The sequence below is a fragment of the Erinaceus europaeus genome, chromosome 2, assembly GCF_950295315.1.
Source record: "Erinaceus europaeus chromosome 2, mEriEur2.1, whole genome shotgun sequence".
Taxonomy (NCBI): Eukaryota; Metazoa; Chordata; class Mammalia; order Eulipotyphla; family Erinaceidae; genus Erinaceus; species Erinaceus europaeus.
Genome location: NC_080163.1, coordinates 34,166,521 through 34,392,334, shown reverse-complemented (window position 1 = coordinate 34,392,334; position 225,814 = coordinate 34,166,521). Strand labels below are relative to the sequence as shown.

Sequence of the window (225,814 nt, the reverse complement as noted above, 5' to 3'; positions counted from 1 at the left end):
TGCACATGGCACAAAGCGCAAGGTTGGAGCTCTCAGCCCCCCACCTGCCGGGGGAGGGAGGTCGCTTCACAAGCAGTGAAGCAGGTCTGCAGGTGTCTACCTGTCTCTCCTCCTCTGTCTCCCCTCCTCTCTCGATTTCTCTCTGTCCTAGCCAACAACAAAAACATCAGTGGCGACAATGGCAATAATGACAACAAGGGGGTGGGGGGAACGGCATCCAGGAGCAGTGGATTCGTGGTGCAGGTACCGAGCCCCAGCAATAACCCTGGAGGCAAAAATAAAGAAAATCTTCCAGCGGAGGGGATGGGATACAGAACCCTGGTAGTGGTAACTGTGTGAATTATATCCCTGTTATCTTACAGTCTTGTTAATCATTGTTAAATGACCAATTAAAAAAGTTTTAAAAAATCATCCAAGGGCTGGGTGGTGGTGCACCACTTAAGCGCAGAGAGAAAGTAAAAGGATCTGGGTTCTCCCCACCTGTAGAGGGGTCACTTCGTGAGCTTTGAAGCAGTTCTGCAGGTGTCTTTCTTTCTTTCCTCCCCTCTCAATTTCTCTCTGTCCTATCTAATAAAAATTAGAAGAAAAAAAAGGTGGGGGGGAGGATGGCCACTGGGAGTGGTGGATTGGTAGTGTCAGCACTAAGGACCAGTGATAACCCTGGCAGCAAGAAAAACAAACAAACAAACAAACAAACAAACAGCCCCAAGAAATGATGCCTTAGCAATGACAATAAATAAATGCATAAATAAGTAAATAGTGTACAGGGTGTTTCCTGACCTCCAAGGCCTGGAGTGCGGTGTTGAGCGTGGATTCCTATGACGTCAGAACCAAATGTCCTCCCTCCGTTCAGGTGGCAGGGGAGGAGAGCCCCAAGTGTAGCACTGTGACTTAGAATCTTCCTCTGTGCTGCCCTGGTGTCTTCTCTTCAGCTACATAAAAGCCCCATGGGAGTTGGGCGGTAGCACAACGGTTTAAGCGCAGGTGGCAGAAGCGCAAGGACTGGTGTAAGGATCCCGGTTCGAGCCCCAGGCTCCCCACCTGCAGGGGAGTCGCTTCACAGGCGGTGAAGCAGGTCTGCAGGTGTCTGTCTTTCTCTCCCCCTCTCTGTCTTCCCCTCCTCTCTCCATTTCTCTCTGTCCTATCCAACAACGACGACATCAATAACAACAACAAGTACAATAAAACAACAAGAGGGAATAAATAAATAAAAAATAAAATAAAATAAAAAGCCCCTTGACCAATTCAGACTTAACCCTGCTCCACAGTCAGCCCCACAAGCTTTCCCACCACCCCTGGTCTCACAGCAGCTCCCCACATCCCTTTTGTAAGTCAGCTATTCTTCCCTCAGTTCCTGGCGTTCTGGCCACGGTCACCACCACCACCCCCACCACCCCCGCACTGTACGCAGGCCAGCGCAAGGTCTTCCCTGGAATTCCTAACACAGGGTGGGGTTCATTCCTGCACAAATCCATAACATTACTCACAAGGGATGAATGAGGGGGCAGGAAAGAGAAGTCTCCACTGAATTTACAAACCGCCAAGTAGAAAAAGAAGGGTGCAATACATGGAAGAAAAAAGACCTGCCCTTCATTCTAAAATCCAAGTGCTGTTATGCATCTACAAACTATTGTATTCACTGTCAAATGCAAAACATTAATTCCCCAATAAATAAATAAATAAGCCAAAAAAACACCCAAGTGCAGAAAGAGTCCATTGGAGCTTTCTTTAGTCCTAGCACAGTACATTATGTTTTCACTGAATGATTTCCTGGAATATCACTGGCTGGAGTTCTACTGGGTTTTCCCCTTTCTTAGTGCTAGGAAAGCCCTGTGCTGACGTCAGGAGTTTTGCTCATGGTGCTTTTCACATGAGACATGGCAAGATCTGCTTCTGACCATGTGTGGTGTCTGAGGTTTCTACTGAAGCTATCAAATGACTTTTCCATAGCCACTCATAATTCAGTTCTCTTTTGTAAAATATTTATTTTGGACAGGACAGAGAAAATGAGAGGGGGGAGATATTAAGAGAGAGACACAGACCTGCTTCACTGTTCATGAAGCTTCCCCCTTGCAGTTAGGGACCGGGGGCCTGAACCAAGTCCTCAGGCATGGTAGCGTGCACTCAACCAGGTGCACTACTGCCTGGCCCCCTCAGGATTCAGTTGTAAGTAACCTGTCTTATGCAATCGGCTTATTTTTATTCCACTTAGCAAAATATTTGTTCTCAAGATGCATCTGTGCTCAAGCATATATAAGAAACTATTTTAAGAGCAAATAACACTCCTTTTTGATATATATCCCATGTATGTATATATTTTATTTTTATTATTGGATAGAGAGAGAAATTGAGATGGGAGGGGAAGATAGAGCAGGAGAGAGACAGAGAGACACCTGTAGCTCTGCTCCATCACTTGTGAAGTTTTCTCTTTGCAGGTGGGGACCAAGGGTTTGAACTCAGGTCCTTGTGTACTGTAGTGTGTGCACTTAACTGCCTGGCCCATATATATACATTTTTTTTTCCAGTTAGCCAGATGGATGTGTAGGTTGCTTCTACCTCTCTTAACTATTGTGACTGAATATGTTGAACATGGGTGTGCAAATACCTTTTTGAGATTCTGGGCCCCAAAGTCTTGGCTGTATGCCAGGAAGTAGATTTGCTGAATCATATAATATTGCTTTTTAATTGAAGGAATGATGGTTTACAGTGTAGCTATTGACATATGCATACAATTTATCACCATCACTCTGCAGAACACTCTCAGCCCCCACATAAGTCTTTCTCCCCATTTTGCATTAAGTCCCCAACACCAACTTAACCTCTCCCCACACCAATCCCCGAGTCTGCTTTCATGCAACACCTAGGCCAGGTTTCTTTTTTTTTTTTTTTTAAATAGTTTTGTAAGTTCCACATATAAGTGAGATAATCTGGAATTCACCTTCCTCTTTTTGGCTTTTTTTTTTTTTTTTTACCTCCAGGGCTTGGTGCTGTACTGTAAATCCACTGTTCCTGGTGGCCTTTTTTTTTTTTTCTTTTTTCCCCCATTTTATTGGACAGGACAGAGAGAAATTGAGAGGGGAGGGGAAGATAGGGATAGAGAAAGACACCTGCAGACCTGCTTTGCCACTTGTGAAGCATGGCTCCTGCAGGTGAGGAGCTGGGCTTGATTCTGGATCCATGGACAGGTCCTTGAGCTTCACACTGTGTGTGCTTAACCTGGTGCGCCCCTCACCTTTATTTCTTTATTGAGAGTTTGGCTGTACAAAATACTAGTTCAACACAGAAAGCACCCAAAGAAATTAGGAGCCGGGGGAGTCGGGCTGTAGCGCAGCGGGTTAAGCGCAGGTGGCGCAAAGCACAAGAACCGGCATAAGGATCCCGGTTCGAACCTCGGCTCCCCACCTGCAGGGGAGTCGCTTCACAAGCGGTGAAGCAGGTCTGCAGGTGTCTATCTTTCTCTCCTCCTCTCTGTCTTCCCCTCCTCTCTCCATTTCTCTCAGTCCAGTCCTATCCAACAACAACTACAACAATAAAACAAGGGCAACAAAAGGAAATAAAGAAATTAGGAGCCGGGAGTTGAGCTTCCCCATCTTATGCTATGAACACTTCTAGTCAAAAGTCCTTAAAAAATTTACATGGTCCGGGAGGTGGCGCAGTGGCTAAGGAACTAGGCTCTCAAACATGAGGTCCTGAGTTCAATTCCCGGCAGCACATGTACCAGAGTGATGTCTGGCTCTTTCTCTCTATCCTCCTATCTTTCTCATTAATAAAATAAATAAAATCTTAAAAAAAAATTTACTAGTTCAAAATAATCTTCACTTAGATACTTCCACTATATTCTATTCTAGACCTTAGTGCTACCTGAAAATCACATAAAGCCCTGACTTGGGAGTTCTTAGAGCAAACAGTTGACTGAGGACTGTGAGCCAGTCAGTATAGATAGAAAAGCTCAACAATTTGTTTGGCTTCGTATGTTAACTCTATTTTCAGTCACCAGGTTCCAGATGCCACCAGGATGCTGGCCAGGCTTCCCTGGATTGAAGACCCCACCAATGTGTCCTGGAGCTCAGCTTCCCCAGAGACCCACCCTACTAGGGAAAGAGAGAGGCAGACTGGGAGTATGGACCGACCAGTCAACGCCCACGTTCAGCGGGGAAGCAATTACAGAAGCCAGACCTTCTACCTTCTGCAACCCTCAATGACCCTGGGTCCATGCTCCCAGAGGGATAGAGAATGGGAAAGCTATCAGGGGAGGGGGTGGGTTATGGAGATCGGGTGGTGGGAATTGTGTGGAGTTGTACCCCTCCTCCCCTATGGTTTTGTTAATTAATCCTTTCTTAAATAAAAAAATATATATAACTGTTCAACTGTCGTGTGACTGTCTTCTATACTGTCATGTGAGATCTCTTCAAGAATAATGGAATGGAAAGAGGGGCTAAAGGAGAAAGGGATACTTGTTTCTGTGTTTGCAGTAGTAACCCTGTGAACAAATTGTGGCTACAACCACAAAGGGCTACAGGCTGGGGGTATGGATTGACCTGTGTCAATGTCTGTGTCCAGCGGAGAAGCAATTACAGAAGCCAGACCTCCCACCTTCTGCACCCTATAAAGATCTTTGGTCCATACTGCTAGAGGGGTAAGAATAGGGAAGTTTCCAATGGAGGGGAGTGGATATGAACTCTGATGCTGGTAACTGTATGGAATTGTTACCTTACAATCTTGTCAATCACTATTAAATCACTAAAAAACAAACAAAAAACTGAACCAGTCATTTCCTGTGCCTGTGTGCTGTGTCTGAATGTCTTTGTGCCCCCCCCACCCCCCCCAATCCGTGCATTGAGATTCTGACTCCTTAGAGTGAGATGAGGTGAGACCTTTGGGAGGAGCTTCAGCCATGAGGAATTCCTCATGAGTGGGCTTAGTGCTTTTATACGAGATTCCAGCTTCTTCTGCCGCTCCTGGAGCTGTACGTCTGCTTGTTTGTTGTGGACCTGGTACCTCTTTTGTGAAGCAAGTGAGGAGACACCGGCGTTCGGGCATTTGTCACGGCCGAGAAAAAGTCCAAGGAAGGAGCCAAGACTGAGCACAATGACCCTATTAATCTGCAGGTGGTGGGTCAGGATGCAGATTAAGAGGCAAACACCACTTAGTAAATTAATGAAAGTCTGCTGTGAATGACAGGAATTGTCAGTGAGGCAGGTCACATTCCGATTTGACGGGCAGCCAATCAGTGACACAGATACACCTGGACAGTTGGCAATGGAAGATGAAGATACCCTTGAAGTGCTCCAGCAGTGGACAGGAGGTGCCGACTGCAAAGGGAACCTTTGCTATTTTGCTCCAGAACTCTTGTTCCTCTAGACCACGAGGACATTCGTTAGAAAACCTCAATTCCACCACATCCTGACTACTACTGTATAGTTTCTATTTTTTCATTTCCTCCTTCCTTCTTCCTTTATTTTTGCCTCCAGGGTCATCACTGGGCTTGGTGCTGGCACTAAAAATCCACTGCTCCTGGAGGCCACCCCCCACCCCCCATTTGATTGGCTAGGACAGAGAGAAGTTAAGAGAGGAGTGGGGAGGGGGGAGAAAGTCATCTGCAGACCTGCTTCACTGCTTGTGAAGTGTCCTCCCTGCTGATGGGGAGCCGGGGACTTGAACCTGGGTCCTTGCACATAGTACTGTGCGCTACCACCTGGGCCACAGTATTTATTGTACATAAAGTAGGTGGTATGTATACACAAGCATACTGTATTTTTAAAAAAACTAAATGGCCTATATTTTGATTGACATCAGCTGGAGACAAGATGGGGAAAAATACCGGTTCTGTGAAAATACCTTTCTCCCTTAGTGGCATGCTCATCCAGCCCTTAACTTTACATTCCAGGAAGTTATTTTGCTCTCAATGTTTGACAAGAAGAACAACATAAAAATTCCTGGATACCTTGTTTGATTGGAGAATCTTAATGTTTTCCACTTATTATTGTAAAACCCAGGGCAATTTTTTAACTTTGTGTGTAGCTGTTACATGCAGGGCAATCTGTCTTTAAGTAGGGGAAATCACACTAAAAGAAACGAATCCTAGATCATTTTCCCTTCAAGAGCCTTGATGTTTAAATAAACTTGTTTAAAATGAGCTATTTTCATTATTCTGAGAGTTATAAAAGTAGAAATTTGTAGCCTGGGGGAAAATGACATGAGTAAGCCTACAGTATTTTGAGGGTAAAATGAAACTATTTCCCATATCTAATGGACTGCAAAACAAAGAATAAGAAAGCTGACTAGTAACAGATGTTTCAGCCTCTTGTTCAAAAATCTTTAGCAGTTCTAAATACTCAGTTTCACTAACAAAACAAAAAAAAATTGGGGTCATAACAATTGTGGATCTACTTCTAAATTTTCTCATTTGTGCTACATGAAACAGAGTTCCCATGACTAGAAAAAAGTTTCAATTTTGCCATCTCTGCTGTTAAATTAATTCATTGGATCTAGTCCTTAGTTTGGTAATATCTGACCTAGAGTTTATGTTGCTTATTCATGGATGTTAAGGGAAGAAAATAAAAAATAATCATAAAAAAAAAAAAGAGACTCCAGAGAGACCCCTAGTCCCTTTAGCTTGTGAAGGTACAAGAAGTCTGTAACCTGAATAACCTGGAAGAGTCTTCACCTGGCCATGCTGGCACCCTGACCTTAGACTTCCAGCCTACAGAATGGAAATAAACGATTCTATCGTTTTTTTTTTGTTTGTTTGTTTTTTCCTCCTCGTTGCTGGGGCTTGGTGCTGGCACTACGAATCTACTGCTCCTGACGGCCAATTCCACCACCCCCCCTTCTATTTGATGGGACAGATAGAAATTGAGGGGGAGGGGGTAGGGGGGAGGGAGAAAGATATGTGCAGACCTGCTTCACTGCTTGTGAAGCATCCCTGTTGCACGTGGGGAGCTGGGGCTGGAACCCAGATCCTTGTGTGGGTCATTGTGCGTAGAACTATGTGCTTTTAACCGGGAGCACTAGTATCACAGGCAAAATGACTAAGACACTACAAGTAGAGAAAAGCACCCGTAAGCAAAGTCCAGAGACACCTGTGAAAACATTTCCAGGGACCAAGTAAGGTACAGTGGCTCTGCCAGAAGCACAGCTGTCCCCTGCATCCCGCACTGTTTCTGAAATGTGAAACACTGGCTTCTGAAGTGTTTTCCAACACTGTCTGAGCATGTCGTGCCCAGTGAAATGTTCCAGTTGCACACAGGCAGAGGCGGGCAGGCAGAGGAGCTAACAGATGTACTAACAGATGTGTTCAACCACTGGAAAGGCACACCAAAGATGGGTGAGTTTATATGCCTAAAATTAAGAAAGGTAGCTCAACTTCTGAAGATTTTAAGAAGAAATACCTTATTTGTGGGATTTGGACAGTAGTGCAGGTAGCGCAGCGGGGTAAGTGCTGGTGGCGCAAAGCACAAGGACCATCGTAAGGATCGCAGTTTGAGCCCCCGGCTCCCCACCTGCAGGGGAGTCGCTTCACAGGTGGTGAAGCAGGTCTGTAGGTGTCTATCTTTCTCTCTCCCTCTCTGTCTTCCCCTCCTCTCTCCATTTCTCTCTGTCCTATCCAACAACGACATCAATAACAACTACAACAAAGCAAGGGCAACAAAAGGGAATAAATAAGTATTTTAAAAAATACCTTATTTGTTGCTCCTTAAAAAGAACAATACCAGCAAACCATCTAGTAACTTTTTCTGGGTCTCCAAGGCAAGCTGCTGCTATCATTGGCATGTCTGAGTTTCAATCAGTTGTCAAATTTAGGGGTTAGAACCAGACCTTTCTTTACCTTCAATGAAACCCAAATCATCCTTTTTTCAATACAAAAACAACATCTGTAATTGCTTATAATGTCCCAGGAGCAAAATTTGAATCATTTTATTCAGTAATTTTTAAAAAAGATTTTTGATATGTAAGTTGAAAGGGAAGGGGGAGATAGACAACTACAGGTGAGGACTGGGGGCTTGAACTCAGGCCCTTGCACATGCCAACATGCACTCTACCAGGTACACCATCCCCTTTTTCTAGTAAACAGATCTTTTTTCTCCAAAGACAGGCCAACAAAAAATTATAAAGATGGGAACACTTAATATAAATGTGTTAAAAAAAAAAAAAACAAACAACAGGTTCCAGATGCTAGAATGATGCCAACCAGACTTCCCTGGACAGACAACCCCACCAATGTGTCCTGGAGCCCCACTTCTTCAGAAGCCCACCCCACTAGGGAAAGAGAGAGGCAGGCTGGGAGTATGGATCGACCAGTCAACACCCATTTTCAGTGGGGAAGCAATTACAGAAGCCAGACCTTCCACCTTCTGCACCCCACAATGACCCTGGGTCCATACTCCCAGAGGGATAAAGAATAGAAAAGCTAGCAGGGGATGGGTTGGTATATGAAGTTCTGGAGGTGGGAATTGTGTGGAGTTGTACCCCTCTTGTCCTGTGGTTTTGTCAATGTTTCCTTTTTTATAGATAAAATAAAAATAAAAAATAAAATAAAAAGAACCCCCTCTGCTTTAAAAGCCAACAAACGAAACAAACAAAAAAACAACTCAGTCTCAGAAACCAAGGTTATCTTAGTGAAATTAGACTTAGTGGTTTAAGTTCCCTTCTATTTTGTCCACCCAGGCTGAAGCTGGGGTGCAGTGCTTGCGGGATCCCACTGTTCCTGGCAGCCATTTTTTTTATAATTTGAATCGAGGAGAGAGACACCTGCAGCTCTACCACTCGTGAAGTCCCCGCCCAAGTGCAGACCAGATGCTTGAAAGCAGGCTAAGTGGCACCCAGTCCTGTGTTTTTTTCAGCCCCTCTGAACTAGATAATTCTGGATAAAGACGCTAAACTGAAGGTAAAACTTCAGTCTACTTAAAGGTTATTTTAAGCAGTTTATGACATTCTTCTAGTCTGCATCACTTTTGTAAATTTTTGTGCTTATCTGATGTGCCCGTACTTTACACATTTTGTTGAAAACGTGCTCAAGATAAGGATCTTGACATACACCAACAGCAATTATTTTCAGAGCTTTTGGGTATGAGATGAGGACAGAAGTTATACAGTCCTACACGCAGAAGAAATACAGTCCTAATATTTTTATTGACGTTTCTACTTTTAGAACTTTTGTGTGTCAATTCTCCGTGTATAAAAACCTAACCAACCTGTGAGAAGATCCCATGCAATGAGAATTAGCAGGATGTGCTTGGTGAGTATATATGCTTGGTCTTTGTCTTAAACCAGGGTTTTTCAACAATCTTTGTTGTGAGAGCTGTTTTGTGTCTTAGAATAGTTCTAGATATAGTCAAATGTTCCCTGGGCAATTTCTTTTTATTAATGTTATTTATTATTATATACAGACAGAGAGAATTTGAGAGGGGAGAAGGAGATAAGAGAGGGAGAGAAGCAGAGAGACACCTGCAGCCCTGCTTCACTACTCGTGAAGCTTTTCCCCTGTATGTGGGGACCAGGGTCTTGAACCCTGGTCCTTGCACACTGCAATGTGAGTGCTTAACCCAGTCTACCAACCACTTGGTCCCCCTAAGGAATTTCTTTAAAGCCAGTTATGTACTATGAGTACAAAAATGCTTCAATATGGAAAATTGAGTATTTTGATACCTTTCTGTTAAAATTAAGCAAATTTAAAGACAAGTAAATTGAAAGAAAACTTTTATTGAATCAAAATCAATATTTCTCTTTTTAATATCTACAAGCCAACACTAAACTCACTTCATTCAAGAATGAACACAATGTACAAAACAAAAGATGCCTGTATTATAAAAATATGTCAATTTATCCTCTGGGTGCTGAGCAGAAGTTATTTTAAACAAAATCAAGGCAAACTTGCTCACTATAATTAAATAACAAAAGTGGAAGCTAACATACTCCAAGTATTTTTAAAGGCTGCATTGGAAATGCTGGACTTAGTCACCACAGCTTACGTTTCCAACCTATGCTGATTGGCACCACTTCCTACCTACATCATGGAAAAAGCACCTCTTGTCATTTGTTAAACCTTTGTTCAGTTTCCCTTGAAAAATATTAACAGTCTAGTGAATTCTGATTAGGAAACTTTAATTTTACAATGGGATACTTTGCTATCAGGCTTCCAGTCCCATTCACGATGAGTGGCCCTCTCCTTCACCTGCACACAGGTATCTGCAAACCTCCCTAAAGCTGTGTATCCGAGGTTAATCTAGACTTTTGAAACAATTTAGTGGCACCTGAAGAACAGTTACAAACTGAGGGGCACAGCCTCTGGCTTAACAAGGAGACCCACTCTTGCACTCAGTGGTGTGTTTGGTCCCCGAGAAGTGGCAAGAAAACCCCAAGTTGAGGAAAAGGGAGCACTGGATTCTTGCATCTTTCATTCCAGGACTTTTCTCACAGGACAGAAGTTGTACTAAGTCTAAGTAGAAGTAGACTAATTAGTATCAGTGCTGGCAATGCCAAGCATTCTCTTAAAGATGAACTCAAGCTTAGAAGTTATTAAACAAAATACCCACTTTGGTTAAAATGACAAATATTTTTTTGACAGATTTCCAATCTGGGACCACACGTGTGAAGGCTCAGGACTGCAGAGACACCAGGACTGAGTTGTCCAGTGCCCACTGGACTGAGTTTCAAAAGATCTGGAAAGAAATGTGCTCCTGCTTTGACTACAGAAACCTGGTATTTATTCAGTTCCCTGTCTTATGAGAACTTGGGACTAAAATGAATGTAAAAAACAATGCTTAGAACAGAAAAAAAAAAAAAGGCCACTACTCTTTATTGAATTAAGCCCCATTTTCTGCATCAAATGTAACTCCTAGTGTAAGCAGTTAGATGAAGTGGACATAGGATTTAGACATTGAGAATGCAAAGCACTAGCTAGCTTACCACAATACCCTGATGGGGGAAAAGAAGCATTCACACACAACTGGTGAAGAATAAACATTTTGGAACCTGAGCCAAGGTTTCTCACCATACGAAGTCAACACACAGGTCACTTCACTGGCAGCCTCCCCTTCCACTGCCCCTCCCCCAGCTATGTAGACCACAGAAAGGTAACGTTGGTGGGGGGGGGGGCGGTGGCACACAAGACTACCATATGTTTAACAAACTTCTCCTGGAGATAACTGAATACAACATCAAACATAACACTAAAAAAAGAACACACAAAGAAATGAACAAGTCATATGAGGGTGCTCAGAATCAGACTGGCTGAGCGTCTTAACACAATGCTTGGATATGTAACCTGCTTATAAACACAGGTTCTTGCTCTCAAAATAAATATACTGAACATTTACAACAGAATGAGTGCCTTATGAATGCAGGGTTTTTAAAAATTATGATTCTAACAGGCCAAAAAGTCGCACTTCTGAAACTGATGTGGTGCCACAGCTAGACTAATAGCAGCAGCATCCTCAGCCCACGGCAGCCAAGAAACGTTCGTTCCTGGTGTCCCATGGGTTCTCATACGAAGCAACTTCATAAAGCATGCAGATATCTACTCTGCCAAAGTTTCTAATTTAGTAAAAATGATCACTGTGCTTGTAGGTTTCATACTTCCCAAAATATACATAAGTGATGACAAATTAACAATAGCAGGTTCTTTCTTACCAACAAAATCATAAGGCAGAAGGCTGGAGGTGGGAAATCTGCAAATGAAACAAACAAACAAAAAAACAATAACAACAAAAGAAAAAAACACCCTAGCCACCCCAGCAAAAACAGTGCTAGCACTCACTAAAAAGATCATGCTAAGATCAGATCTAACAAAAATTGAAAGGTGAGCCACAACCCAAAGAACTTTGTCTGTGAGTCCAAGGCATGCAAGCAGCTGAAGGAGATGAGGGCTCGTCTGACAACAGCTTCCTCAGGGCAGGACAGTCACGTCTCACTGGAGCAATCACGACAGGTGAACAGGACGCCATTACACTTCTTCTTCTTCTTTTTTTTTTTTTTTTGTATTGAAAAGAAAAGCAATCACAAGACAAGGAAATTAAAGAATAGTGGAAAGTGAGAACACAGAAATTCACAATGACCTATAAAACAAGCAGAAAAAAAAATCCGAATTATTTTTATACTTTAGGAATTCATTTTTAAGCCTCAATTCTAATAATAAAGGTTATAAGTATGAAATTACTTCACTGGATTCCCTACAGTGTCAATACTCGATCTCATTCTTGTCTAAAAGCACACAGTGCCACAGAATCTGTCAAAGGCTTTCTACCTGGCCAGATGTCTTTAAATATTTTTAAGTTCTTCAAAGGGAAAAAGAGCAACCTAAAACTCATCACCAAAAGGCAGCAACTGCTTATGGAATACTTGGCCAAATAAAGTATGGTTGACCTTTCTGGGAAGCTCAAGTGTAAGGAAATTAGAATAAAATAACTATTTTCACCCCCAGAGCTGTCTGAGTCGAGATGCTAGTGGTCATATAAGGGCTTGATGTGCCAGCCCCGACATACTCACTGGAGAAGAGGGCCCGGTGCTATCCTGCCTTCGTGTCCACCAGCTGCATCTGCACATTGGCAGACATTCCACCCCCGTAGCCTCCCTTGGACTGCATCTGGTTCTGAATGGAGCTGACCTAAAGCAGGACAAAAGAAACATAGTCAGTAACAATTTCTGTCTTAACATCTTGCTTGAGATGCTTCTAATTCAATTTTTTAATTATTCTTTTCACCACTCCCATCACCAAATGTCTGTGTCCCCCTCATCCCCACAGATAACCACTATAGTTCTCCCAGTCTAAGAAATAGGTTGGCATTTTGTTTTTTCACATTTGTATACTCAATTCTCTATCTTCCACATGAGTGAAACCTTTTTGTAGTTGTCTTTCACCTCCTGACTTGCTTTACTACGCATCATCTCCAGTTCCATCCACTTTATCCCAAAAGACACCATATCAGCTTTTTTTTACTGCTGCAAAATACTCTGTTGAGTATATGCCCCATAACTTTGTTATCCTGTCATCCATGGAAGGGTATTTTGGCTGTTTCCAAGTTTTTACTATTGTGAATAAAGCCACTATGAACATGGAAGTGCATACACCCCTTCAAATCAGTATCATCTTATCTTTTGGGTATATGCCTGGGAGTGGAATTGTTAGATCATATGGCATTTCCATTTGTATCTGTTTAAGGATTCTCCATACTGGGGGGGGGGGGGGGACACACCGAAGCGTCACTTCTCTCAATTTCTCTGACTTCTTTTTTCAATGGGCACTTTTTATAGACTTCAACATTCTTTTCTGGTTATAAAGGCAAATGGTGAGGTGAGTAACAAGCATTCTTTGCTACATTTCTCACCTGCTCCCTAACCCTTCTCTTCCTTCTTTCTTTTCCTTCCTTTCCTTCCTTCCTTCCTTCCTTCCTTCCCTTCCTTCCCTTCCTTCCTTCCTTCCTTTCTTTCTGCCTCCAGGGTTATCGCTGGGGCTCAGTGCCTGAACTATGAATTCACTGCTCCTAGAGGCCACCTTCTCCATTTTGTTGTTGTTATTGCTGTTGTTGTTGTTGGATAGGCTAGAGAGAAATTGAGAGAGGAGGGGAAGACAGAGGGGAAGAGAAAGACAGACACCTGCAGACCTGCTTATGAAGAGACCCCTCTGCAGGAGCCAGGGGCTTGAACCAGGATCCTTAGGTGGGGCCCTGTGCTTCACACTATGTGTGGCTAATCTGCTATGCTACCACTTGGCCCCCTCCTAACTTTCTCTACACTTCCCAGCTAGAAAAAGTTTTGTAGTTCATAAAACATGTGGCAACACGTCACAAACAGTCAAAAATACTATATACAGATCAACTCAACTTTCTGAGGCTAATTATCTTAATTTATAACTACTTTACATTCATGGTCACCTCAACTACTTGTAAAAAGAAACAGTATGAAAGTGGACTAGCCAAAGTAAGTCTTTTAAAAGTTCCTGAGTTGCTGGTACACCCACCAGTCAGGTTCACATGCTACCACACACAGACTGCAGCTTGGGGCCGTAGGGAACTGAATCTAGGACTTTGGAGCCTCAGGAATGAGCATTTCTTTTTTAATTTTTAAAATTATATTTATTTATTGGATAGAAACAGCCAGAAATCGAGAGCAACAGGGGAAAGGGAGGGAGGGAGACACCTGCAGGCCTGCTTCACCACTCGTGAAAGACTTTCCCCTGCAGGTGGGGACTGAGGGCTTGAACCTAGGTCCTTGCACACTGTAAGATGTGCCCTCAAAAAGGAGCACCACCACCCAGCCCCACATGAGAATTTTTTTGTGTAACTATTATGCTATCTCACTCACCCTAGGAAATAAAATTTACATACATGACCCTAGTTGTTTTTTTTTTTTAATCTGTAAAATGATAATCTGCCGTAACTACTTATTTTCTTACTCTGCATAAACAAGCAAGCTGAAATGCTCTTTGTGTTTTATCATTATTCTAATCTTTGGTCATCATATCAACAAGAAGCAGGACAGGGGAGTCGGGCGGTAGCGCAGCGGGTTAAGTCCAGGTGGCGCAAAGCACAAGGACCGGAGGAAGGATCCCGGTTTGAGCCCCTGGCTCCCCACCTGCAGGGGAGTCGCTTCACAGGCGGTGAAGCAGGTCTGCAGGTGTCTGTCTTTCACTCCCCCTCTCTCCACTTCTCTCTGTCCTATCCAACAACGATGACATCAATAATAACTACAACAATAAAACAACAAGGACAACAAAAGGGAATAAATAAATAAATAAATAAATATAAAAATAAAAAAAAAAAGAAGCAGGACAGATTGCTAAAAAAAGGAGTAAAATTTGGGTTTTGGAAATGACAGCCCAACAGTGAAGAATCAGAACACATCAACAGTTTTGATCTAATCCATGGATGAGAGGATTCTGATTCAGGAGACGGTGGGAAGGTATCTAAACATATCAAAAATGTACTGGGCACTTCATGTCTTAGAAAACACGACACACAAAGGTGCTCTTTCCACTGGTGATCCTGATGTAGCCAATACATTTCTGAGAGTAAGGCAGGCTTAAATGCATTCTAACTGAAGACAACAAAATATAAAATGCATCATTTATTTAGATTCAAAGGGGTTTAAATGAGAACATGCAATGGCACATCAAGCTACCTTTCTGATCAATCTACTAGGAATGATATATACATTATCTGGATGTATTGCTAACCACACGTTACTATAATAGCCATAGTCAAAGTAATCACATGACCACTTTAGGTAAGAGTAGAAGAAGAAACTGCTCTCAGTCAAATTCATCTTCTGGTAACATGTTTTGTGGCACAAACCAGATTTCATCGTGATACAAAATAATTTCCCACCTAATATGACTTGTTATCTGTTTTAAAAAACACCTTTGTGTTTTCTAAGACATGAGTGTCCAGTACATTTTTGACAAGTTGGATTAATGACTTTCCCACCTTCTCCTGAATCAGAACTGTGAAGGGCCCTTTGGGCTACTTTCCATAAACTAGATCAAACTGCTGATATGTTCTGATTCTTCACTGTTGGGCTGTAAAACCCCTTTCCACAGTGTATTCATTCATAATGCCATAGCAATTCAAAAAAGAAGAAAAAAACACGTTTCTTCCAGGGAACCCTGTGAACTGTGGGTACTGATAGCTTTACAGGCCATAACAACACACCTTTGGGAAACACATTTGGTTCTAGCAACTAAAGTATTTTTAAGGGGGGCTGGGTGGTGGTGCACCCTGTAGACAATGCACAACCCAAACACCATGTGCAAGAACCCAGGTTTACGCCCCCCATCTCCACCTGTGGGGATGGGGCTAGGGGCTCATGAGCTGTGGAGCAGTGCTGCAGGTGTCTCTATCCATTCTAGAGAGCTACAGCTGTTATTCTTTTGCTTACCTAGGACCAAAGTGACAAACTTACTTTTTGTATACAGAATTTCCACTTCCTATTTTCAAAGTTTACTTTCACTTGGCAGATCTTTTGTCAATGCCACCCAGCAAATAAACATAGTGGATCATAATTTTGTGTTTATTAGTAATAAAAGCTTTATTGACTTTCTGGTTCTAATGTCATTAGGGATCAGCTGGACATGTTTACTTTAGAAATAGGCAATGAGGATTTCAGTATCTAGGGAATGGCTTTTGGGCAAAAGTGAGATAAAATAGTAATTTAGAAAATACATCCCCTTATTTGTTGGAGTGACTGTTACACTGAACTGTTTTGCTCTTAGTTAAAAATTAATAAATAATGCAGTCTATTCTGAAAATTCTATTAAAAAAGAGCAAACAAATCTGTTTTGCTTATTTCTGGTTCTTTATACCTTACAAATTTTTATGAACCTGTCCTAAGGAGAAAAGGATGCAAATTCTAACTTTATGAAGAGGTAAAATACGGCATGCTAATATTTTATAAATTAAATCCAACAGAATGTTTGTAAAAGGAAACTAGCTGAACTTTTTTAATTAACTTTTTTATATTTATTTATTTTCCCTTTTGTTGCCCTTGTTTTTTATTGTTGTTGTAGTTACTATTGCTGTTGTCACTGTTGTTGGATAGGACAAAGAGAAATGGAGAGAGGGCAAGACAGAAAGAGGGAGAGAAAGATAGACACCTGCACACCTGTTTCACCACTTGTTGAAGCGACTCCCCTGCATGTGGGGAGCCGGGGCTCGAACTCAAACTGGGATCCATCCTTACGATGGACCTAGCACTTAGCACCACATGCACTTAACCCGCTGTGCTACCGCCCGACTCCCCGAAACTAGCTGAATTTAAGATAACAAAAAGCTGATCAAGTCCCTTTGAGAGTGAAGGGAACATGAATATTAACTTCGATCCAAAACTCATTATTTATTTTCCCTTTTGTTGCCCTTTTTTTTGTTGTTGTTGTAGTAGTTGTTGTTACTGATGTCATCGTTGTTAGATAGGACAGAGAGAAATGGAGAGAGGAGGGGAAGACAGAGAGGAGGAGAGAAAGATAGACACCTGCAGACCTGCTGCACCTCCTATGAAACGACTTCCCTGCAAGTGGGGAGCCGGGCCTCGAACCAAGATTCTTATGCAGGTCCTTGTGCCTCATGCCACGTACGCTTAACCCGCTATGCTACCTCCCAACTCCCCAAAAATCAAATTTTTAAAAGTATCTTTTTTCTTTTGGAGAATGGTAACTACAAAGAGTTCAGTACAAGAAACAGAATCAAATGCAGAACTCCACAAATTTGATAAAACTAATGCTTTGTTGTTCATTTTCTTCTTTCTCTTCTTACACTACGTATTTTTCTTCAGTGCCTGCAGTGAAATGGCATAAAATGTATACAAGGTCCCACAGATTTCCAATGACTATGCCCCAAGGGTCCACCTGCCTGTTGTACTTTCTGGCATGTTTCAATGTCATACTTACTGAATTCATCCCACTGAACAGGTCTCCTGATCCTACATGAGCTGTGTGTACAAAGTTTGTCGGTTCTCCAATCATACTTCGGTCAATTCGCCGGCGCCTTTTCTAAAATATGGGAAACATTATTTGAAAATATTGTTAGTAAAATGATTATTAAAATAATTATAGTGGGTTTACATACTGTGGATGAATGACTCTCAAGTTCCTCAAGAGTAATATATACACAAAAAGAAAATGATTTGGCAAAGTAGAATAACCAGTTATGATCTAAAATACACTGCCTCCCACACATTTGTGTAATAATCACTTATGTTTCATTCTTCAGAGAAATGTAAAATCAAGGCTGAGGAGGTAGCTCAACAGCAAAGCATAGGCTCTGCAAATATAAGGTCCCACGTTCAAAATGGCACCACCATGTCAGATGATTTGGTTCATTCTTAATCAATTTTAAATGTTAAGCTTGATTACTTTGTATGATAGGACAGGGAGTAATTGGAAGGTAGGAAGAGATGCCTGCAGCACTACTCTATTGCTCATGAAGCCTCCGCGTACAGGAGGTAGGGGCAGGGGGCTTGAACCTGGGTCCTTGTGCATGGTAACACACATACTCCATGTCCTAATATATCTTTTCTTAAATGGAAAGTGACTGTCAGTCACCACTATTGTTAAGCAAAAAAAAATTTAGTGTGATTTGAGCACAATATTCAGATTTTAAATATTAAGTTTCCTAACTTAATTTTTTTGATGTTTATAAGAACCTAGTTTGTCTTTCTACACAGATGAATTTTTCAGCTGTTTTACCTGGGGGATCAAATTATTGGTTCTAGTTCTTTCAACTTGTTTTGGTGAAGAAGAAATTGCCGGGGGCTGGGTGGTGGTGCACTGGGTTAAGTGTGCACAGTATGACGCACAAGGACACGCGCAGGGATCCTGGTCCGAGCCCCTGGCTCCCCACCTGCAGGGGGGTCACTTCATAAGCGGTGAAGGTCTGCAGGTGTCTAACTCTCTCCCGCTATGTCCTCCCCTATGATCTCAATTTCTCTCTGTCCTATCAAATAAGAAGTTAGAAAGAAAAAAAAAAGCTGCAGGAAATTATCAACTAGGCTGGGCCCTGCTCACAGGGTGCTGGGCCCTTTCCCCTGGCGATCTCAGCTCCCAGTCAGGTTGCCCATTCACCCTTCTACCTCCTGAGAGGTATTTTCCTTATGCTGCTGCTGCATTTCATTGGTCACCCAAGGTTTTTCCGGAGAGGAGGGTTATCTTAAATCACTCTCAAGTGCTCCATGACTCATAAGTAACAATCTAATCAGAAGCAGGTATTGGCACAGCTGGCTAGTACAGGACCCACCTCCCCTTCTCTCTCTCTCTCTCTCTCTCTCTCTCTCACACACACACACACACACACACACACACACACACACACACACACACACACTCTGAGATATGTCCCAAGACCCCACAGTGGATATCTGAAAGCAAGGATGGTATCAACCTGGTGGGAATTGTACCCCTCTTATCCTATGGTTTTGTCAATATTTCCATTTTATAAATAAAAATTAAAAAAATATTTTAAGCCCACAGGCCATATAGTCTCTGTTATAACTTTAACCAAACTGCCTTGACAATATGCAAATAGCTATAAGTAACAGGTGAACAAAAGAGAATGTAGTTGCTTCCAGTAAACATTTACAGCATCAGAAGGGCAAGATAAATTTGGTCTGCAAGGAGTATTTTGCTGACCCCATCTCTCAACTAATACATTATTTTTCATTTTTTGAAGCCCTTTGTTATGAGATCACATCATTACAATATTGGTTAAACTCTGAGAATATGTCTTGTAGGTTTCTCCCCCTCTTCTTGAGTGTGAATTACAGTCTATAATATTAGGACATAAATACTTTCATTCCTTTGTGTACAAATTTAGTTACATCAAGTTCCTTTTTGAAAAGTTGGCAATAAATTCGATCTGTCCTTTGGAAATTCAATTCTGCTCCACAATACTACATAAAAATTTCAGGCTACAACAAGTGCAACAAAAGGGTAATAAATAAATATAAAAAATTAAAAAAAATTCAGGCTAAACTGATACCGGAAAACCCTGAAAGGATCTAGATTTTCTGTCTACATTCCTCAATGTTTCTTCTGTATAATATACTGATTCTGCCATTTCTTGTACCCTACCAGGTGCAAACTCTCTGCCCCTAGTCACAGAGCTGGTACCCAAAACATTCCTTTGATCTGGGAAGCCTTTTGCCATCATAATTTCATCCTTTCTCCAGGCTCTTTATCTATTTCTACCCATCCCTTCATATACATACTTCACTATTTTCATCTGGAATGATACAGACCCCAAATGAACCTAAAGCAGCAATACTACCTTTTATTTCTAAGATTGAGAAGTGGGGGGAGAAAATGCAATCAGTAGGTGTTGTATGTGTTTTCCTTTCTTACTGATAGTACACTGTTGCATTTCCAATCAATTAGCTTTTGTCAGGTTGTGTCGCGGGGGAGAGAACTCGACTGGAGCCAACCTGGGCTGCTGCTTACTCAGCAACGCAGAAGAGGAATCAGGAACTTGTGGCTGAGTGGAAATGCAATGCAATGCTTTTATTGATCAGAGAAAACGCATTGATATCTTTTGAAACGGAAGTGGCAGGTCGGAAAAGGAGATGGCTAGGAGAGGGGGTGGAGAAAAGAAAAGAGCGTGAAGGTAGCAAGCTTCCGTAGCAGCTGTTGCAAAGGTTCTAACCAATGGGAATTAAATCAGTACAGTGCAGGCAGGGCGGGTCTCAGGCAAAACAATGATTATATAAACAGACCACAGCACCAAGCAATGCAGGGGACCTGGCGTAATGACCAACAAGCTTTGTAAGGAAGCTGCATGTGTAGGGTGCATCCAAATGTGCCATCATCACAGGATGTAAATTTTCTCTGTGAAGGACAAAGTGCAGGGTTTTGTTCCCAGTACTTCACATACTCCTGATAGGAACAGAGAAGGATGAATGCCTTTAGTTGGATTAATGGGACAGTTGTTAAGTTCTAGGAAATAAAAGCAACCAGAGGCCTGCAGATTGTTCCCCAAAACACCTGCAGCCAACATGTATGTGATACAGTTCTGTGCAGACTGAGCTATTTTGCTCAGCCAGAAGGTCTCTGAAGCAGAGACCTTCTTTCTCTCTTTGCCTCCAAGGGTTATTGCTGGGGCTCGGTGCCTGCACTACAAATCCACTGCTCCTGGAAGCCAATTATCCCATTTTGTTGCCCTTGTTGTTGTCACTGTTGTTAGGTAGGAGCTCAGAGAAATGGAGAGAGGAGGGGAAGACAGAGAGGGGGAGAGAAAGACAGACACCTGCAGACCTGCTTCACCACCAGTGAAGTGACCCCCCTGCAAGTGGGAAGCTGGGGGTTCCAACCAGGATCCTTATGCTGGCCCTTGTGTTTTGTGCCATGTGCACTTAATCCGCTGTTACTGCCCAACCCCCAGAAACAATTTCTGATGATGCAATTCTGAATTTGCATCATTCCCTCCAAAAAGGTGTCTGGGGCTTAGCAAAAGGCTATTCTTGGTCCAATCCCTTGTGTTGGGTGATTTAATCTAACATTTGAGTTACTGTAGGTAGGTGCTGAAGAGAAGAATCACCATGCTACACTCAAACTACCAACTATATCACCTAGAAATGTTTCTTGAAAGAATAAATTACCACTGGATATGCTTTCTCTTTTTTCTCCCCCAACCTCCTCCCAACTGGAGCACTTGCTCAGCTCTGGCTTATAGTGGTGTCTGAGTCAAGAAAGTCTTTTTGCATAATTACTATGCTATCTCTCCAGCACCACCCCCTACAGACATAGCCACGTTCTTGTGAAATATATTAAAATGCACTCACAGGTAACAGACATTCTGATCACCAGAGGATTTCATAGTGACTGTTCTCGTACTGAAGAAACCAAGGACCAGAAAACTTCAACTTCTATTATAATCATTGTGCTAATTAATAAATCTGAAAATAATTGACTGCTTCTCAATATTAACTTCAGTGAGTTGGGAGTCAGGCTTTCCCTTTACTACTAAAAGGTGGCTGACTGACATCTAATCATACCCTGACTTTAAAGTATAAAGGTAGAAGCTGTCAGCCTTTCCTTCCCTAAAGCTAAAAGGAATACAGCTTTTAAAAGAGGAGTTGAAACGATCAATTTGGTTTCATGGGGCTACTCCACAATAGACACATTTGGAAAGCAGGGTGTAGAGGGTACAAAGGAGAAGGGCATAGGAGATAAAGCAATGGACCCTCCAGCATGAGGTCCCAAGTTCAATCCCTGGCAGCACATGTACCAAAGTGATGTCTGGTTCCTTTTTTTTTAAATTTATTTTATTTTTGAGAGAGATTCAGAGACACACACACACACACACACACACACACACACACACCCACCAGAGCACCGCTTAGCTCTGGCTTATGGTGGTACAGGGGCTTGAACCTGGGACTTAGGAGCCTCAAGCATGAGAGTCTATTTGCATAACCATTATACTATCTCCCCAGGCCGATGTCTGGTTTTTTTTTTCTCTCTCCTACCTTTCTCATTAATAAAATGTTGAAGAAAAAAAAAAAGAGGTGTTACAGTAATGCTGATGAAAAGTGATCACACGAAGACCACTAACGGTAGAGAGGAAAAGACGTGGACATAAGTTACTGAGACAGCAGCATAGTAAAGTGATAATGAAATACTGAGATTTCCTGGGAAGAATCCTGAGTAAGGCTGGACAGAGGAAAATCAGATGAGGCCAAGGACTAATCCAGCAGCATGGAGTGAGCACTGTAGTGTAGTGTCAGTGCAATGACTGGAGTGGAAGACATTAGAGGGAACTGAGATGTGTCCAGGATGAGGGAAAATGGGGAAATCAGGCACAGGCAATTCTGAGAGAGTGTGGCCTTCTCAACAGAGAGATTAAAGACAGGGCAGTAGCTGGAGCCAAAAGAAGTCATGAGAATAGACTGATTTTTCCTTTAAAATTAGAAAAGGCTTGATCATGTTTAATTTCTGATGAGAAAAAACTGATAAAAGAGGCGAGCTTAAAAGTAAAGAAAAATAAAGAATCATCAACATAAAATTTTAGAAAAAAGGTAAGATGGACTGGATCCAGACACCGGCTGAGGTGCTCTTGGGATCTGCCGTAACATTTCTAACTAGATTGTGAATCAAACTGGAATCTACTATCTAAAATACTTTTAGAAATGTAGCTTTTTAGGTGCAATGTAGGTATAGAAAGACCAGCATGCTTTACTGATGTGCCGTGTTAAGAATACAAGATAAAGGACTGAAATCATGGGCAAACAGGGGAATTCCAGAGTTGGGCCTGTACAAAGAAAAACAGGAAATGGTGCACTCCACTCTGATCTGGGGGAACTGTTGTCAGTAGCAGAGTCACCGTTTTTCCTGGAGACATACTGTAATCTTTATAAAGAATTGTATTAAAAGTGTCAAATGTCTGAGTAATTCTTGCCATCCTTAAAATATTAACTACAATTAGCCTCAGATGTAGGACTAGAAGGCTAGACAAAAGTAATAGCTGTGTTGGGGTGGAGAGGATTATGTGCCTCCACTGTTGACACTGAAGAGAATTAACTTGGAGCAACACAAGTAGGAAAGGACATAGGGTTAATTCTAAAGAATCTGCTATTGTGTAAACCTTAATTTGCAGAAATAAGACTAGCAACTACAAAAGCATACTTAAAACTAACTGAATATCAGATGAGAAGAAACTATTTTTTTAGTATTTTATATTCTAAAATAAATGACATTAAAGAGGTATACAGTGGCCTGTGAGGTAGAAGAGTGTGTAGATTGTTCAACTTGCAAGTCTGAGGTCCCAAGTTTGATCCTTGGCACCACATATGCCAGAGTGATGCTCCAGGTTCTCTTGTGACATAAATAAACGAAAAGGCATAAGCTATATGGCCCCACTGACGAACAGTTTAGGAAACGCAAGTATATTGTGGCAGAACATAGGTCAGTGTTCCAGGGGAAATTAATGGGGGTGAGGATAGAGGGATTAAAAAATCTGAAGAACTTTCAAGTGTTACAGATAAGTATATTACTGGGTTGTTGGAAAAGTCATGCTGGGTAGTCCAGCGGTAGTGCAGTGGGTTAAGCACACATGGTGCAAACTGCAAGGACCAGGGTAAGGATCCCGGTTCAAACTCGACTCTCCACCTACAGGGGAACAGGAGGTGAAGCAGGTCTGCAGGTGTCTATCTTTCTCTCCCCCGTCTTCCCCTCCTCTCTCCATTTCTCTTTGTCCTAACAATGACGACATCAATAACAGCAACAATAACTACAACAATGATAAAAAAAAACAAAAAAACAAACAAGGGCAACAAAAGGGAAAATAAGTAAATATAAATTTTTTTTAAAAAAAGTCATGGTGTGCTTTCCTATGCAAAAATGTGGCATGGCTTTTCCAACAACCCAATATCTTGATTTTTATGGTGGTGGCTTCAAAATATATATTCAGGTTGATCAACTATTATGTGCATATGCCATCATTTTTTTTTTTAACCTCAATACTGCTCAACTCTGGCTTATGGTGGTTGCAGTGATCACAGAACCTGAGACCTTAGAAGTCTTTTGTACAACCATTACTCAATATCTCTGTCTACACTCACATATGACATTTTAAATATATATGACTTAACTGTCTGTCTATTTTATCTAATCAATCCTGCTTAAGTCTTGGAAATATACACTGAAATATTTTTTAATAAAATGTGAAGTCAAGACTTTAGTTACCCAAAGGGGGAGAGGACTAATAGCTGAAACAAGGAGTGCCCCCCCCACACACACACCACTGAATCTAGGAGCTACATGCATGGAATACTGTCTTGTCTCTGTACTTTTTAATTTATTATTATATATTTATAAATAGTGAGAAAACCAGAACACCGTTCTGCCCCCGTGTAATGCAGGGGATCATACCAGGGGCCTCATGCCTACAACTGGCTGTTACAGAACCTCCCAGGTTGCCCCCTCTCAAAGATTTTATCACATGAGTCAGCAAGACAGCATTTCACATGGGACAGAGACCCACAAACTACAGTAACACTCTGGTATACTTGGTGCTGGAGAGAGAACAGGAAACCCCAGACATGTGTCCGATGCTCTACCAGTTAGGCTACTTCCCCAGACCATCTTAGGAAGTTTTAAAATAGGACCAGCAACAAAGGAGATATCATAATGGTTATGCAAAAAACCATGCATGAAGCTTTCATGCATGAGGCTCCAAAGTCCCAGGTTCAATCCCCCTCACTACCCTTAAGTCAGAGCTGAGCAGTGCACTGAAAAAGGAAGAGGAGGAGGAGGAAAGAAAGAAAGAAAGAGAGGGAGACAGAGGCGGGGAGTAGGGGTGGGTGGGCTGGACAAGACAAAACCGGTAAGGGTGATGGAGATGGCAGCACTGGTAGCACAACAGACCTTTGCGCCCCAGAGGTCCCAGTTTTAATCCCTAGCACCACAACAAGAAATGTTGCACAGTGTTCTGGTGAAAAATAGACTTGACAGTCCATTTACTTTTTTTCTCTCAAGGCTTTATATACTGCTGTCTGGGGAGGTGGCACAGCACACGCCCTGCAAGCGTGAAGCCCAGGACTTCTTCCTGGCACCACAGGTAATGGTGTGTATTCCAGGGTCTCTCAAAACAAAATACTTCACACCTTACTTACTGTGTTTTAGTAAAAACTTGATTTCATGTCTGATAAACTTTATGATTAAAACTAGTAAAGTCATGGACCCCTTGGAATACAACTAAAATAGGGCTACTGGCTATCTACAAAACAGAACCCCCCCCCCAAATCTTCATCTGCAGTATTCTTGCCTTTAGATTCATGATTAGTCAATAATTTTTCTGCTTTCTATCTTAACTCTTTTTCAGCCTCCAGGTTCCAGATGCTACCATTATGCCAACCGGACTTTCCTGGGCAGAGGACCCCACCACGTGTCCTGGAGCCCCACCTCCCCAGATCCCTGCCCCACCAGGGAAAGATTAAGACAGGCTGGGAGTATGGATAAACCTGCCAACACCGATGTTCAGCAGAGAAGCAATTACAGAAGCCAGACCTCCCACCTTCTGCATCCCATAATAAACCTGGGTCCATACTCCCAGAGGGATAAAGAATAGGAAAGCTATCAAGGAATGGGATTGGATATGAAGTTCTGGTGGTAGGAAATGTGTGGAATTATATCCTTCTTATCCTATGGTCTTTTCAATTTCCACTTTATAAATAAAAATTATATATATATATATATATACATATATATATATATATTGATGAGCTACCACATAACATGACTAGCAACACCACCAATTTAGTTTAACACTGCTGTTTCATATGCCTCCCATCACCTGTGTCTTCTCTGAAAATGAAACAACTCAAAACAATAAAAATTGAAATAAAAACTGGCTAAGATACTCCATGTATTCAGAGCTCCCACTCTGTTTCTCAGCCCTGTCCTCCCCACTTTCCTGTTTTAGTTTCCCAGGCAGGTCACAATCAAGTTCCAGCAAAAGCCTGGGCTTCTCACTTCCATGCACTGACCAAGAAACAAACAGTTTTTCATTAAAAACAGGGAAAATTTTCCTGGGGGTCTTCACAGAAATCTTCAGGTATCTCTACGAGTTCTCTGCCTTGTCTTGAGCCAAGTCCTCTCACCACAGAATATCCTACTTAAACCAAGCTCATGAACCCCACGCACCAGTAAAAGAGACCCTCATCACAGGCACTGAGCTTAGTCAGAAATTATCATGAGGTGGGCCAGGTGGTAGCGCACCTGGTTAAGTGCACATAGTACAAAGCGCAGGGACCTCAGTCTGATTGTTATTCTATACACAGGAGAGGCAACAAATCACCTCTCTACTCCTATGATGTTCTACTTGTTTGCTTCACTTTTTATTCTCTGACACCAGAGATATAACTGCAGCTCAGTGCCTATAGGTCTCCACTACTACTGATGGCTATTCTTTTTTAGATCACAGGTAGAGAGAGGGAAAACAGTCACTCATGAAGTTTCTCCCTTATGGGCACTACCATGTAGTGGTCAGGGGCTTGAATCCAAGTCCGTGTGGATGGTAATGGGCTATACTCTGCTGGGTGAGCTTCCTCCCAGGCCCAGCTGTGTTCATTCCTGTCGTTGATGCCTGAGCCCAGGGCTTCACATATGCAAGTCCTGTGCTCTATCCACAAAGCAACCTTCCAGGCAATCCTCTACTCCAATATTTATTTTCACAGTTTAGAAATTGAAATTCAGGGGGCTGGGCGGTGACGCACTGGTTTAAGCACATATAGTAAGAAACACAAGGATTCAAGTAAGGATCCCAGTTCAAGACCCCAGCTCCCCACCTGCAGAGTGGTCGCTTCACAAATGGTGAAGCAAGTCTGCCGGTGTCTATTTCTCTCTCCCCCTCTCAATTTCATGGAAAAAAATGGCCGCCAGCAGTAGTGGATTCGTAGTGTTGGTACCAAGCCCCAGTGATAACCCTGTTTTTGTTTGAACAGCTCAAGTGGTGTTCTCAAGAACCCGGGTCCCTTTCCTCCTCTCTCTCTTGTTCTCACCTTATTAACTCTGCTGACAACCAGTGAGTCTACTTCCTCATTTCTGGGCCTTATATACCTTTAACTGCTTATGAGGTATGTCACTTAACCGTCAACAGGGTACTCCAATTTCTGTGTCTAAAGCTGAGTTCATTCTTACTTCATTAACCCATTTCTCTTTTCAGTCCCCACTTTGGTAAACAACTTTCACCAGTAAATGTTTCAAGCCAGAACTGATGGCTGCCTCTTATTTCTCCTCCCTTAGACTATCACAGGGAATTAGCACAGAATCCTGTGTATTCCACCCATCCCTGCACCACTGTCACCATCCAATTTCAAGTTCCTATTGCCTTTCACCTATATCACTGCTGTACCCCTCTAGCTCATTTGCTTCTAGATTTACAACTGTACTCCCCTTCCCAATATTATTCACTCTGGATCTAGACAATCTTACTATTATTTTTTGCTTCCAGTTATTGCTGGGGCTTGGTGCCAGCATAACAAATCCACTGCTCCTGCGATCATTTTTTTTTTTTTTTTTGGTTGTTGTTGTTTTGTTCTTGAAAAGCCAAGAGAAATTGAGAGGGGAGGGGAAGATAGGGAGAGAGAAAGACAGACACCAGCAGTCCTTCACCACTTGTAAAGTGATCCCTCTGAAGGTGGGGAGCCGGGGGCTCGAACTGGGATCCTTGTGTAGGCCCTCAGGCTTGTACAACATGCACTTAACCAGGTGTCCACTGCCCGGCCCCCGATCTAGACAGTCTTTAAGGGCAAAAGTGATCATGTTGCTCAGCAGTAGTTTTCTGTCTTCCTTTAAGGTCCTGTTTCTTTCCTTAGTCTCGTCTTCCTTCCTTTCATCTTTAGCTACTTGCAGCTCCTCAGATGTGCTGTGTACATGCTTTCACTTCCCTGCCTCTGCCTGGAAGGATCTTTTTCACTGCTTCTTGACTTGACTGTTACAGGCTTCACTTCTCTATGCTAGTCTGTAGGTACTCCTCCTCTGCATTATCTCTGTATTGTGCCCACCTCTAAAAAAGTAAAATACACATCTCTCATTAAATGCTAACTGCTCACAGATGGCACACACAGCACCAGCACCATACCTGACACATAGCTATTCATCACCAAACACTTCCTGAACATATTACTAGCATATAAACATTACACTCAGGTATGTTGTTACTGGTATGTGGTTTGTTTTGTTTTGTTTAGGTTTAGAGACTAGAGAGGCAGAGAAAGAGAGAGAGAGAGAGTGAGTGTGTGTAAGAGACCACAGCACCAAAGTTGCTTTCAACATGATGGGGGCAGAGCTTGAGGCTGGGTCACATACATGACATAATAGTACACTATCCAAACAGCCATTTCCTTGGTGTTACATTGTTGTTGTTTTTTTTTCTTTTTGCCACCAGGGTTATCACTGGGGCTCAATGCCTGCATGATGAATCCACCACTTCCATCAGCCATCTCATTCATATATATATATATATATTTGACAGGACAGAGAGAAATTGAGAGAGGAGGGGAGGTAAGAGGGATTAAGAGACAGACATCTGCAGCTCTGCTTCACCACTTATGAAGTGGATCCTCTGCAGGTGGCGGGGGCGGGGGGGGCGCTCCAACCTGGTCCTTGTGCATGGTGATATGTGTGCTTGACTGGGCGTGCCACTGCCCAGCCCCCATGTTATATTATTCAAGAATTAGGGTTTCCACAAGCAGAGGGAAAGCTTCATGGGTGGTGAAGCAGTATATCAGGGCTCTCTCTTCTCTCTCGACTCCTTTGTCTCTATATAATACATTTTCTAATCAAGCACTTTTGTAGCAGTATAATATTCCTCTTCCCCCATTTCTCTAATATTAAGTATAGCTTCTAGGAAAACAGTAACTATTTGTTTTTTTTAATATTTATTCTCTTTTGTTGCCCTTGTTGTTTTATTGTTATAGTTACTGATGCTGTTGTTGTTGGATAGGACAGAGAGAAATGGAGAGAGGAGGGGAAGACAGAGAGGCAAAGAGAAAAACAGATACCTGCAGACCTGCTTCACTGCTTGTGAAGCAACTCCCCTGCAGGTGGGGAGCCGGGGGCTCGAACTGGGATCCTTATGCTGGTCCTTGCGGCTTTGCGCCACCTGTGCTTAACCCGCTGTGCTACCGCCTGACTCCCTCTACTTAAAAGTTTTTTTTAAATTTTCATTATCTTTATTTACTGGATAGAGACAACCAGAAAATGTGAGGAAGGGGGAGGTAGAGAGGGAGAGAAACAGAGAGACACCTGCAACCCTGCTCCAGCACTCGCAAAGCTTTCCCCCTGCAGGTGGGGACCTGGGGATTGAACTTGGGTCCTTGTGCATTGTAACATGTGCGATCAACCAGGTGTGCCACCATCCCGCCCCTACATAAAAAGCTGAAGCTTCCTTTTAGACTGCTGCCTGGCAGCTAAGCACACAAATCTGCTAATGAGGGGCACATTAAGGCCAGGCTACAGAGGATAGCAGGAGGCCTAAAGCAAGACCTGGGTGTTAGAGCCTAAAGTACTTCTAAAAGGGCGCACAAGGAAAGAACAACAGCCTGTCATCTGTGGCCATGGTACTTCCAATCAGCAAGAAAGTGACCAAAGTAGACTAAATTAGTGAAAGGATGAAAGAACCAGACAGACCACTGGCTGAACCCCATGGTAGTCAGCTGGGTTGTGTGATGAACCTCTCACTTGTCAGTTAAATCAAATAAATTCGTGAATCCCAAAATGCATGCAGGGCACCCAGCAAATATCCAGGAGATCCCCAATTTATTTTCAATTTGAGAGAAGCAATGGCACTAATGGATCTATAATGTTGTGAGAATTACTTTCTTTGTCAAGTGCAGTTTTCAGTGGCAGCTGTGGAAAAAAGGTCCCAACACTGCATAGGTCAATAAGGAACTAAAAAGGAGGGCTGTGGTGGTCAATCTAATTGCAATTTGAGTTGTGTAAAACCCAATGAACAAGCACAAGCATTCCATATGTAACTGTGGTAATTAAAACATTTTTCTTCCAACTTATTTACACTAAAATTATTTTTAAAGACTAGCACAATGGTTATGCAAGTCTTTTAATGCCTGAAGCTCCAAGGTTGAGTTCTGACCGGACATCAGGATAAGCTAGTGATAAGCAGTGCTCTGGTCAAAACAAAACAAAAGGTTAGAGTCATTCTGTGCTTAAGAGAGGCAAAAGCACCACTGAGCATATTCAGTTTTATGTATGAAACCTAAGATCTCATGCATACAAGTCGTGCACTCTGCCCACTGAGCACACCCCAGGCTGCTCACAGGTACAGCTCCTACTGCAACAAAGAGCTCTGAACACAGGCACTATATCATTTGGACTAAACTAGTTAAAGTACTTACACTGGCCTAAGGATGCCATGAAAAAAATGGTGGGGGAAAGATATCAAAAAGTTTGTGAGGGAGGGTTGGGCGGTGATGTACGCAGTTAAACACACATAATATGAAGCCCCCAGTTCAAGACCCCAGCTCCCCCACCTGCGGTGTGTGTGAGGGGTCGTGTCATGACCAGATCTGCAGGTGTCTCTCTCCCTCTCCTCTCAATTTCTTTATGTCCTATCCAATTAAAAAAAAAAAAAAAGCCTCCAGGAGCACTGGATCCTGGCACCAAACCCTAGCAGTAACCCTGGAGGCAAAAAAAAAAAAAAAAAAAAAGTTTGTGAGGTTCTAAAATAAGTTTTTTTTTAAATACTAACAATGTAAGTACCAAGTACTTCAAAAACGTTTTCTATGATGTCACTGACAGTTATTCTCTGAATACATGAGGTGATTCCAGTTGCCTACGCTGTCTAGCTCATAACTGTCCCCAAAAGACTAACTACAGCTGTAAAACAAAAAAAATTTTGAAAAAAACTGCAGTGAAAGAAAATATTTTTCTTAGTGAGTTTTCACTAGCACACACAAAAAGAAAGTTAAACATTTCTTTTTATCATATGAAAATATCAGTCAACCTTATGAAATGCCCAAATGTCTTACCAATTCAGAACGAGGGGTGTAGCTCAGTGACAGAGCACATGCCTTGACTGTATCTGCCAAGAGCTGCCTTACTGTTGAGTCTAACTTCTTAAGGTCACATATAAATTACGTCTTACTTAAGGTCACATATAAATTACTCTACAAACAGTAAGTGAAACATTAAAGTGGACCAACAGAGGCTTTTAAAAAAATCATCAAGAACTTGAAAAATAATCCCCCCCCCTTTCTTTGGTTATGTGACAAATGGAGCATGAAATAGACTCAGAGTTTACTTGAAGCATTAGGCAAAAAGATCTAAGTTTCTAGAATCCAAAACTGTTACTTACCAAAAGATAAAGATTTGTTTGTGCAATTCATATATCTTTAATTTCTAGCTATTTCATAAAGCTTATTTTATTGCTTGATAGAGACAGACAGACACACCTGCAGTGCTACTTTACTACTCAAGAAGCTTTTCCCCCTTGCCCATGGGGACTGGGGGCTTGACCCCAGGTCCTTGAGCATAGCAGCAAGCACTCTCAACCAAGCACACGGTCACCCATCATCTTTTTAGTGGGTTTATTTTTTACACCTAAATCATAACTTAAGAGTATTTTAGACCAACAACAAGAAATACATTTCTTAAAAGATCCTGAGACTTTGTTGTTGTTCATATCCAGATGCCACCACTCTAGGTTGACTTTTCCAGATATGACACAGTAGGATTGGGGAGACAGCATAATGGTTCTGCAGAAGACTTGCATGCCGGAAGCTCCAAGGTCCCAGGCTCAACACCCAGCACCACTGGAAGCCAGAGGTAAGCAGTGTTCTGCTATTTCACTGCGTGTCTCTGTATCCCTCTTTCTCCTTCATTAAAATTAGATAAAATGGTGTTTATACTCCAAAAGACAAAAATAAAGAAAAAAAATAAGATAAAATCTTAAAGAAAAGAAAGGAAAGGAAAGAAAGAAAGGAAGAAAAAAAAAAGGTAGTCAGAGAGATAGGGGAAGAAACTATGGCACTGAAGCTCCCTTCCTCCAAGGTGGTAATGGCCAGGTTTAAGCCTAGGTTGTGAACATGGTAAAGCAACATTATCCAAGCAAGCTCTTTGGCCAGTCCTCGAAACTGTTTTGTAACATTTTTTTTACCACAGTAGTTAAAACATATTCAAAGTGTCCAATGGAGACTTACCCTTCTTTATAAATATCTGTGGTGGTCATATGCCATTTCTTTCTGCTTAGTTAGTTTGTTCTGGAAGCAGCAGTTTCCCTCCTTTCCTTTGGGGAAATCATTTCTTCCTAACCCAACCATATGCTTTTGATAGGCTGCCAACCACTGCAGACTTCAACCCAGACCATAGGGATGTGCATATGATACAAGGCGGGCAGAGTCCTCTGGGAAGGACTAACATAGAAAGAAGCTCTCTGTTCCTCAAGGTTATTAAACTAAGATGATGAACCAGGACCTGAGCATAACTATGTCTCCTATAGAGAGGGAAAAAAAGACAAAATACCCAACTGTAGTTAAAAGGAAAGTCAGTGTACAAAGAAAACAATCAGGACACAGAGAAACAGTTTTCTCAGGTTTGAATATAGATGCTTATGAAGCCAGACCCAGGCATTCCACAGGTGGTAATAGGAGCTATTAAAACAAATGTAGAAGGCTGGCTTTAAGATGGACACCAAAATTCTCATGATTAATGTGTTAAGGAAAGATGGAAATTAAAAAAAAATTCTCAAGTAACTGAGCAGCCTACTTTGGATCCTAGTTTTTCATATTTAGGTCAAAACTCAGAAAATAAACTTTCTCAGTATATCAGACTGAATTGTGTCTTCTGCTCTGGAACAAATGAACATTCTGCTTCTATGACTTGTAGAGGATGGTACAGTCACTAGAAAAGTGGCTTAGATAGCCACCTCAATAAGAGAGCAGGCAACACCACAAAGAAATCAAAAGACCACACTATAATGATAAGCAAGGACTTAAATCAAAGAACAGAAAGGTAAGCTCTATCATACTGGGAATCTCATCAATAGGTAGGATGGTGGTAATGTGCTTAAAATCCAATTTTCACTATATTACTACGTGGGCTTTGCCCTCTAGAGTTTAATAGATAAATAACCTTTTCCCAATCATAGCTGTTAACAGATGTGAAATTTGCAGGAAGCCCTATATACTGTTTTTTAAAAGGAATCTCTAAGCAAGTTTATAGTAATCTTGTCAAGGGAAAAATTGCTAAAAGCAAAATTGAAGGAACTAGTTGTTCTCATTTCTCAGGGAGAAACCTGAAGCAAACACAAGTTCTTTTTTCTATTTAAAGTTAATATCTGACTTAAGTCACACACTGCAATTATGAAAAATGGAGGTAGAAACCAGGTTAAAAAAAACAATATGAAACTAAGCTTTTCTCAAATAGTAATGATGTGTTTTTTTGATACTTAATGAGTGTTAAGGCTTTAGTAACATTAGATTTATGTCAGCCTGGGCTTCACCTGAAATTGTTTCTGTATACCATATGCCTACATATGCACAGATATTCTGCACACAGAACAGCTAAAGTAAATGGTGAGACACACTGTACACTGCAGAAAAGCTAGCCTAAAGTCTGACAGTCACAGGCTATCTAAAAAAAACTTAGTATGTCTAGGTAAGGCATATTAAATGGTAAACTTGATGAGATGATGTACTTTTTCTAGGAGCACTAGGTCTTCTCTGCAGTCAGTCAGTTCTCCAAAGAAATCAGAATGACAGATATATATATATATATATATATATATATATATATATATATATATATATATATATATATATATATATGGAGAAGAGAGAGAGAATGACAGGTATACAATCAAGTTCATATCCTTTTTCCAACTATGATACCCCCCCAGACAACAGCTTAGAGATATCAGGCTCAGGCAAAAACTAGCTGGGTCACGGGCCCCCTGAAGTACACCTAACACAGACCCCAAATCTCCACCCACAATATTCTTGCCTTTAGGTTCATAACTAGTTAACAATTTGCTCTGCTTTCTATCTTAACTCTTTTTCAGCCACCAGGTTCCAGATGCTACCATGATGCCAACTGGACTTCCCAAGGCAGACGACCCCACCATGTGTTCTGGAGGCCCGCCCCACTAGGGAGAGAGGGAGAGAGAGAGAGAGAGAGACAGACAGACAGACAGACAGGCTGGGAGTATGTATCGACCTGCCAATGCCCACGTTCAGCAGGGAAGCAATTACAGAAGCCAGACCTTCCACCTTCTGCACCCCATAATGATCCTGGGTCTATACTCCCAGAGGGATAAAGAATGGGAAAACTATTAAGGAAGGGGATGGGATACGGAGTTCTGGTGGCAGGAATTGTGTGGAATTATACCCCTCTTATCCTAGGTCTTATCAGTGTTTCCATTTTATTAATAAAAACCTAAATAAATAAATAAAGTTAATATGCAAAGTACTTGAACTAAACTAAGTAGGTCTATAAAAAAATAGCATGCAGGAATCTGGGGAGGTAGCATAATGGTTATGCAGAAAAAAAAAATTCAGCTAGAGGCTCTGAGGTCCCAGGTTTAATCTCCAGCACTACCATAAACCAGAGCTGACCAGTTCTCAAGAAAAGGAAAAGGAAAAAGAGAAGCGGAAGGGAGAGGAGGAGGAAATATCTAGGCAAACATTTGGTTTTAAGGAAAACATTTCCTTCCCTCCCTTTCCTTTTCTCTCTTTGAAACAAGAGATCAAACACAGCTCCATTCAAGCCAAGCTGCACTCTACCATACTCCTGGCCCAGAGAGAATCTTTAACAATACTGAATTGCTACTGGTGTCACCGTAGCCTATTCAAAAGGAGTGATGTGTATTTCTTTGCATAGTGTTGTAATTCAAATTCACATCCATTATATTTACTCATTTTCATTTGGACAAAAACCTAGTCTTAAAATGCCAAGACTCAGGGGGCTGGGTGGTGGAGCAGCAGGTTAAGTGCACATGGCGTAAAGTGCAAGGACCTGCACAAGGATCCTGGTTTGAGCCCCTGGCTCCCTACCTGTAGGGGGGTCACCTCACAAGTGGTGAAGCAGATCTACAGGTGTCTTTCTCTCTCTGTCCTGATTTCTCTGTCCTATCCAATAACAAAAACAACAATAATAACAACAACAATAAACAACAAGGGTCACAAAAGGGGAAAAAATGGCTTCCAGAGCAGTGGATTCGTAATGCAGGCACCAAACCCCAGCAATAACCCTGGAGGCAAAAACAAACAAACAAACAAACCCAGCCAAGACAACCAATAATTCATTAGCCTTCACTTAGTTTATAGTTAACTTTTTTTTTTCTCAACCAGAACACTGTTCGGCTCTGGTTTATGGTGGTGCAGGGGACTGAACCTGAGGCCTCAGAGCTTCAGGGATGAGAATATTTTTACTTCTTCTTCTAGCGTTTGCCCTTCTTCCGTAGCCAGTCAACAGCATCAGGTTGAGCCTGATGTAAAGTTTCGAGACCTCCTTTGAATCTGGAGAGGTGGCAGTCGTTGACTATGTGGGTCATAGTCTGTCTGGAGCCGCAGGGGCAGTTTGGGTCATCTCTGGCCCCCCAGCGATGGAACATAGCAGCGCACCGGCCATGGCCTGTTCGATAGCGATTGAGGAGGGCCCAATCATAAGGTGCTAGGTCAAAGCCGGGTTGACGCTTGCAGGGGTCTGTGATGAGGTGTTTGTTCTTTACCTCAGCTGACTGCCAACTCTGTTTCCAAGAGACTGGAACAGAGAAGTTCAGTGTAGGCGTAGGGGACCAGATTGGGTGCCGAGACGTCAAGCGTTGGACAGGGTGGGCGAAGATATCCGCGTATATTGGCAGGTCCGGTTGAGCGTAGACATGGGAAATGAACTTAGATGACGCCACATCCCGATGAATATCTGGCGGGGCGATGTTGCTAAGAACTGGCAGCCATGGAACCGGGGTGGAACAGATGGTTCCAGAAATTATCCTCATGGAGGAATATAATTTGGAATCGACCAAGTGGACATGGGGGCTACGGAACCATACTGGGGCACAGTATTCTGCAGTGGAATATTTTTACTATCTCCCTGGCAATAGTTAACTTCTCTTTTCATTGCCATCAGGGCTATTGCTGGGGATCAGTGCTGGAACTACAAATCCACCACTCCCAGAGGTCAGTTTTTCCTTTTTTTTTTTTTTCTTTTTAATATAAGGCAGAGAGAAACTGAGAAAAGAGGGGAAGACAGAGGGAGAGAAAGAGACACCTGCAGACCTGCTTCACCGCTCATGAAGCATTCCCTCTGTAGCTGGGGAGTGAGAGCTTGAACCTGGGTCCTTACACTTGGTAATATATGCAATTATCAGGTGTACCACTCCCCACCCCGTTAACTTTAAAAAAAAAAAAATTTTTATATATTTATTTATTTTCCCTTTTGTTGCCCTTTTTTTTTTTTTTTTTTTACTGTTGTAGTTGTTATTGATGTCGTTAGATAGGACAGAGAGAAATGGAGAGAGGAGGGGAAGACAGAGATGAGGAGAGAAAGAGACACCTGCAGACCTGCTTCACCGCCTGTGAAGCGACTCCCCTGCAGGTGGGGAGCAGGGAGCTCTAATGGGGGTCCTTATGCCAGTCCTTGCGCTTTGCGCCTTGTGCACTTCACCCACTGCGCTACTGTTTGACTCCCCCGTTAACTTCTTAATAAAATGTCCAAACCTATGTGTGTGAGTGATGCCTTTTGCTAGAGATTTACTTAGATGCTATTAAGAACTGTAATTTTAAAGACTGTACTAAAAATTATATTTACTTCACAAAGAAAAAAAAAATCACAAAAATAAATGATATTCCACCTGCTAAAGTAGAGGAATATACACTCAAGAAATAGCTTTTTAGGGAAATAAAGGTGAGTCTAAGGGCAAGGGAGAGGGTGGAGAGGGTAGAGAGGGTGGAGAGGTGAGGACAGGGAGATTTCTCAACTGTTAAGAAATTGCAGTTGGGAGCCAGGCAGTAGCACAGTGGGTTAAGCGCACATGGCATGAAGTGCAAGAACTGGCGCAAGGATCCCGGTTAAGAACCTTCCTCTCCCCACCTACTGGAGGTCTATCTTTCTCTCCCCCTGTCTTCAAGTCCTCTCTCTGTCCTATCCAACAACAGCAGCAGCAATAACAACAATAATAACAATGATAAACAACAAGGGAAACAAAAGGGAATAAAATAGCCTCCAGGAGCAGTGGATTTGTAGTGCAGGCACCAAGGCCCAGTGACAACCCTGGAGGCAAAAAAAAGATTGCAGTTTACCCTGAGAGGACCTAGGTCTCAGTCCCTAGTCACCAGAGTAAGCAGTGCCTAGATGTCTCTCCGTCACTCATCTTTTGTTAAAAAAAAAAAAAGTCCACCAGTAGCAGAGGAACCATATAGGCACAGAGACTGAGCAATAACCCAGAACCCCGGTGGCAAATAAAAAAAAAAAAATCCAAACTACTAAAATAAATGGAGCATAACTTTCATCTGAAAAATCAGAAGAATTTTAATTATTTACAAAGGTGATAAGAGATCAGACAGAACTTTATAGAGTACCTGGCCCTTAGGAGCTACAGCAAAGATCTTAGAATTTTTGCATATAAGGACTGTGGATGAAACTTATCTGTACTATTTTCTACCCAGTATACACAAATTTAAGGCAAAGGATGAAAAACAGTTTGGTTTTTTTTTTTTAGTATTTTGTTTTATTTTATTTTTGAAAGAGAGAAACATCAGAGAACTGCCCTGCCCAGCTCTGACTTATGGTGGTGCAGGGGATTGAACCTGGGACTTTGGAGCCTCAGGCATGAGAGTCTCTTTGCATAACCATTAGGCTATCTAACCCCGTCCAGTGTTTTTTTTTTTTTTACCATGTATTTACATTATAGATGAACAAACTATCAAAAAGCCCTTCTAAAAATGTCAGCATACAGTAGACACAAACACAACCCAGGAAATTATTAAAGTGTTACTCTATAGTACCAAATTAAGTAATTTCTAATTTAATTTCATAAATCATTTAAATCCTCATTTGATTACATAAAATATATATAAACATTTTATTCCTTGACAACAATGTACAGTTTACTAACGATACCTCTTGCCTGGTAATTTTTCTGATGTTTTAAAATCTAGACTTTTAAAATAAAATAGTAATCCCATAAAGTATTAATTTTTTCTTATTTGTACATACCAAAGTCATGTGACAATCTTTACAAACTGACTTAGAATAAAAAGTTCAGTTCTCTTCACTATTGCTGTTTCTAAGCTTAAAAAAAAAAAACATAACCAATGCAACGATTGCCACCTCAACATGCTTCACTTCAGACTGTGTCCAGAGACTTCACATATGGAATGACAACCCTTCAGCTTCATTACTCAGGTGAGACCTTTCCTTTCATAGTATACTCTAATTCCATCTCAGGTGGTTCACTTTCTAACAAAGTCTCAAAACCTAGATATACACCAGTTTCTGTGAGAGAGAGCATATGTTCACATGTATCTGTAAACTACTGCAAAATATATACCTGAAAGCAGAAGTACACTAGAGTTTGCAGTGAGTACCTCCCTAACACTTCCTCTCCACTATTTCAAGGTTTGAGTCCATGATTGCTCAACAATTTGTTTGGCTTCGTATGTTAACTCTCTTTTCAGTCACCAGGTTCCAGATGCCATCAGGATGTTGGCCAGGCTTCCCTGGATTGAAGACCCCACCAATGTGTCCTGGAGCTCAGCTTCCCCAGAGACCCTCCCTACTAGGGAAAGAGAGAGGCAGACTGGGAGTATGGACCGACCAGTCAATGCCCATGTTCAGCGGAGGAGCAATTACAGAAACCAGACCTTCTACCTTCTGCAACCCACAATGACCCTGGGTCCATGCTCCCAGAGGGCTAGAGAATGGGAAAGCTATCAGGGGAGGGGGTGGGATATGGAGATTGGGTGGTGGGAATTGTGTGGAGTTGTACCCCTCCTACCCTATGGTTTTGTTAATTAATCCTTTCTTAAATAAAAAAAAAATAAAGAAAAAAGAAAAAAAAACATGAGCAGGTGGCCAGGCGGTAGTGCAGAGAGTTAAGTGCACATGGCACAAAACGCAAGGACCAGTGTCGGGAATGGGGTCCTGGTTCGAACCACCGGTTCCCCACCTGCATGGGGGGGTCGCTTCACAAGCAGTGCAGCAGGTCTGCAGCTGTCTGTCTTTCTCTCCTGGTCTTCCCCTCCTCTATTTCCCTCTGTCCTATCCAATAACAACAATAACCATAACGATAGACAACAAGAGCAACAAAAGGAGAAAAATGGCCTCTAGGAGCAGTGGATTCTTAGTGCAGGCACTGAGCCCCAGCAATAACCCTGGAGGTGCAAAAAAAAAAAAAAAAAAAAAAAAGCAATAAAACAAAACTTCCTGTAAATGGCATTTTAAAAGTGCCTCTAACCATTTTAAGAATCTACTGTCTTATAAAAAGATGCAGACTTTCATGCCATTGACACAAATGATAGAAACTGTAACTAGGCTGTGTTTACTAAATAAACATCAACATTCTCCCAGATGTGGTCAGATAACTTGCAGACAATAGATCTTTTCAGAAATGTTTCAGTGTTCCTATAAAATGCCTGCTAGTAGGATCTCACACTATTAACACAACCTCCTTGATGAAATCTGCATAATGAACATAAAAACAAACTATTTTCTTTTAAACAAAGCATTTTATAAAGACCAGAGAGAAAAACAAAAAGAGGTGGCTTATTTGGCCAACATTTATTTTTCAATTATTTGACCACAGTGATTTCTTTCTTTACTGTTCATCAACAAGTTTTTCCTCCATAGTATTTTGTTTCCTGCTCAACAAAGAGCATTTTCCCTGGAGTTTCTCTTCCTCTTACGGCAATTATACTCATCCTAATAAAGAAAAATACTAAATCATGACCCTGAACTTCAGAGGTCTGCATTGGTTTTTTTTTCTGTATTCAGTGGTCTGCATTCTGGGAGATGTTCACATGCCAAGGAACTCACAATGGCCTGCATGGTGGGGCCAGACAGTGGCGCACCCAGCAAAGTGCACACACTGCCATGCGCAAGAACCTAGGTTCAAGCTCCAACTCTTCATTGTGCAGACAGGCAAAGAGCCCCAGTAATAATTCTGGTGACAATAATCATCATCATCATCAATGGGGATTTGAGAGGAAAATATTAGAACTTTTTTTTCCATTAAGTTCTACTAACATAGTATAAAGGCTGATGTAGATGCCTGTTGACTACAGATTGCATTTACTTCCATAATCTGTTTCCAGAAGTACTGTGAATAGAAAGCATTGAATTAATGCATTACCATATCTGAAACTAAATGACAGCTGCTTTAATTTAATCATCTTCAATTCATTTAAGTAAGACATTTTCTGAACTCTGAAAGTACATTTTATGCTATTAAGTAGAAGAGGGGGACAGGCGATGGTGCAGTGGGTTAAGCGCACATGATACAAAGCACAAGGACTGGAATAAGGATCCCAGTTTGAGCCCCCGGCTCCCCATTGCCTGGGCTGCTTCACAAGTGATGCAGCAGGTCTGCAGGTGTCTTTCTTTCTCTCCTCTGATATATCCTAAGGAAGCCAACACACCCATCTAAAAAGATCTGTGTACACCTATGCTCATAGCAGCACAATCTGTAATAGCCAAAACCTGGAAGCAACCCAGGAGTCCAACAACAGATGAGTGGCTGAGCAAGTTGTGGTATATATACACAGTGGAATATTACTCAGCTATTAAAAGTAGTGAGTTTTCAGCCCATCTTGGATGAAGCTTGAAGAAATTATGTTAAGTGAAATAATTCAGAAACAGAAGGATGAATATGGGATGATCTCATTCACAAGCAGAAGTTGAAAAACAAGATCAAATGAGAAAACACAAGTAGAACCTAAACTGGAGTAGGGTGGGGAGGGGGAGAGTGCTGGTCTGGGAATAGGATGACAGAGGACCTAGTGGGGTTTGTATTGCTGTGTGGAAAACTGAGAAATGTTATGCATGTACAAACTACTGTATTTACTGTTGACTATAAAACATTAATCCCCCAATAAAGAAATTTAAAAAAAGTGATTGCAGGAAGCAAGCAATACTGCAGAATACACTATATGCTGAGAAGGACTTGTCTGCTGAGTATGCAGGAAGGGGAGGTAACTCACTGGCCTGGAGTGTGTAGTTTGGTCAGCCAGCACTGACCTTCTGCCTGGACAGTAACATTCGAACCACTGGAAAAAGGCTTATAGAACTCCATTTGAGTGTTTGCTCAAGATCATTCACTAACTTCCCAGTAACAAAGAACAAAAGCCAAAGTCTTTTCATGGCCTAGAAGGCCATATGTCAATTGGCCCTTAGTTACCTTACTGACCTCATTTTACCCATTGTCCCCTGGGCCCACTCTCACCTGCATTCTTTGATGCTGCTATCACACATACAACTTTTTCTATGGACCCTCTAGTCTCTGACTACAATGCACTGTTCCCTGGGTTGTGGTTCACTTCCTTCTTTTTTTTTTTTTTTTTTTTTTTTTTTTTTACTATGTAAATTTCTTTTTTTCACTTCCTTCTAAAATGTCAATTAATCACAGAGGACTACGATGACCACTTTTACTATGCCTTTCTCCTCTTTTTCCTATTTTCTTTTTCCACAGAGCAGTTATCATATACATTTATATGATAATTCATTAAGTATTTCCTTCACTAGAGAGCCATGAAAGCAGAAGTAATGTCTATTTTAGTCAATGTTATTTCTGAGTAGTTAAGATTACCAGAGTGGAAGCTGGGTGTTGGTGCACCTGGTTGAATACACATGTTACCACACAAAAGACCCAGGTTCAAGCCCTCACTCAGTCTTCATCTACAGGGAGGAAGCGTCATAAGTGAACCAGTGCAACAGGTGTTTTTCCCTCCCTATCTCCCCTTTGCCCCTATTTGTCCTATCAAATACTTAAAAAATAATGTTAAAATACCAAGTTGCTATTATATGCACTATTATGTGGTGATTGTGTGTATATACCTAAGTAAAAATCACACAATTCAGAGGCAAATAATATTACCAAGATCAGTACCATGTAGGGGAAAAATTAGATGGGGAAGATACAATATGACCCCATACATAGTTGTTGTTTTTGACAATAAAAATATTCACTGTTTTAACGGCTACCTAGCTTATCATCTTGTTTCTAGTGATGGTAACATGAAGATATATATATATATATATACACAGAGACAAATCTAAACTCAATATATTGTTTACAATAATTTGCATTTTTTCTCTGTATCAATAACCTCAGTGAAGTTGAGGGAAGTGTCTACCAATACTCTAATGCACAGCAATAAGTGAATAATGAATTCACTATAGTCCTATAAAGCAACAACAATATTTTTTTAAACTGAATTGTAAGGCATGGTCAATGCAATTTTAAGTCTATAACTAGCTACCATTAGCAATTACATCATTTATACACTACCAGTAATTTAAAAGATCTGAATCACCAATGAAAATGAATTACAGTTTTACTGCACTCTGTAGTGTGCTGTGTTAAAATGAAGGAGTAGGAAGAGAAAAGTATGATTTTTATGCTGATACTCAGAAAAATGCATTATGTTTTCTTCCCAATATTGGGTTGTTCTTTTTTTCACACATGGAATGTGCCAGAGCAGGGGTGGTAAAGAACGAGTAGGAGAGCAGGCATGCAGCACTTAATTTCAGTAAATACTTTAAAAACTTTAGAGTTGACCAAAAAAGCTTTCAAATAAGGCACCCTTGAAACTATTAGCATTGCCAGGAATTTTTAGGCTATAAAGAAACATGAAATTATTAGTGTATCCTTTCACTGTTTTCCTGATCCCAGTAAACAAAACATTCTTTCACTATAATAATTACATGTTCCTGTAACTTTTCATATAATTGTTCTCAGCAGTCTCAAAAAGATTAGGAAATTAAATGTACATGAAATTCTTGTGGACTATTTCACAGAAAGTATATTATTAAACACTGACACAAAACTGATGTATTAAATGTGTGCAAAATACCCATGTTGAAGTCCTTTTTGTGTAGCAGAAAATCTATTTCTAATGTCTCATACATGTAATTCCAAGGTTTTATGTTCCTAGTATTAAAATCTGTGTTTAAGGGCAGGGGTAGATAGCATAATGGTTATGCAAACAGACTCTCATGCCTGAGGCTTCAAAGTCCCAGGTTCAATCCCCTGCACCACCATAAACCAGAACTGATCAGTGCTCTGGTAAAAAATAAAATAAATAAATAAATAAATAAAAATTTTAAAAAATCTGTGTTTATTTTAGCTACTTGTGAATATACCCAGATCAGATCATATACTTGAAAAGGATTCATCTAGTTACATACACTATGAATATTGGCATAAAATCCTCTAAAACACAGTGTGACTTTCAGTTTCTGGTCCAGCACACGTGAAATTTAAAAGGCGTCACTCCAATGTGCAAAACCACAAAACAAACTACTGAGTTGACAGAAAAATCATGATGTATTTCTCTACGCAAAAACATCATGATTTGTGGTCCGGGAGGTGGCGCAGTGGATAAGGCTATGGACTCTCAAGCATGAGGTCCCAAGTTCGGTCCCCAGCGCACATGTACCAGAGTGATGTCTGGTTCTTTCTCTCCTATCATTTCTCATGAATAAATAAATAAAATCTTTTTTTAAAAAAAGTTATGATTTTTCTGATAGGCCAATAATTAACTCCTTAGAGCCACTATAGAACTGTCCCCAAATTGAAAAGACAGTGATTATACAAAAGAACCACACCTTGCCTACCCGAATAGACACCTACAATGAATTTGGGACTGAAAGTATAAACTGATGAATTGCTGGAAGACAAGTATAAGCAAGAGAGTTAACGATTCCAGGAGAGCCTAGCTTTAGAGGAGTGTCCAACTTTTGTGGAGCTTCCTCTTTAAACTACTTGATTTTCAAAATGAGTTATCAGGAAAATCCCTTGTGCCTCAGGAATGAGAAGAGAAAGGTAGTTTTTTAAAGATAAGTGAAAGCATTTTACCCTCACAAGAAATTCTGGCCAGAGTCTAATAGACCAAGGTTTTTGCTAGAAATGAAGCAACTTTGGGAAGGGAAATAATCATTTTGGCTCCCACTAGCCTTTCACACAGAGGAAGGGAAATGTCCAATTGCAATATCCTATCTAGCCTTTATGCCTCAACCACGGAGTAAAAAAACTGAGTCGATATATAGGGAACAGGTTTATTTAAAAACTGAAACCTAATGACAGCATATTAATGTTTCCCTCACCCAAACACCTTACTATCACTTGCACATGACTCCAATAGGAATGGAAGAACTGGACATTTCACACCTTATTTAAGGACTCAGTAGAGAAATGCTGACCCACTAGAAGCAAAGACAAGGATACCAGGGGGAAAATGTTATTGTTCATCATCAACAACTGAAACAAAACAGTAAACAAAGTCCTAACCACTAAGCTATGGACCCTTAAACATGAGGTCATTAGTTTCATCCCCAGGGTCGCATATGCCAATAACGTGATGCTTTGGTTCTCCCACCTTCTCCTCTTTCATAACTAAATACATCTAACACACACTAACACACACACACACACACACACACACACACACACACACACTCACTCTCTCTCTCTCTCTCTCTCTCGCTAAAGGTCTCTTTTCCTTTTAATCAATACTATCATGTGCAACTATGAACAAAAAACTGCAGAGCATAGGGAAAATAATATGACAATAAAATCCAAACATTACATAATATTTAAAGGCTATTGAAAATATAATTCTTGGCAATATCAAATAAATTATACTTGTATAATGTAAATGTTAGTAAACAATCACTAAAATAGGAATTCATTTTATAGCTCAGTAAATTAGAAGAAGCTTTCATATTAAAGTCAAGATAGGGATGTTCAGTCATATTGGCACTGCTCATCATTATTACACTGGAGATCTTCAGCAATGCAGGAAGATACCAATAAATACCACACAATGTTTACATGCCAAAGACTAAGAAATTACTGTATGGAGTTATTTAGAAACAATAAAGCATTCTGTAAGGTACCTAGATATAAAACTAGTTCATAAAAACCTTGTTTGCAGGGAGTTGTGCGGTAGCACAGCGGGTTAAGCGCACATGGCGTAAAGCACAAGGACCGGCATAAGGATCCTGGTTCGAGCCCCCAGCTCCCTAACTGCAGGGGAATCGCTTCACAGGCGGTGAAGCAGGTCTGTAGGTGTCTATCTTTCTCTCCCTCTCTCTGTATTCTCCTCCTCTCTCCATTTCTCTCTGTCCTATCCAACAACAATAATAGCTACAACAACAACAAAAAAAACAAAGGCAATAAAAGGGAAAATAAATACATAAAAAAATAAATAAAAAACACCTTGTTTGCTATGCTCAAATAGAAGCCAATTTGAAAATGTAATTGAAAAAAAATTGAAAATATAATTCTATTCAGAAAGTAATGAAAATTCACAATAACCAGAACAAATTTAACAAGCAATGTACATAACTGTAAATGACAAGATTCATAAACTTTGCTAAAATAATATAAATATAGCAATAAAATAAGAAAATGCCAAGTTGCTCAGTGGAATTACTCTCATTTTTTTTTAAATGTGAATTTTACCCAGGGGGATGGGCAGTGGCGCACCTTGTTGAAAACACACCTTATCAGGAGTCGGGCGGTGGCGCAGTGGGTTAAGCCTACGTGGCACAAAGCACAAGGACTCGTGGAAGGATCCTGGTTTGAGCTCCCGGCTCCCCACCTGCAGGGGAGTCGCTTCACAAGTGGTGAAGCAGGTCTGCAGGTATCTGTCTTTCTCTCCCCGTCTTCCCCTCCTCTCTCCATTTCTCTCTGTCCTATCCAACAACAATGACATCAATAACCACAACAATGTTAAACAACAAGGGCAACAAAAGGGAAAATAAATATATATATATATAAAGAAAACACATTATCATGTGCCAGGACCCAGGTTCAAGCCCCCTGTCCCCACCCACCTGTGATGGGGAGAGGAGTTTTACAGTGCTGCAGATATGTCTGTCAATCTCTCCTTTTCACTCTCAGTTTCTCTTTCTAATCAAATAAAAATGAAATTTAAAAATATGTGAATTTTACCCAGTTCACCCAGGAATAAATAGGGGCCCATGTAACAACCATGGCAAAAAAAAAAAAAAAAAGGCATTATCAGTACAATGGAAAGGAGGCTATGGAAATTTTCTTCTGTGAGAGAGTGAACTGCACTAAAAGCAATTCAAACAGTCTGGGGTAGGAGAAGGAAGGGTTGGATAGCTCACCCAGTGAAGTGCCCCTTTACCACACGAGCTCTGTCTCTTTCCACCCACTATATAAAAGAAGGGGAATCCCCCAGAGTGGTGAAATACTGAGTGTATAAAGCCCCTGGGAAGTCCTTGTTGGAAAAAAAAAAAAAATGCAGTGTGCAGTGGCAAAGATGTAACAGATGTAAGAAGGAATAGATTTCAGAAATAGACTTAAATACATGAAAATGCAGGATAAAACAAAAATCTGACAGTTCAAATGGCTAATAAAAAGATTATTCAATAAACTTTTTAGATTCCTAATAAGCATGAAAGAAAAATAGTTGTACCCCTACCTTACAGCAAACAAATCAATCTTCCATACTCCATGAACCAGAGATATAAATGTAAAGCACAAAATTAAAGTAATACTGGTAATCTGTGATTCCACAACCCACCCTGGTCCCCACAATTGTACTAGCAGAATCTTGTCTGACAGGTGTATTTTAGAACTCTGGAGTTTGCTCAAGGCATCCAAGACTCCAGGGAGACTTGGAGATTAAACTACAGTTCGTTCAGGTAAATGGCAGCTCGGAGCACAACAGAAATTTACCCACTCCACACCCCTGACCATGTGGCAGCCAGCTATGTTCCAGGAAGAGCTTGCACACAGCTTATGTGAGTCAAGTGTGGGCCAAAGGACCAACGATTTCTGCTTCTGATCACAGAGGGAGAAGATAGCTGTTATTCCTGCTGTACCAATGCCATTGGTGCAAGCCCCTCCCTTCTGGTTGGCATGACTTCCAAAGGAGTGTCCTTTCTTCTTTCCCTTCACTGTTTGCTTTTACAAACTCTTTCATGAAACAAGCACCAAAAGACAAGGACATTAAAAAAACAATGTATGAGAAAAACTAGAAAGTGGCTGTATGTGACAAGAAAAAGCTCAAAACAGATTTGAAAAAACTCAAAAGATTAAATCTCATTCTATATTGTTAACAAATGTTTAAAAAAAGGGGGGGGGACCAGGTGTGGTGGCACATCTGGTTGAACACACACATTACAGTGTGTAAGGACTTAGGTTCAAGCCCCTGGTCCCCACCTGAAAGGGCAAAGCTTCACAAGTGCTGAAACGGAGCTGCAGTTGTCTCTCTGCCCTGCTCCCTCTCTACCTCTCTACTCTTAATTTCTGTCTCTATCTAATAATAATAAATGAAAATATTTTTTAAAAATCAGGACAAAATATAAATTCACGTATTTATCCAAAACAGTTGGTCTGATCTTGAAGATACAAAGGAAGTATGTCAGGGTTCCTAAAGGAATTCAAAGAGATGGTAGGAGAAACTACAGAACAATTATTTATAACTTAAGTTCCATGTTAAGAGATGATGGGAAGAAATACAAACAAGATATTAGCCAAGAAAGGGAAAATGGAGGTAGGATAGCAGGGTTCTGATAGAGGCAGCAATATATCCAGAGGTTAGTATGGTACAAAACCAGGGCATATACCAAGAAGCCACCCAAGCTCAGTTAACTATCTGCATGGCCTATTTAAGTTGAGAAATAGTAAGAATAATGGTATTTTTTTCTCAATAGGCTACTACTGTGAAGAAGATGAGATGGTAAATTGAGCAGGATGTAAAAGAAATCTGTCTGCCACATCTTTCACCCACTGATTTCCATGTCTGACTGAGCCGTTTTACCTCAAGTTGTTTCCTTCTCATTGTTGCTTGAGAAGTCATCTGCTTGGGAGAAGAGCACAAACTTCTCAGTCAGATACAATGATCTACCACAGTTCTTAAAACAAAGTACTTACTCAGAAAACAACTTTTTTTTCCTTTTAACAGCAAATGTTCAGAGTTCCACTTAACTGCTTGGTGAGGCTCTTTTAAAGTCTGCCCAGTAGTAATTGCTGGGGTCCTGATCCTCCACAGCTGAGAGCCAGTGGTATGTTTTAATAAGCACTCCACCCAATCTGTACACATATTACTTCATACTTACAGGCTGAGGCTGTTCTGCAATACAGCAGTTGAAACACAACCAGAATTCACTCATGCTTATAGTCCAAGACAGAAATGAGCACCAAGGAAGGCTCCAAATCTTGGCTCAGGAAGCTTCACAGAGCAGGCTCCTTCCTCTAAATTGATGAATCTCCAATGATGCCAAATAGCAATTTTATTGCTTCTGTGTTTCTATTTCTGGAAGTATCTTATAAAATCAATTTCATAAAGAAATAGACTGTTTCTTTGCTTCTAGTTCCACAGAGACTTGTTACTGAACCACCAGGAAGGTACAAAAATTTCTTTCGACACTGGGCCTATAACAGTAGTCTAGAAGAAAAAAAAAAGGAAAAGGGGGAAAAATTACTTATCCTAAGAAGTCTTAGTTTGTGATAAAATAATTCCCCAAAAGTAAGCACTGAAAGAAAATCCACATTTTTTATAATTTGATATTCAACAATTTTTCAGCATTTTTTTAAAGTATCCCTGTTATAAAAGTATTAGTACAAGTAGTATAGCTAGCCACAGGCCCTTTGGAATGTAACTAAAATATGCTGACTAGCTATTTACAAAACGGAGACACACACACACACCCCTCACCCACCACCAAACTCATCGTCTGCACTATTCCAGCCTTTAGGTTCATGACTAGTCAACATTTTGTTTGGCTTTATACGTTAACTCTCTTTTCAGACACCAGGTTCCAGATGCCTAGCGTGATGCCAACCAGACTTCCCTGGACAGAAAACCTCACTAATGTGTCCTGGAGCTCAATTCCCCAGAACCCTGCCCCACTAGGGAAAAAGAGAGGCAGGCTGGGATTATGATCGACTGACCTGTCAACACCCATGTTCAGTGGGGAAGCAATTACAGAAGTCGGACCTTCCACCTTCTGCATCCCACAATGACCTTGGGTCCATACTCCCAGAGAATTAAAGAATAGGAAAGCTATCAGGGGAGGGGAGGGCATGGGATACAGAGTTCTGGTGGTGGGAATTTTGTGGAGTTGTACTCTTCTTATCCTATGGTTTCATCAGTGTTTCCTTTCTTTTTTAATTATTTTTTTAAATCTTTATCTTTTGAAGAGAGACAGCCAGAAATTGAGAGGAAGGGGAGATAGGGAGACAGAGAGACACCTGCAGCCCTGCTTCACCACTTGTGAAGCTTTCCCCCTGCAGGTGGGCTTGAACCTGGGTTCTTGTGCACTGTAACGTGCGCTCAACCAGGTGCGCCACCACCCAGCCCCCAGTGTTTCCTTTTTATAAATAAAATTAAAAAAATATATTAACAGCTGAAAATTTAAAAAAGTATCATTGGAAAAAAAAAGAAGTACTTGCCTTTGTGGGGTATTCTATTTTATGATTTTAAAAAGCATAAATTTTTAGTAAGTTTATTTTACAACCCCATGATTACCATATGAAAGTCTTTAATTCCAAGAAGGTATCCTTTTTTGTAAAGGTTTCTGCAGTAGCTGGCACAGTAATCAGCTCTTATAGATACTCAAGCAACTATAATTAATATAAAATTTTCAATCTTTACACTGAAATTATCAATAGAGCTATACATATAAATTGGATGGGTGTCAGTTCAGTTTCCATTTGGCAATTAAAATATTAGATACCTGCTCCCGCCATAACTGGAATGAATATCATTCAAAAAAATTTTTTTCCAACAGAACACTGCATAGCTCTGGCTTACCATGGTTCAAGGGACTGAACCTAGGACTTCAAAGCCCCAGGCATGAAAGTCTTTTGAATAACGATTATGCTGTCTTTCCTCGCCTCATTCAAAATATTTTATATACTACAGTGAAATTACTTTATATCCTGCTATGGACAAATAACCTGATCAGCAATAGACAATTTTCTATCTGGAGTGGAGTCACGAATGAGTCTACCTTTCCCTTTTGACTGCAAAGATTACTCAGCCATGTTCTGCACTTCAATAGTTCTGAGATACCACAACTGAGAAGCAGTGAGAAGAGGAGGTGCAGAGGATCTGCATCTCTGCTTATAGTTGTCTCTAACACAGGCTTTGTCCTGTGTACCTGAGGCTTTGTGACACAGCATCTCTCCCTCTTTAACCTGCAGCTACATTAAGGTGAGTTAAATCATATACAGTCTATTCAGCCATCAAGTAAAGAGGTTGAGCAGACAATCAGATACTAAGCTCTGAAACCAAGGAGAAGTCTGATTCGAATCATTAGCAGATTGAAGTCAAAGCAATGAATGCCAAATTCTGGGGAAATAGTATAGTGAAAAGCAAAGAGGTTCTAACAGAGAAGTCTAAGAAATATCAGCATTAAGTGGCAAGTGAGGTTTGAACATTACAGCAAGAGGAGAGAAAAACATAATGTGGCGTCACTGAAGCAGGTAACAGTATTAATTCCCAATGAGATAGCAAAAACTAAGAACTGTACATTGGAATGCTCAGTGAAAGTGTGGACAGAAATTAAAGTTGAGAAGAGAAATGAGGGGAAAGAAGTAGAAATATCAACAGTACTGGGAACGAAGTATTAAAACAGGGTGGTAGGACTGAGTGAAGGTAAAAGTCATTGTTGAAATAAGGTGATAAAAGGTCAGTTACACTTTAATTTGATTACTCACAATAGTAACATTTTTATCCCAAGTGTTGAAATGTAAATCACATATCTGCAAAGCTTGAGGGAGACCTCATATATTGATAAGGTATGCCCATAATAAACGGTTACAGCTGCATTACAGAATCAAAGAGCATTTAAGTGAAATGCAACTTCTCTTTGCTACCGCAAAGCACTGTCTCTAGACCTTGTTAGAAATAAGTCACTTTACAGAGAGATCGCCAGTGAAAATACATACATATGGTTAAACAGCACTAATGCAGGTAGTAATAAAGCTTGAGTTAGGGATCTGGATTCTAAAGAGACCAGAAAGTTCTCTAACATATAGAAAACTGCTTATCAACATTCAAGCATGTTTTTAAGAAGACCAGAAGAAAGAAAATTTACATTCTTGCCATAGTTAAAATCCAGAAACTGGAATGCTTAATTTTAAAACATTCTTCATCTCACTCAAACTCCAAAACAAGCAGTGGCATTTTTGTACACTGAACTGAGTAAATATGTCAAGAGGTATAAGTTCAATATGCTTTACTTACTGCTTCTATCTAACCCTTCTTAGCAAGAATTTAAAGCAGGGAGGGTTAAAACCACAATTCCATGAACCTGACAATTCCATGAACCTGTCTTCAGTGTTGCTCCTTAACAAGTTTTACCCACTTGTATAAAGACTTGGGAATTAAAAAGTAGGGATTGGGCAGTAGTGCAGCGGGTTAAGTGCATGTGGCGCGAAGTGCAAGGACCAGCTAGGGATCCGGCTCCAGCCCCTGGCTACCCACCTGCAGGGAGTCGCTTCACAGGCAGTGAAGCAGATCTGTCAATCTTTCTCTCCCTGTCTTCCCCCTCCTCTCTCCATTTCTCTCTGTCCTATCCAACGACAGCAACAACAACAATAATAATAACTACACAATGATAAAACAAGGGCAACAAAAGGGGAAAAAATGGTCTCCAGGAGCAGTGCATTCGTGGTGCAGGCACTGAGTCCCGGCAATAACCTTGGAGGCAAAAAAAAAAAAAAAAAAAGTTATTGTAAAATGATCTATAACCAATTCTGTGAAAACCAGTTATGTCTTCAATAAAAATGTAACATAAAAAAGCCAGTTTTGTAAATAATTCAAAAACCATGAACTGTATACAAGAGTATGTGAAAAATAACAATAAATAAATGAACTAGTACAGTGGCCTAAACCAGGGGCTGGCCATCATTTTCTATAAAGGGACCAGGCATTTGAGAGCAGACAGTAAACCTTTTTGGCTTAGTGGGTTATAGAGCAATTATATTTTGAGCTAGGATCCAAGTGCTAGAATTCTAAAGTTCACACAAGGGAAGGGGAGGGGAGGGAGGGAGCAGGGGAGAGAGTAAAGTATGTCTCTGAATCTGAAACTATGTCATGCTCATCAATGTTGTACATAGATATGGAGCTATTCTGATGCTTTCAAATCTACTGAATTTGAAATCTGATGTTTTAAAAATGTATTGGCTTTGGGAGGGCTGTTTATTTTCTTCGGAGAGCATTTTATTTGTAGTAGGGATCCTAGAGCACACAACACATGCATATACATCTACACTACCACTTAGCTACATACCTCATCTACAATCTGTCTTATTTCATCAAGTTTTCTCATCTATCTACGCAGCTCAAAACTCTGCCAGAAGTCACCTTCAGATATTAATTTATCTCTCTCATCTCCCATCACCGCATGGGAACACCATGCGAAGGGGAAGCTTCATGAACAGTAAAGCAATACTGTGATGTCTCTTCTCATTCTCTTTTACCTTTCCCGTCTTTCACCTCTGGGGGGAGGGGAGAGCCCACCAGGAAAAGTAGAACCCTGTAAGCACAGAGCCCCAGCAAAACAATGGTAGAGAGGGGGGAAAAAAAACCCAACAACTCAAAATGGCCTCCTACTTTATAAACTAGAGTATTCTATTACCCATCTTACATTTTCAAACTCCTTTCCCATTTACAGTTTAACACTGGTTTCTAACATTATATATCCAGTTCTACGTAAAGCAAATTACAAAATATTTTTCTATTCCTCTATATTTGAAAACAATATTTAAACTATTTCCTCTTAATGTTTAATTGGAGAATAACTGATAAAGTAAAATAAATTTGCACTTCTGCTTTTGGAAGCAAAAGAATGTATATTTGTATTATCCTCCTAAATACAGCTGTTTAAACATATTTTCAAAATAAGGGGATTATATGCAACTCCACAGGTTTTTATTTACTTTAATTTTTAAATTATCTTTATTTATTTATTGGATAGAAACAGCCAGAAATCAAAAGGGAAGGGGTGATAGGGAGAGAGAGAGACACCTGCAGCCCAGTTTAACCACCTGTGAAGCTTTTCCCCTGCAGGTGGGGCCTGGTGGCTCGAACCTGGGTCCCTGAGTGCTGTAATAGGTGCGCCACATTTGGCCCCCTCCACAGATTTTTATTTGCTGAAGTAAACATATACATTTTTAAATACTTCAAACTGTCTTGGAGTGCCATGCCAATACATTTGCCTTCTTACTTTCCTAAACATCCTTTACACAATTCATCTCCAAAGTATATTTTTAATATGTTTGTATATAAAAACCCTTTAGTAGTTCTTCATAAATACTTAACACTGCCACTAATATAACTGTTGCTTTCATTTCTTGAACTGCCAATTGCCAGAAGAGAAAAAAAATGTCCAATTTCAAGACTTCCCACTTCTTAGTCTTAAAATAATAGAAGTGCCCCTTTGCAACATCAACATCTAAACTTGGCTTAGAACACAGCTCAGCACATTCCACACATACATAACGGGTCACACTGGTCTACAGCACCAGAGAGTATTTCACAAACTCATCGATTCTTAACAAGACTTCAGAAAATCTTGAATCATCCAAGGTTACTGCACATCTGGCAGAGGTTCCTTGAATTAAAAGTTGTCTTCTGATTTCTGGCATGAGTATCAGCTGCTGTAGCATTTTCTGGTAACAGGTAATCAACTTCTCTCTTCTTAGTCTTCTTGCCTCCTTTCCCATACCTAAATCAAATGCTACAGATTATATCTGTGTGAGCGATTGTTTTTTAAGACATAATAAAGTATATATGAGGCTGAGAGATAGCTCAAGCTGCAGGGCGTACCAAGGATCAAGCCCTAGCTGCCGCAGAGCTAGGGGAAGCTCCACAGACAGTAGAGTAATGCTATATTGTGTGTCCCCCTCCCCCCCTTTATGTTTCTTCTCCCTCCTTCTGACTTACTTTCTATGTGTATTAGAAAGAAAAAGAATGGGGAGGGGGTCGACCCAGGAAATGGTAAAATTGTGCCCAAAACAACTCACATTAAAAAAAAGAACTTATGGGGAGTTGGACAGTAGTGCAGTGGGTTAAGCGCACATGGCGCAAAGCGCAAGGACCAGCATAAGGATCCTGGTTGAGCCTGCAGCTCCCCACCTGCAGAGAAGTCGCTTCATAGGCGGTGAAACAGGCCTGCATGTGTCTATTTTTCTCTCCCCCTCTCTCCATTTCTCTCTGTCCTATCCTACAATGATGACACTAGTAACAACAATAACTGCAACAATAAAAAAAACAAGGGCAACAAAAGGGAAAGTAAATAAATATTTTTAAAAAATTATGGGTCCCAGGTGGTGGCACACCTGGTTGAGAATATATGCTAAAAAAAAAAAAAAAGGATTTATCTTCTAACAACCTATTCATAATTTAAGGCATACCTTTAGGCGGATAATTTAATTTTTCTTAATCTGAAGTACTTTAATTCAATTTGAGGTATTAAACATGTTTGTCTTGATTGAAAAAATAATAAGAAGTTAAGAGTATGGAGCTTAGGGACCAGGCAGTGGTGGACCTCGTAAAGCACATATATTAACATGTCTGAAGACCCCAGTTCAAGCCCCTAGTCTCCAACTGCAGGGGGCAAGATTCAGAAGTAGCGAAGCAGTGCTAAAGGCCAGGGAAGGGGAGGGGCAGAAGGAAGGGAGAGAGAGAGAGAAAAAAAAAAATAAAGGCCACCAGGAGTGGAGGAGTCACCATGCAGACGTTGAGTCCTAATAATATCCATGGTGGCGGAAAAAAAAAAAGAGAATAGTTCAAAATACAATTATCTGCACCAGTTGTTAGCACAGCTCTAATTTTTGGCAGTATTAGCTTGGGCAAATGACAGGCTCTATCACCAGTTATAAAATGAAATGTTAACAGTGCCAATTTTCACAGGTCTAACATGAAAGCCAGATCTGATGATGCATATGAAGTTACTTTATCTATCAATAGTATAGTACAAGGTGCTCTTACCATTGATTATAAGATATTCTTACTATTTAGAAATAAAACCACAAATAGAATAAAGTAGTAAAACAGGTGGTTTCTAATAGCTACAAACCTTTAAGAGTCAACCTAAAAGGCTATCAGAAAAGCAATGGGGACCAAAAGGAAACTTGGCATGTTAAGAGCACCAAACAGTGTGTGTCTGAGGTTCCCAGAGGCCACAGGTTCAGTTCCTTGCACCTCCTTCTGCTACAGCAGAGCTGTGTTCTGATCCTCTTTACCCCCTTTTCTTTACTCACAACAAAGCGAAAATTTTAGAAAAGGAAAAACATTAATAAAATTGAACAAAGCATTAATCGCACTACACATATATTAAGATTTGCTACACAAAATCAAAATGATGGCTTCAAGCAATGCCATGAACAAACCTCACTGACCTGTTGAGGAAAGGAAATAATAACACACGAGGAAAAGAAGGAAAGGAAATAACACATATGAAATCATTTCATGTATATGAATTTGCAAGACAAGTTAAAGCATCTTGTTTAGAGATGCACACATAGGTATAAGTACGGGAAATCATTAAAATAAAAGGAAAGTGATTATTTCTAGGACTGAGGAAGGAAAAGGAGGGAGGGGTCTGAAGTTACAGGACATATCAGAAGTTTCTACCAGAAATACAAACATGTGTATCAATTACCAAGTCTGAATTATCAATAAATAAGGTTTATTCATAGTTGCCCAGCATTAAATTTGTTCTAATCTAACAGTATTGGCTGGTGGTACAAATCTTTTTTTTAAAAAAATATCATTTTAAGCAGAATTTTCAAACTATGGATTCCTCACAAGTCCGCTGTTTTTTTTAATTTCCTTCACTTTACTGTGAGACAGAATGTGCATGCAGAATATTATATACATGGTATAGTGAATGATAATGCAATAAACACTTGGTGGCCACCACCCACAAATGGAACATCGCCCAGAATAAGACCTCTGTGAAGGCTTCTGGGCTTACCCCCTTTGACTTCTCTGAGACTTATTTCTATTGTTTTCACTTGTATGTCTCATTTTTTTTTAATTAATTACTTTATTTTCCCTTTTGTTGCCCTTGTTGTTTTATTGTTGTTGTTATTGATGTCATCGTTGTTAGATAGGACAGAGAGAAATGGAGAGAGGAGGGGAAGACAGAGGGGGAGAGAAAAATAGACACCTGACAGGCCTGCTTCACGGCATGTGAAGTGACTCCCCTGCAGGTGAGGAGCCGGAGGCTCGAACCAGGATTCTTATGCTGGTATTTGCGCTTTGCACCACGTGCTTAACCCGCTTTACTACCGCCCGACTCCCCATAAATTCTTTTTTTATGGGAGTTGTTTTGGGCACAATTCTACCATTCCTGGGTTGACCCCTTTTCCCATCTGGCTTTTCTCATTTAGAATGTATCTGAGATTTGTCCGCCTTGCTTGTTTGGTAATTCAATATGTTTTACAGTTGCTAAGTATATTTTTATTGTACTAATTTGTTTAACCATTCAACTGTTGATAGAAATTACCTCTACTACAAGTAAAGCTGCTATAAACTTTTGCATACTTAGGGATGGAACTGCTGGCTCATTCAAGTGTAGTTTGAACTGAATAAGAAACTGCTTATAGTTTTTCAAATTGTTTACAGCAGTGTGTGTTTGTGTCAGCAATGTGAGTTCCAGTTACTTGATACACTACTAACCCTTTGCACTGTCTGCTTCTTTAATGTATAGTCTATTCCAGTGAATATGAAGTAGTACCTTGCTGTGATTTTAATTTGCACTTACTGGTAAATAGTGGTTCCTAAGTCTTTTGGCCATTTTTTATTTAGTTTGTTCTCTATATGGTCTATATCGACTTATTTACCAAATTATATGTACTATCAGGATCTTTCAGTGGTATTCATCTTTTTTTTCCCCTACCAGAGTTATCACTATGACTTGATGCCTCCACCACTTCACTGTTCTAGTGGCCATTATTTTTTTCTTTGGTAGAGAGTAAGAGACAAAGAGAGAGAAAGAGACAGAATAGATACACCTGAAATCACTGTTTCACTGCTCATAAAGCTTACCAACTGCAGGTTGGGACTAAGTGCTTGAATCTGGATCAGCATGTCCATGGTCTTTATACCTTTTTAAAATAACATCTTTCAAAGTTCTTTAATGAAATACGGACTATCAAGATTTATTACTTAAGATGTGCTTCTGACACTCTTTAAGAAATGCTTTCATTGGGTACCAGGCAATGGCACACCAGGTTAAGCGCACACATTACTAAGAGCAGGGACTTGTACAAGCATCCTGGTCGGAGCCCCCGGCTCCCCACCTGCAGGGGAGTCGCTTCACAGGCGGTGAAACAGGTCTGCAGGTGTCTATCTTTCTCTCCCCGTCTTCCCCTCCTGTCTCAATTTCTCTGAACTAGTCAACAACAATTAAATATATATATGGCTGCCAGGAGCAGTGGATTCATAGTGCAAGCGCTGAGCCCCAGCAATACATCTGGAAGCCAAAAAAAAAAAAAAGCTTTCATAAACATATTACAGTGCACATGTCTTATGTCTTTCTCTCTCCCTCTCTATCACTCCCTCCTCTCTCAACTTCTCTCTGTCCTATCCAATAAAATGGAAAAAAATGGCCGCCAGGAGCAGTAGATTTGTAGAGCCAGCAGCAAACATCCCCCCCCCCCCCCCGGCAGAGGTAACCCTAGAGGCAAAAAAATAAAGGTAAAAATAAATTCAAGTATTTAAGTAGGGCACCAAAGTAAAAACCCAGTGGTGAGGGGTAGACATGTAGCTTCCTGGGCCAGTGGGGGGTGGGAGTGGGCGGGAGGGATGGGTCACAGTCTTTTGGTGGTGGGAACGGTGTTTATGTACACTCCTAGCAAAATGTAGACATATAAATCAGTAGTTAATTAATATGAGAGGGGGAAAATCAATTGTATGTCTCAAAGTTTCTCAAAAGACAAACTGAATCCTTTTAATATATAGGCTGTGTATTTGATACACAGACTCTCTCAAAAGCCTAGACCAAGTAGATTAGAAGCATCCAATAGCACAGCTATATACAAGATACTGGATACTGTACAGCAAACCATAACAAAAGGACTTTTCAAAGTTAACCCAATTAACAAATAATGTGATGATAACATTAACTATCGATTGTCTTTTTGAACCCTAAGACAGCAGGAACCTCACATCTCCACTATAGAGCCCCTACTTCCCCCAGTCCTGGAACCCTTGGATAGGGCCCACTTTCCCGTATGCATCTCCCAATCCAAACCAAATAATACTGCATCCGCCGATCACAACCTAACCAACGCAACGATTGCCACCTCAACATGCTTCACCTCAGACTGTGTCCAGAGACTTCACGTGTGGAATGACAACCCTTCAGCTTCATTACTCGGGTGAGACCTTTCCTTTTATAGTACACTCTAATTTCATCTCAGGTATCTCACTTTCTAACAAAGTCCCATAACCTAGATATACACCAGTTTCTGTGAGAGAGAGCTTATGTGCACACGTATCCATAAACTACTGCAAAATATATACCTGAAAGCAGTAGTACACTAGAGTTTGCAGTGAGTACCTCCCTAACACTTCCTCTCCACTATTCCAAGCTTGGGATCCATGATTGCTCAACAAATTGTTTGGCTTTGTATGTTAACTCTCTTTTCAATCACCAGGTTCCAGATGCCACCAGGATGCTAGCCAGGCTTCCCTGGATTGAAGACCCCACCAATGTGTCCTGGAGCTCAGCTTCCCCAGAGACACACCTTACTAGGGAAAGAGAGAGGCAGACTGGGAGTATGGACTGACCAGTCAACGCCCATGTTCAGCGGGGAAGCAATTACAGAAGCCAGACCTTCTACCTTCTGCAACCCACAATGACTCTGGGTCCATGCTCCCAGAGGGCTAGAGAATGGGAAAGCTATCAGGGGAGGGGGTGGGCTATGGAGATTGGGTGGTGGGAATTGTGTGGAGTTGTACCCCTCCTACTTTGTTTTTGTTCATTAATCCTTTCTTAAATAAAAAATTTAAAAATAAATAAATAAATTCAAGTATTTAACAGCAAATATATGTGCATTCTAAATTACATTTGGGAGGGCAGCGAAATAGCTCACCTGCTAGGCTCTTTACCACGTGCAAAACCCTGGCACCATGGCAACAAGGGAAGATCCACAGATGGTGTGTGTGGCAGTGCTTTTGTGTCTCTCCCTCTTTTCATTACCCCACTGCCTCTATTTCTCTAGCAGAAATGAAAAGAATTAAAAAAAAAAAAAATCAGCCCAGGAGCAATGTAGTATACTGGCTCAGATCTATCTAAAAGAATTTGTGGGAAATGTTATGCATGTACAAACTATTGTATTTACTGTCGAATGTAAAACATTAATTCCCCAATAAAGAAACTTAAAAAAAAAAGAATTTGCAATACAAATAGAGCAAAGTAACATACATGAAAACTATTCTCCCTAAGTCAGAAACAGAAGGATGAATATGGGATGATCTCACTCATAGGCAGAAGTTGAAAAACAAGATCAGAAGGGAAATCACTAAGCAGAACTTGGACTGGAGTTAGTGTACTGCACCAAAGTAAGAGATTCTGGGGGCGGGGAGAGGAGGGTTCAGGTCCTGAGACATGATGGAAGAGGAGGACCTATTGGGAGGTTGTATTGTTACGTGGCATACTGGGAAATGTTATGCATGTATAAGCTATTGTATTTTACTGTTGACTGTAAGCCATTAATCCCCCAATAAAAAATTTAAAAAAATAAAAATAAAAACTACTTTTCCATTCTCTACTACCCATTATTTCTTTTCCCACTTGTATAAGAATGGCCACATTTGTTTTTCACTCTTTTTAATAATCTTCCTCCTTTTGGGGGGTTCTCCTCTCTTTTACCCTGCTGCCTCTATTCCTTTATCCATTCTCCTTAAATCCTGCCTAGAGAGAGTCGGGCTGTAGCACAGCGGGTTAAGCGCAGGTGGCGCAAAGCACAATGACCGGCATAAGGATCCCGGTTCCAACCCCGGCTCCCCACCTGCAGGGGAGTCGCTTCACAGGCGGTGAAGCAGGTCTGCAGGTGTCTATCTTTCTCTGCTCCTCTCTGTCTTCCCCTCCTCTCTCCATTTCTCTCTGTCCTATCCAACAATGACAACAACAATAACAACAAGGGCAACAAAAGGGAATAAATAAATAAAATAAATATTTTTTTAAAAAATCCTGCCTAGAATTAGAACTAATTATGTAACACAAAGTTCTCAAGTATTGGGAATATTCTACAGAGTCTAGGTAGACATTTTGTTAATGAACATCTCGTGCAGTCTCCTAGTTACCTTAAATACAATATTCATAAAGCTGGATTCCCAGGGTGGTACCAAGCTCAACCACTGGCACTACATGATAGAGTAGTGTTCTTGAAAAGAAAGGGGGGGGGGTAATGCACATCAAATTCTATCCTACTACTTGCCACTCCCTGGATAAAAACTAAATTATATATATTTTTTAAAAAAACCTTACATTTAAACAAATCTTTATTTATATCTAAAGTAACAAGCACAATGATTTTAAAAATAAATACTAATGATCTATTTTAAGAGGTAAATCTTCCACTTAGCCCTTCCCATCTGTTAATTTTTAACTTACTGAGCTGTGTCTACTGAGAGTTCTAATTTTGACTATTCTTATTAAGTCATCAAATTTTAAAAGAACTTAAACTAATTTATTGTTAAAACTACTAGAACATGCCTTTTTCATTTTTTCAACCTTACTGCCTCCTCCCCTCAAACTCCGTTTACCATTACCTATCACTACTGGGTAATTTTATTATTGTTGTGGCATAGGGAATGAACACAAGGCCTCACATACACATGTCACCTGTAAGGGGCCTTTCCACTGACTTATTTCAAGTGGAAAAAGAGGGACAGAGGGGGTAGAGATAGATAGCATGATGGTTATGCAAAGAGACTCATGCCTAAGGCTCCAAAGTCCCAGGTTCAATCCCTTGCACCATCATAAGCCACAGCTGAGCAGTGCTCTGGAAAAAAAAAAAAAAAGAAGAAGGAAGAAAGAAAGTGACACTATAGCACTCCAACACCTACATGGTGCCAGGGCTCAAACCCAGGGTCATTATGCATAAGGTATTGGTGTTCTACTAGCTGAGTTACCATCCAGCCAGATAATTATAATTTTCATTAAGTCCATATCCCATGCTTATGTTATTATAATTTATAGTTAAAACAACTGACGTATTATTAAAATCACCTATCTTTCTTGAATACTGTTTTGTTTTCTCTGAGGTTAATAACTGCTGAGTCTTTATTTGCTTAGTTTTCCTGTGTACTTATTTCAGAACTGTAAAACACTGTAATTAGATCTGCAAAAGAACTGTAATTTCCAAATACCTGAGCATAATCACAGATCTATTAATTCACATTCTCTCACTCTTTCTAGTACAGCACTAAGGAATGAACCTATAGACTCACAGAGGAACAAAACACTGAGTGGCATCCCAGACCCAAGTTTTTCATTAGAGACAGGAGAGACGGGGCCAGGCAGTGGTACACCTGGCTAAGTACATACACTACAGTGCACAAGGACCTACGTTCAAGCCCCTGGTCTCCACCTGCAGGGGGAAAGCTTCATGAGTGATGAAGCAGGGCTGGAGGTGTCTCTGTTTCTCTCCCTCTCTATTTCTGTTGAGAGAGAGAAACAGGAGAGACACCACAACACTGCTCTACCATTCACGAAGCTGCCTCTGAAGCTGTTCCTGGTGCTCCCATTGGGTACCAGGGACTCAATCTCCAGGTCTCAAACAGAAGACATACAGGCTTATTTTCCAGACCTGCAAATTTTCTTTTGGTTGCTTCACAGAACTATATGGCTTCTTCAGTTTTGACTAGCTGCTCTCCAAGTCCCCTTCTTAGTTTGATTTATTTTCTTCATGAATCTTGCTTTCTTCCTATTCTTGTTCTCTTTAGTTTATACTATAAAACCATATACTCTTTTAGCTTTTTTTTTTTTGGAGGGGGGAGATAGAGACAGAGAAATTGGGAGGTTAGGGTGATGGCCCCTTACTGTAACGTGTGTTCTACCAGGTGTGCTGCTATCTAGCCCCTTCTCATGTAACTTAAGGGAACATGGTTGAAGTATTTTATTTATTTGCCTCCAGTTGATGGGGCTTTGTGCCTGCACTACAAATCTACTGTTCCTGGAGGCCATTCCCCCCCCTTTGTAAGTTTCCCCCATTATTTTATTTGATAGGGCAGAGAAAATGAGAGGGGAGGGGAGATAGGCAAGAGAAAGATAAGATTCCTGCAGACCTACTCCACCACTTGTGAAGCATTCCCACTGCAGGTGGGGAGCTCAGGGCTCAAGCCCAGGTCCTTGCAAATAGTACTGTGTGCACTTAACCACATTTGCTACCGTCTGGCCTCCTGGTTGAGGTGTTTTAATTCCTTGCATTTGACATTTTATCAGCTATCAGTAATTAAATAAAAAAGAAAAAGCTAGAGATCACTTCCTCAAGTTCTAAAGGCATTGTTTCATTGTGTATTACCTTCCAGAGTTGTTGCTAAGAAGGTGAGTGACAATCTAATTTTCTTTTAGTATACGTTGTATTTTACTCTTCCTTGAAAGGTTTAAAGATACTTTCTTTACACATGGGACATTAAGCTTTCACAGAGAAGTAATCTGGTTTGGTTCCTTTTCATTAATTGTGTATTTCATTCATCTCATAGCACATATTAATTGCACAATGGTCCTTATGACTTTTAATATTTATCTACATTTACTAATTTTGTTGACAATCATTTCTTGCCTATATTCTTTGAAAGTTGTTTATTTCTTCATAAGCACTACAGAATTTTTTTCAGTAACATATGCCTTTTATTAATTATCTACAAGTCTTGGTTATTTCTCTAAAATTATGCCATTTTCATTTTGAAATCAATTCTCACAGAAGAGTTACTAAAACAGAAATTTTCCATTCATTATACAGACACACTAACACAATGTCTATTCTTTTGTCCTAAGTCTAGTATTAACAGTTTAGCTAAGTATAAAATTCTTGGCTGACAGTGCTTATCCTTCTATTGGAGATGTTGTTATTGTTAATTTTCAGTCCATTAAGTTCAAAGTTGTTTTTTTCCCTATGGATGTTTAGAAGATTGTCTTTGCATTTAACTCTGATTTCATAGAAAGTCTAAATTCAGGTTTATTTCTATATATTCCATACTCCTATGCCTAGATCTACTCTCAACCTTAATTATTTTCTCTTAAATGATTAACATTTCAGTAATCACATTTTTAATACATACACACATTTTTTTTCTATGCCTCCAGGGTTATCACTGGGGCTCAGTGCCTGAACTACGAATCCACTGCTCCTGGAGGCCGTTTTTCTCCATTTTTGTTGCCCTTGTTGTTATTACTGTTTTTGAATAGGACAGAGATATATCAAGAGAGGAGGGGAAGACAGACAGGGGGAGAGAAAGACACATGCAGACCTGCTTCACTGCCTGTGAAGCAACAACCCCCATGCAGGTGAGAAGCTAGGGCCTCCAACCGGGATCCCCACACTGGTCATTGCACTTTGTGCCATGTGCTAGCTTAACCCGTGCACTACCGCCCCCTAATTTTAATATATTTTATTTGTTGGTTCATTTTTCTTTGTCATCACCACAAGTTTATTATTCTAGGTTACCTTTCAGATAGAGACAGACAGAAATAGACACAGGGAAATAGGGAACTGAACTGTTGTTCATGTTTTTATCCTCATAAAAATCACTGTCATTTTCAAAATACTGCACCAAGCCGAAATCTAAGTCGGGGATCCATCAGTGGTGCACAGGGTTAAGCACACATAGTAGGAAGTGCAGGGACCTGCGAAAATATCCCAGTTCAAGCCCCCACTTGAAGGGGGGGGGGGTCGCTTCACAAGTGGTGAAGCAGGTCTTCTGGTGTCTATCTCCCCCCCCCCAATTTCTCTCTGTCCCATCCAATAAAAAATAAATTTAAAAAGGCCATCAGGAACAGTGGATCTGTAGTGCAGGCAGCAAGCTCCAGCGATAACCCTGGAGGGGAAAAAGAGGGGGGGGGAAGGAAGGAAGGAAGGAAGGAAGGAAGGAAGGAAGGAAGGAAGGAAGGAAGGAGGAAAGAGAGGAAGAAAGAGGGGTTCCGTTGGTAGCGCACTAGGTTAAGCGCATGTGGCACGAAGCGCAAGGACCGGTGTAAGGATCCTGGTTGGAGCCCTCGGCTCCCCACCTGCAGGGGAGCCGCTTCACAGGCGGTGAAGCAGGTCTGCAGGTATCTGTCTTTCTCTCCCCCTGTCTTCCCCTCCCCTCTCCATTTCTCTCTGTCCTATCCAACAACAATGACATCAATAACAATGATAACAATAACTACAACAATGATTAAAAAAAAAAAAAAACTAGGGTTACAAAAAAGGGGGGAAAATGGCCTCCAGGAGCAGTGGATTCGTGGTGCAGGCACCGAGCCCAGGCAATAACCCTGGAGGCAAAAAAAAAAAAGGAAGGAAGGAAGGAAGGAAGGAAGGAAGGAAGGAAGGAAGGAAGGAAGGAATCTAAGCCAAGCAAGCTTGTCTAATGTCTATATGGGCAAGCAGACAAGGATTTTTCTAGTCTCCCTTTCTTAGACGAACTAAGTGGTTCTATTTTTTTTATTATTATTATTTTTAGTTATTGGGTAGAGATAGCCAGAAATCAAGTGTGAAGAGGGAGATAGAGATGGAGGGAGGCAGAAAGATACCTGCAACACTGCTTTACCACTTGCAAAGCTTTCCCCTTGCAGATGGGGACCAGGGGCTTGAACTCAGGTCCTTGCACACTGTAACTTGTATACCCAACCAGGTGCGCCACCACCTGGCATGCCTATTTCTTATAGGTTGTATTTAAATAGGAAAATGAAGCAGAATCAGTACTAAGATAAAGAAAAACCTTATTTAAGCCAGTCAATCCCTTTAACAGAACAGCATATTTCCCTCAAAAGCAAATTTGAATGTATTATGTCTATGGCATCCAGTAATAATAATAATATTAATAATAATATGGGGTATTTTCATTACATGAATTAAATAACTCTCAGTTCATCTGTGAGTTATTTTTTATTAATTTTATTTATGTATTTGATAGAGACAGAAAAATTGGGAGGGGAGGTAGAGGTAGAGAGGGGGAGAGACAGAGACACCTGTAGCCCTGTGTGAAGCTTTCCCCTTGCAGGTGGGGACCAGGGACTTGAAGCCAGGACCTTACACACTGTAATGTATGCACTTAAACAGTTGTGCCACCACCTGGCCCCATCTATCAGTTATTAATAGTAAAAATATTTATTATAACATATACACAAAATATAAACATATCCATTTATGAATTTAATAGAAATTTAGTCAGGTTTTTCTCTTCTCAGTACAGAAGGTCTTGGATATCAGGAGATTAAAGTGTTAGGAGTGCTTGTTCAATACCTGCCTTACTTATCTGGCTATCAAGTCTGTTTTGCAAAACAAGAGAAGAGGTAAAGTAATTAAAAGGCTTAAAGAATGAGTATGTATCCCAGTCAGGTGTAGAGTTTGCTGTCAGTCCCTTGGGGATGTGAAAGTCAATGAACACAAGCTGCAGACATTTACCCAAGCTACAACAAGATAAGGCAGAACAGGCTTTGATAACTGTGTTTCAGATTCATCCCCAGAGAAGAAAAAGATCACTGTGCTTTATATTTGATTCCTACTAGCTTTGGAGCTGGGGAGATGGCTCTGTAAATTCCCTAGGGGAATTAAAGTTAACCTAATTCTTTTACCCAAATAAATTAGGTATTTTTCAGCTGCCATTGAATTTTTGGACTGGGAGAAACTTTTGCAAGATTAATTTACTATGACAATAGAATTATAGCAGGCTCTTTAAAGAATTCTTACTGTTTTAAGCTTCTCTATCTCAACAATATCACAAAAATTAATATCAGATTATACTGCCAAATTATTTAACATCACAGTTCGCACAAGCTTAACAGATTACATTATTAAATTAGCATTATTTTTTTCTATCAAACCAAGCATCAAATTATATGTACAGAGTGTTTCATACCCAATACAAGCTGTTCTCTAGGTTTAAAATGGTTCAAAAATTTTCTTGTGAAGGAGGCTGTTATTAATATTGGGAAAACTACTGTAGGAATTACATATGTATACAAGTTCCACATGAAGTGATGAACATAAAAACTGTACACACTGAACATTATTCGTAATTATTAGTAATATGATGATGAACAATGACAACTTATGACAAACATGTTCACTGCTAAATACTTTGAAGTTCTGTCTTACAAATTTTTTTCTCAACAGTTGTTAAGATATGAATACACAGTTGTACCTGAGGCTAAGGTTTGGGGTAGGCGCTGAAGAAAAACAGGAAACCAATGCAGAAAAATATGTTCCCCTAAGTAAAGTTACATGGGGCTGGAGTGGAGAGTGAGGAAATATTTCTGAAGGATTTTAGCAAATACACTGTGAGCTTTACTACAAGTGAAGACAACAGAAGCAAATCCTGTTTATCACAAATAAAGAGTCACAATAAATGTGTAACTGAACTATTCTGCTACTAAAAAGACAAAATTTCTATTTTAAGCTTTGGACAAAAAGAGCTGGTCTTTCTCATTATGACCAAAATTATTTTAAAGATTTGTTTTTAAAAAAGATTTATTTAACTAGAAAGAGGAGAGCAAACAAGAGGACTGGAGGACTACTCTGGCACATATGTTGCAGGGAATCAAACTCAGGACCTGAGACTTGAGAGTACACTGCCACACCTCCCAAGTCATGCAAATTATTTTATTTTATGTCTACAAGTGGACAGAAATGTTTCCACAGGTTAAAAACATCCTAAAAAAAAGGCCAACAAGTGGCTTACCTGGTAAGAATGTTACCATATGTTAGGACCCAGGTTCAAGTCTTGGGAGCTTTTGGGGGTTGGGGAAGCTTCATGAGCACTGATATGGTACTATAGTCTCTCTATTTCTGTCTCTCCCCGTCTAGCTCAAGGAAAGACCAAATGGTCCCCATTAGTGGTGGAGTCACATAGGTATCTGAGCTCCAGAGATGAGGTTGATGCAAACAAACAAACACCAAAAGGTAAAAATTCACTCCCCCACCCAGTACTATCCCACCCACCATTGATATGGCTGCCTCTACAACCATCTGCTTACTGGGCTCTCATCATTGCCAGGCCCCAGCTGCTCCTGTTGCTGCCTGCCTCTGCGCTGCCTCTTCCATGACTGCCCACTGCAACCTGGATGCATCTGTGGAAGCTACCCAGGTCAGCCCACCCCTAGTTCACCCAGGTTGTTATCTATTCTAAGAATATAAAATTTCTGTAACCTGCGAGTGGGTAATTGGGTGGAACATGTGCTTTGCATCTGTGGGGCCCTGATATTGCATGAAAGCATCATGGACAGCCCCAAAAGAAAGGTATAGATGATGGAACAGTGCTTGAGCAACTCTTTCTTGCTATCATTAAATAAATAAATCTTGGCCCAGAAAATGGCACAGAGTACATGCTTTACCTCCTGGATTTTAACCTAGGCACCCCATGAGTGAGCCACGGGCAGCACCAAGGGAACTCAGTGGGTGGTAAACTGGTAACTTGATGTCTCTTTTCTTCTTTCCACTTCTTTCTCCTTGCCTCCTTCCCTCATCACTTTCTCTTTTCCTTCTTTCTTCCCTTTCTTCCCACTGACTCTTCAAAACTACACAGTAAAATCTGGGTCAGGAGGTGTTGCATACCTGAAACTTACATAATGTCATGACATTATTTCAACTAAAATTAGGAATTAGAACTAGATTCTGCCACTTACTAGCTAAACAGCACTTGTCTATAACCACTCTCAATCAACGGTTTTCTCTTGTAGATATTATCCTAGTGCTTTAGGGTAACTGTGAAGCAAAGTTCCTTTACCTCTGTACTACAAACTTAAAAAAAGAATCATTTGAGTTGGAAAAATAGCCCATCAGGTAGAAGGCATGTCTTGCCATCCACACAGCACAAGTGCAAAGACAACATAGGAGGTGTGATGGTACCAGGGGAAACCCTGGTGCTGTGATGCCTCTCCCTATATGTCTTTCTTTTTAATTTTATTGGGTGGGGTTAATGAAACAGTACATCTATTTACACATGTGTACGGCTTCCCCGTTCTACATAGCAAGTGTCTGCTGCACACTTTTTATTTATTTATTTTTATTTTTTTAATTTTTATTTATAAAAAGAAAACACTGATAAAAAAAACATAGGATAAGAGGGGTACAACTGCACACAATTCCCACCACCAGAACTCCATATCCCATCCCCTTCCCCGATAGCATCCCTATCCTTTATTCCTCTGGAAGTATTAACCCAGGGCCATTAGGGGATGCAGAAAGTGGAAGGTCTGGCTTCCGTAATTGCTTCCCCAATGAACATGGGCATTGGCAGGTTGATCCATTCCCAGCCTGTCTCTCTCTTTTCTAGCTGAATGAAAAGAGCAGCCTACAGCAAAGGATTCATTTAATAAGGTGGGGGTTGGGGGTGGGGTGGGGTGGGGTGGGGTGGGGTGGGGAAAGAACTAGAAAGTCAGAGCACTGGCAAAGGCAAACCCAGGACCTCATGAGTACCGCAAGTCCTATGCACTGCTCGTATCGTAGAGTACTTTCCCAGTCACTATGCTACAGATTTTGTGAACCAGACCATTTTTGTGGAGGACTGTCCTGTGCACTGTAGATATTTAGTAGTGTCCCTAACATCTACGTAGTAAATATTAAAAGCTCCCCTCCCAGCAGCTGTGAAAACCAAAGATGTCTAGCTACTTGTTAACTACCCTCTGGACAGAAGTTCCCTCCAGCTGACACCCATTGCTGTAGAGGGAAAAATCTTTATGGGAATAAACTGGGGGGCTGGGAGATAGCTCATCCAGTATAGCACTCACTCCGCCATGGACATGACCCTGGGTTCCAGGGTCACAGCATCAGGTGGAAGCACCATGCATAACACGGGGGTGGCAGGTGCTCTATGGACAGAAGAACAATACTAAAAAATGAAAATATTAGGCCAGGAAGACCATTCAGCAGTACTGTGCATGCCCAAGGCTCTAAATTCATTTCCACACCACACACACACACACACACACATTAAGTAATATATAGTAAGCCAAACAAGGTATCCAGAACAACATGCAAAGAGAAAGCCTCAAGAATATATAGCAGTGCTGTAGTGTCTCTTCTGTCTCTCTTCACTCTCTACCTAAAAAGATAAGTAAGTAAACATACATGTATTGAGAACTGTGTGGGCATGGAGCTCCATTGATCATCCCGGCAAGAAAAGCAAAATGTTCAAATTTTATTTCCCCAAATCTGGCAAACCTGGTAAGTTAGTTTTGAAAATGTCTAGACTTCATCAAAAACTGGTCAACAATATGTTTTACATATAATTTATAGGAATACTAGCTTCCAAAGGGTAGAGTATTTCAATAGATATAATTCACAGGAATATTAGCTTCCAAGGGTAGGTATTCCAAGAGTAGGACATTCTGCGAGGGCATATAATGTAGTCATTCTTATTGAGTGAGTAGTTTGTGACAGCTTTTGGACTGTTTGAATAATAAAATATGGCATGTAAATTCTTGCAAATTCTCAATATTCGGCATGCCAGAGAAATGGAGTGGCCTTGTTTCTGCTGAGTGCTTTATGTATTTATCAGTTTCGTTAGCTCAGCTCCACATGAAACCACTGCCTGCCTTGATTTCTGGAATGCTGCCCCAATTCTTTTCTCCATGGACTTGTTGCCAGGGTTGCAGCTGCACAACCTATTCTTATTAAAATGTAAGTCTTTGAAATGCAGGTCTATGGAAAAGAATATAAAGGATTTCATTATCTCTTCTCAAAACTCAGTGAGGATTAAACCCTTTCTAGGCCATATAACAACTTCTCTACCAATGTGCACAGCACAGAAAGTAATACAGCAGTACAGTCAGAAATATCCAAATAAAAAGCGGAAAAAGAGTAACTTAAGACAATAATGAAACTTTAAATTTAACACACACACACACACACACACACACACAAAGACTTATAAAGCTTATGGCACAATCATAGGCTATAATAAGTTATACAACGAGGTAATAATTCTTCTCTTCTTAATACCTCTATAAATAATTCTACTAGGATCTGATGTAGGACCTTAAAATTCTTCATCATTACTTGACTTTACTCTTCAAAGACAATTTATTACTTATTCCTCTTATAAGCAATAAGCTAACTCAAAACTAAAGACTAAGGGCAACAAAAGGGAATAAATAAATAAAATATTTAAAAATATATATATAAAAAAATTAAAAAAAGAAATTTAAAAAAACCTAAAGACTATGGAACATATAACTAATTTCAATTAAAATTAAGCAGAAGTCAAAATACTTGCAAGTGAAAATTAGAATTATTTTTAATGCTGGTATACTGTAAGAGTTCTTGAACATACAGAAACTTAGAAATTTAACTATTAGGGGGTTGAGTGTTAGCACAACAGGTTAAGTGCACATGGTGCGAAGTACAAGGACCAGCGTAAGGATCCTGAGCCCCCAGCTCCCCACCTGCTGGTGTGGGGGGGTGTCGCTTCACAAGCGGTGAAGCAGGTCTGCAGCTGTCTTATCTTTCTCTTCCCCTCTGTCTTCCCCTCCTCTCACCATTTCTCTCTGTCTTATCCAACAATGACACCAATAACAATAATAATAATAACCACAACAATTTAAAAAAGAATTTTAACTATTAGATAAAAGAATTAAAGCTATAAAAATTAATTAGAACTAAGTAAACAGACATAAAAAAAGGGGGGGAGAGGGTATATGTGTATGAAGGGTACTATCCTTTGAGGATCTGATTGCATAAATACACCTCCAGTTACCACAACAAAGCATAATTATGTTTTTAAAAAGGTATAAATAATGGCATATATCTTCCCCTAACTTATGGATACATGTGCACATGTGCCCTATCTCATGTGGAAAGACCTAAAAAAAAAAAAGACTCCACAAAGTACTTAATCAAATAATTTCTTTTTTTACTATCTATATATTTACTGGATAGATATAGTCAGAAATTGAGAGGAAAAGAGGAGATACTCAGCTGTAAAAAATGGTGACTTCACTGTTTTCAGTTGATCTTGGATGGACCTTGAAAAATTCATGTTAAGTGAAATAAGTGAGAAACAGAGGATGAATATGGGATGATCTCACTCTCAGGCAGAAGTTGAAAAACAAGATCAGAAAAGAAAACACAGTAGAACCTGAACTGGAATTGGCATATTGCACCAAAGTAAAAAAACTCTGGGGTGGGTGGGTGGGCGGAGAGAATACAGATCCAAGGATGACAGAGGACCTAGTGGGGGTTGTATTGTTATATGGAAAACTGGGAAATGTTATGCATGTACAAACTATTGTATTTACTGTTGAATGTAAAACATTAATTCCCCAATAAAGAAATTAAAAAAAAAAAGTTAAAGTTAATCATCTGGCACCCACACAGATATAATGGATCTAGACTTCCAATAGATCCCTCTCTCTACTGATCACTTCCAACAGGAACATCAGCATACACCTCTCATGGACCACTCCAGGAACTTGTCCTCCCTACAAAGTAGCAATGGTACAGACTGCCCCACTCTGAAGGGAGGATGAGTCTTCCTACCCTGACACTAGAAGACTGTCATGAAATGAGTGCAGCCTAAAATGTCCCCAGCTGTGACCATGAACTGCAAGCTCAGACCAAAAGGGACTCAAGAGGTTAACAAGCTCCTTGCTAAATATGAATATATATATATTCAGGGTCAGGTGGATAGGGTAAAACAGTTAATTTTATTCATAGATTTTCAAGTTTGGGAGCTACTCTCTGCCCTAATACAACCTTCCAGTCCTGTCTCAACTCTTGCTACATCTTCCCAGACAATACTTTTGTCCAAATCCAAGTAGCTATCAAACTCAGGCAGAAACTATGAAAGTCATGGGCCCCTAGACACCTACCTAAAATAGACATGCTTCTCTCACCCTAAGATCCCTATTCCCATTTGTTCTGTTGCTACATTTTGGTTTCCATTCATTAGTTATTTTGTCCTGCTTTGTATCTTACCACCTTTTACTCACCAAGTTTCAGATGCTACTATCATGACTCTATCCTGACCTCCCTGGGCAGATAACCTCATCAATGTGCCCTGGTCCTTCACTGCTCCAGAGCTCTATCCCACTAGGGAAAGATAAAAACAGGCTGGGAGTATGGATCAATCTGCAAATGCCCATGTCCAATGGCAAAGCAATTATAGAAGCCAGAACTCCCACCTTCTTCACCTCATAAAGAATTTTGGTTCATACTCCCAGAGGGGGAGAAATGACAGGGGGAAATGACCAAAGAGCTCTGAACTCCAACTCCTTCAGGACTCAGAGAGAGACGAGGAAGAGAGGAAGGACATTCAGGGGCAATAGAGCATGTTACAGATATCTCTCTCTCCTCCCCACTTCCCTTTCAATTTCTCTCTGTCCTATGGAATAAAATAAATAAGTAAATACAGGAAGGAAGGAAGGAACCAACCAACCACAGCACCAAAGCTTCCTTCAATGCACTGAAGGCCACGCTAAAACATATGACACACATAGGACAAAGCAGCACACTATCCAAGTGAGATAGCTTGTTGGCCCATCTTCCTGATGTTTCCATTAGGACCATGCTATATTATAGACTGGTAGAGAAGACTATATTTCAGAAACCAAATTATGATGCTGAAACCCCACCTAAGTCTTTTGAGTCTTCAGTGATTCTAGGATGGGTAATCTACTTTCTGAGAAAAAAAAAACAAAACACTGCATGTTCAACTAAGAACTGGGCAGAAGGTAGATGGCATACTGGTTATGCAAACACTCTCATGCCTGAGGCTCCAAGGCCCCAGGCTCAATCCCCTGCACCACCATAAGCCAGAGCTAAACAGTGCTCTGGCATAAACAAAATAAAAACAACAACAACAACAAAAAACTGAGTAAGATAATGGTAAATGGGAGGCACCATATAGTTCTTTTTACTATAGCAACAAAAACAATAAAATATCTAGAAATGAACCTAACCAAAGAAGTGAAAGACTTGTATACTGAAAATTATGAGTCACTACTCAAGGAAATTGAAAAAGACACAAAGAAGTGGAAAGATATTCCATGTTCATGGGTTGGAAGAATTAACATCATCAAAATGAATATACTACCCAGTGCCATAAACAAATTTAATGCTATCCCCATCAAGATTCCAACCACATTTTTTAGGAGAATAGAACAAATGCTACAAATGTTTATCTGGAACCAGAAAAGACCTAGAATTGTCAAAACAATCTTGAGAAGAAAGTACTCCACAAATTACATTTTATGGTACTAGGATAAGAGAACTACAGCTGGGGGTGGGGGGTGGGGCTGAAGAGACAGCACAGTGATTATACAAATAACTTTCCTTTCTTTCTTTCCTTCTTTCTTTATTTCTCTTTTTTTTTTTTTTTTTTTTTTTTGCCTCCAGGGTTATCGCTTGGGCTCAGTGGCAGCACTATGAATCCACTAATCCACTGCACCTAGAGGCTATTTTTCCCATTTTGTTGCCCTTGTTTTGGTTGTTATTGTTATAGCTGCTGTTGTTGGATAGGACAGAGAGAAACTGAGAGAGATGGCGAAGACAGAGAGGAGGAAAGACAGATGCCTGCAGACTTGCTTCACCGCCTGTGAAGCGACCCCCCTGCAGGTGGGGAGCTGGGAGCTGGAACCAGGATCTTTACTCCAGTCCTTGTGCTCTGTGCCATGTGTGCTTAACCTGCTGTGCTACTGCCCAGCCCCCACAAATGACTTTTCATGCCTGAGACTCTGAAGTCCCAGGTTCAATCCCCAGCACCACCATAAGCCAGTGTTCTGGTCTCTTTCCACATTGTTCTTTCTGTATCTTTCTTGTTAAAATTAATTAATTAAAGAGAGAAAGAACTACAGTTATTTTAAAAAGGTGATATTTTGTCTGTTGGGACAAAAATCAATGAAGCTTGAAGTGACTGTGCTCAGTGAAGTAAGAAGGCGAAAGACAACTATCAGACGGTTTCACTCATATGTGGAACACAGAGAACAGAAACATACAAACTTGTTAAAAAAAAACAAGAACAAAAACAAAACCAATGTAACTAAACTATAAACTGTCTCAGATTATTAAGAATTACTTTGGGGCAAGGTGGTGCACTAGGACTTTGGTGGTGGGTGTGGTATGGAATTATACCCAGGTAATTTTATAATCTTGCAAACCACTATCAAGTCACTAATAAAAGTTGTAAAGATAAAATGAATTAGAAAGAAAAAAAACTAACTAAGTCAAGCTCTGGGCCTAAGGGGGAAAAAATGCTGTATAAAGTTTGTAAGGATTCTAAAATCTTCTACCCCAATTCATCACAACTATTTTGTAAACCCTTAGTTTTCCCCAATAAAATGATTTGGAAAAATGTCATTTCAGAAATAATGCTGAGTTGAAAAAAAACATGAAAACCTATCTGAGTATCAGCTAAAAGATAATCTCAACTGACAGGACTTAAGCCTAAGAAGAACACTCATCTAGTGATGACCAGCTCCATCTGGGCAAGTACACCTAGGTTCTTGACTCTTACAGACTCAGGTTTCTTTGCCCAGAAATCTATTCCTTTTCTATCTATAGGGTTTTTTTTTTCCCCTCCTCAAATAACTTTACTCATGATTTTTAGTTACACCTCAGCTGGCCAAAAATAGTAACTGTTCCCTTCTGGGTGGATAAATTTTAAACTCTAGAAAGACATAGAAATCAATACAGAAATGATAAAGAAGTAAACAAAACCCTAGTGGATGCAATATTTTATATTATTAAATACGTGTGTAGTAACTTACAGGATGGAATTTATTCTGTATTTAGTTATTTAAAAAAGATGAAGACATTTGATATGTGGAATCTGTAAGCTTAATTTATCAGGCTTTTAAAATAATTTAAGAAATCTAAGTGAGGGGCCAAGCAGTGGTGCCCTTGGTTGAGTGCATACATTAACCATGTGTAAGCACCCAAATTTGAGCAAGTCTGCAGGTGTCACTATAGCCTCTCTCCTTCCCCTCTCAAGTCCTCTCTGTTATAGCTAGTAAAATAGGGAAAAAAGGGAGAAAAAAAAAAAAAGGCCACCAGGAACAGTGGATTTGCAGTGCTGAACAGTGGATTTGCAGTGCACTAAGCCACAGTGAAAGAAAAGACAAATCAAAAGGAAGAAGTATGATTTCTAAAGTATGTAGCAGAAAATCTAGAGGCCAAATTGCTTTAACAAAGTGTTTTATCCCACATAAGGAATTCATAGGGAATTCTAAACATGGTTAATGGGTTCTGCTTCTCTGAACTTCTCTCGCCTGTGCCCTCCTTTATTTAAAACCACCATCTCAAACTAGTAGCAAGCTGTTCAGATGCCACGTCCAAATATATTAAGTTCTGAGAAACTCCCCCTGCCCCTTCTTCTAAGCAAGAAAGCCTTTCCCAGAAGTCTCTTTTTCATTTTACTGCACCTGGATAAAATTGGATCTCATGACCATTCCTAAAAATAATCACTTCCAATGGGAAAAAGAACCACAATCACCAAGATTAGAATGGGTGCTGGTAACTATCATGATCATTACTTCAATGTTGACTGGATATTTCAAGGAAGATTGGCCTTGAAAGATGACATGTCCTGGATTGGGGGGAAAATTAAAAAAAAAAAAAAATACACAGGCAAAGGAAGATATGTTACTGAAGAAAAAAGAACATTATATATGCTGTTAAACATACTGATTTTCTTAATTGCTCTGTAGTCATTCCCATTAGTGTAAATTTTAGCTCACTATTCAACAGTCAGTAAATGTAAGTAGTTCTGTTTTTATGGAAAGGATTTAGATTATCGGTAGGGATAGTCAGACTCACCACTCCTTGTCAACAGAACCACCCATTCATTCAGTTATCTCTGGGTTGATAACATTCCACAGTATGCATACAGATGACTGCAGACTCACTGTCAGTGGTTGTTCCTTGAAAGGTTCTTCTCCTTTGGATTCGAGGTTTTACTTAAAAATCTATATACACTCACAGCTGGCCCTATGTGCAAATGAAAGCATACAATTAGAAGAGAAAGGCTACATGGAACAAGTCCCTCTCCTTCCTTCCACCTATAATTAATTGGCTCACATAAAAACAACTCAAACACCAGACCCACTAAACACCACGTTCGATTTAAACAATCTATATTTCAAAGGTTTTGTGTGCTTATTAGATAATTACTGTCCTTTTCCCATCATATAAATTATGTATCATCCACAACATGCCAGGTACAACTCTTTAACAATGGTTGCCCACTGGACAGAATTCAGTACACACATTAGGTGAACCCATGAAAGTCTGAGCAGTACAAAAATCAGAATTTTTTACCTGTCTTGAAAAAAGAAATTAGTATCTGTAATACTAAGCTGACATTCTACATGGTAACGATGAAATACTAGCTGACAGACTAATATTTCAGATGGGGCACGCAGCTGTCCATAAACGTCACCCCTCTCAATCTCATAACCCAATTCAATTATCTTTCTAGGGCTTGTTGGCATCTGAGCTTGGGAGACCTATTTATAATGGAATAATAGCACAAAAGCATAATAGTTGTTTATAACAGCTCACAAAGACAATTTATTACTATCAAAGGTAAGGGGTGTTTTTTTTCTGTCTTAAGGACATAATAAGCATAGGAAATGGTAACATTGGCATTGGGAGTCACAGGGCCCTAGGTCTGAATTCTGATTTTGCAAATGACTGTTCTGTAATCTCAAACTTGATGTTGGCCTCCCTAGATGCATTATTTTCTACTAAGCACCCAAATAAGCATGTAAGTAACTGGGAGTCAGGTGGTAGCTCACTAGGTAGAGGCTCAGATTACTAGGTGTACAAGGACCCAGGTTTGAGTCCCTGGTCACCCAATGGGAGTGCCTACAGGAGGGAAGCTCAGGATTAGTAGTAGAGCAGTACCACAGTGTCCTTCCTTTTGCCTCCCTCTCTATGGCTATTGTTAAAATTCGTAAGACTCTTGCCGGCCGAGTTAGCTTCGCAGTGGTGAACAGAGACGCGGAGACAACGGCTGGGCAGGGAAGCTGTATTTCTTTATTCAGGAGCTACGATTCATAAACTAAGACAAACTAATCACCAAACAGAACTCTGCTGTCTCTTTGCGGCGGCGCAAGCACTCTTTCTCTTACTTTCGAACTCAGGAACCCTCTTTTCTCTCCAACTCTGCAACTCTTCAACCCTGGAACTCTGAAACTCCGGCGGGGTTCCTTGGGGCGGGGCCAAGCGGGCCGCGAAATTAACAGGACTGATGCAATTCTCTTGGCGGGGGAGAACTAGAACCCAATGTAAAGCATACAACAGGCTATCTTTCAACCTCTATCAAAAAGGAAGAAATGGCCACCAAAGTGGCAGAGTCATGCAGACACTAAGTCCCAGCAATAACACTGCTGGGAGAAAGAGAAGAAGAATAGGAAAACAACAATACCCTTGAAAATATTTAATATAGTCAACAACAATAGGTATAAACAAGACTGGGCATGTTCACAGTGGTATGGCTGTAGAGGCAGTAGGGATAAATTTCACAAATTCAAATTAAAGTGATAATCCCAAACTACTTCTTGCTCAGACATCATCCTCTTTCTCAGTAAACTGTACTGTGCTCCATGTAATTAGTTCTCAACTCTCCTACCTTTAAGTTGTTACTACTGGGTTGTTGGGAAGTTGAGACATATTTTTTACACACACGGCGCTAGTTCATTTTTGGAAGTACTAGAGTCATTCATGTCTACATTATTGCTATGTCTTTTCACAAGTTAGTTCCAGCTTCATTCAAAAAAGTTAAGTAATTTGGTTGAGTTTTGAAGATTTTACAAGCTGAATATGGAAGGTCAAACTGCATTCTCACCACATTTTATAGTTTTACTTCCATAAAGGGAAGAACACGTGTCAAGCTTGTGTAAAGCTACATAAAGTTTATGGTGACAAAGCTCTTCTAAAGAACATCAGTGCCGATGATGACTCATGAAATTCCATGCTGGTGATTTTGATTTCAATGATGCTCCTTGTTCAGGGAGACCCACTGAGGTTGATGGCAACAAAATAAAAGCACTGATTGGGTCAAACCCACTTTAGATGATAGGAAAGACTGCAAAAACATTGAACATCATCATGCAAGCAATCATGACCATCTGAAGAAGCTGGAATACATTAACAAAATCACATTTGGGTTCCTCATGAACTCAAAAGTACATTTGATGGGGCCAGGCAGTAGCGCAGTGGGTTAAGTATGCAAAGCACAAGGACCAGCTTAAGGATTCTGGTCTGGGCCCCCAGCTCCCCACATGCAGGGGTAGTCACTTCACGGACAGTGAAGCAGGTCTGCAAGTGTCTTCCTTCTCTTGACCTCCTCTCTCGATTTCTCTCTGTCCTACCCAACAACAGCAATGACAATAACAACAAAAGCAACAAAAAGGAAAAAATGGCCTCCAGGAGCAGTAGTGCAGGCACCAAGCCCCAGAGATAACCCTGGAGGCAAAAAAAAAAAAAAAGTTCATTTGACAGCATATATAAACATCCATGACATGCATGAGCAAAAGCTATATATATTTTATTGACATCAGGATTATTGGTGGGGCTTGGTGCTGGCACTGTGAATGCACTGTTCCCTGCTGCAGGTGAGAAGCGGGGGCTGGAAGCAGGGGCTTGAAACAGAGTCCTTGTGCCTGATAATATGTGTACTTAACTAGGTGTGCCACTGCCCAGCCCCTAAAAGATCCTTTTTTGAAGTAACTGACAACTGGTGATGAGTAGTGGACTGTTTACAGTCCAATAATGAAACAACATCGAAAGCAGACATTCATAAGAGGAAGGTTATGGTGAGATTTTAAATGTGTCATGTTTTTCAACCTCCTACCAAGTAACCAAACAATCAATTCAAATGTGTACTGTTTGTAACTGGACATTTTGAATAAATCCATTATTAAGAAACCTCCAAGGTGGCTCTGTGGCGCAATGGATAGCGCATTGGACTTCTAATGACAAGAAACCTCCAGAGCCTGTTAATCATAAAAGAGTTGTGTTTCATCACAACTATGTGAGACTACACACAAGTCTGGGGACCCATCAGAAATTATTGGAGCTTGGAGGAGATATGTTGCCACACCCACCATACTTGCCCAACCTTGCCCTGTCAGACTTCCACTTGTTTTACTCTCTTCAAATACCCTTGCATGGTATAATGCTCAATTCAGATAAGGTGATAAATCAGTGTTTTTTGCATATAAAGATAGGTCCTCCTATAAAAGAGGAATTAAACTCACAAAAAGATGACAAAAGCTCATCAAACAAAACAAGTAATTTATCACTAACTGATCTTCATTCTTTAATATGAGAAAATAATCTTTGAAATACAGAAAACTATGTAATGACTTCTCTGACAACCCAATACAAAAGCTATCTGGTCGTGCTTCCTAAATCATCTCAAGGTGGATGATTCATTCTAAAATAAATAATTTGAGGGGGTCAGGTAGTAGCGCAGCAGGTTAAGCGCACATGGCACAAAGTGTAAGGACCAGAGCAAGGATCCCGGTTCGAGCCCCCAGCTCCCCACTTGCAGGAGGGTTGCTTCACAAGTGGTGAAGCAGGTCTGAGGTGTCTATCTTCCCTCCTCTCTCGGTTTCTATGTCCTATCCAACAGCAGTAGCAGCAATAACAATAACAACAAAAATTGGAGAAAAATGGCCTCAGGAGCAGTGGATTCGTAGTGCAGGAACTGGGGCCTCAGCGATAACCCTGGAGGCAAAAAATAAAATGAATAATTTGAATAGGTTCTTGTAATTTTTTTTTTTTGCCTCCAGGGTTATTGCTGGGGTTCTAGTGCCTGCACCACTAATCCACTGCTCCTGGAGGCTATTTTTTTCCCTTTTGTTGCCATATATATGTATATCATTATTGTGTTTATTGTTACTGATGTCACTGTTGGATAGGACAGAGAGAAATGGAGAGAGGAGGGGAAGACAGAGAGGGGAAAGATAGATAGACACCTGCAGAACTGCTTCACCACCTGTGAAATGAGCCCCTTGCAGGTGGAGAGCCAGGGGTGGGAACCAGGATTCTTACTTAGGGTCCTCTCACTTAGCACCATGTGTGCTTAACTACTGCGCTACTGCCTGACCCCTAGGTTCTTGTAATCTTAACTACATGAATGGCAATTTCTTCTTCAAAATCAATTACTTTCCTAAAGTTGCCATAAGTTCAAGCTTTAATGATAGCTGGAGATGTCATGGTTCCATAATAAAGGCATATGATTAATCCATTAGTGTAATAGGCATATTAATATTTAAGAATGAAGGCAAAATATTAGGAATGTTGCACATCACTCCTTGTAAGATACTGATATTTTACATTTATTTTTATTTATTTTTTAATTATCTTTATTTATTGGATAGAGGCAACCAGAAACCAAGAGTAAGGAGGAGATAGAGAGGGATAGAGAAAGAGACAATTACAGCACTATTTCACCACTCTAAAAGCTTTCCCTCTGGAGGCTTGAACCAGGGTCTTTGTGCATTATAACGTGCACTCAACCAGATGTGATACCACCTGGACCCGACATTTTTTTCATTAGTTTATATTGTAGAAATATTACGTGTCTTCAAATCTAAACTGACAACTTTAATGTTACACAATTAAAAAATGAATTTAAGATATCAGGAAGATGACTAAAATAAGTGAGTTGAGGAAGGTTACAGGATACTAGATCATCTAAAAAAAATGAACTGTTTTATACAATAATTGTTCAAAGAACAATCAAACTGAAAATTTAAAAAATTCTCGTGTATGGGTATCAACAAAAAATATGAATTAGGGATAAACTACTAAAAGTGCAAAGATGACAAGTAGGGATTAAACTATGTTCATCAAACAGTGGGTCTGACGATGTTAAAATATCAATTCTTCGAGACTTCTGGGGGTGTGGCCAAAGAGCAACCAAAACATCATGCCCAGGGGAAAAAAAAAAGTGAAAATGGATATTACTGAATACAGGTGTTAATGAACCTATTATGGCAATCCTTTCACAATACACATAAATCATACCACTATGCCATACAGCTTAAACTTAAATAGTAGTGTATGTCATCTCATTTCTAAATAAAACTGGGGCAAAGAGTTCACTTGGATTTCATTTATGGTCAACAATGACCATTTGTTGCTTTCAAATGTGTCGTGGCGAATTACAAGCAAGTTATTTTACTTTCCTAGGATTTGATTTTACCAATTATAAATGAAGACAATGACACATACCTCAAAGGATTATTCAAAGATGGTAGTAAGATGTTTAAGTGTTTGTTACTATGCTGGATACAAAACAGCTAAAGCAGATGCTATTTTACTATAGTACTAGGGAAATAAGTGTATTATAACTGAAATGACCTTATCTGCTTAGCAGCCATTTCCATTTCTAGCTCATTATGTTTCATTATGTGGTTTAGATGATAAATCATCTCAATAATGCTCTAGTTTAGATGAGACGTTATAGTCACCCTAACTTACAATTGAATTCTTCAAGATACCCTCTACTTAGTTTTTTTTTTTTTTTTTTGCCTCCAGGGTTATTTCAGGACCTGCAGTATGAATCCACTGCTCCTGGCCGCCATCTTTTTTCCCCCACTGCTGCTATTGTTGCTGCTGTTGCTACTGGACAGGACTAAGAAAAATTGAGAGAGATGGGGATGACAGAAGAGGGGAGAAATACACCTGCAGACCTGCTTCACCACCTGAAGGCCTGCAAAGCAACCCCCTGAAAGTAGGGAGCTGGGGGTTCAAACTGGGATTCTTGAGCTTCACACTATGTGTGCTTAACCTGGTGCACCACTGACCAGCCACCTCTACTTATTTTTTTATCCTTTTAAATGTTCTTTCTTTCTCTCTCTCTTTTTTTTTTTTTTTTTTTTTTTACCAGAGCACTGTTCAGCTCTGGCTTATGGTGGTACAGGAGCTTGAACCAGGGACTTTGGAACCTCAGGCATGAGAGTCTGTTTGCATAACCATTATGCTATCTAACTTCCACACACTCTTTTTTTTTAAATTATCTTTATTTATTGGATAGAGATAGCCAGAAATTGAGAGGAAGGGGGAGATACAGAGGGAGACAGAGAGATGCCTGCAGCCCTGCTTCACCACTGCTGAAGCTTTTCCCATGCAGGCAGGGTCTGAGGACTTGAACCCAGGTTCTTGCACACTGTAAGATGTGTGTTCAACCATGTGTGCCTCCACCCAGCCTTCTCTCTCCCTCTCTTTTACTGTGATCACCTCCTTTTTCCCCCAGTGGCTAACAATCTCAGAACTTCCCACTATTTCCATGCAGGTAACAATAGTCTGTCTAAAACAACAATTTGCATCCAAATTAGTAACTCAGTGATAGAACTCAATCCCAAGGACTACATATGCCAGAATGACACTCTGTTTTTTTCTTATTTAAAGACAAAGATTTTTGTCTTTTTTTAATTCAAGTCTTAGATGAAAGAGAAAGTCCACTGGGTCGGAGGATATGTGCAGGCAGGCCAGGTTTGAGCCCTAACACCACACAGGAACCACTATGGCCCTGGAGAAAGCTCTGGTGCTGCAGTCTCTCTCTGAATAAAAATGTGGCCCAGGAGTGGTGGAAGTGGACATATGAAAAACCCCGGCTTTGCAAAATAGATTAATTACAAAAAATAAAAAGTCTGATTATGAAGCTTTATTTTTGATGATTAACTGCAATAACTTTGATGATTAACTGTTATTTCCAGGTACAGATCAGTTCTTTAATGTGACTTCTAAGGGCCTTTGTGATCTGGACCCCTCTTTTCAGCTTTGTTTCCTGCTTTTTTCATTGTCCAGTAAGTGTGCCATGCAATTTCTCTCAGGATCACTGTTCACCTCTTCTCAACTGGCTAACTCCTGAGAAGAGATATTGTTATCACATCCTTCAGGAAGCCTTTCCCCAACCCTCCAAATCTATGTTAAGCACTCTTTCAATGTCCCGCAAACCTTTCCTCTCAGGGCACTTATATTATAGATTATCAGTTTTGGCTGTGCCTCTGTGTCATAGAAAATTTAGGTACAGAATTTCAGGTACAAAATTTCAGGAATGGGGGTGAGTAGGTGGCTCACTCAGAAGAATGCATCCTTCACCATGAGCAAGGAACTGAGTTTGAGTCTTCTGGTCACCACTCCACAAGGGAGCACCGTGCAAAGTGGAAGCTGCACTAGTGGTGGTGCTGTCCTGTCTCTACTCTCATTCTCTGAGGGAAAAAATCTACCAAGAGACAGTGGAGTCACTGAGGCATGAACCCTCAACACCAACCTAGGTGGCAAAATAAAATAAAATAAAATTCAATGTTAAGTGAGATAAGCCAGAAAGAAAAGTTGACTATAGGATGATCTCACTCATACACAGAAGTTGAGAAATAAGAACAGAATGAAAAACAAAGCAGAATTTGGACTGGAGTACTGCACTAAAGTAAAAGACTCTGGGGTTGGGAGGAGGGTTCAGGTCCTGGGACATGATGGCAAAGGAGGACCTAGAGGGGGGTGAATTGTTATGTGGAAAACTGAGAAATGTTACAAACTACTGTATTTTACTGTCGACTGTAAACCATTAGTCCCCCAATTAAAAAAAATTCAAGAGCATGGCATCTAGCTTACATATTTTAAGAGATATTATTAGTACAATTTATTAAATGGATCCAAGAAGAGAAACAGAATAAGGAATCTGAAAAGCAAGAGCTAAAGAGAATTTTAGACTAGTAAAAGGCAGAGGGAAGGTACGACAACCATCAATATGTATAGACCTTAGTATATATCATGTGAAAGAGGAAGCTGATTTACTGTGAGTTGTAAAAGAGGGTGGAACCAAAGCCATAAATAAATAAATAAATAAATAAATAAATAAATATGACCACCAGGAGCAGTAGAAGTAGTTGACTACTAGTAGTACTTTGTACTACTAATCATAAGCTCTTTTGAGGGCCTCTTCAGAAACTTGCCCTCACTATAAAGTAGCAATGGTAGAAGCTGCCCCACTTTCCAAAAGGGTCAGCCTACTCGGCCACTTGAGGAAGACTGGTCCTGAAATAAGTACAGCCTTAGTCTGTTCCCAGCAGTGACCATGGACTGTGAGCTCAGATTGACAGGGGCTTAGGAGTTACACAGGCCCTCTGCTGAATATACTCATGAGCCTCTGATTGATGTGGTAAAGAGTTCAATCTATCTGATCAGGGCTCATGTATATTCATATTTAGCTTTAAATTTTAAAGCTTTCCTTGAAGAGAAAATACTGTTTCAAGAAGTCCCCAAACTATTCTCTTCCTCAGGTAGGGAGGTTAAATGTAAACTATTAACAGCAGCAGAAAGGAAGGCTGAGCAGGTAGAGCACAGAATGTTCCCATGAGGTCCAGGTGGTAAGGTGGGTAGAGACTGCATGTGCCAGCCAGAGTGATGCTCTGGCTCCATTTATTGATTTACTTCAATTTATTTTTTAGAATTTTATTTTTTTTTATATGGAGTCACTCATTCTTTTTCTTTTTAGTTATTTTTATTTATTGGATAGAGACAGCCAGAAATTGAGAAGGAAGGGGGAGACAGAGAGACGGCTACCTGCAGCTCTGTGTCACCGCTCATGAAGTATTCCTCCTTCAGGTGAAGCGACACCCCTGCAGGTGGGGAGCCGGGGGCTCAAACCCAGGTCCTTGTGCACTGTAATATGTGCGCTCAATCTGGTTCCTTTTGTCTACCTAACACCTACTTATCACCTCTCTTGTGAAATAAATAAAATATATATATATAAAAAAAGGGGAATCGCCATACTGTTTTATACCTCTGAGGTAACTTGTACATCTCATCTGAAAGTGAAATGCAGGCAGAATTCATACTGTAGTGCCCCACTAAAAATATATTTTTAGGGGGCCGGGCAGTAGCGCAGCGGGTTGAGCGCACGTGGCACAAAGCGCAAGGACCGGCTTAAGGATCCCAGTTTGAGCCCCCAGCTCCACACCTGCAGGAGGGTCGCTTGAAAGGCGGTGAAGCAGGTCTGCAGGTGTCTATCTTTCTCTCCCCTTCTGCCTTCCCCATCTCTCTCCATTTTTCTCTGTCCTATCTAACAATGACATCAATAACAACAACTACAACAATAAAAAAGGGCAACAAAAGGGAAAATAAATATAAAAAATTTACAAAAAAAAATCCTAAAACCAGCAAAATAGCTCATTTAGATAGTACACTGCTTTGTTGTGTGTGCTCAACCCAGTTTTAGACCCACAATCCATATCCTGACCCCATCGAAGAAAGTTTCAGTACTATGGTCCACCTCTTCCTCTCTATCTGGGGGCAGAAGGAAGTCAGTCTGGCGTGGTAAACCCCACAGATGACATGACACTACATACACTTTTTTTTTCTTTAGGTAGCAAGGCTTTAGTGACCATAGCTACTTGAGTAGAATGAAGGAGGAGGACAAGTGGTGGTGCTGGTACCCAGGTTGTTGGTGGTGCCTGAACATCATGAAAGTGACAGAGAATTCACCCAGGTGGTAGTGCACCTGGTTGAGCACCCATGTTACAATGTACAAGGTCCTGGGTTCAAGCCCCTGGTCTTGACCTGCACGGGGAAAGCTCTGAGAGTGGTAAAGCAGTGCTGCAGGTGTTTCTCTTATCTCTCTTCCTCTCTGTCTCCCCTGACCCTCTCAATTTCTGGCTCCATCCAATAAATAAAGGTAATTTGAAAATTTTAAATATATATATATTTAATTTTTATTATTTATTTTCCCTTTTGTTGCCCTTGTTTTATTGTTATTGTAGTTATTATTCTTGTTGTTGTTGATGTCGTCATTGTTGGATAGGACAGAGAGAAATGGAGAGGAGGGGAAGACAGAGAGGAAGAGAGAAAGACAGACACCTGCAGACCTGCTTCACTGCCTTTCAAGCGACTCCCCTGCAGGTGGGGAGCCAGGGCTCAAACCAGGATCTTTATGCCAGTCCTTGCGCTTCATACCACGTGTGCTCAACCCGCTGTGCTACTGCCCAGCCCCCTAAAAATATATTTTAAGTGGGGCACTACAGTATGAATTCTGCCTGCATTTCACTTTCAGATGAGATGTACAAGTTACCTCAGAGGTATTATAAAACAGTCTGCATAACAGAGAGGAAATCAAACATCCATTTATACTCTATACAAGCTAAGTACATAATGTATACATCATATAAGCCAAACAAACTTACTACAATCACTTAATCAAAAAAGAAAATTGAGGAGGTTGGGTGGTGATACACCCGGTTAAGCACACACAGTACTAAGTGACAATAAGTGGGTTCGAGCCCCCACTGCCCACCTGCTAGGGGATGCTTCACAAGCAGATGCAGGTCTGTAGGTGTCTAGCTTTTTTCTAGCTCCCCACCCTTCTCAATTTGTCTGTCCTATGGAATAAAATGAAGGGGGAAAAAAAGGAAAAAATAGCTGCCAGGAGCTATTTAATATTAGCATAGAGCCCCTGCAATAATCCTGGAGGAAAAATAAAATGGGCTGGCAAAAAGCTCACTTGGCTAGTGCACTGCTTTCCACAGGCACAACCCACGTTCAAGTCTGGTCCCTACTCCATCAAAAATTAGTAAAATCATGGGCCCCTTGGAATATACCTAAAATAGACTTCCAAGTTCCTTACAACATGAAGATCATAAATTTCAGCTGTTATACTTTTACCTTTAGGTTCCTGATTATTAAACAAATTGTTCTGCTTTATATCTTAATGCTTTTCAGACATCAAGATGTAGATACTACCATGACGCAAATCTGACTTCCCTGGGCAGACAACATCAGCAATGTGTCCTGGAACCCCACCTCCTCAGAGGCCTATCCCACTAGGGAAAGACAGAAACAGACTGGCAGGAGGTCAGGCAGTGGTGCAGCGAGTTAAGTGCACATGCGCAAAGCACAAGGGTTGGCTTAAAGATCCAGGTTCAAGGTTAAGCACACGTGGCACAAAGTGCAAGGATCGGCATAAGGAACCTGGTTAAAGCCCCCAGCTTCCCACCTGCAGGGGAGTCGCTTCACAGGCAGTGAAGCAGGTCTGCAGGTGTCTTTCTCTCCCTCTCTCTGACTTCCCCCCTTCTCTCTCGATTTCTCTGTCCTATCCAACAACGACATCAACAACAATTAAAATAACTACAGGGTGGGGGAGATAGCATAATGGTTATGCAAACAGACTCTCATGCTTGAGGCTCCAAAGTCCCAGGTTCAATACCCGACACCACCATAAGCCAGAGCTGAGCAGTGCTCTGATGTTTCTCTCTGTCTCTCTCTATCTGCATCGCTCTCAAAAATTAAATAAATAAAATATTTAAAAAATAACTACAACAATAAAACAATAATGGCAACAAAAGGGAAAATAAATAAATAAGTGTTTTTAAAAAGATCCTGGTTCAAGCCCCAGGCTCCCCACCTGCAAGGGGGTCTCTTCACAAGCAGTGAATCAGGTCTGCAGGTCTATCTTTCTCTCCAACATCTCCTTTCCTCTCTCAGTTTCTCTTTGTCCTATCCAAAAACAATGACAGCAATGACAACAATAACAATCACACCAACAACAATAAAACAACAAGGGCAACAAAAGGGGAAAAATAGCCTCCAGGAGCACTGGGTTTGTGGTGCAGGCACAGATAATCCCAACGATAATCCTGGAGGCAAAATAAAAAAATAAATACCTTGGGTCCATACTCCCAGAGGGATAGAGAATGGAAAGCTATCAGGGGAAGGGATGGGATATAGAGATCTGGTGGTGGGAATTGTGTGCAGTTGTACCCCTCCTACCCTACGGTTTTGTTAATGTATCCTTCTTTAAATAAATAAAAATAAATAAATAAATAAATAAAAATAAAATAAACAGGCTGGGAGTATGGATTGACCTATCAATGCCCATGTCCAGCGGAGAAGCAATTACAGAAACCAGACCTTCCACCTCCTGCATGCCATGATGATCCTGGGTCCATGCTTTCAGAGGAATAGAGAATAGGGAATCTTCCAATGGAGGGGATGGGATATGGAACTCTGGTGGTGGGAACTGTGTGGAATTGTACTCCTTTTATACCACAGTCTTCTCAATCATTATTGAATCACTAATAAAAAAATTAAAAAGCAAACAAATCTAGTCCCCAATACTTTGAAGCAAGTAATAATGCTGTGGTCTATGTCTATTCCTCCACCCCCTTTCACCACACCCACCTCACTTTTTCTATCTGAAAGTCAGCGTGGAGCAGTGAAATCAGAGGCCCAAGGTCAGGGTGGGGGGGCAAAAAAATTAAATTAAGTAAGAAAATAAAATAAAGTGACCAAACAGAAGAGTCTGCTATATAGCCATTATGCAGCAAAGTTAGTGAGGTGTGCCTAAGTGCAAAGGCCAAGATTTTTCTACCACTTTCCAGTGATTCTGAAACTCACTGACTTCTGAGAATTAGATAAGACTCTGAATATCAGCTTTATTGTTTACTACATAACTCATTTCTAAGTTTCTTTAGTATGTATACACCACTTTCATAAAACAATTCTATTCACAAAATACAGTGAACTAATATTTTACTATAAAATATAACTTAAAGTTTAAATTCCAAAAAAGCTGAAGGATTCTTTATGTTCTTGAATTTATAACACAATGTACTTTACATTTAAATAAGCTAAGTCACATGCATAGGCACTGACTCAATGTAAAGATTACTTCAAGTTCCGATGATCTCAACATTAGACAACAAATGCATCATTTCTCAGTAGATAAGGCCACACCAGCTACACCTGCTTTTTTTTTTTTTACCACTTCAGAAATGTTTTCAACAAAATATGCTCTCTACAGGAAGTAGCACTGCACTGGAGGTATGAGAAATGGCAACTTAAGTTAACAGAGACTGAAGAGGGGCTGGTAGTGGTGCACCTGGGTGCAAGCCTTGTCATTAGCAAGGACCGAAGTTCAAATCCCTGCTTCCACGCTACAGCAGGGGTAGACAGTTCAAGGGCGTTGGAACACTTCTGCAGGCATCTCCTTCTCTCACCTTCATATGTTCCCTCTTTCCCTCTCAAGTTTCTCTATCCTATCAAATAAAAAAGAGAGGGAAAAAAAGGGGAGGGGAGGGGAGGGGAGGGGAGGGGAGGGGAGGGGAGGGGAGGGGAGGGAGAGAAGGGAAGAAGGAAGGAAGGGCCAGCCACCAGGAGTAGTGGATTCATGGAAGCACTCAACCCCCACAATAATCCTGGCAGCAATAAAATAAAGAGAGAGACTGCAGGATCTTACAAACAGGCAATAATGCAACACAGAAAAGGACAAGATAAAAATGAGAAATCAGTGGTCTAACCTAGTCTGTTTGCCCTAAAAGAACCCATGATTAACTGTAAAACTGTTACTTTAAGGTTCAACAACTAAGCAACAAATGATTAGGATTGGTGATTCTCAAAGGAAACAACATATCCATATACATCAGTGATTCTCCCACTAGCATTTTCATATTAGTGAACCAAAATTCAACTCAAATATTGTTAAAATTACACTGAAATTTTCTTTTTCAAAGAATTCTCATTCATCCTTACAAAGAAAAAGACAGTGGTATTTAATAAAATTATCACAATTTGGATGAAGAGCTTCAATAAAATTAATCCTTTTAACAAAATTAGTTAAATATTAAGGCATTAGCAGGACTTGGGGCAGACAAAAAAAAAAAAACACCTTATCTACAGTCCATATTTTACCCTAGGGCTATTGTTAAAATAATTCTACTGTACATAGGACCAAGTACTGTTTTTCTTAGCTGGCACAATACAATCAGTCTATTGTACAATGATAAGAGCTGTCTTAAGAAGAAAAAGTACTGTTGAAGCAATTCTGTTTCCAAGTGCCTTACCCCAGTTTCCTCTCCACAAACACCATTGTTTTTAAATCATAACTTTCCTTATAACTGTATCCCATCAAATAAAATTTTACTTTCCAATAGGATACTTTTAAACTGAAATAGTAAAAAAATGTCTTTATGATCACAATATTTGCTGAAGTGATTTTATAGAATACTATGTGTAGTATATTATAAAAAAAATCACTAATTTTTCTGGAGGGATGTTTATCAAAACTTTACCAGTGACAAAGTTATGAAAGTATTTTTCTTCAGTTAATATGTATCTCCAGTGTTAAATATAGTCTTCTGTTTATTTTGGTTTTATTTCTTTGCTTTTAGTGCCCAGATGTTAAAGGGCAAGGAATCTAGATATCACACTTTAATTCAATAATCATGATTCAAACTATTTACTCAAAGATAACATAGGAAAAAAGTTTAGAATTTGCATGCTTGAGTCCAAAGCACCATATATCCCAGAGATTGGTTCTCTGCCTTCACCCCTTTAAAAAACAAAAACAAAATTACTATAATGCAAGTGGGGTCAGACAGTGGCATACCTGGTTAAGTGCATACATTACAGTATGCAGATGCCAGGTTCAAACCCCCCAGTTCCCACTTGAAGGGGAGAAACTTCACAGTGAAGCAATGCTGTGTGAGTGCATGCGTGTATGCATGTGTGTGTGTGTGTGTCCTTTCTACCTCCCCCTTCCCTCTCAATTTCTGTCTCTAATACACACATTAAAATAAAACATAATTTGTAATAGCTAAAACCTGGAAGCAAACCAGGTGCACAACAACAGAAGAACGGCTGACAAAGCTGTGGTATATTTACACAATGGAATACTATGCAGCTATTAAGAACAATGAACCCACCTTCTCTGACCCATCTTAGATGGAGCTAGAAGGAATTATGTTAAGTGAGGTAAGCCAGAAAGATAAAGATGAGTATGGGATGATCCCACTCATAAACAGAAGTTGAAAAAGAAGAACAGAAAGGGAAACCCAAAGCAGAATCTGACTGAGTTTGAACTCAGTGGTAAAACAGTCCAAGTGAAAAAAGTTAACTAATGATATAAGCTCGACCGGACCTGCCAATATACGGGGATATCTTCGCCCACCCTGTCCAACGCTTGACGTCTCGTCACCCAATCTGGTCCCCTACGCCTACACTGAACTTCTCTGTTCCAGTCTCTTGGAAACAGAGTTGGCAGTCAGCTGAGGTAAAGAACAAACACCTCATCACAGACCCCTGCAAGCGTCAACCCGGCTTTGACCTAGCACCTTATGATTGGGCCCTCCTCAATCGCTATCGAACAGGCCATGGCCGGTGCGCCGCTATGTTCCATCGCTGGGGAGCCAGAGATGACCCGAACTGCCCCTGCGGCTACAGACAGACTATGACCCACATAGTCAACGACTGCCACCTCTCCAGATTCAAAGGAGGTCTCGAAACTTTACATCAGGCTCAACCTGAAGCTGTTGACTGGCTACGGAAGAAGGGCAAACGCTAGAAGAAGAAGAAGAAGTAAATCAACTATGCTATTTTCACTAGGAAAGAATCACCTTTTAATTAATTCAGTAGCAACATTGAGAGACACATATTTTGTGGCTGCTTTGAAATGAATTAACAATCAGGCTTACAGTCAGGAAATTAAAATACAAATATATAAAGTCCATTAAAAATTTTTATTAATAGTTTGTTACAAGATTGTAAAATTACAGTGTATATATAGTTGCATACCACACCCTCCACCAGAGTTCTGATTTCCACCCTCCCACCTCCCAAAAATAACCACCATAGTTCTCAATAAGTTTTAGAAACAGTTTACTTGCTTCTTTTTTTTTTTTTTTCCTCTAAGTTCATGTGTATCAGATCTCCAGATTCCAGGAGTGAAATCATCTGGTAGTTGTCTTTAATTTCTTTACTTATTTCACTAAGCATAACCATCTGCAATTCTACCCATTTTGTTCCAAAAGGAATACAATATCTTTTTTGATTGCAGAGTAATATTCCATGGAATATATATACAGCATAATTTTTTTCTTTTCTTTTTTTTAATTGCCACCAGGGTTATCACTGGGACTCAGTGCCAGCACAATGAATGCACTGCTACCAGAAGCCATTTTTTTCCTTTCTATTTTATTTGACAGGACAGAGAGAAATTGAGAGGGCAGGAGACATAAAGGAGAGACGGGGAGTTCAGCGGTAGCGCAGCGGGTTACATGCAGGTGGCGCAAAGCGCAACAACCGGTGTAAGGATCTGCAGAGGAGTCGCTTCACAGGCAGTGAAGCTGGTTTGCAGGTGTCTTTCTCTCGTCCTCTCTCCATTTCTCTCTGTCCTATCCAACAATGACATCAATAACAACAACTACCACAATAAAACACCAAGGGCAACAATAATTATTATTAAGTACTATTAGGGAGTAAATAAATTAATAAATATTAAAAAACCTTTAAAAAAAAAAAGAGAGACAGATGGATACCTGCAGTACCTGCTTCACCACTTTTGAAGTGTCCCCTTTGCAGGGGGAGTCGGGGATAAAAACCTGGATCCTTGTGCACAGTAATACGTGTGTTTAACTGGGTGCACCACCACCTAGCCCCCTATGTCATAACTTCTTTAGCCAGTCATCTGATACAGGCTTTTAGGTCACTTCTAATCTTTTGCTATTGTGAATAATACAGCTATGAATAGAGTGGTGAATATGTCCCTTTGAATTAGTGTTTCAGTGTCTTCAGGATAAATGCCTAAAAGCGGTATTGCTGGATCATAAGGTAATTCTATTTTAATTTTTTATTTTAAAACTGTCCACTTTTGCACATTAGAAGTATCTAGAACTATAAGGTATGCAAAAATGCAACTTAAAAAATAAAAAACAAAAAACGGTACAGCACTGAGATAATTTTCCTGGCTCCACAAAGCTACTAGTGTAAACCAAGTATTAGGTTAGGCCATCAGAAATTGTCCATATTTAGACATTTTTTAATCAACAATGGAAATTACATAAAATCCCACCCAGGAACTTGCTCAAAATTAACAACCATCACTGTGCAAAAAATGTTCTGATTTGTAGGTTTTGGAAATTCACATTGTCAATAGTTCCTCAAAAGCTAATTCTAAGCTGTCAGCTCAATGTCACAAACTGAACATGGCACTGGAGAGAAGCAGACTATTAGCTTACCTGCTCCAGCAAACTACTTGTTCCACCTGCCAGCCTGATATCTAAGGACCAGATTGCCAAATTTTCTTTCCTTTTTTTTTCCTTCCTTTCTTTTTTGTTTAAAATAGGCTTGCCTGAATAATCAATCCAGTTTCCTATTTCCACATTTGAAATGGAACCTATTATTGACACTTTACACAAAAAAACATTCACAAGAAATAGGTAATATTAGTAACTTGGATGATTCATTTAACACACTCTTACTAAACCTCTTTGGTGCCAAATATTGTCCTTAGCATTTTGGACAGCAAGGTATATATATGACAGTGGGGGTTAGTGGTGGTTGGGGGTCATCCTTGGTCCCCAAAAGCTCATAATTTATTTGGGATGCAATCATGAAATTTAAATATGCAGTGTTAAAGACTGATACAATACTATGAAGAAAACGCAATAGTGATGGAGGCACAATTTTAAATGGAGCAGTGAGTTAAGTTCAAATAAAATACAAAAATAAGCATATAGAACTTTAAATTGTATCTACTACAAAAACTGTAAAGATATATACAAACACATCCACATCTTTCAAGGCCATGAATCAACTAACAGGAAATGAGACCTGCAGCTCAGGAAAGAAAGAAAGAAAGAAAGAAAGAAAGAAAGAAAGAAAGAAAGAAAGAAAGAAAGAAAGAAAGACAGGAAGGAAGGAAGGAAGGAAGAGGGTGGGTGGGTAAAAATAAATTCTGGGTGTTTGCTTCAGTAGCACAGACTAAAACTGGAATGATATACAGAATATTAGCATGTCCTCTGTGAAGATATGAAAATTCATGAAATGTTACACATGCGCAGAGACCTAAATAAATAAATAAATAAATATCAATGGGCTAAAGCCCAGAAGCAGAGGGCCTGCCCTGTATGCATAAGGCCCTGAATTCAATCTCAACCTCCTGCAGCCACTGCATTAGAGAAGCAGCAAAGGCAAAAGCAAGTGGAACATCACAGGGTAAAGTAATACTTTGGTCTCTCATAATAAAAGCAAAAATTTTAAATGTTAAAACACTGCACTCCCGTGGCATAAATATTTAATAAAACTGATGCTTACAACGGGAAAATACCAGGGCTGGCAAAAGAGCTCACCTAACCAATGTGCTCCTTTCCCACGTGCACGACCCAAATTTAAGCTCAGTCCCCATCATACTGAAGGAAGCTTTGGCATTACAGTCTCTTACTCACTCACTCTCTCTGCCTTTCTTTCTCTACCTAAAACAAACAAAAGAAACATCACAGAACTGAGTCTTCCTATCATTAACTTTCCTCACATTCTTACTTCCTAAGTAAATACCAGTTAATCTCAATTTTTAAAGATGCATTTAAATATACTCAAGGGCAATCCAGAAGATGGCACAGTGGATAAAGTGTTGGACTCTGAATATAAGGTCCTGGGTACAATCGCCAGTATAGCATGAGCCAGAATGGTCCTCAGATGTTCTCCCTCATTAATTCTAAGCTGTTCATCAAAGGGAAAATTTATATGCATATAATGAATATTACTCAACAGAGACATGTACATGAATATAGCTGACTTACCAATAACATATAATCAATAAACTGTATTTTTGTTTCAAGATAGAAGGTCAAACACAGCAAGAGAAGAAACACCATTCTACCACTCAGCAAACTTCCCCACTGCATGGCATTCCTATGTAGTAATGGGTACTCAAACTCAAACCCAGGTTCTTGCACATGATAAAAGTGAGTTTTCTATCAGTTGAGTTACCTCCTGGCCCTAACCCATGCCTTTTTTCACATGGAATGGGCAGTGCAGTATTCCCAGGTCAAATCATACTAGCCGGTTTTGGGGCAATGAAAATTTCTGCCTACAACTTGGAGACCTCTGTTATGGGTTTTCCAACATAAATAAATAAATAAATAAGTAAATAAATAGTAAGATACTGCTTTCTTGGTTATAACAGCTCTCCTTTAATAAAAAGATCCTAATTACATTTGGCCCCATACCCCTGATAAAAGTAATAATACAATTCAATTTGAACTGTCTAAATCCCTGCTGACCACCCAAAGGACCTAACCTAAAAGATAATTGGGGGTAAAACAGGAACAGTGGAATCACACTGTCTGCATCAAGCACCAGCAATAACCTGGATGGCAATAACCTGGGAGGGGAATGGAAGGGAGAAGTGGGTTTTTTTCTTTTTTTAAGTGCTTTCACCCTATTTCCAAATCATATTTTCTAGGGGGGCTGGGCAGTAGCACAATAGGTTAAGCACACATGGCACAAAGTGCAAGGACCAGCCTAAGGATCCCGGCTCAAGCCCCCAGCTCCCCACCTGCAGGCGGGGGTCACTTCACAAGTGGTGAAGCAGGTCTGCAGGTGTCTATCCTTCTCTCCTCCTCTGTCTTGCCCTCTTCTCTTGATTTCTCTCTCCTATCCAACAGCAATAACAACCACCACAACAAGGGCAGCAAAATGGGGAAAACAGCCTCCAGGAGCAGTAGATTCATAGTGCTGGCACCAAGCCCCAGCTATAATCCTGGAGGCAAAAAAAAAAATCATATTTTTCATTTCTTTCATTTGCCTTACCACCTCTCCTTGTTCCTTTTCTAGATCCTTTCTCCCTTAACATTTTATGTGTTTTTTTCACTTTCTCTATATAAAAACTTAATTGAAATATTTCTTTCTTTCTTATATCTAAGGCACACCAACCAGGTAGTCAAATTTTCAAGCACGATGTCCAGAGCTCAATCCCCAGCACTGGATATTAAAGAATGAAGCTTTTTCTTATGTGAATATCGGTTTTTATTCCTTTTTTTCCCTTTTTCTGATAGGAATAGAGAGGGAGAGAAGAGAAGAGAGAAAGAGAGACATGTGCAGCACTACTTCACCACTTGTGAAGATTTTCCCTGTAGCTGGGGGCCTAGAACTTGAACCTGAATCCTTACACGTTAATGCATGTGATCTATCAGGTGCAGTCACCAGATCCCGTAAATATGTGGCTTTAGATGAAGTACTTATTTGAAATAATTTTAGTTATCCAAACACCCAATTAAGATGCTAACCAGAGATATGAGCTACAAGATAAACAGCTATTCATTAAGCAAGAGTGAGTGTCTTCCATGTGCCAGCCACTGTGCTGAATAATGGGGATTCTACAGAGAACAAGACAAAACATTTTCCCTATGGACACTAAAACAAGACTGTACTTGACAGGTTCAAAAAACTTCAAGACCACATATGTACCTGATCAGAAGCAAACCAAGGAAAAACCAGTACAACATAAAATCACAGACAGAAGAAACAGATGTAGGAGAGCCTTGTAGAGACTCTAAGCATTCTGGCTTTTACTCTTGATTATCTAAAAAGTCACTGAAGGGTTTTGAACATAGTAGTAAAGTAATGTAACCTTCATTTCAAAAACATCACCCTGCTTGCTATGTTGAGGACAGAACAAAAGCAGAAGGGAGATGAGAAAAGAAGATTACTAAAATAACAGATAAGAGATGATGCTTGCTTAGAAAGTGGTAGGAGAAGGTAATAAGTTGTGGTTACATTTAGTCTTGCTTGCTTGCCTGCTTGCTTTCCAGAAGTGGCTTTGCTAAGGCCTCATAGCTGAGCAATTCCACCAATCTTACCAGGCACACTCTCTTTTTCCAGATAGAGGGAGAGAGGGAGAGACAGGGAAAGGAAGAGACATACCACATCACTGCTCACGAAGTCTCACCTTTGTGTAGTATTTCCATGTGGTAGCCAGGGACTCAAACCAGGTTCTAGTGCATGCTAAAGTGTAAGCTCTACAAGTGAGCTAGCTCCTGAGCCCCTGTGGTTACATTTACTGTCACAGTAAAATTTAAGGTAGATAAACAACATGCTTTCATAATGCAATACTGTGAATTTGATGAGGTGAAAAGGCAGGAACATCTACAAAGTTTTAGCCAGAGAAACAAAACATTGTGGTGACATTAATAAAATGAAGACAATTAGAATAGGGGGGAAAAAATCACTGAGGTGCAGGAGGAAAAGGAGCCATGAGGAGTTCAGTTTTGACATGTTAAATCTGGTGTATGTAATTAGAAATGTTGACTGTGCAGCTGCATATACAAGTCTGGAGGTTAGGAAAGTGATGCAGACTAAAGATAACATTTCTACTTACACGTTAATTCTAGCCAGAGAACCAATGAGATCATAAGAGACTATGTATAAATATAGAATAGATCTAAACATAGAGCTCTGAGACACTGCCCTATTTTTTTTTTAAGCTGGGGGCAACGAAAAAGAATCAGCTAAGGAAACTAAATACAAGGACTGGCAGGTGTCTCTCCCAGCAAAACACACAGGTCACCATGCTTAAGGACTGGGGGGGTTCAGCCCTGGGCAACAATATACTTGCAGGGGATCATCAGGAGAAGTGGAGTGGTGCTGTGGTTACCTATCCTTCTCTCCCTCTATCTCTCAACCTCTATACAAGAAAAGAAAATAAATAAATAACTTCTAGGAGCAGAGGTGTTGCAAGCACTGAGACCAAGTAATAACCTGGTGGAAAAAAGAAGAGGGAGGGGAAAAAGAAAAAAGAAAGAAGCAGGAAGATCTCATAAATTTTAAAGGACAAGAGAATTATTAACCACATCAAATGCTACTGTCATGTCCAGTGAGATTAGGACTGAGCAATGGCTAGGAAGGGAATCTGTCACTAAGGAGATCATAACTAATTCCAATAAGTGCAGGTGTAATGTCTAGATGGTAACAGGCAGAATATCTAAGTTGTAAGAGAGTGAAAGTGGATCCAAAAGAGATAGAGAATACTGGTGACCACAAATAACTGACAATGCGGTGTTAGGGGGAGATTATTTACTTTGAAAATGGTGGATATTTTAGAACATCTATATGTTAACTGGAAATATCCTATAAAAATGTAAACATCAATGAAGCAGCTCATTGGCAGACAGACTTGAATGAACACTGAAGACTTTTGATGCCTGACAGAAGTAAGGAGTGCAGGACCCAAAGCAGAGTTAATGGTCATAGCATGGGGACCAGGCAGTGGCACACATGGCTAAGCACACAAATTACCAAGCACAAGGACCCGCTTCAAGCCTCTGATCCCCACCTGCAGGGAGGACACAGTGGTGAAGCAGGTCTGCAGGTGTCTCTTTCTCTCCCTTTACCTCCCCCCTTTCCTTCAGTTTCTTCTCTGTCCTATCCAATATGAAAAAAGGAGAGGAGAGGGGAGAGGAGAAGAGGGGAGAAGAGAGTAGAAGAGGAGAGGGGAAGAGAGAGGAGGAGAAGGAAGGAGAGGGGTAGTGGGGGGGAGAAGGGAGGGGAGAGGAAAGGAGAGGAGGGGAGGAAAGGGGAGAGGAGGGGAGGGAAGAGAGAAGAGGACCAACAGGAGTGGAGGATTCACACCACTGCACTGAGACCCAGTGACAAATCTGATAGAAACAAAAAAGTGGTCATAGCAAAACAGGAAATGCAAAGGAATAGTAGCAAAGAGACTTGCAAAAGTTTTCTCCTGGTTGCTTTCATTTTTAACAGACAGGAAACAAATTCATCAGCTGAAAATGAATAGAATAAAGAGGTGCTAGAGGTCTGAAGGGAGCTGTGTAAAATGTCCATTCAAGAATGGGTGATTCAGCTAGGAAAATGTACTAAGATTACAGGCCCTGAGTCAAGCAGACAGGGTCCTCTTGTCAGCAGTCATAAACTTAAAGGGTCAGCATGGGTGCATTTTCAAAAGGTATCCTTAACTATCAGGTAAAGGTTGAACTAGATGAGGGTGGGGGAGCAGGTAAACACAACGGGGAGAAACCACAGGCCCTTTGGAATATAACTAAAATATGCCTACTAGCTATCTACAAAACGGAGACAAACCCTCCTCCCCCTTCATTTGCACTATTCCAGCCTTTAGGTTCATAAGTAGTCAACAATTTGTTTGGCTTTATATGTTAACTCTCTTTTCAGCTACCATGTTCCAGATGCTACCATGATGCCAACCAGACTTCCCTGGACAGACAATCTCACCAATGTGTCCTGGAGCTCCAATTCCCCAGAACCCCACCCCACTAAGGAGAGAGAGAGGCAGGCTGGGAGTACAGATCGACCTGTTAACACCCATGTTCAGTGGGGAAGCAATTACAGAAGTCAGAGCTTCCACCTTCTGCATCCCACAAGGACCTTGGATCCATACTCCCAAAGGGTTAAAGAATAGGAAAGGTATCAAGGGAGGGGAGTCAATTCTCTCTGCTCACTAAGATGCGTGGACCCTGGACAACTGAAGAGCTGACAGAATAAAGCAGGTTTCTAGATCAAAGCAGTTCTGAGTTTGTCTAATAGTTCACACACTGTCATATTAATTATTACACTATCATTAACAAGCAAGCAACAGGCCAGGTGGTGGTGTACCTGGTTAAGTGCACACACTACAACAAGCAAGCAAAAGACCTCTGAAAATACTGAAAAATACTGAGAAAGTAACTAGAAAAGCTATTTAAAGCTCGTCAAGACACACGGGAAGACAATATATAAGGGAACTATGAAAGTATATATATGCTTAAATCTTTTAATTTTTTAAAATATTGATTTTCCTTTTTGTTGCCACTTGTGAAGCCACTCTTCTGCAGGTAGGGAGCCAGGGGCTTGAACCGGGATCCTTATGCTGGTCCTTGCACTTCGCGCCACGTGCACTTAACCCGCTGTGCTACTGCCCAACTCCCATGCTTAAATCTTATTCAGCCCTATCAATTGAAGACGCCAGGCTCCACTAATACACATAATGCATAGAAATCATTTATTTTTGCTAAGCAAAAATGAAAACAGGGTATTGCATTAAATGTAAGAAAATTATTGTTTCACAGAAGGATATACTTACAAAACTTCAAAGATTTACTAAAAAAGTCTTAGCTTGAGTTTCTGAGTAAACTACAAAATGGAAATCAGTGTTCACCATCTATTCCTTGTCAAAGACACTTAAGTTTATTTTGTTTTTAACTTTTTATTTGTTACTAATAGCATGTAACAAGACTGAAAGAATATATACAATGTATATTTCCATACCACACCCACCACCCAAGTTTCTTAAACAGCACTTATATTTAGCATAGATTTATCTAATTATTTCTAGGGAAGAAAAAGGAGTTTGTTTTACAATAACCCGTTTTGACCAAAATAAATTTACAGTATCTTATGGTGTCAGGATAAGACAGCTTATGATCAAGTCTTTTGATTTTTACTGCCTTCTTGATAGGTCCCTGTGCAGTCCATTACTTGTTCATAATATAGAAATGTCAAGGACACTTAAGCTTTGAACCTTAAGTAACAGGATACATAAAGTTAATTATTAATAGGTTAAATTTGAAGAATTGTGATCTGGTTTTTCCAGGTGGTATGAACAAAGTAAGAATAAAAATCTTCACCTAACAAGCAACTAAATATCAAGGATCAGCACAGTTCCTCCTTGCAAGAAAGCACAAGGAAGGAATCCATAATGTCCCCCTCTGACACAGATCTAAAACATTACTAACACAAAACATTCAATAAAATGTTAAAATATTTGGGCTAGTATATATTTCATCTGGTCGAGTGCACACTTTACTATGTAAAATGACCTGGGTTCAAGAGTCTTAGCCACCACAAAGAAATACTATAAAAAAGGAAAAGCTTCAATAGTGCTAGTGCAGTGCTATTGTCTCTCAACTTCTCTCAAAAAGAAAGAAAGAAAGAAAGAAAATCAACTAGAGTGGTAAAATCATGTAGGAATAAAGCCCCAGTAAAAACCCTGCTGGGGGGGAGTAGCAATTTTAAAAATCAAAGTATTTTTTCATGAGAACTGAGATCAGGAACACAGTAACAGACCAAAACTAATGAATATGCATTTGCAATTGCAAGAAAAAAAATCTTATAAAACCTTAATAAAATATCTCAGACTCATTCTAAAATACCTAAATATGTTCATGACTTAGAAAACACACGCACACGTCATAAAAATGTAATAGCAATCTATCCCAGAGAATAAATGTGAGATATTTGTTACAAAGCATTATGAAAATATTTCAAATATTAATTGATATTCTCTCACAGGCTATATAGACAAAAAAAAAAAAAAGACAGCTGCATGCCACATCAGCATAATTTTTAATCACTTCATTAATTACATCTGATAAAGGAAAGATTTTCCAAATGATCTGAATGGCTCATAAAAAAACTTGAGGCCAGGTGGTGGCACATCCAGTAGAATGCATGTTACAAGGCTCAAGGATCTGGGTTCAAACCCCAAGGCCCCATCTGTGGATGGGCAGAGGGAGAACTTCACAAGCAGTGAAGCACTACTGTAGGTAACTGTTTCTCTTCCTTTCTATAGTCTCCTTCCCTCTTGATTTCTGTCCCTACCTAATAAATGTTTTTTTTAAAAAAAAACTTTCAATATACACATATACTCCAATGAAAAAAGCACCAAATCAAACATTCTAACAATTATAACATAAGATAATACTGGAATTTAGTCTTAACTTTATGAACGACTCTAAAGAAGGAAGAATACTTCAAAAAAACTTAAAGCATTTTTTTAATTGCTCCCAGGGTGCTGGGCTCAGTGCCAAAGCCTGCAGGATTAATTCACCACTGCCAGCTTTTTTTTTTGGGGGGGGTAGAAATGGGCAATAATAAAGAGAAACACCTGCAGTACGGCTTCACCACTTGTGAAGCTTCACGCAGGTGGGAACCAAGAGAGAAGCCAGGCTCTTGAGCATGCTGACATATGCACTCCAGCAAGTGTGCCACTGACCAGGCCTCAACAGATAACATTTTTAAGATGCTTAAAAAAAAAAATCAGTATCACAACAGTCCACTAAAATTTTAAGGATTACTCTTTGTTATTACTAGGGACAATGATAAAAAATTAGTGGCTAGGAGCAACAGCAAGATAGCTCACCTAAATAGTGTGCCTGCTTTATCATGTGTGCCACACAAGTTCCTGCCCAGTCCCCACTGCACTGGGAGAAGCTTCAGTGCTGTGGTGTCTTTCCCTCTCTGCCTCTGCTCCTCTTCCTATCTGAAGAAATGACTTAAAGCAATGAAGTGCTAGTGACTGTCAGAAAAACAAAAAATTAATGGCCAATTAGTATACAATCTAAAATATCTACTTGAATGCGCAAATTCTTCAACAACAACATTTAAGGTGCTGTAAGTATTGGTCTGTTGGGGTGGGAAGATGGCTCACCCAAGAGGGCACACTTTGCTAGGTGCAAGGACCAAGGTCCAAGCACCCAGCTATTGCATGGGAGCGAGCGCCTGCACAGGGAAGCTTCACTAGCTGTGCAGCAGTGCTGCAGTGTGTCTTTTTCTCTCTCATCCTCTATCTGAAAAAATAAAGTCTGCCAGGCACTGAAGAATCATGCGGATATGGATTCCCCAGAGCTAATGCTTGTGAGATAGTTACCCAAAGGGTCTATCTAAATTCCAAAGCTATCTGTTAAAAAAAAGAAGTTCTAATTCATATTATTTTATAATGATCAAGATCAGCTATATTCACTTTGGAGTACACAATTTGAACTTTTAAGTCTGTTTTATCATATGTAAATAAGCAGTGAAGACATTCATAAATGCAGTACTACAAATCTCATCCTCTTTGCAGTAAGTTTTATCACACTTGTAATGCTAGAAAAAATATGGGGCCACAGGTTATTACTAACAGCCACCTCCTTTTCAGTACTATCAAATCAGCACTTTATTCATAAGTGATGAATAAAAGTTAAAGTGAATTTTCTGACTGACAGGAAAGTGGTGCTGCAAGTAGAGTGCTGGGCTTGCATACAAGAGGTTCAGGGTTTAATCACCACATATGCCAATGTATATGCCAAAGCAATGCGCTAACCCCCTGCTCCTATAAAATAAGTAAACTTTCAGAAAAGGTGGTTTATTTAAAAAGAAAATCATAAGAAGAATCCACTGTTTCTCCTAGGAGTGCTTAAAATAGAAAGAGACTGTATAGCAAAGACTGTTTACTGAAAAGAACCAAAAGTGCATTACTCTTCCATAAATACCCACACCATCTAATATGAAAGAGGGAGAAAAAACACCAATTTGTTAAACCTGTTCCTTCGTCTTAAAGTGTACATCGTTTACTAAACTGCTAATATGAAAATGCAGCCCAATAATAGTAACCCCGCAGTTACTTATTAACCTTTAAAAATAGACTTACAAATCTACACTTCCTGTAGCTCACCTGCCACCTTTCCCAACATTAAATGGGCACAGGCAGCATAAGACCGTGCTCTCTGGTAACATTCATAAACAACTTCAGGCTCAAATTTAACAATTGTGGGTTTCAATCATACCAAGAAACTCAGCATCCAATATAGATCTCAGTACGTAACTGTTGCTTAATGACTATCTAGTGAGGAGTAATTACACTTGAGCAGCATTAGTTTTCCTTTCCCTTAACTTGCTCAATAAGCAATTCAAGACGATGCCACGATCATCAAAAGCACATCAACTTCTCATAATGAAACAGAAAGCTTAATGTTAAAAATATATATATACAGGGAGTCGGGTGGTAGCCCGGGTGGTAGCGCAGCGGGCTAAGCACAGGTGGTGCAAAGCACAAGGACCCGAGTAAAGATACCAGGGTTCGAGCCCCCCCCCTCCCCACCTGCGGGGGGGGGGGGTCGCTTCACAAACGGTGAAGCAAGTCTACAAGGTGTCTGTCTTTCTCTCCCCCCCACCCGTCTTTCCCTCCTCTGTCCATTTCTCTCTGTCCTATCCCACAACGACATCAATAATAACTACAACAATAAAACAAGGGCAACAAAAGGGAATAAATAAATAAAGATACAATCCAGTATCTTCATCTGAAAGAAAAATTAGCACACATGAAAAAGGAAATACAACTTCTTTCAACACGAAAATTTTCTAGTGTATTCTCGTGTTCCTAAAAATTTAAAAAAAAAAAAAGAAAGACTCTTGGGGCCGGGTGGTGGCGCACCTAGTTAAGCGCATATGTTACAGTGTGAAAAGACCCAGGTTCAAGTCCTGGGTCCCCACTAGCAGGCGGGAATCTTCACGAGGGGTGGGTGAAGTAGGGCTGCAGGTGTCTCTGTCTCCCTCATTCTCTATCTCCCCTTCCCTCTCGATTGATTTCTGACTGTCTCTATCCAATAAATAAATAAATGTAAAAAAAAGAACTTAAAAGAAAAAATGGTTTTTAAAACTTAGCAGCAGGTAAAACAAAAGTCACACGTTGTTTGCTGGTGTGTTTTCCCCGAGTCCAGAAGAAATTTTTATTCGACGTGAGATCATCTGTGATCGGTTTCAAGACCCATTCATTCAAATGTACTTTGCTGGCCAGGCCCCCCTAACAAGACGTTTCATTCTGCAAACTCCTCTACCTTGCAAAAAAACAAACTAACTCACCACCACCGATGCCTCTGCGAAACCTTTATCACTTAAACACATCAGCACCTAAGGAGGAGTCCCGTCCCTGGGCTGTTTCGTGCCAGGGATGCCAATCAGTCCGTCGGGGCTTTTTATTTATTTATTTAATTTCTTTCTTTCTTTTTTTTTTTTTTTCTCTCCTCTCCGGGGCTCTTCATGCAGCATCAGCGAGCCGCTGGCCAACCACACCACACCCGGGCCCCGCAATCACGGCTCGAGCTGCAAACGCTGCGGGAACCAACAACCTGTACGAGTGGAGAGAGAGCTCCCGAGAAGGTGGGGAGGGGTGGGGCTGGGGGCTCGCTCTCTCCGGGTGCCCCCACCTACCCCCCACTGAAAAAAATCAGCAGCAGCAGCAGCAGCAGAGCGGGGCGGAGACCCGGGGGCGGCACGACGAGGCGTCTCGGGCCGCGAGCAGGTCGGAGGAGCCGGGGTCCCCGCCCCTCGGAAGCCCCGCACCTGAAGGAAGCGTCGGGGCCTCCCCGCGCCGCCTTCCAGACTTGAAGACCCGCAAAGTTGGGGGGCGGGGGGCGAGGAAGGAAGGGCAGGCAGGGAGGGAGGGAACGGGGGTTCTCTCTCTCTCTCTCTCTCTGCATTTTCCAGCCGGCGGGTAGCCTCCCGCCCGTCGCGAATTCTGAACTGGGCTTGTCAGCCCCTCGCAGCGGCCGCGGAGGCGCAGCCCCGGCAGGGTCCGCAGGAGGACATCGCCCCAAACCTGAAAATGGAGCCACGGGCTCAGCCCGCAGCCCGCAGCGCGCGGCGGGCAGGGCCGGGCCGCTCTCGCCCCAGAGCCCTGAGCGGCGGGGGGCTCGGGAGGGAGGGTCGGACCTGCCCTCCCCCTCCCCACCCCCGTTTATCCCACTCCACCTTCGGGGCTGCGGGAAGCGAGTCGCGGGGCTACCGCGTCACTCAAGCGGGCGCCACACTCACCGTCGCCTTTGTCTCGGCCGCCCGCTCTGGCCGCAGTGGCTCTCGGCGCCGCCGGCTGCGCGGCTCCAGCCTTCCCCACGCCCGCAGCTGCGCTCCCCGGCGCGCTCGCCGCTTCCTGGCTCCGCCCTCCCCGCCCAAGAGCTCGCGCGTGGGCGGAGCCAGAGGCGGCGCGCGCTCTCCCGTCCCACCCCGAAGGGCTCGGGGCAGGCGGCGCGCGCAGCTACCGCCGAGCAGGCTCCACCCCTCCCAAACCCCCCCCCCCACACACACACACACTCCACGAAGCCACGCCCCCCCGGCCGCAGCGGATTCTGCCCGCGACCCTAGCAACCCGCGGCGAGAGCCCTAGAGCCCGCTCCGGGGCGTGCGGTGGAACTAAGGCGCCGGAAGATGGCGACCCCGTCTGGGTGGGAGCGCGCGGAGCCCCACCCCCGACTGGGCAGTGGCGCCGGCCCTGGACCTGTGTCTGTGGGCTCGCCCGGGCGAGCCGGGCTGGGTTCTGAACCCGTTCATCCGCAGTCAAGTCAGGTGCAGTTGGTTGAGAGGCGACCTGAAAGCCTCGGACCTCCGTGCTTCTTTTTTTTTTTAAATGTGGAAGAATCGTCACGTGCCTTCTTAGCTGCCTCACGGCTGAGAACGTCCATCCACCTGACGTTTGAAAGGTGTGAATGATTCCGCTGTTGGGTCTCTGTAACGCCTTTAACTGTATGTTTTACATGTACCCCAGAAATAAGGAACAGGCGACAGTGTCCCCGGCTAGCAGCCGCCACTCCACCAAAATGTCTGCAAGAAGTTTTCAAGTCTGCAGCCCTGAATACTGAAGCGCCCGTCCTCCCCATCTCCGTTGGCACTAGCACCTGAACTGTAAAGACTTCTCCATTGCTCAAAAAAGCAAACTCAAGGCCGAGCTGCAGCCCTTCTAGTTGCTCCATTATTTGACGCCTCTCAATCGCTCCTTCACCTCCAAAGCTGTTGAGGGAAGGGAGCCATTTGGTTGTACCTTCAAAAAAAAATCAGAATGGAAACACCTCTCATTGTATTTCTTACAGCTGCTTTCGCCTAGATTATACTTCAGTGACTTACTAAACAAGAACAACAACAACACACACACACACACACACACACCCTTACCTTGTTCTTAAACTGTCAAAATAACTGGAATCATAAGAAGTGTCAACTCACATCTCAGAATCTCCCAGTTGCTTCCTAGGTCAGTCAATTTAGTAAAAGCTAAGACCTTCCCCCCCTTTTTTTCTTTTCTTGCTCTTTTTTTTTTTTTAACAAAGCCCTTGGACTTGCCTTTTGCCCTTTCCCTCTGCCTCCAGTACACACCATTCCTTGCTGCCCGACTATTGCAGACAAACTACCACTTAGGATCCTTCAGACAGCCTTTCCCTCTGTCAGGAACATCCTTGCCCATCACCCATCTTCCACCTCTTTTAATTAATGCCTTTATCACATCTCTGACCAGCTTTCCCTCCCCCAAGTCCAGTACAACTTTATTGAGGAAATACTGAATTACAAGATTGCTGATGTCACAAAGGTGCATTCCTACATTTACCCAAGATAATATCAATGTATTTGACCTTTAGTCCTTACCAGCGATTTAAAACTGTCACCTTGAGAGGTTGGGTGGTGGTTCCCCTGGTAAAGATGACACTGGTAGAGCTCATAGGTAATCATGCACAAAGACCTGGATATTAGTCCCTGGTCACCACCTACAAGAGGTTAAGCTTCATGAGCCCTGGAGTAGTGCTACAGCTGTCTCTCGTCTTTCTATCTCTCATTCTCTCCCTACTTTTCTCTCTCATCCAATATTTTTTTAAAAAATGGCCACTGGAAACAATGAAGTTCTGCAGGCATGGAACTCCAGCAATAACTCTCCTTGGAAAAAGAAAAAGTTGGGAGCCAGGTGGTGACACATCTGGTTGAGTGCATATATTACAATGTCCAAGGACCCAAGTTCAAGACCCTGCTCCCCACCTACAGGGGAAAAGCTTCACAAGTGGTGAAGCAGTGCTTCAGGTGTCTCTCTGTCTCTTTCTCTTTCTATATTCCCCTTCCTCTCGATTTCTGGCTGTCTCTATCAAATAAGTAAAGATAATAAACATTTGAGAGTCAGGCAGTAGCGCAGCGGGTTAAGTGCACATGGCACAAAGTGCAAGGTCCAGAGTAAGGATCCCAGGTGAATCAGGTCTGCAGGTGTCTGTCTTTCTCTACTCCTCTCTGTCTTCACCTCCTCTCCTCATTTCTCTCTGTCCTGTCCAACAACAACAACAGTAATCACTATAATAAAACAACAAGGGCAACAAAAGGGAATAAATAAATATTAAGAAAAAGATAATTTTTTTAAAAAAAATAAAGTTGCCTGCATGTCAGAAGAGAACCAAAGATGGTGTGGTAGTGCTATGATGTTTCTCCTCTCTGTCTCTTCCTCTTTCTTCTATCTATCTAAAATAAAGAAGGAGCAGCCTGGCATGCAAGTAGCAATTTGCTACAGCACTGATGACGTGAGTTCAAGCCCCTAGCCCCACATGGAAGTATCATGCAAAGGTGGAAGCTTCACTAGAGCTATGGTGTCTTCTCTCTCTCTGTCTTTCTCTCCCTTTCTCTCTCTCTTAAATATTTATCATTGGATAGAGACAGAGAGAAAGACAGACAGAAATTTAGAGGGGGAAATAGAGAGGGTAAGAGACAGAGAGACACCTGCTGACCTGCTTCACCACTACTGAAGCTTTCCCCCTCCAGGTGCAGACCAGGGGCTTGAACCTTGGTCCTTGCAAGGAAATGTGTGCACTTAACCAGATGCACCACTGTCTGCCTCCCCTTTCTATGCCTCTTTTTCTCTGTATCTTTCACCCTCTCTGGAAAAAAATAATCTGTCAGTGGGATATGGAGTGGGATTCTCCATATGGGAAGCTTCAGGGAATATTTGGCAACAAAATAAATAAGTCAAAGAAACAAATAAAAATGGAAAAAATTGTACTGGGGAAACCACTAGTGAGACCATGCATGCACAAGGTGCTGGGTTCATTTCTACTCACTATATTAAAATAAATAACCAACAACAAATAAATAAAAAATTGTCCCCAATTCTCAGTTTTTCTAATTTTTTATTTTTCTTTTGTTTCCATGACACTCTGAACCTTGCAGCAATGCTACCAATGTATTTATCTTTTAGAGTGCCTTTCCCAATAGAAGATGAGTTTTTTGTCTGCTTTGATTAACAAAATATCTCAAGTGCCTAGAGTAAATGCAATTTTAATCTGCTGAAATAATAAAAAGTACAAGGCAACAAAAATGACCAATTTTTTTAAACTTCTTATTGATTCAAATTTCTATCAGTAACAGCCCCCACTGTAGTGATAACTTGACATATAATGAATGCATTTTTAAACCAATTTGTTTCAAGTTACAATGAATGAGAATAAAGTGACAGCAAGAAGAAACTTTCTGGTGTGAAACTGAAAGGCATATTCATTCATTCATTTCTAGGGCAAAAAAAAAAAAATCCCTGGGGCCAGGCAGTGGCACACCTGGTTAGTGCACACACTACAGTGTGCAAGGACCCAGGTTCAAGTCCTTGGTCCCCACCCGCAAGGGGAGCGCTTCATGAGTGGTGAAGCAGGGCTGCAGATATTTCTCTGTCTCTCCCTTTCTCTCTCACCCTACCCTCTCAATTTCTGAATGTCTCTATCCAATAAATAAATAAAGATAATAAAATTTAAAAATAAAAATTCCTGAACTTGATATATGTAAATTCCTTTGAATTCAAATGTAGCAGTCATTTGATTACATAGTTTATGTGGTTATATATCCGATCATTGTTCATTATGTAAACACTTTTCAGATTTTGTTTATAATAAAACATCACACCAGATTGTATATACTGTACTGTCTAACTGGTTGTCACAGTTATTTATACACCTCTCTTTACAGTAGAAAAAAAGTCAATTAAGGAGACAATCCCACTTAATCAAAGAATATCTTTTGGTTTTAATTTTCTTTTTGTGGCTCCGGGAAGGTATACACATGAAACCACTGAGTTACCTTCTTGCCGAATTTTCATTCTATGCATTTTTTTTGGAGACCGAATAGAGAGGAGGAAGAAGAAGAGATAGCAATGCACTACTCTATCACCCATGAAGTTCCACTGTTTTGGTCCTTGGTGCTCTCATGTGGAAAAATGGATCAAAGCCAGGACAGCAGGCCTGTACAGTATCTGCTCAGTTACTTCCTTGAACTTCCGAGGGATACTTCTTGCAGGACAATATTTATACGCATTACTTGCTCAGGGTAGGGAGATAACTCACTTGGTAAGATACACTATCAAACATGAGGACCTGGGCCCAGGTCCTGCTTCTTGAACAGTGGAGTGGTGCTTTGGTCTCTCTCACTCTCTCTGTCACTTATTCCATCTCAAGCTTCTTTTCCCTTCCTGTCTCTCTTTGAAATTGAAAAAAAAAAAAAAAGGTACTGGGAGCAGAGGAATTATGCAGATGTGAATTTTCCAATGCAAAAACTATGTACTATATATGTGCACATTATTGTATTTATAGCATAATCCTTTAACATATTTAAATTAAAATAACAAAATAATAAATTGTTCCTTACAGTTTGAATTTTATAAGATTAAATAGGTAGCTGGAGGAGGAAAGTACCTCAATAGTAGAATATAGGACTCACATGTATGAGATCCCAGTTTGATCTTCATTATCACATATGCTAGAGAAATGTTCTTTACTCTCTCTCTTCTCTCTCTTCTCTCTTCTCTCTCTCTCTCTCTCTATCTCTATCTCTATCTCTCCTGCCAGGAATTTTTTTCTTCCTCACTGGGGCTTTACACCTGTATGATTCCACCACTCCTGTACATTTTTTTCCCTGATATTCTGATACAGGGTGAGAGTGAGGGGCACCACACCACTGCTCCAGTAGACATGAAGCTTTCCCTTTGCATAATATTCCCATGTGGTGGTCAGGTGCTCAAACCCAGTTTAACATGGTAAAATATGTGCTCCACTAAGTCAGTTATCTCCTGGCCCTTCTCTCTTTTCAAATGAAGTTCCAGGGAATGAACCTAGGACTCATGCATGTACAATAACACTGAGGAGAAACCCAGCCCCAATTTACTTTATTTTATTTACTTACTTCCATTATTTTATTTATTTGTTTGTTTGACAAGAAAAAGACAAAGAGAGGAGAGACAGCCACAGTGCCACTCCACCATCCTTAGAGCTTCCCCACTGCCATCCATGGTGCTCACATGCGATACTTAGATTTGAAACTAGGGTTTCACATTGCAGGATGAATGCTCTACTGGGTGAGCTGTCTACCAGACACTCCCTCTCCCACATATGTATTTATACAAATAAATCTTTTTCAAAATTTTGTTTTAAATATATATTGATGGGAGTGGGGGTGCAAGCGGTGGCACACCAGGATAAACGCACATAGTATGAAACGCAAGGACCCCAGTTTGAGCCCCTGGCTCCCCTGCTGCAGGGGGACTGCTTCACAAGTGGTGTATATTCCCCACCCCTCTAAATTTCTCTGTCCTATCCAAAAAGGAGAAGAAGAAAAAAAAATAGCAGGAACAGTGGACATGTAGTGCCAGACAGTGTATTTCATCAAAGTCATAGTATGGTTTGTAATCACAATAAAACCAAAGAAGTTTTCTGGAGTTAGTATTACATGTTTATACTGCCCTTCACATGGTTACCAAGAAAAAAAAAAATCGCACTCCAGAAAGATAAGGGTAGAAACAGATATTATTCACCATTTGTGGTTTGTAATCACAATAAAACCAAAGAAGTTTTCTGGAGTTAGTATTACATGTTTATACTGCCCTTAACATAGTTATCAAGAAAAATAAATGGTACTCCAGAAAGATAAGGGTATAAACAGATACTATTCACCATTTGTTTATATAAGATATATTGCAAATACTGATAAAAATAAACACTACTGTTATAGAACTAAACTCTGCTATGAAAATGATTTTATCAAATTGACACGGTATATTTGTGCCTTAACAATTGGACACCAAAGACAATAGCAAGCAATATGTTGATCTAACCAGCTTCTGTGTGAGCTCACAAGGTTGCCACCACACTGACCTACATACAGCTACTGTCTTTTACTTAGTTAAATAAAATATTCCATCAATATTTTAAGTAGATGAGTTTTCCCAAGAAAATGCTATTAGAATTTTTATAACAACTTTCCAAAAATTGAGTCCAACTACTCTCACCTTTGGGGCCAGGAGGTGATATATAGAGTCAAAGGAGAGGGGGGCCCGGTGATGGCACACCTGGTGGAGTGCACATCTTAGAGTCAAAGTATAAAGTTTAATCTCTGCTACACAATTAAGTGGGTGACCCTGAGCAAGATTCCAGATCTTTCTAAATCTGTCTTTTTTCATAATTTAAGGGGATCCATGATAGTACCTACATCTGAGGACTGTAGTGAGAAATCAATGAAAGAACTCAAAGTTCTTAGCCCAGGGCCTGGCACACGGTAAGGTGCTGGTGAAAACTAGCTATTATCATTACACAAGCATATAATTAAGTTCATTGCACTATATTTTCAATACTGAGAAAATGACTCATAGTAGGCCCCAAATGCGATAGTTTGAATGCTACATCAAGTTTGTAGAATATTCAAACAAATGAACCCATTTAAAGGGGCACTAACATTTCTTCTGCCATTGTCATGTGCCAGGGAGAGTTGCAGGTCACAAAAGAGACTACAAAAAATAGGGTCCATATGTAGAATAGAATGACAAGAGACATACAGTTAATAGATAACTACTTTCAAATCAGTCTGACTATACTCTTGATTTGTCACAGATACCTCTTATGCTAGCTTAATGATTATTTTTTGCCCCCTTGCATTCTCAGTTGTGTCCGGGTTTGGGTGGTACATTATTTGCTCATTCTAGTAACTAGAAGTAAGTGGAAATTGCTTGGGGTACTAGGAAGGAACCATAAGGCTATAGAGACTTTTATTCCTTGAAAGGGACATCTAAATTAACCAAGCAAACCAAAACTGGAGAATAAGTGAAATAAATATTTCATGTTATTATTTTGAGTCAAAATTACAAATCTTTTCTTTGGTAAAAGAGCTTACTTAGCAAGGGGGCCAGGTGGTAGAGCACAAGGTTATCCAACAACAACAATGGGGAAAAAAGATGGCCTCCAGAAGCAGTGGATTCGTAGTGCAGGCACAAAGCCCCAGCAATAACCTTGGAGCCAGAGTTACATGAGTTATTTTAGGGAATTTTTAATACTATATGAATACTTATTTATATAACTTTAGCATATGTATTAGGCATCTACTATGCATATATATATATATATATATATATATATGTCTTTGGTGTGATGTAAGATAAAAAAATTATGAGGCAGGAGTCGGGCGGTAGTGCAGCAGGTTAAGCACACATGATGCAAAGTCAAGGACTGGAGTAAGGATCCCAGTTCCAGCTCCCTGGCTCCCCACCTGCAGGGGAGTTGCTTCACAAGCAGTGAAGAAGGTCTGCAGGTGTCTATCTCTCTCCCCTTCTCTGTCTTCCCCTCCTCTCTCCATTTAAAAAAAGTATAAAAAATTATGAGGCAAAATATGTAAAATCTTAGTGGCAAATACCAAATATCTTAGTAAATTAGTCAACAAGAAAGCTCTTTTTTAAAAAATACTTTCTTTATTTATTAATAAGAGGGATAGGAGGAGAGAGAAAGAACCAGACATCACTCTGGTACATGTGCTACCAGGGATTGAACTTAGGACCTCATGCTTGAGAGTCCAACACTTTATCCATTGTGCCACCTTCCAGCCCACAACAAGAAAACGCTTGATACACGAAGTATGATTTGAAGGTCTGACAAAAATTAAGATGTAGAACTTATTAAGAGAGCAAAAGGTGGGCATGGGAGGTGGCACACCCAGTTGAGTGCACACATTATCATGCACAAGGACTGGGGTTGAACTATGTGGGGACTGAGGGGTCGGGGGAGCTTCACAAGTAGGTAAAGCAGGTCTACAGATGTCTATTTTTCTTTCTCCCTTTCTATCTCTCCCTCCCTTCTCAATTTCTCTCTGACCTATCAAATAAAAGAGCAAGAAAAAGAAAAGGGGGGATGAAGGTTTCTGGGAGGAGTGGATTTGTAGTGCAGGAGCCATCAACACTGTGAGGGGGGAAAAAAAAAAAAGAGCAAAAATGACCAGAGAAACAAAAGCCATAGCTGTATCTCTCCTGAAGTAGCCAAAGGCAGGAGGTGACCAAGTCAAACTTTGCTTTACTTTATCCAGAGCTGACCCTTACTGCTCATCAAACCACAAATATCCATTGAATGCCTGCTGTTTGCCAGGTAGCATACCAAATGCTGTGGGAAAACTGAGTATCAAGTATGGTCTTTGTCCTTAATGAAATGTCACATGGGTAACATTTGAATAATTAGACATAGTAGCTTTTATAAATGCAGTTGAGGGGATTGCTAAGGTCTGTATTGGTCAGGAAAGATTTCTTGGAGTGGGAGAATTTTGATGTGAGTCTTTGGAAAGTAGGGAGCCACGTCAATGCTTTCCAAACTGTGGACTGCATACCTCTGATGGCGTGAGAGATTGTTTCTGGTAATATACTTATTTGGTGGGGGCACAAAGAGGGAGCTAAATAGACTGGGTGTATGCAGCTTACCCACCTTCAATACACAGACAGTGATTAAACTGCACTGGGGGTCAGGAGATAGCTCCAGCCAGTACTGTATACATCTTGCTAGTTGTGAGGCCCTGAACTGGATCTGAGGAACCACGTCAGAGCATCATGGATGGCACCATGGGAGTCCATGGAAAGTGAAGCAGTGCTGTGGTGTCTTTCCTTCTTTCACTCTCAAAAAAAAAAAAAAAAAAAGATACTGGCAGGGGGGGAACTTCATGAGTAGTGAAGCAGTGCTGCTGGTGTCTCTTTTTCTCTCTCTCTCACTTCCCTCTCAATTTCTCTCTGTCTCTATCCAAAAATAAAGGAAAAAATAAAAGAGGCCAGGTGGTGCAGCACCTGGTTAAGTGCACATATTACAGTGTACAAGGACCCAGGTTCAAGCCCTTGGTCCCCACCTGTGGGGCAAGCTGTATGCATGAATGAAGCAGGTGTCTCTCTGTCTCTCTCCTTCTCTATCTCTTCCTCCCCTCTCAACTTCTCCCTGTCTCTATGCAATAACAAATAAATATTTTTAAAAAAGAAAATAGGGGGCTGGGTGGTAGTGTAGTAGGTTAAGCACACATGGTGCAAAGCACAAGGACCAGCATAAGGATCCCAGTTCAAGCCCCCGGCTCCCCACCTGCAGGGGAGTCGCTTCACAGGTGGTGAAGCAGGTCTGCAGGTGTCTGTCTTTCTCTGCCCCTCTCTCTGTCTTCCCCTCCTCTCTCCATTTCTCTCTGTCCTATCCAACAACGAAGACAACAATAATAACTACAACAATAAAACAAGGGCAACAAAAGGGAATAAATAAATAAAATAAATAGAATTATAAAAAAAAGGTGTGTGTGTGTGTGTGTGTGTGTAGTTTTTAAAAAACAACTAGTGGAAAATTGGATTCAGAAGACCACACATTAGTATCATGCATACATAAAACAATTTTTTTTAATTTCAGCTAAAAAAAAGTGTTTGGAATCATAATAAAATTGCCCTTAGGAAATAGAAAATAGCCTTTTATGAATCATATTACTAAGTCAAATTAAAGACCACCAATGACTAAACATTCCTTGTTTGTTTATTTGGTTAACTTAATGGCAGGTAATTCAGATTTTCTCCATATGACAGTGATGAAAGTTTTCCTTCATACATCTATTAAAGCTAAAAATATGAGTCAGTTGAAAGAAGCCTACCTAGTAAACAATAAAGGCAATAAAGAGAAAGAGGATGTAGTTCCTTAGCACAAAGCTTAGCAACTAAAGCTTCCAGTAATTGGCACATTAATGGTAGTTTCCTAAGAAAGGCAAAAACCTTATTCTGAGCTAAGTCTTGGCAGACTAGCACACAAGAGTGAGAGAAGAAAGAATTCAAAAGGCAGGTAACTACTCTGCAGGCAGCGCAGTCTATACCAGGCTACAGGCAGGGGAGGGTGTTAATTTCTAAACCTTGAGGAAGTTTCTTGGCCCAGAGGAAAAGCAAAACGGAGCCCAGTAACAATGAGGAAGCTATTCATCGAGTGTTCCAGGGTTCCAGCAAGAAGAGACACAGAGGCTCCAACATAACTCAAAGTGCCTAAAGATAGCTGCCCTTAAAAGAGGTGGGTCAGAAATATTATACCTCTTCCCAGTGCAGAGATCGACATGTTGTTTTCACATTTATGATAAGTAAAAATGGGGGTAGAGCTGGAAGAAAGGTTAGACAGAAAACAAGGATTCTTCACATTCTGTCCTCTCTTGTCCCTGCATGTGCTACAGTCTCACAGTGACTTCAGTTCTTGTTTTTGTCCCCATGATGATCTAAGCTTAGTAGTTATGAAGATTGTGATATCTTGCTCCTCTGTCACTGTGGTGATATATATGCTCTATTTGTCCCGTGACTGTGGTGGTCAGACTGCTGGAAATATACACCCACCACCACCACCTGCCTTGATCTCTCCAACCCATAAATGGAATGAGATAACATCTCATGACTGTACGTGTGTGTTTGTCACCAGGGTTATTGCTGGGGCTTGGTGCCTGCACAATTCCACTGCTTCTGGCAGCTTTTCTTTCTTTCTTTCCTCTGGATAGTGGATGACAGCCAAAGAGAGACATAGAGAGGAAGAGAGACAGAGAAAAGGAAAGAGATTGTAGCATGTGCTGCCATTTGAAAAACTTCCCCTTCCCCTGCAGGTTTTTCTCATGTGGTGGCCAGGGTCTTGAACCCAGGTTGTCACACATGATAATGGCAAGCCATTACAAGGCAAACCAGCTGCCAGCCCCCATGATTGTGTTAGATGATATGTCATAGCTGACCTTAAAATAAGATGACTAGTGTGACCCCAAATTCATTACATGAGTCTTAAAAGCCAAGACTTTTCTATATTGGTGGCAGAAGAAGCCAGAGATTCAAAGAAAAGAATCAGTTCAGGCACCATTGCTGGCTTAAAGATGGTGGCATGAGATGCATGGTATCAAAAGCAACCGGCCATTAGGAACAGAATGGCCCCTGGTCTGTACCTAACAAGAAACATGAATCTAAGTACTGTGCCCACTAAGAACTGAATTCTTCCAACAAGAGTCAGCTTGGAAGCAGATTTTCACCTCAGTCTCCAGAAAAGAACTCAGCTATGCAGGCATCTTGAAAGCACTCATGTAATACCATGAAAGAGAATCCAGCAAAGCTGTGCTAGAACATGTGACCTGCAGAGAATATGAGCTATTAAATGGGTAACATTTAAAACCACTAAGTTTGCAGTGATCTGTTACACAACTAAAGAAAATGCAGACAACCACTGTCACTGAGTTAACCTTTCTCTAGACAGGCTGTGATGTGTCTTTTCAGTCCTGTGTTTATCTGACTTTCCACTCTGTCATCAACCCATAAAGACAAATGGATCAATTCTCAGAGACTAGTAAACAAGCCTGACTCTTTTATGATTACATGGGGAGGAAAACCATGGGAGAAGATTGAAAGTCAAGATAATTTGGCACGTGAGGGATTTATATGTTATTTCATTTGTGTTAAAAAGGAAATGCGACCTTATTTGGAAGTAACAGGTTGGCAATGTCTCACAGTTGTGGGTGGCATCAGAATTCCTGGCAGCATATGGTGCCAATCTCTGAAAAGGACAGAATAAAGGCAGTGTTCTTTATTAAGAAAATCTTCAGAGTCAGATGGATATGAGTTTATTTTACAGATCACTGTCTGAATAGGGCTTATGGGAAAAAAAGTTTAACCTCTTTGATCTACAGTCTACTTACTATTTTCCCCCCATCTACTTATTTTTAATAGAAATAATATCTATCCAACAAGATGAAAGGAGAGTGAAGTGGCTTTTATAAAACTTCAATATCTATAGCATTGTAGACTAATAATTTTCTCCATTATCATATAGAACTTTCTCCACAACTTCCTTGCAATATTTCCAGTAGTAAAAGTAACTAAGAGAAAGCACATACTAGAACCTATGCTATCCAATAGAAATAAATAATGAGTCAGATATGTAATTGTGGAATTTTCTAGTGGTCACATACAGAAGTAAAAATAATATACCATACTGATTTAAATAACATGTTATATTTAACCCAATATGTAAAAGTATTGTTATTTCAACATGCAACCAATATATAGTTATATTACTAATATATTCAGGATAAAAAAACTATAGTACATCTCAACTCAATATAATCGTGTTTCATATGATATCAACATGTAGTTCACGACTGTGGTATTAGACAGCTGAGAATAAAATCTCTAAATAAACATCAATAAATTCTCCTTTACTTTTTATTAATTCTAAAATCAATATCAGTAGGTGACAGATAGATGTAGGAGACCATGCATGCATGCAATCACACTCTGGCACATATCAAACCCAGATGGTTTTGTTTTGTTTTGTTTTTTAGCATCAGTTCTTAGTTAAAATGAGTCACACTTCAATCAGAGTATGGGGGTATAGTGGTACATGAGGTTCTAATTTCAAATTCCAAAATATACCACAAATCAGAGCTACATAGGCATAGTAAAACAATCCCTTGGGAACAATGATAGATAGGCTAAAGCAAAAACCTATGTAGCAAAAAAGAATACATGCTGTTTTTTTTTCTTCTTTTTTAAAAAAAATATTTATTTATTTCCTTTTTGTTGCTCTTGTTGTTTTTATTGTTATTGTAGTTATTATTGTTGATGCCGTCATTGTTGGATAGGACAGAGAGAAATGGAGAGAGGAGGGGAAGACAGAGAGGGGGAGAGAAAGATAGACACCTGCAGCCTGCTTCACCACCTGTGAAGTGACTCCCCTGCAGGTGGGGAGCTGGGGGCTTAAACCAGGATTCTTACGCCGGTCCTTGCACTTTGCACCAACTGCGCTTTACCTGCTGTGCTACCGCTCAACTCCCCCTACATGCTAGTTTTTAAAGATACATATATTTTATCTTTTGAAGACAACGAGCCAGATTTTTCAATTTCAAATAAACTTTATTTGCCTTTCTAAATCATGACCTCCATTATGTGAGAGTGAGGATAAGGAAAAACTTAGAATGCTATGAAATGAAAGCAATGTACAATAATTACTTAAAGACTCATAGAAGATAAAATCTGTGACATTTCTACTAGAATCTTCCAAGACAATTCAGGCAGTCATCTTGCTCTGAGGGTGGATACACTTAGATAAAAATAAGACACATCCAAATATGTGCAAACGAGAGGTACCCAAGTCATCCCACAAGTACTCAGAAGAAGAAAATCCTTTCTTTACTGTGGGGATAAGGCAAAGTGTCCTAGAAAAAGTATCCTTTTGGGGGCCAGGGCAGCAGGTTAAGCGCACATGGTGCAAAGCGCAAAGACCTGAGTAAGGATCCTGGTTCAAGCCCCAGGCTCCCCACCTGCAGAGGGGTCGCTTCACAAGCAGTGAAGCAGGTCTGTGGGTGTCTTTCTCCCCCCCCCCTCTGTCTTCCCCTCCTCTCTTGATTTCTCTCTTATACAACAACAAGGGCAACACAATGGAAAAAAATGGCCTCCAGGATGCAGAGGTCACATAGGCTCCTAAGCTGAATATGGGCCCCAGATCACATAAAATCAATGGGGTTAACAGTCAACAATATTTATACACCTTTCCTATATTTGGGAGCTACTCTCTTCCCTGATCTAGATTTCTGGTCCTTTTTCCAGCCATGACATCACCTCCCCAGACAATAACTTGGAACCACCTGTATATCATATCTCAGGCTCAGGAAAAAAAAAAAAAAAACTAGTATAGTCATGGACCCTTTGGAATATAACTTAAATAGGCCTACTAACTATCTACAAAATGGAAAAAACCCCCCCCCCCAACTTTTAATCTGCACTTTTCCAGCCTTTAGGTTCATGATTAGTCAACTATTTGTTTTGCTTTATATGTTAACTCTCTTTTTAGCTACCAGGTTCCAGATGCTACCATGATGCTAACCGGACATCCCTGGGCAAATGACCCCACCAATGTGTCCTGGAGCCCCGCTTCCCCAGAGCTTTGCCCAACTAGGGAAAGAGAGAGACAGGCTGCCAATGCCCATGTTCAGCAGGGAAGCAATTACAGGAGCCAGACCTTCCACCTTTTGCACCCCATAATGACCCTGGGTCCATACTCCCAGAGGGATAAATAATAGGAAGGCTATCAGGGGGAGGGGATTGGATACAGAGTTCTAGTGGTGGGAATTGTGTGGAGTTGTACCCCTCTTATCCTATGGTTTTTGTCAGTGTTTCCTTTTTTATAAATAAAAATAAAAATAAAATGCCTCTAGGACCAGTGTATTTGACTTCGCAGTGCAGACACTGAGCCCCAGTGATAACCCTGGAGGCAAAAAAAAAAGAAAGAAAGAAAGAAAGAAAAGAAAAGAAAAGAAAAAGTATCCTTTTTGAGAAGTTATAAAGAATGAATTCTGCCTACCATGATTTAGTGGTGAAAGTCTGAGTTTAAATTGTTGGGAGCGGGATGGTGAAAGACAGGTATATCAGCAACACAGCACTGCTCTGGGTTTCAACAGCAGTTTGCACCTTAAAAACCACCTCTGACATCTCTCTGCCCTTCAAGCCTTCTCAGACTTTGCCTTAGGTGCCAACAAACAACTCTGTGCCTCTTCTCTGTTTCTGGCCCACCTTTCAGAATATGGATCTTGACCTTACCTTGTTCTCAAGCCAGCCTGGCTGAGTCTTTCATTCTCTGACCTCTGCCCTGCAACCACATGAAGGTTCTGCCTACCTCCTACTGTGGCTCTTCTAGCTTTAGTCAGGAAACTGCTGAATCAAGAAGCTACCACAACTTCCGGCTCCAGCATTATTTCTGTAGTATGAAGAGGAAGTTAGGCTACTTTGTAAGTTTTATGAGAGATAATTGTAATGGAGGGCATTTGGCTGAGCCTAGAGAGACCTAGAAACAATTCTGAAAGAGATGTTTGAGAGAAATTTATCAAGAATAAAAGGAAGAATGCAATGTGGGAGGGGGTGCAGTGAGAACAATGGGTATGCAATCAGGCAGAGAGCTAAGTGTGGGGCCTTAGGGTGTAGCCAATGAGTGCAAGCATAGAGAAGTACATCTGTGGGCACAGAGAGGAAATGATGCAGAACCTCAGAAAGGGAAGAGATCATAGGAAGGAGGTTGGCTTTATTGAGAAGATGACAGTAAGTAGGACAGAAGAACAAAATGTAATAACGGTACGCCATAGGTACCTAATAATAATAATAATAGCTCACCTGGATAGTGTGCTTGCTTTGCCATGTGCACAACCAAGGTTCAACCCTCTTCTCATAGTATAGAATTGTATATTTTATCCAACTAAAGATGAATGCTGACATAAAATTGAGGTTAAATGCACACATAAATTTGAATGCAAATATAAAATGAGAATCTCTCAGAAGTTGATGTTTTAAAAAAAAATAGAAGGGAACCGGAGTCCTGGAGATAGCTCATTTGGTGCAGTACACACTTTAACATCCTCAAGGATCCAAGTTCTCATCACATGGGAGCACCATGAAAGGGGAAAAAAGTTTCATGAGCAGTGTTGTCATATCTTTCCTTTATCTCCCTCTCTCTCTCTCACCCTTAAAAAAGAAACTTAATTTATTTGATTGTGATGCCAATTTTTGTCAAGTTCACAGGAATTTTTTTAGTGAAAAAAAAAATAGATGAAAACAGTTTTTTACTTTTTAGAAAACAGTTAACTTTCATGAAAAGAATTACCTTCATAGTAATTTCTTGGTTTAGAAAAGATGAAAAGATAAAGTAATTGTTTTTTCCGAAAATGAGTTATGGATGAGGCTTGGCACCCACAAGTCCGAGCGATAACCCTGTTGGGGAAAAAAAAAAAGATGGGGGCTGGATGGTAGCACATCAGGTTAAGTGCACATAGTGCTAAGCACAAGGATCAGCTCAAGGATCCTGGTTTGAGCCTCCAGCTCTCCACCTGCAGGGGGTCGCTTCACAAGGGGTGAAGCAGGTCTGCAAGTGTCTGTCTTCCTCTCCCCCTCTCTGTCGTCTTCTCCTCTCTCAATTTCTCTGTCCTATCCAACAACAACAGCAGCAGCAACAATAGCAACAACAATGGAAAGATGGCCTCCAGGAGGCAAAGAAAAAAAAAAAAACCCTACTGCTGGGGCTTGTTGGTGGTACACCTGGTAGAACACACATATTATAGTGCACAAGGTCTCAAATTCAAACCTCCTGTCCCCACCTTCAGGCAGGAAGCTTCACAAGTGGTGAAGCAGTGCTGGAGGTGTCTCCCTGTCTCTTTCCCTCTCTACCCCCTCTCTTCCCTCAATCTCTCACAGTCTCTATCCGAAATAAATAAACAAATAAAATATTTTAAAAAGATGATTACTGTTCCTTACTTATTTGCTCTGAAAACACATAATTTTTTTTCTTTGTCCTTCACATTTGGTAGTTTCACAATGATGTATCTTGGTGTAGGCCTATTTGGGCTTAGGAATTTGGGCATTCTCCCTGCTTTCTGATCATCTACCAATACATCCTGACCATACCCCAGATTTGAAATTTTTCTATTATTACTTTGAATATGATTTCTGCTTCCTTTTTCCTCTCCTCTCCTCTCCTTCTAAGGCCCCTATAATTCTGATATTTGCTTTATTTATTTTATTATTTTATTGCTATCAAGGTTATTGCTGAGGCTCCATGCCAACACAATGAATCTACTGCTCCAGATGGCCTTTTTTTTTTTTTTCGTCCCTGCCCCTTTCTATTTCATTGGATAGAACAGAGAGAAATTAAGAGGGGTAGGGGAGACAGAGAGGGAAGAAAAAGATGGACACCTGCAGGCCTGTTTCACTGCTCATGAAACATCTCCCCTTGAACATGGTAATGTGTAAGCTTAGTACAGTCTACCAGCACCCGACCCCCTGATAGTTGCCTCATTTTAAATTCCCCCCCTTGTACTTAGAAGGCAAAGAGTGTGGCTGGTCTGTCTTCTATTTCTGATGTTCTCTCTTCTACATGGGTAAGTCGACTTCCTTGACTTGCTATTTGAGACCAGAAAGCATTCAAAGTGTCCTTCATATTCTGTAACTCTTTCTCTTCAAGTTCTTCATTTTCCTATTAAGTCACTCTTTGAAGTCATAAGTTCTTTCTTAATTCATTTCTCCATGTTAAATTGAGAGTTTTCTGTTTCTTCAAATTTCTTAACATTGTGTTTTCTAAGTTCTTTCTCTGGTGGCTGCTCTGGGTTTGCATCGCTAAGTTTCTGACCCTCATCTTAGTTTTGCAGAACCAACATTTTCCTAGTTTTACCCATCTGTTTTGGTTTCTGTTGTTGGCCACAGGTAGTTTCTGGTTCTGCTTTGTATGTAAACTGTGGAGGGAGAGGAAGGCCTTTGAAAAAATGACTTTGAAGAAGTATCACGGCACCTGATGTCCCTTAGACAGAGCCCTAGTATTGAGGGTGAGTAGAGAGTGATCCCAGACCTCTTTCTTTTACCAGATTCATTACTGAAAGTAGGAACTCTGCTCTGGGGTCAAAGACACTTTTCTTGCCTGCCAGACAGTCTGGCCCAATCCCCAGTGTCTCTATGGCAGCTGGGACACCTTAGAGTTTGACAGGCTTTCTTGATGCCACAAGGGTTCAGTTCCCTGGTTCCTAGTTCCCTAGGTTTTGATCTGGGGCCTATGGCTTCTATAGTTTTTCTTTGTTTGTTTGTTTTTGCCTCCAGGGTTACTGCTGGGGCTTGGTGCCTGCAGTACGAATCCTGTGCTCCTGGAGGTCATTTTTTCCCATTTTTGTTGCCCTTGTTGTTGGATAGGACAAAAAGAAATCAAGAGAGGAGGGGATAGGACAGAGAGAAATTGAGAGAGGGGAAGACAGAGGGGGAGAGAAAGATAGACACCTGCAGACTTGATTCACCACTTGTGAAGTGACCCCCCCCCCTCTGCAGGTGGGGAGGCAGGGGCTGGAACCAGGATCCTTACACTGGTCCTTGAGCTTCACACCACATGTATTTTAACCCACTGCACTACCACCCAGTCCTCAGCTTCTATATTTCTAAACAGTAGTTCCCACCCCTTTGTTTTTTTAGACCACTTGGTCCCTAAGTACTTCCGTGTGAGCCCTTTAAATCTGCCACACAGATTTGAGGCAAACATGGTACCCACAGGCAATGCAGTGCCACATTTCTCCCTCCCCTCCTGCTGTCCATGCACAATCATCAACCTGCAGATAGTGATGGTCTTTACCAGAAACCCCAACTGTTCCCTGACAAAATTCATGGAGTTATGTTTATATATATTTTTTTCTGGGGGAGAGTCAGCATTCTAAGACTAGGATGTCATAACTCTACCCCCAGAAGTCTCTATCTTGTTTTAATCGTCAATTTGTTTATTATTGCATCTAGCTCACATCATCTTACAAGCTATACCATTCATAATAAATATTGATAATAGGAGGGCAAACTTCCCTTTCTGAATTTCTTCTTTAGAAATATACTGGCTACACATTGACATCTCCTCTTTAGTGCAAATTTTAGAATAATCTTGTCAAATTTCATGAATGCCCCTGTATGAACATCAGTTGGAATTACACAGGATATATAAATCAACTTGGGTACTGGGGTAGATATCATAATGGTTAGCAAAGAGACTCTTATGTCTGGGGCTCCAAAGTCCCAGGTTCAATCCCCCACACCACTGCAGGCCAGAGGTGAGCAGTGCTCTGTTAATAAACAAACAAACAAATAAAACAAAATATGTTTTTAAAAATTTGAAGAGAACTGATATATGCACAGTAATAGCATCTATATCCATTATCAGAAGTTCTTTCTTCATGCTATTATTTACTTATTTTGTAGAACTTGGCCCTTGTGCATGGTTTCACAGCTCCCAGGCCACTTTTTCATTCATATAAAGAGAAAGAGAGAAGGAAGGACACTGCAGCACTGGGGCCCCTTATCCCCTTGGTACCTTCCTTGTGGTACAGGAGCTCAAACAAGGCACATGCTCTATCCAGTGAGCTAACTCTGGTGTTGTCAGTACCCTGAATAGGCGAGGCATGTTTTAGAATCCTTCTCAGCTGTTCTAATATGCAGCAAAATGTAGGAAGCACTGTGCTATGGGATTAAGCATAATAATAGCTACTCTGTGTAAGCCTCAATGCCCCCTTATAAATACCTCATCAATACTAACATTTACCAATGCCAAGATTATCAAATTAAGAGACAGAACTTTACATAATAAGTCTTTTATGGAAAAAAAGGTAATATTTTTCTGTCTTCTTGGAATGATACATTGTTTTAATTTACAGATTCGCAAGAACAGGCTGTTCTTGAAAATGAATCTGGTCAACTGTCATAAAAGTTACCAACAAGAGTTACTCTAAGTGTATCTAATCACTATACTCTGTATCCAGAACATCTATATCAAGTATGGAGACTCACTAAAAACAGTAAACACAGTACAGAACAAAAGTATATAAATTAGAGGGCAAACAGCAGGCTCACCTAGTAGAGTACACACATTACTGTATCTGAGGACCTGGGTTCAAGCCCTGAGTCACCCTGTGAGTACACCTGTAGGGTAGAAGCTTTATGAGTGGCAGGGTGGTATTACAATATCAACTCATCTGTGTGTGTGTGTGTGTGTGTGTGTGTGTGTGTGTTTCTCTCTCTCTCTCTCTCTTCTCTCTCTCTGTCTCTCTCTGTCTCTCTGTCTCTCTCTCTCTCTCTCGTCTATCCTTCACCCTCTACCCAAAGGAAAGAAAAAGGCTGCTGGGAACAGAGGAGTCATGCAGGCACTGAGCCCCAATGACAATCTGGTGGCAAAATAGATAAATAAATTAAGAGTCTTGGAGATGATGTATCAGGTAAAGCACATACTGTGCCAAGTGCAAGAACCCGGATTCAAGCTCCCAGTCACCACATAGGATCACTTGCACAGGAGAAATTTTGTGAGCAGTGGAACAGTAGAGTAGTACTGTGATCTCTTTCCTTTCTGTCTCTTTCTCTTTCCTATTTCTCACATTCTGTATATATATATGTCTGCCTTTGCCTTGTGTGACATGGAACCCAAGCAATAGCCCTGCTGACAAGAAAAGAAAAAGAGCACCTGGGGGAAATAGTTCAACTGGTAGAGCATTGGATTTTTATATCTGAAATTCCTGATTCAATCCCCAGCATTACACACACTGGAGTAGTGCTCTGGCTTGTTTTTCCCTCTTCTCTGTCTCATGTAAAAAGTCTCTGTTCACCCATCCTTTTCTGTTGTGAAGTTTCTCCTTTATAGGGTAATTCACCCATGGCAAAGTGAGCTCTTCCCAGGGCCCTGGGCCCCCTGAGTCTGTTTATAATGTCACCTACTGTGATTATAAAGTTTTCGTTTTTGTCACCAGGCCTTCACTGGACTTCAGGACTGTATGATTTTGCTTCTCCTGGTGGCTTTTTTTTTTTTCAGTTAGAAGATAAGAGAGATGGAGAAAAAATAGATGAGACGTCACAGCACTGACTCAGTGCTTATGAGGCTTCCTCTTGGCATGGTGCTTCTATGTAGTAGCCACGGGCTTGAACCTATGTTTTTGAACATAATAGTGTGTGCTCTATCAGATGAGTTATTTCCTTACTCCATGAGATCATGATTTTTTTTTTTTTTAAATGAAAGAAAGGTTTTATTTGGAAGAAAGGAAAAAAGGAAGAAAGGACCATCAGTTTGTAAAATGACTTACAGAGGGCTCAAGCAGTGGTGCACTTGATAAAGCACACATATTACAATGTGCAAGGACCCAGGTTCAAGCCCCCCAGCCCCCACCTGTAGGGGGTGCTTCATGAGCTGTGAAGCAATGCTGCAGGTGCCTCCCTCTCCCTTTTATATCCCCTTCCCCTCTCAATTTCCCTCTGTCCTATCAAGGTATTAAAAAGAAAGCTTCTGAAAAAGGGAAAGACACATCATGCTTTTAAAAACTTACTTAGAGGGGCCAGGAAATAGTTCACCTAGTATAGTGCACATTGTAATATGAGGTTCTGAGCAACACATGGCAGCCCCATGATCATGATTTTTACTTAATTCTACTTGTAGTTATGTCAGCTTTCCTTTTTTAATGTTAGGCCTATGTCAGTAAGTACATACAAGTGGCACATTATATATATATATATATATATATATATATATATATATATATTTTTTTTTTTTTTTTTAAATTAGAATAGTACTTCACTGCTGATGCCAGGACTTGAACTTGGGTCTTCTGGGAGCTCAGACATGAACATTGCACTGCCACTGAAACTATCACTCTTGCCCAGCATTTTTTTTCCAACAAGAAAAAAAAATCAAATTTTAATGAAATATCATGCATTATTAATAACCTAGGTAACACAGAAACAAGTTATTTTTATTATAGGTGTGTTTTTTTACTTTATACATATTATTTCATATTATTATTTTTTCTTTTTTAAATTTTATTTTATTAGTGATTTAATAATGGTTTGCAAGATGATAAGATTACAGGGATACAGTCTTATACTGCACCTAAACCACAGTCCTGTGCCCTCTCCCTTTTTACCCCCCCAATACCACCATAATGTTCACAAAGTCTTAGTAATGGTCTGACTTTTTAAAAATAAATTCATGTGTTTCAGTTCATTATATTCTACATATGAACAAAACTATACAGTAGTTGCCTTTCAGAGAAATGCAAGTCATTTACTAAGTTATAAACTATAACAACAAGATTACTTGAACATAAACACCAAATTAAATAACCTCAGTATATTGTATATGATAAGAAGGATGAGAAAAACGAAAACAAATAGGAAGATTGGAGAGAAAGTGACATTGTTTAACAAGACAGAGGATTGTATGTGTGTAAATATGTTGTATATAAATACATCTGTGGCTTCTAAACATCTAAAAGACAGTCTGGAACTCCTTATTCTAAGGCACTTGTGGCCTAGCATTTTTATTCTTCTAGTGAAATGGCACTGACACTTTTATCATTATTAAATTCTTCTTACTAGAATTACTTTCTTGTCTCTAAGTCTGATATTGTTAAAGTTGTGTCAGTTTTCTTTTGGTTAGTGTTCGCTTGTTCCATTTTTTGTTCCCAACATCAAGATCTCCACTTGAAACAATGGGAGGCTATTGAATTCTAACTTGTCAGCTATTTCAGCTGGCGCATTGAATCTATCATGCCATTGTTTCCTGACTTCCAGTGCTGTTGTTGGAATCAACACGGCAGACGCAAGCAGGAACTCCAGCTCAGACAAATCAGAACAACTGTCCCTGGATCAACATCCACTTTCTCATGAGCTGAGATTTTTCATCCTCTTGGTGTAAACCAGAAACCCAAAGTCCACGTATAAGGAATTTTAGTTTTGGGAGCCCAGTGGTGGCGCACACGTTACAATGTGTGAGGACCCAGGTTTGAGCCCCTAGTCCCTCACCTGAGGGGGAGGTGTGGAAGCTCCACTAGTGGTGAAGCAGGTCTGCACGTGTCTCTCTGTCTCTCTCTCTCTTTCTATCTCCCCCTTCCCACATAATTTCTCTCTGTCTTATCAAATAGAATAAACAAACAACAAAAAAAGGAATTCTAGTTTCTTTTCTTTGTCATCAGCAGGGCTTCACTCTTCTGGACTGACTTTTCAGATAGACAAGAGAGACTAAGAGGGAAAATCATCAAAGCACCAGAACTCCCTCCAATGTAATAGAGATCAGATTCAAGATGAGCGTAAGCATATAATCCAAGTGCTGGCTCTAGACTTGAATTTTTTTGTCATTTTAATTTTACAGTATGGACATTGATCAGAACACTAGAAATGGACCTACTTCATGACGCAGTAATACCTCTCCTAGGGATTTACCTAGGAATAACAAAAACACCTATATGAAAAGACTTGTGGAACACCTATGTTCAGAGCAGCACAGCCCAAACTCGAAAGCAACCCAGATGCCCAACGACAGCTATGAAAGTTGTGGTGTGTATGTATACACCAAGGATTACTATGCAGCTGTTAAAAATGCAACTATATATCAAATAGAGAGATAGCAAAAAAAAAAGATATAAACAGGTATATATTTGTATTGGAGACTAATGCTAACAAGAAAAAAGTAGGAAGGAGAACCTAAGAGGGACTGAAATAATAATAATAATTATTATTATTGTTATTGGAATTCATGGTTTACAATAAACACAGTTGTTGGTATATATATACACATTTCTCAGTTTTCTGCAAAAGTCTTTCATTCCCAGCCTAGGTCATCCTCTACCATCATGCAGCAGGACCTGAAAGCGCCCCCCACCCCTCAATACCCAGGACTGCAATTTTTCTTTTCGCCTCCAGGGTTATCGATGGAGATCGGTGCCTGCACAACAAATCCACTGCTCCTAGTGGCTATTTTTTTCTCCTTTGTTGCCCTTGTTTTATCGTTGTTGTGGTTATTATTGCTGTTATTGGTGTCGTTGTTATTGGAGAGGACAGAAAGAAATGGAAAGAGGAGTGGAAGACAGAGAGGGGAGAGAAAGATAGACACCTGCAGACCTGCTTCACCGCCTGTGAAGTGACTCTCCTGCAGGTGGGGAGCCAAGGCTTGAACCAGGATCCTTACACCGGTCCTTGAGCTTTGAGTCATGTGTGCTTAACCTGCTGCACTATCACCTGACCTCTAGGACTACAATTTTTTTAAACGTGTTTCTTTTCTTAAATTTTTATATATTTATTTATTATTGGACAGAGACAGACAGAAATTGAGAGAGGAGGGGGAGACAGAGAAAGAGAGAGACACCTGCAGCCCTACTTCACCACTAGTGAAACTTTCCTCCTGCAGGTGGGGACCAGGGGCTTGAACCCTGGGGCTTGAATGTGTGCACTTAACCAGATGCGCCACCACCTGGCCCCTGCAGTTTTTAAAAATTCAATTATTTATATGGTAAAGATGGAGAGAAATTGAGAGGGAAGGGGGAGATTCAGAGGGAGAGAGAAAGAGACACCTACAGCCCTGCTTCTCTGCTTGCAGAGCTTTTCCCCTGTAGGTGAGGACTGGTCTTAACCCAGGCCCCTATTTCTTCTTCTTATTATTATTATTTTGCCTCTAGGACTATTGCTGGCGCTCGGTGCCTGCACTACAAATCCACTGCTCCTGGGAGCTATTTTCCCCTTTTTGTTGCCCTTGTTGTTTATCATCGTTGTGGTTATTATTATTGTTCTTGTTATTGCTGTCATTGTTTGCGAAGTGACCTCCCTGCAGGTGGGGAGCTGAAGGCTCCAACCAGGATCCTTATGCCGGTCCTTGGGCTGTGCGCCACGTGCTCTTTAACTCGCTGCACTATTGCCCCATCCTGGGACTGCAATTTTAAAGGGGTAACGGTCAAGGTAGATTTTTCTGAGATGATATTTGAGGAAATTTTTGAAAACTATGCATGTTTGCTGGGCTAGCGTGGGGGTACCTCTTCCCAGGTGTGTGCTCTCTGGGTTGGAGAGAACTCAACAGGAGCCAGCCTGGGCTGCTACTCACTCAATGGCACGAGGGAGATGACTCAGGAACAGACACATGGTGGTGAGACAATGCAATTCCTTTATTGATTAGAGAGCCAAGGCTTTTAAAGGGTAGACCCAGAAGTGGCAAGATGGAAATGGAAATGGCTAGGAAAGGGGCAGAGAAAGGCAAAAGGGGCTGGGAAGGTAGCAACTGTTGCGAGGGTTTTAACTGGTGGGATTAATAATACCCTGGAGGCAGAGAGGGTCTTGAGGGTAGAAAGAAGATAGATCAAAGGAATGGAATGGGTGGAGATTTTTCAGGCAAAACAATGATTATATAGATAGGCCATAGTATCAGGAATGCAGGGTGGACCAGGGGGAGCTGGCTTAATGTTTTTTTTTTTTTTTCCTCCTCCAGGGTTATTGCTGGGCTCGGTGCCTGCACCATGAATCCACCGCTCCTGGAGGCCATTTTCCCCCCCTTTTGTTGCCCTTGTTGTAGCTTTGTTGTGGTTATTATTATTGCCCTTGTTGACGCAATTCGTTGTTGGATAGGATAGAGAGAAATGGAGAGAGGAGGGGAAGACAGAGAAGGGGAGAGAAAGATAGACACCTGCAGACCTGCTTCACCGCCTGTGAAGTGACTCCCCTGCAGGTGGGGAGCCGGGGGCTCGAACCGGGATCCTTACGCCGGTCCCTGCGCTTTGCGCCACATGGCTTAACCCACTGCGCCACCGCCCGACCCCCCTGGCTTAATGTTTTAAGGAATGCAGGGTGCTTTGTGAGGCTCCTCACAATTTCCCGACCTATGTTTATGAAAGTTTTGAGTGTGTTTGTGGATATTAAGAGACTGAAGATAAAGAAGACAACAGTTTGTGAAGTGGCAAATGAAAAAATATAGGACTTACAAACATGAGATGCCACGTTATTACCAGAATGATGCTCTGGTTTTCTCACTCTCTTGCTAATAAACACATCTTTAAAAACAAATGATAACGGAGTGAATTGGGGTGGGGGGTGGCTAGGGAAAGAGAACTGTACTGTAAAGGAAAAACACAACTCATTTTCAGAGATCAGGAAATGACATGAATTCATGTTAATTCATGTAAAAATTAATTCAGAGAGCTGGGGAGGTGGAGCAGTGGCAGAGTGAACACTTCCAAGTGTGGGTTTCTGAGACTGGACCCTGGGACCACATATGCCAGATGACACTCTTGTTCTCTCCCACAAATAAATGTAGAAAATTACCTTTTAAACATAAATATAAGACTAAATGATAGCTCATATATGCACCTTACTATACAGGAAACCCCAAGGGGCCGAGTGGTGGCGCACCTGGTTAAGTGCACATGTTACAAGAAGCCCCAAGTTCTAATTCTGGCTCCACAGGGGAGCACCATAGTACCAGAGGAAGCTCTGCAGATGTTTGGTGCCTCTCCCTCTTTCTGTGATTTCCTTTCAGTTTCTTTCTATATCGGTGTATCTTTCCCTATCTGTGTCTCTACACATATCTGAAACAAAAAGAATGAAAAAGTGACCGAGGAGTGGTGGAATTGCAAGTGTAGGAGGCCCTTGTGCCACCCTAAAAAATGAATGAATGAATAAATTTTTAAAATTAAATAAAAGAATAAATTTAGAGTAAAAGGATATAACTTGTTGACTTTTGGACAAAGTTAAGGTGCTATTAGGAAACTCAAGTCCTGAATGGCAATATTGCAAAGTCTAAAGGAACATTTGTGATGCTAACAGAAAAGGTAAGGATGTATGACTTGAGAATGAAAAGCTTATTTAGAATAATAATTAAAAGGAAGTATTCAATGAATTATCAGTATTACAGTTTATAAAGAAAACACCATACAAAATCAGGCCATGGTTCTATACTCTTGAGGAAAAAAAATGAACTATATATAAAGGAAATTCAGGGGATTAGTTACCAAATGTATTAGTTACAAAATGTACTCAGCATGCACCAGAAATTTATTTATCATCAATAAACACTAGTTTGTATTCCATATATCCTGGCAATGAAGGCAAAAGTAAATTATAATTTTATATAATTTTCATTTTCTTCTTTTTAATTTTAATTATCTTTATTTATTATTGGATAGACACAGCCAGAAATCAAGAGGGAAGAGAATGATAGAGAGGGAGAGAAACAGAGAGACACCTGCAGCCATGCTTCACCACTTGTGAAGCTTTCCCCCTGCAGGTGGGAACAAAGGGCTCAAATCCTGGTCCTCGTGCATTTTAACATGTGCACTCAACCAGGTGCACCACCACCTAGACCCTATATTATTCATTTTTTGACATGGGTGCATTGTAGTGGGGTGGCACAGTGGATAAAGCATTGGACTCTCAAGCATGAGGTCCTGAGTTTGTACCAGAGTTATGCTCTTGTTCTCTACCTCTTCTCTTCATTCTTTCTCATTCATAAATACGTATTTTTCAGTGCACTATAAAATCATCTATATGGAAATATTTTCCCAGAATATACTTTAGGATGAATGGACCATGTCTTTTTTTCTAATTTTAAATTATTTTTATTATTTTATTTTGATAAGACAGGGAGAAATTGTAAGTGGAAGGGGGATAGAGTGAGAGAAATAGAGACACCTTGAAACAGTTTCACTGCTCATGAAACTTCCCTCCCTGCAGTCAGGGACCTGGGGCTTGAACCTGGGTCCTTGTTCATAGTAACGTGTGCACTCAGTTGGTGCTCCACCATTCAGTCCCCACTGTAAGTCTTTTTGATGTTTAAAAGGAATTGGAAAACACAATAGATCATAGATCTTCCTAAGATTAATTAAAACTACAGAACTGATAATTATTTTTAAATTTGTTTACCATCAGCACTGCTCAGCTCTGGCTATTCATGTTGCCAAGAATTAAGCCTAACACTTTAAAAAAATGTTTAAAAAAAAAGGGAGTTGGGAGGTAGTGCAGCTGGTTAAGCATAGGTGGCACAAAGCACAAGGACCAGGTAAGGATCCCAGTTCGGCACCCCACCTGCAGGGGAGTCACTTCACAAGTGGTGAAGCAGGTCTGCAGGTGTCTATCCTTCTCTCCCCCTCTCTGTCTTCCCCTCCACTCTCCATTTCTCTCTGTCTTATCCAACAATGACAACAATAATAACTACAACAATAAAACAAGGGCAACAAAAAGGAATAAATAAAACATATTTTTTAAAAATATGTTTTATTTATTTATTAATGAGATAGGAGGAGAGAGAAAGAGCCAGATATCATTCTGGCATATATGCAGCCAGGGGTTGAACTCAGGACCTCATGCTTGAAAGTCTAATGCTTTACCCACTGCGCCACATCCAGGACCTTTTTTTTTTTAATTAAAAAAAAAATTGCCTCCAGGGTTACTGCTGGGGCTCAGTGCCTGCATTACGAATCCACTGCTCCTGGATGCCACCTTTTCCCTTTTTTTGTCCTTGTTGTTTATCGTTGTTGTTATTGTTGTTATTGCTGTTGGATAGGACAGAGAGAAATCAAGGGGGGGGATAAAGAGGGGGAGAGAGAGATAGACACCTGTAGACCTGCTTTGCTGCTTGTGAAGCGATCCCCCTGCAGGTGGGGAGCCAGGGGTTCGAACCAGGATCCTTATGTTGGTCCTTGTGCTTTGTGCCATGTGTGCTTAACCCGTTGCACTACTGCCTGCCCCCTCCTTTTTTCTTTTTTCTTTTTATCTTTTTACCAGAACACTGCACAGCTCTCGTTTATGGTAGGGTGGGAGATTGAACCTGAGACTTTGGAGCCTCAGGCATGACAGTCTCTTTGCATAACCATTATACCATCTACCTCTGCCCAAGTCTAACACCTCTCAAATGCAAGTCTTGTGTGCTGCCTATGCTCTCTCTGCCTCCTAGTAAAAAGTTTGTGAGCTAGGGGACATAAATAAATAAAGATCACAAGGAAACAAAGTATTGGTTTTGTTATCATCTCATCATACAGGAAATGTTTTCTCTTACAGATCTTGATATAATTTTCAGTAATATGTACTTTAGGGACCGGGTGGTGGCACACTGGGTTAAGCACACATAATACAAAGTGCAAAGTGCAAGGACCCCCCCCCCCAGAAGGGACAAGGTTCGAGCCCCCTGCTCCTCACCTTCAGGGGAGTTTCCTCACAAGCTATGAAGCAAGTCTGCAGGTGTCTTAACTTTCTCTCTCCCTCTCTATCTTCCCCTCCTCTCTAAATTTCTCTCTGCCCTATAAAAATTTTTTAAAAAATGGTCACAGGAGTAATGGATTTGAAGTGCAAGCATGTAGTCCCAGAAATAACCCTGGAGGGGGGGAAGATATGCTTATAATTTATAGCAGAAATTTAATGGTTATTTTTGGTTGCACTTTAATAAATAAACACATTTTCTCAGTTTATTAAAAGTAACTATCAGAAGTTAGAAGTATAACATGAGAGGTGACCAGGCAAAAATTATTACATAATGATATGAATAGAGAATCCCAGTCTTGTTATTGTTATGAACAAATAAATAGAATTCAAAAAATAGCTAATACATAATACAAAACCATATGTAACATGAATTTTTGAAATTCAAAAAGATGTTGCAAAAGAAATATTTAAAATTGTAAACGAGCCATTAAGAAGGAGAAATTCCCAAGTGCCAGAAATCAAAGATAACTCATTCCTAGACTGAAAAGTCTACTGATACATAGACAACTATTGTTTATGAATGTTAACCCTAATAGCAGGAGTCTAGGGTTTAACAGTTATAAGATAATGTAATATATAATATTGGCCCTTTCAAGACAGGGACATGGAACTGATACTTTCTATAAAAAGCAATGACCTTGCTGGAAGGATTTCCCTTCTAGCTAAGGGGAACAGAAGAACTCTGTCAAACCAGAGGACGGTCAAGGAAGTTTGTTCTGAACAGGACACAATGGGGGAGAGAAATCCCCACAGTCCAACCAAGAATACGAAACTTGAAGCAAAGCTTTTCTTGGATGTGGAATCTAAATTTATTCTACCCCTGTGGTGAGGGAAGTTCCAGCTGAAACATTAATATTAAAATTGGTACTGGATATTAACAAAATAAAAACCCAGAGTATCTAGCAAAAGACAATCTGAAATTTCTCTAAAGGGATGCTTCTTCAACAATGGTCACATGAATTTTGCACACAAGATTCACCATTAAAAAAAAATCAACTCACTTAATGTGCCCAATAAAAAAAAAGATGAAACATGTAAAATTAGATTCTACTAAAATATGAACAGGAACAAACTAGAGAACTTGCAGAAAAAAATTTTGTTAACTATTGGTAATATTACAAATTATCTTAGAAAATAAGGAAAATTAATTTTAAAAAATATTTATTTATTTTATTCCCTTCTGTTGTCCTTGTTTTATTGTTGTAGTTATTATTGTTGTTACTGATGTCATCGTTGTTGGATAGGACAAAGAGAAATGGAGAGATGAGGGAAAGACAGAGAGGGGGAGAGAAAGTTAGACACCTGCAGACCTGCTTCATCGCTTGTGAAGCGACATCCCTGCAGGTGGGGAGCCAGGGGCTCGAACCGGGATCCTTACGCCAGTTCTTGTGCCACATGCGCTTAACCAGCTGCGCTACTGCCCGACTCCCAGGAAAATTAATTTTTAAAGAACTAGGGCTGAGGAGACATCTCCCATTCAAGTATTAACCAGACCCAAACCTGCTTAGCTCCTGAGACCAAGCAAGACCTGGTGTGTTCAGGGAAGCATGGTCGTAGACAAGGGCTGAGGAGATAGATACCTCAGTGTGTTAGAGCATAAGATTTGCATGCTTGGGGACCCATAAGGTCCAGGTTGAATCTTTGGTAGGACCATAAGCCAGAGCTGAGTGGTGCTCTGGTCTCTATCTCTCTAAAACATAACAAGGTGCTGGGGGTGGTAGTGCACTTGGTTGAGCGCACATGTTACAGTGTGCAAGAACCAGGGTTGGAGCCCCCAGTCCCAACCTGCAGGCGTAAAGATTGAGAATGGTGATGCAGTGTTGCAGGTGTCTCTCTCCCTCTCTATCAACCCATTCTGGCTGTCTCTGTCCAATAAATAAATATAACAAAATAAATAAATACATAAATAAATAAAATAGGGACTGAGAGAACTCACCTAAGTCCTCATACTTCACCATGCGTAATAGGCACTATAGTACCTCTCCTCTCTCACTCCTTTTTTTGTTTTATTTTTTGGCCACCAGGATTAATGCTCATAGCAATCACTTCCCCTGTCATTCATTTGAGGGGACAGAGATAAATTGAAAGGAGGAGAGAAAGAGAGAGAGGAAGAGAGACAGAGACAGACAGACAGATCTGTTTTACTGCTTATGAAGCTTCCCCCAATCCCAAACCCTGCCCCAGCAGGTGGGGACCAGGGATTTGAACCTGGGTCCTTGCACATGGTAATGTGAGAGCTCAACAGGTTGCACCACTGCCTGGCCCCCCTATCTTTTTTTGGGTGCTCTGCTCCTACATGACTTGATGACACGCACATACATATGGAGAGAGAGATAGACAGTACAGCTCCACTGCACATGATGTTTCCTTCTTTCACACACTTTCATGTAGTGGCCAGGGGCTCAAACCCAGGTCCTGGAGAATGGTTATGTGTGAACTCTACTGGGTGAGCTGCTGCCTTCTGGGGCCCTCTCTGTCTCCATCTAAATTTAACAAGTAAAAGAATCCACCAGAAGCAACGAAATTGTACAGGTGCAAAACCTGGCATACCAAGAAGTAAATAAGCCTCTAAACTAATTAAAATGATGATAATTAATAGCATGTAAAGTGGGGGCTGGGTGGTGCATCAAGTTAAGTACACGTTATCACGCACAAGGGCCTGGGTTTGAACCCCTACTCCCCACCAGCAGGGGAAAAGCTTCATAAGCAGTGAAGTAAGTACTGTCAAGTATCTCTCTGTCTCTCTACCTCTTTATCTCCCCTACCCCTCTCAACTTCTCTCTGTCCTATCCAATAAGAAATAGGGGGAGTAGGAGTTGGGCGGTAGCACAGCGGGTTAAGCGCACATGACACAAGGCATAGGGGGAAAAGCATGTAAAGAAAAACAGGACACGTTACCATGTAGAGAACCAGATTTGAAGACTAGTGCTTGAGTTCCTAGTGACCACATAAGAAAATCATGCAAATGGAAAGCCTCATAAGTGGTAGAGCAGTGCTGATGTGTCTTACCTCCTTTCTCTGTCAAAATTACAGTTAACACATATGAACAAGAATTTGATTTTTGTCGACTGTAAAACATTAATCCCCCAATAAAGAAATTTAAAAGGATTTGATTTTTAAAACACATAATTCCTAGTACTAAAAGTCATTTGAATAAAAAAAACAATGAATTTATAATTGCTTTTGCTGTTAAAGTACAGGTTTTACACAGATGGAAGAAAACTAGTAAAGTGGGAGATTTATTCATAGCAGCAAGTTTCACTGTTAACTTATTTGCAGAAACTACCATAGTGTTCCAACGTTCAGCAGCCTGACTAGTCAGCATCAGAAGGACCTTTCACTGGCAAAAAGACTAGTTTGCTAAAGATACAGGTGATGATTAGAATGTTCAGTAATAATGCATTTTTAGTTAAGGTAAAAAAAAAAGAAAATTATTCAGAATACATCATAGAGTGATAACAGGATAAAAATATAATTGAAAGGGGCTGGGTGGTGGCACACCTCATTGAGTGCATGTGTTTATAATGTGCAAGGACCCGGGTTCGAGCCTTTGGTCCCCACCTGCAGAGGGAAAGCTTCACAAGCAGTGAAATAGTGTTGCAGGTCTCTCTCTTTTTCTCTCCCTTTCTATCTCCCTTTTCCCTCTCAACTTCTGTATGTCTCTATCCAATAAATCAATAAAGATAATAAAAATAAAAAAATAGAAGCCAGACCTTCCACCTTCTACACCCCATAATGATCCCAGGTCCATTAATTGCACTCATAACCTTAATTCACTTTTTACCAAATAAAGATAACATTCATAGATTCTTATAGATTATGATGTGAATTTTTTGAGGGGGGATTTTTATTCTATCTACTAAGTCCAATATCATTTACCAATAGATTTAATGTAATGACAATTCTACATAAAAGTTGTTGTTTTCTCCGGGCTATGTTGTTTTCGCCGGGCTAGCTTCACCGGCGGGTAACAGATGACCAGGGACTCACGGTTGAGCTGTAGGCAGTATCTCTTTATTCATGCAGGACGCAGCACAATCTAAGCCGAGCTAAGCTAAACTCAAAGTACAGTACCGTAAAACTCACAATGCTGTCTTTATATATACTTGCCAAGTAGGGTGGAAACAGGATGTGACATAGAGAGGGTGGAGAGAAAAGTGACTGGTGAAAATCAGAGTGTGACAAAGAGGGGGCAGATTAGGCGAGAATCCTATCACTGAACCACAAATGCCCTGGAGGGAGGGTGGAACTTGTTAACAGTGGTTATGTAAATAGAATGAAGTGGTTATGTAAATAGAATAGTGTTAAGCAGGGGGGATTTAAACCAAATGAAACAGAAGGGGTCTCATGCATACCAACAAAAAGTCATCTAAATAAAATAACTTTTGGGGTCGGGCGGTGGTGCACCTGGTTAAGCAGACATAGTACTAAGTGTAAGGAACCCCTCTCAAGGATCCGTGTCCAAGCCCTTGCTCCCCATCTGTTGGGGGGGGGTCACTTCATAAGTGATGAAGCAGGTCTGCAGGTATCTATCCTTCTCTCTCCCTTAGTATAACCCCCTAGTCTCTCAAACTCTCTTTTTTCAATAATAAAAAAAAATAATAATCCAATTATGTATATGACAAAATAGCTGCCAAAAGCAGTGGATTCACAGTGCAGGCACGTCCCAGTGATAACCCTGGAGACAGTAATAATAATAATAATAAAGTAATTTTTCAATAAAAAGGAAATGCTATCACTAGAGACTAATGTGTAAAAATCCAAAACAAAAGAGAGTTGGGTGGTAGCGCAGCGGGTTAAGCACACATGGCGTGAAGGATCCTGGTTCCAGCCCCCTGGCTCCCCACCTGCAGGGCAGTTGCTTCACAGGCTGTGAAGCAGGTCTGCAGGTGTCTACCTTTCTCTTCCCCTCTCTGTCTTCCCCTCCTCTCTCCATTTCTCTCTCTTCTATACAACAACGACATCATCAACAACAACAATAATAACTACAACAATAAATAAATATTTTAAAAATCCAAAATAAAATAAATTCTATACACTTACGCTCATTATTTTTTAAATTTATCAGAGTATTGCTCAGCTCTGGCTTATGGTAGTAGTGGGGATCCAACCTGGGAACTCAGAGCCTTAGGCATGAAATCTATTTACATAACCATTATGCTGTTCTCCAGCCCTCAATTTTAGTTCGATAAAACAAAATATTCAACCTAATCTTAGTTCTGAGCTGCCAAATATAGAAGTTAGATTTTCTACCAATAAAGTCCTCTTCTTTATAAGACCACAACTGGTAAAAGGATCTTTTTATTATTACTAATGAAAGGAATATTATTGATGGTGATAGTACCCCTTCAGCACAGTCCAGCTGCTAAACTGAATGTCTTCTTTGTTCCATATTTCCCTCTGACTGTATGTAGTCAGGATCATATAAATATCTCAGGCAAGTTTTACTTACTTATCTTTTAGATAGAGATAAAGAGAATGTAAGGGGAGGAAGGAGAGACAGAGAGAGAGGGAGAGAGACTGAGATGCCACATACCAAACTTCCTTCTATGTGTTGGGGCAGTGCTCAAACTTGAATTGCATATGTGGCAAAGCAACACACTATGAGCTATTTAATAGTAAGCTATTTCGCTGGCTCTTTCAGGCAAGCTTTAAAATGATCTAAGTTAGTAGTTTGTTTGTTTGCAGTCAGAGTTTGAATAGGGAAATAAGCCAGTAAGCGTATTTATTTGGTAAATGGAGGCAGTTATGATCACTTTCATTTGGACTTTCTACTAAAATAACCTTTACTCCAAGAGTCAGTAAATCAACATGGGACGACTGCCAGCTGCTGAGTGTGCCTATTGCAACTATGCATGCCAGAACTGGAGAAAGAACCAGAGTGAATTCAGGAGCTCTCAGAGCTTGCTTTGAAGTGAACTGGAGTCCAGATACTGACCTTCATAAACTTCTGTTCTGACTGCTGGACTGTGTCGGAGTTTTGGTCCTCTAGAAATTAATGCCTATGTATGTAGAACTAGTGTCGTATAGCACCACAGATTTTAGGAACCTTCCTCAATGCACATCTCTCTGAGAAATGACTGCAGGTACCTTTTGGATGGGTTAGGAGCAATATTCACAGTGTAGATATTTTGGCTATCTATCAAGATTGTTCCTGTGGGGAGCCTGCTCTCCCCTTTATTTTATGAGCTCTTGGCTCAAATCAGGGACTTCCTGCTGTGGCTCCAGTGCTTAACTCAGGTCAGTCTTCTGCTCAGCAGATTTAGGATTTTACTGCTTATTCAAATCTTATTGAACACAAATGAGACTAAATTATTGTGCTAAAGTGGAACTTTAATAGAGTGCCTATCTAACTCAGACCTGGTGGCACAAAAAAAGCAATTAACTAACACTGAAGGTCTCTATAAGTTAATTTATTCTGATTAGTACCTTGGTTTTACTTTCTCTTACACTAGACACACCTCCCTTGTCTTTGATGATCAAGCACTGCTACTTGGTCTTTGCCATCCAGGAGCTTATTATTCTTTAGCACAGGTTTCAGTAAACTTAGGAGTTAAAGTCACTTCCAGTTTTTAGAGTTAACACATCACACTCAGAATTCCTATTGTATGCCCTCTATTGATAAATTTGGCCTGATTCCACTTCATAGTCCTTCTACCATGATGCAATACTCTTAGGATCCCAAAGGTTTTATCTTCTATCTTTATCAGAGTTTTTTTTTTTTCTTTGCCCCCAGAACACTACTCAATTCTGATTTATGGTGGTACTGAGTAGTAAACCAGGGACCTTTCATGCCTCTGGCATAAAAGTCTATTTACATAACCATTATGCTATCATTCTAGCCCATCCCACATTTTTTTTTCTCAAAAGGAATCAGCAAAACCCCACTTCCCCTTAGTGAATTTGGCTTTTTCTTTCCTTTTCTCATCATTCCCTTCTTCCTTCCTTCCTTTCTTTCTTTCTTTCTTTCTTTCTTTCTTTCTTTCTTTCCTTCTTTCTCCCTTCCTTTCTACCATGACTACTGCTAGGGCTTGGTGCCAGCACTACAAAACCACCACTTCTGGTGGATATTTTTCCTTTTTAATTTTTTTCCTTTCAATATTTTATTGGATAGGATAGAGAGAAACTGAGAGGGGAGGGGGAGACAGAGAGGGAGAAAAAGAGAGACACCTAAAGACCTGCTTCACTGCTCATGAATTGTCAGCCCTGCAGGTGGGAACAAGAGCTTGACTCCAGGTTCTTGCACATGATTGATCACACATGCACTCAACCAGTTGCTCCAAATTTGGTTCTTTCTAATAAGTCATTTTTACTTTGCCACCAGTGTTTTCATGAAGACTGCGCCTATATGATTCCAATGTCCCCAGTGTACTTTTTTTTTTCTTTTTCTGATGAAAGGATGGAGACAGAAAAGGAGAAGAAAGAGAGGCAGAGAGAAGGAGGGACACCGCAGGACAGCTCCTCTGCCCGTGAAGCTTCTCTAAGCAGGTTCTCCCATGTGGCCAGAAGCTTGGAACAGATCCTTGCTCACGGTAAGGTGAACTGTCTCCCAGTTCCACATAGGTCACTTCTTAATGAATTTCCAGAGATCTGCCAGGTTAAAATTTGATTGATTATAAGTTTAGAAATGAGAGACTGTGGGAATAAGTCAGTAGATTGATTCCTGCAATGTCACACTCTTGGTCTTTTGGGCAAGTGGAGATTGGTTTCATCAGACAGGGAAGAGGAGCTGCTTCTACTAGCAAAGAAAACATGGTAGAATTTACCAGTCACAAATCACACGTTATTCAGATATCCTCACAGAGTCCCATGCCAATTTCCTATGCCCCTTTCCTTCTCCCATCTATGCTCTAACTTAAACAAAAGAGACCCTGTAGGGGTAAACATTTTATTTGTCTTATAATTTAATCACTGTCAGGATTTGCACTTGCTTTTCAAAAGTTTACTCCTTACTGCATGAATCTCCCTCTAGGACAGTAACAAATAAGTTTGTAATTCTAACTCTGCCAAAGGTTACTTAGCTTGTGGATACAAATAAAATTATTTTAATATTGAGACACAAATTTCACTAGTTTGAAAGCTCTCACACACATAACCTTGTAACCTTGGAACTTTTTTTTTTTTTTTTTTTGTCACCAGGGTTATTACTGGGGGCCTTGGTGTCTGTACTATGAATCCATTGCTCCTGGTGGCCATTTTTTTTCTTCTATTTTTATTTGACAAGACGGATAGAAATTGAGAGGAGGGGTGAGACAGAGAGGGAAAGAGAAAGATAGACACCTGCAGACATGCTTCCCCACTTGTGAAGTGTTTCACCTACAGGTGAGGAGTGAGGGCTTGAACCCGGGTCCTTATGCATAGTGATATGTGCACTTAACTAGGTGTGCCACCAACTGACTCCCTAACCTTGGAACTCTTGAAGTTCTCTCTTATAAGCACACCTCTGAGGTTTTTAGAGATTGTCGCAGTGTGACACAGATTAAGTGAGGCCGCAGTTGTGTGGTGCTTTCACTTTGCTTTGGACTCTACTTGGCCCTGGGCCAAACTCTAGACTCCAGCAGGTTGCTGCTTATTTAGGCAACACAGCTCTTCTCTGAACCAGCATCCTATGCACACGAGAGTGACTGCTTCATACTTACACCTACTGTGCCATATTATTGCTTCACAGGGACCACCATTCCTTCTCCATCATACTTGTGCTTATGCGAGTGTTGCTGCCTTAGATGCCACTTTTGGTCCTTTCACATGGGCTGCTGCTGGCCCAGGTGCGGTCATTGGACACTAATTGGAGAGTTGTTTCCACTTGGATGCCTGCTGCTGGTTCTTCCCCACTGACAGACATTCTGCTCTGACTCCTGCTTTTGTTGCAAGTCACTTTATCCTCTTTGGCCTGTCATCACCACTCTGCCTCAGGCTGTTGGTGCTCAGCTTTCTCTTCTAAAATGGATACATGGGAAAGTTTCTGTCTCCCTTTGCTCTTTTTGTAGAATCAGCTGTCAGGGCTGCTATGAGCCTGAAGAATTACACAGCTTAAAAGGTCTGTTATGCCCTCAATTTGGATCAACAATGGTAGAGAATGTTCCATCCTCTGAAGGGAGGATGGACAACATACTCTGTGCTACACCCGAGGAAGATGGGTCCTGAAATTGGGGCAGCTTGGAATGTTCCTACCGATAACCACAGAATGTGAGCTCAGATCTACAGGGATGCAGAGGTCACATAGGCTCCTAAGCTGAATATGGGCCCCAGACCACATCAAATCAATGGGGTTTATAGTCAACAATATTTATACCCCTTTCCCATATTTGGGAGCTACTATCTTCCCTGATGCAGTTTTCTGGTCGTTTTTGCAACCATGACATCATCTCCCCAGATAATAACTTGGATCCACCTACATATCAGATTTAAAGCTCAGGGAAAAAAGCCACAGGCCCTTTGGAATATAACTAAAATATGCCTACTAGCTATCTACAAAATGGAGGCCCCCCCCCCCCAACTCTTCATTGCACTATTCCAGCCTTTAGGTCCATGATTGGTCAACAATTTGTTTGGCTTTGTATGTTAACTCTCTTTTCAGCCACCAGGTTCCAGATGCTAGCATGATGCTGACCAGACTTCCCTGGACAGACAGCCCCACCAATATGTCCTAGAGCTCTGCTTCCCCAGAGCCCCACCCCACTAGGGAAAGAGAGAGAGGCAGGATGGGAATATGGATTGGTCTGTCAATGCCCATATTCAGTGGGGAAGCAATTACAGAAGCCAAACCTCCCACCTTCTGCATCCCACAATGACCTTGGGTCTATACTCCCAGAGGGATAAAGAATAGGAAAGCTATCAGGGGAGGGGATGGGATACGGAGTTCTGCTGGTAGGAATTGTGTGAAGTTGTACCCCTCTTATCCTATGGTTTTGTCAATGTCTCCTTTTTATATATATTTTTAAAAGTCTGTTATATTGTGTAGTTTCCTGTCCACATACATCCATGATGGTGACAGAGGTTGGAGAGAAGTTGGGTGAGAACTAGTATACACCATCTAGAAATCCTTTTGAAATCTCAACCTTTAATACTCAACTTAGCTTCTCACTCTAGATTTGTTTCAGGAACTGCACATTCTTCTTTTTTTTTTTCATCCTTGTTTTGGCAGGGTTTATTTTAACTGGGGAATAGTTCTGCATCCCACCCAGCACCAAAGTTCTGTGCCCCGATACCCCCAGCAATAACAACCATAGCTCTTACAAATTGTTAGAGGTGAGTGATCAATATGGTGACATGTAGGTCAGGTAAGATGAGAACTGAAAATTGACCATTGGAATGACAAGTATGGTTGGAGTGGTATAGGCAACGAATTTATTGGAATAGGCTCAAGAGAGGATGGAAGAGTAGGAAATGGCTCACCTGGCAGAGCCACACTTTGCCTTGTATAAGCCCCAGACCACCACAGAGGATTTGTACAAAGGGGAAGCTTCATGAGCTATGAAGCAGGTCTGGGTTGGCTCTCTTTCTTCTGTCTCTCTTCCTTTCTGCTTCACACCCTCTAGCTGAAGAAATCAAAACAAATATTCTACTAGGAACAGTGGAATCATGCAGGCATGCAGCCCTAATGAAGTCCTGGCAGCAAGGGAAATTAGAGGGAAAAGGAAAGTGAAGGGGTGGGGGAAGGGGAAGGAAAGAGGGAAAACTGGATATAGAATTTATAGATGGCCATTAAGGAATTAACTATAAAGATACTGAGGGGAAAAGTAGATCAAAAGTAGTTTTTTCATTTGCTTTATTCAAGATAGTAGAAATAGCAGGATTTATTTTTTTTATTTTATTTATAAAAAGGAAACATTGACTAAACCATAGGATAAGAGGGATACAACTCCACACAGTTCCCACCACCAGAACTCTGTATCCCATCCCCTCCCCTGATAGCTTTCTTATTCTTTAACCCTCTGGGTGCCATTCCCTGTTTGGGAGCCAGATGCCGGGCTAGCTTCGCGGGCAGGAGAGACGACCAGGGACTCATGGCTGAGCTGGGAACGCAGCTCAGTCTTTATTGATGAGCGGGAATGCAGTACAATCAATCAATCTAATCTCCCTTCATTAGAAAATCTTGTCATTTATATCTCCTGGGGTGGAAGTGTCAGATCAGAAGAGGAAATACGTAGGATAGGGGGTGGGGAGAAGGACAAAGCACGCATATCAAGCTTGCATCTAACCAGTGGGTATTAAACCAATGCCCTGTAGGCAGGGTGGGTCTCAGTAAAGCAGTGATTATGTAAATAGACCACAGTGTTAACCAATGCAACAGAAGGGGTCTTAGAAGCAGAATTAGAAGCAGACCAACATCTGGGAGTGTGGACCCAAGGTCATTATGGGGTGCAGAAGGTGGAAGGTCAGGTTTCTGTAATTGCTTCTCCACTGAACATGGGTGTTGACAGATCGATCCATACTCCCAGCCTGTCTCTCTCTTTCCCTAGTGGGGAAGGGCTCTGGGGAAGCAGAGCTCCAGGACATATTGGTGGGGTTGTCTGTCCAGGGAAGTCTGGTTGTCACTGTGAGAAAATAGCTTTAAACTACACGTGAATAGTTTATCTGTTATTACAAACAATTTAGGAGGTTTTGTTTTATGTAGAAGTCACCTTTTAAAAAATATACTTTATTTTAATAAGAGATATCTCAGAACCTCAGGAATGAGTCTTTTGCTTAGCCATTATGCTATCTCCCCAGCTTGAAAGCATCTCTTTTTCTTATGAAATGCTGGGGAATGAAACCAGGACTGTGTGTGTATATACTACTGCAGAGCTACCTCTATCCAACTTTGTTCAATGAAGGAGAGACACAGAAGAGAGGTAGGAGAGAGAGAGAGAGAGAGAGAATTGCAAGGGAGAGAAAACACTCAAAAGCACTCCTACAGCATCTATAGAGCTCAATTTGTCTCTCCACTGCTGGAGATCACACCTAGGGCCTCAGAAGGGAAAATACTCTACCCACTGAGTTATCTCTCTAGTCCAGTCACTGTCTATTTGACTTGATTTGTAATACTAATCTTTTTTTTTTAATATTTTATTTTATTTATTTATTCCCTTTTGTTGCCCTTGTTGTTTTATTGTTGTAGTTATTATTGTTGTTGTCGTCATTGTTGGATAGGACAGAGAGAAACGGAGAGAGGAGGGGAAGACAGAGGGGGAGAGAAAGATAGACACCTGCAGATCTGCTTCACCGCCTGTGAAGCGACTCCCCTGCAGGTGGGGAGCCGGGGTTCGAACTGGGATCCTTATGCCGGTCCTTGTGCTTTGCGCCACCTGCGCTTAACCCGCTGCGCTACAGCCCGACTCCCTGTAATACTAATCTTAAGAAAGCAGAGTATCAGACAAATGGGAAATCAACTTTCCAAGGTGGTAACTAGGCCGTCAGTCATCTTCCCCCAATACGAATTCTGCAGACACAGTACAATTATAAGAGGGAAATTTGTGGGCAGTTTACTGAAAATATGTCCCAAACATATTAGAAAAGGCAAAAATGCAGGGTACTTTTAGCCACCAAATTGCAGATGCTATTATGACACCATCCTGACTTCCTTAGGCAGATGACCTCACCAATATGTCCTGAAACCTCACCTCCCCAGAGCCCTACCCAACTAGGAAAAGATAGACAGGCTGGGGATATGGATCACCCTGCCAATGTCCATGTCCAGCGGAGAAGCAACTACAGAAGCCAGACCTCCCACCTTCTGCACCCCATAAAGAATAAGGAAGTTCCCAAAAGAGGATGGGACACAGAACTCTGGTGGTGGGAACTGTATAGGATTGTACTCCTGTAATCTTATACATTTGTTAATAATTATTTAATTACTTTTTAAAAAGTCAGGGTGTCTTGCTGTTGGTCACTCACCTTCAATTCTGATTTGGAGATAACTTCTGATTAGATTAATTTGCAAAGATGATACAAAAAATGTTCTATTTTACAGTCAACTGAGCTCCACTTAGGACTAGAAGGGAAGAAGCAATTTTCTATTTTAAGTAAATGGATAGGGTGAGGATGAGTCAATAAAATTAGCTAAGAAACACTGCTAGGAAGAAGAAAATAATCTTCTATTTTAAGAAAATGGATGGGGTGTAATGATTTAATTACGTTAGCTAAGAAACCAGTCCGTACTTAATGTACTTTCAGGGTGAGAGGCTTGAAGACATAAATCTAGGGCAAATCTGGAAGCTTGACAGCAAGCAGGGTGAGAAACAAAGGCTGGATAGAGGTAAAAATGTGATTGCCATTTATTATCTGTCTGAAAGAAATGCTGGAAATAGTACTGAGAAATTAAGGATGCTGTGACCTGCACTCACATCCCTCCCTCTGTGTCCACATCAGTAAACATGTCACTTTGTTGAAGAGGCCTTCTGAAATAAAGCAACCGAACAAGATGCAGATATTGGATCGTGTGAGGCTAAAACAGGATTTCAGAGGTCTCACTTGCTATTACACAAAAAGCAAAGGCAAGTGCTTTATGTGTGAGCGTCTTTGTTTAGTTGGTTTTAATTTTCATTTAGCAATTTCTCTAGTTACTTTGATTCAATGTCATTATCAAATAATGCAAATAGTAGATAAATTTTTAAGTAACTACAATATGCCAGACACTAAGTCATCAAAATGTACTGATTACAAGTAGGAACTATTATTTTCCCATTACAAATGAAGAAACTAAGGCACAGAGGAGTTAGGTATATATGCCCCTGAACATATAAGTAATGGCAAGCTGAGAGTCAGTCTACCAGTTTAGTGAAAGAAGCCTGCTTTCTCTCGCTCTCTCTCATAGAAAATACATATGATTTATTTAGTCTATTTAAAATCAACACCTGGGAATCGGGTAGTAGCGCAGTGGGTTAAGTGCATGCGGTGCAAAGCACAAGGACTGGTGGAAGGATCCCATTTCGAGCCCCTGGCTCCCCACCTGCAGGGGAGTCACCTCACAGGTGGTGAAGCAGGTCTGCTGGTGTCTATCTTTCTCTCCCCCTCTCTGTCTTCCCCTCCTCTCTCCGTTTCTGTCTGTCCTATCCAGCAACGACGACATCAATCATAGCTACAACAATAAAAATCAACAAGGGCAACAAAAAGGAATAAATAAATATTTAAAAAATAAAATAAATAAATAAATAAAAATCAACACCAATCAGTTTTTTTTTTTTTCCTCCTCCAGGGTTATTGCTGGGATCAGTGCCTGCACCCTGAATCCACCGCTCCTGGAGGCCATTTTTTCCCCCTTTTGTTGCCCTTGTTGTAGCTTCGTTGTGGATATTATTATTGCCCTTGTTGACGCAATTTGTTGTTGGATAGGACAGAGAGAAATGGAGAGAGGAGGGGAAGACAGAGAAGGGGAAAGATAGACACCTGCAGACCTGCTTCACCGCCTGTGAAGCGACTCCCCTGCAGGTGGGGAGCCGGGGACTTGAACCGGGATCCCTACTCCGGTCCCTGCGCTTTGCGCCACATGCGCTTAACCCACTGCGCCACCGCCCGACCCCCACCAATCAGTTTTTAGCACTTCTTGAGTACAGGATATCAGAATTCTCTACTAAAGAACAGCCTGTCTAATAGACAAGACCATAAGGTTATTTTAATTTTTAGAACAGTCCACTAGGACCAGACAACCAATGAGAAACATTGCATAATGGGGGGCTAAGTAGTGGTGCAGCCGGTTAAACGCACATATCATTATGTGCAAGGCCCCGGGTTTAAGCCCCTGCTCTCCATCTGTAGGGGGAACACTTCATGAGTGGTGAAGCAGGACTGCAGGTGCTATCTTTCTCTGCCTTCTCTCTATCTCACCTCCCTTCTCAATTTCTCTCTGTCCTGTCAAATGATAATAATTTTAAAAATCCATAATGAACTCAACTGTATCCTGCTACAATTTTCTCAAAATTATACTTTTTAGTATTCCATTTTTAAATTCTAGCTTTCTGTCTTTACTCCACTATTATAGCCTTAAAATTATACATTCTGTAAAGGGACATGATATAGAAGCTTCATTTTTTTTAAAGCAAAACTTAAAACAATTATTTTCTGGGACAATGTTGTAGCATACCTGGTAAAGCATAAACATTACTATGTGCAAGGGCCTGCGTTCAAACCCCTCATCCACACCTGTGGGGGGAGAGGGGGGAGAAGAAGCTTTAGGACCAATGAAACATTGCTGCAGCTCTCTCTCTCTCTCTCTCTCTCTCCCTCCCTCCCTCCCTCCCTCTCTCATCTCCAGGGTTATCACTGGGACTTGGTGCCTGCACTACGAATCCAATGCTCCAGGAGGCTATTTTTTCCTTTTGTTGCCCTTGTTGTTTATAGTTGTTATTATTATTGTTGTTGTTACTGCTATCGATGTTGGGTAGGACAGAGAGAAATCAAGAGATGAGGGGAAGTCAGAGGGGGAGAGAAAAATAGACACCTGCGGCCTGCTTCACTCCAATGAAGCAACCCCCCTGCAGGTGGGGAGCCAGGGCTCCCATCTGCACTTAACCCTCTGCGCCACCCCCCCCCCCCCCCGCCCAACCCCACCTCCCACCCCCGCTGCCTTTCTTTCTCCATTTCTATCTCTTCCCTTTAAATTCTTTTTTTTTTTAATTTCTTTATTGGGGAATTAATGTTTTACGTTCAACAGTAAATGCAATAGTTTGTACATGCATAACATTCCCCAGTTTCCCATATAACAATACAACCCCCACTAGGCCCTCTATCATCCTTCATGAACCTGTATTCTCCCCACCCACCGACCCCAGAGTCTTTTACTTTGGTGAAATACACCAATTCCAGTTCAGGTTCTACTTGTGTTTTCTTTTCTGATCTTGTTTTTCAACTTCTGCCTGAGAGTGAGATCATCCCATATATATACACAATGGAATACTACTCAGCTATTAAAAATGGTGACTTCACCGTTTTCAGCTGATCTTGGATGGACCTTGAAAAATTCATGTTAAGTGAAATAAGCCAGAAACAGAAGGATGAATATGGGATGATCTCACCCTCTAAATTCTGTTTCTGGAGGGGGGGGGAAGGGGTGGTAATTAGGGGGAAAATGGCTGCAGGGAGAGGTGGATTCTTCATGTAAGCACCAAATGCTTGTGATTATTGGTGCAATAAAACAAACAAAAAGGGTGGGGGAGACAGCATAGTGGTTATGCAAAGAAACTCTCATGCCTGAGGCTCCGAAGTCCCAAGTTCAGTCCCCTGCACCACCATAAGCCAGAGCTGAGCAGTGCTCTGGTAAAAAAAATAAATAAATAAAAATAAATTAAAAAGTACAACTTTTCTATATTACATCTACAGAGTTAAAACATAATGGTTGACTAATCTGATGTCTTTTGAAACCTATTTCAACAAAAACTTGTATTCTTACTCATACTAAAATACTTTCTTAAGATTCAGGAACTTTTAGGTGACTAAGAACTCCAACCTGATTTATATGTATTGTGAAAAAAAATCTAGTTCATATTTATACTATGAGAATTTATTCCCAGATACCCCAAATTGAATCTTGATTGGGTGGAAACTTCTTGGCACCACAGAAATATTCAAAGAAAAAAGCTTAACTACTCTTTCCTATGACTTTAAGCAATTTACATGAGCACTACAACAGTCAGAGTTGCTTGAAAGGTTCAGAGAGCAATATATTACTCACAGTGCTAATTGGCTTATTCTACTAAAATGATAACTTTATACAGTGTTTACTATGAATATCCTTCAGGTAGAATTTAGTTGTTTAGATGTTTTCTTTGTCCATGTCCACATAAGGATTAATGATAAATTGTCACAATCTACAAAGCCAAACAAATTGTTGACCAGTCATGGACCTAAAGGCTGGAATAGTGCAGATGAAGAGTTGGGGGCCCGTCCATTTGATAGCTAGTAGGCATATTTTAGTTATATTCCAAAGGGCCCATGACTATACTAGTTTTTTTTTTTTTTCCCTGAGCCTGAAATCTGATATGCAGGTGGATTCAAGTTATTGTCTAGGGAGATGATTTCATGGCTGCAAAAAGGACCAGAAAGCTGGGTCAGGGAAGAGAGTAGCTCCCAAATATGGGAAAGGGGTATAAATATTGTTGACTGTAACCCCCACTGATTTGATGTGGTCTGGGGCCCATATTCAGATTAGGAGTGTATGTGACCTCTGCATCCCTGTAGATCTGAGCTCACATTCTGTGGTCATGAGTAGGAACATTCCAAGCTGCCCCAATATTGACCCATCTTCCTCAGGTGTAGCAATTGTTTGTATGTTAACTCTTTTTTTTTGTATGTTAACTCTTTTCAGCCACCAGGTTCCAGGTGCTAGCATGTTGCTGACCAGGACATCCCTGGACAGACAAACCCACCAATGTGTCCTGGAGCTCTGCTTCCCCAGAGCCCTTCCCCACTAGGGAAAGAAAGAGGCAGGCTGGGAGTATGGATCACCCTGTCAGTGCCCATGTTCAGTGGTGAAGCAATTACAGAAGTCAGACCTTCCACCTTCTGCATTCCACAATGACCTTGGGTCCATACTCCCAGAGGGTTAAAGAATAGGAAAGCTATCGGGGATGGGATGGGATACAGAGTTCTGGTGGTGGGAATTGTGTGGAGTTGTACCCCTCTTATCCTATGGCCTTCATAGTGTTTCCTTTTTATAAATTAAAAAAAAAAGAAAACAAAATTGTCACAATCTTTGCAATACCAACATTTAATAATAAAATACTAAGATTATACAACTAGCTTACAGAAAAGAGCTGATGGGCGTACAAAAATAGAGGGTTGCAGAAAAGAAAAAAATGAGAATTTCATTCTTGCTTGTGAGTAGAAACATTGTCTACTTTATTTTAGAAATTACAGAGAAAAAAAGGAAACACAAAGCATTTTCTATGAGCTATGAAGCTTCTCCACCTACAATAGCAGTCCATGAAAAGCTCATGTTCTGTGAAAAAGAGTGAATAGGGGAGTCAGTTGGTAGCACAGCAGGTTAAGCACACTTTGCACAAAGTGCAACGACTGGCGTAGGGGTCCTGGTTCAAGCCCCCAGCACCCCAGCTGCAGGGGAGTTGCTTCACAAGCAGTAAAGCAGGTCTGCAGGTATCTATCTTTCTCTCCCCCTCTCTGTCTTCCCCACCTCTCTCCATTTCTCTCTGTCCTATCCAACAATGACGACAGCAATAACAACTACAACAATAAGAAAAAGGGAAACAAAAATAAATAAATAAATATTTTTTAAAAGAGTGAATACGAGGGCATGGCAGTGATGCACTGGTTTGGTTACACATGTGCAAGGACCTGAATTCCAGCTCCTACTGACCGACTATAGGGGGATGTTCACACGCAGTGAACAGGATGGTAGGTCTCTCTCTCTTTCTCTCTCTCTCTCTCTCTCTCCTTCCCTATCCCTGACTCCCCTCTCAGTTCCTCTCTGCCCTACCTAATAAAATAGGAAGAAAAGAAAAAAAAGGGGGGGGGAATGGCCACTGGGAGTGGTGGATTCATCATGTAGGCACTGAGTCCTGGGGATAACCCTGGTGACCCCCCCAAAAAAGTGTAACTTGGGGGTGACATGTGATTCCCCCTCACCAACAGTGTGCTCATGCAAGTGTATTATATTGTCAATTCTGAGGGTGGGGACACATTTCTCACTTCTTTGGTACTTGGTGCTGGATGCATTGGATCTACCTTCTCGTGGTGCATCCGTGAGTACCCATTCATTGGGGAAACTGACGATCCTTCCTAGCTGACTGAATCCACATGGATCCCAGTCACTTTCAAAGCCAGCAACAAGCAGCTCCTGATAGCTTTCAACCTGACGCTGTTGACTGGCTACGGAAGAAGGGCAAACGCTAGAAGAAGAAGGTGCAACATCTAGTTTGTTATTCTTTATGTATAGGAGTATTCATAAGTATTGACTTTACTGGGTGTGGTGATTCATTTTGTGTGTCAATGTGACTGGGCTAAGGGACGCCCAGATAGCTAGTAAAACAATATTTCTGGGTGTGGCTATAAGAGTATCTCTCAAAAAAAATTACCATTACACTAAATTGGGCGGAAGCACACGCGGCGCTTGCGCCAGGACAGGAGTAAGGATCTGGTTGGAGCCCCCGGCTCCCCACCAGAAGGGGAGTCGCTTAACAGGCGGTGAAGCAGGTCTGCAGGTGTCTTTCTCTCCCCCTCTCTGTCTTTCCCTCCTCTCTCTATTTCTCTTTCCTATCCAACCACGAACAACATCAACAACAACAATAACCATAACAAGGCTACAACAACAAGGGCAACAAAAGGGGGGGGGAGGCCTCCAGGAGTAGTGGATTCATCGTGCAGGCACTGAGACCCAGCAATAACCCTGGAGGCAAATAAATAAATAACCATTACTATATGAGTAGACTGAGCAAAGATTTCCCTTACCAACATGGGCAGACATCATCCAATTTACTGAGAACAGAACATCTGAAGGGCAATGTTGCTCTCGCCTCCAACTGGTATATACATTTTTCTGAGTACTTAGACACTTGTAGTCCTAGTCCTCATGACTTCAGTCCATTGAGAACTGACATCATTGAGTTCAATCCCCATTCTCAAGCCTTTTTTGAGTGGAAGTAAACTATACCCCCAGCTTCCCTAGTTTTCCAGCCTGGTAATGATCAATCCTGGAACTTACTGACCTTTATAAAAAGTACAAGTTGATTCCCATAATATGTATATTATACTTAGATTATATTATATTTATATTCTACTTTTCTGGAGAACTCTAAACTAATATACTAGATGACCGATGAGGTACTCCTGGAGACATTTTGGCCTCAGAAACATACAAAAAAAAGTATGTGTAAGCTGGAGATTCGTGTCAAATGTGCATAGGCAATAATAATGTAGCACTGTGCTCTAGTAATCAGGATAGAGCAGTTCACTAAAATACCATTTGGTACATGGCTCATCCTGAGCAAAATTCCAGTAACTATTCTGCCCTTTGCTTTGCAGTTTTGAATAATTTATTACCTTCTGTCATCCTACCACATTTTCTACATCCATAACAAGATATCCTATCAAAGTGTCATAAAGTCACACATTAACTAGCTGTGTTGTTACAGACAATAACTGTTAGATGCTGGTGGACTGGAAATATTTTCTAAAAAAAAAAAAAGGGTAAACCCTGTAAAAACAGGGTTATTTCCAATACAAATGGTGCAATAAATGCAACCGTATGACCAGAACATTATGTGCTGTCCACTTAGTTATAGAAATTCAGTACTTCTAAGTAATTCCTGTATTAGCTATTACCCAACCATATTGATATAAAATATAGAGGAATAAGAGTGATCATAAGCAGAAATAATCAAAACCTTATTCCCATAGGTACCTACATTACAGTTGCTGTGGCAACCCACAACTTTGCTTTTCCTCCATTATGTGTGTATCAAAGCCACAACATAAGCCAAGTTCAGAGTACAACAGTTAATGGCCCATCTCACTGAATTGCTTTTTCAGCCTTACATATTACTATTGTGGAAGGTATTTATAAAGCACTAAAGTTCCCAGAAAAATGGTCAGACTTTCTTTTTAGTGTGAAGAATACGATTTTTTTCTTTCTTTTTTTTTTGAATCTAAATTCCATCTTTTATTATTAAGGTCAGATATTTCTTGAGCTCTGAGTTCAAAAGTACAGTTGTCTGTACTTTTGATATCTTCCTTTGGGAGACCCATTATGCATATCAAACTCAAAACTTCACAACTGAATTTACCTTCTACATAAAACTATTTATTTTCTGATATTCTCATTTTCTTCAGATAATGATAACATCTACTCTTGCACCTGGAACATAAATTAACAACCATTTTAGCTCCTTCTACTTCCTTTTTTGTTTTTGTTTGATTTATTTTTTTAAACTTCTTTATTGGGGATTTAATGTTTTACATTCAACAATAAATACAATAGTTTGTACATGCATAACATTTCCCAGTTTTCCATATAACAACACAACCCCCACTAGGTCCTCTGTCATCCTTCTTGGATCTGTATTCTCCCCACCAACCCACCCACCCCAGAGGCTTTTACTCTGGTGCAATATGCCAATTCCAGTTCAGGTTCTACTTGTGTTTTCTTTTCTGATCTTGTTTTTCAACTTCTGCCTGAGAGTGAGATCATCCCATATTCATCCTTCTGTTTCTCACTTATTTCACTTAACATGAATTTTTCAAGGTCCATCCAAGATCAGCTGAAAACAGTGAAGTCACCATTTTTTATAGCTGAGTAGTATTCCATTGTGAATATATACACCAACTTGCTCAGCCACTTATCTGATGTTGGACACCTGAGTTGCTTCCAGGTTTTGGCTATTACAAATTGTGCTGCTAAGAACATACGTGTACACAGATCTTTTTGGAAGGGTGTGTTGGCTTCCTTAGGATATATCCCCAGAAAAGAAATTTCAAGATCATAGGTTAGGTCCATTTCTAGCCTTCTGAGAGTTCTCCAGACTGTTCTCCTCAGAGGTTGGACCAATTTACATTCCTAGCAGCAGTGTAGGAGGGTTCCTTTGACCCCACAACCTCTCCAGCATTTGCTGGTGTTACCTTTTCTGATGTATGACATTCTCACAGGAGTGAAGTGGTATCTCATTGTTGTCTGTATTTGCATTTCTCTGACAATCAGAGACTTGGAGCATTTTTTTTATGTGTTTCTCGGCCTTTTGGATCTCTTCTGTGGTGAATATTCTGTCCATGTCCTCCCCCCATTTTTGGATGGGGTTATAACTGTTGTCTTGTTGTTGAGATTTGCAAGTTTTTTTTATGTATTCTGGTTATTAGCCTCTTGTCTGATGTATGGCATCTAAAGATCTTCTCCCATTCTGTGAGGGGTCTTTTGGTTTGGGCAGTAGTTTCTTTAGCTATGCAGAAGCTTTATAATTTTATGTAGTCCCATAGGTTTATGCTTGTCTTAGTCTTCTTTGTAATTGGATTTGTTTCATTGAAGGTGTCTTTAAAATTTATGTGGAAAAGAGTTCTGCCAATATTTTCCTCTAAGTATCTGATAGTTTCTGGTCTAACATCCAAGTCCTTGATCCACTTGGAATTTACTTTTGTATTTGGTGAAATATAGTGGTTCAGTTTCATTCTTCTGCATGTTTTAACCCATTGTTTCCAACAACATTTGTTGAAGAGACTCTGCTTTCCCCATTTAATAGCCTGGGCACCTTTGTCAAAGATTAGATGTCCATAGGTGTGGAGGCAAGATTTTTTTTTTCTTGGTGGTGGGTGTAGTGTGGAACTATACACTGTAATCTTGTAACATACTATTAATAACAAATAAAAGATAAAAATAAAGTGCAAGTAAGTCTAAACAAGATTTTTTCTTTCAAAAAGGATATTCAAGTACATTCAGAATAAGCAACAAATATAGGATGATATATAAATTGCTATCAGGAACTTTCTAGTGCTGGACTTAATTAAACTGTGATTTTAAAATATTGAAATATGATAAGATTATGGGCTTACTGTTTAAAAGAATATAACACCTACACCATTATCAGTTACAAATATGTTTCTCAAATGTTTTGTATTCAAGTCACTGTTCAATAGGAATTAAACAACCTAACATAAACTGCAGTTTCTTTTTTTATTTAAGTAAGACTTATTTTTTAATATTTATTTATTCCCTTTTGTTGTCCTTGTTGTATTATTGTTGTTATTGATGTCATCATTGTTGGATAGGACAGAGAGAAATGGAGAGAGGAGGGGAAGATGGGGTCGGAGAGAAAGACAGACACCTGCATGCAGACCTACTTCACCACCTGTGAAATGACTTCTCTGGTGGTGGGGAGCCGGGGGCTCGAACCCGCATCCTTCAGCTGGTCCTTGTGCTTCAGTTTCTTTTTTAAATAAAACTTTCATTGTTACCACCTCGGCATGCTTCGCTTCAGACTATATCCAGAGATGTCAGGCCTGGAATGTCAGCTCTTCAGCTTCATTACTCCAGTAAGACTTTTCCTCGCTCATAGGACTCCTAACTCTATTTTAAGTGGCACACTTCTTAACAAAACCTAGATATAGACCAGGGCCCATCAGATAGGACGTATGTACATGTATCCATAAGTTAGGGGAAAATATACCTTAAAGCAAAAGTGCACAGTAGTTTGCGGTGAGTCAATAAATGAAGCAAGTATAAAGACCCAAAAAGACACCTCAAAGTACTGAATGAAACAGTTTCTACTTAGACCTAGATACCCTCCTCACCTAGCTCCTAAAACTCGTCCCCCAATCACTCCAAAGCTAACTGTGTCAGATCACTCCAAAGCTAACAGTGTCAGACAAAGCAAGGACTGCAAAAGCTAAGAAAGGGCAGGAGACTGGCATACTTTAATGATGACTCTTTAGTCACTGTCAGGCCACCCCATCACCTGGAGTCCTACTCAGGGCGCCCTGGGGTTCCCACACAAACACGATGGGCCTAGACCTCTAACAGATCACTCTTCCCACTGCCACTGGTCATCTCTATCAGGAACAATAAAACAGACCCCTTTGTGGGCCCCCATAGGACCTTGCCCTCAATGTGGATCAGTAACGGTAGGGAATGTTCCATCCTCTGGAGGGAGGTTGGACAACATACTCTACCTATTACCTGAGGAAGATGTGTCCTGAAATTACTGCAGCCTGGAATGTTCCTAGCTGTGACCACAGGATGTGAGATCAGACCTACAGGAATGCAGAGATTACATAGGCTCTTATGCTGAATAAGGGGCCCAGATCAAACCAGTGGGGTTTACAGTTAACAATATTTATATACTTTCCTCATATTTGGGAGTTACTCTCTTCCCTGATCCAGCTTTCTAGTCCTTTTTCCAACTATGATACCATGCCCCCAGACAATAACTTGGGTCTACCTGCATACTAGATGTCAGGCTCAGGCAAAAACTAATAAAGTCATGGGCCCTCTGGAATATACCTAAAACAGACCTACTAGCTTATTCCAAAATGGAGACCCCAAATCTTCATCTGTAATATTCTTGCCTTTAGGTTCATGATTAGTCAACAAGTTGTTCTGCATTATATCTTTGGTTTTTTTCTTTTCTTTTTTTAAAATTTATTTAAAGTTTTTTTTAATTATCTTTATTTATTTGATAGAGACAGCCAGAATGGAAAGGGAAGGGGGAAACACAGAGGGAGAGAGACAGAGAGACACCTGCAACACTGTTTTACCACTTGCAAAGCCTTACCTCTACAGGTGGGGACCAGGGGTTTCAGCCTGGATCCTTGTGCACTATAATGTGTGTGCCTAACCTGGTGCATCACCACCCAGCCCCTTGCATTGTATCTTAACTCTTTTTCAGCCATCAGGTTCCAGATGATACCATGATGCCAACCCGACTTCCTTGGGCAGAGGACCCCACCATATGTCTTGGAGCTCTGCCTTCCCAGACCCTGCCCCACTAGGGAAAGAGAGAGACAGGCTGGGAGTATGGATCAACCTGTCAACGCTCATGTTCAGCAGGGAAGCAATTACAGAAGCCAGACCTTTCACCTTCTGCACACCAAAATGATCCTGGGTCCATGCTCCCAGAGGGATAAAGAATAGGGAAGATACCAAAGGAGAGGATTGGATACGGAGCTCTGGGGGTGGACACTGTGTGGAAATGTGCCCCTCTTCTCCTGTAGTCTTGTCAATGTTTCCATTTTATAAATAAATAAAAAAACTTATATTGTAACATAATATAAATATATTAAGGCACACAAATCAGAAGTGTGTAGACCCAATAAATTTTCACAAAGTGAATACAATTGTTCAATCCCCACTTACATACAAAACATTATTAACACCCAAGTAGCTTGCTCCTAGGATAAGCTAATAGAAATAATAATGTTGTGAACATTTTTGTGTCTATTTTGTTTATAATAATTCCATAACTCAAAATTCAAATGCAGGGCCATAGGATATACAAATGTCCAGACTTAGTAGATACTAGTAAAAGTTTACTGCTTTGTATTACCGCCAGCAATGTATTAAAAGTTCCAGATTCTTGACAACTGTTGGTATTATCATTCACATTTTATTTATTCCAGTGTGCACATAGTGGTATTGCCTTGCAGGGTTTTGCTTTTTTTTTTTTTTTGCCTCCTGTTATTGGGGCTTGATGCCAACTCTACGAATCCACTGCTTCTGTTGACCATTTCATTCCTTCCTTCTTTCTTCCTTTTTTTCTTCCTTCCTTCCTTCCTTCCTTCCATTCTTTCTCTTTATTTTTTATTAGACAGGACAGAGAGAAATTCAGAGAGGATTGGGGAGACAGAGAGAGGGAGAGAAAGATACATACCTGCAGACCCTCATTACCTGTGAAGCATTCCCCCTGCAAGTGGGGAGCGGCGGGGGGGGGGGCTTGAACTTGAGTCCATATGTGTTTGCTTTTGATTTCACAGTCCAGAGGGTTTTATTGTTTGGCATCAGTGTTACTGCTGGGGCTGGTGGCTATATAGCTTCATCATTATCAGAACTCATCTCTTTCTTCCTTTCTTTCTCTTTTTTCCTCCCTCCTTTCCTTTCTTCCTCTCTCTTTTTTTCATCTCTGAGGCTTCAGTGCTCCAGGGTGACTTTTCCAGGAAAGGACAGAGAGACAGGGAAGACGAGCAAGGAAATGACATCACAGCACAGAAGTTTCCTTCAACGTGGTGAGGACCAAGTGCAAATCTGGATCACGCACATGACAAGGTAGTGTACTATCCAAGTGACCCACTCTGCTGACTGGCCCTTTTATTTCTTTTAATAGTGAGTGATAGGAGAGAAACTGCAGCACTGCTTCACCACTTATAAACTTTTCTCCATGCAAGCACTACTGTAATATATCAAGTGGACCAAACCTGGGTTGTATTGCTTAGTAATGTGTGCAAAAACATAGGTTCTTAAGTTAAATTCAGTTCAATTAATAAATACTTTTTTTGGCCACCCAGGTTATTGCTGGGGGTCTCGGTGGCAGCACTATGAATCCATGACTCCTGGTGGCGTTTAAACATTTTTAAAAAATATTTATTTTCCCTTTTGTTGCCCTTGTTTTTTACTCTTGTTGTAGTTGTTGTTGATGATGTCATTGTTGTTGGATAGGACAGAGAGAAATGGAGAGAGGAGGGGAAGACAGAGAGGGGGAGAGAAAGCTAGACACCTGCAGACCTGCTTCACTACCTGTGAAGTGACTCCCCTGCAGGTGGGGAGCCAGGGGCTCAAACCAGGATCCTTATGCATGTCCTTGCGCTTTGCGCCACGTGCATTTAACCTGCTGTGCTACCACTAGACTCTCCAAACATTTTTTTTTTTACTAGCTAGTGTAGAGAGAGAAATTTAGAGAGGTTGGGGATATAGAGGGAAAGATAGACTCCTGCAGACCTGCAGATGGGGAGTGGGGGCTCGGACCTGGGTCCTTGTACTTGGTAATATGTGCTTGACTAGCTGTGACAATGTCCAGCCCCCATCAATATTCTTTATTTATAGTTAACATACATTGTGTGTGTGTGCTAGTTAAGATATTTTTGCCTTGCAACCCACAACAACCCTGGGTCCATACTCCCAGAGAGATAGAGAATGGGAAAGCTATCAGGGGAGAGGATGGGATATGGAGATCTGGTGGTGGGAATTGTGTGGAGTTGTGCCCCTTCTATCCTACAGTTTTGTTTTTGTTGATGTCTCCTTTCTTAAATAAAAAAAAAGATATTTTTGCCTGTGGTTCATGAGTGGGCTAGAGAGGTAGCTTTGCTGAAGTGTCAAGTCAACCCCTGGCATTAAATATGCCAAAGTGATAGTCTCCCTCATATATATATATGTATATGTATATATAATTTTATTTTGGACAGAGACTTAGAGAATTTGAGAGGGAGGGAAAGGGGAAGCAGAGAGGGAGAAACATTGCAGCATAGCTTCACCAGTTGTGAAGCTTTCCCCCTGCAGGTGTGGACCCAGGGCTTGAACCTGCATTCTTGTGTACTATAATGTGTGCACACAACCATGTAGGCCAGCACCCAGCCCCCTTTCTCATACATTTTCAGAAATGCTTTTAAAAAAATTTTATTTATAAAAAGGAAACACTGACAAAAACCATAGAATAAGAGGGGTACAACTCCACACAATTCCCACCACCAGAACTCCGTATCCAATCCCCTTCCGATAGCTTTCCTATTCTTTTTTTTAATTAATATCTTTATTTATTGGATAGAGACAACCAGAAATCAAGAGGGAAGGGGGCGATAGAGAGGGAGAGAGACAGAGAGACACCTGCAGTCCTGCTTCACCACTTGTAAAGCTTTCCCCCTGCAGGTGGGGACCAGGGGGTTTGAACCCGGGTCCTTGTGCATTGTAATACATGCGCTTAACCAGGTGCCACCACCCAGCCCCAACTTTCCTATTCTTTATTCCTCTGGGAGTATGGATCTAGGGTCATTATGAGGTGCAGAAGGTGGGAGGTCTGGCTTCTGTAATTGCTTCTCCACTGAACATGGGCATTGACAGGCTGATCCATACTCCCAGCCTGTCTTTCTTTTTCCCTAGTGGGGCAGGGCTCTGGGGAAGTGGGGCTCCAGGACACATTGGTGGGATCATCTACCCAGGGAAGTCCGGTTGGAATCATGGTAGCATTTGGAACCTGATGGCTGAAAAAAGAGTTAACATATAAAGCCAAACAAATTGTTGACTAATCATGAACCTAAAGGCTGGTATAGGGCAGATGAAGAGTTGGGGAGTCTCTGTTTTGTAGACAGTTAGTAGGCCTATTTTAGTTATATTCCAAAGGGCCCATGACTATACTAGTTTTTTTTTTTCTTTCTGAGCCTGACATCTGATATGCAGGTGGAGCCAAGTTAATGTCTCGGAAGATGATGTCATTGCTGCAAAAAGAACCAGAAAGCTGGATCAGGGAAGAGAGTAGCTCCCAAATATCATAAAGGTGTATAAATATTGTTGACTGTAAAACCCATTGATTTGATGTGATCTGGGGCCCATATTAAGCTTAGGAGCCTATGTGACCTCTGCATCCCTGTAGATCTGAGCTTACATTTTGTGGTCATGAGTAGGAATGTTCCAAGCTGCCCTAATTTCAGGACCCATCTTCCTCAGGTGGAAGATAGAGTATGCTGTCCAGCCTCCCTTTGGAGGATGGAACATTCTCTGCTGTTGATCCACGTTAAGGGCAAGGTCCTAAGGGGGCCCACAAAGGGGTCTGTTGTGTTGTTCCTGATAAGGATGACCAGTAACAGTGGAGAGAGGGATTTATTCAAGGTCTAGGCCCATCATGACAGTTTGGAAATCTCAGGACTTCCCAACTAGGGCCCCAGCTAATGGGAGAAATGTTTTTAAGAAGAAAATTTTGTTTACCCCAAAATTATAAATATAAAATTCTTTGTTTTCTTTTAAAAGCTTTCCTTTATCTTTTTATATTTAGATCTGCATGACATTCAAAATGAATTTTTTTGGTACAGTGTGAGATATGGTCCAAGATATTTTTTCACATTAACATCCTATTCATTCACTATCACTTCTTGAAAAGAACATCTTTGTAGCTTGGAAAGTAGCTCATCAGATGTACAGTACATTGCTTACATGTGTGGGGTCCTTGGTTCTTGGGTACGGGGAGAGGTTCTTGGTAGATGTTCATTAGTTGAAGGGCAATTTTCAATATTCTCTAAATTATGAACATATGCAAAATTAAAATCAATACTTAAGCTCCACTCTCCTCAGAGTGGGTCCATATTCTGTGGTTCCATTTTTTAAGATTTTTTGCTTATAAAAAGGAAACACTGACAAAACCATAGGATAAGAGGGGTACAGCTTCACACAATTCCCACCACCAGACCTCCATATACCAACCCCTCCACTGATTGCGTTCCTACTCTTTGACCCTCTGGGAGTATGGACCTGGGGTCATTGTGGGATGCAGAAGGTTGAAGGTCTGGCTTCTGTAATTGCTTCCCCACTGAACATGGGCGTTGACAGGTCGATCCATACTCCCAACCTGTCTCTCTCTTTCCCTAGTTGGAAGGGCTCTGGGGAAGCGGAGCTTCAAGGCATATTGGTGGGGAAGTCTGGTTGCATTCTGCTAGCATCTAGAACCTGGTGGCTAAAAAGAAAGTTAATATACAAAGCCAAACAAATTGTTGAACAATCATGGACTGAAAGGCTGGAATAGTGCAGATGAAGTGTTGGGGGGGGGTCCTCCATTTTGTAGATAGCTAGTAGGTATATTTTAGTTATATTTCAAAGGGCCTGTAGCTATACTAGTTTTTTTTTTTTGCCTGAGCCTGAAATCTGATATGCAGGTGGATCCTAATTGTTTGGGGAGATGATGTCATGGCTGGAAAAAGGAACAGAAAGCTGGATCAGGGAAGAGAGTAGCTCCCTAATATGGGAAAGGGTTATAAATATTGTTGACTGTAAGCCCCATCTATTTGATGTGATCTGGGGCCCATAATTAGCTTAGGAGCCTGTGTGACCTCTACATCCCTCTAGATCTGAGCTCACATTCTGTGGTCATGAATAGGAACATTCCATGCTGCCCCAGTATTGACCCATCTTCCTCAGGTATAGCATAGAGTATATTGTCCATCCTCCCTTTGGAGGATGGAACATTCTTTACCATTGTTGATCCAGGTTGAGGGCAAGGTCCTATGGGGGCCCACAAAAGGGTCTATTTTGTTGTTCCTGATAGAGATGACTGGTAACAATGGAGAGAGGGATTTATTTGAGGTCTAGGCCCATCAAGTCTGTTTGGGAGTCTCAGGACTCCCCAATTAGGGTCCCAACTGGTGGAATGGCCTGATAGTGACTAAAGAGTCACCATTAAAATATGCCAGTCCCTTGCCCTTATTCAGCTTTTGCAGTCCTTGCTTTGCTAAGGTTAGCTCTGGAGTGAGTGAGAGAACTGTAATAGGAAGTAGGTGAGGAGGGTATCTAAGTCTAAGTGGACACTATTTCATTATGAACTTGATACTGATTCACTAAAGACTATTGTGTATTTTTGCTTTCAGGTATATATTTTGCCCTAATTTATGGATACATGTGAATATTCTGTATCTTATGGGACCTGGTCTATATCTAGGTTTTGGGACTTTGTTAGGAAGTGAACCATCTGGAATGGAATTAGAGTATACCATGAAAGGAAAGGTCTCACCCAAGTGATGAGGTTGAAGGGTTGGCAAGCGATGCCTGATGTCTCTGTACACAGTCTGAGGTGAAGCATCCATTTTGTTAAAATATATGAGAGAGAGAGAGAGAATAAAAAAGAGAATCACTCTGCCACATGTAGTGCTGACGACAGAACTAGGAGCCTTCTGTTAGCAAACCTTGTGCTCTTACATCATGCCAACATCCTGACTGCTCTGGTTCCATTTTAAATTGAAATATTATCACAATTAATTTTATTGTATCAGTGAAAACTTGATACAGGGATAGACCTTAGGCAGATCCATATATGTCAATCCTTGGGATTGTTCACAGGAGTTGTTAACAGTTTAAGCCACCTTGGGTGCCTCCTATGTATCTAAGATAAGATCAACTTTTCAAGTGAACTTTCCCTAGGAAGTTATACAATGAAAATCTTCAAGAATGACTTAGATGAATGTAGTATAATGTTCCTTAAAGTCAGAAGGGATATATTTCTTGAAAGATCATCTCCCAAGTCAGGTCATTTAATTGGTAGCTTGACATCTTTGTGGAGAGCAGACTGCCAGTGAAATTTGTACCTAAGACTGGGAACAGTGCAGTGTTCCCTGTTTTGGAGCAGATGAGTTGGGTCTTTGCATAAATAAAAGAAAACAGTGTTCTCATACTATGTCAATAGATTATTTCTGTTAATCACATCACAAATTTAAGGAAGCTACACTTCTGGGTATAGAATATGACTTTAATGGTGACTGTATATTAGAAATTGCTGTAAGTCATCACACAATCATGAGTCAGGATAAATTATCGATAGTCCAAGTGGTCGAAACACTTAATGCTTTCCTCTTCTAAGAATATTCCCCAGAGACCCACCCTACTAGGGAAAGAGAGAGGCAGACTGGGAGTATGAACCGACCAGTCAACGCCCATGTTCAGTGGGGAAGCAATTACAGAAGCCAGACCTTCTACCTTCTGCAACCCACAATGACCCTGGGTCCATGGTCCCAGAGGGATAGAGAATGGGAAAGCTATCAGGGGAGGGGGTGGGAAATGGAGATTGGGTGGTGGGAATTGTATGGAATTGTACCCCTCCTACCCTATGGTTTTGTTAATTAATCCTTTCTTAAATAAAAAATTTTAAAAAATTTAAAAAAAAAGAAAGTTTCCTGGGTCCAGGGTAGTCTAAATTTACCCTTGGAAGTTCCCTTGAAATGACCATCTGTGTCTCGACCATCTCCCTGTTCTGACCTTTTGTATGAATAAACATTTTTCCCTGGAAAAAACAAAACAAAACAAAACAAAAAAAGAATATTCTATATGCACATCTTCATATGTCATTACCAGGTAAACACTGTCAGTTTTTAGAAAAAGAAAGTTGTCGATGCACTTTGCTTAGAGTATTGGGCTGCAGTCTCCATTTTGTTGTCAAAGTTCCATTTGAAAATTATTATTATAATTTTTATTGCCATCTCTGGGGCTCAGTGCCAGCACTATTTATCCTCTACTCCTGGTAGCTTTTCTTTCTTCCTTTCTTTCTTTCTTTCTTTCTTTCTTTCTTTCTTCCTCTCTTTCCTTCTATTTTTATTTGACAGGATAGAGAAAATTGAGAGGGGAGAGGACAAATACATACACACACAGTCTAACTGTGACCATTAAGAGTCCCTTCAATCATGCTTCTGTGTCCTCTTAAGGTGACCCCATTAATCTTTTGGCATTTTGCATTTAGATTCATATTACATGGCTGAGTTCACAAGGAGAGAAAGAAAATTCTTATATGCCAGAAAGAAAGGAAATCTGAAAGTCAGGACAGTATATTATGATAAACTGAAGGTGGCCCTGGATGATGGACCCTAATGGCTGGTGGACTTAGATGTTAGTTCTCATATCAGTTATGAGTCCTTCAAATTGGGTGTAGCAGGGAGTAGAATGGAGACCTCTGTAAAAAGTTAGAATACTTCAAAAGATTACAAGTAACATGAAAGGGAGCTAATAACTTTCTGAGAAATACAGAGACAAAGAGAAACAAAGAGAGAAAGTGTGTGTGTGTGTGTGTGTGTGTGTGTGTGTGTGTGTGTATGGGGAGGTAGAGGTGCAGGTTCCAAAGATCCAGGAACTTTGGGTGGGGAGAAAATTGTTGTTTAAAGATCAATTATAAATTACATGAATACAATGGAAATTTCCAGGGTACTTGTGGGCTGCCTGGTGAAGGTATACACAACATCACTTTGGTGGGACATTCCTATAACCCACAATTTCACACAAAATCCTCACATAATTAACAACTGTCATTTCAACTGTATACACACAACCAAAAACTGTAAAATACATGATGAAAGACTATGTCATGAAGAACATCCTGAAAGAGACCATAGTCTCTTTCTAGACCATTCTTTAAATGAATAAAGTTGTAAAAAGCTATAACCAGTAAGCAAACCACCATGGGAAAAGAGTAATGCATTTACCATTGAAAAAAAATACAATGCCCATAAGTAAAAGTACATGGAAATTAGAAACAAATCACATGGGGTAGAGAAACAGATTAAATCAGTGAAAATACTAAACCAGAGAAATTGAGCAAAGTCGTCATAATGCAGCATAAGAAATTTCTAATAGGTTTTCCAGTAGAAGAAAAAAAATGGAGAGTTCATGAGGTAATATTTGAAAATATAATGGAAGGGAAATTTCCAAGGTTGACTCATAAAACAAATACTCAGAAAGATGAAGTATACCAGGTGCTGAGTAGGATAAATAAAAATTTGTACTAAATAGCAATGACAAAAATCTTATAAAATGGGAGTTGGGCAGTAGTGCAACTGGTTAAGCACAGGTGGCACAAAGTGCAAGGACCAGCATAAGGATCCTGGTTGGAGCCCCCAGCTCCCCACCTGCAGGGGAGTCACTTCATAGGCGGTGAAACAGGTCTGCAGGTGTCTGTCTTTCTCTCCCCCTCTCTGTCTTCCCCTCCTCTCTCCATTTCTCTCTGTCCTATCCAACAACAATAACTACAACAAGGGCAACAAAAGGGAATAAATAAATATTTTCTTTTAAAAATAATTTTAAAGGGGGCCAGGTGGTGGCACACCTGATTAGGTGCTCACATCACAGTGCACAAGGACCCGGGTTCAAGCCCCTGGTCCCCACCTGTAGGGGGAAAGCTTCATGAGAAGTGAGGCAGGGCTGCAGGTATCTCTCTGTCTCTCTCCCTCTCTGTCTCCCCCTTCCCTCTCAATATCTCTCTGTCTCTATCCAAGAATAAATAAATAAATAAAATTTTTTAAAAATCTTAAAAAACAATCCTAGAGAGAAGACAGATTAGTTAGGAAGTATTGCTAGGATGGCAGGCAATGTAGTAGCATCTATGAAAGGCTAAGGGAAATATTACCTATATAGAATCCTGTTCTCAATTAAGCTATTATTCAAGAGAAAGGGAGAAAATAATTATCTTAGACACAGAATCATTGGGGAAAAAACTATTTCAAAAATATTTTATTGGGCCAGGTGGTGAGATACTTGGTGACTGCACACATTACCTTTCAGCCTCTGGTCCCCACCTTTTGGGGTAAGTTTCATAAGCAACGAAACTGTGGTGTAGTTGTCTGTCTGTCTCTCTCTCTCTCTCTTCCCCTTTACTCTCAATTTCTTTCTGTCTTGTCAAATAAAAAAAATAAAATAAATAAGCATACTAAGGAGAGATAGCATAATGGTTATGCAAAGACTCTCATGTCTGAGGCTCTCAGGTCCCAGGTTCAATTCTGGGCACCACTATAAGCCAAGCAATGCTCTGGAATCTGTCTGTCTGTCTCTCCTTTTCTCATTAAAATAAATAAAATATTTTAAAAGAAAATATGACATATTAAGTGGTGCACCTGGCTGAGTACACACATTACCATGTGCAAGGACCAGGCTTTAAGCTCCCAACATTTTCCACCTGCATGGGAGACACTTCACAAGCAGTGAAGCAGGTCTGCAGTCGCCTGTCTCTCTCCCTCTTTATCTCACCTTCCCTTCTCAATTTCTCTCTTTCCTTTCAAATAAAATTTTAAAAAGAGGGGGATGGGAAAGGCCATCAGGAGCAGTGAATTCATATACTGTCACTGAAACCCAGCAATAATCCTAGTTGCAATAAAAATATAATATTTTTTTAAAAACTTTATGAGTGAGAAGAACACTGTTTCACCATGATAAATGTGGGGCGAGGGCTGAACTCAGAGCCTGGGGCATTCAAATCATGTGCCCTACCATTTCAGCCACCTTTCTGGCCGCTGAAAGAACTACTAAAAATGTACCTCAGGGGTCAGGGAATGGTTTACTTGGTGGAGTGCATACTTTATCATGCATGAGGCTATGGGTTCAAGTCCAGTCTCCAGGTCCATATGGGAGCACTATGCATGGCACCAAGGAGAGCTCTGGAGGTGGGATGATATCTCTTTCTTTGTCTTTCTGTATGCAATTTGAAAAGGAAAAAAGGCGTATTGGAAGTTACACAGGTGCAAAACTCTGGCATTGGTGAAAAAAAAACACAACCAGTACTTCAGATAGCGAGGAGATAACTCAGCTGGGAAATTACATCCTGTATTATATGTGAGACTCTGGGTTAGGGCTCAGTACCACATGGATGCATCATTAATGATACTAGATAAAGTCCATGAATAGTGGAACAATGTTGTGATGTTCCTCTCTCTCTCTCTCTCTGTGCCTTCTCCCTCTCACTCATAAATAAAAGGTAGAACATTGGGTTAGTTTGGAATATACCTAAAATAGACCTCCTAGCTATTTCCAAAACGGAAACCCCAAATCTTCACCAGCAATATTCCAGCCATTAGGTTCATGATTATTCAACAATTTGTTTGGCTTTATATCTTAACTCTTTTTCAGTCATCAGGTTCTAGATGCTACCATGATGCCAACCGGACCTCTCTGGGTAGATGACCCCACCAATGTGACCTGGAGCTCCTCTTCCCCAGAGTTCTGCCCCACTACGGAAAGAGAGAGGCAGGTTGGAACTATGGATTGACTTGTCAACACACATGTTCAGCGGGGAAGCAATTACAGAAGCCAGACCGTCCATCTTCTGCATCCCACAATGACCCTGGGTCCATAATCTCAGAGAGTTAAAGAATAGGAAAGCTATCAGGGAAGGGGATGGGATACGGAGTTCTGGTAGTAGGAATTGTACCCCTCTCATCCTATGGTCTTCTCAGTGTCTCCATTTTATAAACAAAGAAAGAAAGAAACAAAGAAAGGGAGAAAGTAAGTTAGGAAAGAAGGAAGGAAGAAAGAAAGAAAGAAAGAAAGAAAGAAAGAAAGAAAGAAAGAAAGAAAAGAGAAAAATTGTGTTAGAAGGTGATATTACACTGCATGAGACCCTGGTCTCCTAAGGTGCCCCATTTCTGGCACAAAGATTATCTTAAACTAACAGTCCTGCAGACCATAGAGGCTAAGGAGAAGCTTTTGTTCTTGCCTTAGTTCTTTTGTTCTTCCCCTAATTGAAGTTATTACTCACTGTTCTCTTTTTTTTTGCCTCCAGGATTATCACTGGGGCTTGGTGCAAATCCACTGCTCCTGCAGCAAATTTTTTTTTTAAATAGGACAGAGAGAAATTGAAAGGGGAGAGGAGAGAGAGGGAGAAACAGAGACGCCTGCAGACCTGCTTCACTGCTTGTAAAGCGCCCCCCTGCCCCCCACAAGTGGGGAACTGAGGACTCAAACACAGGTCCTTTTGTTTCATACTATTTGTGCTTGGCCTGGTGTGGCACAGCCCAGCCCCCCTCATTGTCTTCTTTATGACTCAAAAAAAGAATAATAGTTTGGAAAAGTCCCACTGAAGTAAGTTTATCTGTGATCAAGTCCTATCAGAATTTATTTTTTAAATGTTTATTTAGTTTTTTTTTCCAGCCATCAAGGTTATCACTGGGGCTCAGTGCCAGCATTACAAATCCATTGCCCCTGGCTGCCATTTTCCTCCACTCTTTTTTCTTTTCTTTTCTCTTTTCTTTTCTTTCTATTTATTGGATAGAGCAGAGAGAAATTGAGGAGAGTAGTTGTGGAGATACAGATAGGCAGACAGATAGGGAAACATCTGCAGACCTCCTTCACCATTTGTGAAACATCCCTTCTACAAGTACCTGTGAGGCTCAAATCTGGGTCTAGCACTCTGGTATACCAGGGGGTCAACTCTGGGTCATATACATGACAAAGGAGACACCCTCCCAGGTAAGCTTTTGTTGATCCTTATGTATATGAGACAAAGATAGAGGATGGGAGGGGGAGTAGAGAGAGAGACAGAAACCAAAGCACTGCTAAACTCAATTTTTGGTGGTGACTAGGATTGAACTTGGGAGCCCTGGGGTTTCAGGCATACAAATCCTGTTCTTGAACACATTGGGCTATTTCCCCAGCTCTAATGCTATTGTATTTGCTCATCCAACCCAGAAAGAACCCAGAGGGAGAGGGCTGGGAGACAGCATAACGGTTATGCAAAAGATTTTCATGCTTGAGGCTCAAAGGTCCCAAATTCAGTCCCTGCACCACCATAAACCAGAGCTGAGTAGTACCTTAGTAAAACAAACAAAACACAGAGAGGTGATTATTTCTCTTCTGAGCCCCAGGTATGTTTGTTTCTTTGGTTTGCACCATAAGAGAGGTGTTATGGCAGCAGCAGAAGCTCTGATACAGTGGTATCTCTGCCTCTGCTCTCAACTTAAATGAAAAAGTGGTGCAGAACAGTAAAATTGTGTTTATGTAATTCTTCTCTCCACCCAAGATAAAAAAAGATGTGCCAGAATATACTACAGGTTTATCATGAACAGAGTAAAAGGACAAGTCACATATTGGAAGAAGATACTAACAACACAGATAATACAGGATTAACACCAAGAATAAAGGTTCAGTAAGAAAAATTTATACAATTTAGCAGTGAAGTAGGAAAGGGATAAGAATATTTATTCCCCAGAGTCTGGCAGTAGCGTATCTGGTTAAGAGCACGAAGTGGGAAACACCAGGACTCACGCAAGGATCCAGGCTCAAACTCCCCACCCCCAACCCTCCGGCTTCCCACCCGCAGGGGGATCACTTCACAAGTAGTGAAGCAGGTTTGTAGGTATTTATCTTTCTCCCTCTCTTGTCATAGCAACAATAACAACAAAAAACAAAAAAGTCGACAGGAGCAGTGGATTTGTAGTGCAGGCACCGAGCCCCTAATCCTGGAGGCGCACACACATAAAAGGATATTTATTCACACTGGAAAAACCAAAATGATCAATAAACATGATTAAAGATCTCCTCATATAATCTAGAAAAGTAAATGAAAGTGCCGGGTGGTGGTCCCAGCTGGTTGAGTGTGCGTTACAATGTGTGAGGACCCTAGTTTGAGTCCCTAGTCTTCTTCACCTGCAGGGGGAAGCTTTGTGAGTGGTGAAGCAGTGTTGCAGGTGTCTCTCTTTCTCTCTATTACCCTCTTTCCTCTCAATTTCTAGCTGTCTCTATTGAACAAAGAGATAATTTAAAAAATCATATAAAAAAGTAAATTAAAATATGTGGTGCCATTTCCTATTCATTAGTTTGACAAAATAAGAATTGTTATTAATATAGTGAAAGGAAAGGGGACTGCTTACACATTACTGATTACTGTCTTAGATTTTGGGGGGAGGGGGTATAATGGTTTCAGTACAGTTGTCCACACATGGGTATAATTTCTCATCTCCTTTTGGAAGGTTTGTGCAGTACATTCTCAGACTCAACTTAAGTCCTTTTCCATCATAATGTACCAGGATCCCAAGGCTCTCTCTACCTGCTCCCCACCCCCAATTCCTCCCCTAGAGTCTTTTGCTCTGGTGCAATACCCTCAGCCAGTCCAAGTTTCCCTTAGTGCTTTTCCTGTCCTTGATTTTAAGTTCCACCTATAGGTGAGATCAACCAGTATTTGTTCTTCTCTCTCTCTCTTTTAATGTGACACCTTCAAGTTTAAGTGGTCTAATCACTTCAAAGAACCATTTAAATATTCTTGGTGGAGCTGGGAGATAACTCACCTGGTAGAGTGCACACTTTAACATACACAAGGGTCCAAGTTGGAGCCCTAGTCCACCACATGGGTGCAGGGGAAGCTTCATGAGCCATGGAGCAGTGCTATGTTGGTTTTCCTTCTCTCTCTCTTTCTCTCTTCTTTTTGCCTCCAGTTGCTGGAGCTTGGTGCCAGTGCTAAAATTTCACTGTTCTGGATGGCCATTTTTTTTCTTCTCTTTTCTTTTTTAAAAAATATTTATTTATTCCCTTTTGTTGCCCCTGTTGTTTTTATTGTTGTAGCTATTATTGTTGTCATTGTTGTTGGATAGGACAGAGAGAAATGGAGAGAGGAGGAGAAGACAGAGGGGGAGAGAAAGATAGACACCACTTGTGAAGTGACTCCCCTGCAGGTGGGGAGCCAGGGGCTCCAACCGGGATCTTTACAGCTCCTTGCGCTTTGCAACCACGTGCGCTTAACCCACTGCGCTACCACCCGACTCCCCATTTTTTCCTTTTCTTTATCCATTTGGTTGATAGAACAGACAGAAATTGAGAGGGATGGGGGAGAAAAAGATAGACACCTGCAGACCTGCTTCACCGCTTGTGAAGAGGACCCACTAGCAGGTGGGGAGCAGCAGCTCAAACCTGGATTCTTGCGTGGGTCATTGGGCTTTAACTATGTGCCTTTAACCAAGTGCACTATCACCCAACCCCCTTTCCTTCTATTACCTTTTATTAAAGGAAATACTCTAGTGGCAGAAAAGAAAAAAAAAATATTGTAAGAGTTGATTATGTACATATTTTATGGTTCCACAGTTTTCTTTCTTGGTATATATCCAAATCAACATTTATATTAGTGAAAGAATTCATATGTTGGAGTATTTTTATTAAATATTTTATTTATTTATTAATGAGAAAGAGAGGAGAGAGAAAGAACCAGACATGTGCTGTGAGGGACTGAACTCAGGACCTCATGCTTGAGAGTCCGATGCTTTATCCACTGTGCCATGTTGGTATGCTTCTAAATTCTGCTTCTAAGACCCCTTCTGTTTCATTGGTTTGGTCCCCCCTGCTTGGCACTGTGTTCTATTTACATAACCACCGTTAACTAAGCACTCCCCTGCCTCTGGGACATTGGTTTAATCCTCACTGGTTGGCGCTTTTTCCTTCTCCCTGCGCCCTATCCTACTTACTTCCTTTTTCCTGACTCTTCCGCCTCAGGAGAGATGCAGGGCAGAATTGTGTTGTGATTAGAAGAGATTAGATTGTTGAACAGCATCCCCGTCTTGAATAAAGAGATACTGCTTCCCAGCTCAGCCATGAGTCCCTGGTCTTCTTGCTCTCCCACCCACGAAGCTAGCCCAGCAGTGCCACCTCCTGGACCACGTGTTGGAGTATTTTTATTTTTTTAGTAAAGTGGTTTGGAATATCAGAAAATGAAACAATACTGTTGTTCATTAAGAGACACAAGTAAACCAGTATATTTTATTTTTTATTTATTAATAAGAGAGACTGAAGCAGAGCATCATTCTGGTACACTTGATGCCGGTAACCAAACTCAAAACCCTCTCTAGGCTTTTTTTTTTTTTAATATTTATTTATTCTCTTTTGTTGCCTTTATTTTATTGTTGTAGTTATTATTGTTGTCATTGTTGTTGAATAGGACAGAGAGAAATGGAGAGAGGAGGGGAAGACAGAGAGGGGGAAAGAAATTCAGACACCTGCAGACCTGCTTCACCACTTTTGAAGTGACTCCTCTGCAGGTGGGGAACCAGGGGCTCAAACTTGGATCCTTACACAGGTCCTTGTGCTTTGCACCACATGCACTTAACCCACTGCACTACTGCCTGACTCCCTTCAAATGATTTTCTAACCTTGAGTTTGTTTTATACTTTTATTAAATGCTTCCCAAAAACAGCTTATAGTATTGCTTTAAGATTTTTAAGTGTAAATGAATGGTGTTATGCTTCGTATTTCTACGTCTTGTTTTTTTTTTTTTTTAATCCTACATTAGGTTTTAGAAATTCTTCTTTATTGTTGTAGAGATATCTAGATCTTTCACTTTTGTTTTATCCTATTGTAAGAATATACTGGTTTGGGGGTGGGGGAGATAGCATAATGGTTATACAAAGAGAATCATGCCTGGGGCTCCAAAGTCCCAGCTTCAATCTCCCACACCACCATCAGCCATAGCTGAGCAGTGCTCTGGTAAAGAAACATTAATAAATGAAAGCCTAGGTAGGGGGAGCTGGGCAGTACTGCAGCAGGATAAGCGCACTTCACATCATGTGTGCTTAACCCACTGTGCTATCACCCGGCTCCCAGAAATAGGTATCTTAAATAAGAAAATCTGTAAGCCACTTGCTTTAATAAAACACATGAATTTCAACAGATCTTAATAAATAATAATTATCTTTGAAAAAATAAATTTAAATCAAAGAATGCTATAAGGGAATTTAGTTATAAGAAAAAAGCAAGAGATTTCTAAAACATGCAGTGATATTGAAGCAATTAATATGTATTACATTTAAATTCAGCTAGGAACTTTCTTCAAATTATTTAATACAGACACAAGTAATAATAATAAGTCAAGGAATTTATATAATCACTGGATTGTGATAGTTCTCAATATTTTATAAATATGAAATTTGAAACAACATTTCTCTTTCTATAGGCATAATTTCCATATACATAATATACATGGAAAGTGAAAAATTATATAGCAAACGTTTTGACACACAGTCCATTCACAGACTAATCTCAAAAGTATTAAGAGACTTAAAGGACAATCTCTGGTTTAGTGCTAAATACTTCATGTAAATAATTTTAATAATTTTTTTATCTCCTAAAGCTAAACTATTTTTAATATATTTTTTATATTATTTATTTTCCTTTTTGCTGCCCTTGTTTTATTGTTGTAGTTATTATTGTTGTTGTTATTGATGTCGTCATTGTTAGATAGGACAGAGAAATAGAGAAAGGAGGGGAAGACAGGAGGAGAGAAAGACAGACTGCCTGTGAAGCAATTCCCCTGCCAGTGGGGCTCTGGGGGCTTGAACTGGGATCCTTAGGCTGATCTGTGTGCTTTGCGCCACGTGCGCTTAACCCACTGTGCTACTGCCCGACTCCCAAGTTGAAGTATTTTTAAGTGACATTTAATATACAGTAGTGATTTACTAGCCTGTTTTGCCAATAAAACTTTCATTGAGAAGCTTGTAAAGACTAAAAACCCTATTCTGGGACATGGAGACAGCTCATGATGTAGAATGTCCATTACATACAACCACAGCCTGAGGACCCAGGTTCAAGCTGGTGGTACCACACAAGGAACACCATGTACAGGGAAAGTTTCACGAGCAGTAAGACAATGCTGTGGTATCTCTCTGTTCTCTCTCCCTTATAGTCTGATATTGAAAGGGGAGAGAGGGAGAGAGAGAGATATGGGGAAAAAGAGAGAGAGAGAGAGAGAGAAAGAGTCCACCAGGGGTAGAATCACACAGGGAGAAAATGGGGGGGGGGCAGAAATAAAAAGAAAACAGAAATGAGTCTAGCAGCAAAAACAAATACATAAAAACTCAGTGTCACTATTAGTACTGTTCTCTCCTAGAAGAGGGTGTACTGGTAGAGGACGTGCTGTTCCCTGAAATAACAGTGGTTAAGATACACAGATGAAAGAGAAACAAGAAGATACTAAAGATAATCTTAAAGTTTCTACTGTTGCATTAGATGGTAAAATGCCAAGCTATTTGGTGATACTGCCAATCTCTTTACAGATGGAACTTGAAAGAAGAAAAAGCCATTTGTATTATTGACTAAAATGAAAAGAATGTAATTAATAAAGTCTAGCAACGGTCTAATTACAGATAATTCTACTAAGACAGTGTTATACAGTTTGCTTAAGGACCATTATTATTATTTTTTTTAAGTCAGGATTTCTTTATTTTACAGTGATCTTTGGTGATTTTTGAAATTTTCCTTATCTTCAGAAGACTGATTAAACATGTTTTTATCCAAACACAGATACTTTCTATCTATAAAAGGAAACTACATACTTAGTTGTTAGCTACAGAAATGATTCCAGTGCCTCAGGAAATTAAGGTCCTTCAGTGGAGAGTTGGCATATGCTGATTTATGGTTTGGGGTATAAAAACCAATTTAATTAATTTCACATGGGAGGAAAAATTCACTATCTTGTCAGAACACTACATTCCCAAATAGTTTTTAGTATAAAACTAAGATACTCATCCAGGTGAAATGAGAAGTATAATATGACTTCTTTTTTTTTTTTATTCCCTTTTGTTGCCCTTGTTGTTTTATTGTTGTAGTTGTTGTTGATCTCATTGTTGTTGGATAGGACAGAGAGAAATGGAGAGAGGAGGGGAAGACAAAGAAGGGGAGAGAAAGACAGACACCTGCAGACCTGTTTCACTGCTTGTGAAGCGACTCCCCTGCAGGTGGGGAGCTGGGGGCACGAACCGGGATCCTTACACTGGTCCTTGTGCTTAGCGCCACCTGCGCTTAACCCACTGTGCTACCGCCCGACTCCCATAATATGACTTCTTAAGCACTTACTCTATTATAAGATTTGATCTTTAATGACAAAATTCTTACCGAATGCCCTTTAGAATTAGTACATAGTAATTATGTACTGCAATTCTCAGCAATATCATTTAAATGTCTAATTTAATCATTAAACTATAGTTTAATTCACTACTTATTTTCATGACTTTTAAAAAAAATATTTGTTTATTTATTCCCTTTTGCTGGCCTTGTTGTTTTATTATTGTAGTTATTATTGTTCTTGTTATTGATGTCATCATTGTTGGATAGGACAGAGAGAAATGGAGAGAGGAGTGGGAAGACAGAGAGGGGGAGAGAAAGATAGACATCTGCAGACCTGCTTCACCGCCTGTGAAGCGACTCAGATGCAGGTGGGTAGCCAGGGACTCGAACTGGGATCCTTATACTGGTCCTTGTGCTTCATACCACATGCATTTAACCCACTGCGCTACCTCCCGACTCCCTTTTTTTTTTTTTTTTAACAGAGCACAACTTAGCTCTGGCTTTTGGTAGAATAGGGGGTTGAAACTGGGACTCTTGGAACTATAGAAGAGAGTTTCTTTCCACCACCTTCACTTATTTTCAACATATACATTTGGAGAAAAAATATCTAATATCTAATATTTCCAGAACCTCCGTCAGTTATATATTTAAAGATTAAAAAGTACAAAGACTTGCTTTCATCCCAGAAAATTCATTGTTTCTGAGTAGGTGAATCACAGTACGGCACATTTTCTACAAGTAGGTCTTTTCTAGCCACCAATTCTAAAAGAAAAAAACAAAAGGAGAGATCATTAATATCATTAAAGTTAAGATAGAATCCAAGTATACTAATTTCCCCTTGAAGTTATAGTGGAGTATCTAGCTTTAAGGCAAACCTTCCAGAAATGTTTTTCTTCAGTTAATTTCTAAGGGAGAGTTTTTTTTTTTTTTAAATTTATTTCTTTATTGGGGAATTAACATTTTACATTCAACAGTAAATACAATAGTTTGTACATGTATAACATTCCCCAGTTTCCCATTTAACAATACAACCCCCACTATGTCATTTACCATCCTTCATGCACCTGTATTCTCCCCACCCACCCACCCCAGAGTCTTTTACTTTGGCGCAATATGCCAATTACATTTCAGGTTCTACTTGTGCTTTCGTTTCTGATCTTGTTTTTCAACTTCTGCCTGAGAGTGAGATCATCCCATATTCATCCTTCTGTTTCTGACTTATTTCACTCAACATGATTTTTTCAAGGACCATCCAAGATCGGCTGAAAACGGTGAAGTCACCATTTTTTACAGCTGAGTAGTATTCCATTGTGTATATATACCACAACTTGCTCAGCCACTCATCTGTTGTTGGACACCTACCTGGGTTGCTTCCAGGTTTTGGCTATTACAAATTGTGCTGCCAAGAACATATGTGTACACAGATCTTTTTGGATGGATGTGTTGGGTTCCTTAGGATATATCCCCAAGAGAGGAATTGCAGGGTAATAAGGGTAGGTCCATTTCTAGCCTTCTGAGAGTTCTCCAGACTGTTCTCCACAGAGGTTGGACCAATTTACATTCCCAGCAGCAGTGTAGGAGGGTTCCTTTGACCCCACACCTTCAGGGAGAGTTCTTGACTTTAAGTGAAGACAGGAAGGGGTACATGCCTTTCATGCTTGAGGCTCTGGGTTTGACCCACAGTAATAATACATTAGAGCACCATGAAAAACACCAAACAAATTTCATGGGTGGTAGAGCAAAGCTTTAGTATTTCCACTTCCCTTTCCTTCTTGTTCATCTTTCTTGCAAAAATCCAGAATAGAAAAAAAGGCATGAGTGGCTCAGCAGTGGAACTCATGTGCAAAGACAAGAATACATTCCCTGGCACCACAGATTTTTTTCTTATATTGGTAGTTTATTATTATTTTTTTCAGCCAGATCATTGTTCATGATAGTACTGAGGACTGAACCTGGGACCTTGGCTAACCTTACCCTGGTGCCACGGTCTTTTAAATACTATACTGTCTTCACAGCCCCATAAATTTTGCTTAAATACAAAGAAAAGAAGGGAGGGCAGGTGGTGGTGCACCTGGTTGAGTGCACACATTACAGTGAACAAGCACCCAGATTCAAATCCCCTGGTCCCTCCCTGCAGGGATAAAGCTTCATGAGTGGTGAAGAGCTGCAGGTTTCTGACTCTCTTTATCTGCCTCCCCCTTCTCTCTCAGTTCCTGTCTCTATCCAATAATAAATAATAGTAATAATAAAACAGTTTAAAATACAAAGAAAAGGATATTCTTTTCACATTATATATAAAAAGTGGTAATTTACTCTTTTATATTCTACTTATTAAATATAACTAATTGAGAAACTGAACAGGACTGGGGAGATAATTCACGGTAGAGTACAGGACCTGTATGCTTAAGGTCCCAAGTTCAATATACCAGAGCTGAGAAGTACTCTGACACTTCTCTCATAAAAACAAGTAAATAAAAAAAGGAAATTAAACAGAATTCAGTTAAAGCAAATTATAATTAAAATCATCAACTGGGAATTGTGTTTATGCTACTTACTATGTGAAAAGCAAAATTTTCCCGTTTGGTACTTACTGTCTTTTAGAAACCTGATTTAGTATTAGTTTACAGTATTATAACATCATATTCGTACTTTAAAAATTCCCACTTTCATACAACAATTCCTAACTAGTTAGAGTGTTTTGGCTGGTTACATAAACCAACAAGAACACTACTGGGTTGTGCTCTGGGAGGTGGCGCAGTGGATAAAGAGCTTGACTCTCAAGTGTGAGGTCCTGAGTTCAAGCCCCAGCAGCACATGTACTAGAGTGATGTCTGGTTCTTTCTCTCTCTCCTCCTATCTTTCTCATCAATCAATAAATAAAATCTAAAAAAAAATGGTTGACTGTTAGGTGGCACAGTGGACAGAGCAATAAACTCTTAAACATGAGGTCCCAGGTTTTGATGCTTGGCACTGAATATGCCAGAGTGATACTTTGCTTCTCTCTCTCTCTCTCTCTCTCTCTCTCTCTCTCTCTCTCTCTGTGTGTGTGTGTGTGTGTGTGTGCTTTATTAAAAAAGAAGAGAGGGTGGGGGTAGATAGCATAATGGTTATGCAAACAGACTCTCGTGTTTGAGGCTCTGTCAAGTCCCAGGTTCAATCCCCCGCACCACTATAAGCCAGAGCTGAGCAGTGCTCTGGTTAAAATAAAAAAAGAGAGAAAAGAGAGGGGCCGGGCAGCAGTGCAAAGGGTTAAGTGCACATGCGTGAAGCACAAGAACCAGATCAAAAATCCAGGTTCAAGTCTCTGTCTTCCCACCATGGGAATCACTTCACAAGAGGTAAAGCATGTATGCAGGTATCTTTCTCTCCCCCTCTCTGTCTTCCCCTCCTTTCTCAATTTCTCTCTGTCCTATCCAGCAACAACAGCAATAACAACAACAATATAATAACAGCAATGTAACAACAAAAAAAAAAAATGGGAAAAATGGCTTCTAGGAGCAGTGGCTTCCTTGTGCAGGCACCGAGCCCCAGTGATAACCCTGGAGGAAAAAAAAAAAAGGATAAGAAAAAGAAAAGAGAATCCTTCTGAAATTTATCAAGCAAAGGAAGCCAAGGATATCCAGGACTGTCTAGAGAAAGAATTAACCTATTCAAATAGTCCCAATGAGAAATACTGCCTAAGTACATAAATAAATAAATAAGAAAAGAATATTGAATCTCAAATAAGACATCTTGCTGGAGTTAAATAAGAGAAAGCACTTTAGGTACAAAATTTTGATCAGCTGCATGAGTTCGCATTTTTAACTCCTAAAGAGACGAGTTTGAAAGAGTTCTCGTGATTGAGAAGTACTCACATGCAGCCTGGGAAGTGGCACAGTGGTGGAGCTTCAATAGAGCATGAGGCTCTCAAGTTTGATCCCTAGAATCACATATGCTAGAGCACTACTCTGATTTCCCCACCCCCCACCTGCCGCTTCTTTCCCTATTTCTAGCCCGTAAAATAAATAAGATGAACTTAAGATCTTACTTCTCACTTCGTTATGGAGTCAGGAAATAGCTCACCTAGTGCAGACTGGTTCAAGACTCTGGTATGACATGCACAGGGAGTACCATTCACAGAACTGGGTTAAGGTTCAGAAGGAAGAACAATGCTGTGGTCTCGATCTCTCTCCCCAGCTTTCCCTCCCTCCCTCCATGTCTCTGTCTAGTTGAAAGGAAAAGGGAAAAGGAAAGGCCACCCGGAGTATTGGAATTGTGCGTGCACATGGCCGCCTGCAGTACTGAGTATTCTTGGCACCATATCTAATAAATTTGGCTGTTGAATGTATGTTTGCTAATGGGCAACAGTGAAACAGTTGACCCTATTAGAAAGATGTCTTTAATCAATGAAAAACCAAGAACAGAACAAAAAATAATAATTACAGTATTTTTCTAAGTAATAACTATGATCTCTCTCTATATTACTTATGAAGGCCATGATGAAAGAATGATCTAGTGGAGCGGTTATACAAAAAGATTTCCAGGGGCCGGGTGGTGGTGCACCTGGTTGAGCGCATGTATTATAATGCACAAGGACCGGGGTTCCAGCCCCCGTCCCCACCTGCATGGGGAAAGCTTTGCGAGTGGTGAAGCAGTGCTGCAGGTGTCTCTTTCCTTCTTTATCACCCCCTTCCCTCTTCATTTCTGGCTGTCTGTATCCAATAGATAAAGATAAAAAAAAAAAAGAATTCCATGGCTAAGTCTTAGAGAATTCCTAGGTTCAAACCCCAGCACCAGTACAAACCAGAGCTCAGCAGTGCTCTTGTTTAAAAAATTATGGTGAGGGCTGGGGAGACAGCTTAATGGCTATCCAAATGATTGTCATGCCTGAAGCTCTGAGCTCCCAGGTTCAATTTCCAACACTACCATAGGCCAGACCTGACCAGTGCTCTGTCCCTCTGTGTCTTTCTCTATCTCTTTATTTAAAAAGAAATAAAATATCTTTAAAAATTAGGGGGAATCCGAATTGATGCACCTGAGATCATGCAAAAGAAAGGCTCTCTTACTCTTCATGCTTCCTCTTAATATTTTTCACTCACTGCCCCCACTTAGAAATAAAACGTCACTTTCCCATGCCAAATAAAAAGGAAAAATAAAGAACAAAGTAAATACTATTTTAAAGGGTGAAATTACTGTGTCAGTAACAAAGAACCCTGAAATTATAAAGATAGTTTTCTTTCTTTCTCTCTCTTTTTTTTTTTGCCTCCAGGGTTATTGCTGGGGCTTGGTGCTGGCATTACAAATCCATTGCTCCTGGTGGTCATATTTCATTTTTATTGCATAGGACAGAGAAATTGAGAAAGGAGGGGAAGAGAAAGAGCGACACCTGCAGACCTGCTTCACCGCTTGTGAATTGACTCCTCTGCAGGTGGGGAGCTGGGGACTCAAACTGGGATCCTTGTGTGGGTCCTTGATATTTGTACTATGTGTCTTAACCTGGTGCACCACTGCTCAATCCCCTAAAGATAGTCTTCTTTAAAAAATTATTTATTTATTTATTTTAACGAGATAGAGAAAGATACACACAGAGAGATGCACAGCACTGCTCAGCTCTGGCTTATGGTGGTGCTGGGGACTGAGCCTGAGACCTTAGAGCCTCAGACATGAAAGTGTCTTTGCACATCATTATACTGTTTGCCCAGCCCCCCTTTTAAAATTTTTAATATTTTTTCTAGTGCCAGAATCCTGTGTATGCATTATTTCTGGGTTGATATTTTCATTATTTTAATTTATATATACAGGGATCCCACAGCATTGCTCTGTCATCCATGAAGCAACACTCATGCCATTCCTGGTGCCCCCATATGGAGCTTGGGCGTAAACCTAGGGCCTTGTCCATGAAAAGTATGCACTCTTCTGGATAAGCTAGTTCTCAAACCCCCCCCTTTTTTTTTTAACAAGTAGAGAAAAAAGGAAACTTTCTCTTTTTCTTTAGTGAGAGAGAAAGAGAGAAAACTGGGTCAGCAAGGCTGCTCAGTGATATACATGTACAACACTCTGGTTCATTCTTTGGTGCTGTATAAAAATTTAAAAAAAAACACAGTATTTGGCTCTGTTCTAAGCACTATTTGGAAGGAAGAGAAAAAAAGAGATGAATTAAAGTGTACAAGGTGATTATTCCAGCAGATGAAACTATTTTATTATTTTCAGTTTCTAATCATTCGTCATATTGAAACATCTGATATAATTCAGACACACAAAGGTCACATATCTGTTCTGAGTCAATAGTAGAACTTTAATTCCTTTCATTTTTTATATGTCACCACAGACTATGACTAAATATTTTTTTGAATATAGAATTTGTTTAAGCTAACTTCTAAATTTTTTTATTATCTTTATTTATTTATTTTTTACTGGATAGAGACAGATATTTAGAGGAGGGGGGAAATAAGGAAGGAGAGAGACAGAGACACCTGCAGCACAGCTTCATCACTTGTGAAGCTTTCCTCTTGCTGAGGGGACCAGGGGCTTGAACCCAGGTCCTTGTGCACTGTAATATGTTCACTCAACCAAGGTGTGCAACCACCTGGCCCCCTGTTTAAGTTAGCTTTTAATCTTATCTTATTACTTCTTAAAGATCTATTTTACTGTGAGACAGAGGCCAGAGTTCTGTTGTGATAGATGCAGTGCCAGAGATGTAACCCTGAGTCTTATGAATGCACATTCCCACCAAGCTGCCTTTTTGGTCCAGTCTCTTTCTTTTTTTTTTTTTGTCTCCCTTCCTTCCTTCCTTCCTTCCTACCTTCCTTCCTTCCTTCCTTCCTTCCTTCCTTCCTTCCTTCCTTCCTTCCTTCCTCCCCCCCTCCCTCCCTCTCTTCCTCCCTTCTGTATAGGATAGAGAGAAATTGAGAGGGGAGGGGAAGACAGAGAGGGAAAGAGAAAGAAAGATACCTGTAGACCTGTTGTACCGCTTGTGAAGTATTCCCCCTTCATGTGGGAAATGGGGGCTCAAACCTGGGTCCTCATGCATGGTAATGTGTGCATTCAGCCAGGTGAGCCATAGCCTGTCCCAAGTATAATTTCTTTTTCTATTTTTTTGTGATGAGAGACAGATATGAAGAGAGAGACACAGAGAGAACAGAGGCATCACTCCACCATCCTCAGAGTTGTTGGAGTAGTTCCTACTACTCCCATGTAGTTCTGGGGATCAAACAAAGTCTTATGCCTGGCAGGTAGATGCACTTCTGAGCCTTGACAAATACAATACATACCACATTGTCAACATCAAGATATTTTATTAACCGGCATTAAAAACTTGTTTAGTATTTTAAAACACATTTCAGTCTGAACATATTTTTCTTCTTTTTAAAATATTTTTATTTATTTATTATTGGATAGAGACAGAAATTGAGAAGGAGAGGGAGGCAGAGAGAGACAAAGAGACACCTGCACACTTGCTTCACCACTCATGAAGCTTTCCCCCTGCAGGTGGTGACTAGGAGCTTGAACCTAGGTCCTTGAGCACTGTATAATATGTGTGTTTAACAAGTGCACCACCACCTGGTCCCAGAAGTTTTTTTTTTTTTCTTAAGTTGTACTTACTCAGTGTATTGTGATCTGTGTGAATGCCTTGGATAACAGATGTTCTGAGTAGTAATTCAACATCAGAACCAATTTTTATTAGCTGTTAAGAAAACCAAACAAACATATTCAGCTGTTTTCTTTCCCAGTGGCTCCTTTGAATGTAACATTTTTGAAGCCTATAGGCTTACTACAATCTTTTCTTTTTCCATTTTTTATTTGTAATTAATAGTGGGTTACAAGATTGTAAGGTCACAGTTCCACACTGCACCCACCATCAAGGCTCTGCTTCCCACCCTCCCACCTCCCAAAGATGACAGATAACCATCATAGTTCTCACAAAGTCTTACAAAATACTTGCTTTTCTTTCTCTCTCTCTCTCTCTGTTTTGTAAGTTCATGTCCTTCAGCTCTCTAGATGCCATATGAATGAAACTGTCTGGTAGTTGGTTGTCTTTCAACTATTATTTCCTGAAGCATAATCACCTCCAGTTCTATCCATTTTCTCCTAAAGAATACAATATCATTAAAAAAAAAAATTTATTCTCTTTTGTTCCCCTTGTTGTTTTACTATTATAGTTGTTAATTGTTGTCGTCATCGTTGGATAGGACAGAGAGAAATGGAGAGAGGAGGTGAAGACAGAGGGGGAGAGATAGATAGACACCTGCAGACCTGCTTCACCGCTTATGAAGCGACTCCCCTGCAGGTGGGGAGCCGGGGTCTCAGACCGGGATCCTTCCTCGGGTCCTTGTGCTTTGCCCCATGTGCACTTAATCCGCTGTGCTACTGCCCGACTCCCGCTATATCATTTTTTTTTTAAATAGCAGGAATATTCCATGGAGTACATATTCTATAACTTCTTTATTCAGTCATCTGTTGATGAGCATTTAGGCTGCTTCCCACTCTTTGGCAATTGTAAATAATGTAGCTATGAACATAGGGTTGCATATGTCCCTTCAAATTTGTGATTGCATGTCATTTGGATAAATTTTTAAGAGTGGATCTTAATATGGTTAATATTTTTAAGAGTGGATCATAATATGGTTCACTATAATTTTTAAGGTAATATTGTCTTTGCTTTTATATGACCATTGTAAGCATACTAAAAACTCAAATAGCTATAAAAATCTAAATGGAGTCAGAAAATCCGTAGGATTGCCAAAGATATACATCTACACACACACACACACACACACACACCTGCCTGGTACTGAAACCAAAATAGATACAATTTTGGAATAGAATTGAAGGCTCAGAAATAAACTTCTACAGTTATGGATAACTACTTTTTGACAAGAGAGCCCAAAACATTAAATGGAGGAAGGAGAGTCTCTATTCAAGAAGTGTTGGAAGTGTCAGGATGGCCAAGTGGTCTAAGGCGCCAGACTCAAGAAGTGTTGGGTGGAGTAGGGCACCAAAGTAAAAACCCTGGGTTGAGGGTGAGGGTGGATGTTCAGCTTCACAGGGTGGGGTGGGGGAGAGTGGAGAGGGGGGATAGGAAGGGCACAGTCTTTTGGTGGTGGGAATAGTGTTTATGTACACTCCTATTAATTTGTAGTCATATAAATCAACTACTTAATTAATATGAGAAGGGGAAAATTGATTGAATGTCTCAAATTTTTTAAATCACAGACTGAGTCTTTTTAATACATAGGCTGAGTCTTTAATATGTTGATTCTCTTAAAACCTTAGACCAGGGAGAACAGAAGCAACCGGTGGCATAGCTATACAAAAATAATGTCAAAGGACATAAATTATGGTGATGTTGTGTATGATAAAGCAAATCTTAACAAAGGGATATTTCAAAGTTATCTGGACTCCTAAAGAACTTGAAACCCTTCCTAGAAAAGCATGAGGTCAAAATTATTTTCACAATACTAGTCTCCTGTGTTGTTTGACTTGTAAAAGAGAAGTAGCATTTTTTTCATGGAATTTCATCTTCACTTGAAAGAACCATTAGCAAATAAATTATGACTATTTAGACTTGGTTATTTGGCAGGCATTTTCTTGAAAATTAGTGAAATGGTTATGTGACTTCAAGAAAGCAACTGACTGGATAGAGAAAATGTGCTACATCTGTACAGTGGTATATTTTGTAGTAATAAAAAGGTGAAAATTTGTCACTAACAGTCAGATGGAAGGAACTCAAGGGGATTATATAAAGTGATAAAAATCAGTAGAAGAAAGACAAGTGTTGAAGGTTACTATTCACGCACACAATGTAAGGATATATGACTGAAGAACAGAAAAACTAAAAAGACAAGTCACTGGATACTAAGGTTACCTGAGAAGAGAGAGAGTAGGGAGGGAGACAAGTAAGCAGATGTATAATAAAGGCAGGGAGGTAAAAAAAAAATTGAAGGGGATGGGATACAGAACTCTGATGGTAGAAACTGTGTGGAAGTGTACCCCTTTTATCCTAGGGTCTTGTCGATATTTTTTATTTTATAAATAAATCAAGAACAAGAAAATCTTTTTAAAAAATTGAAAATGACTTACTAAGAGAAAAAGATTTCATAGTGCTGTCATGAGACAGATGATCCTGGTAGCTCCAGCCTCTTTGTGAGGCTACTGGGGACAATGAATAAAATCTGCACTTAGGGAGTGGGGCGGTAGCACAGCAGGTTAAACGCACATAGCGCCACGAAGCACCAGGACTGGCATAAGGATCCCAGTTTGAGCCCTGGCTCCCCACCTGTTGGTCATTACGCTAGGCCCCCTGCACTGCTTAATGCTGTGGTCTATTTACATAATCACTGTTTTGCCGTAGACCCACCCTGCCTGCAGGGCATTGGTTTAATCCCCACTGGATAGGTGGAAGCTTTCTACTTTCATGCTCTTTTCTTCTCTCCACCCCCTATTCTACCCATTTCCTTTTCTGACCTGCCACTCCACTTCAGAAGATATAAAGGCAGATCAATAAAGGCATTATTGCATTGCCTTCCCAGCTCAGCCACGAGAGTTCCTGGTTCCTCTCCCGAGTTGAGTCGATGAGTAAGCAGCAGCCTAGGTTGGCTCCAGTCAAGTTCTCTCCAACCCAGAGAGCACGTGCCCGGGAAGAAACACCCTCAGGCTAGCCCAGCACCCACCAGCAGAAGAGTCACTTCACAAGTGGTGAGGCAGGTCTGCAGGTGTCTGTCTTTCTCTCCCCCTCTCTGTCTTCCCCCTCCTCTCTCCATTTCTCTCTGTCCTATCCAACAACAATGACTACAACAATAAAACAACAAGGGCAACAAAAGGGAATAAATAAATAAAATGTTTAAAAAAATTGTTATACCTCTTCTATTTTCTTAGGAGATGTTTCACTTTTATTACTTTTGAATTCTTCATTTATCTTTGTTCTGGCTGCTAGGGAAAAAAAGAAGCATAATTACATATGCTATATATTATGGATACATCTCTTATACAAGAAATAGTTTTGTATCGTGTAAAACTATAAGTATAAAAATAAGAACCTTCCACAGAATGCTCTTGATAAACTGGTGAATTCTTTTTTTAAAAAAAATTATTACATTTATTTGTTTATTTATTTTTACCAGAGCACTGCTCAGGTCTGGCTTATGGTGGTATGGGGGATTTAACCTGGGACTTTGGAGCCTCAGGCATGAGGGTTTCTTTGAATAACCATATACTATTTACCCCTATTATCTTTATATATTTATTGGATAGAGAAAGCCAGAAATTGAGAAGGAAGGGGTGGTAGAGAAAGAGAGACAGAGAGATATCTGCAACACTGCTGCACCACTTGCAAAGCTTTCCCCCAGCAGGTGGGACCAGGGGTTCAAACCCTGGTTCTTATGCATTGTAACATTTGTGCTAAAGCAAGTATGCTACCACCCAGCCCCAAACTGGTGAATTCTTAATTAAACTAATATAACCCTCTAGCATGTCAAAATTTTAGTTTTCTCCCTGCCTGCTCCAGAAGCCGAACATACACCCTCAGCCTTAACCCAGGTTTTTACAATGGTGCCCTACTCCAAATTCAGTCAAATCCTGCCTTGAGTTTCACACTGTGTTCTTCTTTCTCAACTTCTGTTTATGAGTGGGATCATCTCATAGTCATCTTTATCTTTCTGTGTCCAGAGATGTCAGGCATGGAATGTCAACCCTTCAGCCTCATTACTCAGGTGAGACCTTTCCTTTCATAGGATTCTCTAATTCAATTCCAGGTGGCTCACTTCCCAACAAAGTCTCAAAACCTAGATATAGACCAGGTCGCATGAGATAGGGCATATGCTCACATTGTATCCATAAATTAGGGCAAAATATATACCTGAAAGCAAAAGTACACAATAATCTGCAGTGAGTAGTATCAAGTTCATAATGAAATAGTGTCTACATAAACTTAGCTACCCTCCTCAGTTATTTCCTATTATACTTCCCTCACTCACTCCCAAGCTATCCTTATCAAAGCAAGGACTGCAAAAGCTGAATAAAGGCAAGAAACTGGCATACCTTAATGATGACTCTTTAGTCACTAACAGGCCATCCCTTCAGCTGGGGCCCCAATCGGGGAGTCCTGATATTCCCAAACAGACATGATGGGCCTAAACCTCAAATAAATCCCTCTCTCCGTGACCAGTCATCTATATCAGGAACAACAAAACTGACCTCTTTGTGGACCCCATAGGACCTTGCCCTCAACTTGGATCAACAACAGTAGAGAATGTTCCATCCTCTGAAGGGAGGATGGACAACATACTCTATGCTAAACCTGAGGAAGATGGGTCCTGATATTGGGGCAGCATGGAATGTTTCTACTCATGACCACAGAATGTGAGCTCAGATCTACAGGGATGCAGAGGTCACATAGGCTCCTAAGCTGAATATGGGCCCCAGATCAGATTAAATCGATGGGGTTTACAGTAAACAATATTTATACACCTTTCTGATATTTGGGAGCTACTCTCTTCTCTCTCCCCTGATCCAGCTTTCTGGCCCTTTTTCCAGCCATGATATCATCTCCCCAGACAATAACTAGGATCCATCTGCAGATCAGATTTCAGGATCGGGGGAAAAAAAAAACACTAGTATAGCCACAGGCCCTTTGGCATATAACTAAAATATGCCTACTAGCTATTTACAAAACAGAGACCCCCCCCCAACTCTTCATCTGCACTATTCCAGCCTTTAGGTTCATGATTAGTCAACAACTTGGTTGGCTTTATATGTTAACTCTCTTTTCAGCCACCAGGTTCCAGAAGCTAGCAAGATGCCAACCAGACTTCCCTGGACAGAGGAACCCATCAATATGTCCAGGAACTCTGATTCCCCAGAACCCCACCCCACTAGGGAAAGAGAGAGGCAGGCTGGAAGTATGGATCAACCTGTCAACGCCTATGTTCAGTGGGGATGCATTGGATCGACCTTCCTGTGGTGCATCCCATGAGTACCCATTCATTGGGGAAACTGACGATCCTTCCTAGCCGACTGAATCCACATGGATCCCAGTCACTTTCAAAGCCAGCAACAAGCAGCTCCTGACAGCTTTCAAGCTGTTGGTCCTGCTCTTCGAGTCCTCCAACTTAATGTTGAGGGGCTGTCCTTTGCCAAACGCGTTCTTATTGGTCAATTGGTGATACAGCATCAGGCAGATGTTATCTGCCTACAAGAAACACATATAGCAGTCGATGAAGCTGCTTGATTCGATTTAATATGCTATAATCTCCATCCTAAACACGGCCGAGCCATCTACGCTAAATTGTATCTTGCGGATGTTTACCATACAGCCTCTTCGACCTTCTACGACTCCATTACTATTGGAACTATTCAGCTCATCAACGTATATAAGCCTCCCAGTGCCTCATGGGATAATGAGGTCCTGCCTAGCCCGAATCACCCAGCCGTTTACGTTGGAGACTTTAATAGTCATCACCAAGACTGGGGATATCCCTCCACTTGTGCTGATGGCTCTATCTTAGCTGACTGGGCTTCAGCAAATGACCTCTCCCTATTATACGATCCCAAACAGCCAGGTTCTTTTCACAGTGCTAGATGGAATAAAGACTCGTCACCCGACTTGTGCTGGATTAGCACAGTCAACGGCCAAGCCTTTCCTGCTACGAGACAAGTTCTCAAGATCTTCCCGCACAGTCATCACCGCCCAGCTATCATCCACATTGGTCTCCAGCTCCCACTGATTCTGTGCTTGGAGAAACTAAGATGGAACTTTCGGAAAGCAAACTGGCGTCTGTTCAGTGATCTTACCAACAAATCTATTCCTGCAATTCCAATTAACTCTATCCCCTCTGAAGATTCCTACAGGCGCTTCCACCAAGCCATCTTCAAAGCAGCTTCCCAAGCTATTCCTCGTGGGAGACGTGCTAACTATATGCCTTGTCTTGATGCTGAATGCGAGCAACTACTAAAGCAGTATGATGAGTCGGGCGACCCAGATGTGGCTGACCATCTATCTCATTGCTTCCCTGGATGCAGCACGCCAAGCCCGCTGGCAACAACTCACGGAAAGTCTGAACTTCACCCACTCAAGTAGGAAGGCCTGGAAGCTTCTTCATAGTCTGGGTGCCGGTAGCCAACCCTCTCCCGTCTCCCATCCTCCCGTATCTCCAAACTCAGTGGCCAGTCACCTAAACTCAAGTTGGATGTGCTAAGATCGACCCAGTCTGGAAAAGAGAAATTTCCCATGAGTGGTCATCCCACTTCCGTTTATCTTGTCCATCTCCAAAACTCTCTCCCTTTACACTGTCTGAACTGGAAGACACTTTGAAGAGGGTTAAACCGGGAATGGCTGCTGGCTATGATAACATCACCCCAGAACTCATTCTTAACTTGGGCCCCGCGGCAAAGAAGTGGCTCACTACATTCCTGTCCCACATCTTGGAATCCGAATCTATGCCCAAAATTTGGCGTCGTGCGAAGATAATAGCAGTTTTGAAACCAAGGAAAGACCCAACACTGGCCGCCAGCTATAGACCAATTTCTCTCCTCTCCGTGTGTTACGAACTCCTTGAGAGGCTGCTTCTGTCATGTATTTCTCCTCTTACAGAGAAATTCCTATCACCCGCCCAAGCTGGTTTCCGCCCAGGAAGATCTACCTGCGAACAAGTCCTGGCCCTCTCAACTTTCATTGAAAATGGATTCCAGAAGAATTTAAAGACGGGTGCTGTCTTTGTTGATCTCACAGCAGCCTATGACACGGTCTGCCACCGAGGTCTCCTAGTCAAGATCTCAAGATGCCTGCCTCCATGGGTGGCCAACGCTATATCGTTTCTTCTCCAAAACAGAAGATTCTGGGTGACAAGTCTAGCAGATGGAGACTTGTGGCCTCCCCCAGGGCTCTGTTCTGGCTCCTACGCTATTTAATATTTACATCAATGACCTCCCAGAAACTTCTTCAAGGAAGTTCATCTACAATGACATCTGCTGTGCAACTCAGGCATCCAAGTTTGACATCCTCGAGGAAACACTACAACACTCACGAAAGACATATCTCTGATATCTGAATACTGTAAAAAATGGCGACTAATCCCTAGCACTGCAAAAACGGTATCATCTGTTTTCCATCTGCACCATGCCTCGGCCTCGCATGAGCTTAATGTGCAGCTTGACAATACGAGAATCCGGCATGAGGCCCAGCCAGTCTATCTTGGCGTTATTCTCGATCATACCCTGTCATTTCACGAACATCTCATAAAAACTGCAGCAAAGGTGGGCGTGAGGAATAACATCATTGCAAGACTGGCCAGCTCCTCATGGGGCGCGAGCGCTTCCACACTACGATCATCATCTCTGGCATTATGCTATTCCACTGCAGAATACTGTGCCCCAGTATGGTTCCGTAGCCCCCATGTCCACTTGGTCGATTCCAAATTGTATTCCTCCATGAGGATAATTTCTGGAACCATCCGTTCCACCCCAGTTCCAAGGCTGCCAGTTCTTAGCAACATCGCCCCGCCAGATATTCGTCGGGATGCGGCATCATCTAAGTTCATTTCCCACGTCTACGCTCGACCGGACCTGCCAATATGCACGGATATCTTTGCCCACCCTGTCCAACGCTTGACGTCTCGTCATCCAATCTGGTCTCCTATGCCTACACTGAACTTCTCTGTTCCAGACTCTTAGAAACAGAGTTGGCAGTCAGCTGAGGTAAAGAACAAACACCTCATCACAGACCCCTGCGAGCGTCAACCCGGCTTTGACCTAGCACGTTATGATTGGGCCCTCCTCAATGGCTATCGAACAGGCCATGGCCGGTGCGCTGCTATGTTCCATCGCTGGGGAGCCAGAGACAACCCGAACTGCCCCTGCAGCTACAGACAGACTATGACCCACATAGTCAACGACTGCCACCTCTCCAGATTCAAAGGAGGTCTCGAAACTTTACATCAGGCTCAACCTGATGCTGTTGACTGGCTACGGAAGAAAGGCAAACGCTAGAAGAAGAAGAAGAAGTGGGGAAGCAATTACACAAGCTGGACCTTCTGTGTCCCACAATGACCTTGGGTCCATACTCCCAGAGGGTTAATGAATAGGAAAGCTATCAGGGAGGGGATGGGAAACTGGAGTTCTGGTGATGGGAATTGTGTGGAGTTGTGACCCTCTTATCCTATGGTTTTGTCAGTGTTTCCTTTTTATAAACAAATAATAAAAAGTAAAAAAAAAAAAATTTAATTTTCTGTTTTTCACTTCTGAATCCAGCTGTGTATCTCTACCTTCTAGACCCTAATATATTCAATTTAAACCTCTTTTCTACAAACCCAAGAACTTCATGTGAATACTGGGAACAAGTCTTTAATACTTTTATAGTTAAATAATTCAGATTTTAAAATGATAAAGTGTTGATCATGAAAGTCTCTTTTTTTTTTATAAAGTAATGACAGTCAATTTATTTTAAAATGATAGAATTCATTAAATCACCAATTTGTAAGGGTCATTACTGAAGTTTTCTGATCCCAGATTTTTTGCTATTCGTGGCTAGAAATTCTAATGGAAACACAAAGCAGAAATTGACTGAGTTTGGATTACTGCACCAAAGTAAAAAACTCTGAGGAGGGAGGAGGGCAGATTTTTCAACTCCTCTATAGGGGGGTGGGGGTAAGGACACAGACCTTTGGTGGTGGGAATGGTGTTAATATATATATATATAACAAAATAAACTTCAAGCCCCTGGCTCTCCACATGCAGGGGTGTCGCTCCGCAAGCAACGAAATAGGTCTGTAGGCATCTATCTTTCTCTCCTTGTCTCTGTCTTCCTGTCCTTTCTTGATTTCTCTCTGTCTTATCTAACAACAATGACAGTGATAAACAAGGGCAATTAAAGGGAAAAAATAGCCTCCAGGAGCAGTGGATTTATAGTGCAGGCACCAGTCCCAGCAATATTCCTGGAGGCAAAAAAATAAAAATAAATTCTGATTATAAAAAAATTCTGTTGATTTTGCCTAAAGCCTCCATGTTTACAAAACATGTCTGGTTGACTGCTAACAGGTACCCTGTAAGTAAGGCTTTAGGGACTCCTTTTTGTCTAAATTCCCTCCCCCTTAAGGCAGAAGTATGAAGATTGTCAATAGCTTTAATTAGTAGTCAATAGGCCTTGGACTATGCAAAATGCATATCTGTAACTCTGACCTTTGGCTCGTTCCATAAAGGTTTTGGGGTTTGTGCATAACAGAGTGACCTGATTATTTCCTGAGGCATCAGAGAATTGTGCCTAATGACAGAGAAAGACTATTGAATCAAGGTTTAACATGTCACCTACACCTTGAAAGTAATTTTTACTAAGCCAGGATGGGTGCACCTGGTTAAGAGTCCATATCACCAAGCAAAGGACCTGGGTTCAAGCCCAGGCTCCCCACATGCATAGGGGATGCTTTACAAGTGGTGGAACAGGACAGAAGTATCTCTCTCCTCCTCTATCCCTCCTCCCCTCTCAATTTCTCTCTGTCCTGTCAAAAAAATAGTAAGAAAAAAAAGTAATTTGACAATTACTTTGACAATTGCCCCTGAATTGTGTTTTACCTAAAAGTATCTTTGATCTTCTAGTTCCTTTTGATGTGATGTGATTTTATCAGTACTCTGCCTACAGGTCTGATCACAGGCACACATGTGCCATTCTCCCTTCTTGAGGACTCTTCAGATAAACTACAAAGTGACTGACCATGCGAAATTACTACTTGTAGGGGAGTTGGTGGGGTAGGAGTAAGTTTCTTGAGTGGTGAAGCAGGACATAGGTGTCTCTCTCCCCCACCCCTCTCAATTTTCCTCTGTTCTGTAAAATAAAAATAGGAAGAAAAAAGAAAAAAGGAAGAAAGGAAAACTGACTGCCGGGAGCAGTGGATTCATAGTACAGGCACCAAGCCCCAGCAACAACCTGGTGGGAGAGAGAGAGAGGGAGAGAGAGAAAATGGACTTGCTTTAAAGATATAAGAAATAAACTTACCTTCTAATGCTCTCACATCATTTTTAAACACTTGTTGTCTGGTCCTGTGCAGTGTTTTAAAGAGCTGTAAAACCTATCAAGAAAGTTAGAATTCAGGTCTCAAAAAAAGTTTCACATTTTTTATATTTACAAGAATCACAGTTAATTCTATTTGTCTCTTGGACTATTTTTCAAAATAGCTGATGAAAACCAGGGCTTGTTAAAAATAAACTTCCAAAAAAAAAGAGAAAAACTTCCCTTCAGCATCTATCTGCAAATCTGAAAATAAAAATGAAAGTACTATTTTTAGAGGCAGTATGATATTCTTTAATCACAACAATAAAGTTGGTTAAAAAGTTAATATACCTGGGCTGGGGAGGTAGCATAATGGTGATTCAAAAATACTTTCATACCTGAAGCTCCAAAGTCCCAGGTTCAATCCTCCCATGTTGGTATGCTTCTAATTCTACTTCTAAAAACCCCTTCTGTTTCATTTGGTTTAATCCCCCCTGCTTAACACTATTCTATTTACATAACTAAGCACCAGCATGCCTGCAGGGCATTGGTTTAATCCCCACTGGTTCATGATGTCTTTTTTGCTCCGCCCCCTCTCCTTGTCACACCCTGATTTTCACCAGTCACTTTTCTCTCCACCCTCTCTACATCACATCCTGTTTACACCCTACTTGGCAAGTATATTAGTTTAGTTTAGTTTAGTTTAGCTCAGCTTAGATTGTGCTGCGTCCAGCATGAATAAAGAGATACTGCCTACAACCCAGCCATGAGTCCCGGGTCGTCTGTCTCTCAGCCCGACACTCCCACACTACCACAAGCCAGAGCTGAACAGTACTCTGGTAAAAACAAAAACAGAGGGAGTTGGGCGGTAGCATAGAGGGCTAGGCACAGGTACCGCAAAGTGCAAGGACTGGAGTAAGGATCGGGGTTCCAGCCCCCAGTTCCCTACCTCCCCACCTGCAGGGGAGTCGCTTCATAGGAAGTGAAGCAGGTCTGCAGGTACCACTCTTTCTCTCCCCCTCGCCTCTTCATTTCTCTCTGACCTATCCAACAATGGTGACAACAATAATAACCACAACAGTAAAACAAAAAGGGCAACAAAAGGGAATAAATATTTAAAAAAAAAAAAAAAGGGAGTCGGGCTGTAGCACAGCGGGTTAAGCACAGGTGGCGCAAAGCACAAGGATCCGCATAAGGATCCCGGTTGGAGCCCCGGCTCCCCACCTGCAGGGGAGTCGCTTCACAGGCGGTAAAGCAGGTCTGCAGGTGTCTATCTTTCTCTCCTCCTCTCTGTCTTCCCCTCCTCTCTCCATTTCTCTCTGTCCTATCCAACAATGACAACAACAATAATAACTACAACAATAAAACAACAAGGGCAACAAAGGGAATAAATAAATAAAATAAATATTTAAAAAAAAACAGAAACAAAACATTTCCCCGAAAAATGTACCCCTGTGCATAGTCAGTCTGTCAAAGTAACCAACTTCCTCAGTTTGGCATGCATTTTCATATATATATGCTTTTTATCTTTCTCCTATCAAACTCATGTGTGAACTTCTCAGAAGGAAGACAATTTTGGACAATTTAATTAAAATTTCTCAAAATAGAAGTAGAGGGTTCTAAAAGGTGACACAGTAGATAAAGCACTGGATTCTTCTAAATATTTATTTATTCCCTTTTGTTTTCCTTGTTGTTTTTTATTGTTGTAGTTATTATTGATGTCATTGTTGGATAGGACAGAGAGAAATGGAGAGAGGAGGGGAAGACAGAGAGGGAGAAAAAAAGACACCTGAAGACCTGCTTCACCGCCTGTGAAGTGACTCCCCTGCAGCTGCAGAGCCGGAGCTCGAACCAGGATCCTTACGCCAATCCTTGCGCTTTGCACCACCTGCGCTTAACCCGCTGCGCTATCGCAAAGCACTGTATTCTTAAGCTTGAGGTCCAGAGTTTGATCCCTGGGATCACTTGTGTCAAAGTGATGATCTGGTTCTTTACTTCCCTTATTAATAAATAATTAAAATAAATCTATAGAATGTTGAGACTTATAAGTATTCTAAAACTGTTTTAAAAATGGTAAGAACCCAGAAAGCTCAGCAGGTGTAACACATGCCTTACTGTGTAGGTTGCTCTTGGTTTAAGCTAGGCACCACATGGGAGCACCATGAAAATCTTTAGGGAAGTTCTTTTTATTTTATTTTATTTATTTTCTCTTTTGTTGCCCTTGTTTTTTTTATTGTTGTTGTAGTTATTACTGTTGTTATCGATGTCATCACTGTTAGATAGGACAGAGAGAAATGGAGAGAGGAGGGGAAGATAGAGAGGGGGAGTGAAAGAGAGACACCTGCAGACCTGCTTCACCCCTGTGACTCCCCTGCAGGTGGGGAGCTGGGGGCTGGAACCTTTAGGGAAGTTCTATGGTAGAGTGGTAGAGTGATTCAGTTGAGGGCAGAAGTGACAGGAAGTACCTGGGGGCGGAGGAGGGGAGACAAAGACAGAGACACAGGCACAGACACAGACACTACTGCACTACACGGGAACATATGTTCTCCAGGCCACCTGTGTGCCTGGGGGAAGGATTGCTGCAGAATGTGAGAGTGGTGGTAGGTGTGGCTTAGAGAGATGAAGGTGGGGCTTGGGTGTTATAAGCTAGACCTGTGGGCATTGCTTCTTGCTCACTGCCTAGCTGAGCCCAGGAAGGTCATCATGTGAGTAAGTCTTCTGAGGGTTTGGTGCTCTTTCCTCAGACTTTCTCCTCTCCCCTCCCTCCTCCTCCCCTCTCCCCCCTCCCCCCTCTCTTCTCTCTCTCCCTCTCTCCACTCTTCTCTCTGCTTAGGTGAGTACCAGGCAAGATGTGAGTAGAAGGGACTCTTCTCTTTTGTCTTTCTCTTTCTCTCGCTCTTGGCCTAATGTGAATGTTCTCAATTTTCTTGAATAAAGTTTAAAATTCCTGAAAATCATGCTCTCTCAATTCTTTGTTGAGATTATGCGTGGCAAGCTTTTAAATGTGTGGGGTAACAAACTCAGCTGGTAAATTCCCCCCAAATACAATCCTACACTATCTCTCCCTAAGTACAAAGAATTTAAATGTTTGAGGCCCTGAGCTCAATCTCTGACACCTATAACTAAATAAACATAATAAAATAAAAAGGGAGCTGGGCATGGGTAGATAGCATAATGGTTATGCAAAGAGATTCTCATGCCTGAGGCTCCAGAGTCCCAGGTTCAATCCCTTGCACCACCATAAGCCAGAGCTGAGTAGTGATCTGGTAAAAAAAAAAAAAAAAAAGAAGAAAGAAAAAGGGAGAGAAAAGAGTTGGGCATTTTGGTAGAAGACAAATTGTAAAGACTTTAAATTCTTTTTTTAATTTCTCTATTGGGGGAAGTAAAGATGTTTTAATGATAGTCTGAGGCCACTACATGGTGCTCAAGTCCAGAAAGGTGTTTATTATCCCCAGCATTGCTTTCTCTCTTTAAAAATTTACTTATTTTTAATATTTTTTATTTTCCTAAAAGACAGATACAGAAAGAAAGACCAGAGCACTGCTCAGTGCTGGATTACAGTGAGTGGTGCTGGGGAATTGGCCTGGGAACTACTTACAATGATTAACCACTCTGCCAACATTCCTTCCTTTCTTATCCTCCATCAGATAACGACATTGAGTATATACTGTAAGCAAGTCACTATTCTAAGCATTCTACATACATCAGAAAACCTAAACATCAAAGGCAGACACCAAAACAGAAACAGGAAGTAAGGAACAGAAAATATAGAAATAGAGCAAAACGAAAACTAAACTTCTTCAGTGCTGGGAAATTGTGCAGATGCAGTCACATCTGCCATGTTGCTAGTTCCTGCGAGAGTTGGGACATTCTCCGAGCGTCTGTTCCGCCATGTTGTGCCATCAGGGCATTGTCTATTTCCCCGCCATAGTTGAAGTGCTTTGGTTACTCCTTCCCCTTCCCATTCTCGCTAGAGCTACTCCCATAAAAGCCCTCCTTCTTCCACACCTTCAGTGTTTAGAAGCAGGAAAGGTTACTGCGTGAGGCGGCCACTTTTGCTACCTCCACGTGGCCCAACTTGCTTCTCTCTCACCCAACTCTGAGGTGCCAGCGCAAATAAAGATTTGTGTTCCCTCTTCGCTCCGGATCTCCTCTCTCTCTTCTCCACTGCGCAGCACATTTCAGATACACATTATTGAAAACAAATAAACACCAAAAAATTAGTTTAAGAAGGAGAATTCAGGGAGTCTGGCAGTAGCGCAGTGGGTTAAGCGCAGGTGGCACAAAGCTCAAGGACCAACAGGCATAAGGATCACGGTTCCGGCCCCTGGCTCCCCACTTGCAGGGGAGTCACTTCACAAGCGGTGAAGCAGGTCTACAAGTGTCTCTCTTTCTCTCCTCCTCTCTGTTTTCCCCTCCTCTCTCCATTTCTCTCTGTCCTACCCAACAACGATGACATCAACAACAACAATAATAAAACAAGGGCAACAAAAGGGAATAAGTAAATAAATATTTTAAAAAATTTAAAAAAAAAGGATTCAAAAATCCTAAAGCTTCCAGCTATCACCTAAGTGACAGTAAAGTTTGAGAAAAGGAGCCTGGATGATAAAATTGAGGAGGGAGGGAGCCGGGCGGTGGTGCACCCAGTTGAGCACATAGTACTAAGATCAAGGACCTGCTAAGAATCCGGGTTTGAGCCCCCAGCTCCCTACTGTCAGGGGGCATGCTTCACAAGCAGCAAAGCAGGTCTACAGGTGTCTCTCTCCCTCTTTTTTCTTTTCTTTATTTTTATTGTTGTTGTAGTTGTTGTTGTTATTGATGTTGTTGTTGTTGGATAGGACAGAGAGAAATGGAGAGAGGGGGGAAGACAAAGAGGGGGAGAGAAAGACAGACCCCTGCAGACCTGCTTCACCGCCTGTGAAGCGACCGCCCCTGCAGGTGAGGAACCAGGGGCGAGATCCTTATGCGGTCCTTGAGCTTCAGGCCACGTGCGCTTAACCCAATGCGGTACTACCGGGCCCCCAAATATTTATTCCCTTTTGTTGCCCTTGTTGTTTTATTGTTGTAGTTATTATTGATGTCGTTGTTGTTGGATAGGACAGAGAGAAATGGAGAGAGGAGGGGGAGACAAAGATAAGACACCTACAGACCTGCTTCACCACTTGTGAAGAGACTCCCCATAGAAGGGGAGCTGGGGGCTTGAACCGGGATCCTTACGTTGGTACTTGCCCTTTGTGCCACATGCACTTAACCCGCTGTGCTACCGCCTGACTCCCCTCTTTCCCTCTCTCTCCCCCTCTTCTCTCAATTTCTCCAGGAACAGTGGATTTGTATTTCGGAACCCCAGCAATAACCCTGGAAGCAATATATATGACAGTTTATTTTATTAAGATTTATTTTTATGACACACTCAAAGAGACATATAAAGAGATGAGAGGCATAGAAAGAGAGAAGGAACTGAGCACTTAAGGAACTCAGGCAAGTAAGTAAGTAATGCTCTAACATGCTGAACTATCTCCCTGACCCAAGAGAATAATTAACCTAATAGTAATATAACCTATCAGTTATAACAACAGGGTCACCAACAAGAGATAACAGAGAATAGAGGAGAAATGAAAAGAGGCAATGAATCAAGAAAATTGGTCCAAGAGAGGTATATTAATTACTAGACTTGAAAGGGCTCCACCAAGTGACCATATTAAACTCATTTCATAGCACATTACAATGTAAGCTCAGTGCAGTACTTACAAGAAGGAAAATCTCAAGAGAAAAAGAATTTACACGTAGAGGACAGAAAGTCAGAATGGCACCTGACTTGTAAACAGCATCAATGGGATAAGACATGGAATAATGTCTTCAGATTCTGAAAGGAAAAAAAAGCCTACCTTATATACCCACCTGCAATGGGGACACTCCACAAGTGGTGAAGCAGGTCGGCAGGTATCTTTTTCTCTCTACCTCTCTATTTCATCCTCCCCTCCCCTCCCAATTTCTCTCTGTCCAGTAGAATCAAATGGAAAAAGGAAAAACAGGGCCACCAGGAGCAATGGATTTGTAGTGTTGGCGTTGAGCTCCTGGAGGGAAGGGAAGCTCAACTGCTAAGTAGCAGTAAATTTCCCCTTTTCTAATTGTAATAATTTTCTTAGTATACCTCTGTATGACTTAATAAAATTTTGTTCAGTGGAAGAGCACTAGTTCCAACAGACTGCACCTTATAGTCAAGGTATATACTAAGTTATACCACCTAGATTTGTGTAATCACTCCCTAAGGCATTTGCACACTGATAAAATTACCTACTAATGCATTTCTCAAAATGTATGCCAATTTCAAGTAACTTTTAAGCCTCCACAAAATCTTGCATCCTAGTTTCCACCAACCTTTGCAAACCCTAGAGTCTTCTAGAGCTACTGGATACAACTGGAATCTTGTGTTTCCTTTCTATTCATTTTACAGACTTAGTTTCTCTCTCAAGAGAAACTCTCTAACTGTCTCATATGGGAGAGAGTGCATAATAGTTATGCGAGGCTGAGGTCCCAGGTTCAATCCCCAGCATCACCATAGGCCAGAGCTGAGCAGTGCTCTCTGGTGTGTCTCTCCCCCCTTCATATACACACAGACATATACCTCATTAAAATAAATAAAATATTAAAAAGGAAACAGATATATTGGAATAAATAGTTTAAGTGATTAAAAACTTCTCTTTAGAGAGCAGAATTGGAATATGTATCAATAGAAGGAACGAGATACTGATTTCTCTATAACACTATTTATTTCAGTTTTGTGATTACAATGGGTTACAAAATTGTAGGATTACAATGTATAGTTATACACCACTGATTTTTTAATTAACTAATTTTGACAGAGATGGAAACTGAAAGGTGAGGGGTAAAGAGGAAGAAAAATGCTGTAAAAATGAGATACCACTTTACACCTGTGAGAATGTCATATGGTTAAACACATATATTACTAAGCTCAAAGACCTGTATTCAGGTCTCCACCTGTAAAGAGAATGCTGAGCAGTAAAGCAGGTCTGCAGATATCTATCTTTCTCTCCCCCTTTCTCTCTCCCCCTCCTCTCTCAATTTATCTCTGTCCTACCTATTAAAAAATAGATTTAAAAAAAAAAAGAAATAAATGGTTGCCAGGAGTGGTGGATCTGTAGTGCTGGTACTGAGCCCCCACAATAACCCTGGTGGCAATTAAGAAAAAAAAATGAAAAGGAATATCATATGTTAGAAAGAACATAAACAACAAATGTTGGTGAGTATATGGGGAAAAAGGGAAACTTTTGCACTGCTGGTGGGGATGTAAATTGGTCCATGTTGGGCACCCCCCCTACTCCATCCTCCATTGCTGACCCTATGGTCTATTTACATAATCACTGTTTTGCCTGAAAGATCCCCACCAGTTAAAACCATCGCAACAGTTGCTAAGGACACTTCCACCTTCCCAGCATACCTTTTGCCTCTCTCAACCACCTTTCCTAGCCATTTCCATTTCCGACTTGCCACTTCTGGTTTTTACCCTATAAAGCCCACTTCTGTTTCTGGTTTCTCTCTCTTCCTCATTTCTCTTTTCTCTCCTGCGTCCCGACCTGGAGAAGGGCTGGTGTGCAGAGCAAGAGGCAGCCATTGCGGTTTGGTGCCATGTGGCCTAACCCACTGTGCTCACACCCGACTCTGGAGCGCTCCTGCATCAATAAAGAATTGTATTACCATGCCGCCAACAAGTCCCTGAACAGTCTGGAGATTTCTCAGAACTCTAAAAATGGACCTACCCTTTGATTCAGCAATTTCTCTCCTGGGGATTTACCAAAGGAAATAAGAACACAGATCAGAAGAGATCTATGTACACCTATGTTTATAGCAGCACAATTTGTAATAGTCAAAAATTGGAAACAACCCAGATGCCCAACAACAGATCAGTGGCTAAACACACTGTGGTATATATCCACTATGAAATACTACTCAGCTACTGAAAATGTTGAAGACATCATGCTAAGTGAGATAAGCCAACAAACCAGAAAGACAAATACTGAATGATCCCCACTTACATATGGAAATTAAGAAATAAAGACAGAGAGGGAAAACACAAAATAAAACTTGGACTATCTGTGGTATATTGCACCAAAGAACTAGGGAGAAATTAGTGGAGGAAGAAGTGGAGAAAACCTTGGGGGCTTGATGTAGGATGATGTAAAAGGACCTACATTTTGGGTGAGAGTGCTTTCACTCAGAGATGAGACATGATACTCATGCACTCACAACTGCACTGTCTATCATTAACCTCCCAATAACATGAAAAACAAAAAAGCAAAAAAAGAGACACTTGCAGCACTGCTTCACCATTTATGAATCTTTTCTCCTGCAGGTCAAGACATGGGGTTTTAACCCAGGTTCTTATGCATAGTAACCTGGGCACTCAACCTGGTGTGTCACTGTCTGGCCCTACATTATTTGATTTCTTAAATTTCACATTTACTATACCTATAAAATCTGTTGTTTTAGTAAAAGCTAAAAAACAAACAAACAGCTTCATTTGGAGGCTTTGTTTGGAAGTTCTTGCTTTGTGATGGGCATGACCCAGGCTTACACCAGGTCCCTACTTCACTGGGGGAAGCTTTAGTGCTGTGGTATCTTTCTCTCTGCCTGTCTCTCAGTTTTTCTGTCTTAAAATGTCAGCCTGGAGCAGTGACGCTCCAGTAATGAAAAGGAAATGTTTTAGGGGCTGAGCAGTGGCACACCTGGTTGAGTGCGCATGTTACCTGGATTCAAGCACCTGCTGCCCACTTACTAAGAGGATGCTTCACAAGTGGTGAAGCAGGTCTGCAGGTCTCTCTCTCTCTCCATTGCTATCTTTGCCCTCTCAATCTCTCTCTGGCCTACCAAATAAAGCAGTTAAAAAAAAAAAAAGGGAGTCGTGGTAGCACAGTGGGTTAAGTGCAGGTGGTGGAAAGCCCAAGGATGGCGTAAGGATCCTGGTTCAAGCCCCCAGAGCTCCCCACCTACAGGGGAGTAGCTTCACAGGTGGTGAAGCAGGTCTGCAGGTGTCTTTCTCTCCTCCTCTCTGTCTTCCCCTCCTCTCTCCATTTCTCTCTGTCCTATCTAACAACGACAATATCAACAACAATAATAACTACAACAATAGAAAACAAGGGCAACAAAAGGGAAACAGAAATGTAAATAAATATTTTTTTTAAAAAAGAGGAGGGATTTAAAAAAAGTTTTTAGGGGGCTGCTGGAGTCAAACCCAGGGCTTCATACATAGGCATGTGCACTACAGATGAGTTACATTTCTGCCCCCTAGAAATTTTATTGTAAAGCCTGAAAAAATATTTAAAAAGAGAAAGGGAGAGACAAAACACCAGAGAAAATATCTGCAGATCCTATATCTGATAATGGTCTAATATTTAGAACCAATAGGCAACTTTTACGACTCAAACATTAAAAAAACCTGAGCTAGGGAGATATGCAGAAATAGCACACAGAAGCTGCATGACTTAAGTTCCAGATTCAATTTCTAGCACCACTAAAAATAGGCAGAACTGAACAGTGATCTCATCTTTAAAAAAAAAAATCTCAAGGAGAGAAGAAAAGAAAGGTATATGGGTTATGTAATAAAGCTTTCCAGTCTGAGGTTCCAAAGTTTCAGACTGAATCCTCTGAAGCACTATAGGCCTGAGCAGTGCTCTGGAGAGAAGAAAGAAAGAAAGAAAGAAAGAAAGAAAGAAAGAAAGAAAGAAAGAAAGAAAGAAAGAAAAAGAAAAAAGGGGGGCAGGTGAAGGAGATAGCAAAATGGCTACGCAAAAAGACTTTCATGCCTGAGGGTCCAGAGTTTCAGGTTCAATACCCATACCACAAGCCAAAGCTGAACAGTGCCTCAGGTAAATAAGTATAGGCAAAGGATTTAAATAGACATTTTCCCAAAGATAGATTAAAGAGAGATAAGGCCATGAAAAGAGGCTCTGCTGGGCTGGGGAGACAGAACAATGATGATGCAAAAGACTTTTATGCCTGCCTGAGGCTCTGAGATTCAATGCCCAGCACTACCATAAACCAGAGTGGAGCAGTGCTCTGGTCTTTCTTTCTTTCACTCTTTTGGTCTTTCTTCCTTCCTTTCTTTCTCTCTTCCTGTTTCTCTCACTAAATTAAAAAAATGTTCAACATAATTTGCTGTTTGGAAATTCTAAACTTCAGTGTAATACTACCTCACTCCAGTGGGATGGCTATAGTCAGAAAGATTGTCAATATCAAATGTTGGCAAGGATGTGGAAAAATTGGAACACTTTACATATTGTTTGTGGGAATGGAAATGGTTCAGCTGCTTTGGAAAAACAATTTGGCACTTGTTCAAAAATTTAAACAGTTACCATGTGAAATAGCAATTCCACACCTACATATATGAGAACTGAAAACATGCCTAAATAAAAACTTCTCCAAGAATGTTCTCACTACTATAACTCACAGTTGCCCAAAAAAAAGGGTAGAAGTAATACAAATGACTAATTCATTATAAATGGGTAAATAAAATGTAATATATTCTGAGGCCAGGGAGTAAAGTGTAATGGTTATGCAAAAGACTTTCATGTCTGAGGCTCACAGGTCACAGGTTCAATTCTCAATACCACCATAAGCCAGAGCTGACCACTGCTCTGGTTAAAAAATTAAAAAAAAAAAAAAAGCATTCTCTTGTATCATTTGGAACAAAATGGATGAGGCTGGAGGTGATTATGAACTAAGTTAAATAAGAGGTAAAGAACAAATACCAGGGAAGTCGGGCTGTAGCGCAGCGGGTTAAGCACAGGTGGCACTAAGCACAAGGACCGGCATAAGGATCCTGGTTCAAGCCCTGGCTCCCCACCTGCAGGGGTGTCGCTTCACAAGCGGTGAAACAGGTCTGCAGGTGTCTATCTTTCTCTCCCTCTCTCTGTCTTCCCCTCCTCTCTCCATTTCTCTCTGTCCTATCCAACAACAATGACAACAATAATAACTACAACAATAAAACAACAAGGGCAACAAAAGGGAATAAATAAATAAAAATAAATATAAGAAAAAAAAGAACAAATACCAGATGGTTTCCTCTTTTGTGGAATATCAATTGAAATTGCAAAATGATGGCAATCAAACTGTCTCTTGGACTCTGTGAGAAAGAATTATAGTTATGGGAGAGGAGGGATGGGACAGAATGTTGGTGGACAGTGTGGTAACTTATTCTGACCATATATGATTGTGAAATTATACACCTAAAATATTATAATTGTGTAAAACTCTGTTAAATGATTAATAAAAAGGAAAAAATATATCTGCACTGCTATGGCTTGAACAGTGCCCCCCACATCTCCCCAAAAGATAACACTGAAGTCCTAATTCCTAGTAACTATTTGGAAGCAGTTTGTTGGAGTAACCAAGTTAGAATAAGGCCATTAGAATGGACCCTACTCCAATAACTGGTGTCCTTATAAGAAGAAAAATATCATGTGAAGACAGAGACATATGAGGGAAGAACACTACATGAAGGACAAAGAGATTGAAGAGATGTAATAGCAAGTCAAGTTATACCAAGGATTCACAGCCACTATCAAAACTTAGGACCAGATTCTACCCAGTTTCAAATTAAGTATGGCTTCTTGATTTCAGACTTCCAGTGTTCAGAACTGAACTGTGAGACAATAAATATCTCTTTTGTTTTTTTTTTAAACCACCTCCTTTGCAGTATTTTGTTAGAGCAGTCATACAAACCTAATACAGATTTTAGAACTAGGAAGCGGAGTGCTGATGTAACAAGTACTTAAAAATGTAAAAGTGGCTTTGGAATTGAGTAATGTATAATGGGGAAAGGAATTTTGTTTGACAGTAAAAGTGAAGAATTACATTAAAGATATTGTTGGTAGAAAAGTGACTTAAAGGTGAGAGAACATAAACCCAAGTGTAATGTCACAAGAGTGGTAAAAGACAAGTTGCATGAGAGTAAGAAGAAAGAGCCAGTTGTTTTACATGTTATTTAGGGGACAAAGAAAGGAATGTGATTTCATTCGTTCAACTGGCATCCCTAATTTAAGAGTTAGTATAAGGAAAACAAACAATCATTATTGCCTTGGAACTGTAGAAGCTAAAAGTATATTGGAATGGAAGCAGTTCATTTTAATAAAAATTACATCAAGGGGCCAAGCGGTGGCATACCTGGTTAGCATACACATTACAGTGTGCAAAGACACAGGTTCAAGCCTTAGTCCCCACCTGCAGGGGAAAGTTTCACCAGTGATGAAGCAGGGCTGCAAGTCTCTCTCTCTATGTCTCTGTCTCTCTCCTTCCCTAGCCAATAATAATAAAGAAAAATAATTTGATCAAGTAACTCTAGGAAAAAAAAAACTTTTATTAAAATTTGTTAGGTCTTCTTTTCCTCATTTACTTAATTTTTTTTTTTTTTTTTTTTTTTTGTGGCTGGCACTTCACTGTATCAGGAAAAATTTTTTCAGATGGAAAGCCAGAGACAGCTAGGAAAAGTGAGAGCGAGAGGGGGAGGGAGGGAGAGAGAGAGAGAGAGAGAGATAGAGAGGCCATAGCACTGAAGTTCACATCCCTCAGGGCAGAAAGGGGCAGGTTAGAACTGGGGTTGTGTCCATGGTAAATAAAGCAAGTTCACTACCCAAATGAAGTATCTTGCTGGCCCATCTCATTTACTTGAACTGACTGGACAAGTCTAGACAGCATATATGAAAAGTGGACTTATAACAACCAGATCAGTTTGAGTCTGACACTACCACTTATTGTAACCTTGGACAAATTAGTATTTTCTCTCCAATTTCTTGATAATGAGCTATTTTAAGGACGTATGGCATCATTTCTGAACTAAGTTTTACTCTAAGCAATCATTACTTATTTCTTCTAAATCTGGGTTACATATCCCCACTGAGTACATAGACAGCAGTAGGCACTTAGTACACTGTATGCTAATGAAATGTTTATCTGCTGCTGTCCCAGGCTTTTTCAAAGGTTTCTTGGTCACATTTGTAGTCTCCATATTTCACAGAAGTGTTTTCTATACATAGCAGGCTTCGTTAAGTGTTGCGGGGGGGGGGGGGGGGGAAGTGGCACACTCATTTGAAGACACCTGCAGACCTGCTTCACCGCTTGTGAAGCCACTTCCCTAAGGAGGGGAGCCAGGGGCTCGAACCAGGATCCTTACACCGGTCCTTGCGCTTTAGGCCACCTGCGCTTAACCTGCTGCGCTACCGCCTGACTCCCTTTAAATATTTTTTTATTATTATTTTTATTTCTTTATTGGGGGAAATATTTTTAATTTTTATATTTACTTATTTTCCCTTTTGTTGCCCTTGTTGTTTTATTGTTGAAGTTATTGTTGTTGATGTCGTCATTGTTGGATAGGACAGAGAAATGGAGAGTGGAGGGGAAGAGAGAGAGGAGGAGAGAAAGACAGACACCTGCAGACCTGCTTCACTGCCTGTGAAGCGACTCCCCTGCAGGTGGGGAGCTGGGGGCTCGAACCGGGATCCTTAGGCCAGTCCTTGCGCTTTGCTTAACCCGCTGCGTTACCCCCTTCCTTTTTTAAATTTCTTTGACAGAACAGAGGGGAACTAAGAGAGACAGTGGGGATATAGGAGAAAGAGAGATACAGAGACCTGCAGCACTGCTTCACCGCTGATGCACCGTCCAAAAAATACTGCAGGAATTAGGCCAGGTCGTCAGGGTCGTGACCAGGGCAGGGAAATCACCTCCCTAGCTCATCCACAGCACTCAGGTCTCCTTAGTCTCTGGTCTGTCAGTGTTATTTTACTGGGACTCAGTTTCCTTAGCTTTTATTAGATCTGTAACACCTTTTGATGGCTACTTGACTAAATCTTATACTTCATCGGAAGGCTCTGGGCAGAACTGCTTAGGGTGAATCGAGTCCTTTTCAAAAAAGTGACAACGGGCTCCTCTGAGAAAAAAACGGGGCCCGAACTCAAATAATAGCCTTTCGTCACAACTAAGTACCTGGCAACTGGGTAGAATAAGCAGCAGGAATCTTTGGTGTCTCTCTCCTTTGCACCTACACAAACCCTTGAATTTCCTTAAGAGGTTGATGACTGGCCTCCCCAGGCCACCTCCTCTATGAAGAAGCCTGAACCCCAGTGACACATAATCTCTGCAAAAGACATGCTCTTTCCCTCCCGGTCAGCATCACAACCAACCCCTTCTCCGGCCCTGTCACCTTGGCTGCCTGACCCATGGCTCTCTACGCCGACGCAGCCGCCTCTACAGCCCTCGAGTCGCCGCGCCGATCAGCAACCAATCACCGCCGGAGTGGATTGTCCAACTTTCCGTAGCCACGTTCCTGGAGCGCCGTAACCAATCACGATGCAGTCTCTGCTTCATAGCCCCGCCTCCCGCAGAGAGAACCCGTCCCCGGAGGAGAAAGTTAAATAGCAGCCGTCTGATAAAACCGCGAGAATCTTCAGAATCCTATTCGTGGCGAAAGGAAAACGGAAATTTCCAGGGCGCCACATTAGTTAGGGGCAGAGTCACTTCCGGTCTTTTCAGCGGCGGTGGGGCGTGTTTTTGACACCTGTCTCTTTCGCTCTTGCTCAGGGATGGTGGGGGCGGGGCGGGGTGGGGCATTTATTCAAGAATCCTTATTTAAGCGTACCCCCTGTGCGACTGCGATGTGACCAAAACCGTGTAAACGAAAGCCAAGTCCTAACAGCGGACATCCATTGGAATGCTTACTACCAAAAGTGCTATTCAATTTTGTTTTAATTTCCCCAGAAAATGAAAGACTTCTGCATCACAAGACTAGGATATAGAGATCTGGAATACCAATTCCTGTACCTGAAATGAAATACTACATTTATTTTCTATATACCCTGCCTATTCATTTTGTCTTATTCCTTGCTCTTTTTTGCCCTCCAGAGTTATTGCTGGGGCTCATGAATCCACTACACCTGTTGGTTTTTTTTCCACGATTGAGTAATACAGAGAGAAATTGAGAGGGGGAGGGAAAGACAGAGAGGGGGAGAGAAAGATAGACACCTGTAGACCTGCTTCACCGTTTATGACTGCAAGTGGGGAGGGGAGCCAGGATCTCGAACTGAGATCCTTGTGCTTCTTACTATGTGCGCTTAACGTGGTGCGCCACCGCCTGGCCCCCTTATTCCCCGCTTTTTCTTGTCAAGAGGTTGGAAATGGATAGTTTATAAATTAATTGTAAACAATCACATAGCATTTCTTTTCTTTTTTTCTTTTTTGCCACCGTGGTTATTGTTAGGGCTCTGTGCCTGCACTACGAATCCACTGCTCCTGGAGACTATTTCCCTCCCCCCTTTTTTGTTGTCCTTGTTGTTATTATTATTGTTGTTGTTGTTGGATAGGACGAGAGAAATGGAGAGAGGAGGGGAGAAAGACACCTGCAGACCTGCTTCACCACTTGTGAAGCGACCCCCCTGCAGGTGGGGAGCCAGGGGCTCGAACCGGGGTCTTTGAGCCAGTCCTTGTGCTTTGTGCCATGTGCGCTTAACCCGCTGCACTACTGCCTGACCCCATAGCATTTTTTTCTTTTTTTAATTTTTTAAATTAATTTTATTTTTGAGAGAGATGCAGAGAGAGGGACACACACACACACACACACACAGAAACACCAGAGCACTGGTGCCGGGGATTGAACCTGGGACTTAGGAGCCTCAGCCATGAGAGTCTGTTTGCATAACTGTTATGCTGTCTCCTCCGCCCAGCATGTCTTTAAGTGTATTTTAACATATGGCCTTATAAGCATCAAGAGCAGTTCTTTATTTCCGTTACATAATTACAGTTTACTTTTCCTATCCTCACACCCTTTCAGGTTAACTTTAATGAAAGCTGACTTTTTAATTGGCAAAATGGATAAAGTGTTGGATTCTCAAGCCTGAAGTCCCATGTTAGATCTTTAGCATCATGTGAACTAGAGTGGTGCCCTATTTCTCTTCCTGTCATCGAAGTTTCTGGAGCTATGTAGTAGACAAAATAATGGCTACTAATAGATTTTCATAATCAAATCCTATGTATGCCTGCATTCTTGACATGATAAAAGAAATGTTACAGATATGATTAAGAATTTCAAGATGGAAAGATTATTCTGGGGGCTGGGGTAGATAGCATAATGGTTATGCAAAGAGACTTTCATGCCTGAGGCTCCAAAGTCCAAGACTCAGTCCTTGGCACCACTATGAGCTAGAGCTGAACAGTGCTCTGGCCAAAAAAAAAAAAAAATATATATATATATATATAATTATTATTATTATTATTATCCTGGATTGCCTAGTGAGTTCAGTGTATCTATAATTATATTTAGTGGAAGAAGGAAACAGAGTCAGAGGAAATTTGAAGATTCTCCACCGTTGGCTTTGAAGGGTCCACAGGTCAAGTTGTAGATACCTTTAGAAGTTGTAAAAGGTAGGAATGATTTTGCCTAGAGTCTCTGGAGGAAATGCAGTTCTACTAATGCCATGATTTTAGGGTGCTAAAATTCAATATGGACCTTTGATTTTCAGAATTCCATCAGTTTGTAAGCCCTTGATATCTTTAAAGTTAATAGCACAGAATGTTCAATTTTTGCTCCCACCATCACACCTCTGATTCTCCTTTTTTTCTGTTTTGCTTTTAGACTATAATCACCCCCACTATTTGGGTCAACCTGGGTAGGAAAGGACTCTCCTCACTTAAAGATCCTTAATTTGATCATATTTGAAAATGCCTTTTCCCAGTATCACAGTCTCCATGGATTACGCATAGACATCTTCTGTCTACCATATTCAATATTTCATTTGGGCAAAGTTAGTCAATATGGTTTAAATGTAGGGAAATAGAATAGGATGGGAAAAAAAGAAAGTAAGAAAGAGAGAAAGAAAGAGACAGTTAGTCATGGACCTGATCATATTGCCTAAGTCGAGGCAAGGATATGATGAAGTGCCTTACCAATGGAAGAATTACACTCTGGCCTATATTTTTTTTAAATTGTTGTTGTAGTTATTATTGTTGTTGTTATTTATTTCATTATTAGATGGTGTTGGTCTGCTTCTAAAGTCTGCTTCTAAGACCCCTTCTGTTGCATTGCTTGCGATGTGGTCTATTTACATAATCATTGTTTTGCTTGCACTGGTTTAATCCCCACTGGTTCACTCATTTTCCTTCTCCCCACCCCCTATCCTACCTACGTCCTCTTCTGACCTGACACTTCTGCCTCAGGAGATATATAAGGACAGGATTGTGATTAGAGATAGCTAGCTTGCACTGCATTCCTGCTCATCAATAAAGATTGAACTGCATCTCAGCTCAGCCATGAGTCCCTGATCCTCTGTCTCCCGCCCGCCAAGCTAGAGCGGCAAGATAGGACAGAGAGAAATGGAGAGAGGAGGGGAAGACAGGGGAGAGAGAAAGATAGACACCTGTAGACCTGCTTCACTGCTTGTGAAGTGACTCTCCTGCAGTTGGGGAGTCAGGGCTCCAACCGGGTTCCTTACTCTGGTCCTTGTGCTTTGCGCCACGTGCGCTTAACCCACTGTGCTACCGCCAGACTGACTCCCTCTGGCTTGTATTTTAGAAGGTCATTTTGGGTATTTATGGCCAAGTGACTATACTGAAAGCAAAAAGACCAGCTAGGAAGCTCTCAAAGTATTCTAGGCATGATATAATAGTGTCTGGAATTAGGAATGTAAAGCAGAGGAAATGAAAAAAACAAAAACCTGGGGCTGGGCAGTGGTGCACCTGGTTAAGTGCAAATAGTATGAAGCTCAAGGACCCACACAACGATCCTGGTTCCAGTCCCTGCTCCCCCACCTGCAGGGGGGCATAGCATTACAAGTGGAGAAGCAGGTCTATACGTGTCTATCTTTCTCCTTCTTTATCTCCCCTTTCTCTCTCAGTTTCTCTCTAACCTATCTAATAAAAATGAAAAAAAAAAGTCAGGGGTGGGGGAGATAGCATAATTGTTATGTAAGAAGTCTGTCATGTATAAGGCTCCAAAGTCTCAGATTCAATCCTCTGCACCATCATAAGTTAGAGCTGAGCAATGCTCTGGTTAAAAAAGAAAAAAAAAAAAGTTAACTATATTCATTTGTGTTGCAAGTACAGAGGAAAAGCGTTATGGATATTTCAGTGGTTTTGGTTGAACAATTGGTTGAATGATATTACAGAAGACATAAAATACTACAGAAGGATTTTTTTGTTTTGTTTTTTTCTCTCTTGTGTTGGTATGCTTCTAAATTCTGCTTAAAGACCTTCTGTTTTTTTTTTATATATTTATTTATTCCCTTTTGTTGCCCTTGTTGTTTTATTGTTGTAGTTATTATTGATGTCGTTGTTGTTGGATAGGACAGAGATAAATGGAGGGGGGCAGACAGAGAGGGGGGGGAGACAGAGAGGGGGAAAGAAAGATAAACACCTGCAGACCGGCTTCACCACTTGTGGTCCCGCCCTGCCTGCAGGTTTAATCCCCATTGGTTAGATGGAAGCTTTCTATGTTCTTTTTGTGCTCTTTATTTGCTCCAACCCCTCTCCTAGTCATTTCCTTTCGCTTGCCACTTCCGGTGAAGAGATGCATAAAAGGCGATGTATCTGATTAATAAACGAGATACTGCTTCCCAGCTCAGCCATGAGTCCCTGGTCATCTCTCTAACACCCATGAAGCTAGCCCAGCCTGGCACTCTTGAGTGGAAGCAAATTTAAAGTGCCAGTTCCTGGTAGATAGTTGAGCAGAGATGGTGATATATAGTATAGATGACTCTGGAATCAAAGACAGATAGTTTAGGAGATAAATACTGCAGACTCACTGTTAGCGAGCATAAATCAAACCACCATCCACTGTAAGGAAGCAAAGATGTTTATTGACGAATTGCAATCCGGGCCAAGATGGTGACTGGTGTTAGTCTACCAAGCTCGGCCCCGAACAGGGCTCAAACCATACAATTTATAGGAATTCAGACTACACTCAGGGAGGGGGAGCACATCACCTTATCAATCTACATCCAATAACAGGCTATAGCAAACACAAGATCCAATCATTTCAAACTTAGCAAAAGCATGATCCATTCAAAGCAAAGCGCGGGCTAGTTTCAAATATAGTAAGATCACACAACCAATAGAATTCAACCAGGCAGGGTCGCCACATCCCCCTGCCATCTGCTATGACCACCCATCCGGTGGGCTGCATACCACAAAGTCAGTTCAAAGGTCCTGATAAGGCTTATCCCCATGTAGGGTCCTTTGAACTATGGGTGGCCTTCACTGATCAGATCCTGTTTATTCAAGGGGGAAGGGGCAAGGAATTTCCTACTTCACTCAGCAAGACAGCTCAACTCTAAAGAGAGAGATAGGAATTTAACACTAAAACCTAAAAAAAGGAACTTAACCATAAAAAATATTAATAAATCATTGGTACTGAAGGGAAGTAACAGCATATTGTTGTCTGTCACATTCCCCACTAGTCTTGGCCGCAAATCAAATCCTTGATTCTTCTTCACCTTTCTTTTCCTCTTCTGAGTCATAGTCTGAGTCATAGTAAATATGACCTCCATTGGCTTCTAGATAGGTTTCTAAGCTCATAACTTTTCCAGTCCGTTGCTGGATCATAGACACCAAGGTTCTCCACAGGCAGGGACCCAAGGTGACTATAAGCAGTAAAGTAATCAGGGGCCCAGCTATGGTGGCAACTAGGGTTTTAAGCCAAGACGGCCAGCCGGAGAAAATATTTGAAAACCAGTTAGAAAACCAATCGCCTTTAAACCAGCTGCTCTCTCTCAGCTCCTTCCACTTCTGAGCCCTATCTCCTATTCTCCTCTTGACTTCATTTAGGCTTTTTTTTTACCAATCCAGAATGGTTGGCATAAAAACAGCAAGCTTCATTAAGGGCAACACATAATCCTCCCTGTCTTAAAAAGAGCAAGTCAAGTCCTCTCCGGTTCTGGAGGACCACCTCAGCCAGGGAGGACAGTGACCCTTCAAGAGCCTCCATTGAGTCCTCTAATGTCCTTAAGTCCTGGTCCACCTGTTGGTCTAATTCAACTATGGTTTCTTCCTTGGCCAGTGCCGTTGCCCCTACAGCAATGGATCCGGCAATTACTACTCCTGTCAGTAGGGGAACTAGTACCGGAGCACGCTTCTGTCTCTCGGACCGGAGGGGGCTACTCTCTTGGCCTTCCAGGTGCGCCCACCCAGCCTCCCCGTGTGCATAGTATAAGTGGGGAAGGACATGAGTCAGGATACAAAGTCCCTCTTTCTCCATTCCCCAGAAAGTAACACAAGGGGCCATGCCCATGCCTGAAGTGCAGACCCACCAGGTTCCCTCTGGGGCTCTTAAGAGGACTGCCCATTCCTGAGTTTTATTAGCCTCTATAATCTGGGAGCAATGGCCCCGATATGGGGACATTTCTAGCTGATAATTAGCCGTAACAAAACAAGTTCCTTTCCCTTGAATCTCCCCCAGGGTTACTTGGTGAAGCTGCGTTCCCCATTTGCATTCTGGGCTATTTGAGTTCCTTGATGACAAGGTTAACATCTTGATGTTTCCCTTACTTGTGCCTGTCTTAGCTATGGCTGCTACTCCAATGTAATGAGGGGGTTCAGGATGCAGGCATAGCCAACAGTCACGGGTTACATTTGGGGTAGAGCTATTTAAAAGAGCATACACCAATTCCACAGACCTCACCAGCGTCTTTACTCTGGGATGTACATCGGGCAGGTGGTTGGTACCTAGTTCTGTTCTCCCTGCAGAACTCATACCAATTTGGTCTTTTCCAATCCCTGTGTCATTTGGGGGGTTTCCAGGGTCCTGGTCCAAGGGAATGGGTCTCAGGGGACCTGCGGGGTTCGGGAACCAGGGTTGCACCTTCAATTGGATGGTGAAAAGGGCTCCCGGATCCTTCCCAGCGAACACTATCCGAATGCCCCACATCCGGCCTCCTGTCCAAGTCTCAGTCTCATGCCATGTCTTGACCTTAACTTCCACAGGGTTACAGTCTCCGAGATTGCAGGTGCCTTGTTTAGTTGGGGCACCCAACCGGGTCACTCTTGTAAATTCCAGGTGCTTATCACTGTCCTTCACCGGAGATGCCGTCAAACATTCCCCCCAAAGGCCACAGAAAAAGTAGTTTTCTCCTCTGCAGTCATTGGAACGTCCTTCCCTGGGGCAGACATAGTAGGGTCTGTCCCACAGGCGACTTTCTCTGTTGATGGAGCCGCACCCTCCATCCTTAGTAATTGAGCTGGACCAGTTCGCGCCGTTCCAATTTTCCCCAAATAAGTCACAGAGGTCAAAGGAGAATATCGGCTGGCCAGTGGTTGGCAAGCTGTTAATTACTTTCCCTTCTGCATTTCTCAGTTCCCATACATGTATTGGGGCCACCTGAGGGTGTTCATCCTGGGAGGCCCAGCTGAAACAAAGCAAAAATATCAGAGTTAGGAAGAAACTAGCCGGACTTTCATGGGGTCCGAGGTGGGCACAGCACGCCATCTCTTCGGCTCTTCCGCTTCCGTGGAATCAGTGGGATCCGGAACAAATTTCTTCAAGCGAGTGTGGTGGATCCAATGCCGCTTCCCGGCGACTTTCGCCGCTGTCGGTGTGCTTAGGATGACGGTAAATGGTCCTTCCCACCGGGTCTCCAGGTGATCAGGGTGCAGTTTCTTCACTAGCACAGAGTCCCCAGGCTCGAACAGGGGTGCAATCCGGCCTCGGGCTTCCTCCTTCCGGGTCCCTGGTTTAGCAGTCCGGACAGCGAGTCTGGCCTTTCCCCGCACCGCCTGAAGGGCCTGCAGAGATTCTAATAGGTTACCTCGGGCTATTTCAGCCAACTTCTCAGCCCCTATCCGGGGCACCAGGGTGGGCAACTTGCCGTACACAATTTCAAATGGGGTGAATCCAGAAACATAAGGGGTATTTCTACTTTTTAACAAAGCAAAAGGTAAAAGAGTAACCCAGTTCCCGCCAGTCTCTATCCTTAACTTAGTCAAAGTCTCCTTAAGTGTCCTATTCATCCTTTCTACCTGCCCTGAACTCTGAGGGCGATAAATGCAGTGCAGCTTCCATTTAATTTGCAAAGTCTCAGCCAATTGTTGGGTGACCTTGGCAATAAATGCCGGACCATTATCCGACCCCAGGGAATATGGGAGACCAAACCTTGGAATAATTTCAGATACCAATTGTTTCACAACTACTGGGGAAGTCTCTTTCCTAGTAGGGAAGGCTTCGGCCCAACCCGAGAAGGTGTCTATCATCACTAGGAGATACTTGTAACCTCCCGGAGCTGTGGGCATCTCAGTGAAATCCACTTCCCAATGTTCACCAGGCTCTTCTCCTCTCCATCGGGTTCCAGGCCGCTTGGCCTGGATGGGGTTGGCGTTTACTCTGGCACATGTGACGCAGCGGCTTACCACACTCCTGGAAATCCTGTATAAACCTGTTATTAGATAGAATTTGTTTATTAGTTCAGCCAACTTTTCTCCCCCCAGGTGAGTACTTCCATGAGCCAGGGTCACAACTTGTCTCCCCAACTGTTGGGGCAGCAGTATCCTTTGGTCTGGGAGGATAATCCACCCGTCTTCACTTTGTCTTCCTCCAAGTCTTCTCCCCAATTCTTCCTCTTGTTTTGAATAACTTGGTCGTCTGTCTGGTGATATTTCCGTAGGTGAGGCTACTACTAACTGAGCCTGAGTCCCCACTAGTCTTTTGGCAGCCTTCCGGGCGATGTCGTCAGCAAACTGGTTACCCTGTGCTACATCTGAATTGTCCCTCTGGTGGCCCTTGCAGTGTATTACAGCTACCTTCTCAGGCTCCCATATAGCTGCCAGCAAGGCTAGGATTTCTGGTGCATGCTTGATGGCCTGACCTCCTGCAGTTAGCAGTCCTCTCTCTTGGTACAATGCCCCGTGAACGTGGACAGTGGCAAAAGCGTATCTGCTGTCAGTGTACACGTTTATCTTCTTCCCTGCTCCCCACTTGAGTGCTTGAGTCAGTGCTATCAACTCTGCCTTCTGAGCTGAAGTCCCTTGAGGTAGCGAAGCTGCCCATAGGACCTCTTGGTTAGTGACCACGGCTGCCCCTGCATACCTCACACCGTCCTCCACAAAGCTGCTTCCATCAGTGTAGAGAGTTACCAGTGCATCAGGCAGGGGGACGTCTGTCAGGTCAGCTCTCAGTGAGGTCAGGGCTTCCAGGATTTCTCCGCAGTCATGGGTGGCTTCGTCCTCCGGGTTGGGGAGCAGGGTGGCGGGATTTAATACGGCTGTCTGCTTGAAAGTAACACGGGGCGGGTCTAGCAATAGTACCTGGTAATGCGTGATCCGGGCGTTGGTCATCCACCGGTCTGGAGGAGAGTAGAGCAAGCTAGCCAGATTGTGGGACGTAACAATTTCTAGAGTCTGTCCAAATGTCAGTTTCGTAGCCTCCTTTACCAGCAAAGCGGCGGCAGCCACTGTTCTCAGGCACCCCGGCCACCCAGCTGCCACAGGATCCAGGCGCTTAGACAGATAGGCTACTGGTTTCTTCCAGGGTCCCAGAGTCTGGGTGAGAACCCCTTTGGCCACCCCCACACTTTCTGCGACAAACAGCTGAAAAGGTTTATTGAGGTCAGGGAGGCTCAGGGCCGGGGCACTTACCAAGGCTGTTTTCAGTGCCTGGAAGGCCTTCTCCTCTGTCTCTGTCCATTTTAATGACGTATCGCCTCCTCCAGTGGCGACGTAGAGGGGTTTGGCCAGTTCTGCAAATCCTGGGATCCATAACCTACAGTAGCCCACTGCCCCCAGGAATTCCCTGACCTGTCTCTTTGTGGACGGGGTCGGGATCTTCAAGACAGTCTGGATCCTTGCCTGGGACAGCGCCCGCTGGCCTTCCTTTATTTGGTAGCCCAGGTAGGTCACTTCTTGGGCACACAGTTGGGCCTTTTTGGCAGACACTCTATACCCCAGAGCCCCCAATACCTTCAATAGGTCACGAGTAGCCTCTTCGCAATCTTTCCTGGAGGGGGCAGCAATTAAAAGATCATCCACGTACTGTAGGAGGCTGCACCATGGGTGTTCACCTCGAAAACTGGACAAGTCCTTACTCAAGGCTTCATCGAACAGGGTTGGGGAATTCTTGAACCCTTGTGGCAGGCGGGTCCAAGTTAACTGACCAGTCTCTCCTTCTTCAGGGTCCGTCCATTCAAAGGCGAATATGGGCTGACTCTGAGGGGCCAGAGGAATGCTGAAGAAAGCATCCTTCAAGTCCAGGACGCTATACCAAGTCCGTTCTGGTGGCAGGAGGCTGAGAAGAGTATAAGGGTTAGGAACTGTGGGGTGGACAGTTTCCACTCTCTTATTTACCTCTCGCAGATCCTGTACTGGCCTGTAGTCGTTCGTTCCTGGTTTCCGAACTGGGAGGAGAGGTGTGTTCCACGCTGATTTGCAGGGTACCAAAATGCCGGCCTTCTTCAGGCGTTGGATATGGATCCTGATGCCTTGCTGGGCCTCTCGGCTCATGGGATACTGGCGCACACGGGCTGGAGTGGCAGAACTGGTTAATTGCACCACTACGGGGGTCACATGTTTAGCTAGCCCGGGGGGGTTTGTTTCAGCCCAAACATTAGGGATTTCCTGCTTCCATATTTCCAACAGGCCCAAGTCATTTTCCTGCCTCATATCCTCATATAGTCGGTATTCTTCACTGGCTGGCATAGTGAGCAAGATGCGCCCACCAAAATGTACCGTGGGTCCCTTGTCTACTTCGAATGAAACAGTTGCCTGTAGTTTTTGGAGGAGATCTCTTCCAAGGAGTGGTTCCGGGCATTCAGGAATTACCAAGAAGGAGTGGGTGATAGTCTGCAGGCCAGGGCCCGCAACCCTTCCAGTGGATTTCGGATAACTTTTTACTTCCCCCGTAGCTCCCATAATTTTAACTTTCTCCTTTCCAGTGGGTCCTACTGGTTGCTGGATTACTGAATGTGTGGCCCCGGTATCCACTAGAAAATTAACTAACTTTCCCCCTACCGAGAGTTTTACCCTGGGCTCCCGGGGGCTAGGGGAGCCCTGACCTCTCTAATCAAAGGTTAATAGGGGTGCTTCCTCTTCAGGCTTCCTCTTCTCCTTCTCCGGGCATTCTCTTTTCCAGTGCCCTTCCTTCTTGCAGAATGCACACTGATTCTTCCCTAAAGGCTTAGCTCTTTTCTGGCTTCTTCCTTCCTTAGCATTTCTCCTAAAACTCCTTCTCCCCTCTCTACCTTCTGTCTCTCTCATCATAAGAACTTGGGTCATCTTCTTACTGAGCTCCACTGTAGCCTTAGCTGGATCTTCCCTATTCTCAAAAACCTTCTGGGCTATGGCCACTAACTCAGAAAGAGACTTCCCCTGGAAACCTTCCAGCTTCTGCAATTTCTTTCTAATATCTGGGGCGGATTGGGCTACGAACTGGAGAACAATGGCCTGCAAGTTCTCGGGGGCTTTAGGGTCTATAGGGGTCCAGGTCCGATAGACCTGATAAAGCCTCTCTAAGAAAGCCGTCGGGCTCTCGCTCGCACCCTGGATGCACTCGGTCACCTTAGATAAATTAGTGGGCTTTCGGCCAGCCGCCCGAATGCCCCTTAATAGAGTCTGGCGGTACCTGGAAAGGGCTTCAAGTCCGGCGTGTGTGTTCGGGTCCCATTTCGGTCTACTACGTGGGAACACCTCTTCCATCTCGGCATCCGTAAATGCCTCCCCCTTTCCAACTTGAGCCTGCTTCCTCCCTTCCAGTCTAATCCTCTCCCTCTCCTCGGCCGTGAACAAAGTATTTAACAGTTGCTGACAATCATCCCACGTAGGTTGGTGAGTGTAAAAAACCGACTCAAGCAAGGTTGCCACACCTTCAGGGTCTACAGAGAAGGGAGGGTTTTGATTTTTCCAATTGTACAAATCTGAGGTAGTGAAGGGAATATATATCCTAAGTGGCCTCCCTCCCGCCTCTCGCTCCCCGGCTTCCCTTAAGGGAAAAACTCCAGCCGGCACCGCCTCCTCGTGGGTCCTCCCGGAGCCGAAAGCTGTCCCCGCTCTGGTGTGGGGTGGACTAAAGGGCCCAGGAGGAGTCTCTGAGGTGGAATCAGGCTCGGGAGCAGTGGGCCTACGGGAGCTGGAGTAAGGGGGAGGATTATTACTTTTCTTTCTACCCGGTCCCGGTGGGGACTCATGGGGGCTCGGGAGCACAGGACGGCTGGGGCGTTTAGGTGTTCCCGCTCTCCTGCCTCCCCGTACCACATATATTCCAGATTTTTCTTTTGACTCTCCCTTCTCCCTGGAACCTTTCTGACATTTTAGCAAATATTTGGGTTTGTCATAAATGATACCAGCCCAGATTTCAATGTATGGCATCTGATCAGGGTGCCCTGGTTCGCCAAAAATTACGTCCTGTACTGCTGCACAGGTGCCAGGGTCCAGGCTCCCTTCCTCCGGCCAGCCCACACCAAACGTGGGCCATTCTCTAACACAGAACTTTCGTAGGGTGAAGGCGTCTACCTGGACTCCGAATCCGGCTGCCCTGCGAGAGAAATCTGAGAAATTCTTAATTAAGCATTCCAGGGGGGAGAGTGGGGTGGGTTTTGATGAGGCCTGTCCCATCTTCCTGTCAAAATGAAATAACAAGGAAACAAACAAGGCAACAATTGTCACTGCAGTCGCACCTAGGATTACCTTCCTTCTTCCACTCACTCGCTGGCCAGCACACAGAAGGCTTTCATACGCTCTCTCACTCACACACCTTTGTTCTACTTCCAATAGCCCAAAAGGTGTCCACTTGGGACCTTCTCCTACATCAGGGCTATGGTCTTCCTTTATTAGTGATGACTCCAGTTTTCCTAATTTGTTAACTTCTTTGTGGTACCGTAACACAACACAAGGGGGAGACAAACGAATAGACAACCAACAAGACAGTTAGTGGGGAAATAGAACTGGCATCCGAAGGACGCCAGGCACTCAACTGTGCCCGCCTGGCCGGGCCCCTCGCGGGACCTTAAGGAGTCTTAGCTTAAGGGTAGCCGTATGATCCCCGGCCCTGGTCTCAACTAAGTTGAGAATCCCCGTTTAGCTGAAACGACTCCACGGACACGCAGGTTAGGGCCCACTCAGGCCCCGTAGCCCTGAGGCCGTGAGGCACGCGGTATTCACACACACACACACACACACACACACACACGCATGCAGCAGACCACTTACTCAGTCAAGATTGGGCAATTACCATTCCGGCCGCCGCTACTAAGGAATGTTGCTAATTAGGCCTTCAGGAGTCACCGGAGAGTAGCTCCGGCCAGACCCCCTCAGTTGCACTAATAGGCTCAGCCTTTTCGCGAATTGCCAAAGAGAGGAGAGTAAAAGAGACAAACACAGAGTGGCCACGAGAGACAGTTCGGAAGAGGACCCTTTTCCAGATCCTTACGTGGACCCTGTTTCAGGTCCCGGGTGAACCCTGTTTCAGGTTCCGGGGCGAACCCTGTTCCAGATCCTTACCCCAGCAGCCTGGGAGTCGTCACTCCCCAGTGCTGCGGTCTGGGATTTTAACGCGGCGTCCCGCAATCCACAGACCCCCAGGCCCCGCGGGGACTTACACAAAAATCAAGCTTGACTCACTGGTCCTCCGGAGGCACAGAGCTAGAAAAGAAATGGTACCATACAAAATTCAGGCCTGACTTACCGGCGCCGGGCAGGACTTCCAAGGCCTCCGAGGGTCCGGACCCAGGATGGGGTGTCCTCAGGAATACCCGTCTGAGGGATCTCGCTGGAGCCTCCAAATGTTAGCGAGCATAAATCAAACCACCATCCACTGTAAGGAAGCAAAGATGTTTATTGACGAATTGCAATCCGGGCCAAGATGGTGACTGGTGTTAGTCTACCAAGCTCGGCCCCGAACAGGGCTCAAACCATACAATTTATAGGAATTCAGACTACACTCAGGGAGGGGGAGCACATCACCTTATCAATCTACATCCAATAACAGGCTATAGCAAACACAAGATCCAATCATTTCAAACTTAGCAAAAGCATGATCCATTCAAAGCAAAGCGCGGGCTAGTTTCAAATATAGTAAGATCACACAACCAATAGAATTCAACCAGGCAGGGTCGCCACATCCCCCTGCCATCTGCTATGACCACCCATCCGGTGGGCTGCATACCACAAAGTCAGTTCAAAGGTCCTGATAAGGCTTATCCCCATGTAGGGTCCTTTGAACTATGGGTGGCCTTCACTGATCAGATCCTGTTTATTCAAGGGGGAAGGGGCAAGGAATTTCCTACTTCACTCAGCAAGACAGCTCAACTCTAAAGAGAGAGATAGGAATTTAACACTAAAACCTAAAAAAAGGAACTTAACCATAAAAAATATTAATAAATCATTGGTACTGAAGGGAAGTAACAGCATATTGTTGTCTGTCACACTCACCATTCTGTAGATGATAAAGTCTCAGACTGAATAAAAATAAATTTTATGTATTATCCAAATTAGTACATACTTTATTATTTTTAAATTTGATTAAGGATTTAATAGTGATTTACAAGATCATTTTATTTTTATTTTTTTTGCAATCTCAATCTTACAGAAAAGTTGCAAGAGCAAAACTGCATATACTTTTCACTCAGATTCCCCAAACATTCTTTACTACCATTGTTCCTTTCTCAATTCTTTCTCTGTTCAGCAGTACAAGGGTTGTTTGCTTGTTTTGATTCTCTACTATTTGAGAGTGAGTTGAAAGAGTCAGCAAAATGGCTCACTTTGGGATATAGTGTGCTGCTTTTTCATGTGCTTAACCCAGGTGCAAGTCCAGCCCTACTGCATTGAAGGAAACTTGGGTGCTGTGATCTTTCACTCTTTCTCTGCTGTCTACAGGGGAGAGGGAGAGGGAGAGGGAGGGAGGTAGGAGAAGAGGAGAGAGAGAGATAAGAGAAAGAGAGAGAGAGAGAGAAAATGGTACCCCTGTATGCCTAAGTACTTCAGTGGGTTTTATCTGTCGAGAAAGGCATTTTCAGGGGGCAATAGCACAGTGGGTTAAGTGCACATGGCATGAGGCATAAGGACCAGCTAAGGTTCCTGGTTCAAGCCCTCAGCTCTCCACCTGCAGGGGGGTCGCTTTGCAAGTGGTGAAGCAGGTCTGCAGGTGTCTATATTTCCTCTCTCTGTCTTCCCCTCCTTTCTCCATTTTTCTCTGGTCTGTCCAACAACAGCAGCAGCTATAACAACAGTGACAACCACAATAAGGGCAACAAAATGGGAAAAATAGCCTCCAGGAGCCGTGGATTCGTAGTGCTGGTACCAAGCCCCAGCGATAACTGTGGAGGCCAAAAAAAAAGGGGGGGGGGAGTCGCGTGATGGTGCACCTGGTTGAGTGCACATGTGCGAGGATCCAGGTTCAAGTCCCAGGTTCCCACCTGCAGGGCAAAGCTTTGTGAGTGGTCAAGCAGTGCTGCAGGTGTCTCTCTGCCTCTCTTCCTTTCTATCCCCCCTTCCCTCTGGACTTCTGGCTGTCTTTATCCAATAAACAAATAAAGGTAATAATTTTTTAAAAAAAAGCATTTTCAGTGGTTTTATAAGTGTGTTTCCAGGACCAGCAGCAAGGGAATCACCTGGTTATATGTTAGAAACCTTCATCAAATGATTGTTGATATTTTTGCTGTGATTATTTGACATTACTTTTAAAATACTATTTAATTTAGAGGTTTTATTTAGATTTTGCTATTATTCCAGTAATGTGTTTGATAGCAAAAGTACCAAATACAAGCTTTTATTTGCTTTTGATTCCACGTATTTTTCACTGGGGTTTCATGTTTTCAGGTTTCTGTCACTACCTGTAGCCTTTTATTTTTCTCCCAAGGGTGAGACGAATGCAGATACAGACACACACATAGAGGAGAGACCACAGCACTGCTTGTGAAGCTATTTTTTAATTAATTCTCTTTTTATATATTTTTATATTTTATTGGATAGATACTGAGAGAAATAAAGAGGGGAGAGGAAGATAGTGTGAGAGAAAGAGACACCTGCAGTACTGCTTCATCACCTGTGAAGCTTTTCCTCTGCAGGTGGGGACTGGTGGGGGTGTGAAGCTGGGTCCTTGCACATGCTAATATGTCCTCAACCAGGTGCACCACCACCTGGCCCCATGAAACTACCTTTTTACATGGTGCTCTTATGTGGTGTCTGGGTGATCCAACTGGGGTCCTCTGTGCATGGTGCTTCCAGGTTCTCCCAAATGCAACACTTTTATAGATTAAAAGACACCATTAGCAATAACATCACATGACAAAGTGATAAAATACAATGATATATAGAGCAGTCCAGGAGGTATAGCTGAATTTTCTTTCTTGCTTGCTATTTTTATTTACTGGATAGAGACAGCCAGAAATAGAGAGGGGGAAAGTAGAGAGGGAATATGACAGAGAAACACCTGCAGTGCTGCTTCACTGCTTGCACAGTTTCCCCCCTGCAGGTGGGGACTGGGGGCGCTTGAATCTGGGCACTGTAATGTGTATTCTCAACCAGGTGCGCCAGCGCCCAGCCATTATAAGGCTTCTTTTAGATGAAATATTAGCTAGATAAGGTGGGGTTGGGTGGGGGAATGGAACCTATTTGGAGGCCTGGGACAGGAGGCTCACAGTGAAGGAGAAACAGCATCCAGAGAGGTAGGGAGTGAAGACTTGAAAGAAGGGAATGGTTACCAGTGGAAAATGTCAAGAAGTGAGAAATGGAATTATAATATTTGTAAGTGGAGGCCCTTAGTGACCTTCACAAGAAGGAAATGGAAA

At 41.3% G+C, this 225,814-nt stretch overlaps 2 protein-coding genes across 9 annotated transcripts; both read right to left on the bottom strand.

Annotated features, from left to right (window-relative positions):
* Positions 1-11,559: 11,559 nt before the first annotated feature.
* Positions 11,560-195,116, bottom strand: CDC42SE2 (CDC42 small effector 2). Of its 7 annotated transcripts, none has more exons than XM_060177721.1 (6): positions 195,063-195,116; positions 76,110-76,280; positions 48,245-48,573; positions 17,378-17,479; positions 12,487-12,604; positions 11,560-12,056 (listed from the first exon to the last, which is right to left on the bottom strand). In XM_060177721.1, the coding sequence occupies exons 3-5, from the start codon at positions 48,296-48,298 to the stop codon at positions 12,506-12,508; spliced, it is 255 nt and encodes an 84-aa protein (XP_060033704.1). In that variant the 5' UTR covers positions 48,299-48,573; positions 76,110-76,280; positions 195,063-195,116; the 3' UTR covers positions 11,560-12,056; positions 12,487-12,505. The 7 variants fall into 7 exon arrangements, with proteins under 7 accessions (XP_060033704.1, XP_060033697.1, XP_060033711.1 ...); XM_060177714.1 differs by lacking the exon at positions 195,063-195,116 and adding an exon at positions 120,487-120,503; XM_060177728.1 differs by lacking the exon at positions 195,063-195,116 and adding an exon at positions 117,366-117,384 and having other exon boundaries at positions 76,199-76,280.
* Positions 177,719-209,557, bottom strand: LYRM7 (LYR motif containing 7). Of its 2 annotated transcripts, none has more exons than XM_016192312.2 (5): positions 209,269-209,557; positions 195,063-195,135; positions 187,941-188,011; positions 184,685-184,766; positions 177,719-177,865 (listed from the first exon to the last, which is right to left on the bottom strand). In XM_016192312.2, exons 1-5 carry the CDS (start codon positions 209,284-209,286, stop codon positions 177,795-177,797), a joined length of 315 nt encoding a protein of 104 aa, XP_016047798.1. In that variant the 5' UTR covers positions 209,287-209,557; the 3' UTR covers positions 177,719-177,794. The 2 variants fall into 2 exon arrangements, with proteins under 2 accessions (XP_016047798.1, XP_060033679.1); XM_060177696.1 differs by having other exon boundaries at positions 187,941-188,008.
* Positions 209,558-225,814: the final 16,257 nt, after the last annotated feature.

What these genes read in the sequence shown, in the direction of transcription:
- LYRM7 (XM_016192312.2), bottom strand. An exon ending in CTCCTAAGAAAATAGAAGAG is followed by an intron (nt 184,767 to 187,940) that starts GTATAACAATTT and finishes TTTTCTTAACAG; the next exon opens with CTAATAAAAATTGGTTCTGA. An exon ending in CACAGATCACAATACACTGA is followed by an intron (nt 177,866 to 184,684) that starts GTAAGTACAACT and finishes TTTTTCTTTTAG; the next exon opens with AATTGGTGGCTAGAAAAGAC.
- CDC42SE2 (XM_060177721.1), bottom strand. Translation starts at nt 48,298, where the DNA reads ATGAGTGAATTCTGGTTGTGTTTCAACTGCTGTATTGCAGAACAGCCT. An exon ending in TTGCAGAACAGCCTCAGCCT is followed by an intron (nt 17,480 to 48,244) that starts GTAAGTATGAAG and finishes CCCATATTTTAG; the next exon opens with AAAAGGCGCCGGCGAATTGA. An exon ending in TGTTCAGTGGGATGAATTCA is followed by an intron (nt 12,605 to 17,377) that starts GTAAGTATGACA and finishes GTCCTGCTTTAG; the next exon opens with GTCAGCTCCATTCAGAACCA.